The 288,358-nt window shown below is 35.9% G+C and overlaps 8 protein-coding genes, 1 long non-coding RNA gene and 6 pseudogenes across 13 annotated transcripts; 4 read left to right on the forward strand and 11 right to left on the reverse strand.

The window, feature by feature from the left end:
- Positions 1 to 23,466: 23,466 nt before the first annotated feature.
- LOC146168238 (5'-deoxynucleotidase HDDC2-like) lies at positions 23,467 to 36,032 on the forward strand. Of its 4 annotated transcripts, none has more exons than XM_083380630.1 (9): positions 24,754 to 26,586; positions 27,002 to 27,125; positions 27,199 to 27,269; positions 27,514 to 27,570; positions 29,510 to 29,612; positions 29,900 to 29,968; positions 31,982 to 32,120; positions 32,188 to 32,294; positions 35,526 to 36,032. In XM_083380630.1, exons 2-8 carry the CDS (start codon positions 27,078 to 27,080, stop codon positions 32,268 to 32,270), a joined length of 570 nt encoding a protein of 189 aa, XP_083236756.1. In that variant the 5' UTR covers positions 24,754 to 26,586; positions 27,002 to 27,077; the 3' UTR covers positions 32,271 to 32,294; positions 35,526 to 36,032. The 4 variants fall into 4 exon arrangements, with proteins under 4 accessions (XP_083236748.1, XP_083236756.1, XP_083236763.1 ...); XM_083380637.1 differs by lacking the exon at positions 35,526 to 36,032 and adding an exon at positions 34,398 to 35,502; XM_083380622.1 differs by lacking the exons at positions 24,754 to 26,586; positions 35,526 to 36,032 and adding an exon at positions 23,467 to 24,718 and having other exon boundaries at positions 32,188 to 34,367.
- Positions 36,033 to 40,344: 4,312 nt separating this feature from the next.
- Positions 40,345 to 42,121, reverse strand: LOC146168239 (uncharacterized; annotated as a pseudogene).
- An 18,708-nt stretch (positions 42,122 to 60,829) lies between these two features.
- Positions 60,830 to 93,447, reverse strand: LOC146168240 (uncharacterized). Its single transcript, XM_083386238.1, has 11 exons — positions 93,357 to 93,447; positions 90,776 to 90,965; positions 83,569 to 83,674; positions 80,205 to 80,209; positions 79,501 to 79,750; positions 67,246 to 67,391; positions 63,963 to 64,123; positions 62,659 to 62,929; positions 61,073 to 61,241; positions 61,009 to 61,037; positions 60,830 to 60,971 (listed from the first exon to the last, which is right to left on the reverse strand). The coding sequence occupies exons 1-11, from the start codon at positions 93,445 to 93,447 to the stop codon at positions 60,830 to 60,832; spliced, it is 1,560 nt and encodes a 519-aa protein (XP_083242364.1).
- Positions 93,448 to 96,957: 3,510 nt separating this feature from the next.
- Positions 96,958 to 186,280, forward strand: LOC146168241 (dipeptidyl peptidase 9-like). Of its 2 annotated transcripts, none has more exons than XM_083388825.1 (20): positions 96,958 to 100,168; positions 117,798 to 118,007; positions 118,365 to 118,533; positions 118,618 to 118,728; positions 136,915 to 137,025; positions 137,095 to 137,156; positions 138,805 to 138,905; positions 147,493 to 147,745; positions 155,334 to 155,493; positions 168,387 to 168,463; positions 173,988 to 174,058; positions 176,359 to 176,440; positions 179,381 to 179,492; positions 179,659 to 179,804; positions 182,535 to 182,681; positions 182,741 to 182,843; positions 182,964 to 183,013; positions 184,595 to 184,737; positions 185,009 to 185,120; positions 185,514 to 186,280. In XM_083388825.1, the coding sequence occupies exons 1-20, from the start codon at positions 99,743 to 99,745 to the stop codon at positions 185,604 to 185,606; spliced, it is 2,739 nt and encodes a 912-aa protein (XP_083244951.1). In that variant the 5' UTR covers positions 96,958 to 99,742; the 3' UTR covers positions 185,607 to 186,280. The 2 variants fall into 2 exon arrangements, with proteins under 2 accessions (XP_083244951.1, XP_083244961.1); XM_083388835.1 differs by having other exon boundaries at positions 96,961 to 100,168; positions 117,798 to 117,965.
- On the reverse strand, positions 159,194 to 160,107 carry LOC146168242 (protein FAM200A-like; annotated as a pseudogene).
- Positions 160,148 to 160,718, reverse strand: LOC146168243 (zinc finger BED domain-containing protein 5-like; annotated as a pseudogene).
- A 4,887-nt stretch (positions 186,281 to 191,167) lies between the features above and the next one.
- LOC146168244 (zinc finger MYM-type protein 1-like) lies at positions 191,168 to 193,124 on the reverse strand (annotated as a pseudogene).
- Positions 193,125 to 223,342: 30,218 nt separating this feature from the next.
- LOC146168245 (protoheme IX farnesyltransferase, mitochondrial-like) lies at positions 223,343 to 241,824 on the forward strand. The gene is made up of 6 exons (XM_083380929.1): positions 223,343 to 223,791; positions 229,687 to 229,811; positions 232,236 to 232,371; positions 232,480 to 232,647; positions 240,914 to 241,187; positions 241,329 to 241,824. The coding sequence occupies exons 1-6, from the start codon at positions 223,428 to 223,430 to the stop codon at positions 241,477 to 241,479; spliced, it is 1,218 nt and encodes a 405-aa protein (XP_083237055.1). The 5' UTR covers positions 223,343 to 223,427; the 3' UTR covers positions 241,480 to 241,824.
- LOC146168246 (SET domain-containing protein 9-like) lies at positions 241,297 to 242,605 on the reverse strand. Its single transcript, XM_083380941.1, has one exon. The coding sequence runs from the start codon at positions 242,496 to 242,498 to the stop codon at positions 241,737 to 241,739; it is 762 nt and encodes a 253-aa protein (XP_083237067.1). The 5' UTR covers positions 242,499 to 242,605; the 3' UTR covers positions 241,297 to 241,736.
- A 5,252-nt stretch (positions 242,606 to 247,857) lies between these two features.
- Positions 247,858 to 249,266, reverse strand: LOC146168247 (uncharacterized; annotated as a pseudogene).
- A 2,280-nt stretch (positions 249,267 to 251,546) lies between these two features.
- Positions 251,547 to 253,450, reverse strand: LOC146168248 (uncharacterized). The gene is made up of 3 exons (XR_014499114.1): positions 253,392 to 253,450; positions 252,792 to 252,878; positions 251,547 to 252,182 (listed from the first exon to the last, which is right to left on the reverse strand). It is a non-coding gene; the product is annotated as an uncharacterized LOC146168248 (long non-coding RNA).
- A 3,121-nt stretch (positions 253,451 to 256,571) lies between these two features.
- On the reverse strand, positions 256,572 to 260,980 carry LOC146168249 (uncharacterized; annotated as a pseudogene).
- Positions 260,981 to 267,712: 6,732 nt separating this feature from the next.
- Positions 267,713 to 274,056, forward strand: LOC146168250 (co-chaperone protein daf-41-like). Its single transcript, XM_083389600.1, has 6 exons — positions 267,713 to 267,841; positions 270,450 to 270,630; positions 270,838 to 270,930; positions 271,483 to 271,578; positions 273,552 to 273,639; positions 273,818 to 274,056. The coding sequence occupies exons 1-6, from the start codon at positions 267,804 to 267,806 to the stop codon at positions 273,871 to 273,873; spliced, it is 552 nt and encodes a 183-aa protein (XP_083245726.1). The 5' UTR covers positions 267,713 to 267,803; the 3' UTR covers positions 273,874 to 274,056.
- A 4,856-nt stretch (positions 274,057 to 278,912) lies between these two features.
- Positions 278,913 to 280,154, reverse strand: LOC146168251 (uncharacterized). The gene has a single exon (XM_083386239.1). The coding sequence runs from the start codon at positions 280,152 to 280,154 to the stop codon at positions 278,913 to 278,915; it is 1,242 nt and encodes a 413-aa protein (XP_083242365.1).
- A 502-nt stretch (positions 280,155 to 280,656) lies between these two features.
- LOC146168252 (uncharacterized) lies at positions 280,657 to 282,627 on the reverse strand. The gene is made up of 2 exons (XM_083386240.1): positions 281,466 to 282,627; positions 280,657 to 281,399 (listed from the first exon to the last, which is right to left on the reverse strand). The coding sequence occupies exons 1-2, from the start codon at positions 282,625 to 282,627 to the stop codon at positions 280,657 to 280,659; spliced, it is 1,905 nt and encodes a 634-aa protein (XP_083242366.1).
- Between the last annotated feature and the right edge of the window lie 5,731 nt (positions 282,628 to 288,358).

Raw genomic sequence — 288,358 nt, forward strand, 5'->3', positions numbered from 1 at the left:
ATAGTTGTGTGCCTGTTTTATATAGAATAGGTTGCAATGGAACGTTTGCCACTTGGTAGCCACCAAGTAGACAAGGTCTAGATATTTTATCTATGGAAATTTGAGGGTATCGGGGACCTGCAATATAACGGGTGACGTTAAAGGTCTATTTTTTGTTGGAGGGGATCTGGAAACGGTTATACATGTGCCAGTTGGATGAAATTTGGAAGGAGTAGGGTTTTGGTTAAAATCGATTTTATTTCGTATGGGAAGGGGTCTATTTCTCGAATTTTGATTTTTTTATAGGCTTCTTGCCAAGCTTTCCTGAGTGATTGGGGGTTGCCGATTTTTGTTCTGTGAAATAACTATTTACGTGTTTTCTGTGCAAGCTTGTCACTGTTCCCCCACAACCAATAAAAGCCAATATATCGAGAAATGTACATATATTTCAAACCCAGGCCCATGTGTCCCGCGACATTCTTTGCGGCCTGGTAAACATTTAATTATTATGGAAAATTACTGTTAGACATTTTAAAGCAGGCCTGCACAATTTAAAATATTCCAAGTTCCGCAACCTAATAAAGATGATATACGGGCTCTTGGGCGCGTTTAAAAAAATCGCTTATACGGACAACCTTTTTGTCGGAAAAATTAACTGTCTGATATAACCTAAATCGGACAAAATTACTATCCCATTTAAGCTAAATCGGAATGTAACGTTGTCTGATTGAGGTTACATCAGAAAATAATTTGTTCCTTTAAAATAATTCGGAAAGAATATTTGTCGCTCTAAATCAGTGGTTCTTAACCTTTTTTCAACCGCGCCCCCTTTGGTAATTGTCCAACGCCTTGCGCCCCTCTACGAAAAGCAATTCGTTTTTTTCTATTACATGATACAAAATAAAAAATAGCAAATTGAATTATTTGGTTGAATTGGCTAAAAGGCTTTTCGCATTGGGCACGCATCAAATTGCTCGTGCTCACAGCCTCACATTTTAATTTTTATCAATCTAATTCTAACAAACATGTTGTAAGACTGCACAGAAACCACATAAAAATGTCGCCAAAACGCAAAAATTAACAATTGCGTTAATCGTGTTTCAAAAGGTGTGACGAAACACTTACAACGCCAATATTGCAAAAACATCATTGATTCGCGTAAATAAGTTCTAATCCTCCAGTTGGTAGCCTATTGTCATATATAAAATAAGTATAATAAATAGTTGGAGGGAGATAACTTTTATCGTTTATCTATAACAGTGGTTCTTAAACTGGGGGGCGTGCGAGGTTCACAAGGGGGGCGCGAAAATTGACAAAATCTGTATTAATTATGACTAAACTTTATGGTGATCATTGAATGGACAACATCGAGTTATAACACTATAGTTTTTTCTGTCGTGTAGAATATTCCTGTTGATTTTAAGGTTAGTATTTTCGTTTTGTGAGGAGATGATTCCACAAAAACTTTATGCTAACGCGTTAATCACGTAATTAAGTTACCCGCTCTGATCGGCACTTCGAGAAAAACATGGTGTGTGCCGCACGCACGCATGCGATTAAAAACGATGGCCTATTTGTTAATACCAAAATTTGTTTAATTTTTCGTACTGTTTAATAAATAGCTCGAATATTCACAGAGAAAGTGCTAATACTGTTAATTGTTTGAAAATACTGTTTATTGTTACGTCACACACTACCAGGTTTATGGCTTTTTAGTCAATTTGTTTTCGCTTTTGTAGAGTTTTTGAGTGTTTCAGATTTACCTTTTTTTTGAAAAATTATGTTTTCGGCTTGATTTCCTATTATGTGTCACATAAAAAGCAGTTTCATAAGTTTACAAAACAATTAGACAAGATTTAGGGGCTCTGCAGACAATCCAAAATTACAACACTAAAATGTGGGACTTCCCCTCATACGATACTGTACGTTGAAAACCGTGGTAAATTTGTCAGAAATTCCGCGTTTCAAAATATGGCAACCTTAGGTTAGGATGGGTTAAAAACATCCTTTGCCTTAATGCAACTTACCTAGAAATAAGTTGCTGTTATGCTTTATGTTTTTTTTGATTTTGAAACCAGGTGGGGCGCGAGTTCGGTTAAATTGTAAACGGGGGCGTGTCTCAAAAAGTTTAAGAACCACTGATCTATAAGTTAGTCAAATTGTAATTTCAATAGCGCCGTTATACCTTTGATGATATGTGTCTTTCTAATAGACAGAAAACATGCAATGGTACTCACAGAGATTCTGTGTTAAATAATATCAACAAAACAAGAAAAGTAAAAAATGGAAGATTCACGTGTAGCGCGAAAAATTCTTGTATTTGTTTACAAAAACAGAGTTTGTACAGGTACAGGAGTGGTGCCCAACCCAATTGCACAACTTACATTACATATGTCCACAACTTACGCAAGTCTCTAACCTAACCCATGTGCACAGCCTATAACTACCATATTAATCAGACTAACATAGCCCAGAAACCGGTCGTAAAAAGTAGCAATTATAGTCCAAAAACCAAAAAACTATTAAAAGTTATTAGCGAAGCATGCAAATTGCAAATCCATGAACTATTTATTCAGTTAAATTTACTACACAAGCGTTTTTTTAATGTAAAGCATATAGGATATCATAAAGACTTAAATGTTCACACAGAAAAAGAAAAAATGAGTCTATAGAGTGCTGAACAAAGCAAAGGAGTGTTTGGCAATAATTCGGGATCATGAAACCGAAATGCATTTTGGGGGACGTAAATTTTTAAAACAACCGCAACTTTTACGTGATTTCTGTGCAGATACATACAGCTGTGGGGTCAATGGCCCAAACAAATTGGTAAAATCATCTTGATATGTGCCAATGAGCGAGTAGTTCATGAATCTTTATTGTGTGCTAAAGGCATTCTTGCGCACTTTAAAAAAGATTTGCTCTTTTTGCTTTGCAAAATATCGGGTTTATAGCAGAAAGGTTTAGCAATTTTTATTTCAAACGGGTTACGGGTATATCTTACGTTGGACGCTGCTTTTTATGGACCGTAAAAATTAAATAAAACTATGAAGAGTAAATCAGTAAATTTGCGGATTAGTTTCTTGATGGTGACTTTTAAAAGGCTTTTATAACGCGGCTTTAGAAAACTTACTCTGGTATTATACATTTTAAATTTCCTTTGTTAGTGGCAATCGAAATGGTACCCGAACCGTCAGAAATTAGTGCAGTTCTACTCAATACACCAATTCGCGACGTTACAATCCTACCCTGAACAAGAAATTATCTTATGCCCACACGAGTTTAGGCTTTTTCCCCAGCGTTCATATAATTATTACATTAACGCACTTTTTTTGGATAAGGGTTCGGGTTAAGATGGGTCAATTGTTATTAGTTCTATCTCACACTTTTTGTTATCTTTTGTGAACTTTCAAAAAAAGGTACAAATTAAAGGTACAATTAGTGCATTGCCACGACCTCAAGGTCTAAAAGTCGTCACTTTTTTGCCATTAGATGCCCTAATTGTCGTAGACGTAGACCTTTTGCTTAGGAATGCACTAATTTTCTGGATCGGGTAAAAATAGGGTTATTTATCAGTGTTTATCACTTTGTAGGTTTAAACTGTGTAGTGAATGTTCTCTTCACTTGAATTTTAAGCAAAACCAAATATAGGCCATAAATTTACTGCCTTTTTTTTTAATTTACAGATTAAAAAATAATTTGACAAGGAATTCGTTTTTTGTGGAAGCCCTAAATATTGTTTAATAAATTCATTATTACTTCACCCTCCTCCCCCCACTGAGTATAAAAAACACTCCTGCACATCCTCCTGACTGACCAACCAAAAATGACATGAAAAAACTTCACACACCACCCTATGCCATATCTTGCAATTAGTAGTTTGTACAACATGTATTCTATTTGACTCTTGCTGTACTGAAAAACAAATAGAGTTAGCTCAATGTAAACAACATTTCATATTTCTTAATTAGACAGTCTTTTTTATGAACAAGCTATTTTTATTAAATCTTTTTTCATTTTGTATCTGTCACACCAATATAATGTACCATATTGTCCAAATTTCTCGCTACAAGAACAGGGTCATCAAGAAATAGAGACTCTTTTGAAGTATATGGTAAAAACCCTGCATTTCTTCCAATTTTTATTGCATTTGAAACTTCTTGGAATTTCATGCTACACAAATCTAAAAAAAGACAATAACCAATTACTGTTTAACAGTGTACACCTAAAAACTTTAGCTTACTTGTTGATTTTTGTGGAAACTGTCTGCCAGTCATTGAGGACACAAACTGTGAAAGAAGTTGAACGTTTTTATAATCAACTGGAACTCCGCATAATATACACCGCTTGGTCTCCCCACTAAATGGGTTCTTGATTTTAATAGGCTTGTCTTCATTGGCAGTTGATAAGGAACATTTTTTTCGATAAAATACTGTGTTAATATTGTAGGTTGTTCGTCTTATACAATACATTTTATAGTTTTATAAAAAAGAATACCTATGAAAAACAGAAGGCATTCATGGGTCATAATAAATGAATCCAGATTTCTAAGTAAAAAAAGACAGAATCATTTACTTTTTTTACAATTAAAAAAATGCTAAAAACAAACAGTTTAGGCCATATAAAACAACTAGCATTATTTGCGTCACAGAAATTTCGGACTACTAATTTTGGATCACACCAAAATAACTTACGGCCTGGTATAATTATAATTTAGCTGAAAAAAGTATTTGTTATTTGTCTCTTTGTGTGAATCTATAATGTGTTCACTATAGCATTGGAAGCGCTATTCTACAAATCAAACAAAGGAGTTACCTATTTTATTGTGCTAGCTAGATAAAACACCTCCCACAGGCCGACCTACGAAGCTAATATATCTAGATTGTAATTACTTTTTTTTCTAATCTTTACTAAAATCTTTAATGGGATTCTGTGTAAACTGAAATCCTTCAGAAGACTTGGCCTAATTTAGTTTTTCTAGAACCGCGGTTCCTAAACAAGGCTTTTGTATTATTTATTAGTATACTAATATTGTTAGTTCATTAATATTGTCAGTTCTGAAAGAATCCTGGCTGGGACATATACTCTTAGGTGTAGGAATAAATATGCAACAGTAAGGTTGATGTTGCACTGAATATGTGAATAATAGAAATCACCTTGACCCTTGCAAGATAAATGTCGACCTTAATTCCTGATCAGTAACAGCAAAATAATCTAGCAAAGCTAGCAATTCAGGTCAGACACATTAACCAGATCTTAAAAAGATATATATATATTTCGCCAACTAAGGCATCGTCAGTATATCTGAATAAAAACAAACGCAACAGTATAAGAATGAGTCAGAAAACATTAAAGTTTAAATAAAACAAAGTAAAATAACTAAAATATAAAAGCTGTTGAATAGTAATGGCATCCAAGTTGTACAACCCCTGTACAGAAGCAATAAGAACGGGTAGAGAGAAACGCGGCAACGCAAAATAACGGCACAAAAACGGCAAGGCAAAAAGAAAAAATGGAGTAGAGGCGTAAGAAAACGATAAGAACTAGAAAACTACTTAATTTGGGGCAGTACCATTTTATATAGCTGTTATATTGTTCAGTTTGTTGCCCAGCCACCGTTCCACATGTTAGACATTTGTGAGGATAGATGGCTTAACAAAATTAAAGCCAGAATCAATATTCAAAAAATGGTACTGCCCCAATTGCACGTTACTCCATATATTGTCTTTTTAAAAGCTGATTTTGACAAAAATATTGCGAGGGCCATTGATTCAAAAGCTGCAAGGCTGCATAAACCATGTAAAGCGTGATTGTTTCCAGATATTTAAAAATCAATCTTTACAACAAAATGTTGTTATTTTTAGCTAATTTGCAATGCTTCTTTGTGTTGTATATGCGTATTCGTTGTTAAGTTGTTACAAATAACATTTTACAATACTATTTGCCATCCTTTGGTTACAATAGACTTACAGCCACTTTAGCAAGTTTTTATGATAGGGGAACTCTCATATTTTAAAGATATAACTTTTAACTTTGGGGCTGTTGCGTAGTACGAAAGTATGACCCTATTTCAATATTTTTTTATCCATCCTATTTTGAAGGTGCAAACCATGGGAGAAACTTTGATTAGCTAAGCTTTTTTTCAAAATCGGAACAACCCTACTTTACATGTGGAGGTAAATATCCAACACCATATCCATTAAGTACACCATATCCAAAAACCTTCTCCATCTAAATAGTACAAAGTTAACATTTGCTAATATTAAAATCGCCACATACGATAACATTTTTATATTTGTCACATTTCTCACTTAATGTTTATCATGTAATGGCTTTTGTGTTTTTTTAGACTTCTTTAGCACAAACCAACTGCAAGTTCAAACTTGCCAACTTGCATTTTGACCCAAATAATTTCATCCAGCTGAAGTTCAGCTGTAGGGGGTTGTCTTATTGTTTGTTGTTATTTAATAACGTAGCCCAAACGCAGGCCTGCCACCATAAACATTGCTCGTAAGTAACACGGAGATGTTATTTGCATTCCGTTAACACGACTCTGCTAAAGATGGCCAGCGATGTGTACAAAAAGCCAAACGAGGCTGGAAGTGAACTGGACAGCCCACCTAACTAAAATAATATAACGGACAGAAGTTATTATGCTGGACTGTTAGTAAGCCTACTGTGCATGGACCTTAAGCTATTCCTGTAAGTTGATTGCCGTTCTGATGTTATTCAATAAACTCAGATACGTTTAATACCTTGCTGTGGCTAAGCTGTTGGAACACGCAACCTTCAATCAACCTTCGATCAACCTTAACAAACGGAGCCGGACTCAAATCATAGCAGAAAACCGCATCAGCTTCTAAACTAAAATCAGTTTAGTCCTGCACAGCCTCCGTTAGACTTTTGGAAATAATAGAATCCCTAATGTACATAAAACACCAACCACCTACAGACCTGGGCGAAGTTGGCGCGCTGGATTGGTTTTGGGCAATATCTCCAAAAGTTGTGACGATACAAAGTTGAATCTTTCCAGCAATCACACTTTTAACGAAAAAATATTAATATTCATTTTTATGAATATTAATATTCAGCTATATTAACACCTAATTTTCAAACTTTCTCGCTAATTTTTTCACGAAATAAACTACAAGACATACTCTTCAAAATGAGCCATCGCTTGTAGTCAATATCAATCGGGCCTTGCTTTAATATGCGATCAAAAATTTCATAACTGCTCAAATTAGACATATGGCCTTTCGATTTCAAATGCCCCAAATACCATCTAATATTCACGTTAGAGATCTGAAATTTTCACACACGCCTTATAATAGCTTCAGCAATCCAGTAATCACACTTTTAGAAAAAAATATTAATAGTCATTTTTATGAACATTAATATTCAGCTATATTAACACCCAATTTTCAAACTTTCTCGCTAATTTTTTCACGAAATAAACTACAAGACATACTCTTCAAAATGAGCCATCGCTTGTAGTAAATATCAATCGGGCCTTACTTTAATATGCGATCAAAAATTTCATAACTGCTCAAATTCGACATATGGCCTTTCGATTTCAAATGCCCCAAATACCATCTCATATTCACGTTAGAGATCTGAAATTTTCACACACGCCTTATAATAGCTTCAGCAATCCAGTAATCACACTTTTAGAAAAAAATATTAAAAAAATATTAATAGTCATTTTTATGAACATTAATATTCAGCTATATTAACACCCAATTTTCAAACTTTCTCGCTAATTTTTTCACGAAATAAACTACAAGACATACTCTTCAAAATGAGCCATAGCTTGTAGTCAATATCAATCGGGCCATGCTTTAATAGGCGATCAAAAATTTCATAACTGCTAAGTTCGACATATGGCCTTTCGATTTCAAATGCCCCAATAGCATCTAATATTCACGTTAGAGATCTAAAATTTTCACACGCGCCTTATTTTAGCTTCAGCAATCACACTTTTAGAAAAACATATTAAAAAATTTTAATATTCATTTTTAGAGGCATGTCGGAAAGGTGAGATCGATGCTTTTGGTTTTATCCTGGGATGGAAATTATTTGTGCCAATTTTGGTCGGATGTTTTTGGGATCGCGATATCGGGACTTTTAATAAATAAATATGAAATTTATATATTTCAACAGGTGAGAAATGACCACCGTGCTATCTGAACTCCACTTAAACAAACTGCAGATGCATTTCAAAGAGCATATTGCCAGGTCGCCTATAAATTTATTGTACATTCAAGTAATTCAACATAGCTCGCTTTCAATGAAATAGCTTACAGCGCAGTAAAACGCGGTCCGCAAGTCAGGCATGCATTTGGTTCGCAGTAGAATTCGGATCCGACTAACGTACTTGCAGCAAAAGCGAATGCATTGGGGATTAACTTGCCAGTTAACGAGCATGATGATGCATGGAAAAGGAAATACGCCAGAACGTTTACATACTCTTAGCACAAGCACAACGAACACAGTAAATAACAAATTCAGACGCTGGCTCCTCTACAAATTTAAATTAAACGATATTTTTGGTCTTTCACCATTGCGATAAGTTAAATTATCGCGATATGTAATAAATATTAATATCGATTTTTGCCGGTTAAATCCTTATTCCCCAACAAATTTATATCAAGCGACGAAGCGAGGCATCGTTGGAAAGGTTTATTCCTGAGCTACCCAAAGAGTCTAGTTTCAACCTGGGATAAAATTTTTGATTTAATTTTTTTAGCGAATATTAATATTTAATATGGATATTTTTATTATAAATTAATTTGTTTTTCAAAATTAAAAAAATATAGAACGGTCTCAAGCAGGGAGTCGAACCGGAACCGAACCGGAACTTTATGAACCGGTTTTGGGTCAATTTTTTCCGAACCTTAAACGAACCTGAACCGGAATTTAGAAGATTTTAAGGAGAGGAACCGGAACTGAACCGAATAAATTGAAAGTAACTCAACCGAACCCGAACCTGTAAATAAAAGCGGTTCGCTCCTGTATGACGTCACAACTTCTATTTTACAGAGTCAAGTTACGCCATGTTCGAAATTTTATGAAAAAAATATGAATACTGAATGAAAAAATCGTTGATTTTTTTTGATTTTTTAGATATTTCAATAAAGAGTTACTGTTTTGTTAATAAGTCACGTAACTTGGACTAGATGACTTACAATGTAAAGATCATTCTCTACATTTATCGACACACATTTTGAGATTTGAAGCAGGCGGGTTTAATTGCAAGTCTCATTAAACTAATTTGCCTCGACCAATCAACCACACTATTGCTTCAATAAGTATTGTTGTAGTCTGATTACAAATCCACACAGTTTTTGTTTGCTATTATGGGCAAGCCGACAAATGCCGGCAAGCACAACCACTCACTGTATTGACTAGACAAGGCTGGTTATATTGATAAGCTTTCGCATATATAAGTTCAAAGTTTGCATAAAAGAGGAAAGGCAACACCAAAAAGCGGAAATGATTTATAACCCGGAGCCTTTTTGGCAGCCGGGAACTTTAACAATAACGCGTTCACACAGGTGAAATACTTTTATCTGTTACGGAAGTATGTGTCATGATATAACATTTATCATGTGTGAAACAGCCGAATGCTTTGTTCTCAGAATGACAGCGAGTGTTTGGTAAAAGGCGTGAAAAAGTGACAAATCATAAATCATAAAATATTTGATAAATACACAATACAATAAATTCCAAATTATCCACTAATTATTACTTATGACGCTACAGACACTCCAGCACAAAAGGAATTGCCGTCGTGAATGTAACACGGCAGCTGCTTTTCGCAATATACCCGAAAGGTTTCTATTTTTTTAACACAATTGACTTTTGTTAGAAAGTGCTCCATACGATTTGAGCGAAATGAACATGAACAAGGCAATGAGTCACGAGTTGTAGCTTTTAGCAACACGTTCAACAACAAGTTGTTTTCTTCTGTCGATAAGTCAACGAACGACAGGCGTTTTGTTGTTGTCTCCTTATCTCGCTCAGTCCTTTCGTCATAAATGATGAAAAAAAACGTGAAACTGTGAAAACAAAAGAAAGGAGGGGCAGTTATTTGTTCGGAATTAAATTCTATTGATTTTTAACATTGAGCAACATTTCCTTATAAATTTGCATTTTTTTTAGTTTGCACAATTCGTTCAATGTAAGTTTTAGACTAACGACGCATCACAAGAAAATACGCTTTGAAGTTGTTGCTTATTCACTATTAATTTCAACAAAAGGCAGGAAATGGGGTGTTCCTAAAGTTTTGATTTGAAAGCTAATGTTTCGCGTGTGGATAAATCATTATGCTTTTTGATACGAGGTATTTAAACTCGTGTGTAAACGCGGCTGCGTGATGAGAGAAAAACAGACAAAAACCCAAAACGTACCAAATGTTTAAAAGAATTCGGAAATTTAACACGAAATTATTTCGTGCACAACAAAATTAAGTCGTGATTCATAAGTTTAACGCGTTAATTTCAAACTATTGAGCTCCAAGCACAAAAATTAAGCTCTTTTAACATTTATCAAAAGATCGTGCGATCGACGTTTAAGCCTAGACTTCATAGATATAGACTATACATAATTTGCGAAATGCGATACATAATGGTTTAATAAAAAGTCGCATTGAAACAATTTACAGACCTTTCAGTCGATATTTTTACTTATTATATATATAATTTTGTTTTTATTTTAAAAGTATAATAGATTTTTCACCTGATAAACTAGGCAGAATCGCAGTTATAGTGAAATCCATGTGCAATTGCGTTTTCCATGATTCCAAACGGTGGTGATGTCTTTATCGGCAACGCTTGTTTGTATTTAGTATTTCGAATTCCAAGCAAATGCTTTGCTGACGATATGGGGCGTCTTTCGACGTATACTTCGACGAGATCAATTCTTCTAACAGCTAGCTTCTTGTAGGTTCCAAACATGGCAGTTTTTAGGCGGTCGTTTGTAGGTATAGTCCAGTGTTTCCCAACCTTTTTTACACTAGTGCCCCCTTGGGCTCAATGTTATTTCATATCGCTCCCCTCATCTTGCTTTACAGTAAAGCATCATATTAATCGTTGTCTAACATCATAATGTGTTAACTATCCTTTCGATAAGCTGCCTAATTCAAAGTGTAATAAAGCTACTTTGAGGAAACGCGATAACCTTAATAAATAGTGTAATTCAGTGTTTGTAAATGATTTAAAGTCTGGGCGCACCTGGCGAGCGAAGCGAGCGCGATTTTTTGGGGGTATACCAGCATGTCTTAAAATTTCCTGCTAATTTTTATTACATTGCCGAAAAAAAAAATAACAAAAATGTTAAAAAATATATGTATAACATTTTTAAATACGTTTTTCGTTTGTCCGCAACGCACTTGGCAGCCATCCACGGCGCAACGGTAAAGAAGCGCTAATCTAGTTCAAAATACAGCATCAAAACGTAAACAAACCGGACGTTGAAAGATCATTAGCGCGAAGCGCGAACATTTTTCGCCCGTACTAAGTAAAATAGTCAAAACGTATTTTAAATGGATTCGTGTCTAGTTGTCAAAGGGGCGGCCCTTTAAATATACAAACATTTTGCCGTATATAAAACGGTGAAACGCAACAGCAACCAACAATTACATAAGAAAGCCAATTATTACGTAACAATGGTCGGGAACCTGGTAAAAGTTCGCAGTACGGAAGTTGCCATTTATGATTAAAAATTATCTACAGTGCTGTTTGTTACAATTTTTATGTGAACTTTTTATAAAATTTTGCCGTAAGTACTTTCAGGTAACGCCCCCTTATGTGCGTTCAGCGCCCCCCAAATGAGAAAAAGACCCAAAACGCCCCCTTGTAACTCGCTAACGCCCACAAGGGGGCGGTACCGCCCACGTTGGGAACCTCTGGTATAGTCCGTACAGATTAAGGTACATCTTCTCTTTGAGCTTCGTTCGACGACTTTTCTTGGCCATAAGAAATAGAGTTCTTTTTTTCCTCACTCGCGTGGCAACAATTTGTAGAATGTTGTGTTGATTACAAGTCTCATTAAACTAATTTGCTTCGAGCAATCAACCTCGCTATTGCTTCAATAAGTATTGCTGTAGTCTAATTACAAATCCACACAGTTTTTGTTTGCTATTATGGGAAAGCCGGCAAATGCCGGCAAGCACAAGCACTCACTGTATTGACTAGACAAGACTGGATATATTGATATAAGCTTTCGCATATATAAGTTCAAAGTTTGCATAAAAGAGGAAAGGCAACACCAAAAAGCGGAAATGATTTATAACCCGGAGCCTTTTTGGCAGCCGGGAACTTTAACAATAACGCGTTCACACAGGTGAAATACTTTTATCTGTTACGGAAGTATGTGTCACGATATAACATTTATCATGTGTGAAACAGCCGAATGCTTTGTTCTCAGAATGACAGCGAGTGTTTGGTAAAAGGCGTGAAAAGGTGACAAATCATAAATCGTAACATATTTGATAAATACACAATACAATAAATTCCAAATTATCCACTAATTATTACTTATGACGCTACAGTAACGCAAATTATATTGTATCTGAACCGTAACTTTATGAACCGGTTTTGAAATAACGATGGTCGAACCGGAGCTAAACCGGAACTTTTTAATTCTTCCGAACCGAAACCGGAACTGAACCAGATAACGAAAAAATCCTTGAACCCGAACCGAACCTGAACCGGAAAAGTCAAACGGTTCGACTCCCTGGTCTCAAGACTGTGGTAAAAATTTGGTTTGAAAAAATTGTACGTCAATAAGTTTATTTGGCCGTTAAAATAATCTGCTATAAGTTGTTTGCTGACTTGTTGTTGGTACCAGAAAAGAATATTTTGCTTTTTTATTTTACTAAGGTAACGATTTCACCCGAGAATTGTGAAATAATAAACTAGGCCTACTAATGTAATGACAAATAAAAACAGCAAAAAATACCTTTAGTTATCAAATAAATTGGGAATACGAAATTGTAAACATTTTAATAGATTACCTAGATCAGTGGTTCCCAAACCGTGGGCCATGGCCCAGTAGTGTGGGTCTAAGGTGCAACAGGACTCAAAACCAAAACGTGCACATTTTGCGCACAATGTGCACTTGCGATACGTGCACGGTTCGGTGCAAATTCAAAGGTGCACATTGTGCACTTACGATATGTACGCGAACCGAAACGTGCACCTTCGAATGCGGTGCACATATCACAAGTGCACATTGTGCGCACAATGTGCACATTTTAGTTTTGAGCCCGTCTCTAAAATACTCCATTTGTTGCAAGGAATAATTGGCACACTTTTTTGAATCACTTATGCAATAGTCATTACCAGAGGTGAAAAAAAACGATGGGCCACAATCTGTTTTGTAAAAAAAATTGGGCCTCGGAATAAAAAAATTTGGGAACCATCCGAACATAGAATACCGAACGAACCACTGACCTAGATGAGCAAAACTTATATTCGAGTATAAGGGGGCTCCCCATTTTAGCAACAGGGTTAAGTTAAGATTCAGGAACAGAACACCAGAAAACTTGAATTTGGCAGGAAAGTTGTTTTTTCTGTCATCACAATTTTTTTAAATTATTTATATTATTCATGTTAAACTTTTAAGAGACAAAATAGCAAATCAAAAACTATTTGCTAACATATGTACATTGTTATCTCAAAATTAAACTACATATATTCAATATTCTAATCCAGGGGTCCACAAATACTTTTTGGTGCGACCCAAAATTGCTAGTACCAACTACCAAGGTCTCGCGACCCAAATACTTCGATTTTTTTTTGATAAAATAGCTTTGCTAAAAAAACTCAGTAATTTATTGTGTTTCCATTCATTAAGACAGATCTACATGTTATGCAAATTTAAAGAGAAAGGGTTCTGTAACACAACTGAAAAGAAGCCTTGAGTTTTCTACTTTTGATGTCTCATTCGGATGACAAATATGATTTAGCAACCAATATGGGTTGCAGGCTTGCAGCCCCACCAATTCCCCGCCATAACCCCTTCAACAACCGTCCGCTATTGCGCTTTCTTAGTGCAATAATTACTGGCAAGGTGTGTAATGTTTTTTTGGCGCGAATCACTAAAAAATGTCCGACGTCTCATCGCAATCGTTTTAGGAAACTCAATATTATAAGGCTCAGCTCACATCTAAGGATTTTTCAAAGGGCAATATAAATTTTAAGACAGAGGTCGACAACCTTCATCAGGGTTGGTAGCCGAGGTCGCGTATACGGGCGGAGATGTCGCATATACGGGCGTTCGCATAATGTCGCATATACGGGCGAATTTCTCTACCGAACATACTGTGTGGTGTAAGGCGTCGGAATGGCGTTCTATCAGATTTTAGTAGGCCATTATGAAGTGTTTGTGTTGCCTGACAGTTATGACGTCATATAATGTCTTCATCGTGACGTCACACTCATCAAGTGCTGTCGTAAATAGCTCATATTTGGCTAGGTCGCATATACGGGAGTTCGCATAATGTCGCATATACGGGCGAATTTCTCTACCGAACATACTGTGTGGTATAAGGCGTCGGAATGGCGTTCCAATAAATTTTAGTTGGCCATTATAAAATGTTTGTGTTGCCTGACAGTTATGACGTCATATTATGTTTTTATCGTGACGTCACACTAATCTAGTGGTGTAGTAAATTCCCATATATTTGGCTAGGTCGCATATACGGGCGTTCGCATAATGTCGCATATACGGGCGAATTTCTCTACCGAACATACTGTGTGGTTTAAGGCGTCAAAACGGCGTTCGAATAAATTTTAGTTGGTCATTATAAGGTGTTTGTGTTGCCTGACAGTTATAACGTCATATCATGTTTTCATTGTGACGTCACACTAATCTAGTGGTGTAGTAAATTCCCATATATTTGGCTAGGTCGCATATACGGACGTTCGCATGATGTCGCATATACGGGCGAATTTCTCTACCGAACATACTGTGTGGTTTAAGGCGTCAAAACGGCGTTCGAATGAATTTTAGTTGACCATTATAAAATGTTTGTGTTGCCTGACAGTTATAACGTCATATCATGTTTTCATTGTGACGTCACACTAATCTAGTGGTGTAGTAAATTCCCATATATTTGGCTAGGTCGCATATACGGACGTTCGCATGATGTCGCATATACGGGCGAATTTCTCTACCGAACATACTGTGTGGTATAAGGCGTCGGAATGGCGTTCCAATAAATTTTAGTTGGCCATTATAAAATGTTTGAATTGCCTGACAGTTATGACGTCATATTATGTTTTTATCGTGACGTCACACTAATCTAGTGGTGTAGTAAATTCCCATATATTTGGCTAGGTCGCATATACGGGCGTTCGCATAATGTCGCATATACGGGCGAATTTCTCTACCGAACATACTGTGTGGTTTAAGGCGTCAAAACGGCGTTCGAATAAATTTTAGTTGGTCATTATAAGGTGTTTGTGTTGCCTGACAGTTATGACGTCATATTATGTCTTCGTAATTACGCCACACTAATCTAGTGGTGTAGTAAATTACCATACTGTAATACTGACGGTCCTAACGATTCTTGCTAACAAAATACAGCAGCTGCCAATTAACACACTCAAAATACATTTGTATTGGATAAATAAAAAATATAAACAAAACTATAAAATAAGACTATAAATTAGCAAACGGTTTATATAAGGTTATTTTGTTACATCATACATTCGATTTTTGTTCTGGTAATGTATTTCACATTTTGCTTGATTTCTTGTCGGTTAGCTGACCGTCATAAAATATGGCTTTGTCTCCATGGTAAATTTCGATATACAGCGAGCCAATCCAAAATTTGGCAGCAAAATCGTATAATCTTTTATTTAAAGAAAACAATTACTAAACAAATACTGTAAAACGTAAAATAAAATACCGCGAAATCCAAAAAAGAACGCAACGATATTGCAATAATAATAGTATACTCACTTGCGGGAGGCTATTTGTATGTTTAAAACAACAGATAAGTAAATGAAAAATAAATAACAGGCGTAATATATATCAAACTAGATTTTTTCATTAAACACAGTGTTTCTATTGAGGACAGCGACTGAAGTGACAAGAAGAATTAGGAACATAAAAAATGAATTTATTTAATTTTAAGTCAAAAAAATTATTCGAACGCCGTTTTGACGCCTCACACCACACAGTATGTTCGGTAGAGAAATTCGCCCGTATGTGCGACATTATGCGAACGCCCGTATATGCGACCTAGCCAAATATATGGGTAATTTACTACACCACTAGATTCGTGTGACGTCACGATAAAGACATGATATGACGTCATAACTGTCAGGCAACACAAACATTTTATAATGGCCAACTAAAATTTATTCGAACGCCGTTTTGACGCCTTAAACCACACAGTATGTTCAGTAGCGAAATTCGCCCGTATATGCGACATTATGCGAACGCCCGTATATGCGACCTAGCCAAATATGAGCTATTTACGACAGCACTTGATGAGTGTGACGTTACGATGAAGACATGATATGACGTCATAACTGTCAGGCAACACAAACACTTCATAATGGCCTACTAAAATCTGATAGAACGCCATTCCGACGCCTTACACCACACAGTATGTTCGGTAGAGAAATTCGCCCGTATATGCGACATTATGCGAACGCCCGTATATGCGACCTAGCCAAATATGAGCTATTTACTACAGAACTTAATGAGAGTGACGTTACGATGAAGACATGATATGACGTCATAACTGTCAGGCAACACAAACACTTCATAATGGCCTACTAAAATCTGATAGAAAGCCATTCCGACGCCTTACACCACACAGTATGTTCGGTAGAGAAATTCGCCCGTATATGCGACATTATGCGAACGCCCGTATATGCGACATCTCCGCCCGTATATGCGACCAACAACCGCCCGTATATGCGACATCTCCGCCCGTATATGCGACCTCGGCTACCAACCCCTCTCACAACCTTTACCAAGTCGCGGACCAGACCAAACTCAAGTTCTGGGCGGGCCGTATTAAATTTCCGCTAACATTTTTCTATAAAAACGTGTGGCACTTTAATATAATAACTCTTAATCAGGGACAAACCCAAATGTTTGATGCAGTGAAAATGAGTCTAGTTATACTACAACAAGGAAACAACGGGCGTAGCGCGAAAAAAAATGTTTAAATTGGTAAACCTTTAAATTTACAAGGAGACGTGATGCATTTGGCACACACAAAATAAAATACATATTTCTTATGCTATTTTTGTGAATGTTTATCATTAAATATTACATCAGCGAATTAATTTGGAAAAAAATGATTTTAGAGGGTTTCATGCTGTTACGTGCTTAATTAGCACTACAAAATTATCACCGGTTGCTAATTACGCCGACTGTAAATTCTAACATTCATTATTAATTTTGCGCCTTTGTTATTAAATGTAGGGCTAGGAATTAGGTTTTCGCATTTCGAGACATGTATAATTGTATATTAACGTAATATTCTTGTGCGCTGTGGTGTTCGCCGTTAATTGGACTCTAGACATGTTTTTTCCTGTCTCCAAACATTTCTGCAAATCTCACAATCATTTATCGCTTGTTTTCCGGCGCGGTTCAACTTCTCACGAAAAGGTCCGCCCAATCTTATCTTTCCACGAAACGGCCGCCCTGTAAGGCAGGCCTGGGGTTTCCGGGAGCGCGTCGGTTCCCGTGAAAAGGAGTTTTGTTTTAGCGTATATTACGAGCGGCTCACCGCCTACAGCGGAGAGAGACGTCTGGGTGTAGCCTTGTGAAATTAGCGAGTAAAACCTTAAGTTTCATTATGCTTTGCTCTGTCTGTCGCCTTTGTAAGTAATTGTGTGTGTCTAAGCGTCATTATTGTTTGTGGTGTGGTAATATTCTACTCTTGCAACCAATACATCTGTACATTGGGTTTTCTTGTTGTAGTCTTTAATATAAGTTCTCTTTGGTAGGTTATTTATTGCCCGAAAATAAGAACTCACAGCGACTTTACAGGAGGCCTAGGTAATTTTCTAGAATTACTAGTAAAGTCGTAACACATGCTACGAAAAATGTCCTACTTATAGTTGTCATGCGCACGTTTTGGTCTAAGAAGACTGCATCAAAACGCCAATGTAATTCAAAGTCAAATTTGATACGCGCGGGGAAAAGTTTGTGCAATTTTGTATAGTTAAAACAGTTAAAAATATTGAGCATATGCTGGCCTTGTGTACAGTTTGTGAAAGAGTTTGCGGGCAGGATGATTTTCATTGGAGGGTCGGATCCGGCCTGCGGGCCGAAGGTTGCCGACCCCTGTTTTAAGACTCGATGTAACAAAGAGAACAGCGTGCTTACGACGCTTTGGTTACAGAAACGGGATAAAAAATGAAAGAGTTTCTTTAAAAACATATACCATGAAGTAAACCCAGATTGCGGTAAGCAGATCAGTTTGGTGTGGTAATGGCCAAAATAGTGGTGGATTGCAAGCGCTCTTTGCCATCACCTGGATCGAACGAACACTCACGACTTTTTACGGGGCTTAGTGTATATATTTTGCGTAACAATTTTAGTCGCGCTCCAAGTAAGACGGCTACCCTGTATACAATTCAGTGTACTAATGGAAACAATTAGAAAACTTAAAATATATACTTCTATTGACAAGCCCTCTATTAATAAGGCTTTAGCGACCCAAACTGAATGGTCCCGCGACCCCGTATTTGCAGACCCCTGTTCTAAGCAACTGCCATCTAAAGAAGTTTTTTAAAACTTCCTTGCATGGTCTGCTACAACTTTGCTTGACATTTAAGTGCATTTAACATTCTTAAATAGCATCGGGTTATTTATTTCAATTAGTACACATAAAACAATGGCCTTGCTGTATATTTTTTTGTTGTTTTTTAGTTGGGTTCCTGCTTACAAACAGTGAATAGTTTAATGTTATTTTTTCTATCAATGACTTAGCAGAAAGTTGACTTGCTCTAATAATGACTTAACTTTAGTTTGACTTAGACAACTGATGATTTTGACTGGGACTTGACTTATTATTTTTTTAAAAGACTTGACTTGGACTTAAGTTATTTTACAAATTTAAGTCATTTCAACATGACTTGTTTACATCATTGATAAAGATATACCGTTTACTTATTTAAAAAAGCTTGTGTTCGCATAATATCTAGAATTGTTCATGTATAATGTTTTTTGTGAACTTAATTGAAATGTAAATTTAACTTGGTGCAAACTTGAGTGCAGTGGTCGGCAAACTTTTTTTGTCGCGGCCCAATATTCTTTTTCAAAACCTGTTGGCGGCCCACTAAGTTAAACCACGACAACAAAACCAATTAATGAAAAAGCCAAAGATTAATCGCTTATACAACGCAATAGCTTGTTACAAATCTTATTGGTACCAGTACAATTCTCAGTTATCAGACTACCAAAAACGACAAATTGCGTTTTTAACAGGAATTTTGGGTCACAAGAAAACTAAACAACGATAGCAAAACAAAAAAGCAAAAACCGTAATGTCAGTTTCTTCCGTTTAAGTCAAAGCAAATCAATACATAAAATTTGACACTAAATGGACAAACTATCGATATTACTGGCAGACAACATTTTAATCGTCATGCTTAGCGGAGCTAGCTAAGAAAGTAGCAGTATTTTCTTATTTCATTAACCATTCAATGCGACAAGTGAAACTGTTTGCATTCGCTAGTAGCAAAATCTGGAAGGAAATTTGTTGTTGTCGCAACAATTAAGTTTTTCAGGCTTGTATCCTGCAAGCGGTTTCTGCGAGCTGATTTTATTTGTTTCATTGCTGAAAAAGACTGCTCGCACATATATACGTATAGTGCTGAACATTGATATAATTTGGTTCGCTTCTTTTTTCAAGAATGGAAATCGCTTGTGATGAAGCTTCTGCCAAAACTTCAAGACAGATGAACTATAATTACCATTGGTATCGCTTTTGGGGGCTTTGCTTTGGAGACTTTCATCACACTGAAGTTGCTCCAGTTGAAATTTAGCTATTACTTCATCTTCATTTGGCCTGAAGTCGCTAGCATCATTTATCAAAATTTCGCAGAGACACCTAGGTCGGTAAATTCAGAAAACCTTTTCTCCATTTCTTCATAAACGTGATTTATATTTTGTGCAAATGCCTTCATTTCTTCTTTACAAAATTGTTCATTTTCGTCAGTTACACGCAAGTTTGGAAAATGAGTAGGATCTCCGTTTTGCGACTGTCGTTGAAGAGAATTAACTTTGTTTTCATAAAATTAATATTCTGCATTATGTCACATCACAAAAGACCCTTACCTTGCGAATTAACATTTAATTCATTAAATTTCGACATGATATCTGTCAGGTAGCCCAGTCTGTATTTAAAGATGGGCAAGTTATTTAATGCAGGAGATTCTTTCTTTTTTTCGGACAGAAAGGTGATTATTTGAGGCAAACACTCACTAAATTTTTTCTATAAACACCCCCTGGATAACCATCGAACCTCGGTATAAAACAAAAGATCACCGTACTCATTGTTATATTCATCAAGTAAAACACGAAATTGACGACGGTGAAGTGGCTGTGCACGAATAAAGTTCACGATCTTGTGGCCATAACTTCTTCAACTGTAATGTGTTTGGCGCAAAGAGATTGTTGGTGTATTAAACAGTGGTGCTTTGAAATCAGACAACAGGTTTGTTTTTCGTATAGTAATGCAATTTCTCCTTGGTATTTTGCAACCGTCGAAGGTGCACCATCTGTAGCAATTGAGGATATTTTTTTTAATTGCACACTGTGTTTCTTTAACACTTCCATCAACGTGTCACTAATATCCTGGCCAGTTGTCGTATTCGGTAGCGATACCAAGTCAAGCAATTCTTCTTTCATTATCGAATTTTGAAAAACGTATCTAATAAAAATGCACAGCTGAGCATTTCCTGTAATATCAGTAGATTCATCCAAAGCCAAACTTATGAACTGCGATATTGCTATTTCCTTATCTAGCTGATTTTGAATGTTACCTGACAGGATGTCTACTCGCCGTGCAACTGTCCTTGCAGAAAGTTGAATATCATTGAAAGTTCTTTGTATGTCAGGCTTATCTGGGAACAACTCAGTGTTTTGATACTGTCTGATAACAAATAACACATTGAGGATCACTACTTTTTCTTTCAATGAAAAAGTATTTCTTTTCCCATTCTTTATTCCATTTTCGATTTACTTTTCTCTTTTTTGAAACAGACATGATTTGTCTTCAGAAGTAATATAATACCTGCTGCCTGCACTATACAGTGTTGTCTAAAACGTTAATTCTAAAGCAGATCCTACATCTAAATGTAACACACCCACCCTAGCCTGAACAAAATATGGAACATAATATTTAGTTTATACCAAAGCCTCCAAGATAACCGGTTAGCCAGTGTGTTTACTCCTAGAATAACGTTTTGCCAAACTCTCAATCTCTAAAGAGCCTTGCCTTGAAAACTAATGATTGAAGATAATTACGCCTGCCTCGCATACCAGTTTTGTTAGACTTAACAATGCAACTGTGATGTAACAATGATGCAAATTAACAACTTTTAGCCACACCAACATTTAAAATTCAGACGATCCCGCGGCCCATAATGACCTTATTAAACTAAACTTTAAAAAAATACTTTGCGGCCCACAATTACATGATTAAACTAAACTATTAATAAAACTAAAAAATGGCTCCGCGGCCCACAGTTTGCCGACCACTGCTTTAGTGGGATTTACTGTACAGCAGCGGTCGGTAAACTGTGGTCCGTGTCCCAAATGTTGGCCTTTCAGCCATTTTTAGTAGGTTGCAAACTATTTTTAATGCTGTAGTTTTACTTTTATCATGTAGTTGTGGGTAGGGGTGTTCAAAATAAGCATCCTAGAGGATTCTAGAACTTTAGGTTTAAAATCTACAATAACGAATCCAGAATATTGAATCCTATTTTTTTTTTTTTTTTTATTAAACCATTTATCCTCGATTTTGTTTTGGGGAGGGATCATAATATACCCTACATGACCCACCGTCACAGCAATAAATCGTAAAACAATTTGCTAACATGCATATATTGTAATAAAAAATATTTTCCCAAATGTTTAGCATTCTTAACAACTGTCATTTGAAGCAATTGTGTAGACTGTAATACATGTCCAGGTTGTTGCCAAAACCTATTACTTGCCCATATAGTGAGTACAATGTAAAACTGCACAATGAAATCTTCAGCAATTTATTCCTGTTTTTTTGAAACATTGTTCAGTGTCAGTTATACTTTTTTGTAGGGTTGGCAAGCCTGTCAATTGACCAGTCAAATACGGTCAATTGACCGCACTTTATTTAACTGGTCAAATACTCATATTGGATTTATATGTCGTAAATGTTTCAAGATTTGTTTTGTGATTTGAGTTTTTAATAATCTTGATAGTATCTTTTTTAAAGAATTCAAATATAAAATCGTAGGGTTTATCTGATGCAAACACACATTCTGTGGTAATAACAAAGTGTTTGTAATAGCAAAGTAGATTTATTTTGTTTAGAATAAATGCATGTATATGATGAATCGCGTTTGTCATAAAATAAAACACTAGTTGGGGTATACCACAATCTTAATTAGACTACAAAATTTAGAAGAACGAATCCCTTGTTCTCAGTGGACCCTGGTGATGATTTAGAAATTTTGATATTGACAAAAGTTGTGACGAAGAGTAAAAATATTTTTTACTGATGCATTTACTTGTTGTTAAATTTCGTTAATAAACTTGTTGACTTAACTTGGTGGTTGTAGTAATGGCAAAATTACTACAATACTGCTATAGTTTGCTTGCAATATGGGCATGTTTTGCAAAAATTATTATTGATATTCAAAAAATAATTGTTTTTGTTTTACAAACCATTGTACCTGACCCAAAACGCTATTTGTTTAAAGTTAAAATCAAGGTTGATTTTTAACTTCAATTGCATTTTGATATAGTATTTGACCAATATTTGACCTATTTGACTGGTCAATTGACCGGATTTTATTTGACTGATCAAATGCCCAACCCTACTTTTTTGACTAACGTTATCTGTTATGCTAAGAATACAACGTTCCTATTGACATAACCAATACTTGAAAATTACAGTGTGCATAACCTTTCTGAGTATGAGCCTAAATTTGTCCTTAAGTAACTCTGTAGTGCTTTTTGTCCAAGGCCAGCATGTTTTCGTAGGGAATGTTACTTTTGCTACTTAACACAGTTAAAAAAAAACGATAAACAAGGAAATTGTGAATGCAAAGTAATTGATTGCCTGAAAAAACCTTCACACTGCACTGCAAGGCTAAATGTAAAGCAAGCACTATAAATCTGTGGCCACAGCAACAGGCCTTTATCTAACTTTGGCTCTCAAATTTGTACAATTGACCGACTATGAAACATTAAACTATATTGGTTCCAGTTACATGAAATAAACCCCAGAATTTGATACAAATTCCATTCGGATTTAAATCCAAGGATTCACTATTCTACTTTGAACATCCCTTGTTATATGCCATCTGATAGCCATACATTCATTGTACTGTATTTTAAAAGTTGTTGTGACCAAAATATTTCATCTTTGGCTTATTGTTGCATCACCGGTCATCTGGTGGCACTCCTAAACTATACTTTTGGAAAAGTTTTGCTATGTAAATGCAACTTAATTTTTGCACTTTTGTTTGTAAAATCTACCTACAACTCAATTTATATTAAATTACACTATAAATGTTTCAAACATTATTAGAAATACCTTTATGTGACTCATGTCCATGTGTCAAGTTTGTAAAGTTAAACAAATAAATGCAATGTTTTTCAAACTGTATATGATTATACTGCATTTTAGCTGCATATTTGTGCATCTGTTTGCTAAAAACATTGGGGATTATAAGATCAATTGTTTTATGACTAACTTTGTGTCATTCGAAAGATTTTCATGCCCTAACCAAAACAAAAATTCTTCATTCACCCCTGTTTTTGTCTTGGTCCTTAAATAGCCCTTGAAATGTATTTTGTGCCACGACAAAACAGATTTTCTGAGCAATGCTATACAGTAACATCTCAGTTCTCTCCGAAAATAAAAAAATATATCAATAAGAAATGTGTACACATTGCTTAAAGCAGTTTTTCTTAAACTTTTCCGGTAGTGTACCACTCATTCGGTTTTTACTACACTGCATGCCACCGGGTTCTCAATGACTTATTTTACTCAAATGTGCCAGTATTATTACAGTTATTACTATACCATAACACAAATGAAGAGCAAAAAAAATACAATTTAATGTGATATATACAATTGTTTCATCTGCAAAAGCTTGTCTATCTGGCGTATAACTTTACTCAAAGCACATCATAATCATGTTCAGGCTCGGTAAGAACATTCCGACTCTTGGACTTAATGGCCACCAAGGCCGAGAACCCTCACCCTCCCATGTTATGGTGGAAACTAGTAGCTAAGGAATAGCATTTCAGGCCAATGTTGGGTAAGAGGAACCCATGGTTAGCCAGAAATCTATAGAAGAGCATTCATTTTGCTTTGCTTTTGTTGTTTCGGCAACTTGAATATCAATAATATCTTCTTATTCTCCTATTTCTATGGGTAGAAGAATTGGAGCGATGTAGAATGGATTGGCTGTGTGAGACTGTGAGTGCAAGTTACGAAATCTGGAAAATAACAATGTTCAACACAATTTCACTTTTATTAGACAAGAATGTGAGTATTTCAACTCAGATGTATTTTTTGCGCTGATTTTCAAATATACCTTTAGTTGTTCTTTAGCACATCACATTTTTAAGAAATCGTTAAATTTACATATTCAGAAAAATGCATTAAAACAATGCACAGCTATGCTACATGGCCCTTAACAACGCCTGACATTTAATTTTTTTTACAAATAACTCAGGTTTTCACCATAGAACTATTAGGTATTTTAAATAATTTCCCCTTTTAAAATCCTTGTTTATGGGATTTCATAGCTTAAAATATTGTTTTTGTTTGTCACTAACTGAACCAAGGTTTTCTGGAAAGAAGTTCAAGTAAGAAATCTAAAAAATGACATCAATACCCCATCTATATGTAACCAACGCAGATCATCATCGCCTACCCAAAAAGAATGCAATTTGCTTTTTGTAAAGAGTAATCACTAGGGATGTTCAAAGTAGAATCCCAAGGTATTCTAGAATAATAGGTTTCGAATCTAGAATAACGAATCCAGAATAGCGAATCCTAGTCTAGTTTTATTAAATTATTTAACCTAGATTTTGTTTGGGGAAGGGATTAATCTTAATCTACCCTACAGGGCCCACAATCACAGCAATAAATCGCCAGCATGTGTACATTATAATAAAAAAACTCTCTCATATGTTTGACATTCTTAACAACTGTCATCTGAAGCCGTTCTGTAAACTGTAATATGTTAACTGTCCAGGTTGTGTCCAAAACTTATATTTTTGCCAATAGTGAGAAACTGTAACACTGCACACAGAAGTCTTAAGCAATTCGGTCCTGATTTTGAAAGCATTGTTAAGTCTTATTGCTTCTTTTTTGACTAACATGATCTGTTATGCAGTCAAATGATGTACTGCAAAGAATACAAAGTTATTATTGACATAACGAAATCTTGACAATTACGTTTTTCATAATTGCATAACTTTCCTGAATATTGGCCTGAAGTTGACCTTAAGTAACCCCATAGCGCATTTTGTGGACGGCCTGCGCGTTTTGCAACGCTATGTTACTTTTGCAACTTAACCCATTTAGGGAAATTGCAAACTCCACACCAGACATTACACGTTAGCCGCTCACCCAATAACGCTTGATTGACACTTGATTATTAGACGAATGTTAACGCGAGACGCGGTAATTGGTCGCCCGAAAAAACGCTGACACTGCACTACGAGGTTGCATTTAAAGCAAGCACTATAAATTGGTCGCCGCGGCGACAGGCCAACTTACCACACGCGTTTGTGCAATTAGGCGCAACAATCGGCGGTAAAACATTAAATTATATCGGTTCCAATTACCCGAAATAAACGGCAGAATTGGATTCGATATTCTACTTTGAGCATCCCTAGTAATCAGTCACTAAACGCAAGCCAAGCGTGTAATTCCACCTTTTTACAATGAGCATTTTTAAAGGGGCTAACATTTGTGATATCAACCACTTACGGTTCTTTTATATATACGTACAGTTTCTTCTAAAGTAACGCAGGGTGTAGCACATCTGTTGTAGCAAAAAGGTTACTACTGTAGGTCTAACTTTTACTACTGTAGTACAACTTTTAATTTTGTAATGTCTTATTAAATTCCATCAATCTCAAGCAGATTGTTTTACTTGAATCCTAAACTTGTTATATATATTCTTTATAGTTTACGCTTAAATTTGTGTTTTAGTGACCTGTGAAATTGACCTGGTTGGTTCTCTACTGCAGTAGTTATTCACCGCTAGTCCGTCACATTTTTTTTTATTTTGCAGTTTGCTTGATTTAGCCAACTTAACTGTGTCCTGCTTTACACCAATGTATTTGCTATTTTAGTATGTTAAGTCCGCTTGAAAAGAATCTGTTCAGCTCAAAAGCATTGTGAGTGTTTCATGCTAACATACAATGACACAACTGGCAGTTTTATGTAATCCTATGCTACTTGGCTTTGGCTGCAAGTTTCAATAACTTGAATAAAAATAAGTTTTTTATCTAAAATGTTACTACTGGTCTACTGTACTAAATAAGCCCGAAATGAACAAACATGAACATATGTTGTCTTTAGCTTCGTGTAATCTCAAGGGAAAACCAAAAAACAGATAAATTTATATTTCTTATGAATAAAAGTAAGTAAGTTACAAGGATAGAAAAGAAACAGGAGGTGTTCATCGCCTATTTTGTGATAGGATGACTATTAAAAAGGGTGTGTATTAAGGAAAAAAAAATTACTGAAGAAACATGCATTCTTCTTTGTTCTTGCATAGTAAATGTTTAACTATAACACTTGTTTCCACAGCTGTTCATGAACTTTGGTATACAATTTATTGTTCATTGCTTGTGTTGTTGTTTTTTTGAGTTAATTCATATATATCATGACTGAAAATCTTTTGGAGTTTCTTGTTACAATTGGAAATTTAAAGGTAAGTTTTCAAGTTTTATTATAACTTTCACAATGTCTAATTATATATATTAAATTTTGTAATTCAATTTTAGAATACTCCAAGAGCTGGTTGGGTTTTGCGTGATGTAAAAGACCCAGAATCTGTGAGCGATCATATGTACAGGTATACCTTGGTTACCAGTCACAATACATAAAACAGTTCTCAGCTAGTTAGCTAACTAGCAAACACAAACAATACTTTTTTATGACTTTAGTTAATTTGTTACATGGAAACGTCAAAGATAATTGGGTGACTTTGTATCCTTTTCTATGTATGCGCTAACACTGCTTTTCTGCATTAAGACTGCTCTGCATCGGTAATGTTTTTTAAGGCTGTTTTTAGTCTAATTAAACCAAACTCTTTTTAGAATGTCAATAATGGCGATGACATGCTGTGATGAAGAACATCCATTAAGAATTGATCAGTAGGTTTTTTTTTGTTATGTTCAGTAAAATAATAGATTTTGTAATAGAAATATAAACTATATATTTTGGCGCAATTTTTTTAACTTGAACAAATAAAATAAAAAAAACGGAGTAATACACAGGATCAGACATTTGTTTAAGGAAAATATATTTTGCAGCATCCTGAGTTCCTATAACAGCAACACAAATGCAAGTCAAAGCCATACACTATTCAACAAATATTAAAAGTAACTAAAGTCAAGAAAAATAAATAAAAGGGTTACATCGTTAATTAAAATGTTTTTCTGAGCGTGCTGTCAAGAAAACTCGACCAAGTAAATGCAAACCAACATTGTGCCGAACCCTAAATAAAAAACAATTAGATAAGAAAAAAAAATCATATTTTGATATAAACCTTTTGTTTATGTATTATTGTGCTGTTTGTCAATCTTATCCAAATGATTTTTTTCATAACTATATAAAATCAAAAAAAGTGACAGAAAGCACAAGATTTCATATTAACTCATTTTACTGTATATAAAAGGGCCAAAGCCTAAAGTGAAATAATAGCTTTTTTAGTCAAAACTTGATTACTGTTTTTAGCTCTCTTTGGATTGTTTTATATAATTAAAATTTAAAGGTCTTCAACCAAACAATAACCAAACAATGTTTTTACTTCTTTAGTATACAAATTATGAAACTTTTTATTACCTTACAATGAAAGTATTTCTATTTGAAGTAAAAAAATTCCATAACATGTACAAGACTCTGGTCTTACAATTTTGGTGTTACAGTGTTTGACAAAAGCAAATCTACCATTTGCTATGTTTTAAATCACTAGAATAAAGTTTACAGAAAGCTTTTTATATGCACTTGCTGATAAAGTTTTGTAAATTTGTGAAGAATTTCCACTGCTCGCCAGGAATACTATTTTTTACTTCAATTATGACATTTTATTTGGCCTAAAATGTCTGAATTTAATACACACAGTTTGGTGTTTGCTTGAAACAACTTTGGTTGAATGTAACAAGTTCTGGTACTGCCAGAGTGTAGCTGTTTTTTTGCCAGCTTTCAATAGTCAAATGATAGCCATCATGTTTTTATGTAAATTCTGCTAGCTGTAAAAAAGTTGGTAAACTTTGAAAGTTTCATAGAGACGCATTCATTATATCAGTTAAATAAAATTTTAATAGTTTGTTAATATATCTCTTTTTGCAGCCCTCCAATACTGCTTATTTTGCCATGCATGTTATAAGGAAATAGTGGCATTATATCTTACTGTTTTGGTTTGTTTTGTTTGACTCAGGGATAACAAAACTACAGTCTGCAAAGTTAATTTTACCCGCCTGTGTCGTATTTCTTAATTAAGATAATGTACAGTTGAAATGTTGTTGGATGAAATCCCTAACTAATGTTTGATAAAATTTTAAACTGAACAACAATTTATAAGGCTCACTGCAGTTTTTGTTTGCATGATTATTTGTATTTCCTTTGTTAATAAAATTTGACACAAAATTTTATATCCGTGCACAATGGTCAGGCCTTACAGTTACAGTTTATCCATCCTTTTATAAAAAATATATGGTGAACCTTGGTTTAACGTGACAATCCTTTAGCTTATTGGTAGGAGTTGTGCCTGTCTATAAACCTTATCAACAACCATATGAAAAATATGTGTCAATGTCTGAAATTATCAATGTACTTAAAAGAAGTTCTGTTGTGGTCATTTAAAGTTTTTTCTATTTTTTTAATGCTTTATACTCTTTACCAAAAATGATTGAAGGCAACCCATAAAGGATGTTGGCTGAAACCAGAGATGCCAAGTTGGTTTAGAAAGCTGGAGTCCTAACATTAATTGTGGTGATATATGTTGATTCAGTTACAGGGGTGTAAGAACATAACTTATCCACTTACCCACAAAATGCAGGTGAAAAATTACAATAATCATCGTTTTTTTAGCTGCATAAAACTCTGTCTTGTTCATGATGTGGCAGAGTGTATAGTTGGTGATATAACTCCAGAAGATAACATTTCAAAGCAGGAGAAACAAGAAAAAGAAGAGGTTTTTTGTTTTGTTTTAGAATTGTTATTGTTTTTTAGTTTAGTAAAACCTTTTTAAGCCTACATAACAATGTTGTTGTTATGTTTTTTTAAATTAATCACTTGGCACTGTTTTTTAAATGTTTTTGAACTTTACTTGACCTCTGTTTCCTAGTAAAAATATCCCTCAGGATTGGCCAAGTTAAAAAAATGTTAATAATTTAACATTTTATTACTAATGACTTGGCTTGACTTTTAATGAATTTTAAAATACCTTAATAAAGCCTGTTTTACTTCATGATTATTTAGAATGCAATGACACACCTCTGCAGTTTGTTGGAAAGACAAAAAGCTCTTAATTTAAAACACCTATTTCAGGTATGTAGTCTCTTGATGACGAAAAATAAATACAACTTGGTTGGTTATAGATATTGTATAAATTAGGGAAGTGGAAATCCAGAAGGTAACTTAAATTAATTGGATTTTTTGCACTACAACATGTTGTCCTATATGAGTTATTCTAATGCTATGGGTTGCAACACAAAATTGGGTTGCCGTTTGATTAGGTTGGGCCACTGACTGCAGTAGTTTTATATGGTTAGACATAATGAGAAATATTTGATTGCCTATAAGGCATTTTGGACACAAAAAGACTGGCATGTGATGAAATCTGAATTTAATGTTGTTTAAAGGACTGCATTATTGTTTCGGTGTCTTCGTAGGGATGTTTAAAGTAGAATATCAGATCCTTAGATTCCAACCCAAACTGGGTTCGTATCCATTTTTTCCGTTTACGTTTCGTAATTGAAGCCGATATAATTTAATGTTTTACAGCGTAAGGTTACGCCTAATCGGATAATTGCCTGTCGCTGTGGCTACACATTTATAGTGCTTGCTTGCTTTTTTCGAGCGACTAATTACTTAGTGGTAACCTTGGCCTAGTCCTAGTAATTAAGTGAGAATCGAGTGTTATTGAGCGACCGACTCACTAACGTGTAATGCCAGGGATTTTGCAATGTCCTTAAATGCGCTAAGTTGCAGAAGTAACATTCCATCAAATGACGTGTTGACCTTTGACAAAATATGCTACGGGGTTACTGGTACTCGGGGGTCATGGGCGCCCCACGCGAAATATTATACATTATCTATTAATAAATTTATAAGAACGAAAATAGTGATAAATAAAATAAAACATACCACGTACTTTAAGTAATTAATACTTATTGTTACAGCAATAAACGTGATTTAATTTCTGTGTTCATGACGTAACAATGTAACTGTTTTCCCTTCAAGTTTCGCAAAATGTTGCTAGCGAAAACCACATGGTGCAAGTTTTGAACATACAGTGAATGTAATGTTGAATTCACTCCACTCTTGCCACGTAGCCTACTAAATTTTATAAGTTCGGCAGCCATGAGTGACAGTATAGTAATTTTGTATCCTGTGTAGCATACAACAAAACCTTGTTAAACGAACTGAATTTGTAAAGAGTTTGTTATGTTGTATTTTCACTTACTATATGGGCAAAAAATTAGTTGGGGCAACACCAAGGTTTATATATCACGTTTTTGTTTTGTTTGTCGTTTAGTTATGCATCACAATTTAAACAACTGCTAAATCATATGTAATTTAATTTTTCGATTACTACATTGATATGTTAGAAATAGTTTTATGATGAATTGCTGTTTTGTCACTAATTGCGTATTTTCGGGCCACATAAATACTGTTCAATACATTTGTCCAAATTAGTCACACACAACTCTATAAGGCAGACATGGGCAAACTACGACTGTGGAACTCCGGCCTGCGGCCCATTTACAATAAAAGACAAAAATAAAAAAAATATTTTTTACTTGATTTCAGAAAATTTTATTGCATATTTTACTCGGGTTGCGGTCTCCTAAATTTTTTTGGCAATCACCACAGCCAACCCTTGAAATTTCTTCGTATAAATCTCCGGAAGTAAAGAATTTTTTGCACATTACTTAAAGCAAACTAACTTAGCCGGCAATAAGACTTTCATATTTATAAATATTAATATTCAGTCATATTCGGCCTTAGAACTAAGCGTGCCAAAAGTGACATACATAGGATGATACCTACGAGTCCACTTTTCAAAAAAAACATGACTCGACCGATAGCTGATTGCTGGATAAGATACATCGCTTTAAGTAATGTGTGAAAATTTTGCCAGGAAATCTTCGTTTATACTCGGGTTCTGGAACTTTTGCTTTTTAGCCCAATTTAAAATTTTTAGACGAATATTAATATTCTATCAACGAATAACTGGCGGTCGAGTCATGGCTCTCTTTGAAGAAAAGACTCGTAGATAACACCCCTCCCTTTGCTGTAAAAAACCTCGCAGTGAATTTTATTTTTATTTTTTCAAAGGAATATGAATCGCAAGTTACTGCTGAGGCCAAGTTTGTTAAAGATCTTGACCGTTTTGACATGATTTTACAAGCCTATCAGTATGAAAAGGAAACGAACAACATTGGGTGGTTACAAGAATTTTTCGACTCTGTTGAAGGTTTCAGGCAATACAGCTTAGTTTTAAGCATAGATAACGGTTTTAAATTTATATTTGTGTTTTATAGGAAAACTACAACATCCGGCCATTAAAAAACTTGCTATTGAATTGCACAAAAAACGCAACCAGGAAAAGAACTCGACAAAGTAAAAAAGTAGATGCTGATTAGGAATGGTGTGTGTAACTTGTTTTTCGTAGTCTCACATCTAGTTCCAGCTTAATTAATAAAACAAGATAAATCTTTAAAAAAGTAATGTTAGCTGATAGTTCGGCCAGCTTTTTTTCACCTTTGCGAGCGGTGAATTAATACCTTTTATTAAATAAACTATTACTTTCATTGCAAAAAACAATTATAACTCCAAATTTAAAAGCTTCTTGTACTGTATGGGCCATTTATTACTGGTGAATGTCGAATGTGCAACCGTAAATAGGTAGAGAAAGATAAAGGTATTTTGTAATATTACTCTAAAAAGCAATACATAAATACGATCAATACAATTTGTGATGTGGTCCGACATATCCGGTAATATTGGGTTGGAGACGATTCGGTATTTCGACAAGGTGCGCTAGACAAAGACAGCGTGTGAAAATTTTGTTCGATTTTGATTTGAATTTACAATTTAGAGCCGTTTGAAATTGCCACAAACGGAATTTAAATTGAGCACTCTTGAGCCATTTCAAGATTGCTGCGATCGATTATAAATATTGATATAGATTTATCTTATGGCAAGTTTGATATTACTGGAAAAGTAATTTCTTGCACACCACTTTAATGATCTAATATACTGTATAGTTGATATAAAAATTTCAGCCACGATTTGCGATCCAATGCGGAGATTCTACTTTGAAAACTGCATTTAATATAATAAGTAGGTTAACAATTGAATCTAACTTAACGATAAAGCAAATTTCAGCGAAATAACCTGAAAAAAAATACCTTAATCTTTTTTGCTCGTTTGGGCATCGTAAAGACGTCTTATCGGATCACGATACTTCCGTTGAAATCTGTATTATTTCTTAATAACGTTTAAGGCTATTTTGATAAAATCTTTCTAATGTAGCTTTTTCATTGAAAGTGCAACACCTCTTCAAACTTAAACTTACGACCTGTGTGGTGTTGATAAGATGACGTCACGATTTGACGTAATTTTCTGTCGCCACGTCCGAAAAAAAATCCCTGATCAACAGTCACCAGACACTAGAAGAAAAGGCGTACACACAAATAGGCTACAACCCCTACAGAATATGGCTTATTTTATCAATTTAATTGATGACAATATGGTTTATTTTGTTCGCCTACACTGCGATACATTGTTTGATTCAAACCACTGTCTATAGTCCCTGACGGTTTGTTTCGAAATAAGGAAAATAAAAGGGGTTGCTAAAAGTGGACAGTGAAAGTATGCCAAACAAGTTACTTGCGTTGTCCATAATGAACTTACCGCTATAACAAGCGCGATAATTTGCGAAATCCACCTAAATTTTGCGTGATTGAACATAATGTAAAAAAGAATTCATCATGCTGTCGGCTCGTCATTACTATTGTTTATTGCGTAATAGTATTTCTGTGTGAATTTGCTAGCCTCTTGTTGAAACCAATAGTTACAAATAATAATTGTGAAAATTAACATGTAACCAAATAGAAATGCGTTTAGCGTAACATCTTCATTAAAGGGCCAAATAATTCGAAAATATTATTTTAAAATGACATTCACAATTTTACTTATGTTGCACTACGTGCCGCTACATATTTACTTAATATATATTTCATAAATACAATACGTTTTTGTGCTTTTTTCGATGATCGGAAACATGTAGCCAACATTGTAAAACATAGGCGCTGGTCGTCTTGTCCCTTGACTGTTTGTTTCTAATTATTCCTGAAATGGGTGAATTAACTGCTTACCCACAATAATAGTAACAACATGTGTGATACGGCCCGTGTGGAAGTGGTATTATTCAGGAAGTCGAACCCAACCGATCGCAGTTTTATGAACCGTTTGAATTCCAACCGGACCCTAATCAATTTTTTTAAATAAGTCAACGAGAACCGAACCTAAAATATGGAGTTCACTCGAACCATGACTTAATCAAAGAAGCGGTTTATTTCAGCTTAACGTCACAATATATAATTATGTCACGGCGCAATATTTAGTGCAATTTTTCTTTGTTTTTATATTTTTCAAAAGTTTTCTTGCCACCAGTATATCAATGTATAAAGAAGTCTACTGAATAACGTACAATTTACTTATTTTTTATGATGCTTTTTATATGAAGGGGTAAATATGAGGCGATAAGGATGCCCCCATGAGAGAAAACAACTAGCCTGCGGTGAGTTTAAAACTTACGACCTCTGCCTTACCTAGACCGTCGCTCAACTGAGCTACACAGGCTCAGAGGGGACAAGTAGAGAGACAACCAGAGCACCATTGTCTGCTGTATTCTGTTTCAACGGCAGAGAATTTCTCGGTGAATTTAAGTGAAAACTTTTTTTTGAAAATTTTTTATAGATAACGTTACAAAGTTACTTCATAACGTAATGCCTCAAAGTTACATCGCAACGTGACGTCACAAAGGTACATCTAAACGTGATTTTCAAAGAATAATCTTAACAAAACTACAAGTTCGTAGTATTTGGTTGGAGAGGTGTTACTTTCAATACAAAGGCTATATTACAAAGACATTGTCGATTCACACACAGCGAAAAAACTCCTTTATGTTGTTTAAGTCGCCAAAACTTTAGGTTTTGGCAATGTGATTGATGTACTTTTGTGCTAGCTGTTCATCCAAGGCCAAATCAACGTACATCTGTATGTAATAGCAATCCTATGTGACAAGCACCCATCTCATCACTGGTTTAGTGGTCTGCTTTAATGTAGTTTGAACACTTTGACAATTTTTTACAGACTAGTGCTTGTCTGTTCAAAAAGTAATTCGTCTATTTCGCATTTGATGCTTTGTTCTGAACTCTTTTTACTACTCCCGAATTATTAGTCCACGCTACCGCACCATCGTGACATATTTCCAGGATATATAATTATCGTTGAAGAACTTGTCAAGGCTTTCTAAATATATTTTCACCTCCAGTATGCAACTGCAGTGATTTACAAAACTGAAGCTCTTCTAATACTCCTCTTGTATTAATAAATCGAATAAATACGGAAAGTTGAGCTAGACCGGTAGTATCGGTGGATACATCTATAATTGAGTTGCATACGATGGAAAAGCATTTACTTGCAATGCAATTGGTACAAGAACGCTCAATCCTACGTTTCACTGTTGTAGCTGATAGCGAACTGATCAATTCTTTGCTCTGTTTTTCTCCTACCATGATTTTTACAGTTTTCTTCATAACTAGCATCACCAATTTTTGTCCAATTGTATAGGCTTTTATTTGCTTTGCAGTGTGACAAGAGGCGACATACGAAGAATAAACCAGGGACTTGAACCCTAACTTTATGAACCGGTTTGTGGCTGATTTTTCCCGAACCTAAACTGCTTTGTAATATTTAAAATAGCTAAACCGGAACTGAACCGAGTATTTTGAAAGCAACTGAACCTTCCGAACGCGAACCTGTCAAAAAAGCGGTTCACTTCAGCACGACGTCACAACTTATATTTTAAAGAGTCAAGTTATGCCATGTTGAAATTTCACGCTGTATGCAAAATGTTTCTGAAATATGTTTGTTAATAAATGGTAAAGCAGATGATCACTGATATTTGTTTACCAATGTTTTATCTCCACCCTCTGGTAACTGATAAAAAGTGATTGTAAGCCTAATGGTCCAGAGGGCCGCCAGTTTGACACCCCTGTTTTAGATCATTAGATTTCAGCTCATTTTTTGTAGCTACTGTTAATACTGCTTAAAGTTTAAACAACCTTAGGTATAGAATTTACAGCGTAATCACGGTACCAAAACGCTTATACTTAACTCTAACCTTTTTGTCTACCGACCTAAACTTGATTTCAGGTGACATTTCGCATTGGACATACAACAAATTTCTCGTGCTCGATATATTGACTTAGATTTAACAAACATGTTTTGATCTGCATAGAAACGATATAAAAATGTCGCCTGAATTGCAAAAATTAAACATTGTGTTTTTTAAAATGCTGTGAAATGGTCCGACACGCAATACCATATTGCATAAACATAACACATGGGGTGGAACCGAAATGAGAGCCCAATTGTATTTGTATTAATTTTGTAAATTTCTTTATTTTGTCTAGTGTAGGCTATATTACTGTCGCGTCATTTAATGTTGCTGGAATCCGTGATCCGTCAAAGCGGAAATCTATCTTCAAGTATATTAGAGATAAAAAATACCATAACCTTAATACAGGAAACACATTGTACCCTACCTGTATGGGGATGAGCAACTTTGGCAGATGGAATGGGGAGGAGAAATTGTTTTAGTCACATGGTACAAATCGTAGCAAGGGGGTAACTATTTTATTTTCAAAAGCTTAATGTATTCTATTAATCAATCAACAGCTAACCCGAGCGAGAGGTATTTGATATCAACCATCAAACCTGGGAATTAAGAAATTAGCACTAACTAGTATTAACGGGCCAAACAATGATAACCTGTTTTTTGACAGCTTTTTTGCAGATCTTAGCACAGCTCGTGACGGCGACTTGGTTGTACGAGGGGATTTTAATTTCATTTAAAATGCGAGTTTGGATAAAAGTCGTAGCCCCCGCATACAAACAAAAGATTACGGGCCACTGTGCTCACATGAATTCACTTTAATTGTACTTAAAGCCTTTTATCGATGCGGGAATACCCGATCAGACTTACTTGATTCTGAGGGAGAATACCTTAAGTACCAGTATGACCAATTGGCAATAAAATACAACTTTAACCCATATTCTAAACGACGGAAAACAAGACGCAACTAGACGGGGGTGCGGTTGTTGTATATTTTGTCAGGGGTTATATTTTCAAGGTTTAGTGTTATTTTTTTTTTTAATTTTTATTTTGTAATATTTTTTATTTTTTTTAACTTGTTTCTGCAAGCAAAAACAGATATGGCCGAAAATTTCTCCACTTAACTTTGGCTTTGATGCGAAAGGGTTTCAAATAATGGCGTAGTATTTGGGGAATGATCAAAACATATATTTAAAAAATATAATTTACGTAGATAATGCTTATTATCATTCTCTTAAAGGCTTTATGGCTGGATCTCCACCGGACCTCAGACACGACGCGACGAAACATGTCTGTCTGTTGACTTGTCGCGTCATGCCTGAAAGCAACAGTGTCCAATCCCCACCGACAAAGCGCGCGAAACTTGAACTGGTCAAAGCTAGGCTATATAATTCAGTTGTGATCATTGCGGAGGCAAATAACGTGTAAATTTTGGAAGAAATGTGTATTTGGAAACGTAACCAGCAGTTTATGCGACAACACAAGTAGTGGGTATACTTTGTTTGTTAAAAAAAGGTATAGAGTTTTCTTTCCATGTACTTTTTCACACTTTATTAAAACATAAAGATAAGTTTCAAAAGTATGCAAGGGTGTCTTCAAAATTGTTTTTTGAACTAGTCAAGCTGGTAAAATCATACATGGAAAAGAAAGATACGAATTAAAAGGCTTTTCGACCTTTCCAGGAATATAGTTTTATTGGAATTAAAAAAAATAACCGGCTTAACCTTTTAAAATAACATTCCTAATATAAAACCTACAAAAACCCGTAAAAAACTAATGGTTTCTATCAAAAAGCATCTTCAGACACGGTAAAAAAGTAGTGCACGCGCTATCTCGCTAAAAACGCGTTTAGTCGTGTCTGTCTGCTGTGCGTAAGATTTGCGTCAAGTCTGGTCGGTGGAGACGCGACAACAAAAGAAATAGCGTTCCATCTCATTAGTCGCGATCAGTCTGCTTTAAAGCGTTTTTGTCTAACCGGTGGGGATTCAGCCTAACGCCTATGGTTTGCTAAACTTTTGCCCACTTTTACTCGATAAATTTTTACCATGGCTTGGTCCGAGCAATCACTGTTAAAACAGACTTTAAATTTGTATTTTCGAGCAATATGCAAAACACTTTTATGTGCCTAATAAGCAACCTTTTATATTGAAACTTTTGCCAATTTAAATCAAATAAACACAGCGTTGTTAATATTTATTTTTGTATGACGCCATGTTATGACGTAGATTTGTAACGTCGTCGCTAAAAATGCATTAAACTTTAGCATTTTGTTGTTGCGGCCCTTGTATAATTATATTTGTTTAGGCCTAGTGTTGATATGTTTGGATGGAGCAACAATTACAACAGGTGCTAACAGAGAGGCATACACTGACTCCAGGATTGACAATTAAATTTGCGGCGGTAAAATATGTTGTGTTGTAAGAGCAATAACGTTTTTTGCTAAGAGAAGCCTCTTACTAAAAGCCAAGTCGCATGCGCCTAGTTTTACTACTACAAGCTACTTCGCACTATGAATAATCCATCAACTGTACGCATTACAATTATTCAACAGTGCTTCGCGGGTCACGAACAATAATGTTAAGGGACACATGTGGCCCGCGGGCCTTGGTTTGGACCTTTTCAGACTGTGAAAATTACGTTCCAACCAAAGCGTAATTCTTTGTCTTGAGTATTAGACTAAAAACGCCGTTGGACAAACTAGCATTTTTAGTAAATCCGAATTAGATTAGAACTAGAATTAGAGCGCACAAGTAATTCACAAATTAAATTATTATTAGCCGCTTTTTGCTTTAATTCATTAAATTAGAAAACTAGAATTATCTAGTTGTTCAAGTCTGGTGGTAAGCCAGCATCAATCTCAGCAAATGATTCGGAGTTAGCGGTGTCTCATCATGGACATTCAGCGTGACTGGCTTCAATGGACGAGAATTCAAAATCGACTCCACTTCCAGAAGCAACGTCGGAAGTTGATGATGTCAGAATCCGTTTATTCGTTAGGGAGGAGAGAATGCACCTGGCAGAACAAATCATTCTCTCCCATGCTCTTCCCATTTAGTTAGGACGCGACGCGACAGTGCCCTACACAATCCAAAAACGCTGCGCCCCCACTCGGTGAACCCCATCCTGATTGGTTCCAGTCCATTGGTGACCACCTTCATGGTATCCTTGTGAGTTTATCTTGTCCGGAAATTCCAATCATCCATTGGGCGAAATGACTCCGTTGCTCATACTTAACCAACTCCACTTCCGCATTTTTTAACTCATCGACCGTCAATGACGAACACGGCGCGTTGTAAGCAATTTTCCGGACCCTTGCCAATAGATACGACTTGTAAACTTACAGGGACGAAAATCTTTCGAACATCAGATTAAATACTCCAGTAAGCTTCTTTTCAAATACGGTTACGTCGACATTGTATGGCTGGCCTAAAACAATTTAAAAAGGCGTACTGACCCAGTAAAAAGGCTTACTGACCCAACGCAAGTAACACTCAGTACCGTATGCTTCCTTATATGAGTCGGCGAACACGTGAAGCTGGCTCCTCTCTATGTTATCGTAAGCGTGCAAGTGGAAAGAACGAGGAATAGAAACGTCATGTAAGTTTACCAGACCAACTAACCACTGTTCCCATTTTCGTAGATTTTCAGTGGGCATCTCTTCGTCCCATTCGATTTCATGCCGACACAGATTTCTGTAAATCAAGCATGTTTCCAACACAACTGGACTAACAAACTCTAGTGGTCGAACAGTGAATTCATGTTCGAGAGCAATTCCGCGGCGGGTGCGTGGTTTCATCGGTAGAGAGAACGTGAACTTAAACTCGCCAGTGTGTACGTTGCAATGTACTCCCAAAATCCTCTCTTGCATTCCATCAAGAGTGTGTGTTCTTAGAGGCTTGGACAGTTCATCCTCTGGCAGACTGTCCAATATTTCCTCGGTATTGGATAACCAAATGAAATTCGGCTTTAGTTTAGCAAGTACCGCAATCCTGCCACGAGAGACATTCCAGCGCTAATATCAGAAACGGATGTAAGGCAATCATCCACGTAAAAATTTATTTCTACAGTTGATGTAACGATTGGCTCGAATTCGCCACCGTCACTAGCAATTGCCTTAAACAAAACGAGAAGACAAATCCAACCATAAAAATATGTAGGCAGAACTTGCGATCGCGTGGGGCAACACCAACCTGGTAAAACATCACTTCAACATCAGCCACAAAGGCAATTGGTTCCTTACGAAAGCGGAGCAACACGCCGACTAGGCTATTCACTAGATCGGGGACCTGCATCAACGATTAGTTAGGCGACACACGCCGATAATAAGCGACACTATCCAAAACGGTAATTTTCCTGGCTTGTTTGGATTCAGAAGGCCATGGTGGGAAATGTACCAGACGCGACACTTTGCAGACGATTCTTCTTCTGGCACCTCTTCACCATAACCCTTGTCGATGGCAGACTGCATCTGCTCAGCGTATTTTGTTCTCATTGCATTATCTTTAGTCAGGCGGCGTTCGAAGCAGCCAAGTCGCTTCTTAGCGAATTTCAGATTTTTGGGCATAATTTGGTGATCATACCGCCAGCGCAGTGGCAACTGATAATGCACATCGACAAATTCGACAAAATATTTCATGAAACGATGCGTTCTTCTGTCTTCAGTAGAGAGTGCCGTTCCAAGATTCTTTACCTCCTCATCAGTAGGTAGCAGATCACTCTCGTTACTTAGAAACATAGCGTTCGCGGTTTCAACACCAGAAATATATAATTGGTACAGGCATGATAATCTGTGGACTCAAAGTTATTACCGAGTCACGATCAGCCGAGCGGTGTCTTCACGGCATCCGGATAGGATGCATTTCTGGGACGAATGTACTTCACTCTGTGAGCTGTATTAGTTCCTATCAGAAGGCTGACGGTTCCTCCGGAAATGCTGGGTAATTTTAAATGTCGTAGTGAACGATGTGCCTTTAACGTCTGCGAAGTAGGAACCGCGTTCGGCGTCACCGGGATCTTATTAACAACAACGACCCCATTAAGGTTGATTGGTTCTCCGCCCTTCAGCGGTTCCACCGAAACAGAAATAGCAATGGTGTCCAACTAACGTGGTGTCGTCAGGGTATTTACCAAGATCTGTTTGAGCTTGCCGGATGCACCTAGCGGAAAAAGAAACAGAAGTTACGGTGTTCTGAGTTATCACCTTGAATCGGCGATTAGTAGGCTTGCTATCTTCTTTGGACGGAAAAAGCGCCTTTCCAAATATTAAGTTTGCTGTTTGCTTTCTTGTCCAACAAATTCGGCCAAGGCCGCAAAGTTTACTCTTTTTCCTGTATTCTCTTCTATGTCGGTTGACATGATTATCCATTTCTCGCGAAGGGACACAGGGAGCTTTCTTGCCACGGTTAGCATTACATTTATTGAGTCCACGCAAGATGCATACTTTATATCGTGCAAAGAAGTGCAGCACTTGTCCAAGAGAACCGATAGTTTCATCAAATCATAAGGGTCCTCTGCCTCAATCGCCGGAGTGTCCTTTAATAGTCGTTTCATGTAAAGTTTGCTATAAGCCTGCATCCCTCTGCAGGATCTTTAACATTAAAGCGATCCAACCTCTCGCAAATATGCGGTTCGCAGGGCTAAAGCAGAAACAATATACGCATGTCATCGCTTTGTACCTTTTAAGCAATATGTAAATTTAACCGGCGAACAACAAACGACCAGTAGTTCATCGGATCACCGTCGAATTTCTTTACAACAGGTCTAGGGAGAAAGCGTTCACCTATTTTCAGGAAGTCGAATTCTGTTGGTAGTGGTAGCAAGTTTCTCTTTGTTTTGTCAACTGGTTTAGAAAGTGTTGGAGAAAGTTTGGGAGTCCATGAATCGTAACCACTTACATGTGGGGTCACTCTGGTGTTAGTGACAGTTGCTGGTAGACGTTCTATCAACGGTTTACTGACCTGTGGTTCCCGAAACCTAATCTGCGCGCGATGAGCATGAGAGGCATCCGGCGGCGGTGGGGTACAATATAAATACTCCTCGACCCAGGCGTCCACGTCGGCCTCGGCCATTTCGAGTTGTCGTTGATTTTCATTGGCGTTTCGATAAGCTTCCTCTTTTAGACATCACACCTCTTCTTCTGCTTCGCGCTGTAGTCTGGCAACTTCCTCTTCCGCATCACGTTGAGCTTTCGCGGCTGCTTCCTCTGCAGCATGTTGAGCTTTCGAGCCTGCTTTCGCATTATGTTAAGATTTCGCGGCTGCTTCTTTTGCCCCGCTTTAAGCTTTCGCTCTAAGATGGCTTGCTTTTTCAGCTGCATCACGTCGCAACCTCTCAACTGTCTTCTCAGCTTGGCTCAAGTGTGCTGCCTCCTGATCATTAGCCAGCCGTGCAAGCTTTCACTTTACTCGACTACGGTGTATCTCACATTTTAACGAGCTCGAGGTGGAAGAGATCTGGTCTTCAGGTACAGACAAGTTTTAAGCAGGTGACACAGAATGGGCCTTTTCAAGACTGGTAAACCTTTGCTTTATCCTCTGATCAAATTTCCAGTCAATCGTGACCGTATAGCCCACCAGGGCTGCCACTCTCAAAATTAAAAAACACTAGATTTGAAAATAAAAAAACACTAGATCCGAAAAAAAAAACTAGATTGTTATCGCGACAACAAATGGCCATTTTCATGTCGGTTTAACATCGCCAGACGTTTAATGAACTTAAAAAATAGATTATATTTAAGTCTGTGTGCCATAATTGCTTTATTAAAGCCACTATTTTCTAAATATAAACATTATGAAAAGTCAAAGAATAACAAGCACTTAAAAACATTATTACAAAACGATATAATTTGTTCTTTTTATGCCTAACGCTGTCTTTGTACAGTACCGTCACATTAAAAGGCCAATTTTGTTTGGTTGTTTTAATTTTATATCGCAAACTTGGCATATTGCTGTATATCTTTGCATATTTGCTGTAGGCTATATCCGGTTTCAAGCAGGCTTTAAAATTGTCATTATTCAACCAATTCGGGTTAAAAAGGTTGGCGATAAAAGCTTGTTTTTTCGTGGTGTCACCACTTATACAACATCCTCAAAGTTTGCTGTATCTGACTATGACATCAATTCAACTGTAAAGTACAATAAAATGGTACGGTCTATTATAACTGACCCTGGGGGTCCTAGCGAGGGATTGACAGAAATTCCTCCCTAGAAGCAAACTTTTTGAAAAGTGAGTTTTCATTTTGCCGGCTTATTCGCCCGCATTAACTATAGTCCAGTGTGGTCCAACTGCAGGCCCGCGGGCCAAAATTGGCCCGCGAGCTCCGCTTTTTTGGCCCGCGAACTGATGGTCAGCTTTGCTTCAATCTAGCAATATCACTTCAATTTTTGTTATTGTAATTAACAAAAAAACTTCGTAAATGATCCTTTGTGATTTCATAACTACCGTAGCTGAACAAAGGTGTACATTTCATAAAGTTAGTATATATGCCATAGGCCAGCGGTTCTTAACCTGGTGATCTTTTGAAACAAGATAACGTGCTGTTTAAATCAATGTGTCGAGCACGAGCAATTTGTTGTGTGGCCAATGCAAAAAGCCTCCTGAATTTACAGTTTAGCGCCAATTAAACCAATTAAACTAAAAAAATGTTCGCGCTTCGCGCGACCAACAACACGCTTTACTATTTTAAAATTGTCTAAGTGATATTTAATTCAAAATTCCGAATTGCTTTTTGTTGGGGGGCGAAAGGCATTGGAAAATTACCAAAGGAGGTGCGGCTGAAAAAAGGTTAAAAACCACTGCCATAGGCTATGTATAATTTGCCAGCAATAAGCCTAAGAATCGCTATTTAAAAACATTGGCCCGCAAGATAAAAAAAAAATTGTTTTTGGCCCGCAAGATAAAAAAAACTGTTTCTGGCCCGCGATGAAAAGAAGTTGGACCACGCTGAACTATACCCTAGCCCTGCCTGCTCTTTCCTCTTACTCCCTCTTCCCCCTTTAGCATCTTTGATTGGCAAGCGGAGATAAAGCCTGCTGCCTGACACTGACAGTAATCAGTAGAGCAACTTGTTATTAACAAGCATCTAGCCATCGACTATCACCAAACATGAGCAGGCTTTTCACATTTGGTTTAAAAAGAGAATTTTCCACATTCAGCTACCATTTTTAACAATGATAGGCGGGAAATAACATACAGTATATTACTCGATTTCAAGGCTATAAAAAACACTAGATTCTCCAAGAAAACCACTAGACCACTAGATTATTTCAAAAACCACTAGATCTAGCGGAAAAACACCAGGAGTAGCAGCCCTGTAGCCCACAGTGGCAGTGCATTGAGCTGTGAAAACATAATTCTCATTAGTACAACGCAAGACTATGATGTTACAATGCACAATTCAACTCGCCAAAAACGTGGAAGCAAAACAACGAAACAGTTCCAAGGGTTTGGTCAACAATAGTTTACACTGGAAATAAATAACGAATTCAGTTTACCTAAATCACTTATGTGGTAACCAAGAATTAGTAAAAATGCAACGTATCTTACCGAGTTATCGATAGTTTCAGGGATTAACAGTTCACTGCATTTACAGTCCCACTTTTACATACATCTTCAGCAGTGGTGGGATTCAGCCTGTTCGCACCGGTTATATAGAACCGTCTCACAAAATTTTATGAGATCAGTGAACCGGTTAGCATTACTGGTTACTGTCAATATCAAGCAATGTATATTTTTTATCTGTGCTCAATGCGTCATGCCCCCCTCTAATTCTAAATTAAACTTCAAATTTTGAAACCAATATAGTTGCAATTTTTTCGCGTTTCGCGCGACGCTTTGTGGCTTTCTTTAATTTCGACTTAAATTGCACATTTTCGCACAACTCCAAACGTAAAAACAAGTTCGTTACCTTATTTGTTTTATAGCGTCAGAGTATGACGTCATATAGCGTGTATTTGAGATCCTATTTTTGACCTGGCCCACCACAACATTTTAAGTTTCTCATGCGGCCTGCGGTTAAAAATAATTGCCGACCCCTGTTCTTGATTGTTATTGCAAACATTGCGCCAAAAAAATTGCAACCGAACCACACATGTAAAAAGGCCCATTAATAAAGCAAAGGTGTGTGATTACTCACTTTAAAACGTATGATTTTAAATCGTCACTTATAACTCTCTTCGTAGCCGCCAACAGCAAAATTCGCAACAAATAAATCAATATTTGCGCTCGAGTCGGCCAGTCACCGAATTTCCTGTCGAAAATTAACCCGAGAATTCCAAAACAATCAAACATCCCGAAAATCAGCATAAAACATATCATTAAACTCAAAAGTAACACTTCTACTTTCGTTTTCCTTGCCGGCAAAAAATGTCCTCTTTTAGCCCTACCTTATATATAAAACTAATTAGTTTATTAGCTGAAAAATATGACTTTTGTAACAGAAACTGCTGAAAAATATGACATTTGTAATAGAACCGGCTGACCAAAAATATTGAATCTCACCACTGATCTGCAGTATACAAATACAGTTACTTTAATAATATTATCTTGATGGTTTACTTTTACTTAAACACCTTGAAGTACATTCACTATAGTCAACAACTTTTACCCTTGTTTTCAAAGTTGACTCAAATATGCCCGCATTTAAATAAACTTTTAATCATGATCTCAGTTTCATATGATTCAGCTCACACCCAATAAAAAGTCAACAGTTTTGCTTGTTTTATTAAACTTCATAATATGCGTTTGTTTTTTGTATGTTACCAACAGTGTTCCCTTTAATTCTAAAAGTATACCGGCCAGGGGTGCGGAATCGGTTAAAAATAAACCGAGTCCGACTCCTGCCAAAAAATAAGCCACAGTTCCGAGTCTGACCCCGGCCAAATGCGATTTCGTCCAGTCTCCAGTATGGTGGCCCATGACTGCCATCCTGTTTTTTTTTTTCAATTTAACAAAAAAAAATAATTTGAAAAAAAAAAAAAATAAAAATAAATAAAATAAAATAACGAAAAAAAATAAAATAATTTAAAAAAAAATTTCGACGTGGCCCAGGACTGCCATTCCCATATAAAACGCATTACGGTCGGACCATCACTGCCATCATAGAATACTTGAGTATATGCAATTTTCTATTGTGTACTGTTTAAAAAAACAACATAAAACTAGACGGGGGTGCGGTTGTTGTAGATTTTGTCAGGGGGTATATTTTCAGGGCTTAGTGTTTATTTTCAATTTTTACTTTATTTTATTTTTTTTATTTTATTTTATTTATTTTTTTTAATATTTTGTATTGTGTACTTTATATTATATATTTTGTTTTTTATTTTCCTTAACTTGTTTCTGCAAGCAAAAACAGATATGGGCCGAAAACTTCCCCACTTAAAATATGCCTTTGATGCGAAAGGGGTTCAAATATGGCGTAGAATTTGGGGAATGATCGAAACATATATTTGATAAATAGAATTTACGTAGATAATGCGTGGTCATTTTATTAAATTTTGACCAGCTTACGTGTTTGAAAAGCAAATATTATTATTCTCTTAAAGACTAAAAATGGTTTAACGCCTATGGTTTGCTATACTTTTGCAAACTTTTACTCGGTGATTTTTTACCATGGCTTGGGCCGAGCAATCACTGTTAAAACAGGCTTTAAATCTGTAGTTTTAAACAATATGAAAAACACTATTATGTTCTCAATACGCAAACTATTAAATCGAAAGTTTTGCTAGATGTTTAGGCCTGATGTTGGTAGTATGCTGGTTGGAGCAAGATGCACGACAGGTGCTAACAGAAAGGCGTAGACTGCCTTAAGATTTCGCATTTAAACTTGCGGCGGTAAATACACCCTATTGACACTTAATTATTAGGCGAAGATTATCGCGAAGTAATTGGTCGCCCGAAAAAAAACTAACGCCGCATTAAAGGCAAGCATTATAAATGAGTCGCCGATATTCTGCTTTGAACATCTCTACTCGCAATGCTTCCCTCCGTTAATTGTACGGTGGGTGAAACTTTATTCACGGCCTTACCTCTTTGTGTATTACCGCGACAATACGATGAAATACGATTTGGAGAATATTGGAAAAATCGTATTTGGAGAATATTTGCTATTTGCACCTGTATAGTATGTTACTCCAATCCAACATATCAACACACAATTTTAAGTTGTGTAGGCCTGGTGTTGATATGTTGGATTAGAGTTGCCACCAGATTTCGCATTTAAATTTGCGGTGGTAAAATAAGTTGTTTCTTAACAGCATTAAGTAATTTTACTAAAGAGAAGCCTCGTTTTAAAATGCAAGTCACACGAGCCCAGTTTAGGACGAGCCACTTCGCACAATGAAAGTCTCACGCGCGGGACAATAAAGCGCAGCAGGCGATGAGTCGCTTCGTCACTTCACAAGCTGGACAAAGCAAGCGAATATGAACGAATTCTGTATGAAAGTTTTTCTGCTGCTAGATGGCAGTCGTTAGCTACAAAGTGCTAAAACGCAATATTTCAGGTTTTTACCCCCCAAGCAAAGGCCCCTGGGGGTGCAGCCTCATAAACTTTTACAAAGCACCTACATACCACTCTACGCCATGTCTAAAAATTTGAAGGTTCTACGATGTCTACTTTTTCTATAAAGCTTCGGACAAAAATCGGTCTGAAACATACCATAGGAAACCATAGGAAACCATAGGAAACCATAGGAAACCATAGGAAACCAAAAAAGAACTAGACGGAGGTGCGGTTGTTGTATATTTGTCATAGAGTATATTTTCAGGGCTTGGTAATTTTTTTTCCACACACATACACACATTTCACAAACTTTCTCTTTTATTATGTAGATATTTTATATTTTTCCTTAACTTGTTTCTGCAAGCAAAAACAGATATGGGCCGAAAACCTCTCCACTTAACTTCTGGCTTTGATGCGAAAGGGTTCAAATATGGCGTCGTAGTATTTGGGAAATGATCGAAACATATATTTGATAAATAGAATTTACGTAGATAATGCGTACAAGCATGTTATTACACTTTGTCCAGCTAACTTGTTTAAAAAACATTATCATTCTCTTAAAATGATTTAACGTCCTTGGTTTGCTATACTTTCGCCAACTTTTACTGGGTAAATTTTTACCATGGCTTGGTCCGAGCAAGCACAGTTATAACAGACTTTAAATCTATAGTTTCGAGCAATGTGCAAAACAAGTTTATGTGCCTAATAAACCACGTTTTAAATTGAAAGTTTTGCCAATTTAAATCCAATAAACGCAGTGTTCTTAATATTTATTTTGATTGGAGTAACATGCGCAGCAGGTGCATATAGAGAGGTGTACACTGCAACCAGATTTCGCATTTAAAATATGCTGTTTTGTAAGAGTAGTAGGTTATTTTACTAAGTGAAACCTTTTTCTTAAATGCAAGTCGCACGCGCCCAGTTTTACTAACGCAGCCATTTCGAACAATGAACGTTGCACGCGCGGGACAATGAAGCGCAGCATGATGTCAGCAGCCACTTAGTCCCTTCGCGAGATGAACCAACGATGCGATATAAACAAATTCTGTATCGAGTTTTTCTGGCGCTAGGTAGGAGGTAGATAGTTACAAAGAGCTAAAACGATGACGTCACAATATTTTAGGTTTTTGGCCCCCCAGTCAGAGGCCCCTAGGGGTACAGCCTCATAAACCTCGACATCGCACCTTCATACCACTTTACGCTATGTCTGAAAATTTGAAAGTTCTACCATGTCTACTTTTTCTGTAAAGCTTCGGACAAAAATCGGTCGGAAACATTTTCGGGCAAAAACAAGATATGACCCGAAAATAAATTTTCGGCCCATATAATAACGGCAAAAACAAGATATGTCCCGAAAATAAATTTTCGGCCCATATAAAAATATTAATATTCATAATAAATCCAAAAAAAAGGTCGAGTAGATCGACAGCATCTTGATTAAGACGTTTCGATACGAACTTGTATCATCTTCAGTTAGTGTCAGTTAAGCTACATTACAGATCCGTGCATAGTGTACCCAATTAATATTCATATTTATGATTATTAATATTCAGTAATATTCGGCCCTTCAATTAAAATGTGCCCTACTTTTAGTTTTTTTGTCATTGCTATATTCGCGGTGATGTCAGCTATAGGGCGGGCCGCGCAAAACCAACTTAATCCTGATAACCCCTTGTCAAGGTTTTGATAAATCCTGATTGAAGGATTGGCCAGGTTGCTTAAGTGATGCAGCCTATAAACTTTTGACAAAATTTGAAACTTTCGACGTTTATGATTTTTTAAAGAAATATTAATAACTTATCCCCGAATAATTGGAGGTCGAGTGATATCTGATTTAAAGAGTAGACTCGTAGCTATCACCCTATGTAAGTCACTTGGGGCACATTTTAATTTCAAGGCCGAATATGACTAAATATTAATATTCGTAACTATTAATATTGTATATTTCAACAGGTTAGACATGACCACCGTGCTATCTGAACTCCACTAAATCGAAACTAAACAAACTGTCATAGCATTTCAAAGTGCATACTGTCAGGTCGCTTATAGATTTATTGTACATTCACATAATTTAGCATAGCTCGCTTTCAATAAAAGAGCTTACAGCGCAGTAAAAACGGGTCTCGCAAGTAAGGCATGCATCAGTTGACTGTAGTGTTTTATCCAGCAGTAGCGTGACACTATATAGCACAAGAGCGACTGCGATGGAAATTAGCAGAGTCGAATGTCGGCTAGATTTGCCAGAACGGCCACGAAAGGAAATGAGTATCTAGGTGAAATATTTAACACTTTACCAGGCGAACACGCTATAATTACAAGCACAAACAGACATGCGTCGTTTCTCTACAATATTAATTTTCATAAATATATAATTGTTATTGTTTTTTCTAAGTTAAGTTGCTTCGAGTAATGTGTAAAAATTTCTAATTGATATCTTGTTTACTTCCGGAGATATTACGCAAAGAATTTCGAGCTGCCAACTTCGCTTTGGTGAATCCAACCAGAAGGCCTAAAAGACTAAGTGGCAAACCTCCATGCGCTGGCTTGGAACTTAAACAGCACACAATAGAAAATTGCATATACTCAAGTATTCTATGATGGCAGTGATGGTCCGACCGTAATGCGTTTGATATGGGAATGGCAGTCCTGGGCCACGTCGGATTATTTTTTTTTTTTTTTTTTTTTTTTAATAATTTTTTTTTTCAGTAAATTTCTTTTTTTTTTTTGTTAAATTGAAAAAAAAACAGGATGACAGTCATGGATTTCAATAAGAAGTATTTATTAGGCCAAGGCCAGGCGCGGATCTAGGATTTCAGTTTGGGGAGGGCCATGAATTTTTGTCAGATATGACGTCACAAAAGTATACCATTGCGTGACGTCATAATTCAGGTAAAAATAACATCGGCTGGCCAAATAAACTAACTTCTGCAATATAACGCAAAAAACAGACCTTTTGAAAGCACGAAAAAATAATAAGGTTAGCCTCTACAGTGGGCCGGTTTCCTAGTTTGACCCGGTATGAAGAATATCGCTGAAAGACGCCACCATGTCTATTGTCTACACATCTTGCTTTTTCCCGAAAAGGCGAGAGCAACCGCACATGCCACCGAAAAAGCGCCGAGGCCACGTCGCAATAAAACCATAGCGTTGTCTGCTGCGGTCAGCTGTGGTTCTTTCATGACACTTCTCTCAATTTTTAAGTTACTTTAGTTGGTTTTTGCCAAATAAGGTTGCTGAAATGAGCGAAACTGCATGCAGAGTTAATCCTAACATTAGATAGGTTATTCAAATCCTTACACAAGGGTCGGCAACCTTTGTGTAGTAGTCGCGGGCCAAAACCAAACTCAAAAAGTTCTCTGCGGGCCGCACAACATATGTTAAATGAGATTTTGTGTTATTACAACTTTATAACAATTGTGAATCAGGTGGGCCTCGGATTTTTTTGCACTTTGAAACGTGTTTATAATAATAACTTTTAAGGAGGCAGTAAAGTCTTGGCACAAATTCGCTAAAAAAGTGTATACTTGGTTTAAAATTCGAGTCCATACGTCGTCATTCCCCTACTACTATTAAAAAAGTGTAATAAAACTACTTTGAGAAAACACGATAGATCTTTAAAGTTAATCTATTTTAGTGTTTGTTAACCTTTTGGGGCACACCTGGCGAGCGAAGCGAGCGCGATTTTTTTGGTATACCGGTATTTCTTTCAAATTTCTTGTTTTTGCTACATTTAAAAAAAATGGTTAAAAAATATTTGTCGATTAGCCTATGTTTGAATACGTTTTCCGTTTGTTCGCGACGCACTTGGCAGCTTTCCACGGCGCAACAGTAAAGAAGCGCTGATCTAGTTCAAAAAGAGCATCAAAACGTAAACACACTGGAAGTATAAAGATCAATGGCGCGAAGCGCGAAAATTTTTCGCATTTACACACTTAAAATAGTCAAAAAGTATTTAAAATGGACTCGTGTCTAATTAGTCAAAGAGGCGGCGGGCCGGATGAAGTATATTGGCAGGCTGGTTCTGATACAGATTTGCTTCAACAACAAAAAAGCTTTTAATTGTACTTGGATTTAAGTTAGTTATTATATAGTCGACGTTAGCGTACGGTCACTGAGCCGTCTCTGCAAATCTGAAAAACGCCGCTTTGCGCGAGTGCGCGAAACGAATTTTACAATATTTTAAAATATTCATTATATGGCGCCATAAGCTCGTACACCACCAGAAAGCTCAAAAATATGTCTTATTTTGGCGAAAATAGGCCATACTACCTAGGGAACCGCGAAAATAAGCTGCTTATTAAGTAAAAAAAATGTACATCTTTTTTAGTTTGGGGGGGTGGGGGGGCATGGCCATATCGCCTCCCCCCCTAGATCCGCCCCTGGCCAAGGCGCATTCTAACGGTATAGCGTTGATTCACATATCAAAATTTTAAATCAAATAGCAACATTGCATTTCATTTAGCAACTTAGGATTCAAACACTTGGCGATTTACTTGTCTACTTTTTATTTTACACAGCTATTTGGTGATTGCAACGACTACTATGCAATCCATTTGTCCACTTTGTAATTCACATATCTTACTTGTGATTTGCATAACCACTTGTGGTTCAAGGCTGATCCTTCCCCAAATCCGGAACGTTATTTACTTTTCTATTTGTGTGTGTATTGTATTAAGCGTGGATGGGGACAAAAATAAACTTGAAACACTTGAAAAAGTGATTACCTAAACAAATTTTATTTACAACTTTCAGACATGTAATAGCAAAATAGCTTTTGAAACCACATAATAAGACAGCAACTTTAACTTTACAACGTACAACACCTGATTTTAACGTGACAATGACACAATTGTTTTAAATTTGCGGATACGGCGCGTACAAATCAAACGACATAACGCCGAATGACATCTCTGCGTTTTTCATAACATGTTAAATTGAAGAGCAACTTGGCAAATGGCATGAGAAAAAGGCTAATGACTTCACAACTTGACGCATTGCTTAGCATTTTTAGGATTTTAACACGTCAAATGAAACGGCTAATTGACGAATGGAATGGCTACTTTGCGAATCAAACAGCAACATTGCAAATGGCATAGCATGTTTACAATTTTAACAACATGTCGAATGAAACGTCTAGTTAACGATTGTAATGGCAATACTTATAATTAAATGGCTACTTTGCAATTCAAACAGCAACATGGCAAATGGCATAGCATGTTTAGGATTTTAGCAACATGTTAAATGAAACGTCTAGTTAACGATTGCAATGGTAATACTTGGAATGGAACGACTGATTTGCAAATTAAACAGCATTTTATAGACTTGATCAACATTTCGAATGTATGTCCAACTGACCATTTTAATTGCAATATTTGCAATGGAATGGATACTTTTCGAATCAAACAGATACATGGCAAATGGCATAGCATGTTTAGGATTTTAGCAACTATTATGTCGTTGGTCTTAATAGATATTTTGTCGGTTCCCCCTTATTCTTGCTATATTACTAGTTGCCGCATAACTTCGCATAAGCAGCAATGTTTTGCGATCTACTGCACTCGCGCTTGAATACGCGCCAGCAGAATACTGTGCGGCCGCATGGTCCAGGAGTGCACACACCAAACTACTGGACGTGCCAATAAATAACTGCTTGCGGACCATCACTGGCTGTCTATAACAGCGACCCCAGTAAACAACCTCCCAGTGCTAGCAGGGATTGTGCCAACTAACATAAGGCGAGAGGGAGCAACCTTTGCTCAATCGCGCAAGGCACTCTTGTGGCCTGACCACCTACTGCACAGTAAAATCTCAGGCTGTGCGCAGGCAACGCGACTGAAGTCACGACACTCCTTTGTAACCGCAGCACAGTCATTCAAGAAAGCAATCCTTGATGGCAAAACTACGTCAGAATGGAAGGAGGAAACCTGGGAAGAAGAATGGTCAACAAACAAGACAAAGCTACACGCATCCATCCCCGCGACTCGCTACCACGCCCCAGAGCTGTCGAGAACAGCGAATGTGAGACGCAACCGCTTATTAACAGGAGTCGGCCGTTTTGCCTCCTCTATGTTTCAATGGGGCCTTGCCTCTTCCCCACTATGTGAGTGCGGAGCCACACAAACGGCAAACCACATCGTGGAAGAATGTCCAAACTTTTCCTGTCCCGGTGGTTGGGCAGCAATGTTGGCGGCAAAACCCTCTACCACGCAGTGGCTCACAAACCACTGCCCAGATATCTAACCAACACGAAAGAAGGAGAAGAAGAAGACTAGTTGCCGCCTTAAAATAAAGCATTATTCGTTTTAATATCGCCACTCTAAATTGCTGTCTTTGTATTGGCCACGTTGCTGTTTCAATTTCCTAAAATACTAAAGTTGTTATGTCTTGTTGCCATTTTATTCGAAAAGTAGCAATTCAATTCAAAATACTGCCATTACAACTGTAAACTAGACCTTTCATATCACATTCTCCATTTATTTACGAGGTAAGATATTACATTTCAAATATTGCCATTACAATCGTTAACTAGGCGTTTGATTTGACATGTTGCTAAAATCCTAAACATGCTATGCCATTTACCATGTTGCTGTTTGATTCGCAAAGTAGGCATTTAATTATAAGAATTGCCATTACAATCGTTAACTAGACGTTTCATTCGACATGTTGTTAAAAGTCTAAACATGCTATGGTCATGTTGCTGTTTGATTCGCAAAGTAGCCATTCCATTCGTCAATTAGCCGTTTCATTTGACGTGTTAAAATCCTAAAAATGCTAAGCAATGCGTCAAGTTGTGAAGTCATTAGCCTTTTTCTCATGCCATTCGCCAAGTTGCTCTTCAATTTAACATGTTATGAAAAACGCAGAGATGTCATTCGACGTTATGTCGTTTGATTTTTACGCGCCGTATCCGCAAATTTAAAACAATTGTGTCATTGTCACGTTAAAATCAGGTGTTGTAAGTTGTAAAATTAAAGTTGCTGTCTTATTATGTGGTTTCAAAAGCTATTTTGCTATTACATGTCTGAAAGTTGTAAATAAAATTTGTTTAGGTAATCACAAATAAGATATGTGAATTACAAAGTGGACAAATGGATTGCATAGTAGTCGTTACAATCACCAAATAGCTGTGTAAAATAAAGAGTAGACAAGTAAATCGTCAAGTGTTTGAATCCTAAGTTGCTAAATGAAATGCAATGTTGCTATTTGATTTAAAGATTTGATATGTAAATCAACGTTACAGGCTACCGATAGGATGGCCGTTTACCTAATGAAAACTTATCATTAAAATCCATAAAGTGGTATTTTTGCGGCTTTGGGCACCTTTTGGTTCATTAAAATAAAAGTGATTTACCTAAAATTACCGCCAACACTCATTTTAACCGTAAGGCAAATTATAATTCCTCCATGAATAAAATCGCCTTTAACGATATTCTTTTGTAGTTCCATTGTTTTAAAACAACCATGGAATTATCGCTGCAGTAGCTGTTAACAGTTAATTACTATAGTTTGTTTATAATTTTGAGTCACACTTTATAGCAAAATTCCTTGGTTGACGGAAGCAAAAAACGAAAGTAATTCCAAAGTAATGTGGCCTGTTAATGAGATACAACTACAAAAATGGGTTTTGGACAAGGAGTCGAACCGGAACTGAACCGGAACTTTATGAACCGGTTTCGGGTCATTTTTTTCCGAACCGTAACCGAACCTGAACCTGTTTTTATAAGATTTTAAGGAGCCGAACCGGAACTGAACCGAATAATTTGAAAGTACCTGAACCTTAACCGAACTCGAACCTGTAAATTAAAGCGGTTCGCTCCAGCATGACGTCACAACTTCTATTTTACAAAGTCAAGTTACGCCATGTTCGAAATTTTATGAAAAGAATATGAAAATTGAATAAAAAATCGTTCATTTTTTATTTTTTAGATATTTCAGTATTGAGTTGCGGATTTTTTAATAAGTCACGTAACTTTGGTTAAATGACTTACAATTCAAAGATTATTCTCTAAATTTATCGACCCACGTTTTGAGATTTAACGCAAATTATAATGTATCTGAACCGGAACTTTATGAACCGGTTTTGAAATAACGATGGTTGAACCGGAGCTGAACCGGAACTTTTAAATTCCTCCGAACCGGAACCGGAACTGAACCGGATTCCGAAAAAATCCTTAAACCCGAACCGAACCTGAACCGGAAAAGTCTAACGGTTCGACTCCCTGGTTTTGGATGCTGTTGCGGAAAGTGTACGAGTTGTGTTAAAGTTGAATGTATGGATTACCCTGAGCGCTGCAAATTTTTTTGTTCTTGAGATTTTATTATTGTGGTCCATATAGCAATATGAAGCATAATAAAGAATGGCAGCTTGGTCGTTTTAACTCAGAGGTTCCCAACGTGGGCGGTACCGCCCCCTTGTGGGCGTTGGCAAGTTACAAGGGGGCGTTTTGGGTCTGTTTCTAATTTTGGGGGCGCTGAATGCACATAAGGGGGCGTTGCATAAAAGCACTTATAGGCTAAATTTTATAAAAAGTTCACATAAAAATAGTAACAAACAGGACTGTAGGTAACTTTTAACCTTAAATGGCAACTTTGTACTGCGAACTTGTAGTAGTTTTCCGACCATTGTTACGTAATAATTGACTTTCTTATGTAAAGTTGTTGGTTGTTGTTGCGTTTCACAGTTTTATACGCGGCAAAATGTTTGTATATTTAAAGCAGGGGTCGCCAACTTACGGCCCGCCACCTCTTTGACAACTTGACACGAGTCCATTTTAAATACTTTTTGACGATTTTAACTTAGTACGGGCAAAAAATTTTCGCGCTTCGCGCCAATGATCTTTCTACGTCCAGTTTGTTTACGTTTTAATGTTGTCTTTGGAATAGATTAGCGCTTTTTTACGGTTGCGGACAAAAGGAAAACGTATTCAAAAGTATTAGACATATATTTTTTAACATTTTTTGATTTTTTTCGGATTTTTTTTTTTAATGTAATAAATACTAGCACGAAATTTAAAAGAAATGTTGGTATACCCCAAAAATATTGCGCTCGCTTCGCTCGCCAGGTGCGCCAGGACTTAAAGAGCTTAACAAACACTGAATTACACTATCTATAAACACTAAGGTTATCACGTTTCCTCAAACTAGCTTTATTACACTTTTCATTAGTAGTATGGATGAAAAAAATCCGAGGTCCGCCTGATTCACAGTTGTTCTAACATTCCAATAACACAATTCTTAGTTAACATGTTGTGCGGCCCACAGAGACCTTTCTGAGTTTGATTGGTGCCCGTGACAAGAAAAGGTTGCCGACCCCTGATAGTATTGGTGCAGAAAGTTGAAAATTTCCTCGTAATGACATAACCTGGTGAATTAATGTATCCATAAATTCCTATAGTGAATGTATGTTAGACAACCTAAAATATTACGGACAGCTTATCGAAACAAAAGTGCAGACAATATGATGTTAGACAACGATTAATATGATACTTTACTGTAAAGCAAGATGAGGGGGGCGATATGAAATAATATTTAGCCCAAGGGGGCACTAGTGTCAAAAAGGTTGGGAAACACTGTTTAACTCATTTGAAATGTACTTGTTTTTCAATCAATTTCAATGTTCATGTGAGTTGTAAAAAAAGAAACAAATTCTAAATAAGTTTCCACAGCTGAGAAAATTTGTTACTTCAAAGATTGCATTGTTCGATTCAACGAACGTGTGTGAATAGTTTTTTTCTAAACTGGGGTTCATGAAATCCCCTCAACGCTCAGAACCGACTAAAGTACACCTGGAGAATAGACATCGGGTTGCCAGCACTTAAATTCAAGTGAACCTGAATAGGATGGTTTGTGGTTGGGAAAGCAAGCCATTCAAAGCTCTCATTAAAGTGATTTTAAAGCTTTTTCGTTGAATCTCAATAAACTTAAAACGAAACGGTTTTCTTTTCGTGGTAGTCACTAAAACGGGTAGTCGACGAGATATATGCAAGTGGCCCGTGGTCTAATCCGAATTTACATATTTGGCCCGGCTGTATAAAATGTTGCACACCCCTGCTCTACGACACACCTGGGCAAAATACAGCCTCATCCAGCCCGCCAAGCAATATAGTTCAGCCCGCGGCTCATTTTCAATATAACTTTTTAGGCAAAAATAAGCCTTACCATTTTTTTCTTAATTTTAGAATACTTTATTGAATACATTACCCTTGTAAGGTATCCTCACATATTCCTACTCTTACCAGCTTGTCAAAACAAGGATATTTAAAGTTTCTTTTAAATAGGTAACATATACGTTGTATTATTATGTGTATTCAAGATCCATTTTTTACCCGGCCCACCAAGACATTTCCTGTTTGTTTAGCGGCCCACTGTCAAAAATAATTGTCCACCCCTGCTCTAAGACCACGTTCTAAGTGTGCAATTGGCACAGCTTATTTCCCCTCAACCGCAGCTTGTAATTTAGCTGACTTGGCACACTGCTCGGCGCAGATGTTGCGCTAATCGAATAACACCCGGGGACTGGGAAAAACGTTTCTCGTTTAGTTTTGTAAGTCGCGAAAGGCGTGCTTGTAATTTAGCGCTAGTCCCGTTTATGGAGCTTAGTAACCTGCGCTACTGATAGTCGAATTATGTATGATTCTACCACAATTAATTACAAATATTTCACGGTCTTGGTTTATTTTTTCGCCTGAATTTAACGATTGTACACTGTGGTTTCGCAGCCGGCGCCTGACAGGATTGTCGACGACGCACGTGCTCGCTTTTGCTGGACGTTATTTGGCTGATTCTGATATTTTCTGCGGGTGCCTCTGTTTGGAAATATCTACACATCTACAATACGGCCATTTATTATTGTTACACAAGCAGCATCTCTTAAGTCCGACCAGACAAAAGATAAACGCACTGTTTTTGAGCTTTGCCACAATTTTTACTGGATTTCTGTGCAGCAATAAAATATGCAATGGTATTCACAGAGACCTTTTGCTAAAAAATGTCAACAAAACAGGATAAACTTATCTTGATTGACACGTCGAAAGATAATTAAGCATTAAATACAAAATAAAACTTTCATTTCTAAATGCCGTTAAATCCTCCATTTCTGTTGATCCGTCACAGTAAGATTTAACCGTGGCAAGACTCACAGGATTTGGAAAAGACCCCAAAACCTCATAATTAAAAAATAACGTAAATAAAAGCGTTAAAATTTGGGCGCCATTAAATGTTTATTCGATGTTTGCTGCCTTGGAGTTTTTAGCGGTTTCGTAAGTGTGCCCTAAAAAACTTGTTAGTTTGTCGTGAGTAAAAAAAAGGTTACGGAGAACTGATGCAAGGGGCTTAACTGACACTTTTCAGGAAGACTGTAAAGCCGCACAATTGTAACATAAGGAGTTTTTAAGCTGTTGCCCGTTTTACTGTAGGCTTGTTTTTAGGTGAGCAGGGTACATCGAAGTAATAAAAAAGCTGGAATACTTCGTGATTTTTCCTGTGGAGGAATTAGCAGTGTTTGGATTTGTAAGGAATATAAAAAAAATTGTAAACCACTGCTCTAGACATAACCAAATGTATTTATATATTATTATAGGAATGAATAAATGTTTCACGAAATCTTTGTTATAATTATAAGGCACTATTGTTTAATCCAGGGCTTCACAAACTGGGGTTTGTGAGAGTAGGCCTTTACCTTCGCTTTCAAAATTGCATGCAAAAAAGTAGAAAACTTAGAACCTGTTGCTTGTCTTTGTCGCAGACTGAAATTTTGAAAAGGCCAAGTTAAACCATACTGAAAAGCATTCTGCTACATTTGTTTGATTTCTAAAATGCTATGGTTTAGTTCACATTTTTGGTTCTTAAAATTCGTGCGAATTCTTATTTCGAAATTATCTAAAACTCTCGAGTTTCCAACAAAAGACAATGACACTTGTCAAGATGATGCAGCATGAAAGTTTCGCATGAAATTGACATACAATTCAACAACACAATTAAAAAACACTTGGCGACCCGTGTGCTATATGCAGGGCTGCAATATCGTGCTTATTTCTAAGATTTGTGCTTATTTTTGGGTGCAGTCTTAGAAAACACTAATGCACTTGTTTCTAAGAAACGTGCTTATTTTAGAGTTGTGTGCTTAGTTAGTCTTATTTTAGTTTTTCAAGTGTTTTTTATCAATTCTTTCATTTTGACCAAAGAGCTTTAAAAAACTCTTTGCTTTTTTCAAAAACTCTTTGCTGTGACGGAGGAGTGTGAGACTTCATTTATTTATATTTACTAAGTTCTTTGAACCTGATTATAACAAAAATGCATTATATTACATATAACATATGATTGTGATTGTTTTTTCTAAAATGGATATAAATCCGCGCTCCGTTGAAATGTTGACGTATGCGATGCAGAACTAAGATTTAATAACATTTCAAAATGCATGACAATTTATTGAGGTTAACTACAGTTTTTATTCCATAGTTTCTTATATTTTTCGTTTACTGAAATTTATTAATCAGGTAAGTTCGATAAAAATTGTAATAGTTAGCCCCCGATGGTTGGCACTTACAATTTTTTCGCCCTTTATAAAAAAAGTTTAGTGCCCCTGGCCTAAGGCGTCATGTCTCCTCTTAAATAAATGGTTTTGCCAATTTCAACAAAAACAAACGCATTTTTGCGCTTCGCGCGATAAAGCTACGTTTTGCGCATACAAAAATAGGTGTTTTAAGTTTTTGTTTCCTTTGATGACGTTATTCCTGAAGGCTTGGATTTCAACCTCGGAATCCTGGATCTGCCTCTGGTCTTTAGTAGCGTGCTTATTGTTTGGTCTGAGCTGATGGTAACCCTGACTACATATGGTATGTTGTGTCGTGTAAACTCATAAACTCCACAAATAACAAATTCTGATAAATCATTTTGTAAATACTAACTTGCCTATATCGAAAAATGTGCAATTATTCTTATGTGCCCAATGCGCCAATTAAGTCTCCATATAAGTATGTAATTTAAACAAAATAAACGTAATTGTTCATGCTTAGCGCGATAGCCTTATACGTAAGACGTAAGTTCTTATGGATTTCCCCCAAACCTGAAAAATATCTTTTTGTCAAAACTAAAACTAGTAAACTCCTAATAAACTACAGGCAATAACAAAAACAGTATTTTTATTGTTTATCACTTTTAGAATGCATGGTATCATAAAAACAACAAATGGCTTAGTAAACTTTTCCATGAATTAGAGATTTTAAAAATAAATCATAAAATCACATTCGAATAAGTTATTTCACGTTCGGTCGCGAATCTGTTATGTTTCAAGCTGCACAGTTTTGTTGTGGCGTTGAAAACAAATGGAATTCAAAAACTCTGGTTCTAGGTCCGATATGACACAACTACTTAATGCGCTTCTATTAACAGACATGTCAGGCAACGTCTTCCATTTTCCAACACTGATATCCCGAAGTTTTGTATTAGATAAAGATCTACATTTTGAAACATTTTCGAGAAGACTCACGCTAGTATGCAAATGCTTAAATTCGCTACTTGCTACTTTGCCTTTTTCCAAAAAGTTGTCCGTCAAGTTAAGTATGTCCTGAGTATCATTGCTAAACTTCGGGGAAGTATCGTCAAAAAATTCCACGTTTGGGCAAGTGGATTTACCGTTGTAACCGCCAATCACAGTCAGTCTGTCTTCCACTACGCAAGCTGTGAAATTAGATCTGAAAAACATAACTAATTTTAGATATTGGGGAGGACGACATAACGTGACGTCATAATACAAGTAGCCAGGGCTGCGGAGTCGGTTAAAAAAAACCCGAGTCCGACTCCCGAGTCCGACCTCGGATAAAAAAATAAACCCTGGTACGACTTCCGAGTCCCGAGTCCCGAGTCCGACTCCGGCCAAATGTAAGATTTTGTCGAGTCCCGAGTCTAGCTCTGACTCTACAGTAGGCCTACCATATGTCCTCTTTTAGGAGGATTTGACCTCTTTTCTTAAGAAAACTGAATGATCCTCCGAGGACGCTTAAAAATGTCCAAATCTCCGCTTTTTTTCGCATTTCGAGTTAGTTGCTCACACTTTTTTTGCGCTAGCTCTAAGTTAATATTTAAGTTTTGCAATGATTCCAATGGCTTCGCTGTGTTGTATATACCACTCCTACAGCGCTGTACAAACTCTGTTTTTGCCAACTTTAACATTAAAACGGCAAAACGAATCTTTTCTACTTAGATGTTAACTTTTTTTAGCCCAAAATCTCTTTGAGTGCCATTGCATGTTTTTATAACATTGAAGGTATAACGGCCCTATTTAAAATTTTGCTAACTTATAGATAAACGATAAAATTCATCCAACGTTCGAACTATTTTTTATCCATGGCATGGGAAAATTACCAAGGGGGACACGACTGAAAAAGATTAAAAACCACTTGTCTATGGCATCAGGTGGTTCTCAGCAGAAGCTTTCTTTAAATTTAGACAACAATTAAGCAAAATATAAGCTATACATTATAATGCTGAAAAATAAAACTCTGTTTACTGATGAGCTACGCCAGAGATATCCGTGTTTCAGAAAAGGACGTGTTAATTTCGAAGCTGAATGTAATACTTGGATATGGCTCGTTTTTCTCAAACGTAACAATTCTACTTTCGTTTTACTTGCAGGCAAGAAAATGTCCTCTTTTAAGGTGCTGAAAATATGGTAGCCCTACTCTACAGCCTGTATTTTACCCATTTACGTAACTAAATTAAGGTGGATTTTTTGCAATCCACTTATATTGATGTTATAATTAATCCACCCGCATTACATGGTTGAAAAATATTTCACCATTTGCTATGACACTTTTACAACTTACATTTGGCCGCCTAAACAGTTTTAAAATTTGATACTGCGCATGCGCACGTCGGACTCGGGACTCGGGTAGTTTTACGTGGTCTTACCCGAGTCCCGAGTCCTGAGTCCGACTCCGGCAAAACAAACCGACTCCGTCGAGTCCCGAGTCCGACTCCGCAGCCCTGCAAGTAGCCATAGGAAATTTCCTCCCTACAGTCTCTCTCATTGACCCCACACGGCTGTACAAAAACACGTCAAAAGTTCGAGCGAAAATATAATTAAACGGTGCAAATAAAATTCTTAAGTACCTTTCAGTGATCATTGGAGGCAAATTGAACCACACATTACAGTCCGGATCAAACACCTCAACAGTCCGCAATCTGTTACAACCATCAAATCCCCCCAGGACGATTAAGAGGTCACGATATGGCACAACACACACACCGGAGCGAGCGATTCGCATTGGGGGGATTTTTGTCCACTGAACACAATCCACATCGAAATATTCCACAGAAAATACGCATTCATTACCGGTGAAACCACCAGCCGCGTATATTCGTGATTTTAAACAACAAACACCTGAAAGAAAAAGGCTTTTCATTTTACTGGAAGAAATCTTAAGAATTAAATTATTTTTTTATATTTAGGGGAAGGCGGGGCAAAACGGACCCCTTAAGGAATAAATGCTATTTTCCTAGTTTTACAAAAAAAAATTGATTATCAGGGAAGTAACCGAAAGGGCTTATGGTAACTCCTATGACAAAAAAACACTGAAAGAAGCATACTTCTGAATAAATTATCCTTTTTTTCGATTTTTTCACGGGGCAAAACTGCCTTATATCTTATGTCATACCGACTCTTAAGTATTAAAACAATTATAAATCGGCCTTTTTACAACATATCTTGTTAAAATTTCTGATTGTTTGGCCTTCTTGAAAAACTGGTTTAAACATAAAATAATGATATATTAAATAATTTTATTTCTGTTACAAAATGCCTCCTGAAAGGCTAAAAAAAACAGGAAAGTTTTAGGTTGAGTTAATAATAGACGGACTACCTTGTGAGGGGTCCGTTTTGCCCCGTTCAGGGGTCCGTTTTGCTCAACACTATGCATCGCATGAAAACCTGATTTCTTTAAAATCTATAAACTTAAAAAGTCCAACGGCCTGGGATTGATATACAGGCCCTTATTTACAAATTATTTAGCAAATAATACCTTTTCCTTTACTTCAACTTCAGTAGAAAACACATAATTTACTCGTTATTTTAACATCAAAATCCCCCAAACACATTTTCTCCCCTCCCTGGTTTGTCCGAAATCGAATCAGCCTGATTTTTGTCCACAAACGTTTTTTCGACTATAGTCACTGTTCTGAAAACAAATATTGACGCTGGCAATTTTCGTTAACGAGAAAAGTGAGGGGCCCGTTTTGTCTCCGGGGTTCGTTTTGCCTTCCCCTAACGTTGGTTGGGTTCCATGTTATCAAAAAGCGCAAACTAGTTCTCGATTTCGTTTGAAAAAGCGAACTACAATAATATCCACCTCCCTCTTGATAAAATAAGGTAAATTTATTTTATAACACTTCTCAACAATTCATCAAACTGTATTAACCTGCATCGCTTCTTCTTTCAAACATGTCGGGTAGCTGCGTCCACTCGTTTGATTTGGGATCAAATCTTTCGGCTGATTTTAATCTCGACACACCAGTTCCGTCCGATCCACCGATAGCGTACACAAATCCTTTTAAGCAAGTAGCTCCCACATAACACCTCCTATAGGAAACAAAATAATGCAGATATTTTACATTTAACTGGATAACTTTGACCTACTTTCACACCGAAAAACAAACAATAAAAAAAATGTTTTTTATAGTTTAGTACAGCATTCGATTAACTTTGGGTCCCCATACAGGCTTAACTAAATAGTTGGCATATAGGCAAAAAACAGTGAATTATTTGAAAAAAACACTTGTTTTAAATCAAACCAAAAATATCACTATACTTCACGACAACGTTTGGTTATATATATATATATAATTATTTATTTACTTCATTTTTAAATTTGAACTAAATTTAGTGTATTACAACATAAAGTTTGCTAACCGATATATTTTAATTACGCTACGTTGCGTCCACTATGGTTCTTTAAAAGAATCTCATTATAGGGTAGATAGGTTTAGGAATCCATTGCGTGGTTTTATTTTCCTCCCTGAAATCCATGCTTTATTGAAATTTTCCCTACAGGGGTAACTGAAGCAGTGATGTATCCATGGGAAGGGGTTTGTCAGGGTTCAACTCACTGCTCGAAGCGATAATGCTTTTTAATGTAATTGGATCAAGCTTCTTAATTTTACTTAATCTGTTGTAAGTTTTTTTCCGTTTTTGCGCGCGCATAATGACGCGACGCATCGGATGCACAATCACTACCAAAATGAAACGCAAAACGCTATCTTTCGTTTCTTGTTTGCATCTGGACTGGGTCGACTTAAACAAAATAATTTTTTTTCGTAGTGCGCCTTATTTTTCTAATCCAGGGGTCGGCGCAACCTTTCGTATACAGTGTGCCAGTTTATGAATAATTTTTTAAATATCAACAACTCGCGTGCCAAACATTTTTCTATGTTTGGTTTTGCACTGGTAACCAGGGCTGCGGAGTCGGTTAAAAACAACCCGAGTCCGACTCCAGTCAAATGTGCAATTTCATCGAGTCCTGAGTCCGGCTCAGACTCTTACAACCTGCATTTCACCGATTTACGTAACTAAAATAAGATGGATATGCAGCAATCCACTCATAAGGGTCATAGAAAATATGCCACCACATGCTATTTCACCTTAAAAATTTACAGTTTGCTGCCTTACCAGTTTCGAAACTTGGTATTACGCGTGCACACACTTCGGATTCAGGTGGTTTTATCTAGTCTTATCTAAGTCCGACTCCACAGCGCTGCTGTGATCTTAAATTTAATTTACGCATCTTGGGAGACGCGTCATTAAACCTCATTTTAGAAGATAAATTCTGTAAAGAACTATCAGTTTCGCTTTTGGCTTGGTTTCTCAGTCGCAAAAAAACACACGTGCTTACTTTTAATGTAAAATGCCCTGCTTTAACGCAGCAAACACCACAGCAAGTTTAGGGCACCGTGACGTAATACCAACGGTTAGTCGTAAACAACAAGTTGAACGCCCACAAAAAAAGTTAATTAAAACAGTTAAGACACTTGACTAACTTGTGACAGGAACACTGCAGATCGAAGTAGAAATGTGTGCAACCATTTAGTTAGCTCTAGTGTTAGTGATGTAATAATGATGTTAATAATGTGATAGTGGTGTAATGGTTGCACTTTCTTAAGATGGTCTAACGTGCGCTTTAAATCATTTGGCGTGCCCTGAATAATCATCTCGTGCAAGGGGTTGCCGACCCCTGCTCTAATCGTTCGGCAGTCAACTTAAACCGCACAGCTGCCGGGCAAAACTCAAAAGGGGTACACGAAACTAAAAAGTTTAGAAACCAATGGTCTATCTAGGGATAATTTCCCTATTTTAGACGGCATTAACGTCAAACGAAAAATGGGAAATTCCCTAAGTTGAAAGAAACACACACCACGCAAGAATGTGAGACTTAAATGCACACTGACCATTAGAAAACTGACAATATATAGGCATTTACGTACCGACTTTCCATATATTAGGGGTAATTCTTAATAGTGTGCCGTAAATATTTTACTGTTCTGCAAGCTTAACAAGTTTGAGAACCACTTTTATTAAAATGAGCAAACAATCTGGGTAAAAAATGGCCTAAACCTCAAACTAATAGGAAACATTTTTTTTTATAATTTATCACAAAAATACCCCAGAGTTAACTTCCTAAAATATTCTAAGGACGTCATCGATAGGCCTATTTGTTATGGGCTACAAAATACAAAATGCTTTTTATGAATGTCGTTAAGTTTGCAATTTTGCCCAACTTTTGCAATTTAACTCAGCAGGTACGAGATCATGTCATTTCGGGGAGAAGGATAACATGTTTTTGGGTCAGACGTCACAAAGTTATATCATAACAAGACATCACAAGTAGGTAACTAAAATAGATCGTATGTACCTAAAGAGCATAAATTTTGTCTCAAGACATTCAGTTTAATAGCACCAACGGAGTAATGACTAGATTACAAAATGTTCATGTTAGAATAACCATTGACACAGAAAACCACGTGAAAGAATCGTTCAACACGGTTTAAAAAGTGATTGGAGTGCTTGAATTGCAAAAAGTACTGGTTATGATCAAATGTATGTTTGGTGACCGTCAAAAAATGTTGAGGGACCGCAACTGTTTCATCAAATCTCAATACTAACTGCTAAACTTCTGCCGTAGTTAGAAGTATAGGCTAGCCCTATACCGGATCCGGCGCACCAATGCAATTCGGCCCGCTGCCTCTTTGACAAACTAGACACGAGTACATTTTAACTACGTAAGTGCGAAAAATTTTCGAGCATAGCGCGAATAATCTTTCTACGTCCAGTTTGTTTACGGTTGGATTCTGTCTTTTGAACTAGAACAGCGCTTCTTTACCGTTGCGCCGTGGAAGGCTGCCAAGTGAGTCGCGGAATAACGGAAAACGTATTCAAATATATTGGACATAAATATTTAACATTTTTTTTAATTTTCGGCAGTGTAATAAAAACTTGCAAGAAATTTAAAAGAAATGTCGTTACACCAAAAAAATCGCGCTCACTTCGCTCGCCAGCTTTGCCCTGGCTGCTCGCGGAAATAAAGATTACACGCGCCCATTTTGTTGTGATATTCAGTCCTCTTGTTTTGGTAACTATCATACTCATCACACTTTAGAAAGTATTGTTTTTAGACTCCAAGTATATATTATTAAAGAAGAGAAGATTACCTCTTATGCATTCCACACATTTGCTTCCACTTTTTATTTACAATATCATAACGTTTACAGGCGTTGAATGTTGTCTGACCATTAAATCCTCCAATAATGTATATCACTGAATTAAGATACACTACGGCGTGGTAAGCTCTCGGTTTCTAAAAAAATATTGAATAAAATTGTATTACCACTAGCATAGCTACACTGCTTAGACAAAGAACAGCAACTCAACATGTCAGAGTAAAGCGAAATAAAATGTTTATAAAATACCCGGAATTTAAATTATAAAATAGGTTGCTCCGAGTAAGGAGAGGGCCAAAATACTGTAAGGCCGTATTTTATAACTTTGTTTAGTTTAGGACGCACTTGCAGACCTAAAAAAAATGGGGCGACTGCCTTCCACTAAAATGCCAAAAAACGTCTAGAATAGACTATTTTCTCGTTGGCAGACAAAATACACTCTTGATAGTATAGAACGCAACCATTGCAATTCGCAACCATTGTATCATCAGCCTCTTATTTAAACAGAATGAGACAGGAAAGTCTAAGAATATACTTTAACTTGGACTCATTGTCATCATATGCCTGTGAGGGCAAGGAGATTTCTTCTCTTTTTGCATAGTTTCCATACAACCGATATAATCTGTATAGTTTTCGGGCAGACAACATATTGACTTTCGATTTCACCGTGAAGCACGTAAGTAGGCCTACTTATGGAAATATTGATTTTCCGCAAAGTAAATTTCACTACATCTTGGTGATGGCGTCATAAGTGTAGTTATACTAAAATCAGGGTTGCAACTTTTTAGGAAATAATGCCCCTTTAATGAATTATTAGATGGATCGGTCGCATAATTGCATTTTCTTTTAGGTACTGTGTGTTCAGTAAAATAAGTTGTAAGAGAAAGAAAATAAAGAAAAATGAAGCCGTTAATATTGTGATGTTTAAAAAATAAGAAAAAAAAGCTTTGGTTGAAATAAACATTGAATTTGAACTCACCCAAAATATCACACGCTTGCATTACCTGAACTACCCGGCATACTAAATTATTTTTCGCCCTGTTGCAGCGCATATCACTATTTTTCAGTTACCCCAAGTCGGCTATATGGGTTATTATAGTTGTTTACTAAAAAGAACGGCTTTTTTACAGGTTCAGGTAAAATATATACAAAATCGGTCGATCTTATTATGCCAAAAGATTGTTAATTAGTTTAATAAAAAGAAAGTGTAGTGTCGCTAAGAGGTTTTCTGGTGTCGGAGAATGGAAACGGACTTCTTTGTATCGGTAATACAAACAAGACTATTTTACCTAATCCGTTCTGGGGTGATAATAAACATTGATAACAAGTGATTTAATGCTTAGTTTTACGTTTAGATTTTTTCCTGTCAATTTTTCGTTTTGCGCAAACGTACATAGCAAGCGCCCAACAAGCAAGTGCATCTTTCGACACAGGTTGGGGACGACTTAAAATTATGTTCGCACAACAAACCTATAAAGTAACAATATATAAGGTTGAATTATACATACCATAGTGTTAATACCAGCGACATAAAACCGCATACGCAGTATATATTTAAAATATTGGTCAAAATATATTAAATAGACAACTGTAGGCCTATGTAAGTAGAATGAAATTAATTATAATTTTAACAACAAAATCGCAAAGTAAACGCCATCAAAATCAGTCAAGCGAGGCGAAGTCGCCGTGCGTCATTTTAAGTGTGCCAGACAAGCGTGCTAGTTCACTTAATTAAATTATATGGGCCGAAAATTTATTTTCGGGACATATCTTGTTTTTGCTCGAATTATATGGGCCGAAAATTTATTTTCGGGACATATCTTATTTTTGCCGTTATTATATGAGCCGAAAATTTATTTTCGGGACATATCTTGTTTTTGCCGCTATTATTTTTTGGTTTCCTATGGTTTCCTATGGCATGTTCAGACCGATTTTTGTCCAGGCTTTATAGAAAAAGTATACATCGTAGAACCTTGAGACTTTCATTGTGCGAAGTGCTTCTCTTTTATAAAATTACTTAAAGCTCTTAAGAAACAACTTATTTTACCGCCGCAAATTTAAATGCGAAATCTGGTGGCAACTCTAATCCAACATATCAACATCAGGCCTACACAACTTAAAATTGTAGGTTGATATGTTGGATTGGAGTAACATACTATACAGGTGCAAATAGCAAATATTCTCCAAATACGATTTTTTCAAATATTCTTCAAATCGTATTTCATCGTATTGTCGCGGTAATACAAAAAGAGGTAAGGCCGTGAATAAAGTTTCACTCACCGTACAATTAACGGAGGGAAGCATTTCGAGTAGGGGATGTTTAAGACAGAATATCGGCGACACATTTATAATGCTTGCTTTAAATGCGGCGTCAGCATTTTTTGGGGCGACCAATTACTTCGCGATAAGCTTCGCCTAATAATCAAGTGTCAATAGGGTGTATTAACCTCCGCAAATTTAAATGCGAAATCTTGAGGCAGTCTACGCCTCTCTGTTAGCACCTGTTGTGCATCTTGCTCCAACCAACATACCAACATCAGGCCTAAACATCTAGCAAAACTTTCGATTTAATAGTTTGCATATTGAGCACATAATACTGTTTTTCATATTGTTTGAAACTACAGATTTAAAGCCTGTTTTAACAGTGATTGCTCGGACCAAGCCATGGTAAAAAATTACCGAGTAAAAGTTTGCAAAAGTATAGCAAACCATAGGCGTTAAACCATTTTTAGTCTTTAAGAGAATGATAATATTCGATTTTCAAACACGTAAGCTGGTCAAAATGTAATAAAATGGCCATACGCATTATCTACGTAAATTCTATTTATCAAATATATGTTTCGATCATTCCCCAAAATCTACGCCATATTTGAACCCTTTCGCATTAAAGGCATAAGTTAAGTGGGGAAGTTTTCGGCCCATATCTGTGTTTGCTTGCAGAAACAAGTTAAGGAAAATGAAAAACAAAATATATAATATAAAGTACACAATACAAAATATTAAAAAAATAAAATAAAAAAAAATAAAAAAAAATAAAAATAAAGTAAAAATTTAAAATAAACACTAAGCCCTGAAAATATACCCCCTGACAAAATATACAACAACCGCACCCCCGTCTAGTTCCTTTATGTTTGTTTTGGTTTGTTTCAGACCGTTTTTGTCCAGAGTTTTACAGGAAAACTATAGTTTGGAGAGACTTCAAATGTCCATGCAAGATGGAGGCGTATATGTAGATGAGCCTTTAAGGGTTTAGAAGTCTATTTACCTAGGGGCCTTCAGCTGGGGGTAGAAATTGGAAACAAAATATGACGTCATCGTAAAATTGGTTTTAGCTCTGTACTCCTACCTAGCGGTGACAATATTTCCTAAAAAAGGATCTGGTTTGAACGACACCGGTTATACCGACTGTCTCGCGTTAATACGCGACAAAGGGGCACTGTTAAAGCAGCGAACCAGATTCCGCCAAGGGAGTACATTCTGCTTTGGAACGCCAGACACAATTATGTCAATATTTACAGCCGAAACCTAAACATATTCCCTGCCATCGGCTTTTCTATGCAATATGAAAACTGTTCATTATGTTTTTATAAGCCTTTAGATTTGTTTATTTTTATTTTTATCATTAATGCATTAGGCAAACCAGAAATAATCAATTCTTTGAAACGTATAAAGTCACTCTAAAAAACACGTACTACGGTATGTTATGGATTCTACACTAAAAGCTAACATTTTATAACCTTGTAGCCCTAGAATGATTTAGCTCGTTTTAAGGGAATCGTTGCCCATTCTGTAAGATTTACAAAATTTAACATTGTATGTCATGCGTCCCTTTGTAACAAACTTGCCCATTCTGGTTAGAAAGTTTAATTAGGGCAATGAGTGGAAAATGATTTTTAAATGTAAAATCATTTTTTCAAATGTAATATATTTCGTTAGGCACCAACAGGTTTAACGACGAAACCTGGTGAATATCAGCCTCTGTAATAAACAAGTCCCAACGAAACAGAACCTATCTAACGGGTTAAGACTGTGATTTTATTTAAAAAAAAAACGAGTTTGCCGCAATCTTACAAGTAAATCCTGCACTAAATGTTTTATAAATATACTGAGCAAAATATTTTCACTTTTAACCAAAACACACACTTCAAAGAAACATTACAATCTTCATTACCAGGATTAACATTAAAACGGCTTTGCATAAGTTATGTCAAAAAATATTGGATAAGATCAATTATAAGTCTGCAGTATACAATTTTAATTGTGTACAGCTTTTTGGACTACAATTTTAATAGCCATAATAGGTTAAAAGGAAAATTTGTGGAAGCTGTCTCACGCTAATAAGTGACGAAGGCAGTATTGTAAACAAGTCATTTTGAAATGACTCAAGTCCAAGTCAATTCTTTTTGAATAAATAACAAGTCAAGTCCAAGTCCAAGTCATCAGTTGCGCAAGTCAAGTCCCAGTCAAGTCATAATTAGAGCAAGTCAACTTCAAGTCACGTCCTTGTCGTAAAAATAAAACGTTGAACTATTGGAATTTTTAATTTTGTACGATTATGAGCAATAACTGAACTAAAAATGAGAAAAACGCAACTTATAGCAAGTGATTTGTTTTATGTGCAAACATTTGGATAAATAGCTCAATTTTATTAAAAAAAGACTTACAGAAAGCACTTCAATTCAACCTAAGTAATTTGCCCAAAAGACTTAAGTCAAGTCAAGTCATTTGCCCGAAAGACTTAAGTCAAGTCAAGTCATTTCGCCCAAATGACTTAAGTCAAGTCAAGTCATTTGAAAACAGTGACTTAAGTGCACTTAAGTCATTACAACACTGGACAAAGGGGCACTTTGATTGCAGCGAAACAGGGTACCTCAAAGCGTTGTATTTTTTTCAAACGCCAGAAGCCAGTATGCCAAACAAATACAGACAAAACCGTAACGTCTCCCTGGCCATCGGATGTTATATATGCAGTTATGAAAACTGTTTAATATGTTTCAATAAGCCTTTAGATTTCGCAGTATAACCAGTCCATCGGAATGTATAATGTCACCTTAAAATTGTGTGCGCAATTTATTTTTTTATCTGAATAAACAAATACGAAATACGGTAAAAATTAGTCTAATTCCAGACTAAAATGTTTATAGGTTCAAACTTATAAGCGGGTTCTATTTTTCGCTATAAAAAAGTGTGACGTTAAGTTATTTGAAGCTTTGATTTTAAATGTAAAATCTTTTTTGTTTAAAGTGATATCAGCATAATACGTCAATTGCAGTTTGGGATTTTAGGAAAATAAATTTAAAAATAAAAATACAATTTATCAGCGTCGTTCATCCTTTATGTCAGTGGTCGGCAACCGCCGGTCCGCGAGGAGTTCGTTACCGGTCCGTAGCAGGATTGCAAGAATAAAATTTTGACACCCAACCGTACGACAAAAGACCGGAAAAATGCCAGAAAAAATTTATAACAATTAAATGTATTTTTGTATTCAACACATCAACTTTCGTTTAAATATGCTCCATGGTTGAGTGGTTTGATACAAAATCACAATTAGTATCTAACACTCGTGAAGTTCAAAACGAAACAAGTGTGCTCTGGCCATATGAGTTACATAGCACTTTCACGCCATAAAAAAATTGCATTTTTTATTGTAAAATCTATCTTCTCGTACGTACAGTGTACCGTCTAAATCTGTTCTAAATCCGGCGGAATAAGACCTAAAAAAACTCAGAATCAGGCCTAAACAACACTTTACTTCACCCCAAACACCATTCCTAACTTCCCTAACAATTTCAACCCTAACCCATCGTCTAACCCAGGGTTCGGCAACCTACGGCCCGTCGATGAAATTGATCCGGCCCGCCGCCTCTTTGATAAATTAGAAACGAGTCTATTTCACATACTTTTTGACTATTTTAACTACGTAAGAGCGAAAAATTCGCGCTTTGCACGAATGACCATTCTACGTCCGGTTTGTTTACGTTTTGATGCTGTCTTTTGAACTAGATTAGCTTTATTACCGTTGCGCCGTGGAAGGTTGCCAAGTGCGTCGCGGAAAAACGGAAAACATACTTATTCTAAAATATTGGACATATGTTTTTTAACATTTTATTTATTTTTCATTTTCGGCAATGTATGAAAACTTGCAAGAAATTTAAAAGAAATGCCCGTATACAACAAAAACAATCGCGCTCGCTTCGCTCGCCAGGTCTACTTTGACCCAAATGGTTAACAAACACTGAGCTATAGATGAAGTGTTATTGCGTTCCATCAAAGTAGTTTTATTACACTTTTCATTTGTTGCACGGATGACGACGTGTGAACTCTAATTTTAAACCAAACAAACGCTTTTTTCGCGCTTTGCGTCAACACTTTACTGCCTCCTTAAATGTAATTAAACACGTTTTTAAGTGCAAAAACGATCCGAGGCCTGCCTGATTCACATTTCTAACATGTTAATAACACAATTATTAGTTAACATTTTGTGCGGCCCGCAGAGACCTTTCTGAGTTTGGTTTTGGCCCGCGACTAGAAAAAGGTTGCCGACCCCTGGTCTAACCCCACCCATTAGCTACCCACCAATGACCCCAAACAGGACCACAAATCCGGTGGCAAAACAGCGGCACCCTTACGGCGCCGGTGAAACTAGGGGGGAACGTAGACTCCAACGTAGACACCGAAGCGGCCGATGCAAGACTCACTACCCCCAACATGCCAACTACCTACAGTTTCAGGTGTTATTTTAGCAATTTAGGCCTTTTTCGGAATAATTTTGGACGTATTCCGGCAGATTTAGGTCTTGTTCAGACGATTTCGATATTTTTCGGTCCCGTATATTACTGCGTAATTTGCTGTTCTAAGTCGTTGGTCTTAATACTATGGTTTTATACAATTTTCTACTTTAGGTATTGTTGCCTTTTAGGTCAATCTATCAATTGAATGTTCCCTAGAAAACTTTTATCTGTCGTACTTAAAGTCTACAAGCTTAAAATTCGCATTAAAAAAGTTGTGATAAATTTTCTTTACTAAAAATTGGTTGTTTTTTAAGGCCGGTCCGCGACAAAATTTTAGTTTTTAACCGGTCCGCAGTGCAAAAAGGTTGCCGACCCTGCTTTATGCAAGGCTGCCACTTGTAGGGATATTTCCCTACGGTAGGGTATTTTCGCCTAAAGTAGGGAGTAGGTAATACCTGCGGGGAAAATTGGGCGCTGGTCTACAATCCTACCACAAGGAATTTGGGTTAGGGTGCGGGTTAGAGTTTGGGTACTCCTATCAAAATGTCATAGCAAATATCTGTCATCCAGCGTTTTGTACTCTACGCAGTTAGACATCAATAACTCATTCATGTCTTTCGTTATATTCGGCGATTGATTTAAGACGTCTAATTGATTTGTACTGTTTTTGTCTATTTCCTATTTTGTTGGAACAGGCTATTTGCCCGGCTCGCCCGTTTACCAAACTTAGTACTACTGTAACCGGATCTGCAAAATTATCACACAATTTATTGCTAAAGCCGTTTTACAGTAGTGAAAATTTTAAAGTTCGTTTGCGAAGTACTGTAAACGGCTTTAGCAATAAATCATATTGTAATTTTGGTAATCCGGTTATCCGGTTAGAGTAGTGCGAATTTTAAAGTTCAATACGGATGGGAAAACTTCAGCGCTGGTCTAAATCCTACCACAATGAGAAAATATTCTGCAGAAGAAGGCACTAGCAGTTTACCGAACTTTCTAAAAATGGAAAATTAAAGAAAATAACTTCAAAATTGAAGTACGGCAACGGGTTGCCAGCAGTGGCGTATCCAGGGGGGTGGGGGTTCGGAACCCACCCTTTTTGAATTTCTGGATACGCCCTTGGTTGCCAGGCAAGTTGGCTCTTCCTATTTTGTTGTTTAGCCCATTTACGTCAATACAGTCGTTATAGGGCCCCTAGATCCCTATAATATAGGCCCCTAGAGGGGTCGGTAACCCCTGGCACGCGGGATGATTTTTCAGGGCACGCCAAATGATTTAACACGACCGTTATATCCACCTTAAGAAAAAGCAACCATTACACTACCACATCATTAAAAATATTATTATATCACTAGCGCTAACTAAATGGTTGCACATAATTTCAGTTCATGTCATGAATAAGTGTCTTAACTATTGTATTTAACATTATTTTTTGTGGACGTTACACTTGTTGTTTACGACTAACCGTTCGTACTACGTCACAATGCCCTAAAAGTGGCCGCGTTAAAGCAGGGCATTCTACATCAGTGGTTCTCAATCGCCGGTCCGCATCAACTTTAGTGCCGGTCCGCAATATATATTTCAATCTTATATCTCAATTGCGAAATGCGAGATGTTAAAAGCTTGTCCATCAAATTTAAAACTTCAGTTACGTAATTCGCCAGTTTCGGTAATTTGCAGCATTGTGAACGATCTACATTGGACTTTGTCATACGTCACATGTGCCCATCTGTTTAAAATTAGGCTACAACTCGTTTAAGTCAAGTCCGGACTTGAAAAACTTCAATAGAACCACGTATAACACGTATGATATCAAAAAGACAGCAGCAAATTGCTCATTACATTAAAGTTTCCGTTATTTGCTTTTAAGTTGCATACTTTTGACATTTTTTTTTAGGTTGATTTTAATTTTTGAAGGTCAACCAGTCCGCAAAATTTGATTTAAAGTTTTACCGGTCTGTATGCTAAAAAGGTTGAGAACCACTTCTATACATTAAAGTAAGCACGGGTGTTTTTGTGCGACTGAGAAACCAACCGAAAGCGAAAGTAATAGTTAACACTACTAGGTATCGGCTGAAAGCATCGAAGTATATTCCAAAATAAATTAGATGTCACACCACAGTAGGGCTACGGAGTCACACTCGGGGCGGACGTGTGCGCATGCGCAGTACCAAATTTCGAAACTGATAAGGCAGCAAACTGTAAATTGCTAAGGTGGAATAGCATATGCTGGTGGAATATTTTCCATGAGCCCTAAAAGTGGATTACGGAATATCCATCTTGTTTAAGTTACGTAAATTGGTGAAAGACAGGCTAACTGATAAGGCAGCAAACTGTAAATTGCTAAGGTGGAATAGCATATGCTGGTAGAATATTTTCCATGAGCCCTAAAAGTGGATTGCGGAATATCCATCTTGTTTAAGTCACGTAAATTAGTGAAAGACAGGCTGTAGAGTCGGAGCCGGACTCGGGACTCGATGAAATCGCATATTCGGCCGGAGTCGGACTCGGGTTGTTTTTAACCGATTGCGCAGCCCTGATTGCCAGTGCAAAACTAAACATAGAAAATTGTTTGACACGCGAGTTGTTGATATTTTGACATTGTTCATAAACTGGCATACTGAGTACGAAAGGTTGCCAACCCCTGCCCTAGATCACCCAGACACAGCATAGGGAAAACGTAGGGTAAAACTGGCATGTGTGGTAGGGAAAAATGAAAAATTAGAGTGGCAGCCCTGGCTTTATGTCACAGTTAGGCGCACAAGCGTATGAAGCGTATATCGCAGCTGCAGTCTGGAGAGTATTTTCTACTGCTTTGTTGCGGAATGAAATAATCTTTTGTTGGCTGTATTATATTGAAACTGTTGCCTGGCCTCCCGAAACAGACACCCCGTAACGCAATCAGATATATGTTTATTGTCGCGTACAAATTGCAGTGATGTGGTTCTAGTGACCTCCAATGTAGACAGGGTACGATAATACGTAATGAATAGTGAAACATGCTAAACGAAAGGAATTAGGCTACGCTTATTCGAAAGAAACCAGAACCTTTCACGAGCTTGCGATTACACAACAACGTACATAATCTGTTGCACATAATAAAAAGTTCATTTTGGTTCTTTGATTAAAAAAAAAAAATAAATAAATAAAAAAATTAAAAAAATAATTATTCGCAAGGATTAGAAAGAAGTAAAATTTTGTATTTTAACTGGAAAAATTTATTACACAAAAACTGTAAAACTTTTCGCTTGCATTGGTAGAATATAATGGGCAAATATAAAACGAATTTAGTCTTTGAATGTAATGTCACAAATTTTTTGTGGTCCTAGAAATTTCGTTAGGCACCAACAGGTTTAACGACAAAACCTGGTATAAATCAGCCCTTGTAATAAAAAATTCCTAACGAAACAGAGCCTATCTAACGGGTTAAGCCTGTTATTTTGTTTTAAAAAAACTAAACGAGTTTGCCGCAATCTTACAACAACTGCACTAAATATTTTATAAATATACAGAGAAAAATATTTTAACTTTAACCAAAACACACACTTCAAAGAAACATTACAATCTTCATTACCAGGATTAACATTTTAGACGCAAAGGCTTGGCATAAGTTATCTCAAAGTCGAATTTTGGACAAGATTAATAAGTGTCAGTGTGTAGTGCTGCAACTTTAACATTGTGTACAGCTTTTTGGACTACAATTTTTGATAGCCATAATAGGTTAAAAGTACAAAGATGTGGGGGCTGTCTCGCGCTAATAAGCGACAAAGGGGCACTTAGATTGCAGCGAAACAGATAACGTCCAAGCGTTGCATTTTGCTTTAAAACGCCAGAAGCCAGTATGCCAAACAAATATGCATACAAAACCTTAACGTCTCCCTGGCCATCGGATGTTAATATGCAATTATAAAAACGGTTTAATATGTTTCCATCAGTCTTTAAATTTCGCAGTATACCCAGTTCTTTGGAATTTAAAACGTCACCTTGAAATTGTGTGCGCAATCTAAATTTTTATCTGAATAAACAAATACGGAATACAATAAGAAACAGTCTAATAAATTCTAGACTAAAATCGTTTTAAGAAGGATATGTAAAGTTTGAAATTTGCAAAATATTTTGACTATATAATTTTGTAAAACGAATCAACTATTTATACAATGAAGATAATAAAATGATTTTTATATTCACATGTAAACTAAACAAAATCGGTCGTGGAATACTAATTACTAGGGTGGCCATATTTTTTACATAATCTCAAATAAACAATATAGTGGTTTAAAAAGACCGGAAACGTCATAACGTTTTCAATTTTTTAAGAAACTTGTTGTTGTCACGCGAAACAGTGCGCAAACAAGCAGTTAAATGATGTGTTTTCAATTGATTATACCGTGTTCATTGTTCGTTTTTAAAAAACGGATTTTGTTAATTGCGCCTCAAATAGTTTTTAGGGTCTATAATCTGGTACTCATAACGTTAAAGTTTAAAACTTGACATATTCGGCTTTCATCTTTAAAATTTATTTTTATTATGTTAATTGGGTTTATAGGTTCAAAATTATGAGCGGGTTCTGTTTTTTCGCTATAAAATATTGTGACGTTAAGTTATTTGAAGCTCTCTACGCCTACCTAGCGACAGTAATATCTAGCAATATGCCTTCCTTTTGTAGTTTTGCTAATATGCTATAATATGTGAATCAAATCGCTAGTAAACCATAAAAATGATACTTCGAATCCCTTGTTTGTTTTTCAGGGGTGGACAACCCAACAATCGGGTGGTTTTGTGGGAAATTAATACAAATAATTGATTTGAACTTAGATAAAAAAAAATGTTGTAGATTTTTGTGTTTTTTTTTGTGGTTTAAGGGTTGGGGTAGCATTTTTTTAAGGGCGTTTGAAAAAAAAAATTAAATATTGTTTTGGTAATGAAACATTTACTCCCGGGTGGAGAATGCTGCGATTTTGTTTATCGTTTATCTTTGGTTTCGGGGAAATCAAACACATTTTTTTAATGGACTGCATGTTTTTTAATAATAGGGGGGTAATAAGTTTTTTTTTGTTTTGGGGGGGGGGGGGTCAATAGGCAATTTTGTTTTGTAAAAATATTGGCATCTACGTCAGAAGTGAAGGCAGGAAATTTTTGGCCCATATTTGTTTTTGCTTGCAGAAACAAGACAAGGGAAAGTACAACTTAATGCAAAGCGTAAAACGAATAAACCAAAGTATAATAAATAATAATACAAAAACCAACCTGGTAGATAAATATATTTATAATGACCCAATTATTGAATCACCCATGAAAATAAGGCCCTGAAAAATACCCCATGACAAAATATACAACAACCGCAACCCCGTCTAGTTTGCTCATGTTAAGTCTAATAGGGTGGGTGAATCAACATCTTCTCAAGGAAGAGGTTTCTCCATAGAGTACTAGTGCGCATTGAAACATCTTCGTTAAGATAATTTCGATTTACTCGACCTATTTGGGGTGTTATTTATATTCAAGGAATGTTACTTACCCTTAACAACCCTGGAAATATGTGTGTTGTTAAGTTCCAAAGTTTACTTCGTGGTTCGTAGACCTCAGTTGAATTAGTTGGCATGTTGCCGCACCAACCACCAATCACAACAACGATACTTCGGGGATATCTGTGACTGTAAGTGATACTGCAAGTTGTCATATTTTGTCCCAACGGCGTGGCTGAAAACGTCGTTTTACCACTAGCTACATCTTTCTCTTTTGCCTCCAGTACTGTTTTCATAAAACCACTGCGAAGAAAAGGGTATACGACTGCCTTGAACCATATAACAAAGCCTAAACTATAGTACATACAGACTTATCGAGCAAGCAGACACCAACTTGCTTTGCAGAGCGACCTTCGAAATATAATGCATGTCCATTAGGCCCCAACGAACACAGGGAAGAATTTTACTGATTAATTCACGACGGTTGGCAAAATCATAAACAATCCATCTAAAAAAGACGAACAATAATACATGGTTGTTATATTCATTTCTCGCTCTACCACTTGTCCACAAAACGTTACGTTCGGGATCGTTTATGTTAAGTTTACAGCTAAACTATTACTAATTTAAAGTGTGCATTTTGCGTAATTTAAAATCTGTATTGTAATATTAAATGCGGTGGGCACATTTTGAAGTGTCTCTAAAGTGTCATGAACAGGGCCTGCAAAAGTCATTAAAGTCAAAATTGTTGAAGAACCTCATCTGTCCACGAATCAAAGAATAAAGTTGTTTTCAGCACCTAGGGTACTGTTTCTAAGAAGTTTATAGGTCAAAATAAAATCAAAATTCAAAATAAAGTCAAAACTTGTCAAATCATGGCTCTTGACAAAGTTTTTGTGTTTCTTGAGAGTAATTTTTGTACAAAATCGTCGTGGAAGCATTGTAAATCAGGAACTGCGACAGAATTAAACCCAGGGCCGGATTAAGGGTACTGTAGGCCTAGAGCTGTTTCCCAGAGAAGGGCCTAATTTTGCAAACGAAGTGTCTGGTGCAAAACGTTAGTGACGTCCAGTTTACACTTAAAGCGTTGCCGGCGTTAACGGCAAATTTCCTCAATCCCAAACCTAAAGCGTCACTTTTCGACAGAATGTTACGTTTGGGTCTGAAATCGTCAAAATATTATGTTTGGGTAACTGGTATCAATTCAAGCAAGAACTGTGGCCTCTACTTATAAGCAATTTCGTTAGGTCAGAATAAAGTCAAAATTTGATAAAAATAAAGTAAAAAAAAATTTAAGTCAAAATAAAAATAGCCCTAGTCATGAACCTTCGATTCATACTCGAATAGGGCTTGTTTATGTGAACCATCTTGAACTTAGTACACCGAAAAGCCATCGCAGACTACCCGAATCTGTCGATCTATAATGCAAGCAGGGCAGGCTAGAAAAACAACTAGCCTGCAGTGAGGTTCGAACTCACGACCTTCGGTCATAACGGGACCGTAGCTATACCAACTGAGCTACACAGGTTTAGAGAGAAGCGAGTCGAGAAAAAAACATCGCCAAATGCTTGCTACATTCTGTTAATAAAAGCAACTTCACATTGAAGGGGATCTACAGTACCGCATCATTCAATAAAAGACACACACATATATCTGTTTATTAACAACTGTTATCTAGCACCTCGGCTGCTTTTTGACCAACGATTACGGCTTCCGTATCATTATAGTACACCCAAAAGCGATCGCAGACTCCTGAATCTGTCGATCTATGATCTATGCTTAAACACATAATATGTGTGTGTCTCTTTCGTTGAATGATACGGTACTACGGTACAACACTTTCATAACACAGTTGTTTGAAATAATAATTGTGGTGTTGCGTAAGCATGTCGTAATTTATAGGTATACATGTTTTGGGGTTTTAATTTGGGAAATAATTATAGGCATTTAAAAAACCAAGAGATGCATAACATACCTCGTTAAAAGTATAAAGTAATAAGTAAAAAGCGGAAATTTAAAATGCGTTTGTTTAATTTAAAACCTACACTAAACGAATTGTGAAAACTAAACAGAAAAATTGCATATTAATAAAATGTTATGTTGATGTATGCTTTAAACTAAAAAATATTGAACGTTATCCCGAACAATTAACTGCCCCAAAACACTTGTAGTTGGTTTTGATATAAGACAGACGAATAGCATCATGCTGTTGAACCTGTTGCAAAAAAACATTAAATCGCCCTTTAACCAACCGAAATAAACAAATATATTACAAACTAACGAACTCTAGCCCCACACCATTCCCCTTTTTTTTGGTATTTTCACCACGTAAATGTAAAAAAAATCTGCGCACGAGTTCATTTTGTCTAATAACAAGAACAGCCATGTAAATCGAGAGTTTATCAGGCCTATTCAAATTACATAAAAAATAAATAAAATGGTAAGTATATTTTACTATACAACTTTACATTATATATAATGCTGGATATTGCCATATGGACTGAAATTTCAAACAAAACAAACTTTGACTTTACCCATTTTCAATTGCGAAACTGTTAACATAAGTTGCCTGAAAACTAAACAGTTCAACAACAAAATTGTTAAATAAAATGAATTACAGTCCGCTTTTTTAGTTTGGTTTTGGCCCACAACCAGTCAAAGGTTGTCGAGCCCTGATTCACAACCTAGCACTGCAGCTGTGTGGAATTAGACTCTCTACAGATCTGACAAATTACCTAGTTAAGGCCGTTTGTCTGTTTGCGCAAATTTATAACGTCTTTACAATATGGCCACTGTATCGTGTGTAACACCTATCCACTTTATTTTTAAGCCAGATAAAAATAAAAGACATATTTTTGCACTCGCGATTTTCTACATTTGTTCGCTGTAGCAATTTTGCAGTGAAGTCAATATTGCTGATCGTTTGGTTAGGTCTTCTTCTATAACGTCAAAGTTTTCGCCGCCTAAAACTTAATAAACGCAAAATTTGTTGCGCTTTGCGCGAATTAACTTCAACAACGTACACTTCTTACTATTACTTATTTATGACGTCGCGTAATGACGTTTTTTTGTAATGCCATAGCTGATTTTTTATAGGAAATTAATAGGCCTTTCACTAGCAGAAAGCCCCCCATATCCATAAAAATCCTGAACCCAGTTCTGAATATTGAGTGTTTTCGTTATGTTCATTTGAATTTTATCGCCTTTTGCTTTTGTGTCGACACAAAGGTAGCGCGGATGCGTTGTGATGTGCTAATCAGCTTGTGTTTCTTTTAATGAACATGCTTTTGTAATAAAGAACATACAATATCGTGAAATGTTAACCACAGTTGTTTAAAATAATAGCTAAAACAATAGTGCTTATAATACCGTTACTCTTGCCGAGATTACCTTACTCCAATTTCAAATGCAAATTTTTCATCGGAAATATTAAGTTCATTTGCATTCAGAAGACTTATAAAATCGTCGCAAGGCAAATTCCATATTGCTTGATTTTGCACCACATCATCGATGTTTTTTAAAGAATATTTTAGAGCAGCCATTGCCAGTTTTTGACAGCGATATGTTCTGCAAATACTCCGATTTTAGTTGATAGACAACTGTCGATTAATATATGTAAAGAGATAATAGTGTATCATATTTAAATAATTACATTAATTTATCATTAAATAACATTGTTAGGTTTTCGGGAACGATTTCCGGTCTCGTTAATAATGCAGTCATTTTTTTTAAAAGCAAACATTTCCATTGTTTGAAACAATGTTCTATGGTTAAACATTCCTCTCTTGCATACAAACCTTGCAAATATCCAAAACTTTAAACAATTGCGACCGTTTATGTTTTCCAATATACGCCTTATGCATTCATTAGCAAGGTCGTCAAAATCCAGGTGGCTGGAAATAATCAGTAATTCCTTTGTGTCTTGTACATTTTGCACCGATAACTGTCTTGTAAACACTTCAATTTTAGCGTTTTAAAAATGTTGCAATATATTTTTAGTGTTGTAAATCAAATAAAAACTTTCGGTTAGAAGTAGTTTAAATGATAGCGCGAATGCTTTAAATCGGGAGTGTAGCAAATATAAATGCCTGACACATTTAGTTCGATTGACTTGTATTTACCTCCCTCGTGTATATAAATGACAACAACATCTGCATCATTTTACTGTTTATCCCTGGTATTTCGATTTCCTTTTCCGCAGTTTTCCACCTTCCGCTAAATATCGTCCTAATATTGCAAAAAATGTTTAAAATTAAAAATTACACGAAACGCAACACAATTTAATAAAAAATATTGTTCATCTTTATATTTATTTTGTTTCAGGATGAACTTAAGAAGCTGATTCAAAAATGTAACTCTTTTTTATTATCAACAGTTAACTGACACTTAGTCAGTTGAGGTAAACAAGTTATGCGCTAGCCAATAAAAATGTATTTTTACTAAATAGAACAATGACATTCAATACTTTCTTATCATTTTTCGGTATACAGTCCGAGGGGCGATTATGGAACTGCAAAATGTTTTGTGATTGAACTAGTGGGTTTGCTTGATATAAAACACAAAACAGCTAGCCTATACGTACGGGATGATTGAGGCACACGATGGATGGACTCTCTGTTTCTGTTATACTTTAATTTTGTTCAGTACATTTGCCATTGTAAAGATGTTAATGGATTGTTAAAGGCCCTAATGCAGTTTTACTTTACAGTGGCAAACATACGTCAACTTATTTTACTTCTGCATTTCAACATAATAACACCATGGAAATGTCAAACAACTATACTGCTTATAACTAACTGTGCTAAATTGATTTAGGATGTTTATGGTGATTTGAATAATTTGTTTGTTTTGTTGATATGCAAGGGTGGCTACATCAAATGCTTTTTTAAGTTTTGCTTAGCAGAGCTGATGGAGAGCACTGCAAAAGATTTAACCCCCCCCCAGGAGAACTAACAGCAGGATTGTATAATTTTAAAGCCACTTTTATACCACTTTATTGCTACCTTTTTATACAAAATTTAGATTTGTTGAGCAATTTGTTAAAGGTTTTAATTTGCAAGATGATTTTTTTAAGAAAGCAAAGTAATATTTTCAAAATCGGGGGAATCCAAACTGAAGTTAGGAGAACCTTATTGCTGGTCCACTAAAAACTATAAAAATGAATGCTATATGAAAAAGGACACATGCAAGCATTTTGATTTGGACTTTTTCAAAAAAATGCAAGTATTTTTTTTGCAAAAGCAAATCACACAAAAAAGGTCTTAACAGTTTATTTTCTTTTAAGTATAAACTTTTCTGTGTTTTGTTGTGCTATCATTAACAAAACCCGGATTTAATAAGAATACCAAAGCCCATAGAGAAGTAGGTATCATTTTGAACGTTTCGAATAACTCTTTATTCATTTTCAACATAAAGTGTTATACATGAATAAAGAGTAATTCAAAACGTTCAAAATTATTCGTGCGTCAAAATAAAGTCAATAGAATAGAAGATCACTACAAGCTCAAATAAGCAGTGCGAGAATATATACACGTAACAAACCACAAGTTCAATGAGAATCAGCCAAAAGTGTGATTATTTTTAAAACCTTCGATAGTAGAAAAAACAACATAATTCTTGGAATCCGGGTCCGAAAAAATATCAAAGCTCATATAGTAATAATTGAGTAGTGTTACTTAGAAATAATTAATAGTGTTACTTAAAAAATGTGGCAACATTTCCAACAGTAATGCAACAGTGGATCAGGAAAAAACAAGTTTAAGCAATTGATTTTCTTGTTCTTCAACAAAATGAAGTTAGCGAAATATATGTTATTTGGGTCATGCCCCCCTAACCTTTCTCTAGATCCATAACGAGGGCAATATAACACAAAAAGTGTGTTGTTGGGGTAGTCAGGTTAAACCTTAAAACCTATCTTAAATAAATTCATTAATCTTAATAATCTTCGCTTATATATTGTCACTTCTGTAATATGTATAGGCTATTTATGCTTTAAAGGTTCCAATAAAAGGCGTACTGGTCACCCGATCCGTTAGAAATCAGTGCATTTCTAAGCAAAAAGGTCTACGACAATCAGGGCATCCAATGGCAGAAAAGTCTAGACTTTAAGACCTTGAGGTCCTGGCAATGCACTGATTTGGACCTTTAGGTAAACTCCCGGCAAAGATAAATTAAAAATATTCATTAAAAGTTCAGAAAAGATAACAAAAATTGTGAGATAGGATTAATAACACTTGACCCACCTAAACCCTAACGCTATCCCGAATCCTAACCCAAATAATGTGCGTTATTTTAATAATCCTTTAAATGCTGGGGAAAAAAGCCCAAACTCGGATGGTTTCTCGTCCATTGTATTTAAGATTATTACGTCACAAATTGAGGTATTGGGGCCTGAAGCGTTATAATTATTAAATTATCGCACATTATTTGGTTAGGGCGCTGGTTAGCGTTTGGGTTTGGTTGGGTCAAATATTGTTTAACTTAATCTTCTTATGCACATTTGTTAATGCAAATTAGTGCATTGTCCAAGACCTCAAAGTCTAAAAGTCGGACTTTTTGATCCTTTGAATGCACTGATTGTCGTAGACCTTTTCGCTTAGAACTGCACTGATTTCTGACGGATCGGGTGTACTGGTATTGTATTCCGCAATTTTTAATTTTGCAGTTTTACGCGCCTGAAAAACTAAATCCCGCATCTGTGGGGATATTTTAAAATTATGCCTTTTAACAAACGTAAAAAGAGTTTCATCCACAGTCGAAAAATATGCACATTTTTATTAGCGAACCGTAATGTGACCGCGCGGTTTCTGATTTTCCAAACATTTCCGTCGCACCATTGAGAAACTTAACCTTTAAATAAAACTACGTTGTGCACCAACTTGACACAGTTCTGTTGCTTGAGTTAAAAAACAAAATCATTTGCGTAATTTACCATATTGTAATGAGGATGAAAAAACAACACAGATTTAATAGGATAGTAGATCATAGGGTAATGCGAATCCAGACCCGAAGTCATTTATTGTTTGTGGCCCCATGCTACGTTTCGGTATGTTTTATTCCAGTGATCAACCTTTAAAAGAACCGTTCGAACTTTTTTATTTTGGAAAATTTTCATCAGCACGAAACAAGCACAGTAAGTTTGCAACAAAAGGAGACGATTTTGCAGCTTGAAATTGTGCGGCTGTAATAACATTTGCGCGGCTGAAATAACGTTATTTGTACAATTTGCACGGCTGAAAATGGAGTACTATACTGAAATCCGTTAGCGCGACGTAACTTTTGCTTGTTTAAGCGATTTTTCGCGGCTGACCGTAATTATATCGGCTGAAAATTTATTTTCGGGACATATCTTGTTTTTTCCTCGTATTATATCGGTAAAAAATTTATTTTCGGGACATATTTTGTTTTTGCCGTTATCTTTATATGGGCCGAAAATTTATTTTCGGGACATATCTTGTTTTTGCCGTTATTACATGAGCCGAAAATTTATTTTCGGGACATATCTTGTTTTTCCCGCTATTCTTTTTTGGTTTCCTATGGTTTCCTATGGTTTCCTATGGTTTCCTATGGTTTCCTATGGTTTCCTATGGTTTCCTATGGTTTCCTATGGCATGTTTCAGACCGATTTTTGTCCGAAGCTTTATAGAAAAAGTATACATCGTAGAACCTTCAAATTTTCAGACATGGCGTAGAGTGGTATGTAGGTGCTTTGTAGAAGTTTATGAGGCTGCACCCCCAGGGGCCTTTGCTTGAGGGCAAATACCTGAAATATTGCGTTTTAACTCGTTGTAGCTAACGACTGCCATCTAGCAGCAGAAAAACTTTCATACAGAATTTGTTCATATTCGCTTGCTTTGTCCAGCTTGTGAAGTGACGAAGCGATTGGACGCCTGCTGCGCTTTATTGTCCCGCGCGTGAGACTTTCATTGTGCGAAGTGGCACGTCCAAAACTAGGCTCGTTCGACTTGCATTTTAATTATATGGGCCGAAAATTTATTTTCGGGACATATCTTGTTTTTGCCGTTTTTTTTTTTTGGTTTCATATGGTTTACTATGGTTTGCTATGGTTTGCTATGGTTTGCTGTGGTTTGCTATGGTTTGCTATGGTTTGCTATGGTTTGCTATGGTTTGCTATGGTTTGCTATGGCATGTTTCAGACCGATTTTTGTCCAGAGCATTATAGAAAAAGTGAACATCGTAGAACTTTCAAATTTTCAGACATGGCGTAGAGTGGTATGAAGGTGATATGTAGAGGTTTATGAGGCTGCACCCCTAGGCACCTCCAATTGGGGGACAAAAAACAGAATCATTTCCTTTGATATACTGTGCAATAGATGTATGTTTTGAATATAGGCGCCTGGATATTGAAAATGACTATCTTTCCATTACTTCTATCTTGAAAAAATAGCCAAGATTTATTGATGTTAATTATGGAGAACTTGTAAGTGATAAAATGATATATTTCATAGTTATTTGCTTTACATTTGCTGTTTGTGTTCAACAGATCTTAATGGATTATTTCAAGTTTAAGCCTTGTGCAAAAAACATGAAAACTGTTTTTTCATGTCTTGCACAAAAATTTATTAACCATTCAATGAAAAAAGCATTGACCATGTCTCAATTGGAGAGATACTCAGACAGTAAGTATAATGTCCCCCAAACTATTTCTGTAGATTTAAAATTTAGCAGCAGTTATGGCTCTACAATCACTTCTGCCACCACTAAATATGAAGGGACTTAAAGGACACCATTCTGTGATTGTCTTTAATGGGGTATGTTCGTGTTTTGACAATGTATTTAAATTGCATATTGTGAAATATGCAATAAAACACTTGTTTTCAGGAAAACTGCAGTATTGAACAGTACATGAATGGAAAACAAAACTACTTGACACAACCATTTTTGGTTGCGTTGGGTCCAGTTTACAATCCAGATAATTACTTTTTAATATTAGACAATACTCCTGTACCAGTGGGCTCAGATTTTCTTGAAGCATTTCAAAAAACATTTGCAGCATTTTGGGTTTTTAACGTTAAGTATTATGCTAAACTTGCAGCATTTTACAACTTTTTTGAGGTACACTGCCTCAGCATGAAAGCTATGTGCTCTGTACATGCTCTGTCATCTGCCCTGTAACATGTAATTTTGTAACCTGTGCTGCTTGATTTCGTTAATAAAGTGAAAGCAACAATGAATACGACTGATTTAAAGATTTTTAAGGTTAAATGAAAAAGGTGTAAACTGAACATTATAATCATTTAAAAATAAGTGAACTGATTGATTCAAATATAGTTCAAATAAATATAATCGATTCTTTATAATCATTCAAAGAAATGAATAAATTAAAAGATTCAATCCAGTTCAATCTTTGAAAGAGCGGGAGCAAAATTGATTCAAATTTCATTCAACTTTTTTTAGAGTGTACAAGGAGACGTAACGCATTTTCCACACACGAAATAAAATACGAACATATTTCTTATGCTCTTTTTGTTAATGTTTATCATTAAATAATACATCAGCGAATTAATTTGGAAAAAATTGATTTTAGAGGGTTTCATGCTACGAAAAACTTCCTACTTATAGTTGTCATGCGCACGTCACCTTTGGTCTGAGAAGACTACATCAAAACGCCTGTAATTCAAATTTGATACGCACGGGGAAAAATTGTGTGCAGTTTCGTATAGTTAAAACAGTTAAAAATATTGAGCATATGCTGGCCTTGTGTACAGTTTGTGAAAGAGTTTGCGGGTGGGATGATTTTCATTGGAGGGCCGGATCCGGCCTGCGGGCCGAAGGTTGCCGACCCCTGTTTTAAAACACGATGTAACGAAGAGAACAACGTGCTTACGACGCTTTGGTTACAGAAACGGGATAAAAAATGAAAGAGAGTTTTTTTAAAAAATATATAAGAAGTAAACCCAGATTGCGGTAAGCAGATCAGTTTGGTGTGGTAATGGCCAAAATAGTGTTGGATTGCAAGCGCTCTTTGCCATCACCTGGATCGAACGAACACTCACGACTTTTTACGGGGCTTAGTGTATATATTTCGCGTGACAATTTTAGTCGCGCTCAAAGTAAGACGGCTATCTTGTATACAATTCAGTGTTCTAATGGAAACAATTAGAAAACTTAAAATATAGGCCTCTATTAACAAGCACAAAATATAGGCCTCTATTAATAAGGCTTTCGCGACCCAAACTGAATGGTCCCGCGACCCAAATTGGGATCGCGACCCCGTATTTGCGGACCCCTGATCTAGCCTATAGCTTCCTGACTCAATGGCCTTCACAACTTTTTGCAAAAAACACATTGATAAATATCCTTTGTATTGATCAATGTGAGAATTTTTTTTTGCTTTGAGAAAAATTTGCCCAGTCTCTTTTCCACTCGATTTTATTTGTACATTTGCGCAGTAGGTATCTTGGCCTTCTTGTTTTGCGACGTTAAAATGAGGCTATCGTTACAAACAATTTAAGTAGCCTAAAGAAACAATTATAATTAATTATTGTGAAAAAAGTATTTGTCATTCGAATTAGAATGTTGTAAGAACGTAAGTCCATAATTAAGTGGGTGTCAAACTTTTTTTAATTTTTAAATATCTACTCTATTAATGGAGTTTATACAGATCTCGCATTTTTGTCTACATGACTAGCCTATGCCTATTTGTAAGTCATTTTCCAAAATAAACAAAAGTTCCACACACACTTGAGTATAGGCTACAGGCACACAATTAGAAACTAACAAATAGAACACAATTTGAGAATTACTGCTAAAATCAGTAAAGACACTCTATAAAACACTTGCATTACTCCAAAAACTTAACCGAGGGGTCGGCAACCTTTTTTGGAAACAAAGATGCAAACCTTGTTTTCGCATATATAATGTAGTTAAAAGTGTCTAATAGATAAACACGACTTTAAAAGTTAAAAAAATAAAAGAAAATTAAAAAGAGAAATTGATTTAATTTAGCTCGGATGTAAACTGTTATTTCCACTTCCCAATAGACCAGTACTTGTATACCCATGTGCAGGTAAGGTGTAGCTGGTATAGCTAAAGGGGTGTCCCGTACGTAGCCTACATCACTCCGATGCCGATACCCGATATTTTGAACAAAAAGTACGGCCACGCGATCCGATACAAATGATGTCATACGATGAACTAGGCAAAATTATTAAAAATAAACTTTCAAGATATTTTTTGGATATTTATAACTATGATATATCAACTAATAAAATTGCTATTTTTTATTAAAAAACAGACTTTTTGCTGCTTAAATAAGCCCTAGGGCTATAGATTGCAGACCCCTCGTTCGTTGTATGTGTAACTCACGCAAAGTAGGGGCCGCAAGTACACAGAAGTAATCTGTGGGCTGGAAAAAGCCGCCCATCAGCCGCTCTGAGAACCACGTCACAAAACTGATTGCTCTTTCTAAATTCGTCAAAGATTTGCCACATTCGGTGGGTTGTTTGACAGTGGTTAAACATCTGATCGTCGACAAAACCGCATGTTGAGTATTTTACTAAAAACATGGTTTAGCTGTATTTCGAGCTAAATACCTACGTTGGATTTTTTGTTGGTAGATATTGGTATCAAAATATTAAAAGTATGTACAGTATATACCTTGTTCTGGTAGGTTGCGACATGGGCCATCTCCAGCAGCTTTAAACGACATAGCACAAGTAGGTTACTTCTTGATGCACTGGAAATATACAAACGTCTTTTATTGTATAAAAATACCGCAGTAAATAAATTATAAACCACATATACAAACTAGCTATTGCTAAATTGTTACTTAACAATGGGTAAACATTCCTGTATAAGGGAAAAATATTTTAACACGATTAAAATATAAGGCCTACCTTATTTTCATCGTCCAAAAGGAGAACAAAAAGTAAAATACAACTAGAGATCTCTTTTTACAAAATATCTATTCTTTTTGCATATTCATACACAGATACGGCGAAAGTAACAAAAATGAACAAGACCAACGTCAGAATAAAACACAATTCGAAATAAGGTGAAAATAGGACTAATACCTAATGGTATTCGGACCGTCTAAATTGGAATAAGTCCTAAATCCGTCGGAATAGGACCTAAAAGGTCAGAATCAGCCCTAAACAACACTTTAACTAACCCAAATACCACCCCTAAGTACATCACTAACTCCCCTAATAATTTCAACACTAACCCATTTTCTAACCCCACTCATTACCCACCAATAACCCCAAACAGAACCAAAAATCCGGTGCCAAAACAGCGGCGCCCTGACGGCACCGGTCAGGCTAGGGCGTCCAAACGTAGTCACCAAAACGGCCGATGCCAGGCCGATTGCTCCAGATCGCCCCATAACCAGGTTAGGGCGTTATTTTGGCCATTTAGGCTTTCTTCCGATGGATTTAGGCCTTATTTCGATGAATTTAGGCCTTATTCCGACAGATTTAGGTTTTATTCTGACCATTTTGATCATATGCAGTAAGGAATATTACTGCGTATTTGGCTGTATTATATCGTTGGTCTTAGGCCTATTGCTATGATTTTATAGATTTTTCTGCTTTAGGTATTGTTGCTTTTTAGGTCTTATTGTGTGTTCCCACTTATTTGTTTTACATCGCTTTTTTATTTTTTGTAGAACAAATTGCTACCTCAATAAAAATACCAAAGCCATTATATTCAATAAAGTCGAATCACTTAGAAGTTAGAATGGCGCACTGAATAAGAAGCAATGCTCTAAATTGAAAACAAGTGTAATGGTAACGTCATAACGACGACTGGTCTATTGCAGAGGCGTAGCGAAACTATAAATTTGGCGCCCCCTCTTTCATGTTTAATCACATTTTTTATTGAATTAACATAACATACCGTTCCTAATTATATGGAAAACAGTTCAAATTTTTGTAGAACAATGTATTTAAAGAAGAAGCGTTTTGGTTATGCAAACTACACGTATGACTCACCTAGTCACTGTCAAACATGAATGATTTACAACTATAGATTATTTTTCTTGATTTCACTGTCGCAAACTGGTTAATCACGTCATCGAAATCTGTTGTTTCCAGTGACGTGCGGTGAGGTTGCTAGATGGTGAGGCACAAAATTTTTCGAGTCACTTTTTTGTTTAACAACCACAAAAACGGTATCGTACTAATAAAAATCATAAAAAACTCAAAAAATATTCAGAGAGCAAGAACAAAATGATTAAAAAGTAGTAAAACTACATCAAACGTAGTAATGACTACATCTTTTATGACGTAACAGTGCATGACGTTTGATAGCGTGGCAAGCCTGTTATCGACTGTTGTGGTACTGCTCATAAAAGCTACAAAACAAATTATTATTAAGAATACAATATTTATAAATTTTTTGGTGGCCATGGCCCCCCTGGCTACGCCTATGACAGCCACACATCCACTCCTTTTTTACCAATGTCTTTGAAAGTTGCGTGTTATTTTTTTTGTCCAGTCGTCTGATGCAAAACTTTTAAAATTTGCAACAGGTCTGCCTTTAATTATGACTTCAACATTAGAGCTTTACACTACAAGAAGTCAATGTACACGTACTATGCGGGCATTCAAGCTGGACGAAGAAAGGTTTTATAGCTGGGACGTCACAATTGAGGCATGCCTCAAATCATAGCTAAATCGTTCATCATGTTTTCCGAGAGAATTTGCGAAAGAAAAAGGCACACATAATGCAGTGTATAGCACTTCTGTGATCTGAAGAGAGGCACGGCTTGGGGCTGCCTCACTTAGCGTATTTTAACGATTTTGACCGGGTGGACGCTTGATAAGAATAACGCAACAGAAATAGAAGAAAAAAATAAAGCACGATTTAGGTATAGAAGCGTAGATTTAACTTTTGCTTGATATATATTTTGCTTTGCCAGATGTGGACAGGTGAGGCAGTGCCTCACCTGCCTCCCCTGACTGCACGTCCCTGGTTGTTTCCAATGTTTCTCGTTCAACGCTAAGAATAGCAAGATTACTGAGACGATCCTGTCCCATTGATGCACGCAGATAAGACAAAATAAGTTTCAATCTGCTGAACGACCGCCTACCGCTTGCAATTGAAACTGCTATTGTTAACAGAATTTGTAGCGGAATTCGCAGATTCGGAAATACGTCATCTCCAAAAAACTCAATAAAACCAAGAAACTCCAAAGGAGTTTTTGGTAGCGCTTCAGTTCAGTTACTGAGCAGCATTCAGCAATCACCAATTTCAATGAAAAGATGAAAAGATCGTTGCCATTGATGTTCGTGTCGTAAAAATTTGCAACATCTGCACAATTTCGACGCATTGCATCCCCATTTGTGTCAGATAGAACAGTCTTTAACGTCCAGCAAATATCCAAATTTATTGTTCAGGTCTTTTAGTCGTGAAAAAACGTGTTGACATCTCATAATGAAGCCGATCAAAAACATTCTTCATAACGCGCACAATTTCTTATTCTGATAAAGACCACTGCATCTCTTGCCAGTTCTCCAGGCATTCTCTTGCGTCGCCTGATTCGTCGGTCCACCTCAATCCCCAGATCGAGTGTTTTGTTTTGGCCTGTTATACAGCAGCTTGGCTTAAATCATCACGAAATGAGTCTTGGCTTTTACAGTGATTTTAATGGTTTAGTTTTGTGTTCATTCTGATTTTTATGATGTCCTATACGGTACTTTACATTAAAATTACACGTGTAGGTGACTGAAGACATAGTTCATGGATTTGCGATTTGCGATCTTTGCTACTAATTTTTAATAGTGTTTCAGTTGTTGGACTATAATTGCTACTTTTACGACCGATTAGGGCTATGTTTAGTCGGAACAATTATACGGTATAGTTGTGCAATTGGGTTGGGCTCCACTATTACGTCTCTACAAACTCCGTTTTTTGCCCAAATTAACGATTGAAACTTCAAAAAAGTTCTCGTTTATTTTCTTGTTTTTTTTCCTGTTTTGTTGACAGTTGTATTTAGCACAAAATCTCTGCTGTGAGTACCATCGCATGTTTAACAGAACTTTTTCGCGCTACGTGCGACCAACGATACACATTTACTCTTTTTTATGTTGTCCAACTAATATGTAATTCCAAAATACCGAATTGCTTTTCGTAGGGGGCGCAAAGCGCAGGACAAATACCAAGGGGGGCGCGGTTTAATAGGCTAAAGGTTAAGAACCACTAAGTTAGACGAAACCAGCTGCACGCAGAATCAGTATCTTGGCTGCTGTGATGGCTGGTAACAGCATCTGTCTGGGTGTGGGTGGCGTATCAGATGACGTCTGCCATAGCCGCTGGTGTTATCTTGCTTGTGGTCGGTTTTTTACCCTTGTTGTGAAAAATTTGTAAGCCTCATTTTGGCGCCCCTCTACCTTGGCGCCCGGGGACATATGTACCCCCGGCACCCCCCTAGCTACGCCTCTGGTCTATTGCACTTAATGAAACATAATTTTTAAACATAATTTTTAGACTGGAATTTTCCTTTAGCCTTCAAGCTGCTAAACTTTCATAGTTTTTAGTTCATAGTTTTTTAAATTATCAAATACTACACGGCGACCCTCCAAACAAACCTTTGCGACCCCCAGGTTGGGAACGGGAACACACAATAAGACCTAAAATGAACAAAAGATTTAATGTATAAATCAGTGGTCGGCAAACTTGTTTGGTCGCGGCCCAAAGTCGTCTTTTCAGAGCTATTGAAGGCCCACTATACATAAAACCACTATACGACAAAGCAGGGGCAGATCTAGGATATTTGTTTTTAGTTGGAGTCATACAAAACAATCGTTTTTTAGAAACATCTGTTGTTCTCGAACGCAAATACGAAAGCTAAAGTTCAGTTTAAACGCGCGAATCGCAAAAACAATTGTTTTTTGTTTAAATTGGCAAAACTTCAATTAAAAGGATAGGTGACGCGTCGCATGTGGCATATAAAAGGATTCAAATATTGCCAACTAGACCCCCCCGTGCGGGCGCCCATGGTTGTGGACGCCAAGAAAAAGGAAAATATTACGTGGCGTCCTAATACTGAGAACACTGCCAAAGCCATAATGTAAATTGTAAAACATACTATAAAACAAAAAATAAACGCACTAAGCGCGGAAAATTTTGCGTTACCATAGTTCAAGTTGGTAAAAAAATATAGTTTGACAGACACGCGGGCCTGAACCACGCTGAAACAATATAATTCTAAAGGCCCGTTTACACTACAGCTGCACCGAGCTGAGCAAAGCGTAATTTCCATTTAAACTCTATTGTGGCGAGCGTTTCACGCTTTGCTAAACTCAAGCCACGTGCAGCAGCTGCAGCTAGCTTAAAGTCACGCTTTGGGGCGATTTTTACGCCCAGTTCGGCTCAGCGCAGCTGTAGTGAAAACAATTTCACGCCCAGCGCAGCTCAGTGCAGCTGTAATGTAAACGGGCCTTTAGTCACAACAACTTTTTTTTTTTTTCCAACTTGTGTTTTTTTTTTGGCAATTAATGTACGGCCCTCCGCGGCCCACAACTACCCAAGAACACCAAACTACTCACGAAATGCCTCTATCTAGTGGTAGAAACGTTTACTTTAAATGTGGTACATTCCTGTTTTGTGGCTGATAAAAACATTGGGCGCTCCATCACTTTTGAGCGTAGAAAGTTATGCAAAAAAAACAAAACAAAAAAATACCGCATACCACTGTGTGCTGCCACTCGTAGGGATAATACCCTACGGTAGGGTATATTCGCCTAAAGTAGGGGGTAGGGAATACCTACGGGGAAAAGTGTACTTTGTAGGGGGAAGTAGGGTATTTTCGCAAAAAATAAAATTATGGGGTTCAGACACGTGCAATGGAGTTATTTACCAAATACCATTAAATTATACAAAAGTTGTTAATTTTAATTTTTCTTGTTTTAAATTTAAGATTTTCCCATTTTTTTGGACAACTTATTTAAAATTGCATTCAAACCAGTTAATATTATGCATTTTTGCCCTTTTTAAATAGCAACGGCGGCGCTGGTCGAGAATCCTACATCAAGGAATAGTGTTTGGGTTTGGTTAGGTTAAGCAAAATTATTAAATAATAATACTTAACCCACCCAAACACTAATCCAAAAATTGTGCGTTGCTTCCTAATAATAATTGTTTCAACTCTGGTAATAATTGTTTCAACTCTGCGATAGAATTCTAGACCAGCGGCAAATTTAAGAATATAATCCGGCCTGGAACAAATTTTTAACCTGGGCGAACTTGGCGTGCCGAGATTGGTTTTGGGCAAAGAGATTATAATCTCTTTGGTTTTGGGGTTCGGCGCTCGTCTTAATCCTACCACAACGAGAAAATATTGTACAGAAGAAGGCACAAGCCGTTTACCAAACTTTAAATTTCAAAATTTGGGGACCGGCTCATCCTTCTAAAATGGAAAATTATACAAAATAAGTATCACTATACACGTGACCGTTGTCCACTGAAGCGTGACCTAACGCCGAATCGTGCGCTTTGATCGTTTCGCAAGCTATTCTATGATATACGTCTTACTAATAGCTGCTTGAATCACCGCTCCGTTTATCGTGTGTTTCTGAGATTTGTTAATATACTCGACGGGCAACATCATACTGAGTGAAGTGTCTTTGCCTAGAGAGTACAAGAATTTAAGGACAGGTATTCTAGCGGCTTGCTCCTTTGGAGTCGGATTAAGAACTTGTAAGAGACTAGGTAGCCGTCGGCTCTCGTCTTCAGAGCCAGCAGCCTTCTTACCCCTAACTAAACACCCCGATTCGCCACACTGGGGGGGTCACGTCGAGGTCACCAGTCACACCCGCGACATGGAATTGGTTCGAAGAAAACATCTGGATTAAGAACAAAAATCTGAACTGCACCCGAATATGTAAAACGCTTGTGCGGCATACGTTTATAGTGCAATATATGCAATACAATTGCACCGGAAATTTAAAAGTGCACCTCGGCCACCCGGATTTTTTCAGCCGTTCACCCGCAAGATCTGTTTAAAATCTTCCATACTTTCCAGACTGGCCCACCCACACTCAAACACTAGCCCAAATATTGTGCATTGGTTTAATAATTGTTTGAACGCTGTGGCAGGTTTCTAGACCAGCTCCAATAATACGACTTAACCCCAGATTGGAAACTTTGGATTTTGCAGCTTAAAATAAATTTTCACGGCTAAAAATGGAGTAATATACTGAAAACCGTTAGCGCGACTCAAGTTTTGCGCGTTTGAACGATTTTTCGTGGCTGGCCACATTATACGTTGATTTTACATAAATTGCGCGGCTATGACCGCGGCTGAGCGGAAAACTGCGCTGGGCATAAATCCCCTTACTTTCCAACCTGGACTTGACCTAGCCAAACCAGCTTTAACTGCAAATTTCCTCGCTTCTAACTGAAAGCGTCAAAGTTAAATTAGTTCAACTTTCCCCAACCAAAAGCATTTTTTAAAAAACGTTTTTTGTTAACGCCTGACGCATCTAGTGTGAACCAACCTTAACACTAACCCAAATAAAAAAGTGGATTGTGGTAGGTTTATAGACCAGTGCCTATTTTTGTTCAGGGTCTTTTATTTGTTAACAAATGGGTTTGGGTCTGTCAAATATTATACTTTTGCTCCCATGACTACTTAATCTATAAGCGAAAATCATGTTATGCCTAATTTTAAAAAAAATAAAAATTATAATCACCACTAGGAATGTTCAAAGTAGAGTCCCTTGGGATTCTAGAACTTTAGATTTCAAATCTTGAATAACGAATCCAGAATGTTGTATCCTAGTATATTTTTATTAAATGATTTAACCTTAATTTTGTTTGGAGGAGGGATAAATTTTAATATACCCTTCAACGCCCACAGTCACAGCAATAAATCACAAAACAATTCGCTGACATGTGTATAATATTATAAAAAAATATTTCTCCCAAAATGTTTAACATTCTTTACAACTGTTGTTTGAAGCAGTTGTGTAAACTGTGATACATGTCCAGTTTGTTGCCAAAACCTAATATTTTGCCAGTATAGTGAGTACAATGCAACACTACATAATGAACTCTTAAGCAAGTGGCCCTGTTTTTTTTAAAACAATGTTGTGTTTTAGTTATACTTTTTTGACTAACATGACCTGGTATGCAGTCAAATAATGTGCTGCAAGGAATACAACGTTAGTACTGCCATAACCAATGCCTGACAATTACATTGTTAACAACCTCGCTGAATATTGGCCTAAGTTTGACTTTAAGTAACCCTGTGGCACGTTTTGTCCTAGGCCAGCAAATTTTACAGGGAACGTTACTGAAATGTTGCGAACTCTGCACTTCGTTATACGTTAGTCGCTCGCCCAATTCTTGATTGAGACTTATTATAAGGCGAAGGTTTTTGCAAGATGCCAGTAATTGATCACCCGAAAAAACGCTGACACTGCACTACAAGGCTACATTTAAAGCAAGCACTAGTAATGTCTCGCCTTAGCGACAGGCTTTATCTAAACTTGTTGCTTCTGTATGTACACTTGGCGCAACAATCGGCGGCAAAACATTAAATGATATCGATTCCCATTACTCAAAATTAATGACAGAATTAGTTACTAATCTGATTTGGATTCGAATCCAAGGATTCAATATTCTCCTTTGAACATCCCTAGTCACTATGAGAACATTTATTTTTACAAATGGCTTAACCTGCCTTCTACCCATCTGAAATGTATGGCAGAGGTGCACGGCCAAAATAAATGAGTGTCTGGTTCCATTAAAAGTCAAAGGTGCACCCCGCTTGTTAACATATTGGAAAAGCGGGTGTATATTTGACCTTTTGGGTGCATGTTGGGTTTGTTAAAAAAAAATAAGAGTACACTTGCCATGCTTTAACCTGTGGTCTTTCTATAGTTGTTCTGTTATATATTAAGGTCTTAAAAGGCAAACTCTGTACATTTATGTACATGGTTTACTGGATTAATATAATCGCCTGTAATATAGTTTTTCAATACTAATTACTTAAATTCGAACCACATAGTGTATTGCAGACTAGCCCAGGAAGAATACAAATATGTTCGTTTAATGATTACATGTTAGGTTCATATGGCAGCCCTAATAAATATTAACTAATAATAGTTAAAAAAGATGATTTAAAATGTTCTCTGTATTCTAAAAGTTATTTATGCCAAACAACCATACCTTTTATTTACATTTATGTAATTTAATAAAACATGTTTCTTATAATTAAATTTAGTATAAAAAAAAATTTAAACTGATAAAGGATTTAAACTGCTAAAATGCCTTGTTAATAATAGTAGTATAAGCCAACATTCTGGCATCCAATTGTTGTTGAATGAAATGGCATCTTCTTATCAAGTAGTCACTGAAGGAAGTGAAGCCAGTGTTGCAACAACTGATTTAGGTACAACAATGTTATCTTTCGAAAAAGAACAAATGTCCGGTAAACATGCGGATACTCCAAAATCTTCTTGGCAAGACATTCGAAGATCTGTACGCGCATCTCGCAAAATGCATGTACAATTTGTTAATAAAATTCCTCAAAACTTTACATTTGTACCTTTGGAAAATATTTCTATCACTCATCCAAATGAAGCAGTTTCCTCAAATGCACCAACAAAAGATTTAAAAACAAGAGTTTTATTTTTGGGGGTACCACCAGGCCAAAGAGAAAGTTCATTACTTTATGTTGATGTCCCATTTAAACAAACCCCAGAACATCTTGATAAACCTGTGGATTGGAAATCTGCCCTTGGGATTTTTCAGGTAATATAACTTATTTTGTTGTCATCGTTTTTTTTTTGCCCTCCGCGGCCCACAACTACCCAAGAACACCAAACTACTCACGAAATGCCTCTATCTAGTGGTAGAAACGCTTCGTTTTTGCCTAAACTTTATAAACTTCCTCTAACTAAATCATCTGTTTCTGCTGGACTATTTACCAGGCTTCGCCTAGCGAATGTATAAACCAGAGGTGTTTAAGTCATTTCTTCCATGATCCACCATGGCAGCCAAACCTGACAACACGATGATCCACTAAATACTAATCGTAAACATATTGGACATGCTTTAATATTTATGGTGCTTTATTTATGTAAATGTATCCTACAACTAGGGATGTTATTATGCCACGATTAGCGCCCAGCTGTGTGCCAATAAGTTGTGTCCATGGCACACTTAGCACGTGGTCTTAGAGTATGCTTAAAGGGCATAATTTTGCGTTAACTATCATTACTTAAAATGTTCTAGAAATAAAGTTTCTAGAATAAAGTAATCTAGAATAAAAATCCAGAATATTGAATCCTAGTATATTGTTATTAAATCGTTTAACCTCATATTTTGTTTGGGGTTGGGGAATTAATACCAAGGGCCCACAGTCACAGCCATAGATTGTAAAATAATTTGCTAACATGTCTAGAAATATAGATTACAATATTGTAATAAAAAATCCAAATTTTAACATTCCAACAACTGCGATTTGAAGCAGTTTTGTAAACTGTAATACATGTTTAGGTTGTTGCCAAAACCTAATATTTTGCCAATATAGCGAGTACTATGCAACACTACCCAATGGACTCTTCAGCAATTCGGTTATGTTTTTTTAAAACTTTGTTGTGTTTCAGTTCCACTTCTTTTAGGGCTGGGCATTTGACCGGTAAAAATAAAATCTGGTCAATTGACCGGTCAAATACTCGTCAAATAGGTCAAATATTGGTCAAATACTATACACACTATCAAAATGCAATTGAAGTTCAAAATAAACCTTGATTTTAACTTTAAATAAATATGTGAACGTTTTGGCTCAAGTGCAATGGTTTGTAAAACAAAAACAATTATTTTATGACTATCAATGAAAAATTTTTACCATGCCCATCTTACAAAGCACAACCACCAAGTTAAGCCAACAAGTTCATTAACGAAATTTAAGAACAAGTAAATGCATCAGTAAAAAAATATTTTAACTCCTTATCACAACTTTGTCACTATCTGGATTTTCTAAATCATCACCAGGGTCCACTGGAGACAAGGGATTTGGTTCTTCTAAATTTCTAAGTAGCCCAAGATTGTGGTATACCCAGACTAGTGTTTCCTTTTATGACAAATGCGATTCATCATATACCTGGATTTATTCCAAACAAAATAAATCTACTTTGCTATTACAAACACTTTGTTACTACCACAGAACATGTGTTTGCATCAGATAAACCCTATGATTTTATATTTGAATTCTTTAAAATGTTACAATCAAGATTATTAAAAGCTCCAATCACAAAAACAAAAATTTACAACATTTGAATCCAATATGAATTTTTGACCAGTTAAATAAGGTGCGGTCAATTGACCGGTGTATTTGACCGGCCAATTGACCGGCTTGCCAACCCTAACTTCTTTTGACTAATGTGATCTGTTATGCAGTCAAATAATTTACTGCAAAGAATACAATGTTACTAAGTCTATCATTAATGCATAACCAATACTCGACAATTATTTGTGAACAACCTTGCTGAATATTGGCCTAAAGTTTACCTTAAGTAACCTTGTAGCGCATTTTGTCCAAGGCAAGAGCCGCGTTTTGCAGGAAGGTTACTTTTGTAATTTAACGCATTTAAGTGAATTGCAAACTCTGCAACGGGCATTACACATCGGTCGCTCGCCCAATAACACTTCAAGATTGAAATTTAATTATTAGGTGAAGGTTATCTTGAGACGCGAAGTAATTGGTCGCCTGAAAAACTGCTGACACCGCACTACATGGCTACATTTAAAGATAGCACTATGAATGTGTCGCCATAACGGCTGGGCCTAATCCAAACTAGCCACTCTTGTACAAACAATTAGGCGCAACCATTAGTGGTAAAATGAAAAATGTTAAATTGGTTTCAATTACCCGATATAAACAGCAAAATTGGATTCAAATCCAAGGATCCGATATTCTACTGTGAACCTTTGAACATCACTACCCAGGGGCGTATCCAGAAAATCTAAAGGGGCGGGGGTCATGAATTTTAAACTTAGGGAATTCCCCTATTTTTCGTCTGTAGTTAATGAATAATGATGTCATAAACTAATGATGTGTATGACGTCATAAAATAGTGATTTGTGATAATGTCATAAAAAATAATTAATCAGACACAACCAATTACACCAGGGGTTCCCAACCGAGAAAGTGTACGAGATTGGACATTAAGGGGTGCGAAGTTCCTTGGGCCACAGAGCAGCTTTTCAAACATATTTTACAGCAGAAGTTAAATTTTGAAATTGTGAATGATATTAGGCCATAACAGTATTTGCTTTAAAAAAACAAACAATCATTTTGAAATAATTTTTGTTATTTTAGTAAGAAACCTAATTGGCTCATAACAATGCGTTTTTTTAACTGCGCCGTCCGACTTTAAAAGATTGAGAACTGAATATGAATTTACTTGCTGCCAGCAATCAACAACCAAACACAAAGTTAGGAAGGAAATGTACAGATGAAGATTGAAGGGTGCATTCAATGTAGTGTTGCTAAAAATCTGCTACAAACTGTCTACTATCCACCTCTAGAACTAGAGTGTAAAAAACAGTATTTGAGGCACAGAAATTGGCCTGGAGTTATTGACCGAACAATTTACAAAACAAGTATAAACATGAAAAACCTCCCAAATGTGACATCTTAATTTTCCTTGAGTAAAATCGAACCATCGTTTGAGCGAATTTTATCAATGAAACAGCAACAAATATTTTACTGATCTGTGGCAAACAAAATAATTGACGTTTCAATAATTGACGTTTAAAGTTTAATTAAGACAGGGGTCGGCAAACTTTCTGTACTACTGGGCCAAATCTACACATTTCCGGTAACGTGCGGGCCGCATAAATTTCAACCTATAAACAATTGCCACATTATCCTTAAAATCATGGTGCACCCGCAACTCCTATTCCTGTGTCTATTGCACAATGAGACGTGTTTGTTGCCATTTCATATTTATTATCAAACATGTATTAAAACGCAATGCATTGCTTTTATTTACTTATCAATGTGAAGGATGATGTTGTTTCTGTGTCATGGCCAAGGTGTTTAAATCAACTAGCAACTTTGTTGATGATATTTGCAATACGTCATTCAAATGACGATCTGGCAGGCGAATACGAAGTTTATTCTTTGCGTAATTCATTTTTGAAAAAAGCTGCTCACAGCAATATGTGCTTCCAAACATGCACATTACACGTTTTGCATTGTCATACAGATGAGGATAGTTGGATTTCTGAACATACTCTTTTTAAAAGTTGGCAATTGGAACTGAATCGTATTTGGCCTTCAATATGTTGGATGATTGAAGTTCAATTATTACCATTTGCATCTCATGTGGCACAGTATTGACATCCACTGAAAACAGAATGGCAAATAAATCAAATCTGTTTTTTTGATTTTTTAAATCGCAAAATCGAGATTCAAAGTTAGTTTTAGTGGAAACGATAAGTGATGTGTACTTTTCAGGGTTGGAAGGTTTACAAAGGCCAAAATTGAGAAAATGAGCAAAGTTGGAATTGATTAGTTGAGTTTCCCAAATACGTACTTGTTTACGAAGGCAGTAATATGATCATACATCTGATTAATAAATAAAGCCGCATTTGGCCCGCGGGCCGCAGTTTGCCGACCCCTGAATTAAGATATAAAAGAAACATAATTTAGCAATATATATCTATGCTCAGACCTGGCTAAGGGGTACGCGCAGCAAAAAAGGTTGGGAACCCCTGAATTACACAAAGCCAACACATGCGTCAAAATCGTTTAGTGTGCAATCGTTAACTTCAGGCGAAAACCTAAACCAAGACGGTGAAGTATGTGTGATTGATTTTTGTAAAATCATGTTTAGACTATCAGCAGCGCATTTTCCTAAGTTCCATGTACAGGACCATGCTAAATTGCAAGCACATCTCTCACCACATGCAATACTAAACAAAGATTGATTTTCCTAGGTGTTATTATGCCACGATTAGCGCAACATCTGTGCTGAGCAGTGTGCCGAATCAGCTAAAATACATGCTGCGGTTGAGGGAAAATAAGTTGTGTCAATTACACACTAAACACATGGTCTTAATATATGCCCATAGAGCAGTGGTTTTCAACCAGGGTTCCGCTAGTACAGTCCAAGGATTCAGCAATTTTTAAATTGTTTAGGTAATTGAGGTGTGTTTATTACACTGGGGTTCCTCGAGCCAGTGGAATGTTTCCATAGGGTTCCACTCCAGCAAAAAGGTTGAAAAGCACTGCCATAGAGAATGCGGTTACAATCATTACCGAAAAAAGGCCACTTCGAAAGTCATAGTCGAGAATCTGCTTCCGTTAAAAAAATGCTGTTGTTACACCAACATCAGATATTAGCGCAAACAACGCGCGAACAACGAGGGACATTAGCAGCGCCTAACTCGACGTTTTCAACGATAAAAAAGTAAGGCTTTACTTTGCATTGTCAATTGTCGAATGCACCCTTGCTAATCAGCCAACCTGAACGAATAACGAAAGACGGAGAAAAAGTATCCTGCGTTTAAGATTGACCCGACAGGAGGCAAAAACAGCGTTTGCGTTTGGTTTCGCATTATCTTAAGACGCATGACCTAATTACATTGTCACTACCTACAATATGGGTCAGGAACCTATGGATCGGCTGCAAGATTGTTTCAGTAAGAAAAATAATAATTTGGTTTAAATTTCACAATAGCATCGAATCGGACTTTCTGTCACTTACTGATATCCTTGAAAGCTCATGAAGATGAGCTTTTGTGAGTCACGTTCTAAGCTTTTGTACAAAATTCATTGATAAAAACAACGACTCACAAAAGTATGTAGGAGGTCCAAGCAAGTAAGGACCCTTCTACTTCTAGCAAGCCTGGTTATAACCAGGGCTGGGGAGCCGGAGCTGGAGCCCGGAGCTAAGCATTTTCTCTGGAGCCAGAGCCGGAGCCATTGTTATTATTTTTGTGGAGCTGGAGCCATTTTTTGTGGAGCTGGAGCCTATTTTTGTGAACTTGTCATTGAATAAGTGACTGGTGGCACCGGAGCCGGAGTCATTGGGTGTGTGTTTGATGGCTCCGGAGCCAAAGGATTGAGTTTTACGACTCCAGATGAAGCCGGAACCATTTAATAATTGCCTGATGGCTCCGGAGGTGGAGCCTATTTTACGGTGGCTCCCCAGCCCTGGTTATAACTAAGTACTTTTCAAGGTTAAGTGATAACAAAACGCATTTGGATTTGCCATACAAATCTCATCTCCTTTTAAGATTACACAGTTCTACCTGCATTTCTGACACCAGCAATACATATTCAGTTGAAAGTTGGTTATTCCAAGTTCCATCAACATCAGCAGACAACTTGTGTGCAAACATGCAGCTGAAACCAGTTAAAATGCGCAGTAGAAACAAATAGCATTTATTTTTTTTTAATACTGAAATGGTCGCCAACGAGAAATTGTAAAGGTGGAATAGCATATGGTGGAATATTTTCCAACCATGTATTGGGAGTGAATGAATTATACAACACCCGAATTGAATTATACGTTATTTACAACCTCAAATGAATTATACGTTATTTTAGTTACATAAATTGGCAGAATACAGGCTATAGAGTCAGGGGCGGACTTGGGACTCAACAAAATTACACATTTGACCGAAGTCAGACTCATGTTTATTTTTTTGGCTGGATGCGGACTCAGGTTATTTTTAACCGACTCCGCAGCCCTCAGTAGAAAACAACACCTGCAAATAACTTTATGTCAGTATAAAGAGAGCATAGCCTACTTAAAATTAAAGCTTTTAGGGTGCTGTATTAGTACCAATATTTTAGTAATCAACTTTGCTAAATGGTATTTTAAGGAAAAAATATGTTGCTTTAAAGCAAACAGAGAACACTGTTGCATAATATAAAGGGACTGTACACTTCTGTCAAAGTGTTGTCCCATGTGCGAAAAGGACCTGCACGGTTTTTTAAATTTGTAAGTTGGCTCTGCTCATAACTTTCATCAATAATATGCATATGTATGGCCCTGAAAATCTTGCCTACTTAAATTAATAATTGTTTTAATTTTTAAGTGTTAAAAAAATTACTTAGGACGACCCAACTACACTTCCTATCTAGACGACCCCACAACGTTTTCCCATTAATTCATCCCTGTTATGAATTCAGTCCTCTTATAGGCATCGCCCAAGCCAGTGCCTCCCAACCTTTTTTAGTTCTCCCCACTTTTTGAAAGTTTTTTGTGCGACCCACAATGAGATATAACCAAACGAATGAAAAACAAATTGATGAGAAAAGAACAACGTATACACATTGTGCAGAACTTGTGACGCATTCGGCAATATCTTTGCACATTAAACAAATTGTGCTTTTGGCTCAAAGTTATTTCCTGCCTTAATAAAACCACATTTGATGTAATCTGATTCATATTTTCTCTGTACACCTTTCCTAGATTTCCTTTTTTTTTCATTTACTTTGTTACTTTTTCTTTTAAAAAACTATCTATTTTGTGACTATAAAAATAATTAATTAGACAAAATTGGAGAGTTCAAATAAATTACATTAACCCTAGTTTAGCAATAATTTCAAATACAACCAATTGGAAATAAGATTAACAGTTACATAAAACTTCATTTTTACTACTGGTGAACGTACTGAAATAGTTAATGCCATGGCCTGGTACCCCCTGGATCCGCCCATAGGAATTTCATACTTGTCTATTTAATTGATATTGTGACCAGGCTGGCTGAAGAATCTTGAGAAATATTGTGACCAGACTGGCAGAAATCTTCAAGAACTTTTGGCCTAAATTCTTCGTTTTTTTGGTCGCACCCATACACTTAAATGATATGTTTGCCTAAGGAATGTATCAACCTTGCCATGTTTAGGTGATAAACAAGGCTACTAATAAGTAAATCAGTTACCAAAAACGTGCGCAGAAGGCACAACCTTTTTGAAACAAATAGGTAAAGGGCATGCTAAAGTACAACCTGGGGCCTGGGGGTGCTCAAGTATGCTTTTCTTGCTATAACACTGTTACAGTGTTACACAGATAAGCTGTTTTCAGGCAAACCTATGTGGAAATATGCAGCTCAAAATCAGTGTACAAAGCGTGCAAAAATTTCTTTGGTTAAACTGGAGTAATTTGTAATATATATTGCTTTAAAAATAACGATATTTCTAATCAAATTTAATATCAATGGGTAGAGTTACACAATCAAGTGCAACATGCCTTAGTATGCATAATGGCTATGGGCTGAACAGCTATGCTTAAAATAGAGACACAATCATAGCAAAACAGGCCAAAGTTTGTGTGAAGTGCGCATTTACGTAATTAAAACAGCAAAAAATAGTTTAAGCTTTAGATTGAGAAGCATGGCCTTGTACATATATGCCAATACGAATGTCATACCTGTCCATATAACAGAAATGGCGACTATACTACATACATACAACAATTCTATGATCAAAATTGAGTACTTTTTAATGAAACAATTAAAATGCCCAACACTGGCTTTTCCTCACTGAATAAAGTACTGGGCACATCCATAACGTTTTCAGAATGGCACAACAAAATTCATTCCTGCTAATTTCAAAAAATGTGTGGCTGAATGTGTGTAGAAACCACAAGTTTTTTTTTGTAAATTAATCTTTCAAAAGAAAAAAATTTGAATTCAGAATATTTTTTGCATGAATTTCTTAGTTTTTTTGGCTCATTCTTTCGCCGACATAGTCGCCAGCATTCTACCATACTGAGTTATTGTAAAGATCGTAATTGTTTTAATAAGGTAAAATAGTAGTACTTAAGCACAACCAAACAAAGTATAACTGCACACAACAATTTCACGATTGCAATGGAGTATAATAAATACTTTTAAAAATAATAAACAATCTGTATGCCTGGCATTGCCTTTTCCCCCACTAAACAGCATGCTTCGCCGTCCCATAGCTTTTCTCAGAATGGCACATCAAGACCAGTTCCCGCCAATTGTAGTGCAGAGTGTTTCTACGTATTCATGATTTCCAAAATATAGGAGATTAAATATGTGTGGAAATAACCACAAGGATTTTTTTGTGAAATGGATCTTTTAAAAGAAAGGTCAAGTATTTCGGTCTCCACTTTTTTTATCCGCTGCACAAATAACTCCTTCAAGTTATTGCCAAACAGATTTTAATTAGGTATGTTGATCGGACGGATATTTTCGTTGTTAGGGACAGATGGAACAATATGCAATGAGAGCATGAGAGGCGCTGAAATATTCTTAATTAAAAAGCCGGTCATTTTCTCCCAGACATCAACATGAGTCTCTTTATTTGGACGGGATTTCGCTTGGTAGTTTCTGTGGCGGACTTAGCCAATTAAGTGTAGCGCGATTTAACCGCCTAAATAGTCAAAGCAATTATTGCAAGATTTGCAGCGGTTTTAGCAGTACTTAAGCAATTTTCACTTTTAAACGGGTTACGGAGCCTTGTTTGGTTATATTATAATTTTGCATTAAGTTTTATTTTTGAAACCCTTAAACTTTTTAGGCTTTAAAACGCAGCGAAAAAAACCCTTGGTTGCAAATATAATTAAACCTGATCTTGCAACTTTTTTGTCCGACATAGCTCGGATAAAAATAATTTGGCACTTTTTTGTCCGGACATAGCTCACACAAAATTAACTTGGGCACTTTTTTTGGTCGTACCTATGGCACAGACAAAACTAATTTGGGTACTTTTTTGGTCATACGTAGCTCTATACAGGGGTCGGCAAACTTTGTCGTGGACCAAAACCAAACTCAGAAAGGTCTTTGCGGGCCGCATCACAAAATGATAACTAAGAATGATGTTATTGAAATGTCAGAACAACTGTGAATCAGGCGGGGCTCGGATATTTTTTGCACTTATAAACGTGTTTAATTACATTTACAGAGGTAGTAAAGTGTTGACGCAAAGCGCGAAAAAAAACATTTGTTTGGTTTAAATTTTGAGTTCACACATGCGCCATCCATACTACTAATCAAGAGTGTAATAAACCTACTTCGAGGGAACGCGATAACATTTAAAGTTAATCTAGCTCAGTGTTTGTTAACCGTTTTAAGTCAGTGGCCATCCATACTACTAATGAAGAGTATAATGAAACAATTTTGAGGGAACGCGATAACATTTAAAGTTAATCTAGCCCAGTGTTTGTTAACCGTTTTAAGTCGAGGTGAACCTGGAGAGCGAAGCTAGGGTGATTTTTTTGGGGTATACCAGTATTTCTTTCAATTTCTTGCAAGTTTTTATTGCATTGCCGAAAATAAAAAAATAAAAAATGTTCAAAAATATAATATGTCCAATAGTTTTTAATATGTTTTCCATTTTTGCGCAACGCACTTGGCAGCCTTCCACAGGGCAAAGGTAGAGAATTGCTGATCTAGTTGAAAAGGCACCATCCAAACGTAAACAAACCGGACGCAGAATAAACATTACAGAAAATTTGTCTTAAGAGGCAGAGGGCCGGGATGAATTACATCGGCGGACGACCCTCGGGCCGTAGCTTGCCGACCCCTGCTCTAATAAAACTAGTTTGGGTACTTTTTGTCCATGCGTAGCTTGGAACTAATTTAAGCACTGTTTTGTCCGTACATAGCTGGGATAAATCTAACTTGGGCACATTTTGTTCTGTATGTTTAGGGTTGTAAAGGGGTGGAAAGTTTCCGGGAGTTTTGGAAACTTTCCGGGAATTTTGAAGGACCCGGGAATCATTGGAATATTGGGAATTTTTAAATTTGGCATTTATTATGTTTAAAACATTTGTTAAATATTTTATTAACCAGAAAAAAATATTAAAAACCTATCTTGAGCATTTTTAGACAAGCAGGAGGAGATGCTAACTGGCAGCAACTAGTACAGGGGTCGGCAACCTTTTTGTGGTCGCGGGCCAAAACCAAACTAGAAAGGTCACTGCGGGACGCACAATAAGTTAACTAAGAATTGTGCTATTAAAATGTTAGAACAACTGTATATCAGGCGGTTATCGTTTGTTTGCACTTAAAGATGTGTTTAATTACATTTAAGGAGGCAGTAAAGTGTTCGCGCAAAACGCTAAAAAAAGCGTTTGTTTGGTTAAAATTCGAGTCCACACGTCATCATCCATACTACTAATGAAAAGTGTAATGAAACGCGATAGCTATATTGGTTTTGGTTAGTCTAAATCAATATTTGCTAAGTTTTTAAAAGTCTGGGCCTGGCGAGCCGAGTGAGCAAGGTTTATGTGGTATACCGATATTCTTTTAAATTTCTTTCCAGTTTTTATAACGCTGCCGAAAATAATAAAATGTTTAAAAAAAGACAAAAAAATTTAAATACGTTTTCCGTTTGTCCGTGACGCACTTGTCAGCTTTCCACACCGCTATGGTAAAGAAGCACTAATCTTTTGAAAAGACATTACAAAACGTAAACCAACCGGATGTATGAAGATCATTCGCGCTTAGCGGGAAAATTTTTCGAACTTGCGTAGTTAAAATAGTCAAAAAGTATGTGAAATGAACTTTTTTGTTTATTTTGTCAAATAGGGGGCGGGCCGGGTGAATTACTTTGACGGGCCGTAGGTTGCCGACCCCTGAACTAGTAGCCTACAACGACTTTGTAACTCACAAAACAACAAATGTTAAAGATTTAGCTACCGTAACAAAACAACAAATGTTAAAGATTTAGCTACCGTATAAGCTGGGGATATTTTGGCCCAGACCGGTCAGTGTTGTTTTGACAGTATAAGGCCATTCTTTCCTGTTTCAATATCAAACTAAGATTGTTTTAAAAGTTTCCCAAAATTTCCCAAAATTCCCTAAAATTCCTGTTAATTCCCAAAATTTCCATGGAAAGTTTCGGCTCTGAAAATTCCCGGGAATTTTGCAACCCTATGTATGTTGCTCAGATAAAACTAGTTTGGCCCTTTTTTGTCCAGACCCATAGCTCAAATAAAACAAAGTTGGACACTTTTTGTTCCGTACGTAGCTCTGATAAAACTAATTTTATTTTGGCATTAGGGCAGTGGTTCTTAACCCATGGGTAATTACCCACATGTGGGTAATTTCAGGATAGCAGGTGGGTAATCAGCTAAACCAGAATTATGGTTGTAACAAACAACGTCCCAGCTGAAAGTGGTAGATTGCTTTATTACGTTCACTTTTTTTGATGTTTTGAGTCCTTTTAAATCAACCAAACAAGCACAAGGATATTTTATCATTTTTACGATTGTTTCGTCATAGTGATCATTTTTGTGGCCGGGTTTTCGTATTTTATTTTTATGTGACGTAATAGTAAGATTTTTCTTGTATCGCTAACGGCTAGCCTAGCTATTTTTTTATAATCAGTTTATTGTTAGTGTTTATTTTTAAAGGTATTCTTAGTGGAGTTGTTTGGTGTAGTATACAGTAGCTATAAGTGTGCGTTTAAAGTTAGTGTTCAGACGAGCGAGCTATAATTTGTTGAATAACGCTGTTTTATATTTTTACTATGGTAAAATAGCCAAGTGGATAAAATTAGATTTTGGGTAATGGGACTTTGATCTGGACAGAAATGGGTAATAAGGGAAAGGTTTAGAACCCCTGCATTAGGGGATTCTTATTGACTTGGCAAAACAGTCAAAATCGAGTGCACAAAAATTATACAAAATTTACGAAAATTGCAGTCAGCATTTTAAAATTGTTGTTCAGTTATATTTTATTAAAATTTAGTTTTCAATTATCCCGTAAAAATTTTTAACTATTCTATATCTTCATTAAAGCAATATTTGGTCTGTTTGTGAGCTTGTGTTAAAAAAGTACAAACTTGTGTCAAACAAAAATTCTCGTTTTTAGTTCAATAAATAATTATTCACCTTTTGATTAATTGAACCAAAACTTAAAAGATAATAAATGAATTAAAAATATACTAGGATTCAAAACTCTTTGTTCTAAATTACATTGCCAGATATTTTAAGTTCTTTTGAATTTATTTTTTTCTGTTATTAGTAGGGCGATTATTTTTTTACTGGTCAAAAAAAGTCATTTGTCAAAATTTACACCTTAGGTCAAAATTTTTCAAAATTATATCAAGTCAAAATCATTTAAAATGCACATAAATCGTTTATAAAATTTAAAAAAACTATAGTCATCGTTTTTGAAATTGTTGTTTAGGTAAAATTTTATCAAAAAAAGTACATTTTCCCTGTATTACATATTTTATCTTTATTAGAATACTAGACGAAATACCCGGCGTTGCCCAGGTTAAATAGAATATTTACCATCATAATGTACAAAGTCTACCTGAATTTTATCTGGTTAAACAAAATGAAACAATCCATCATACTGTGGCTCTTTATTACTTTTGCACATTACGTTGTAACATGTTAAACTAATAGCCTCATGTTATAGCCCATAATTATGGAAGCTAAGTTAGGAACGTAATTTTACGGATAGCATAAAATCTTCGTAAGTGGCATAAATAATGCAAACATTTTTTTGGAAATGTCATAACAAATTTGCTTATGCCTAAATGTTCCTACTGTGTGTCACTAAATAAAAATATCAAATCATGTCATATCGTTAACTGATGCTTCTCCACAATCAGAATAACACTCACAGCCTGTGTGAAAGTGGCATTAATGTGATAGCGGAATGGCGTGTTTAATTCTTTGACTTATCTGTGTGGCTCTAAAGATCTAATTCTTTATCTCTGTAATTTCCCAGTAATTTTTTCATTTGTTTAAAACAATCTAAAGATAAAAAAATAACGTATAACCTTAAAAGCAGTTTTGTGTCTGAAATAGGTCACTAAAGGAAAGTCGCGAACGCGCTGTGACCTTTTAATTACTAATTCACGTGCTCCCAGCATTGTATAAGCTTGCCGAAGCCGCATGGTATAGCCGATGATTTTAAAAAACATCATCAAACCAAATTGCAACGTTGTGTGCTTTTTAAAATGGAGCTACTAACCCCACAACCTTGGCCTAAGACGTCTCGCATAATTTAGGTAACAAAAACCCATGACATATGTCGATCAAAAATTACTAACAAACGTAAAGAAAGTCATAGCAGCAATTGTTAAAATTCCGCGTAATTCAAGCAAATAAGCCATCATGGTAAATACCATACTGCATCCAACGAAAAAAATCCTGTTTGAAAAGTAAATTTGCTAAGTGTTTAAACCGCTGCAATAAACGCTATATTTTGCTAACTCAGTCCAAATGTTGCGTAGTTTAAACTCGGTTAGGGTTGTTGTAAGGTTTCTGTGTAGGTGTCTTAATGCCTCATAAAAGAATGTTAAGGAAAACGCTGCAATTAACGCAATATTTTGCGAAGTTAGACTATCTTTTACGTGGTTAAACAAACTGCAAAAAGCTATCAAACATAAAAGTATAAACTTTGCCACATGAAACTTTATTTTTACCAAAGCAATGCACTTCACGCAGGTTATTGCCTTATAAATGTGTGAAAACGTTTTACCCTTTTCGTCAAAAGGTTTTGCGAAAAGTCGCATGCCCGCCCTTTCAAGTAAACATGCAACCACTGTTGTGTGATGTTTTTGAAATAATACGACTAAATGATTGACTATAGCACACAACACTGGCTAAGCATGTCATACATCTTTTAAGTAACGAAAACCCTTGACATTTGTCAGTTGACAATAACTCTCAAACGTAAGACTTCAGGTTGTAGCAGCAATTTGTTTAGACTTGCTTGATAGCGTGATATTTAAGCAAATACTTAATCCCGGTGCTAAACTGCGTCAAACGTAAGAAATCCTCATTGAAAAAACAAATGCTTTCTGTTAAACTGCTGCAATGAAGCAATATTTTGCGACCTCTGCCAAGTATTGCGTGGTTAAACCCATTGTAAGAAGGCATTAGACTTTGGCCTCAATCACCATCACAACATTGCTGGGAAGGCTGTTTTTTCAAAGTATGTTTAGTAGGCTATACAACCCGTGTGGTAGCAGTATTTGACGTCCAACGAAAGAAAACTTTGTTTGAAAAGTAAATCTGCTTAGTGTTCAAACTGCAACAACAAATGCGATGTTTTGCGAACTCTGTCTAAATTTTGCGTGGTTGAATATACTACTAAATGTGTGTAAACTTAAGTCTTTACTTGGAACGTTGCACACTTTCGATTATGATAAATTTCATAACATGTTATGTTTGTTTGCCTTGAGCCTATTGTTTACACCAAAGCGCTGGTCGTCCCTTGACTTACAAGGATTGAAATTAAATTACTCTTTCACACGTTTTTTTATACACAGCAACAAAATATGTAGCGGTCGTCCCTTGACTTATAAGGATTGAAATTAAATTACTCTTTTCACACGTTTTTTTAAACACAGCAACAAAATATGTAGCGACGTTTATCGATCCAGAATTGATAACAAACGCATTAAAAATAAAAGTCGCTCACCTGTGACCGGTTTTTATAGAGTTCTGCATAATCTTAACAAAATATTTAATTTGTGAACCACCAATCGCCAGTAAAACATTCAAAAAGTGTAGTGGAAGACACCAAGACACTAAAGCAGTACTTCAAACAACAAAGTCTTGTTTAATTTAATGTATATTTAATAGATCAAAATTTTGTCAAAAAAATATATTTTGAGGTCAAAGTTTGTTAAAATTTCAAATTTTTAAGTCAAAATTTCCTATTTTTTAGGTCATAAAATAATCGTCCTAGTTATTAGTATGCCTTCTAATATAGTATTTTTTTGTGTTTAATTAGAGTGCAAAAAATGAAGAATGGTTTCTGGATATAACAATATTTTTAATTTTAGTCAATGTTTACTATCTATTGCCTCTGACCGCTCAACGTTTTGGTGGTTGACGTATCACAAAATCCTTCTAAAAAACGTTAATTTTTTCAGCTGGAAAGGACATAATATATTGGTTGATTGTTTTTTCCCTACAAACATAATTGTTCTGCATTTTGAAGAATTATTTTAGATAACCCTTTTATTAAAATCAAAAATTACCAAAAAAGTATGCACCCTAAAATCGTTAGCCCAAAGGTTGAGAACCACTGCCCTGAAGTTAATGAAACTACAAACATTTATTGGATTTTAAATATTCGAAAAAGTCTAAATTGGTGCTTTTTAACCTTGTAGCAAAAAATGCCATGTTTTTCTCAACATGTTCCTCTCTAAGACTGTGTAGCTCAGTTGTTAGAGAGACGGTATGACTGTAGGTCGTCCCTGTATGACTGGAAGTTGTGAATGAATATCTGACATATAATGTTTTATACACATACCTCGAAATAGTACTTCTATGATGGACTTTGAACTATTTCCCTTTATAAAATCCTTGGTGATGGGGTTTTATAGTTTTTACCATTACTACAACCAACAAGTGTATTACCGAAATTTAACAGCAAGTAAATGCATCAATAAAAAAATATTTTTACTCCTCATCACAACTTTTGTAGTATCTGAATTTTCTAAAACATTACCAGGGTCCACTGGAGACAAGAGATTTTGTTCTTCTAAATTTTTTAGTAGTCTAAGATTGTGGTATACCCCAATTAGTGTTTCCTTTTATGACAAACGCGGTTTATCACATATGTGCATTTATTCTAAACTAAACAAAATAAATCTTCTTTGCTATTACAAACACTTGTTATTACCACAGAACATGTGTTTGCATCAGATAAACACTACGATTTTATATTTGAATTCTTTAAAAAAGTTACAATCAAGATTATTAAAAACTCAAATCACAAAACAACCCTTAAAAAATTTACAACATTTGAATCCAATATGAGTATTTGACCGGTTAAATAAGTGCGGTCAATTGACCGGCTTGCCAACCCTATTGTGAATAAACGATGACAATTGGCTGTAGAACAAATTTAGCTTTATGGACAATTTGGTGTATTTTCGGGGGGCTTGCATGCAAATTTTTATTAGGTCTCATGCCACATTTGGCATGCGTGCCCCATGTTGGACACTCCTGCCCCAGGGGATGCTGATGTTCCAAATGTGAAGGCTGTAGTTCTTAGTGCAGTGTCATACACGACAATGTGGAGTGGAGAAGACACACATATGTTGGTCCTGGTTCTTCATTATGCGCAACAAGCAAATAAGGATCAATATTTCCGTTCCGACAATGTAAATGCTGACAAAGTGTATCATATAAACAAACTGAAAATGGTGATGGATAAAGAATTATGTTCCCAGTTTTTTTTTCTACACATGCCAATTACTTCCAGCTACCATTGTGAACAAAGGTTGTCAAGCGATGGCTGTGATTTTGGGGGGCACGTAGACGGATTCCCTCTCGTCATTGCGCTACAGAGTACTAAGAAAAAACGAAGTCTCTTCCAAATCATTTGTGACACCAGAACGCCTACCGCCTACTGAGTCATCAACAAAATTTCACTGTAGGGTTTACTACGAAATAATGGTCTGGCTAGGACAGGAGAGTGATATGGAAACTTGCGGGTCTACCAGTGTTTTACAATTGTTTTTGTTTCATAAATAAATCTTTCCAATAAACCATGGGTTCCCAACCTTTTTTACACCATGGCCCCTTTTAAAAATTTTGAGAAATCAATTCCCCCCCGCCTATTTTTTCAACCTTCTGGACATACAGTAATCGACAGTTAGAATGAAAAAATGATATGAATACAACACACAATAAACATGATAGTAATGTAATTAGTTATTACATATTCAGTTAATGTGATGGTTGAGCTTGCTTTTGCTCTGACAATGTCTTAATTGCATGTCATATTGAATATCAAGACACTGCGCTGCTTTGTCTTTAAGGCTAACATTGTTGACAACCCACATTCACAACGATATGTTGATGGAAAAGGCAACAGCAATGGCATGACCATTTCATTAAGCTTAGGGTATGAATTGCCTAGTTTTGCGCAAAATGCCTTCAAACTATCGTTCTCAAAGCTCAATCGGGTTGCCGTCTCTTCTTGCAACTTCAAGAGTTCATTAAATTTTAATTTATTTTTTTGGGAGTAGATAATAAACTAAAAAAAATATTATTTTGAATTTTTTTCCTGGCCCGTTAAAAAAGACTCGTGGCCCCCTGAGGGGGGAAACCCCTACATTAAACAGATGAGTTAATTTTATTTTAAATTGTTTAAATGAACTCCTTTCCACCTAAAACCTAGGGCTAGACGCCAGAATTAGAGCTCTAGCATGAATGTTAAGTGAATTATTGTCATTATACTGTTTGGGCGGCCATCTTGAAAATGACAACTTTCCGGTGCTCTGATCCTCCTAGATTTTTAATATATTATTTTTGATGATAAATACTACAAAAGATCATTGGAAAACCTTTTCTAGGAATTTTTTGGGGGTCAAACCATTGACCTGACTAATTATTTTGTGTAGGAAACTTGTACTAAAGTGCTAATCTAGTTTTGTTAAATCAAACGTTTTATTTTTTAGTCAAACCTTCACACAGACAAGTATTCAAAAGAAGAAGAGCTGTTACGCGAGAGAAAACGGTTATCTATTCATGGAATCACATCCTATCAAATCAGTGATGACAACTCTCGTATTCTTTTTCCCGCTTCGGGAAGTCTGTTTATTATGAAGCTTTCTGATTTAGGAATGGTACACATGAAATATTCTATTCGATCTGGAATGTTTATTACGGTAGTTATTTTAGCTCAAACAAAATTGGGAGTTGCAAACATCAAATATCATGGTCATTATTATTCGTTGTATCACAAATAATATAAACATGTTTACTGTTAAGTAGTACTTCACCTAATGACACTGAAGATTGGATGTTGGTATTTTTTTGTTAACAGAAAGATTTCTATTACCAACAAGTTATCTAATTGATCATCGTTTATGGAATAGATTTTGATGTATTGCTAATAAGATCACAATTCACTGCATAAGAAAATTTTATCAAGGTCAAAATTATAATTTCCAACAACCTTTTAGCTGTCTTTATTGTAAAATGCAATATTACCTTGACCCAAAATTTATTATATTATTTTCTAGTCAAACTTTCCTGAACCTTCTGAAATTCTTTCAAATTGTCCACATGCTCGCATGGATCCCAAAATGTCTCCTACTGAACCAGATTTAGTTGCATTTATTCATGACAATGACTTATGGGTTACACACATAAAAAGTCAATCAGAAAAGCGTCTAACATATGTTCATAAAGGTAAGTCCGGGTACCCTAGGTCGGGTAGCTGATGTTTTTTTTTTGTAAAATCTAAATTATTTATGTTTCATTTGCATCCACTAGGTTGTCAAAATAGTGATGAAAACACTATTTCTGCTGGTGTAGCATGTTATATTGTTCAAGAAGAATTTGACAGATATACCGGTTATTGGTGGCAACCTCATAATACCAAAGGTAAGACATTTTTTCAAGAATTTGGACTCTAAACGTTGTTGATTCCTAATTTTTTACTGAAAAACAAAAAAGAGACGCTGTAGATCTTGTAGAGCTTATAGCCGAGCAACAGATTTTTTTCCTGACATATTTGCTGCTTTGTGTTTGAATTCTATGACACACAGAGAGACAGCTTTAATATCTCAGTAAGTTAAGTAACTGAAAAAAAATTCATATAGTTAACCTAAATAATGATTTTTGATTATATTGGATCAGAGATCTTATATCCAATATTAAATGGCAGTATCAGTTTTGGAGAACAGTGGTGTAGCCTGGGTCTGTAGAGCGCTTTTCTCTATTCGTTTAGGTTGGCTGATCGGCAAGTCAGGGTTGCCACGAAGAGTCTTTAAAAGCTTTGAATTGATTTGTGTATTGAAAAGTGTTTGAAAACACTTGTTTTTTTCAAAAGTCTTTGAATTTATTTTATATGAAACTTTGCTGCAATATTGCGGAAGTTGAAGAAATTATTTTTAATCCGTATTAACAGAAACAAGTCGTTTTTTAAATGAGATAACTCACTGTTTGTATCTATTTCATAGCATCAAAGAAAAACAGCTGGACTGCTTGCAGTGACTGTTGGTACAGGTCTAATGTTCTAATGTAGGCACAGTGTTTTTAAAGTCATTAAGTGTGTGTTGTGATTTTTATTTCACTATGTGATTTAAAATAGTTTTCTATGCAACTTAAAGTATAACCTAATACATTTGTCCGCAACCCCTGGCACCACAAGTGGTATGTGAGATGATTTTTTAGGGCACACCAAATGATTTAACTTGTACGTTATATCACCTGAAGAAAGTGCAACCATAACCTTACTACCACATCGTTAACATTATTTAGATTTCAGATCATTCGTAAATGAGATTACAGATCCCAGCAGGGCTGCGGAGTGTAACTTGGGGCTCGAGTAAGGACTAGGCAAAACTACCCGATGTGTGCGCATGCGCAGTACCAAATTTCTAAACTGACAAGGAAGCAAACTGTAAATTGTTAAGGTGAAATAGCATGACACATTTTTTATAATCCTAACGAAGGGATTGCTGAATAAGATTCATTTTATTTTAGTTACGAAATTGCACATTTGGCTGGAGTCTGACCTGGGTTGTTTTTAACCAACTCCGCCGCCCTGGTTGCCAGAAAACTAAACATAGAAAAATGTTTGACATGTGAGTTGATATCTCACGTGTCAAACATTTTTATATTTTGTACGTTATTCATAGACTAACACTGGCATACAAAAGGTTGCCGACCCTTGACCTAATACAATCACAACCTGGATTTATGTTGTGGCGAAACTTAAATTTCATACTGAGTTTTGTTGTTATTGGGATGTTTAGAATTTTTGATAAAACCATAGCCAGGTGTATATGAGTTTATGTTTGCATTTTGTGAAACATGAGGAGATAGCCAGTGTAAAATTTTGCACAACTTAATTTGTATACAGTTTATTATGTTAAATTTGGTGTAGTATTATAATTTCCAACTATTTATATGGGCCGAAAATTTATTTTCGGGACATATCTTGTTTTTGCCGTTATTATATGGGCCGAAAATTTATTTTCGGGACATATCTTGTTTTTGCCGTTATTGTTTTTTGGTTTCCTATGGTATGTTTCAGACCGAGTTTTGTCCGAAGCTTTATAGAAAAAGTAGACATCGTAGAACCTTCAAATTTTCAGACATGGCGTAGAGTGGTATGTAGGTGCTTCGTAAAAGTTTATGGGGCTGCACTCCCAGGGGCCTTTGCTTGGGGGGTAAAAACCTGAAATATTGCGTTTTAGCACTTTGTAGCTAACGACAGCCATCTAGCAGCAGAAAAACTTTCATACAGAATTCGTTCATATTCGCTTGCTTTGTCCAGCTCGCGACGAGGCGGCTGCTGGCATCCCTGCTGCGCCCTATTGTCCCGCGCGTGCAACATTTGTGTTGGAAGTGGCTTGCCTAGTAAAACTATGCACATGCGACTTGCCTTTCATAAAGAGGCCTCTCTAAGTAAAAAAACCTATTGCTCTTACAACACAAAATATTTTACCACCGCAAATTTAAATGCGAATCCTACAGGCATCTCTGTTAGCACATGTTGTAATTGTTGCACCATTCAAACATATCAACACCAGGTCTAAGCAAATATAATTATACAAGGGCCGCAACAACAAAAAGCTTAAGTTTAACGCATTCTTAACGACGACGTTACAAAGCTACGTCATAACATGGCGTCATAAATAAATAAATCTTGCGTTTATTGGATTTAAATTGGCAAAACTTTCAATATAAAACGTGGCTTATTAGGCACATAAACGTGTTTGCATATTGCTCAAATCTACAGATTTAAACTCTGTTTCAACAGTGATTGCTCAGACCAAGGCATGGTAAAAATTTACACAGTAAAAGTTGGAAAAAGTATAGCAAACCATAGACGTTAAATCATTTAGAGAGAATGAAAATATTAACTTTTTAAACATGCTAGCTGACCAAAATGTAATAACATGGCCGTAAGCATTATCTACGTAAATTTTTATTGATCAAATGTATGTTTCGATCATTTGCCAAAATCTACGCCATATTTGAACCCCCTTCGCTTCAAAGCCATAAGTTATTATATTATTATACACAACTTATAATTGTGTGTAGATATGTTGGATTGGAGTAACATACAGAACAGGTGCAAATAGCAAATATTCTCCAAATACGATGTTTCCAATATTCTCCAAATCGTATTTCATCGTATTGTCGCGGTAATACACAAAGAGGTAAGGCCGTGAATAAAGTTTCACCCACCGTACAATTAACGGAGGGAAGCATTTCGAGTAGGGATGTTCAAGGCAGAATATCGGCGACACATTTATAATGCTTGCTTTAAATGCGGCGTCAGCATTTTTTGGGGCGACCAATTACTTCGCGATAAGCTTCGCCTAATAATCAAGTGTCAATAGGGTGTATTTACCGCCGCAAGTTTAAATGCAAAATCTTAAGGCAGTCTACGCCTCTCTGTTAGCACCTGTTGTGCATCTTGCTCCAACCAGCATACCAACATCAGGCCTAAACTTATCTAGCAAAACTTTCGATTTAATAGTTTGCGTATTAGGCACGTAATAGTGTTTTTCATATTGTTTGAAACGACAGATTTAAAGCCTGTTTTAACAGTGATTGCTCGGACCAAGCTATGGTAAAAAATTACCTAGTGAAAGTTTGCAAAAGTATAGCAAACCATAGGCGTTAAACCATTTTTAGTCTTTAAGAGAATGATAATATTTGATTTTCAAACACGTAAGCTGGTCAAAATTTAATAAAATAGCCATATGCATTATGTAAGTAAATTCTATTTATGAAATATATGTTTCGATCATTCCCCAAATTCTACGCCATATTTGAACCACTTTCGCATCAAAGGCATATTTTAAGTGGGGAAGTTTTCGGCCCATATCTGTTTTTGCTTGCAGAAACAAGTTAAGGAAAATGAAAAACAAAATATATAATATAAAGTACACAATACAAAATATTAAAAAAAAAATTAAAATAAAGTAAAAATTGAAAATAAACACTAAGCCCTGAAAATATATCCCCTGACAAAATATACAACAACCGCACCCCCGTCTAGTTCTTTTTTGGTTTCCTATGGTATGTTTCAGACCGAGTTTTGTCCGAAGCTTTATAGAAAAAGTAGACATCGTAGAACCTTCAAATTTTCAGACATGGCGTAGAGTGGTATGTAGGTGCTTTGTAAAAGTTTATGAGGCTGCACTCCCAGGGGCCTTTGCTTGGGGGGTAAAAACCTGAAATATTGCGTTTTAGCACTTTGTAGCTAACGACAGCCATCTAGCAGCAGAAAAACTTTCATACAGAATTCGTTCATATTCGCTTGCTTTGTCCAGCTTGTGAAGTGATGAAGCGACTTACCGCCTGCTGGGCTTTATTGTCCCGCGCGTGAGACTTTCATTATGCGAAGTGGCACGTCCTAAACTGGGCTTGTGCGACTTGCATTTTAAAACGAGGCTTCTCTTTAGTAAAATTACTTAATGCTGTTAAGAAACAACTTATTTTACCGCCGCAAATTTAAATGCAAAATCTGGTGGCAACTCTAATCCAACATATCAACACCAGGCCTACACAACTTAAAATTGTGTGTTGATATGTTGGATTGGAGTAACATACTATACAGTAGAGATGTTCAAAGCAGAATATCGGCGAATCATTTATAATGCTTGCTTTCAATGCGGCGTTAGTTTTTCTTCGGGCGACCAATTACTTCGCGATAATCTTCGCCTAATAATTAAGTGTCAATAAGGTGTATTTACCGCCGCAAGTTTAAATGCGAAATCTTAAGGCAGTCTACGCCTCTCTGTTAGCACCTGTCGTGCATCTTGCTCCAACCGGCATACCACCAACATCAGGCCTAAGCATCTAGCAAAACTTTCGATTTAACAGTTTGCGTATTGAGAACATAATAGTGTTTTTCATATTGTTTAAAACTACAGATTTAAAGCCTGTTTTAACAGTGATTTCTCGGCCCAAGCCATGGTAAAAAATTACCGAGTAAAAGTTTGCAAAAGTATAGCAAACCATAGGCGTTAAACCATTTTTAGTCTTTAAGAGAATAATAATATTTGCTTTTCAAACACGTAAGCTGGTCAAAATTTAATAAAATGACCATACGCATTATCTACAAAAATTCTATTTATCAAATATATGTCATAAGTTAAGTGGGGAAGTTTTCGGCCCATACCTGTTTTTGCTTGCAGAAACAAGTTAAGGAACATAAAAAACAAAATATATAATATAAAGTACACAATACAAAATATTAAAAAAAAAAATAATAAATAAAATAAAATGAAAAAAATAAAATAAAGTAAAAATTGAAAACTAGACGGGGGTGCGGTTGTTGTATATTTTGTCAGGGGATATATTTTCAGGGCTTAGTGTTTATTTTCAATTTTTACTTTATTTTAATTTTTTTTTTTTTAATTTTTTTTTTAAGATTTTGTATTGTGTACTTTATATTATATATTTTGTTTTTCATTTTCCTTAACTTGTTTCTGCAAGCAAAAACAGATATGGGCCGAAAACTTCCCCACTTAAAATATGCCTTTGATGCGAAAGTGGTTCAAATATGGCGTAGAATTTGGGGAATGATCGAAACATATATTTGATAAATAGAATTTACTTAGATAATGCATATGGCTATTTTATTAAATTTTGACCAGCTTACGTGTTTGAAAATCAAATATTATCATTCTCTTAAAGACTAAAAATGGTTTAACGCCTATGGTTTGCTATACTTTTGCAAACTTTCACTAGGTAATTTTTTACCATAGCTTGGTCCGAGCAATCACTGTTAAAACAGGCTTTAAATCTGTCGTTTCAAACAATATGAAAAAAACTATTACGTGCCTAATACGCAAACTATTAAATCGAAAGTTTTGCTAGATAAGTTTAGGCCTGATGTTGGTATGCTGGTTGGAGCAAGATGCACAACAGGTGCTAACAGAGAGGCGTAGACTGCCTTAAGATTTCGCATTTAAACTTGCGGCGGTAAATACACCCTATTGACACTTAATTATTAGGCGAAGCTTATCGCGAAGTAATTGGTCGCCCCAAAAAATGCTGACGCCGCATTTAAAGCAAGCATTATAAATGTGTCGCCGATATTCTGCCTTGAACATCCCTACTCGAAATGCTTCCCTCCGTTAATTGTACGATGGGTGAAACTTTATTCACGGCCTTACCTCTTTGTGTATTACCGCGACAATACGATGAAATACGATTTGGAGAATATTGGAAACATCGTATTTGGAGAATATTTGCTATTTGCACCTGTTCTGTATGTTACTCCAATCCAACATATCTACACACAATTATAAGTTGTGTATAATAATATAATAACTTATGGCTTTGAAGCGAAGGGGGTTCAAATATGGCGTAGATTTTGGCAAATGATCGAAACATACATTTGATCAATAAAAATTTACGTAGATAATGCTTACGGCCATGTTATTACATTTTGGTCAGCTAGCATGTTTAAAAAGTCAATATTTTCATTCTCTCTAAATGATTTAACGTCTATGGTTTGCTATTCTTTTTCCAACTTTTACTGTGTAAATTTTTACCATGCCTTAGTCTGAGCAATCACTGTTGAAACAGAGTTTAAATCTGTAGATTTGAGCAATATGCAAACACGTTTATGTGCCTAATAAGCCACGTTTTATATTGAAAGTTTTGCCAATTTAAATCCAATAAACGCAAGATTTATTTATTTATGACGCCATGTTATGACGTAGCTTTGTAACGTCGTCGTTAAGAATGCGTTAAACTTAAGCTTTTTGTTGTTGCGGCCCTTGTATAATTATATTTGCTTAGACCTGGTGTTGATATGTTTGAATGGTGCAACAATTACAATATGTGCTAACAGAGATGTGTACACTGCCTGTAGGATTCGCATTTAAATTTGCGATGGTAAAATATTTTGTGTTGTAAGAGCAATAGGTTTTTTTCTTTTTTTTTTCAAGTATAGCAAACCATAGGCGTTAAACCATTTTTAGTCATTAAGAGAATGATAATATTTGATTTTCAAACACGTGAGCTGGCCAAAATGTAATAAATCTCAGTAAATTCTATTTATCAAATATATGTTTCGATCATTCCCCAAATTCTACGCCATATTTGAACCCCTTTCGCATCAAAGGCATATTTTAAGTGGGGAAGTTTTCGGCCCATATCTGTTTTTGCTTGCAGAAACAAGTTAAGGAAAATAAAAAACAAAATATATATTATAAAAATGCAAAATATTAAAAAAAAATAAATAAAATAAAATAAAAAAAATAAAATAAAGTAAAAATTGAAAATAAACACTAAGCCCTGAAAATATACCCCCTGACAAAATATACAACAACCGCACCCCCGTCTAGTTCTCTTTTGGTTTCCTATGGTATGTTTCAGACCGATTTTTGTCCGAAGCTTTATAGAAAAAGTAGACATCGTAGAACCTTCAAATTTTCAGACATGGCGTAGAGTGGTATGTAGGTGCTTTGTAAAAGTTTATGAGGCTGCACTCCCAGGGGCCTTTTGCTTGGGAGGTAAAAACCTGAAATATTGCGTTTTAGCACTTTGTAGCTAACGACAGCCATCTAGCAGCAGAAAAACTTTCATACAGAATTCGTTCATATTCGCTTGCTTTGTCCAGCTTGTGAAGTGACGAAGCGACTTACCGCCTGCTGGGCTTTATTGTCCCGCGCGTGAGACTTTCATTGTGCGAAGTGGCACGTCCTAAACTGGGCTCGTGCGACTTGCATTTTAAAACGAGGCTTCTCTTTAGTAAAATTACTTAATGTTGTTAAGAAACAACTTATTTTACCGCCGCAAATTTAAATGCAAAATCTGGTGGCAACTCTAATCCAACATATCAACACCAGGCCTACACAACTTAAAATTGTGTGTTGATATGTTGGATTGGAGTAACATACTATACAGTAGAGATGTTCAAAGCAGAATATTGGCGAATCATTTATAATGCTTGCTTTCAATGCGGCGTTAGTTTTTTTTCGGGCGACCAATTACTTCGCGATAATCTTCGCCTAATAATTAAGTGTCAATAGGGTGTATTTACCGCCGCAAGTTTAAATGCGAAATCTTAAGGCAGTCTACGCCTCTCTGTTAGCACCTGTCGTGCATCTTGCTCCAACCAGCATACTACCAACATCAGGCCTAAACATCTAGCAAAACTTTCGATTTAATGGGTTGCGTATTGAGAACATAATAGTGTATTTCATATTGTTTAAAACTACAGATTTAAAGCCTGTTTTAACAGTGATTGCTCGGCCCAAGCCATGGTAAAAAATTAAAGAGTAAAAGTTTGCAAAAGTATAGCAAACCATAGTCGTTAAACCATTTTTAGTCTTTAAGAGAATAATAATATTTGTTTTTCAAACACGTAAGCAGGTCAAAATTTAATAGAATGACCATACGCATTATCTACCAAAATTCTATTTATCAAATATATGTTTCGATCATTCCCCAAATTCTACGCCATATTTGAACCCCTTTCGCATCAAAGGCATAAGTTAAGTGGGGAAGTTTTCGGCCCATATCTGTTTTTGCTTGCAGAAACAAGTTAAGGAAAATGAAAAACAAAATATATAATATAAAGTACACAATACAAAATATGAAAAAAATAAAAATAAAAAAATAAAAAAAATAAAATAAAATAAAGTAAAAATTGAAAATAAACACTAAGCTCTGAAAATATACCCCCTGACAAAATATACAACAACCGCACCCCCGTCTAGTTCTTTTTTGGTTTCCTATGGTATGTTTCAGACCGATTTTTGTCCGAAGCTTTATAGAAAAAGTAGACATCGAAGAACCTTCAAATTTTCAGACATGGCGTAGAGTGGTATGTAGGTGCTTTGTAAAAGTTTATGAGGCTGCACCCCCAGGGGGCTTCGCTTGGGGGGTAAAAACCTGAAATATAGCGTTTTAGCACTTTGTAGCTAACGACTGCCATCTAGCAGCAGAAAAACTTTCATACAGAATTCGTTCATATTCGCTTGCTTTGTCCAGCTTGTGAAGTGACGAAGCGACTGACCGCCTCCTGCGCTTTATTATCCCGCGCGTGAGACTTTCATTGTGCGAAGTGGCACGTCCTAAACTGGGCTCGGGCGACTTGCATTTTAAAACAAGGCTTCTCTTTAGTAAAATTACCTGATGCTGTTAAGAAACAACTTATTTTACCGCCGCAAATTTAAATGCGAAATCTGGTGGCAACTCTAATCCAACATATCAACACCAGGCCTACAAAACTTAAAATTGTGTGTTGATATGTTGGATTGGAGTAACATACTATACAGGTGCAAATAGCAAATATTCTCCAAATACGATTTTTTCAATATTCTCCAAATCGTATTTCATCGTATTGTCGCGGTAATACACAAAGAGGTAAGGCCGTGAATAAAGTTTCACCCACCGTACAATTAACGGAGGGAAGCATTGCGAGTAGAGATGTTCAAAGCAGAATATCGGCGACACATTTATAATGCTTGCTTTCAATGCGGCGTTAGTTTTTTTTCGGGCGACCAATTACTTCGCGATAATCTTCGCCTAATAATTAAGTGTCAATAGGGTGTAATTACCGCCGCAAGTTTAAATGCGAAATCTTAAGGCAGTCTACGCCTCTCTGTTAGCACCTGTCGTGCATCTTGCTCCAATCCAACATATCAACACCAGGCCTACACAACTTAAAATTGTGTGTTGATATGTTGGATTGGAGAAACATACTATACAGGTGCAAATAGCAAATATTCCCAAATACGATTTTTGCAAATATTCTTCAAATCGTATTTCATCGTATTGTTGCGGTAATACAAAAAGAGGTAAGGCTGTGAATAAAGTTTCACCCACCGTACAATTAACGCAGGGAAGCATTTCGAGTAGGGATGTTCAAGGAAGAATATCGGCGACACATTTATAATGCTTGCTTTAAATGCGGCGTCAGCATTTTTTGGGGCGACCAATTACTTCACGATAATCTTCGCCTAATAATTAAGTGTCAATAGGGTGTATTTACCGCTGCAAGTTTAAATGCGAAATCTTAAGGCAGTCTACGCCTCTCTGTTAGCATCTGCCGTGCATCTTGCTCCAACCAGCATACTACCAACATCAAGCCTAAACATCTAGCAAAACTTTCGATTTAATAGTTTGCGTATTACGCACATAATAGTGTGTTTCATATTGTTTGAAACTACAGATTTAAAGTCTGTTTTAACAGTGATTGCTCGGACCAAGATATGGTAAAAATTTACCGAGTAACCATTTTAAATCTTTAGTAGAATGATAATATTTGCTTTTCAAAGACGTCAGCTGGCAAAAATGTAATAAAATGGCCATACACATTATCTACGTAAATTCTATTTATCAAATATATGTTTCGATCATTCCCCAAATACTACGCCATATTTGAACCCCTTTCGCATCAAAGTGGGGAAGTTTTCGGCCCATATCTGTTTTTGCTTGCAGAAACAAGTTAAGGAAAATGAAAAACAAAATATGAAATATATAATGTAAAATACACAATACAAAATATTAAAAAATAAAAAGTATACAATAAAAAATAAAAATTAAAAAATGAATATGAAAAAATAAAAATTGAAAAAAAAATAAATAAATAAAATCAATTTAAAAAAAAAATTCAAAAAAATAAAAATAAACACTAAGCCCTGAAAATATACCCCCATGACAAAATATACAACAACCGCACCCCCGTCTAGTTCTTTTTTTTTTTCCTATGGTTTCTTATGGTATGTTTCAGACCGATTTTTGTCCGAAGCTTTATAGAAAAAGTAGACATCGTAGAACCTTCAAATTTTCAGACATGGCGTAGAGTGGTATGTAGGTGCTTTGTAAAAGTTTATGAGGCTGCACCCCCAGGGGCCTTTGCTTGGGGCGTAAAAACCTGAAATATTGCGTTTTAGCACTTTGTAGCTAACTACTGCCATCTAGCAGCAGAAAAACTTTCATACAGAATTCGTTCATATTCGCTTGCTTTGTCCAGCTTGTGAAGTGACGAAGCGACTTACCGCCTGCTGGGCTTTATTGTCCCGCGCGTGAGACTTTCATTGTGCGAAGTGGCACGTCCTAAACTGGGCTAGTGCGACTTAAATTTTAAAACGAGGCTTCTCTTTAGTAAAATTACTTAATGCTCTTAAGAAACAACTTATTTTACCGCCGCAAATTGAAATGCGAAATCTGGTGGCAACTCTAATCCGACACATCAACACCAGGCCTACACAACTTAAAATTGTGTGTTGATATGTTGGATTGGAGTAACATACTATACAGGTGCAAATAGCAAATATTCTCTAAATACGATTTTTTTAAATATTCTCCAAATCGTATTTCATCGTATTGTCGCGGTAATACACAAAGAGGTAAGGCCGTGAATAAAGTTTCACCCACCGTACAATTAACGGAGGGAAGCATAGTGAGTAGAGATGTTCAAAACAGAATATTGGCGACTCATTTATAATGCTATTTACCGCCGCAAGTTTAAATGCGAAATCTTAGTCGTGCATCTTGCTCCAACCAGCATGCTACCAGCATCAGGCTTCAACATCTAGCAAAACTTTCGATTTAATAGTTTGCGTATTGAGAACATAATAGTGTTTTTCATATTGTTTGAAACTACAGATTTAAAGCCTTTTTAACAATGATTGCTCGGACCAAGCTAAGGTAAAAAATTACCGAGTAAAAGTTTACAAAAGTATAGCAAACCATAGACGTTAAATCATTTAGAAAGAATGAAAATATTTGCTTTTTAAACATGCTAGCTGACTAAAATGTAATAACATGGCCGTAAGCATTATCTACGTAAATTTTTATTGATCAAATATATGTTTCGATCATTTGCCAAAATGTACGCCATATTTGAACCCCTTTCGCTTCAAAGCCATAAGTTATTATATTAATATACACAACTTATATTTGTGTGTTGATATGTTGGATTGGAGTAACATACAGAACAGGTGCAAATAGCAAATATTCTCCAAATATGATTTTTTCAATATACTCCAAATCGTATTTCATCGTATTGTCGCGATAATACACAAAGAGGTAAGGCTGTGAATAAAGTTTCACCCACCGTACAATTAACGGAGGGAAGCATTGCGAGTAGAGATGTTCAAAGCAGAATATCGGCGACTCATTTATAATGCTTGCTTTCAATGCGGCGTTAGTTTTTTTTTCGGGCGACCAATTACTTCGCGATAATCTTCGCCTAATAATTAAGTGTCAATAGGGTGTATTTACCGCCGCAAGTTTAAATGCGAAATCTTAAGGCAGTCTACGCCTCTCTGTTAGCACCTGTTGTGCTTCTTGCTCCAACCAGCATACCAACATCATGCCTCAATATCTAGCAAAACTTTCGATTTAATAGTTTGCGTATTGAGCACATAATAGTGTTTTTCATACTGTTTGAAACTAAAGATTTAAAGCCTGTTTTAACAGTGATTGCTCGGACCAAGCCATGGTAAAAAATTACCAAGTGAAAGTTTGCAAAAGTATAGCAAACCATAGGCGTTAAACCATTTTTAGTCTTTAAGAGAATGATAATATTTGATTTTCAAACACGTGAGCTGGCCAAAATGTAATAAATCTAAGTAAATTCTATTTATCAAATATATGTTTCGATCATTCCCCAAATTCTACGCCATATTTGAACCCCTTTCGCATCAAAGGCATATTTTAAGTGGGGAAGTTTTCGGCCCATATCTGTTTTTGCTTGCAGAAACAAGTTAAGGAAAATGAAAAACAAAATATATAATATAAAGTACACAATACAAAATATTAAAAAAAAAATTAAAAAAAAAAAAAATTAAAATAAAGTAAAAATTGAAAATAAACACTAAGCCCTGAAAATATACCCCCTGACAAAATATACAACAACCGCACCCCCGTCTAGTTCTTTTTTGGTTTCCTATGGTATGTTTCAGACCGATTTTTGTCCGAAGCTTTATAGAAAAAGTAGACATCGTAGAACCTTCAAATTTTCAGACATGGCGTAGAGTGGTATGTAGGTGCTTTGTAAAAGTTTATGAGGCTGCACTCCCAGGGGCCTTTTGCTTGGGGGGTGAAAACCTGAAATATTGCGTTTTAGCACTTTGTAGCTAACGACAGCCATCTAGCAGCAGAAAAACTTTCATACAGAATTCGTTCATATTCGCTTGCTTTGTCCAGCTTGTGAAGTGACGAAGCGACTTACCGCCTGCTGGGCTTTATTGTCCCGCGCGTGAGACTTTCATTGTGCGAAGTGGCACGTCCTAAACTGGGCTCGTGCGACTTGCATTTTAAAACGAGGCTTCTCTTTAGTAAAATTACTTAATGCTCTTAAGAAACAACTTATTTTACCGCCGCAAATTGAAATGCGAAATCTGGTGGCAACTCTAATCCAACACATCAACACCAGGCCTTCACAACTTAAAATTGTGTGTTGATATGTTGGATTGGAGTAACATACTATACAGTAGAGATGTTCAAAGCAGAATATCGGCGAATCATTTATAATGCTTGCTTTCAATGCGGCGTTAGTTTTTTTTCGGGCGACCAATTACTTCGCGATAATCTTCGCCTAATAATTAAGTGTCAATAGGGTGTATTTACCGCCACAAGTTTAAATGCGAAATCTTAAGGCAGTCTACGCCTCTCTGTTAGCACCTGTCGTGCATCTTGCTCCAACCAGCATACTACCAACATCAGGCCTAAACATCTAGCAAAACTTTCGATTTAATGGGTTGCGTATTGAGAACATAATAGTGTATTTCATATTGTTTAAAACTACAGATTTAAAGCCTGTTTTAACAGTGATTGCTCGGCCCAAGCCATGGTAAAAAATTACCGAGTAAAAGTTTGCAAAAGTATAGCAAACCATAGGCGTTAAACCATTTTTAGTCTTTAAGAGAATAATAATATTTGTTTTTCAAACACGTAAGCAGGTCAAAATTTAATAGAATGACCATACGCATTATCTACCTAAATTCTATTTATCAAATATATGTTTCGATCATTCCCCAAATTCTACGCCATATTTGAACCCCTTTCGCATCAAAGGCATAAGTTAAGTGGGGAAGTTTTCGGCCCATATCTGTTTTTGCTTGCAGAAACAAGTTAAGGAAAATAAAAAACAAAATATATATTATAAAAATGCAAAATATTAAAAAAAAATAAATAAAATAAAATAAAAAAAATAAAATAAAGTAAAAATTGAAAATAAACACTAAGCCCTGAAAATATACCCCCTGACAAAATATACAACAACCGCACCCCCGTCTAGTTAACTATTGGTTTTATATTCAAGGTAATTAACAACTTCTACCAGTTAATAAGGGTTAGTTTAGATATATATGATGTTACTCATTTATACGGTTTTGATTTTAAAATGACCTCTGACTTATGCAGAGTGTTTTAATTTTCAGTCATTAAATATCTAAAAAATGTCTTTGAAAAGTCTTTAAATGTTTTTGAATTTAATTCTTAGAACTATGTGACAACCCTGAAGTGTATATTTGACCCATCAGCCAATAGATTAGATTATTAAGTATGCAGAATGAATTTTTCAATGAAACAAGAGTTCATGAACATAATAAAAAGGACTTCCCTTTTTTGACTTAGTCAGCATATTTTACGACTACTGTGAGTTCAAAGTCCAACCCGCGGTCAGTCCAAATATGTCACACACGGCCTTGTGAAAAGCGCACTTTAGAATAAAATTTATTTATATCGGACAAAAAAAAATTTGTAAACAGGAAATGGCATTTGAATCCCAAAGTGCAAGGATCCGATATTCTACTTTGAACACCCCTAGTTGCCCAATATACTCTTTCACGAGCTGTTAATCCACACTACATGAAACCGCTACTACAACATGGGTGGATCCAAGATTTTTGTATGTGTGAGTTAAAAAAAATGGATGTCATAACCAGGGATGTCCTACAATATTCGATCAGAGCTGTTACCCGTTGTCAAGTGATAGGACTTATCGGTACTCATCTGATGTTAAATAGGTATTGGTGCCGATCCGATACACACAAGCAGCTTCATCATCACCAGCAGCACTAAGCTTCAATCTATTGCACTCAGTGTGCGGTCCTTATAAAAATATGGCTCACATTTTTGTAACAAACTAAAATCCCACAACTTACAAGTTGTTATCTAAGTTGAGACTGCAAAAATTGTTAACAATCTTAGCATTAATTAAATTGGGTTTTCATGAAAGAAAATTTGTTGTTTCATAGAAGTTAGTTGTGTGTAAATGTTGTTTCCAAAAGGATTTTCATTTGTCTCAAAACAGGTGTGTGTGGTTTGAAAAATGGCCTCATCTCCTATTTTCATTATACAACACTGTTTTGACTAAATCTATGCTTGATTCGTTGGCGCTGTTTTCAATTAAGATCAATTTCTAATAAATTCAAAGACGCTTTTAAGGCAGCGCAAATTTAAACAATTATACAAATTTAAGTTAAGATTTTGAAAGTTGTCGTTCAGTTGTTTCATTCAGACCCCCCCTTTTCGTAAGTGACATTAACGTTTATTGTTCGTTTTTGACAGGGTTTTACTCACCGTCCAAAGCTGCGTGTTTTTATGAGTGTAATTGGGTCACGCGTCTTGCTAATGGGAAACCATGCACAACGCCTTTTTAGTTTCTTGTTTGGTCGACCGAAACGCAGGATATTTTTTCTCTTTCGCTTTTTTGTTATTCGTTCTGGTTGGCTGATCAGTGAATGTGTGTTCGACAATTAATAACAATCAATCAAGCGGTCTCTGTAATTCATCGGGCCCGCTGCCTCTTCGACAAACTATACACAACTTTTGGAGTATTTTAACTACGTAAGTGCGAAAAATTTTCGCGCCTCGCGCAAGTGATCTTTCTATGTCCGGGTTTTTACGTTTTGATGCTGTCTTTTGAACTAGATCAGCGCTTCTTTACCATTGGACCGTGGAAAGCTGCCAAGTGCGTCGCGGACAACCGGAAAACGTATTCAAAAATATTGGACATATATTTTTTAACATCTTTTTTTATTGTTGTTATCGGCAATGTAATGAAACCTTGCAAGAAATTTAAAATAAATGCCGTTATTCCCCCAAAAAAAATCGCGCTCTCTTCGCTTGCCAGGTGTGCACTCCGTTAAAAAAATTAACAACACTCAACTAGATTAACTGTTGAAGTGGCGTTTTTGCAAATGTTGCGCTAATGAAATAACACCGGGGAAAAACAATCTTCGGTTAGTATTGCATGTGGCGAAAGACGATCTTGTAATTTAGTTAGTCCCGTACATGGATCTACCAAAATCAATCACATATATTTCACGGTCTTGTTTTCGTTTTTCTCCTGAAGTTAACGATGGCACAATAAGCGGTTTCGCAGCTAGCGCCTGGCAGGAGTGTGGACGACACACGTGTTCGCTTTGCGTCTAAAAGTTCGCTTTTGATGGACGTTAATTGGCTGTTTCTGATATTACTTATGACGTCATTACAATCGCTATTTTATGACGTCATATCTGTTACTATTTTATGACGTCATTAACGTCAGACAAAAAACGGGGAATTATCTAAGTTGAAAATTCAATAGGGAGGTAGCAAAAGAAAAGAGAAATATATATCTAATGGACAGAAAATTTAAAAAATATTTCATAATATAATTTGTGTATTTGATAAAATTGTTGTCCATGCAAGGAAATAAATGTCAAACGTCAAGATTGTTCAAAACGTGAGTTAGTAAATAAAACATTACATGATGAAAGAAGAAAAACAAAAATAGAAAAATTTACAAAGTCATCGATGACATCAATCTAGTTTAAAAAATAAAATCTTAAAACTAATAGAATGTTGATATTATTTATACTTCATAGTTTTTTATATGCAGTGTAGAATCCGGGGTTACCAGGCCATGTCCTCCCTCTTGATCTATATTTTTTGGCAATGTTAAAAAAAAAAGCTGTTACTACTGCAACTAGAATTGCCTTCATTGTTCACCGGACTGTTTTTGCATTTGTTATATATACGTGCTTTGTTTTGGAGGATATTTTTAAAGTGAGCTTAACAACTTTGTTCATTTAATTTGTTGTTGTAGTTTCTTGGTGGCTAGGTTCAGCGTTTTAAGCAGTATTTGGGATTAAATTGAATTTGTTCAACATTAATTGTTCAAGTTCTACAAATTGATTCCGCCAGTGATATAAAACCTACAACTATTTTTCTGCTCAAGGCACTCAAAATATGGCAAATTCCACTCAAAATACCTGCTCACATAAGGCGAGATGCACTTGCATTGGCAAGCTGGCTCTAAACTCTTGGTTTAAGCCTATTTTTATTATTTAAATAAATATGACTCCACTAGTTACCTGATGAAATTACAGAAAGTTAACTATATAGTTTTACTTTTACATCGGAAACATTGCACCTGGCTTTGAAAACAAGTTAGTCGTCGATGCTTATCGCCGCCAACGCCTAATCCCGCTCGTTATCGTTGTTTCATTTAGCAGTCGCCTGTCACCGAATCAAGTAATCTCAAGCAGGCCTGTTAACGAATATGGATTTTATTGATAAAATGAACCGTGTTCTCAACCACGTAGAGAAAACAGGCGTGTAAGCTACAGCAAACGTCTTCACCGCAGGTCGCTCTATTGAATGTTTTTATTAGCCTAAATCTGTTTTTATTAGCCTAAATTTTGAAACTTCGATTAAAACGTCAATGAACTATTGCTCGATAAACTGATAACAAATCGCCGTCTTAACTTCGTTTTTGTCTTTTTTTGGTCGACCGTAAAACGCAGTATATTTTTTCTCTTTCGTTATTTGTTTAGGTTGGCTGATTATATTATCAAGTGTAAATTCGACAATTAACAACGCTGAGACAAACCGTCTTTCTTTTTTCTCGCTAAAACGTCAAAGTTAGGCGCAGCTAATGTTCCTCTCTGTTCGCTGTCTGCTCTAATATTCAATATTAGTTAACATTGGATTTTTTTTAAAACAGATTCTTAAAAGGTGGTATAATGATGACTGTCGTGCGCATTTTAAAGTCGCCCGTTTTTAAGTTACGTTAGTTAACGCAAAATTATTCTCTATAAGCATATTCTAAGTCTAAGACCACGTGTTTAATATGCAGTTGACACAACTTATTTCCCCTCAACCGCAGCTTGTATTTTAACTGACTTGGCACACTGCTTGGCGCAGATGTTGTGCTAATTGTGACATAATAACACCCCGGGGAAAAACGATCTTTGTTTTGTAATGCACGTGGCGAAAGGCTTGCCTGTAATTTAACGCTAGTCCCGTACATGGAACTTAGGAAACTTTGCTGGTGATAGTTTAGGATTCTTCCAAAATCAATCACACATATTTTACTGTCTTGGTTTAGTTTTTCGCCTGGAAGGAGTGTCGACGACGCACCTGTTTGCATTTGCTGGACGTTAGTAGTTTCTGATTAGAATGTTTTATGACGTCATTACCATCACTATTTTATGACGTTACACCCATCACTGTTTTATGACGTCATTGCTCATTAACTACAGACCGAAAATAGGCGAATTCCCTAGGTTGGAAATTCGGGACACCCCTCTTTGAAACGGTCACGCTACGCGCCTGGATGTAACATATTATATACCTACCTAGGTGTGCATCGTATTTTGTATGAGGTTGTTGATGAATCTAATGTTGAAGTATTACACATTTCAAACCCAACTGGTGGTACTGGCTTAGATTCATACCATTACCCAAAGGCTGGTAAGTAAAAATAGCTTTGTTGTTGCTGTTATTTATTGTGCACTAATTGCTTTAATTGTTAACTTTAAGGTACCCCAAATGCTGTTGTTTCCCTGCGATTGCTTGAATTTTCAACAACTGATGATGGAAAGGTAATTTTAGTTTTAGTGGCCACTGCCATTAGATAAAAAAAGGATAAATTTTTTAATCTGAAATTCTAAATAAGTATGCTTGTTCATTGATAGGGATGTTCAAAGTAGAATCCCAAGGTATTCTAGAATAGCATGTTTCAAATCTAGAATAACGAATCCAGAATATTAAATCCTTATGTAATATGTCAAGGAATTTTAACTATTTATGAATATTTGGCATCTGTATGACAACACAACAATTTAAAGGGTAACATTTATTTTAAAATAATTGAATATTATGGGAAAAAAACAGAAAAAAAAACAACATAACAGTTATCATTCTGGTAAAGGTGGCTCTACTGGGTAACTCAAAAGCAGGAGCCATCTCTTTTATCAAAAAAAAAAAAATGTATTTAAAAATGTTTCCCTGCTACAAGGTTTATTGGTCGTAAATCTCCAACAATCACATTTGTTATTAGTTTTGATTAGGGGTGACTTTGGGGTGAACCTATAAGGTTAATCTGGTTTGTCTGGTTGTTAAGCTGAAACACTTTAGAAAAGTAAAGATCTCCCGCGGACAATAAAATGTAAAAGAAAGATTCTTGTCAGACAAGTCTTAAGACTGTTTATTTATTAAAACAAATAAAACAAAATCATTTCTTAAAATCTTTCAGAAATATATATTACGCCTATAAGGCATCGTCAGTTTCTGTACAAAAGCAAACATGTAAAAATGTCAATATTGGTAGTTAAAAAGTAAAACTATACAATTAAATTCACGCTATCCTACAATTTTTGATTTTATATTTTTACTTTTTAACTACCAATATTGACATTTTTACATGTTTGTTTTTGTACAGAAACTGACGATGCCTTATAGACGTAATATATATTTCTGAAAGATTTTAAGAAATGATTTTATGTTTTATTTGTTTTAATAAATAAACAGTCTTAAGATCTTGTCTGTTTGTTGTTTGAATTGATTATTCTGACCAGTGAAATCAGAACAATGATTTTCTTACACTTTAACAAAATTACAAGCAGATGTTTTTTTCAAGTGATTCAATAAACTGCCAGTGCTATTGCAATAGGCAAGCTAACCATAACAATTTGTGTCATGATTTACAAAAAAAATGTATCATCATTTTGTTGGTCCGGCGCAGTAAAATGTTCCTAAAAAAACGCCTGAAGACCTTGCACGTGGCATTTATTTATACTTAGTCAAAACTCATTCTGTGCTTTTCAATCGGTTCCAATTTCCCGATATAAACAGCAAAATTGTATTTGAATCCAAATCCAAGGATCCGATATTCTACTTTGAACATCCCTATTCATTGATTAATTCACATATTGCAAGTGTAGTTGGGCAGTGGTGGAATGGTTTGCTGTTTAATCAAATTACCATGTCATAAATATAACTTTTAAACAAGAACAAAGCGTTGTACTAATATTTTTATCATGTACACCTCTTTGGTACTTTTTATAGAAAGCTAGATACATTCTTCTGTTATGTTTAAATAGCTTCTATCACCTAACCCTAATGCTATGCCGTTATGAATACATCTTTCTGTAAAAAAATGTCATTACCTTTTTGCAGCCTATGAAATGTAATTTGTATAATGTATATCCATGAAATTTGTATATACATTTTAACTAATGTTGAATGAAGGTGTTGGATCCAGTCATCAAAAAATTATCAGAACCTTTGAATGAAATGTTTCCATCAATGGAGTATATAATTCGAATTGGATGGCTACCAAGTGGAAAGGGGTCAGCTTTAATTTTTACCTTGAACAACATAACAATTGTTAATATCTAGATCAGTGGTTCTCAACCTCTTTGTTTTCGCGACCCCCTTTTCAGTTTTGGAAAACCTATGCGACGCCCCATTTTTTGTGTATTACCCATAAACCATATTATAATCCTATGCAGTTCAGAAAAATGTTCACATTTCTTAACAGATTGTTTTAAAATTAGGCAAGAATGTCCAGATTTGACAAAGTAGAAAATAAATTTTCCGCTTGGTACGTAATAATGGAAAATTTACATCCCAAACGGAAAATTTGTAAAGAAACTTGTATTATCTCACTTTTCCTTGAATTGGTCGAGTTAGAAAAAAGGTTGTTACAGGAAAATTCAATTTTGTATAAATGTCGTTAGTTGTTACATAAGAGTTTTGAAGTGTTATAAAAGGTGTTATATATCTGTTTATATTAGCCTAAACAATTGGGACTGGAGCTATGCTTTTGATTGAATTTAACTGCAATGGTGACCTCACAAACACGACTGGTTAAATGCCCCCCCCCCCCCCCCCAGACAACCCCTTGCGACCCATAGGTTGAGAACCACTGTTCTAGATGCAATATACTCTAATATCCAGATACAATAAACTATAATATCTAGATGAAATAAACTATTTGACTAACATCGACTTTGGGAAAGCTATTGAGTTTAAAGTTGTGTGGTAAATGTATAAATTTAGTTTAATTTTGAAAAAAAACTTCATGAAAAACTGTTTCTAACCCTTAGCATCTGCATCCTAAATTCATTGAGTAGGTAAAAATTAAAAATGTTAAACTCATGAAAAAGTAGAAAATCATAGAAACTAATTAATAAATATGATGTTGCTACCAGGCATAGTATATTTAAAACAGGTTCCTCTGGCAATATATATTATTTTCTACCAAAGTTTCGACTTACTATCCGGCAAGCCTTCGTCAGGGACTGACACACAAAGCCAACAAGACACAAAGTAAAATCACAATAAGAAAAAAGGAGATAAAAATGCGCGAGCCGCGTTCAAAATTCACAGCGATAAAACAACGTTCAAAATATAAAGCGATAAGACAACGCGCAATTTAGAGGTTATCTTTTAGCACCTGTCGGTACGGCGCTGGAAACAAAACGTCCGTTTTGATATTCATCGTATCCGGTGTTCGGTGTATCTGCCAGGATTCGCGAAACAGACGTTTTCGTTAGTCGCTCTCTCTAGCAAGAACAGTGCTCCCATCGAAATGAATATTGTGTTGACGACTGCAAGCGTGCTGCGCCAAGGCCGACTTCCCACAGCACGCTTGCTGTCGTCAAATTTGCGCGTTGTCTTATCGCTTTATATTTTGAAGGTTGTTTTATCGCTGTAAATTTTGAACGCGGCTCGCGCATTTTTATCTCCTTTTTTCTTATTGTGATTTTACTTTGTGTCTTGTTGGCTTTGTGTGTCAGTCCCTGACGAAGGCTTGCCGGATAGTAAGTCGAAACGTTGGTAGAAAATAATATATATTGCCAGAGGAACCTGTTTTAAATATAGAAACTAATTGTTCTTTGATTAATTATCACGTAAGGTTAATTTAAACTGTATGTATTTTTTTAAATTGGTATCTTTTAGTCTTTATATATCTTGCCAAACTACTTCTTTTACATCTCTAAAGTCATAAGAAAGGTGGGAAATTTTTTAGCCCATACCTTTTTTGCTTGCACAACCAAGGCAAGGAAATGTTGAACATATGAAGCCTAAACCAACAAACCAAAATGAAATACAGTATATATATAATATTTAAAAATTGACCCTGATAAATAATCCAACTTATAATGGCTTACTAATATAATACTCTCTCAAAAAATTCCCCTTGGCAAAATGTACAGCAACTGCAACCTCATAGTTATCACTTTAGGGGGGATTGGGGGGTTTATTGTTTTTGCCAAAATTTAACTCACCGGACCAGTCAAAGCCGCAATGTTTTTGATGTAATTGGGTCAGCTAATGCGAAAGCAAAATCAAACAAATGCAGTTTTTCATCTCTTGTTTGGTCGACTGTAAACGCAGGATATTTTTTCTCTTTCGTCTTATGTTATATGTTCAGATTGGTTAATTATTAAGGGTGTATTGGCCAATTGACAACGCTAAGTCAAGCCTTCTTCCTTTTTTCTGCTTAGGCGCAAGTAATGTTTTTGCTGTTTGCTGTCTTTGCTAATATTCAATGTTAATGTAACAATGGAATTTTTGTTATGTAATGATATTTACCATGAAATTATTTTTTATAAGCATACCCTAAAACCACATGTTTAATGTGTAATTGACACAACCTACTTTCTCGGAAGCTTGTATTTTAGCTGACTTGGCAAACAGCTTGCCACAGATGTTGTACTAATCATGGCATAATAATTCCTGTGAAAAAAATGATCTTTGTTTAGTATGGCAGGTGGCGAAAGACAGTCATATGTAATTTAGCGTAGTCCTGTACATGAAACTTAGGAAACTTCGCTGCCGATGGTCGAAACACGATTCTACCATAATCAATCACATATTTCACAGTCTTGGTTTAGTTTTTTCCCTGAAGTTAATGGCTCCACAGTATGTGGTTTCGATGCACGTGCTTGTTTTGCATCTTGAAGCTACACTTTTGCTATACAATTAGCTGTCTCTGATTACTTTTATGACGCAATACATGTCACTATTTTATGCTGTCATACCATTATTCATTAACTTCTGAGCTGTTCAAAAAAATTTGTAGATTTGGAACAAGTTTTATTGTCTGAAACCTTTGAGATCTGATCCATGAGTACGAAAATGTTTAATTTGTTCAGCAAGCAGGCCATCTAGTCCAGCATCCTTTCCTAGCTTCAAGGATTGTATCAGTCTATTGAGATAAGCTGGTCATCAGGTTATGGCCTTTTGACATTGCACTTTAGCTTTTTGATGACTGGAGCTACCTTTGCCAGTTAAAAGAGTTAGTGGTAAATCTGTCAGCCGTAACTAGGTAGTGGCGTTTTCCTGTGTGTGATTGTTGGAGAGACATTTAATTGTCCTCTAGGTAGGCTATGCGACTGCTGTTGGTCAGGTCAGTTGACTCAATCATAGGTCAATTTTTGATTCTCTCTACATATATGGTCACCATTAATATTTTGGCAGCTTTGAATGTTGTTGTTTCAAACAGAGCTTGTTGCAATTTTTCCTTGTATGTAGTGTACTGTTCCGTTGTGTCCTATGTTACACCACAACATAACTTGTGCAACAACTTCTCTGACAGGGGTATACTGCTTCTTTTCTCTAGATGAGCTGCGGGTTGCTTTAACAAAATCCAAGTACTGGGGTGGAGAGGATTCAATCAAGTTTTAAAAAATAAATCATGATCCTTAGAAAAACTTGCCAAGTGTGTATTGATGGATAACGCAGTGATATATAGCCCGTCAAAGGGTTTATTTTCAGTTGATATTGGTATCATTTTAACAGTTAAGTGTTTTGCAGAATAAGTAGGCATCAATGGCTAGGTGGAATCACTTTGCTTAATTATTAGTTTGCCGATTAGGGGTTGCGATGGAAATGCTTCTGCATAGACCCCCTTATTTTGTGTTACAATTAGAGATGTTCAAAGTAGATTATTGAATCCAATTCTGCCGTTTAATTTGGGTATTTGTAACCGATATATAGATTAATGTTGTACGGCCAAATGTTGCGCCTAAATGTACAAACACGAGTGGTAAGTTCCTGTTGCTGCGGAGACACATTTATAGTGCTTTCTTTAAATATAGCCTGGTAGTGCAGACTGCAGTGTCAGCGTTTTTTTGGGCGGGCGACTAACTAAGTGTAATGCCAGATGCGGAGTTCGCAATTTCCCTAAATGCGTTAACTTGCAAAAGTAACATCACATTCAGGCGCGTGACCGTTTCAAAGGGGCGTGTCTCGAATTTTCAACTAAAGGAATTCCCCTATTTTCTGTCTGACGTTAATGAATAATGACATTATATAACAGTGACGGGTATGACGTCTTAAAACATTCTAATCAGAAACAACTAACGTCCACCAAAAGCGAACACGTGCGTCATGGACACTCCTGCCAGGCGAAAACCTAAACCAAGACCATAAAATATGTGTGATAGATTTTGGAAGAATCAGAAACTATCAGCAGCGCAGTTTCCTAAGTTCCATGAGCGGGACTACGCTAAATTACAAGCACGCCTTTTGCCACCTGCAATAACAAACGAAAACCTTTTTTCCGAATGTTATTATGCCACAATTAGCGCAACATCTGTGTCGAGACATGTGCAACTTCAGCTAAAATACAAGCTGAGGTTGAGGAAAAATAAGGGCCAATTGCACACTAAACACGTGGTCTTAAAATATGCTTATGGAGAATAATTTTTCGTTAACTATCATAAACTAAAAATAGCGACTTTGAAACGCACAACAGACATCATTATACTACCTTTTAAAGTTTTAGGAATCTGCTTTAGTTAAAAAAAATCCGTTGTTAACCAATATCGAATATTAGAACAGACAGCAAATAGCGAGGAACATTCGCCGCGCCTAACTTCAATGTTTTTAGCGTGAAAAAGAAAGACTTGACTCCACGTTGTTAATTGTCGAATTCACACTTGATAATCAGCCAATCTCCACAAATACCGAAAAAATAAAAAGTATACTGCGTTTTACGGTCGACCACAAAAAGACGAAAAAACAGAGTTTTGTGTTAGATTTTGGTTGCGCATTAGCTTAATACGCAGGACCCAATTACATTAAAAACATTGGCGCTTCGGACAGTTTGCTAAACCCTGACCAAAACTAGCAAAAAACGATAATATCACTCACAAAAAGGGGGGTTTCAAACCCCACCCCCTGGATATGCCACTGTGTCACATGATCAGTAACGCAAACCACCTAGGGGGTCTAGGGTGTGGTGTGAACAACCAGGTACGGGCGCCGCCCAAAAAATTTTACATTTCGTGTATTATTCTAGACGCTGAAAACGGCGATTATTAGGAGCTTTACGGCTGTTTAAAGTCGTTTATTTGACGTTCGAAAAATTGCAACACATTGTCGACCTATTCAACAACTGATTGTCAAGTGATTTCAATTGCGCGTGAAACGCTATGGAAAGGCGGTGTTAGAACAGCCTCTGTGACGTATCAATCACAAACTGTTGCCCTTCGTTGTCAGCAAAATTAACGATGCTTATCAACAAATTTGGTGATATTTGTAGTTTAATTTCGCCTATGGTATGAAGTGTGGCTGAAAAAATGGCCCTTTTTGAATTCTGTATAATTAGTAAATTATTCAGCTGAAACTTTGCCAGAAAAACACAAACATGGCTTACTCCTGAAGTTACGGTAAGACGGCCATTTATTATCAGTTTAACGGGAAGCTATAGTTTGCCGACGTTTTAATCTATGTTTCAAGCGACGACGGTCTAGCGCTCCTTTTCGAAATTGAGGCTAATAAAAAAACATTCAATAGAGCGACCTGCGGTGAAGACTTTTGCTATAGCTTACACGCCTGTTTTCTACGTTGTTGGAAATTTTCGTTTTAACAATAAAATATATTTTCGTTATCAGGTCTGTTTAAGACTACTTGAGTTGGTGACAGGCGAACTGCTAAATGAAACAATAATAACGAGTGGTGATTAGGCGGTGGCGGCGATAAGCACCGACGTGTTCAACGCCCGGTGCAATGTTACCAATTACGGTTTTAGTTTTGTGATAATTGTTACTGAGATTTCAAAGGGGGGTGTCAAGACTCCTGGACACCCCCCCACGCTACGCCCCTGTTCACATTGTAAAACATGCTCGGCGTTGACAAAATGCGCTATAGGGTTACTTAGGCCAATATTCAGCGAGGTTAAGCAGTTATGCATAGCGTAATTGTCAAGTATTTGTTATGTAAAACTGTTGTGTTTCTAACCTCTGTTTATCTCGGAAGAATAGTAATGGAGTCCAAGTAAGCAAATGGTTTAATTCGAATGGGCATAATACAAGAAGGGCACAAGCATTTATAGGCGAGTAGTCGCATAATTTATATTGCGATACAATCAGAGCGCAACACATTCAATGATTACAAACACGTGACTAGAGCACGCGGCTCATTGGCCGCGGGCAACCTCTCGCAGTGGAACCCTGTGAACACTCCATGACAGTAACCTTGTATTCTTTGCAGTACATTATTAGACTGCATAGCAGATCATGTTCGTCATAAAGAAGCCCTAAGACCCAACAATGTTTTAAAAAACAGGCCGATTTGCTAAAGAGTTTATTGTGTATTTGCTAAAGAGTTCATTGTGTAGTGTTGCTTTGTTCTTTCTATATTGGCATAATATAAAGTTTTGGCTACAACCTGGACATGTATTACAGTTTACACAACTGCTTCAAATAACAGTTGTTAAAAATGTTAAACATTTGGTAGATTTTTTTTTTCATTATAATATGCACATGTTAGCAAATTGTTTGCATGATTTATTGCTGTTTATGTGGCCCCTGTAGGGTATATTAGGATTAATCCCTCCCCCAAACAAAATCAAGGTTAAATAATTTATTAAAAACATACTAGGATTCGCTATTCTGGATTTGTTAAATCTATATTCAAAACCTTTTATTCTAGAATACCTTGGGATTCTACTTTGAACATCCCTAGATCTATATACCTATGTTTGAAGTTTAAATTTGTCATTTTCCGCTATTTTACATTAAAGGGTATAATAACCTTAGACCATTTTATGTCTATGTGTTTATCACCGTGACTTAAACAAATCCTTATTCTAATTAAAAAGACAATAGATTACCCATTGCTAAAACACCAATGTATATAAAAAATCTCCTGCAGACAATAAAATTTAAAAGATTATTTCTTTAAATTAGTTGATATTTAAGACTGTTTGGTTAAAACAGGAATAAAGCATAAAACTGTTTGTTTAATAGAAATTTATATTTCCCAATATTAAAACATGAATCTGCAGTTATTGTTCAAAAAAACAAACCTATAGTGCAAAGCCAGAAATGTAGTTAAAATGTAAAACGCCTAGTTACAATTATAAATACCTGCAATGTCAATAGCAATTAACTACAACTATAGTAAATAACCACAAGCAAAAAATATGAAAGAGATAACAATCTAGAGATTAACAATGGTACCATACAAGGAAAAACAATTACCTGGCGAAAGTAAAAGTTCAAAAAAGTGTTTTTGTCCTTGATTTTTTAAGCTATTCATCTTTAAATATATCCAAACTATAACATTTGACCAAATACACACTAAAACAGTTAATTGCGGGTATGACAATATGGTGAGCCCCGTAGTGGTGCAAGAGCATCTGTCATTGTTTTCCATTAGTCAAATGTTTTTCAAGTTGCTCGATAAGCACTCCAATGTGCAGAAAACCTTGTTTATTGTTGCTGGCATATTGTTTGCCACACTTATAGTAGTTGGCAACGTAATTGTAACAAGTTGAAATTTTGCTGTACCTTTTGTACACTACCTTTTTAAAACAGTAGTGTGTGACACCATGGTTAGTGATAGACAAATAGTTTCAATTTTTCTCACAATTATTTTAAGTTGTGAGAGCCACCTATTTCCTGTGTGTCGGAGGTAAGCCTACAGTACCTTTTTTGTGTCCGAACAGTCTCGTCAGTTAGTCCATTTAATCATTAAATATGTATGTTTTTGTTTCTAATGTGTATTGGCAGTTTGGGCTTAAATTACTTCACACTAATGTACTACTTTCATGGAACTTAGTAAACTGTTGCAATCCCAATTTTTATGTTAGCGTCAAAACTATTTTAAAACTTTAGTGCGATGAGTGGTTCAACAGTATTTGTCTTTATCGCACAACATATAGGAAAACATGTCTGGCAGAGAATGGAAGTGTTAACGCCTTTTTTACCCCCGCTCAGCGCTTTACAATGTCTAAACATTTCGCGCGAGAATGAGCTTTATCTTAACGTATTTTTATTTTACAATGTAGCGTTAAAAGATGGTGGAAAATTCACTACAGTCATTATTTTTGCTTCTTTGTAAAACCAATTGGCATCATAAATCATACTTTCGCCACCATTGAAAACTGTTGTACACCCAAGATTTAAAGTAAACTAACTGTGGCTAGATTAGCTATGATACACACAGTGTTATCAGGTGGCATTAAGCAACTACATTCAAGTCCAACTTTTACCTAGTGGTATTTTGTTTTTTGTGAAGCACTATGATTACCAAGGGGGTAATCATAGCAATTAACCCTGGTATATACTTCTGTTAATTAGTTTTCGTAAAACAATTAGTTATAGTTTTTCATTTTAGCGAATAGATTAAAACAATAAACTATTTTTTGATTTTTTTTTCTCTATAGTTCGTGAAAGATAACATTCAATTAAGCCTTTTAAAACTGTATGAAAAATATCTAGTATTAATGCCCATTTATATTCTGCCTATATGTTTTCAAGTGACTTTGCCAGTTATTAAGGTCATTTCACTTTGCTTAAACCACGTGCTCAATATACGCTGTTTTTTCAATGTATAAATAATATAAATTCTAAATTACATAACACTATACCAAGAACATACTGAAATCTACATGTTTTTAATTTACCTTTTGTTTAGCATATGGACTCAGCTTCTTGATAGAAAACAACAGAAAACCATGATTGTGCATATTCCTGTAAGCAAGTTTGATCGAATTGAAAATGATGATGACTTACATATGATGAATCCCTTAACACAAATAGATGACATTCTTTCGGGGCAAAATACATCTGATGTTGAGATGAAAGACTGCACATCATCTTTGTCAATGGGATCACCGCATCATTTAGTCAAAATTCTCTATGAGGAATCTTCAGATGTTTGGATTAACGTATGTAAAAATATACCTGTAGTTAAAGATACATTAGGGTTGTTTTTGGATAATTTTGAAAGTTTAAGGTTTTCTTGGCTTTTCCCATTATATGGAAAAAATAAACAACTTTGTGAAAAAATGAATTGAAAAGAAATCCTTGTTGATTATGCACATGGTGCCTAAAATTAGTCGGGAGAAAAAAGCTCAAATCATGAATACCTCATTGTGAAATATATAATAGCATATGTTTTACTATTTACAAAAATAAAATTACTGATTTTTAAGACTCCAAATTTAAAAGCCCTGAACCAAATTTAAAAGCCCTCAATCAGGATATTTTTCACACCCAAAGTAAAAATTCTGACATTAACAGAAGAGTTTCGAGGGTGACATTTTTTTTTTGTTCCATTTAAATGGAATTTTGACATGTCAATTTCCCATTCTGTGTAGGTCCTCAAACTTTGCAAGATTTCGCAAAGATAGATTCTTATCGTAACACTCGTCAAATTTGTTAGAAAGCCGTCTGCAAATTTCCGTCCTAGTGCTGTCATATGTTGGGTTATCGTTAACCTGTCTGTCTTATGATTTTAGTTTTGTGATCATTGTTTACTGAGATTTCAAAGGGGGATGTCAAGACTCCTAGACACCCCCCATGCTATGCCGCTGGTTGTAATGTACACCCTTGAGTCAAAGACTTTTCTCATTTACACTTTTTCTGCACATATATGACATAGCGTTGGTGCACAACCTAAAAAGAACAGAAATCAGACAATCAAAAATGTGCCCAAATTAGTTTTATCTAAGCTAGGAACGAGCACAAAAAATCCCCAAATTAGATTAATTGAAGCTATCTGCGAACACAAAAGTACCCAAATTAGCGTTAAGCTATGTATGGACAAAAAACTCCTTAAATTAGTTTTATTCAGGCTATCTATGATTAAAAAGTGCCCAAATTACTTTTATTTGAGCTACATATGAACAAAAAAGTGCCCAATTAGTTTTAATTGAGCTACGTATGACCAAAAAAGCGGCCAATGTGTTTTTATTAGGCAACATGCAAATATAAAAGTGCTCAATTTAGTTCTATTGGAGTTACATTATGACCAAAACATTGTCCAAATTAGTTTTATTCAATCTACATACAACCAAAAATGTACCCACAACATTTTTTTGAAGCTGTGTGCGAATAGGTAAAACAAAAGTATAAATTATTCATGCTGTGGGCTCTTCATCAATATATTACGTTATAACATGTCCATATAAATCTGCCACCCTTGGGTATTATAAAAATGTTATAAAAAGGTAATATGGCAATTACCATGGATACTGCCCATGTGGTAGCTGTTATTGTTCAAATTGCATTATATTCAAACTAACGGTACCAAACTGCATCTAACGAAAGATAAAATATAAAAATGAAACTTGCCTAATGTTGAAACCGTTACAGTAAACGCGTTATTTTGCAAACTTTGCCTAAACTCATAAACCCGGTACCTGTAATGTGTTACTGCTTGCTGTTTAAACAGCTGCAATCAGCAGGGTAATTGCTTTGACGATTGCAGCAATTTCCAGTTGGCGGCGAAATCAGTATAAAATTTGGTATTACGCATGTCGGACTCGGACTCGGGTAGTTTTATGTGTTCTTACTCGAGTCCCGACTCTGACTCCAGCAAAACAAACCGACTTCTCAAGTCGATTCCTATTCCGCAGCCCTGCTTGCAAGTTGTAGATGAAAAGTTGTTGGTTTTATTAGCTCTTTTATGTAATCTGTAAATATTTTTGATTTGCTTTGTCCGTCGTACGGATGTTTTCATTGTAATGAAGAGACGGAGCAATATGCGCGGGAGAGCACGAGAGGCTTCGCAATAATTTTAATTAATTTATCCCAGACATAAAAATGAGTCCCTTTATTTTCAGTATTGTACTCACTTGAAACGCGATATCGCTTGGTCGTTTGGTCGTTTGTGTGCCGGACTTGGTCAAGCGTTGCGGGATTTAAACGCCCAGTGGTCAAGCAATTATCGCACGTATTGCAGCAGTTTTAGCAGTAAGCATTTTAAACGTGTTATGCATTTTTCTTGCGTTGACAACTTTGATCAAAATAAGATTTCGCCCTCACGTCTTTCCTGGTTATAATGACATAAGTTGAAGCTATTCTTTTAGTTGACACAACACGCAACATTGCTTTTTTGTGTATATTATAATTTTGCATTGTACACTGTTTTGTCAAAATAATGAACCTAAAATTTTTATCTTCGGAAAGTCCTAACACTTTTAAGCATTAAAAAACAGCATGAAAAGTTATTTTGCAAATAAAAGCATATATAGATAATTGCAATAATTTTGTAAGTTATTACTACACAAGGTTTTTCATATAAAGCAAGTACTTTCCTATAACACAAAAATACAGTGCTAAACACAGATTTTTGACCTAAAACATATCTTCAAATTAGTAGAAAAGAAACAAAGATTTGCGCGTATCGCAAAAAAATGTTATTGAGTTTTGAGAAACATGGCCCGGTGTCTAACCTCTATGCACAACTTAAATCCTTGTCAACTGAACTACCTTGTTTAGACAAACTAAGCCTAAATCCGCCATAAAAGATGCAAATATGAGTTAGGCCTAGAGAACTAATTAAAATTAGTAGCTCAAAAACTTGCCAATCACAAAATCACGAACCAAATTTAAAGGACGGAAAAGTCGGACTTTTAGACTTTGAAGTCTTGGACAATGCACTAATTTGATTTAATAAATCTGCTTATCAAAATTAAATTTAATAATACTTGCCAACCCGAACTCAAATGCTAACCAGCACCTCAACCCAAATAATGTGGGTTGATTTTTTACTTATATAAACACTTTCGCCCCTAATAAATCAATGTGTGACGTAATAATCCTATATAACCTGGAAGAAAAATTATCTTATGCCCACCCAAGTTTGGGCTAATTCCCAGTGTTCAAATAATTATTTTGGTAGGATCAAGTATTATTAATTCTTTCTCAAAATTTTTTTTGTGAGTTTTCATCCAGTATTATCTATTTATCTCTGCCGGGAGTTTACCTAAAGGTCAAATTAGTGCATTGCCGCAACCTCAAGGTCTAAAAGTCAGACTCTTCTGCCCTTCGATGCCCTAATTATCGTAGACCTTTTTGCATTGAAACTGCACTAATTTCTGACGGATCGGATAAAACTACACCTGCATGTAATTTCAAAGGAAAGCATAAGATGCCGAATATCGGCAGAAATCATACCAGGTGTAACATGAAACCATAAAAATTACTACACAAAATATAAAATATTTATTGCAGTACTTGCGACGCCCTGAGAATTTGCCGGCACTCTATTTAGGGGAAGTGCCTCCTCTGGTTAAGAACCACTTTTTCGGCACGTATATATCAAAGCAAACTAAATAGGACACGTTTTTGGTTGTATGTAGCTCGAATAAAACTAATTTTGGCACATTTTTGTTGGTACCTAGCTCGGATAAAACTAACTTAGGCATTTTTGTTCCATACGTAGCTCGAATAAAAGTAATTTGGGTACTTTTCTGATTGTACGTAGCTCAAATAAAATAAATTTGGGCACTTTTTGTTCCGTACGTAGCTAGGATAAAACTAATTTGGGCACTCTTTTGTCCGTATGTAGCTTGAATAAAACTTATTTGAAACTTTCGTGAAGTAAAACTGGCGTACCTAAAGTATTATATGTAATAATCTTTGCAAAATAGTGATAATGTGGGCTTCAGGATACGACTTTCTGCGTCCAGTTTGTTTACGTTTTGATGCTGTCTTCGGATTAGATTAGCGCTTCTTTACCGTTGCGCCGCGGAAGGCTGCCAAGTGCGCTGTGGACAAACCGAAAAATGTACTAAAAAATATTAAACATGTATTTTTTTAACATTTCATAAAAACTAGCAGGAAATTTAAATGGAAATGCCGGTATACCCCCGCCAGGTGTACCTGGACTTGAATTACACTATCTATTAAGGTTATGGCGTTTCCTCAAAGTAGCTTTTTGCTTTATTACACTTTCATTAGTAATATAGATCAGTGGTTGTAAACCTTTTTTAGCTTACGGACCGGTGAAATTTCAAAACAAATTTTGCGGACTGGTGTACCTTTAAAAATCAAAATCAACCCAAAATGTAATTATGACAAAATTATGCAACTTAAAAGCTGGAAACTTCAATTAAATTGGCAATTTTCTGCTGTCTTTCTTATATCATACGTGGTATACGAAAGTTTTTCACATACAACTATCTTAAAGTAGAAGACTACAACGACGTGTAGCCTACTTATAAACAGTTGGGCACAACACTGCGCATTGTAACCCACGGTAGGTCCAAAGTAGACAATTAACTTTATGTTACGTCACAATGCTGCAAATTACGGAACTGGCGAAGTTCTTAATTTGGTGAACAAGTTTTTAACATCTTGCATTTTGCAATTGAGAAAATACTAATATATTTGACGGACCGGCAGAAAAGTTGACGCGGACCGGCGGTTGAGAACCACTGATATAGATAAAAAAAATCTGAGGCCCGCCTGATTCGCAGTTGTTCTAACATTTTAACAGCACAATTCTTAGTTAACATTGTGTGTGCGGCCCGCAGAGACCTTTCTGAGTTTGCTTGGTGCCCGCAACTAGAAAAGGTTGCCGACCCCTGATTTAAAGTTTATTTTTTCCAGGTAATGACATAACCTGGTAAAATATTGTAGGTATCTATAAATTCCTATAGTGAATGTATGTTAGACAACCTAAAATATGACGGACAGCTTATCGAAACGAAAGTGAAGACAATATAATGTTAGACAACGATTAATATAACACTTTACTGTAAAGTAAGATGAGGGGGGCGATATGAAATATTATTGAGCCCAAGGGGGCACTAGTGTATAAAAGGTTGGGAAACACTGTTTTAGAATGTTTATGGTTTCAAGGCAACACACTGTCACAGAAAAATTCATCTTTATTACTTTGTCCAAGATGTTTGTAATGACTATATAAATCAACAAGTTGATTCCAAGTATTGATCAATAGTTCAAATTGTCGTTTTTTAGTCAACTTGTTTACTTGTGGACATAAGGATTTCCCAATCATTTTTTGCAAGTAGTATTTCATCCAGATGAGTTCTGATTTTAATTTATTGCCAACCCTGAATGCCGTGTTCAAAATAATATTGCTGTTAATCATGTTGCGACTTTATTATGGTTTTGATCTCCATATCATTTACCTAATGTGGGGCTTGCCTTTGTTGTTGTTCACATAAAGCAGTGATTCCCAAACTTTTTTTCTCGCGAACCATTTTGAGCTTTTGTACGGTGTTCATGTACCACCTAAGTTACACCTTACCAGAATATCTCAAACTTTAACTCAGTGGTTCTTAACCTTTTTTCAGCCGCGCCCCCCTTTGGTAATTTTCTCATGCCTTGCGCCCCCCTAATATTTCGACATTTTGCAATTAAATATCACTGAGAAAACAGAAAAATAGTGAAGGAAGGGGTTGTTGGTCGCATTTTGAAAAAAATTTTGAGTTTTAGTTGGTCGAATTGGCTAAACTGCAACCGAAGAGGCGTTTCGCATTGGGCACGCAACAAATTGCGCGAGCTCGACACATTGATTTTATCAAGCTGATTTTGACAAACGTGTTGCGAGGGCATTTACTCCACAGTTGTAAGAGTTATTATGTCGAGCGCAAAAAATGTCAAGCGCAAATATTAAACATTGCGTTATCGTGTTTCAAAAGATGTAACGACACACAATACAACGGCAATATTGCAAAACAATACAGTTTCGCGCAAAAAAAGTTCGACTCCCCCTGTTGCTATAGCCTGTTATCATATATAAAATATGGATGAAAAATAGTCCGAAAGGGCGATAGCTTTTATCGTTTATCTATAAGTTAATTTAATAGGACGGTGATACCATGGATTTTCTAAAAGGGAACTATAAGATTCGCGCACAGCGCGAAAATTTTTGCAGTTTTAATGTTAAAGTTGGCAAAAAACAGAGTTTGTATGTTGACCATTAAAATCACTGCAAAAAGTTAAAATATATAAAGTCGAGCTCGCGCCCCCCTTAGAATTCCTTGGCGCTCCCCGGTTAAGAACCGCTGCTTTAACTATTTTAGCATATTATACAAAATAAAATGAGCATGTAAGCAGAATTAAACTTTACCAAACGCCATACCAGGAAGACAAAGAAGCCAAAATTAAACAAAACCCAATTCAATGCGATAGTTGTTTTTTCTTCACCAGCTGGTCGATACATACGACAATACTACACCGCTCACTATTAGTTTATTACTACATATATATTAAACCAGCTAACATTTAGCGTTTTATTATCTTGAACAAGATAAGTGTTACGTCATAAACGTGCGAAACCTCAAGTTAAAAGTAACTAAAAAACAGCACGGCAAATTACCCAATCTGAAAGTTTAAAAAGTTTAACGTTTTCGAAATTTATACGTATGCTGAAGTTAGTGGCGTACCATTTGAAAGACTCTCGCGTACCACCGGTGGTACGCGTACCACAGTTTGGGAACCACTGACATAAAGTTATGATTGTGCTTGTGGCACCACAACAGCATTACTTAACTTCCCAACTCAATTGAAGCTTGGATCACACAGAAGCACAAGAAACATTTGTCATAAATCTGATGGTATCAATTACAAGATAAGTATGCCCCTGCAACCAATCACAACTCGAGAATGGACTATAGCCATAAGACCGAGATAAGAACAACACCAACGTCAGAAAAGAACACACTTCGTATTAAGGCCAAAATAGGACTAATACCTAATTAATGGTATTAGTTCAGTCAAAATCAGAATAAGTCCTAAATCCGTCACAACAGGACCTAAAAGATCAGAATCAGGCCTAAACAACAATTTAACTAACCCCAAATCCCACCCCTAAGTACATCCCTAACTCCCCTAATAATTGCAACAAAACAGTGGCGATCTAGGGCGTCCAAACGTTGTCACCAAAACGGCCGATGCCAGATGCCATACCCTATCGTCCCATACCCTCTACCCACAGGTTTGGGCATTAGTTTGGCCTTTTAGGACTTCTTTCAATGAATTTAGGCCTTATTCCAATGAATTAAGGCCTTATTCCGATAAATTTAGGCCTTATTCTGATGAATTTAGGCCTTATTCCGACAGATTTAGGTCTTATTCAGACAATTTTGATCTTATGCTGTATTGGATATTACTGCATATTTGGCTGTATTTTGTCGTTGGTCTTAATACTATGGTTTTAAAGATTTTTCTGCTTTTTAGGTCTTATTGTGTGTTCCCTACAGAATATTAGCCGTGTTGCCCAGGTTTATCTTCTTTTTGCAGTTTTTTATCATGTGCAGTACTTTGGTCAATTCCTTGTTGTGTAATTGCGCAAGCTAAATTGCATGCTATTTACTTATAACTCACCTTCAGTCGTTAAACTTAGCATAAATTTTTACAGGTTAACAAATTTAAAACAAACTTTTCCTTGTGGGCAGCACTCGCACATTGGCGAGCTGGCGAGTGCAAAATTTTAGCCATACCATGTACATAAACCAGAAATATATAACTACAGTAACAAGTAATTGCACTGTGCAGGTTCACGATTGTTTCTACTTTTTCAACAATGATTCCGCTGATGAAGTTAGTTTTATATGGGCAAGTGAACAAACTGGATATCGGCATCTTTATTACATACAATGTTCATTAAAAAAAATAAACAGCTCAAAACGGCACAGCACTGGCGATTTGGTGTCAAGTAAGTAATTTTATTAAATATAGTGATGTCTCATAAATGACGTTTTAAAATTGATACGTGATATTTGAGGCAAAGAGTACTGCAGATCCAACATTAGTTTTAAATCAGAAATTAACATATTGTTAAATTTAAGGAACAGTACACAATTTACCGCACTGAATCAAGCTTCATTTTTTTTTTTTCTAGCTAAACACATCAATCACTTTTTCTAGGGACAAATGCAAAACATAAGTGTCAATTAAAATACTCTTTAGACTTTTCTGTTCTAATCAAGTTAGTCACTTAAATATATTCTCAAAAAACTATATTTTGCCACACAAAGAGAGGCACCATAAGTCTATAGAAATAAACAAAACAATGCGAATATTACCTTGTAGCATAATAAACCTCATAACTATAAACTGGTAGCAAAGTAAAAGTAAAACCTACAGTAGAACTAAAAGCACCATTAGTGGCATAAGTAAGCAAAAATATAGTTTAAAAATTATTGATTAAAATTATATATAATTAAAATTGCACCATCCTACTGTCCAGATGTTGGAAGTAGCAATCAGCTATGTTGGTAAATTGCTAGAAAAGATAAGATAGGTGTCAAAAAAGTATGTAAGACTAATTGTAGCGGTCCGTTGTAATACTACAAAATAAAGTAAACGATGTAAAATAAAACACAAATATTTAAAGGCAAAATCATTTTTTTAAACATTAATACTGGCAGGCGCGTAGCGTGACCATTTCAAAGGGGGGTGTCCCGCAATTTCAACTTAGGGAATTCCCCTATTTTCCGTCTGACTGTAATGAATAATGACGTCATAAAAAATAAGCAGAAACACTTAACGTCCAGCAAAAGCGCACATGTGCGTCGTATGAACACCTTTGGCGGGTACGGGCGGAGCCTGAAAATTTTTACGTTTTGTGTATTCTAGACGCTAAAAACCGCGATTATTAGGAGCTTACGGCTCTTTAAATTTGTCTATTTGACGTTAGAAAAGTACAACACTCCGTTGACTCATTCACGTCCGATTGGCACGTGATTTCAATTGTGCGCGAAAACTATTAGATTGTGGTGTCAGACCAGGCTCTGTGACGTGTCAGTCACAAACTGTTGCACTTCGTTGTCAGCAAAATTAACGCTGCTTATCAACAAATCTGGTGATATTTGGAGTTTAGTTTCGCCGATTGTATGAAACGTGGCTTCAAAATCGCCCTTTTTAAACTCGGTATAATTAGTAAATTATTTAGCTGAAACTGTACGAAAAGGAGTTAAATCTTAGTCAAGCGATAGCAATATTGTTCTAGTGCACAGTGTTTTTGAAAGTTTGTCAGTGAAAGCACGAGTTTTATCCAAAAATATGACATCTCCAGAAAGAAAGAAGCAAAAAGTAAGAAAAATCACATCGTATTTTGACACAAGGAGTGTCAGTGGTCGATTAGAATTGCCAGAAACGAGCCATCAAAAAGATAAAACACAAATCGAATCAGCGAGTATAGTGTCACCTCAACAACAATCGTCTGGAACTGGATCTCCAAATGACATTGGAAATTTCGTTGGAGCTAATATTTCGAGGGAGACAAAGCGGAAACTTTTGTTCAATCCGCGGATGCCAGACGAAACTTACGTATTCCCAAGACTAGAAAGAATGAAAAACAACAAAATCTGTTATGTGTCCTTCCATGCATCATGGCGCATCCTTGGCTTGTTTACAGCGATGTAGTGCAAGGTGCATTTTGCAAACATTGCGTTTTGTTGCACCGGAAAAGGCAGGAGGGTCATCCCTAAAGCAGCTCGTCAAAACGAAGGTAATTTTCGCGCACTTTTAAGATTTCGAACTTCGGCAGGGGACACTTCAGTCACAGATTATTTGGCTCAATCCAATCGGGCTGCTATGTATTACAGTCCACAAATCCAGAATGAAAATAATTGCACGAGTCAAGAAGTTCGTTTATTTTAGTGTTTTAGCCGACGAAACTAGCGATGTTTCTGACATCGAGCAACTTTCGCTAGACAGCTTAAACAAGTGGGATTTAAATTCAGACATGACGCGTGGCCAAGGTTAAGACGGCGCCGCCAATATGTCCGGAAAATTTAATGGCGTACAGGCAATTATTGCACATAAATGTAGTTTACACGCCTGTTTTCTCTACGTCGTTGAGAAGTCTGTTCGTTTTACCAATAAAATACATATGTGTTAAAAGGCCTGTTTCAGATTACTTGAGTCGGTGACGGGCGAAATGCCAAATGAAACAACGATAACAAGCGGTGATTAACGGCGATAAGCACCAACCTGATTAGGCGGCCGAAGTGTTTTCAATGCCAGGTGCAATGTTTTCCGATGTAGCAGCAATTACGGTTTTATTTTTGTGATCATTGTTTACTGAGATTTCAAAGGGGGGTGTCAAGACTCCTAAATACCCCCCCACGCTACGCCCCTGAATACTGGCATGAACTTTACTATGCCATTTATCTTTAGCTATAATATCAAAGATTTATGAAGGTTGGGTGCAAATTGTACAAGAAACAAACCGGAAGCAACGATTTGTGAGACAAATAACTTTTATGAAACATAACATAATGATGTTTTAAATCAGCCTTGCTCTAGTTGCCATCGTACTAGTGATGGGCACAAAAAACTTGCTTTTTCATTGGCCCACATATTGTTCGTTACATGGGCGACATGTGGCAATATTACTACCATGATTGTGACATAAAAGTGACTCATAAAGTTTTAAGTGACTATGCTTGGTCTTAATCAAAATGGTATATTTAACCATACTATTATTTTTATCAAAATGACTGAAATGTTCTCAATGGCCACATTAATACGACCCATGTTAGATGCTGGAAGCATAATTATTGGTCCATGAACAAGGCGTTGGTAAAGTGTCCATAAGTTAGCCAGTTTAGTCTGTTGTTAATAAGCCACTGTCATGTTAGGTTTTTACATCTGTTCCTTTCCTGTGAAGTGTCATTAGTAGGGCGATTATTTTTTGACATAAAAAAAAGTCAAAATTTTGTCAAAATTTACACTTTAGGTCAAAATTTGTCAAACTGTTACAAAATACCCAGCGTCATGTTTTTCTTTGGCATTTTGATAGCTGTTTGTCATTTTGAAGTGACAAAAACATCAATTAAGCATTTTTATGAATTTTGCATAAACCTGAAAAAAATAACTGATTTGTGTTCGACAAACATCAAAATTCTGTGGTTGACGATGCCAAGACACTAATGCAGTACTTTATACAACAATATGATGTTTAAATCAATGTATTTCTAATATGTCCAAATTTTGTCAAAAAAATAAATTAAGGTCAAAATTTAAATTTTTTGGGTCAAAAAATAATCGCCCTAGTCATTAGATAGGATTCTGCATTGGAACAATTGGCGTGCACCAAGTTGCCAACGAACGAGAACAGTTAACTGTTATGGGCAATTTTTCGTGAACACAAAAATAACAGAATCTTGACAGCCTTCTGGTGACAAGCATTTTGGGCCTAAATCTTCATTTGTTTTGCACCCCTAAATTTAAATGATGCGTTCGCCTAAGGCAGGGGTTCCCAACCTTTTTACGTTCTCGTACCACTTGGGCGCTCTGTACTGCCACGCGTACCACTTGCAAAATAACTAATTTGTCGAATCATATTTTATTAAAAAGAATAATATTAGCCTACTAAAATAACACTAAAGCACCATAACTAAATGAATTTAATGAGATATTTGTTTTTGTTTACTGTCCACTAATTCGTCGATGCACGGTGTAAAGTTGCTAACAGCGCATCGAAAGTCGTTTCCTGGTGCACCTAGTCGGTTTTCAATTTTTTGACTTAATGCTCCCTGCTCGCATTCCCACGTTGAAGGGAAAATCAGTAGTTGTGGAACAGCATGGGAAGCTAGTGTTGAATATGAAGAGGCCATTCTAAGCCAGAAATCTATTTTAAACATTCCTTGTGTCTTGTCTTTGCTGTCTGTTCCTCTTGAATGTCAATCAACTCCTCTTGTTCCCCAGTCCCAACAGGTAAATCGGCTGGATTAACTGAGAAAGGACCAGTGATATAAGCACAACTTATTACATCTGGAAAATAATGTGACAATTCAGCATTAAATAATGATAGATGGTGAATAATTTCCTGGGAAAAATCATCACTGATTTCCATTTCAAGAGCTGACACAAACCTAAACATTCCATAGCGCTTGGTTTCGAATTCCTTGTCCTCTAAACTTTTTGAAAGTCGTGATCTTTCTCTTTGAATAATAAAAGTAGTTCATCCCTCATTTCAAAAAGACGCTTTGTTGTGTTTCCTCAGGAGAGCCAGGTACTTCTGTGTGATTGAGGAGAGAAGTGTGGTCTGAACCTAGGTCTTCACAGAGCACCTTCAACAGTCAAGTATTTAAAGCCGACGTTTTAACAAAATTTACAATTTTGACAACTTTGTTCAAGCACATTAACAACTTTGCAGGCAGAACCTTAGCGCCAAGGGCAAACCTATGTATAAAGCAATGAACACCTGTGACGTTTGGTGACACAGCTTTAACATGAGCTTGAAACCCAGACTTTCGGCCAAGCATAGATGGAGCCCTATCTGTTGTGCATCCAACAAGTTTTTCCCAATCCAATTCATTTTTCTTTAGGAAGTTATTCAGAATGTTAAAAATATATTTTCCTTTTGTTGTAGTGGCCACCTCATGGCTCAACAATAATTCAATTTTTACCATCTTGTTCTGTGTAAAGCGAATGTAGACAAGTAGTTGATAGCAGTTAGTAACATCTGTCGATTCATCAAGCTGTAGTGCAAATCCCAAACTTCGAAGCTTTTACTCCTGCAATCACTTGGTTCGAGATATCAGTTGACATTTCCTCGATGCGGCCTTTCACTGTGTTGTTGGACAGAGAAACATTGTCTAACTTTGCAAGAGACTCTGCAATTGTATGCGTTTTCATGTTTTTAGCCACCAAGAAAGCGACTTCATAAGATGCCTTCACAATGTCTCTTCTGCTGCATTTGGCATTATCCTTACGCTGCCGCTTCACGTTCTCTCCCAATCGCTGGAAGTAGCTCTGATCTCTGTTCATTTTATGAACGTGGTTTGTTTTGAGATGGCATTTGAGCAGGCTTGGTTTCATAGACGCATTGGACAATGTTTTCAGGCAGACCACACACTGTGGAAAAACTTCTCACTCTGAGATGAAACCATATTTTACGTGTGCAGTATCATACTTTCGCTTGGGCATACAAGGTTGAGTAAAAAAATTAACTAAACTAAATACAGAATAGACAAACCTTCAAATGTGATAATCTAAAGTTGGTAACAAATTGGTAGTTTTTTTTTGCATTTTCGCTGTTCACCTTCCTGCATTATCACCTTACCACCTGTATCGGTACTTTCATAGAACTAGCCTAGTCTGAAGCATGAACTATCTCTTCAAATGTTGTCAGTGAACATTTTATTCAGAACTATTTTTAGCTTAGGCTATTTGTAGCTTAAGCTATAAAACAATAGATGATATCTATCAAGAGCAATCATTTGAGATAATTAACGCCCACTGTCCCACAGCGTTGTACGGCTTTTCAAAGCAACTGTGCTCCTTGTTGACAATTCACATGACCTGTATTTTGACGATCATAATGATACGAAACAACAGGAATAGTTATGTAACAATAAGGATAGGCTTCAGGAAAATTTGTTTTTGTAAACAAATCCAGATAAACAAAATATCAAGTTGTGAATCCAGGTTTTTGTGAAAAAACGGAAGCTACTCGCGTACCACCTGAAAGACCTTCGCGTACCACAGGTTGGGAACCCCTGGCCTAAGTAATGTATCAACCTTGCTATGTTTAGGCGATCAAGAAGGCTATTAATAAGTTAATTAATTAACAAAAATGTTTGATGTATGTGCAAAATTTTTTGTGACATAAACAAATATATAAACGGCATGCTAAAGTACAACCTTGGGCCTGAGAGTGCACATGTCTGCTTTCCTTACTCTAAAGGTGTTATGGTACATAGATAAGCTGTTTTCAGGCGAACTTATGTGGAAACATGCAGCTCAAAATCAGTTTGGGAGAAATTTTTCATATACGTTTCATATATGTATCGAATTTCATAGAAATTGTTTGCCGAGGGTAGGGTCACACAGTCAAGTGCAACATGCCATAGTATGCATAGTGGTCAGCTGAACAGCTCTGCTTAAAACAGCGACAAATTATAGCAAAACAGGCCAAAGTTTGCGCAATGCGCGAAATTTTTTTTGTGTTTACTTAACTGAAACAGCAAAAAATTGTTTCCTTAGATTGAGAACTTGGCCTGGTACATCTATGCCCATACGAATGTCATGCCTGTCCATTTAGCAGGATTGGCGACTATACGGCAAACACGTATAACAATTCTATGATCGAAATTGGGTATTTTTTAAATAATAAACAATCTATATGCCTAACCTTGGATTTTCCTTACTAAACAATGTGCTTCGCATTTCCATAGCTTAGAATGACACAACAAAATTATTATAGTGCATAAGTTTCCTACATATTCTACAGTTCAAAAAAATAAATGTGGCTAAATGTTTGTAGAAACAACAAGTTTTTTTTTTGTATAATTAATTTAAAAAAAAAAAAAAAAATATGTATATTTTTAATAACATTTTTTGCACCAATTTCTTCGGTTTTCTGGCTCATTCTTCGGCCGACATAGTCGCCAAGTCGCCAGCATTATGCCATACTGTGTCTTGCAATTTTATATTTCAAACAGGGAAGCTCGCCCGCTAAATCCTAGGTCCTGCTTCTAATATGTTTGTGAATTGTTTAATAATTGTCAGAACTGACAGGTGTACACCGAAAGCCATTGCAGACTCACCGAATCTGTTGATCTATGATGCAAGCAGGGCAGGCTAGAAAAACAACTAGCCTGCAGTGAGGTTCGAACTCATGACCTCCGGTCAAGCCTGGACCGTCGCGCTACCAACTGAGCTATACAGGCTCATAGAGGAACGAGTCGAGAAACAACCATACGTTAATGCTTGCAACGGAACTGACAGGTGTTTAGAAATTGGCAGAATGCTGGAGACTTGGCGACTATGTCAGCTGAAGAATTGTTTAATATTTTAAAAAGTACTCAATCTGATGTTAAAATTGTTTTGTGTTTGCAGTTTTACTTTAAATGATTTGGCAAGTACTCCTACATTGAGTTAAAAATGCAATCACTATAGTCGCCATTCTTGTTACATAGACAAATATGACATTCGCATGGGCATGTTGAGGATGTACCAGGTCAATAAGGCCATGCTTCTTCACCTAAGGCTTAAAATATGTGTCTGGCTGTTTTAGTTACGTAAACGCAAAAAGTTTTCGCACTTCGCGCAAACTTTGGCCTGGTTTTGCTATGATTGTGTCTTTTTTTAAAGCAAATCTATTCAGCCCAAAGGAACTATGCATACTATGTCATGTTGCGCTTGACTGTGTAGCTCTAACCTCAGCAAACATCTGGTTTTGAGCTGCATGTTTGCACACAATTTCGCCTCAAAACAGCTTATCTATGTAACAGTTTTGGAGTAAAAAAAGCAGACATGTGCACCCCCAGGCCCCAGGTTGCACTTCAGCATGCCACAAAAAATTTGTAAAAAAAAACAAAAAAAAACAATCACAAACTTTTTGTTAGTTAATTTACTTGTGAATAGCCTTGTTTATCGCCTAAACATAGCAAGGTTTATACATTCCTTAGGCGAACACCTCATTCAGGTTTAGGGGAGCGACCAAAAAAACGAAGAATTTAGGCCTAAAATGCTCAATGAGCACCTTGGATTGCATGAGCACAATTACCACTATACCATATTGCAGCATTTTCAGCCTTTTATGGAATTCGGTGTGGCAAAAAACAGTTCATTCCCGTCCACCGGTTTTCCGACGTTATGACTGAAAAATGCAATAGCCTACCTTTTTTTCCATGCAATTACAGGTTGTGACAACGTGTCGGCTTTACTAGGGAATGGGAAAAACAAGCGTTGAGTTGCTGGCTTTCTTTTAACGAAATAGACAATGTTTTTTCTCATTATACTAACCAACCTTAAAAACAACAGAAGAACAAATGAGAGTGTTCGAAAAGTTTGTGGTTTGTGTTTTTTGAAAAAGTCGCAACTCAACTGGAATAAATAAATTAAGAAAATAAATGCTGGTAGCAAAGGGTTTGTCCATAGATAGACTACCACCAACAGCAGCGGCTTTACTAAACCATTTTAGAAGGGCAGCATATCAAGCTGGTTACGTTTGGGGGCAGTCCTTAACTCCTTAACTTTTTTAGTAACTAAAGTGTTGTTTTTTAGATATATCGTTTGTTTGGCGCAATTTCTTGTTATATTTAATTTTTGTTGTATCATTATTTTATTCACTGACTTTAACATATAATCTTGTTTCATATATCATTACAATTGTATTTTGGCCGACATGCTTCTTTGATTTATCACTAATTTATATCTTATTAACTTTCACAGTATTTTTTATCTTTTGATTATTAAATTACAAAATAGAGATCTTGATGTATCATGTATTGTTGATTTAGTTACAGCCTACATGCACCTACAAAGCAAAAACATGGGGCATTATAATAGTCTGCATTTATGAACATATATTTTTGTGTATGTTTTAATCACAAAACGAAAAAATTAACGTCTGATGTGAAGTAATTTTGAAAATATGTGTAATTTCGACAACCGATGACGTCACTAAGATATCATAATTTTACTATAGATGTAAAAAAAATTTCAGAAAACAAAATGCAAAAACAATTGATAAAAGTGATTAGAATGAGGTGATATATTAATTAATAGGAAATTCCCACTCTAACGATCACTTCATCAAAACAATAAATAGCAATAACTTCAAAATTATCTGTTGTATAATTAAAAAAACATGTTTTTAGAAATGATTTTTCTTTCTAGTTTGTTTGAGACCAATCACAGCTAATTTTGCTGAAGCTAAAATTTAGTGGTTTGAAGGGTCATACGGGGGAAGTACAACAAATTCAAGTTGGGTCTGGGCCAAAATCAAGATAAAACGCCAAAATGAACATCTGTGCCAAAAGTCTCATGTCTACGTATCCTATGAATGCCAAAAGGTTTTTTTGGATGCATAGCTTCCCCACTAATAGGCAGTTCAGACTTTTGTTGTAAAAGAGCACATATCTAGTAAGGCTGTTAACAGCCTGTCTGGAAAACAGAATTGGTTTTGAACCTTTTGTTTGGTTCTTAAAACTCCATCACCAAATGTTTCAACTTTATCAGGAAAAATTCAAGACTTCAATAAGGAGATAGTGAAACATGCATTGGGGCATTATACAGGTCTCCTTGTTAAATTAAATTTGGGATATACAATTTTACTCTCAACGGTTTTAGAAAGATATTCACATGAACAAAGCAAACATAGCAGTCCTTATCATTATAACATGGGAAACAGCAAATGCATGGATAGTGATCGTTTGTTTAGACAATTGTGTACCAGTTAAACAAGCTGTACAGTGTACATGTTTTCTTTTGGTTTCTTAATAGATAGCTAATATGATTGTCCAACTTGTTGATATCTGGTGATCTTTGTTGCTTGTCTTTGGTCTCACAATTATAGCAAATCAGATCATGGTTGCTCTTGCACTTTTTTGACATAGAGACAAAATAGCAGTCGATTAAAATATGGCAGAAATAAATCTATTGAAACAGATAAGTACTGGAATTATCTTTCCCTATACTGTCAGTATAATATCTCAGCAAAACCAGATAGAATGCTGCATGAATCACATCAATATTGGATAATGTCACCAGACACAATGTGCCTATATTAATAATACAGCAAAACATTAATGATGTTAAAATGCGAATATCTCAAAAACCTGGTGTGCTAGAAACGAAATGAGGGCAGTTTAATAATCAGCGCCAAAAAACTTTAAGAATCAATCTGTCCCATTTTTGTTTAAAATTTACTGTTGACTAGGGATGCTCAAAGTAGAATATCGAATCCTTGGATTCGAATCCAGATGGGATTCGAATCCAATTCTGCCGTTTATTTTGGGTAATTGGAACCGATATAATTTAATGTTTTACCACCGATTGTCGCGCCTAATTGTACAAACGCGTGTGGTAAGTTGGCCTGTCGCCGCGGTGACCAATTTATAGTGCTTGCTTTAAATGTAACCTCGTAGTGCAGTGTCAGCGTTTTTTCGGGCGACCAATTACCGCGTCTCGCGATAACGTTCGTCTAATAATTAAGTGTCAATCAAACGTTATTGGGCGAGCGGCTAACGTGTAATGTCTGGTGTGGAGTTCGCAAATTCCCTAAATGCGTTAAGTTGCAAAAGTAACATAGCATTGCAAAGCGTGCTGGGTGTCCACAAAATGCGTTATGGGGTTACTTAAGGTCAACTTTAGGCCAATATTCAGTAAGTTATGCAGTTATGCACAACGTAATTGTCAAGAATTCGTTATGTCAATAATAACTTTGTATTCTTTGCAGTACATCATTTGACTGCATAACAGATCATGTTAGTCAAAAGAAGCACTAAGACTCAACAATGCTTTCAAAAACAGGACCGAATTGCTTAAGACTTCTGTGTGCAGTGTTTAATTGTACTCACTATTGGCAAAAATATAAGTTTTGGACACAACCTGCACAGTTGAACATATTAAAGTTTACAGAACGGCTTCAGATGACAGAACTTTGTTAAGAATGCTAGACATATGGGAGATTTTTTTTATAATGTACACGTGTTAGCAAATTGTTTGGGCGATTTATTGCTGTGATTGTGGGCCCTGTAGGGTAGACTAAGATTAATCCCTTCCCCAAACAAAATCGAGGTTAAATAATTTAATAAAAATATACTAGGATTCGCTATTCTGGATTCGTTATTCTAGATTTGAAACCTATTATTCTAGAATACCTTGGGATTCTACTTTGAACATCCCTACTGTTGACCAGTGATTATTTTCTGTGACAGGAAATAAAGCACATACCTGCCTAATATATAAATAATACTTAAAGTAGTGTGGGTTATTTCTGAATGCTTACAGTTATATAATAATGACTTATTTATTTAAGCAAAATGGACCATTAAAGTGTATTCCTCAAAATTTGTTAGTCAAAAGATTTTTAACGTTTATCAAGAAATGAAAGTACTGAACACCAAAAGTAAATAAATATATTTTCTTTTCAGCAGGCGTTTAACACGTTTGCTGCGATCCGAAATTTTCGTTGTTTTCTTGCAATGCGATTTCCTTTAATTCTCTGTACCGTTAGCTGCCACCAGAGCTTTCCCGCCAAATTTCGTCAACATGTTTTTTTTTGCTTTAAGGAGTTCTTTCAGACAGTTTAATTGTTTGTACACTTGTGGGTCAAATCGCATTAAACACAAACTATATTGCAGCCACCGCGATTTGACCCAATGGTGGCTCGCATAATTTTAAGCAACTTATAGAGTAAAGCTTAACTATTTGCTTATGTGACAAATCATAGGTAATATATTGTGAGTAATTTCTGTTTCAGTTTTTGCAAAATGAATCCTGCATTGTTTTATGGGTTTGCGGTTGTCGTATATTTTGTAAGAGGTTATTTTTCAGGGCCTTGTTTCATGGGTGGTTCAATAATTGGGTCATTATAAATAGGGTTATTTACCAGGTTAATTTTTGTAATATTATATATTACACTTTGGTTTATTTGTTTTTCGGTTTGCAATATTTTAAATTTTTTTTTTTAAAGGCCCAAACCATCACAAAAATCTACAATCTTCTTGATCAATTTTTTTATCTAAATTCTAATTAATTACAACCAACAGTTTTCTTATAAATAAATCAACTTTTTGTATTAATTTGCCATAAAACCACCCGATTGTTGGGTTGTTCAACCCTGAAAAACAAACAAGGGGTTCGTAGTAGTATTTTTATGGTTTACTAGCAATTGAGTTTACATCAATAACATATTGACGAACATAACAAAAGGGAGATATATTGCTAGATATTACTGTCGCTAGGTAGGCGTAGAGAGCTTCAAATAACTTTTTGCCACACTATTTTATAGCAAAAAAATAGGACCCGTGTATAATATTTAACCAATAAACACAATTAACATAATAAACATAAATTTTAAAGAAGAAAGTTGAATATGTTAAGTTTAACTTTACCAGATTATAAACCCCAAAACTATTTGAGGCGCAATTAACATCGCATCGCCGTGAACGTGAAAAAAAAAACAGTAATTTTTTCATACGACCCACCGGTGGGTCACAACGCAGTTGCTAAATTTTATGCATGACCCACTGATGGGTCGCTTCGCAGTGAACGTGTTAATGAAAGCATATTTAGGCGCAAATTTTTGAGCACCCCTGTGAAAAACAAATGTAGGCATCGACGGTCTCAAGTTCAGGATAAGTAATCTTGCAAAACAAGCTACTCTCAAATGAACTGCTATTCAACTCAAGCTAAGCTAATTGCATGAAAAAATTTGAATCCATTTGGTTTTAGTTGCAATTGTATTACCTTAGAAGTATACTTGAAAGATAAGCACTATATTATCTCTACACCTGATGGCAACACCAAAATCATGTAAAATGTTTTAAACGACCTGAAAGAAGGCTTACATTGTGTTTATCTTATTTTTAAAAGTTTGATAGGTGTTATACTCACTATACAATGCAAAGCTGTATAAAAATTTACCAAATATTTTTTCGGAAATTGCATTTTGTAAAGAGTTTAAGTCCACAAAACCCTAGGCCCCTATGAAGATGAAAATATAACACATGGTGTCATTTTGTATTTGCTGACATAATGAGAGCCTAAGATAATTTTCAAAACTAGCTCTGATAGTTTTCCAAGCAGATGCACTGAATTATAAAAACTGTTTGTAGATTAAATTAATTTTTTTGTGTGTAGGTGAATGTCGAACTTGTTATTCAACTGTTACTGCTATCACACAAGGCAACTGGGAGGTTTTGGAACATTCAGATTCTGTAAGTGTTTATAAATGTAAAAATGTTCAATTGTGGAAAGAATATTTGATAATATTAAATCCTGGTTAATGTTGTTATTTTTGTTTATTTTGGTATTTTGTTTTTGGTAAAAGTATACGCTTTCTTGTTAACTTTTTGTCATAGTTATTTAACCTATACAACTAACTCTTTAAAAATTTTCATAATTATTTTAAATTTAAAAAATTTGTGTCAGGCTCGTAACTGGGAAACAACTTTGATGTGTTTAGTAGTTAAATAATTTATTGTGAAGAATGCAATGTAACCTGTCAGTACTGATATTGCTTGCCATGCCTGATATGTATATCACCCGGAATAGTAGCCCAAGTTTGATCTTTGGTAACCACAGAGCGTAAGCGTACTTATTTTAGACCAACTTGCTTTTTGTGGGTATGTTACAAAACAGAAACTCAGTTTGAATAGGCACAAAAAAATCATCAAGTGATTGACCAATTTCATTTTGTGAACATTTTAGGATAATGTGGGGCATTAATTTGCAATTTGCAAATTTTTTTCCTTCCCAAAAACTACTTTTAAATATCCTAAATATAATTAAGCTTGATAATGAATCGGAAAGCTAAAAAAAGTCAACTAGATTTACATTATTTTCAGTTAATGGAACTGAAAAGGAGTTCAAGCATCATGTATAAAAGGGGGGCGCAGTTGTTGGCATTTTGAGTGTCTATAGTTGGACCACTAATTATGATACAAGCTTGTTTTAAAATGTCTTAATCAAGATGATGTCGATCTATACTCGACCTTTTGGCTTTGCAATTTATTATTAAGCTACATTACAAATCCGTGCATAGTGTACCTAATTATAATTGTTATGCAATGTTTCGGTCACCTAGGTTAGTTTCCGAAATCAGGGTGAATGACATTGTAATACAATCCATGACAAAAATCAACCTTATTAAAAACACTTGCGATAAGTGGATGACAGACTGTAACCTCTAATTTTTGAGCACCTGTTATTACCATTCTGGTGAAAGTTCCAAGATTCCAAAAATAATTAGCTCTTGTGCTAGAACAGACGCTGGACTGAATTCCATAATGCTGTCCTTGGGATATGGTTGGCTTACAAAAGAAGACTTTTTAACGTCATTGTTGACAACATCCAGTTGGTGTTTCTTTCCACGGGTCTTATATGACCTTCCAATCTCCCCAATATACTATAATTGATAATCAACACTAGAGGATTAAATTAACAAACCTTTTGATGGTCAAAGGTCATCTGATTCCATCCGTACAAACCACGCCATATTCTAATTCAACAGTGTTGATCGTAGTACAGTGTCTGTTCTCGCACACAATGGCAGACAACATGAAGGTATTATGATTGGAATCAGGGAATATTCTCCAGAAGTGTAACACCATGAGCAGCAAAACATCATGATGTTCTCAGCATGCTACAGACATCTGCTTAAAATTCAGAGGCTACATTCTGTCAGCGAAAAGCGTTTTTTTATTGTGCTGTTGCACGTATTTGCTCTTTTTATATTTTTTGGCATCTAAGTGTGTGATGTATTCATATCGAAAAAGGTGATGAATATGTCACTGAAACTGTGTATCAAATAGCATTAATAAATTTATATTTGTTTTCAAAATTAATGTGAGATAAGCACTTAAATAAACTGGCTCTAAAACAGTTAGGCAACAACTGCCAGCATTCAACACTGGTACTCCCTACTCAAAGTGTAAAATCAATCGCAATATATAGACATCAAGACATAAGACAATGTAAAAACAACTTGCTATAGTCAAACAAAAAACAACACTTTCACGCAAACAGTCAAGCGAGTTTTTCAGTGACCCTTAATTACCTGACATTGTCTGGCACCAAGACGCCATTCATAATCCCATCCTGTATGTGGTACAAAACAATTACAGATAGTTGGATAATTCCACTTCAGAGATCATCTTTATTGGCGCCAAGTTGTAGATTAACAAGGACTGCATAAATACCACATAGCAATTACTTATTTGGGGGTAAAAACCGAAACCCAAATCATTTACATTATAAAATATTACATTTGTCATTTGAAGATTAAAATGTGCTTTCACGCAACCCTATTTATATATTCGAAAAAAAACCTCCCTTGTATAAACGGCTCGGTTTGGGCTCCACATTGGATTGTGTGCGCCTGTTTGGCATTAATGGTGGGTAATGGAAAATTTTTAGTTAGTGTTAAAATTCTTAGGGGACTGAGTCATACAGTTAGGGGTGTGGTTTGAGGTTAGGTGAAAGGTTATTTCGGGCTTATTCTAAACATTTATGTCTTATTCCTTTGGGTTTAGGTCTTAATCCTATTTAGACGGCAATACGACAATTACTTATTAATCATATTTTGGTCTTACTCCAAACTATATTTGAATCAGGTATTGATGTTGTTCTAATTTTGGCTTATGACTGGAATCCACTAAAAACTACACAATGCAATTCATTAGTATCTCTCTATGTTGCAAATTGTTTGACACCAAATGTTAGTAAGGTCAGATGTAGAAATTAGGAAATGAGAGTTTTAACAAATAATTTCCATATATTTATTTTATTATATAGTGATGGATATCTGATTGCACAATGAGTTTTGCAGGCATTCTTCACAAAATTTAGGTTACGTTGATCAAGAGTGTGTCACGAACACAAATATTGTGCGCATTATTTTGAGAAATACTTCAAACGTTTTTTCCAGTCTGAATACCCAGAAGTGTTACCCTGCAGTTAATTTCAACCGGTAAACATCACGCCACTTTTGGGGCATTATGACGTAACACGAAGGCAATTCGTAAACAACATAACAAAGTTTAACACATAAGGAAAAGTTACACGGTTAGATACTAATTTGTGACAGAGTGTAATGACTAAATCTTAAAATGTAGTAGCAATATAAAGATTCACGAGATTCCAATGATAAGAGAAAGCAATTGGTAAAAATAAACATAGTTAGACTAAAAAAGGCCAGCATTGTTTTAATCTTTAAAAGAGACCGTCTAAGATTGAAATTACCGAGGATAAACAAAAATGAAAAAAGAGAAAATGTGATATCATTAGTGGTTTTTGCCACCCCAATTGAAGAGCCCTAAGGAGGAAGACAACTAAACCCCTAAAACTGCATCTATATCAAAATTTTATTTTAAAAAAGTTGATGTCATAATTTACACATTTGAAAGAAATCTCAGGAAATATTTCAACAAAAACAAAAAAATATCCCGAAAATCAATTTTCGACCTATATCTAGACGGGTTTGTGGTTATTGTATGCTTTTGTCAAGGGTATATTTACAGGGCTTAGTTTTGTATGGGTATGGGAAACCAGTGTCAGTTTGCCATTATAAATTAATATTATTTGAATATTTTTTTTAAATAGCGGTATTTATCATATAATTTTAATAAATTATATATTGCCATCTTCCATTTTAACTTGTTTCTACAAGCAAAAACAGATATGGGCACAATATTTTGCGACTTCACCTCTAACTTTACAGATGTGTTTGGTGGAATACATTTTCTGTAATTTATTATAAAACTTTTGCAATCAAAAGTAAAACAAGTGAATTAGTCAGTTTGGAGGCATTTAATAATCTACAACAGGGTGTTCCCAACCCAGCCTTCGAGCCACACGTGACCTGCAACGCCACTTTTTTGTGGCCCGTAAAGCACTATTAAATTATGGGAATGCATACAATTTGAGTTTAATCAAATAAATATAAGTGACCAAAGCACAGCAAACATGTTCGAATTGATTGGTTAAGGTTACATTTCTTCGGTTACACCATTAAATAAACCAGTTTACTATCGCTCATCAAGTTTGGTTCCAGAGGGTGGTAAGAACGCCTAATTTTTGTTATGTGTAAGACCGGTTTGAAAGTCGCAGTACATCCTATATGGAACTTTCTAAAGTGGATGTTTGTAGGTTATACTTGCGTTTTGTTTTCCGCCTTTCTAATATGAACATAACATAAAAAGTACGACCCTCTATAAATTACTATTTTTGCCACTTTAAAGTAAATGAACAATGAAATATATAGCGCTTCTGAAAAGTATATTGTTTTACAGGTTTTCACTGTGACTATAGACCAGGGGTCGGCAACCTTTCGTATACAGTGTGCCAGTTTATGAATAATGTCAAAATATCAACAACTCGCATGCCAACATTTTTCTATGTTTGGTTTTGCGCTGGCAACCTCCAGAGTCTGTGTCCGGACAAATGTACAATTTCATCGAGTCCTAAGTACGGCTCAGGCTCTACAGTCTGTATTTCACCGATTTACCTAATTAAAATAAGAATGGCAATACACTCAATAGGGTTCATGGAAAACATGCCACCATATGGTATTGAACCTTAACAATTTAGAGTTATCACTTATCAGTTTCGAAAGTTTAGACTGCGCATGCGTAGTCTTACGCAAGTCCAACTTCGCAGTCCTGCTGCGACCTGACATCTAATTTGCGAATGATCTAACATTTAATTTACGTATCTTGGGAGATGTCATTAATTTCATGAGTTGTTAACTTCTGTAAAAACCCTGCTAAAAAACACAATACTTTGCCCACTATTTTGGAATATACTTCAACGCTTTTCGACCGATACCTATCACCTATCAGTTTAACTGTTAACTATCAGTTTCGCTTTAAGCTTGGTTTGTCAGTCGCACAAAAACCCACTTTTATTGTAGAATGCTCTGCTTTAACGCAGTAAACATTATGCCAATTTTAGGGCATTGTGACGTAATGAAAATAGAGTTAAACAGTCAAGACACTAATTTATGACACAAACACTGCACAATGCACATGGATCTAGAAAGGTGTGCAACCATTTAGTTAGCGCTAGTGTTAGTGGTGTAAATAAGAGTGTTATTGATGTTGTAGTGATGAAATGGTTGCACTTTGTTAAGGTGATATAACATGCGTGTTAAACCATTTGGCGTGCCCTGAAAAATCATCTTGGCACACATGCCAGGGGTTGCCGACCTCTTCAATAGACTAACGCCCTGACCCTTTCCATGATGCAATTTTAGCCAAATTGATCTAGTTAAAGAACATTCTACGCTTATAAATCCAGTCTTTAAAATTAAAAGTTTTGTCAAATCAGAATTTTTTTTCGCATTTCACGCAATAATTTTCTTATTTTCAAAGTTCAAAGATAACAGCAAGTTTGTGAAGCTTATACGTCTGTGACGATGCATTGTGACATCCTTTTAAAATATTTCATGCCCGACTTGAAAATTGTTGATTGGCTCCTGGCACACATGTAGCTTACTTTATGTGGCCCACAAAGAACATTTAAGAAATATCATGACCCGCGATGCTCTTAATCTTGGACCACCCTGACCTACAACTAAAAAAATGATAATCGATTAATTATTATTATTGGTGACAATACTTGCTCAAAGTATAACAAAACATAATATATTTTTTTGCGAATTGTTATGAGAATATATTATCTAAAACCGAGTGTTGTTGTTTTTTTTTTTTTCATGCAACTAAGTAATATTTTTTCATCTAGATGTGGGTGGATGAAAAGGAACAGAATGTGTACTTCATGGCTCTGAAAGACACGCCGTTGGAGTCACATCTGTAAGTGGCAAACTGGTGTATCTTTTTTAATTAATGAAAATTCTTCATCAAAATTAAAAGTTGACATTATTTGGTTCCTGGGACCATTGTGTGCAGTGTTTTTAAATTGGTCTCTGCTTGTTTTGAACCACATGTTGTGCAAACCATAACACGTTTTTTTAGTAAACAATTTTCCTGTCTTTGTTAAAAACTAAATACTTCTAGTTAAGTACTTCTAGTTTTCTAATTTAATGAATTACAGTAAAATGCTTGTAATTGTAGTTCTAATATAATTTGTTAATTGCTTGTTTGCTCCTAATATTAGTTCTAATATAATTTGGATTTGACCAAAAACGTTTTTGTCCAACGGCACTGTAAGTCGAAACAAAGAATTTAAATTAATACCCTTTAGTCGCATTTACTTTGAGGTGCTTTTTATAGTATGAAAAGCTTAGGCTGTGCTAAAGCATAGATAAACCAGCACAGGATACTTGCCCTGCGATTTAAACTAAATTAAGTTTGAACAATTAAATGTAGATGTGGTTTAAAATCTAGTTTATATTGTGTTTTTCAAGAATTTTTCACCAAATTGTAACGAAAAATTCTGTTCCGCTTAATGGCGTTGTTTTAATAAAGCATTTTATTATAAAAAAAATCTGATTCATAAAAAAAATATTTATATAGGGATAAAAAAAACCCTACAAAACAATATTAATCTTGCACATGCTGATTTAAGTCATATTTTAATTTTTTTGTATAATTATTGTTTAATAGTAAATTAGTTATTTTTCTAGTAGATTAGTCTAATTCGAACTTTTTATAACATGTCCACTTTTTTCATAACTTGTTTTTCATAGCATGTCCCATTTATAACATGTCTACTTTTTTCAGAAAAATTATATTTTGAAGGAAAGGTTATATTTATTTTGTTTTGCAAAAATGAATGCAGAAACACAAGTGTTTGAAACCCTTTAATGCATTGAAAAAAAATCCTTTTAAAAAAAATCAAAATAATTTAATTTTTATTCCTCCTGTTATTGCTTGGAATAGTCTGGCAAGCATTTGCTGCATCTCCTTCCATTTTGGTTGGGGCTTATCATCTTCCATATGCTTTGTTCTTTGTTTTTGACGTAGTATCTTTAGAAGATTTAGTTTTTGATATGTTGGTTTCTTAATAGTTTAGTACAACCACTTTATGTTTTTTTAAAAGTGTTGTATGACCCATATATGATAGGTTAACAAACTATTTTATTTGTTTTTTGCTGATTAATTCTAACTGTTTAAAAATATTACCAAATCCCCCTAAATGGAGTAGGATATGTATTGCGATTTTGCTAAAAGTGTAGTGTACTGATAGAGAAAGCAGAAGGTAAAAAAAGAGAAAATCGAAAAAGGAAAAAAAAGAATAGGATGGGAGGGTGCTTCCCTAAAGGTTTGAGAATTAAAGTTTGGCAACAACAAATCATTGGGTTGGTTTTCACTATAGGTATAGGGTTATATGGAAGCTAACTTTTCAAACATTTGGAGGTAAGATGTTTTTTGGAGGTAGTTTAATATTGCACCAATTGAATTGATTGATTGAAAGAATCTGTCTTCTTTTGGGGTAGGGGTTATGTGAGGGTCAGGATTTTTCCAAATGGTTTACCAAATAGTGTGGTAAGGAAAAATGTTTAATTGGGTATTGTCATTATTGGAAACAGGGTTTGGGGAAGGGCACACATAAAATCGATGTGGATGCTATGTTCAAAAAACATTTGTAGGAATAGAAGCAAAAGCAAAAAATGATGTTTTTTCACACGGGTAAGTAGGGATTGTATTTGAGGATATTTATAAAAGAGGTGAGGTTGAATTCGTACCTGGAGTGAATGGTAGCAGTTGGGTTCAAGCTAAAGGATTATGTGGAATTTTAACTGGTAAATCGTCATGCCTTGATGTTTGTGAAAAGTCGTCTTTTAACAAAAGTAAAACGGTTTGCGATTAAATAACAATTTTGGTTAAGAATCTGGTTGATGTGGCATTGTGGAATGGATTGACATGGAATAATCCTGCAAGCTATCTGGGCCAAGATATAACTTTTCTTGATAGCATTTTTTTGCTAGTAAACCATAGCTTGATCTGGTTGATTAGCTATATTTGACTTTTTGTTAGATGTACCTGTATAATGTTTAATTTTATTTATCTTTCATGCTTAATGTTAAAATTTGGGTTTAAATTGTTTTCTTACTGCAATTGAAAAGTGTTTTATTTGCCTATAGCACTTTTAAAATAAATTAATATGTTTTTTAAATAAAATGCATGTTAGCAGATTGTTTTGGTTTCAGGTATGTTGCATCTTTTGTACATCCAAAAAATCCAACTAGACTGACAAATCTTGGTTCATCTCATTCTATTTCGATGAGTAAGGTTGGTAAATTTGATAAAGTACATTTTAAAAGAATGTAGCTTGTATCTTAATCCAATAGACCAAAAACAGTGGTTTCCAACTTTTTTTGCTCCTTTTGGGATTTTAGAAACTCGACCTCCTAATTTAATTTTGATATATTAGACGTAAAAAATCAATTACAATTATATTCATTGGCAAAACTTGCCTCTTTGGTTAGGCAAGAAACTAAATATGCACAACAATAGTTTAAGCAGGGCTGATGAGTGGGTTAAAAACAACTGGAGTCTTGACTCCAACTGAAAAAAATAAGGTTGCTACTGAGTTCCAAGTCAGGAACTGCTCCTATGGTACATTGTTGCAGTGACAGTCAATATAAATTGCGACTTAATTAACATACCCACAATAATTTTTTGTAGTTATCATAATTGCTCACGTCCAACTTTTGACGACAGCTGTTCATTAAAAAAGCACTAACGTCTGCTTTCTGAGTGTGAAGTCATCAAATTTGTAGTTTAGTTGGTATACAGTCACAATGTTAATCCAGTTCATCAACAAACAGAACTCATTATCTGTTATAATTTCATAAACTTATACCACAGTAACTTTATTTAAATAAATATAAATTTTGTTTTATTACTATTTTTTTAAAAGCTTAATTTCACTCAAAAAAACTTGTTGTTTCAACACATACCTAATGAATAATTACATTTTTGAAATGCAGAATATGTAGAAACATTATGTACTACAGTTGGCAGGAACTAATTTTGTTGTGCCATACTCAAAAAAGTTACAGGAGTGCAAAGCATGTTTTTTAGTGGGGAAAAGCCAGTATTAGGCATATAGATGGTTTATTAATTTAAAAAGTACTCAATTTCGAGAATATAATTTTTGTGAGTTTGCAGTTTTACTGTGACTTTGCAAGTAATCCCGATATTCTTGTTAAATAGTCGCCATTCTTGTTAAATAAACAGGTATATGAGTATGACCTTCGCATTGGCATAACCGGAACGGTGGTCCAAACCCAGGCCTACGGGCCACATGTGACATCATTGTTTGTGGCCCGCAAAGCACTGTTAATTTATTATAATGTGTATAGTTGAGGGCTTGTTCAAAGAAATATAAGTGACCAATGATGAGCAAGCATACTGCAATTGTTTGGTTATGATTACATATTTCCGGCTATATATACACCATTAAATAAACCAGTTTACTATCGCTCATCAAATTCGGATACAGGGGGTGACAAGAACACTTAATTTTTGATATGTGTTAGACCGGTTGAAAGTCGCAGTACGTACTATCTATGTGGAATTTTCTCAAATGACTGTTTTGTGAACTTATGAAAGATATATTTGCGGTAAAAGTACGATCCTATATAAACTACCATTTTTGCCACTTTAAAGTAAATGCATGATAAAACATATCGCGCTCCTGGAAAGTATTATTTTACAGGATTTCACGGTGATTAAAGGATAACGCCCTAACACTTTCCATGATGCAATTTCAGCCAAATTGATCTAGTTAAAAAATATTCTACACCTATAAATGCATTCTTATATTTGTAAAAAAAAAAATTATTTCAACAATGTATTGTAAAAATTTTTTTTTTCCGTTTTTCTGATTTTGCGCTGCATGTTTTGCACCCCATTGAGCGCATCTTCTTGTAAACTAATTTACGTTAACCTTGTTTATCACCTAAACAGGGCATTGTTGATACATTCCTTAGGAAAATAAGTCATTTAACTTTAGGGGCATGACAAAAAAAAAGAAAGAATATAGGCCAAAAATGCTTGTCACCAGAAGGCTGGCAAGATTCTGCCAGCCTGGCTTGCATTAAAATAAATCCTTATTTACACTAAGGGATTTGTCTAAATAAATGCCATTACGCTTTTGAAGCTGCTAGATCAGTGGTTCTCAACCTTTTTTTCACTGCGTACCACCTCAAGCTTCTATGATCTTGTTGCGTACCAACAAAATGTCGAAAAACTTAACTTTACTAAAATGTATATAGGACTATTAACAGGGGTGGATTAGCTAATTATTTAGCCCGGAAATTTTAAATAAATGCGGCCCACTACTCTCAAAAAAGTTTCCCTTTTTTACCTTGCAAGATACTGGTAGTCAGTTTTGTGATTCTTTGTTGTTTTGCTATGATGTCATAAAATAAATTTGCATAGATGTTCCAGAAAGATAATAGTTCCTATCATTGGTGAAGCATAAAATATTTAACTATACAATCATTACGATGAGTGTATAGTTTATTACAATAAAAAAAATGCTTAACCTTTTGGTAAAACTGTAATTTTTCTTAAAAACATACTGCGTACAGAGTACCATCCAAAATGACTTTGTGTGCCAGTACAATTATTTTGAGAATTAATTTATTTAACTTTTGTTATTTTAGGACCGCCAGGTATGTTCCTCTGTGCTTGAAATGTCATTGTTAACAACAAAAGAATTATTGTATCATCTTTGACAAATATTTCTCAAACTTGCTCTTGAGGGAATTTTGTGTGATTCCCAAAATTGTGTGATTTTCAGAACGTTTCACTGGATCTAAAATAAAACTGTTACATTTTATAAAACATATAAATTTTGAGTTATCAAAACAAAAACATGTAATACATTTGACATCACTTATGTACAATAACAAATCTATTGATATTTAAGCAAGTCTTAAAATTAAATTTTATAAATAGCCACTTCGTAAATGTAGAACCATTTTGTGGATGATTTATCACTTAATGGATTAAAGAGTTACTTTGAACCTTCCAATTTTGCTTCATTATTGTTCAAAATGTAAATTTAGTGTCTAAAGAGTAATAAAGACAAATTGTGAATGAAAGGCATGAGATAGTTATTGCATTTTTAAAATGGACAGGCTTATGAGCATAACGATACAATGTTATTCAAACTAGTAACTGATACAACTAATGTTTTATTTCCCATCTACCATCTAGGACTGTCACTTGTTTATTACGGTATCAAGCAGCATAAAAGAACTATACTCTGCCAAAATTTATGCAATCTCACCTCGCCCTATTGCTGTTGTTAATCTTCTTGAAACACAAGGTGAGCAGATTACCATAATGTAAAAGTCTATTGTATCATATTCTGCACACAAGAAAATTCATTAATAAACATATTAACCACATGTTCTAAAATACTAATAATACCCTTTTTTCTAATTTTGGTTAAAATGATGTTCTACAATGAATTACGTTTGCTTTTTTTGTAGCTTTATTGCCAGAATATGTGCCTCCTGAATTATTTTCCTTTACAAATTCAAACGGAGATTTGTTGTATGGCTTATACCACAAACCACAGAATATTCAACCAGACAAAAAGTACCCTACTGTGCTTTATATATATGGAGGACCCCATGTAAATGTTCAAAGCTTTTATGTTTTATTATTTATTTTTTTAAATGATTATTTTACAAATAGTAGAATAGGATGTATTGTTCAGCAATGTTGTGTGTAAACCTTGCGTTTATATTGATGACTGGTAGCTTGTAAACCATAGACGAATTCCGGAATGAAAAAATTTTGCGGGTTACTTCCCATATGATGCCTGCTAAAAACCCACAACTACAAATAAAGAGCAGTATTTGTAAAATAAAATAATGGTCTCCATTTGTACTTCATATAATGCTTCTGTTATACAGCCAATGTCATTTGATAATTTCCTTATAAAGGTAAATGTAATTGGGGATTTCCTACAGTTTGACTGAACAACAAACTAATAAAACAACTTAGACACAGTTACATTTAGTAAAATCCCAACCAACCTAAATCTGCGCAACAAATATATTAGTTTATTTCTGGTCAAATGAAAATCAAATGTTATGTTAACCAGGTCATGCTAGTCTCATGCCGCTGTTGCCGTGTTAATAGATTCAATATTTAAAACAGCAATTAATAACAAAGCAGTTTGTTAGCATATACATATTGAAAAATACATAATAAAATTACAGATGGCTAAAATTCTAAACACTGGCCATTTCAAGCCATTTTGCAAGGAATTGTAAGGCATAACTACAATAAAAAACATCATACAAATACCAGGTTGTTACCAAAACTCTTTTGGCCCTTACAGTGAGTGCCATGCAATAAACTATTTACAAATTCTGTTCATTTTATATAATTTGTTGAGTTTTAATTGTCCTTTTTCACATGTATTTAATATATCGATAAAGTGAACTAAAAACTACTAAAATTCTGTACAAGATTTGCATGAAGGCCAAACCTTTCTTGGATATCTTAAATTAGCGCAAAGGTATTTTTTAGGGAGCATGTCCAGTTATTTGGTGTTGATAATGATTATGTATTGTTAAATAAATTTACCAAAACAAGGTAAAATAATGAGGCAAATTAAGACTAATACCATAGCAATTTATGTATATCAATTTTTAAACGTTTATATAATTTCAGCCTCTGTTGTTGTTATTGTTGTTGTTTTTTAATATACTGTTTGGCATTATTTACAAGTTTACAACCATTTCTTGATGCACTTAAATTATTACTTTGCCCCTTTTTAATTGAATTTCAACATAAAAATAGCTGCAACACCACTGATGGACACCCATACCCTGTAATCACAGACCAGAGAACATGCCAACCAATTTCACTAAAAACATTTATTATTACACATAAACCAATAATTAATTCAGTATATTAATATACACAGGTATTTGTTTTTTTACTTTACAGCTGGATTTGTTTTGGAACAATAATACCAACTTATATTTTTAACCACATATCTTTATTGTGACTTGAAAAACATCAAGAATAGGATCCCAATGTCCCCTAATAAATCGTTAACGCCCATAGAGGGGGTGGTTCTGTCAATGTTGGGAAACACTGGTCTATGTACTTTTGAGCCTATGCCTGTGGAACTGCGAGACTATTACCACGGAAAGTTGTCTCTAATTGTACATACACAAGTGGAAAGTTTAAACAAAGCCCTGTTGTTAGGCAAAATATTGAGTGCTTGTAGCAATGTAGTGCGCATCGACTTTTTTAGGCGACCAGTTACTTGCTAATAACATTCGCCTGATCATTAGTTAGTCTCAATTATCATGTTATTGGGCAAAGCGGCTAGTGTGTACTACCAGGTGCAGTTATTGAGGAACATTAGACCCAATCTATCAAGCTTATGCCACAGCGTAATTGTCATGGTAACCCATTCTTGACCTTACACTAACTTTGTGCTTTATAGCATATTAGTTGACCGGTTGGCAGACCATGTTTGTATTAAAGTAAAACTGAAACACAACAATGTTTTACAAAATGGACAGTGTTGCATTTCACTGAATATGTTGCCAAAAAAAACAACTTTAGGCAACAACCTTGTATTCAAATCATGTTTTTGGGTTCTTTTTTTATGTAGTTATGCGCAATTCCTTGTGAAATGACTTTAAATGGCCATTGATTAAAATCAGATTTCACCATTTCTTGTTATATTTTTTATTGCAACATTCACATAGAAAATTTTTTTTTACGATTAATTTCTGTTTTCGCAATGGTGCATTGTGATTTATGTGACAAATTTGCTTGATTCTGATTTGAAAAATTATTGCGATTGGTTATCAATATTAAAATAGGTTTTTGCCAGATTAAACCCCTCAATAAATATAGTCAATTTGGGGAAAAAAAATTTAATAAAGTTGGACAGATTTTGTAAAATTTTTTTTTTATTTCATAATAAAAATAAAAGTTAGGCAGACAAGTTAGCTAAAATCAGTTTTTTTTTACCCCGCTCGATTATATATACCAAATGAGGCATCGCTGTAAAGGTTTCTTCCTTCGCTACCCATAATAGCTAGTTTCAACCTGGAAAGAAGTTTTTATTTTGAATTTTGTAGCAAATTAATATATAATATTTTTTAATTTGGAAAATATAGACCGTCTCAATACAGTGTTTTTTGTGGAAAAAAATTATCCGTAACTATCTTTATTTTAGCATTAAAAATTATTAGCTGACCAGCTTTTGGCATTTATCCCCCGTCACTTGATGCGACGCACATTATGTCAACAAATACTGGAAAAAATTTAATCTAATAGGACTTTTATTCCCATTTCTTTAGTTTAAATATTGAACATGCTTTTGTAGGTGCAACTTGTCACTAATTCATTTAAAGGACTGCGCTATCAACGGTTATATACATTATCTTCTTTGGGCTACGCTGTTGTTGTTATTGATGGTCGTGGATCCCCACACAGGGGGATTTGCTTTGAGAGTCATCTCAAAAACAGAATGGTTGGTACCACGTAAATTGTTTCCCTATCAGTATTATTATATTTTGTTTTGGTTTTAAGGGTCAGGTAGAGATTTTGGACCAGGTGGAAGGATTGCAAAGTTTAGCCAAAAAAGTCGATTTTATTGATTTGTCAAGAATAGCCATTCATGGGTGGTCTTATGGTAAGGATCATGTGCCATCACCTAACTAAGAAAATTAATTAATGTATATAATTAATAACGATAAATTGATTACTTTTTTGTTTGTATAGTGTGAACTAATTAGTGATATGTGCATTGCAGGTGGTTACTTGTCCTTGATGGGTTTAGCACAGAGACCTGATATATTTAAGGTATGCTGTGTCTTGTTTTTTGGATTGCTGATTTATAAGGTTAAAGTATTAGGCAAACGTAATATTATAAGAGATATTAAAACCTTTTAACGCCAAACATTTTTATTTTTTATACTTACCACGTTCCTAAAGGACCTTTAGTAGACAAATCGGGTTAATGTTAGATCCAGATAGTTTAATCAGTTCCAGCGTCCTTATTACATACTATATTTACAAACCGCATTTTTTATGGACACAGCGCCTTTGCCAATATGTACGGCCTAATATTGTTGCTGCTTTCACAAGGGCCGCATCTTACTTTAATTCTGTAATAATATTTAATCGACCCATTTTATACACAATATGAAACATTAATTTCGGTTGCAAGTTAAATTACACATTCATTTACACGGAAGTGGTACACTATAATATGCGATGGTGATCAACAATCAACAGCTTGTTGTCTTCAAACAATTTGAACCACGCAAAATGGGACATGCACAAATACACATAATATATCGCGCTTATTGCCAAATGCTGGATATTATTGATAAAAGTAAATACCCTATTTACCCTGGGCAACGCCGGGTATTTTGTCTAGTAGCTCAATAAAACTACACAGGCCAGCTGAAAGAGCGTCTCAGCCTTGTTTGAAGCACTGATCGACAAGTTACGCGCAAAAAGTTGTATTGGTCACCTATACTAGTAACGCAAATATTCTATTTCAGGCCATATTTCAAACTGAGATAACAGTTCAGAATTAAAAAAAACATTTGGATTTAGATATTTTTGGTAAAGGTTTTAAAAATCATCATGTAAATAATTGAAATAATTTTCCCGTAACATACATTAATTTGTTGTTGCCGGCAGTAAAATAAGACTCCCATTAAAATAACTTATAACTGGCAGTTTAGTTATATCGAACAACATCGACGTGTAAGTTAAATAATACTACATACAGAGTACAACCTATTTTTTTCTTTAAAAAAAAAAATCTGATAAAATCTTGTTTGATTTCATAATTTTAGCAAAGTTTTGAGTACGAATCTCGAATAGACACAAAAAAATAGAGCTTTTACTTTTGTTATTATGTGGCAGCTTTATTGCAGTCATGGAAGTGAAAGTCTGTTTTATAACGCCTGGCGTTTTCACGCCAATCAAAAGGTTTTAACTTTTTCGCGATAAACTCTACCCATAATACTTCTAGCAATAATTCTAGAATAATAAACTGTATATCGGTTTCTAATTACCTAAACATTATATCGGTTCTAATTACCTGACTTATACGGCAGAAGTTTTGTAATACCATGACCTAGCTTGAGAGGTATGTCCGTGGCCCCCAAATCACCGCTCCCTGGCCCCCCAGGGGGTCGAGGGCCACGGTTGAGAAACCCTGGATTAGACAGCATTGTTGTGCTACTTTAATCTAACAAATTCGTTGTAAAATTGTACAATATATTTTATGCTTTTCTTGACATGTTTTGTGGAATAAGTGGTTTGTTTTCGCCGTGGTTTTCTAATTACATATCGTAGGTTACGACCGATAACTATTATCAGTTGTTTAAAGTGGTGTTTATTATAATAAGTAATACTTATTATAAGGTTGCAGTATCTGGCGCACCTGTTGTGACATGGGAACAATATGACACAGGATACACTGAACGGTACATGGGTACTCCAAAAAGCAATCCAGAAGGTTATCGAGAAGGTTCAGTCATTAACTCTCTCAATAAGTTTCCTGACGAGTAAGGACTATTTTTATAGTTTTTTTAACTCTTTTTTAGGTTTACTCTAAATAAAACATTAGCAAAATAACCTGTCCAATTGGCTTTATTTTAAAACATTTCAAGGATGGCGAATCACTTGACAAAATCTTAGAATGTTTTTTTAATTTTTTTAAAATATTCGATATTTGTTTTGTATTGCAATAAGTTAGTTGATTGTTGGATTTTTTTGTTTATTTGGGGTAATAAAAATGTTCCTAAAAAGCTTGCAGGTATGTTACAATTTTTTTAGACCGAACCGTCTGCTTATTGTACATGGATTAATCGACGAAAATGTCCACTTCCACCATACAAGCAGCTTGATTGATGCACTTGTTAAGCAATGCAAGCCTTATCAATTACAGGTAGTACTACTGCCGTAAAACATTTATTTGCTGCACAATTATGATTTCGCTGGCAGCTGAATTGCCTCATGGATGATGTGCGTTTTTTATGCCTTTTCTTGTACAGCACATATCTTATTATTGATAATTTGAATGTCGAAGCCGAAAATGTCGAGTAAATCGGCATCATTTTGATAAAAAATCAACATCATCTTGATACGATTCGCACTTGATATGTTGTATTATCATCAGTTAGATATCAATACGTGTTATATCCGTTTATTAGGTATAAAGCGTTTATGTGACTGAGAGAGTTAATACCCCTTTTTTACTGCTTAAATCTTTAAACACAGCTGACAAAAGCATATAAAACAATTTTATATAAATTATAGCCGATGAGATATTTTTATGTAGATATATCCTGGTGAAAGACACGGAATCAGGAAACCAGAAAGCAATGAGCACTTTGAAGTTCAAGTTATTTCATTTTTACAACAACATTTATAATGTGCATTAAAAGTACTTTTGAATGTCGCATGTAGCGCGATGTTAAAACGAACATTCTGGAGGGTGTTAAACAAATTACAATTGTTTCCTAAACAAAACACCGTTTTTTATATACCTGTATGGTTGATCATCTATCATCACGGCTAAACCATAATCACAGGGGCGGTTATTTTTTGACTTGGCTACAAAAGTTTTTACTCGTTTTGTCAAAACTTGTTAAAATAATTTCAATTAAATTCATTTACAAAATGCATTGATTTTTAAATTATTATTCTTGGTCAAAAACAATCTCCCTAATAATTAATAATAATTATTTACTCATGATTTTAATTTCTTTATGCTTGTTATAATAAATGTAAATTTTCTATGCTTTCTTAACACGCTGCAAGGAGCTAATATTGCGACAGCATACATATGAGTTATATTTTTACTTTTAATGCGAATGTGTATTCACTTCCTTCATTTCCAATTTAACTTGACATTATTTAGGACGCATGTTTTTTTTCCTAAAGAAAAGTATATTTTAGGTTATTTCAGTCAGTTTTGATTCATCTTATGCATGGCAATAGGTGGACAAACCGCGCAAATATTATCATGTAGCATGGCAAACAAAATAGTTTTATGTTGGTTAAGGTATAAACGTTTTTACCGACTGTAAAATATAATTTGAGTTTAAATAATATGTTTGGTGTCTAATTGCATAAATTGGGTTTAGAAAAACTCCAATTAAGTCATTGTGACAGAAATTTCTAAGCATTGAAAAAGTCTAATTTGTCTCCGACCTTGGCTCTGTATTATACATATCTACGTAACCAGAATAGGTTGGATATACAAGCACTCAACCACATAATGTAAAGATAAATTTCCTATTAGAAAATCAGCCGTGGCTGTGCTGGGCTAAAGCTGATTAGTTTGAAGCACTGATGCAGGTTTCCGTTAAGATTAATTCCGCTTCCATTGGTTAAGGTTGATTGAAGGTTGCGTGGTTTAACAGCTTAGCCACATCAAGGTATTAAACGGATCTGAGTTTATGGAATAACGGCAATCAACTTACAGATAAAGCTTAAGGTCCATGGTACAGTACTAACAATCAAGCATAATACTTTCTGTCCGTTACATTATTTAAGTTGAGCCATTAGTGCAGACGCGTTCAGTTGATTCGTTAGCCTTGATTGGCTTAAAGCCCACAGCTTTTGTACACATCGTCTGGCCATCGAAGCATTTAGCACAGGCGTGTTAACGGGTAACCTCTCCGTGTTACTTGTTTATAGACACGGTCAAATGTTTAATGGTGAGAGGTCCGCGGTTTGGCCACGTCAATAAGTTTGTTATAAAACATTAAGTTGGAAGAACACCAACAAATAACAATACGTACCCTACATATTATCTATCGCAGCCATAAAAGATTTGTGCTTAAAATTGTGAACAACATGAACATCGCAAAACAAAATCACGAGGTAAGTTGGCACATGTAACAGCAAGTTGAAAAATCTTCTGTTGGTGTTTTGAAGTTCAACAGGAACTGCTGTACATCTCGCTCCGTTGTTTGTCAAGTTTAGTCGTCCACAACCGTACAATGCAATGGAAACCTGAACAAAAGAAAGGCAGTTATTTGTTCAATTTTTGGGTGTTGTTCAATAGCACATTTCGTTTGAGTTACTTTCAAACAAACGCAGTACCGGTACATGAAAACACGTTCTAACTTGCTGCTTTTTCACTATTGCTTTCAACAAAGGCAGGTAATGGGCTTATCCCTAAATTCGTGTTTGGACTTGCACGAATTAAAGCATATGTGTCGCGCGTGGATAAATCATTATGCTTTTATACGAGGAATGTGACGTCTCGTGTTTTTGTAATCTACCTAACTAGACGCGTTGTGCGTGCTTTGATTCAGACTTCCCTAACTAAAACCCAAAAACGTACCAAATGTTTAAAAGAATTTGGAAGTTTAACACAAAATTGCTTCGTGCACAACAAAATAAATCAATATTAACAAGTTTTAGCGCTGTTATTAAAACTTTATATGCGCATTTTTTACATTTATATTTTTACGATTATTAATCGTGTTTCACAACATTAATGAACAGATCTTTCGGTCGGCGTTAAACTTACATTTTTATAGATATTTTGTAAGATAGATCGACTTTCACCTTGTTTTTTTTTTGTTTGTTTTTTTTTTTTAATAAAATAAATAGCGAAAAAAAACGGACAAGAAAAACAAATCAAAACAGTAAAGCTCTCAAGCAGCTAACGACTATTTAATTTTGTGTATCGTCATACTTCCTCTTTTTAAAGCCGAATATCGCTCGGAAGTTCGCACAGAAGATAGCAACAGTAAAAAGCGTAATATAGTCGGGACAGTGTCGGCATATTTACATTGATAAATAACATATCGCGCGCATAATAGGACACAATTCACAAATGTTTTGCACGGTTCGTTTTTGTGCACTCCAAAAAGTAATTGATCGCGGGAAAAAATACACGATATTCGTAGTTTAGTACTTAACCACGCACTCACGTTTTCCCAGTATAGACACGTAACAGGACACAAATGAAACAAGTGGTACAGGGTTTCCGTGGCCTTTTTGCAAAAAGTACATTGGTTAGATTCGGTTTTACCAAACGAATAAAGGGAGTCATTTGAAACAATTGCGCCCAAGTTAAACTTTATCTGAAAGCTTCTTAGTTTGTTTTCGATTGTTGAATTGTAGAGGTTGCGGTGAATTTTCTCCCATAGCAGACGTGCACTCCCGCAATTTAAGGTCCAGTGCCATTTTAATTGAGCTTTTGGAGGAAAGAGAATTGTTGTTTGTATTTTTTCGTAAACCGGTTTGGTGGAGTTATACTGCTGGATAAATAATTTTAATGTTTGGGTTCTATACGATCGGAACGTTGTTGCGCTACCCGAATCCCAGTCTTCTGGGAGACTCGATATTAATTTTATGAATTGGACAAAATCTGTGTTGTTAGGTGTAAAGTTAAATTTATTAAGTAATGTGTCATATTGTAGATACTCGCCGTTTCTATTCAATAAATCCTGGTGAAAAATTATATTGGAATCTATAAGTAATGGCATAAAAAAAACATTTGAGCGGAATTTTACTTTTTTGTTTAGCCAACGTAACGTTCGCATAGGAAGTATACGCCTTGTGATTGCATTGTTTGTTCCTATGTTCCCATTAAGAAGCGCTTCTAATCTGTTACCTTGGATAAAGGGGCCTTCGATTTGTTTCCAATCAGCTTCCGCGTTTTCGTCAAGTAGTTTAGAGATCCATTTCGTATGTAAGGCTAACAAGTAATTATCTATATTGATCATTCCTGCCCCCCCATTCTCCCATTTGGACCCCCATAAGAATGTAAAGAGGATTCGTTTAACTTTTGAGATAAAGCATTTGGGTATATTAACCGACAACACTCATTTTAAAGGTTAAGATTGGAATCATGAGGGTCTTGATAACTGTTATTTTTCCGAAAAGAGAGAGACCCCTCGCGGACAAAATATTTGATACTATTTTAATTTTTTTCAGAAGTGGTGTGAAGTTTTTTTCAATTAGATCGGCGTCGTTACTCGAGCTAGTGGGAATTTCAACGGCTAAGTATTTGATAGTACCTGATGGCCATAGAAGTCCACTTTGTTCCATGGGTTTGTGACAGTTTTCACGAAGGGACACTTTAAGTTCTTTGCCATTTATTGTGATGCCGTTTTGGAGGCCCTGTTTTAACGCAGCGGCAAGGCATTCAATGCACAGGACAAATAAAGTTGGAGAGAGAGGGTCTCCCTGGCGTACGCCACGTTCAACGTTAAACGATTTTGATAAAAACAATTACGCACGAAGGATTTTGGTAAAAACATTCGATCAATTTAATAATCTTGTCCCCGAACCCGAAAGCAGCTAAGGCTGTATATATGAAGTCCCAGTTTACCATGTCAAAGGCCTTGAACATGTCGAAAGACAGTCTCGCGCCAGGTATATCGTAATAGTCGGCGCAGTCAATGATATCGAACAAAAGACGAATATTAGTGCCTATGTATCGTTTTGGAATAAAACCATTTTGCGCAGGCGAGATAATGTCGTTTAGTACCCCTCGGATCCTGGTGTTAACTACTTTTGAAGCAATTTTGTAGTCTATATTCAAAAGCGTTATCGGTCTAAAATTTCCCGGTTGAAGGTGATCTTTATAAGCTTTTGGAAGTAGAGTTACCACTGCTTCTGACTGAGAAGCTGATAGCCTACCTGTATTTACTGTATGTCGCCAAGCTGCCATATAGACGCATTTGATATTGTCCCAAAAGGTAATATAAAACTCTGCTGGAAAACCGTCTAGCCCAGGGGATTTATTTTTACCCATGTTGCAGAGAGCAGTGAAGAATTCCGCTTCTGTTGTTTCCGCTTCTAATAGTTTTGATTGTTCTGCCTTAATTTTTGGGAGATTTAGTGTTTTTAATTTTGAAGCGATTAAGGTTTTGTTCAATAGATCTCCGTTTTGTTTGTAGAGTTGCTTGTAAAAGTCAACTAGACCGTCCAAAATGTTGTTTTGGTCAGTTATTATTTTATCATCTACAAAAAGTCTGTTAATACCCTTTTTTTCGCAATGTCTTTTTTCCAAATTTAAAAGGTATTTTGTATTTTTCTCGCCCTCCTCTGCCCAGCGAGCCCTACTTCGCGTTATGGCGCTTTTAGTTTGGCGCAGCATTAGTTGGTCGAGTTCCGATTTAAGTTTGTACAATTTTTCGTGCAAGGGGCCTAATTCTGTTTCAGAGTTCTTTAAAATAGCGTCTTGCCAATCAGTTTTTCCAAATCGATTTGCTTAATATTTAGCCTTCGTTTTAGTTTTCGACGAGAGATCCGTCAATTAAAAAGAAATCTAAACGCGATGATGCCGCTGGTACGATGTTTTTTACTTCCATTTTGATCTAGGACATTGTCCAGAACTAGATTAAAGTCCCCTCCCATGATTACTGGGGCATCGGAAAAGCTGTCAAGTACGGCGAATAAATTGATGAAACATTCTGGATCGTCCTTATTCGGCGCGTAAACATTAACAATTACTATTGGGGTTGCATTTATTGTAGTTTCAACCATTAAGTATCGACCTTCTTGGTCTACCCGTGTGCCTGAGACGGAATAGGATAAGTTTTTGTCGATTAGTATTGCCACCCCTCTACTGCTTGAGGTGCCGTGCGCCCAAAACGCTTCCCCTCCCCATTCCATACCCCATAACTTTTCGTGCTTAGCACTACCATGGGTTTCCTGCAAAAGGGCAACGTGACACTTTTTACGGCGTAAAAAATTAAAAATGGATTTTCTTCTCATAGACAGGAATGCTTTTTCCCGCAACTACAGTTGACTATCTTATACTTGCAATGGGTATTACTACACGCTTTACACATGGTAACCTTAGGTAGCGAGTTAACAGTAAAACAATTACAAAAAACAGAGTACCTTTCGCACTGTATGCACTCAAGCACATCTTCCTTCGTCTTGTAGTCTGGCTGGAGCTCATCGCAGCACGTCATACGTCTCAGCATGAATTCGCATGAAGGACATTGACATGTTTCTTTACCCTCTTGTGTTGGTAAGCTTCGGTGTGCTTGACTTGATGTTGGCGTTGTTTTCAGAGTTGAAGTCCGGGGAGTTCTTATCAGCATCGTTTAGAATGCTGCTTACGGCTGTTGTAGAGTGTGGATTGTTATCAGCGTTGTTGACGACAGCGCTAGATTGGGGGGCAACTGCGTTATCGTTTGTCTCTCCGTGTGCTTTGGCTTGCTTGTGCTCTTCTTGTCTTTTTACTAGCCGAGGAAAATCGTTTTGACGATTGGGACAGTTTGCTTGTTTGTGACCTTTCTCGTCACAATACTTGCAAGTGAACACTTGCCCATGATATGTTACGTAAAATTCACAGTCCGCCATCCTAATATAACTTGGTAAAGGGTTTTCTTCCACGTCCGTTGAATTCATTGTCAAGATTCTCATTCCGGTTAGCAACCCAATCTTGTCCTTTCTGTGTGTCACCTTTTCAACTTTTCCATATTTTGCCGATATTTCCTCTGCTATGAGTTCACTGGGGAAAGGGATAGGCACCCAGCCAACTGCGATGTTAATCTTGTCATTTTCGTATAGTTTAACAAATTTCACTGATTCTGCTGCGCATAGCTTTGTGTAAAGTTCCAAAACATTTTGTGTATTGGTGCAAGTTATGTCGACGTTTTGGCCTCGCATTTCTGCAATCCCAACTAATTTCTTCAGCGGATAGTCCATACTTTTTATAAGATTACTTGGAATGAGGATCGTTTTTAGGATGGGGACAATAATATGAAATATATTGCGCCACCTTGCGGCGACAAATGCGCCATCTGGCGGTCGACTGTGTACACCTCTCTGTTAGCACCTGTTGTGCCTATACTTATCTCGCAATATCAACTAAATGCTGGTTAGCCTAAGGCACTGTTAAGCCCTTACTGTTGCTGTAAGTAACAAACGTTATAGTCACGATTCGATCGAATACATGTAACACTAATGGTATGTGTTTTCAACGGAAACGACTAAAGAATGGAAGAATTAGAAAATATACACTTGCGTAATACGACACAGGGAATATACACTATCTAAGTCTATACGTCTACTTTTCTTAGAAAATTTCACAATTACGTCGTCGTAATTTCATTTAATGTCGCGGTGAACAAATAAAGAGGCAAGGCCATTTAATCGAGGTTCACCCATATAGTAGAACGCAGGTAATTTTTGATGTATTTTAATGTGCTGAATGAACGCTCACGTGATGCGGTTGTGACTGGAAAAATATTTGTAGCAATTTCGAAATGCAGGGAAATGTATACAGTTCACTTGCTGTTTTCAACACATCAATGATATTTGTTGGTTTGACTTCTTGGCGCTTCCAGTGTTTTTTCCATCGCAAAAACTCAACTTCTACTGCATGCGACCAAACTCTTCAACAGCAGCTTCGATCCGCCCAAACTGTTCGGTTACACAGAACTTCGCAAGAAGAGACTGCATGGACAGTGCCTTGGCAGAGTGTTCATTAAACCGTTCACGAAGCTGTGATGTGGCAGTATCAATGAAGGAGTGAAAAACATTTCGCTTCTAGTGCGACGCTGGAGAATCGGCCGGTGCGTTTCCTCTGTGAACTTGGCGTCCAATAATTCGGGGCAGGGTTATAGGACCGCCATGGCGTGCCTCGGCCTTCGAAAATAACATTGCAAATGTGTCATCTTCTTGCATCTACTTCAATGTGTGCAGTTATCTGTGCAGTTTATCTAGCGCAGTTATCTACAGATGCTGCAAACTTATGCAAATCCAAAGAGACAGTTTGGAGGAGGATTGCTAACGGTTTAGTAACTTCCAATACTCTTGCAGTAACCTCTAAGGCCACGGAACGCCAACCCCAGTCTTCCGATATGTTCCACTGCTCGTATAATTTTCTTCAGAGCCTCACTGATTTACTGTCGCTGCGTTTCAAAAGCCGAATTCACTTGTTGGGAAACGTTGCCAAACCCATTTTTTATGCGGAGGCGTAGTTCTGTCGCTTGTCGTATACATTCACTGCGAAAGCCATGCGCAAGATGAGACGTCAAATAACCATATTTTCCGGTTAAATGTGTATAGGCAAAGGAGTTTTGACTAATCGATTTAATTTGACTCCGCGAATCTCCTAAGGAGCAAATATAACGCAATACTTGCAGAAAAGTCCTCCTTTCTTTAATTGTGAAACGATTTGTTAAAAACACGGGTTTCGGCGGCAATTACAGGTAGAATATTTATGTCGTTTGTTGACCTGCGTATTATTTTGCGCGTATTTGCGTATTTTATTCAGCGTTTCAGTTAATGCACGAACTTTTTTAATTCTATCCATGTTTATTTTGTCAGTTGAATATAATTTAACATGTCAAGTATTGGATTGACAAGTGAGGTAATAGCCGAACTGCTTAACGTCCCCCAAGACACCCGATTCGTCGGCAAATTTGGCTTAGCCATGCCACAGCATACTGCATTTTTGCCGCAAAGATAAGCCAAAGGAATATGATTTCCTGATTCCAGGATCACGCCTGTTAGCATAGAAAGAGAAATGTCTGATTCCCGTTGGATGGGGACTCCCCTTTACCTTTTTGCGACTGAAAACGCGGGAAAACGCGAATCTAGGCTAAAAGGCGCTTTTTTTCAAGCAACATAGTTTTATAAATTTTATTGGCGCTGGTCTAGAATCCTACAACGATTTTGCAGCTTGAAAATTGCGCGGCTGTAATTCCTGTAATAACGTTATTTGTAAAATTAGCGCGACTGATAATACAAGAAAGAAAACCGTTATCGCGACGAAAGTTTTGCGCGTTTGAGCGATTTTTAGTGGCTGGCCGCATTATACGTTGATTTTACATGGAATGCGCGGCTATGACCGCGGCTGAGCGGGCTTTGGGCGTGCGTGTGGGTAGGTTAAGTGTTGTTATATTCATTATTTAATTATTATACTTGACCCACCCTAACCCAAATAATGTGCGTTTTGGTAGGATTCTAGACCAGCCCAGTAACTTCTTGTACTTGTAGTGTAGGTTAGTTATAATGAAATGTAATAAATTGTCACAGAAAGGGCATATGCAGGGTTTATGTAATTGACTGCCCTCTCAACAAACATCAGGGAAGCTCTTTTAACATTGTAGCTTTATGTGTTTTCTCATGGAAAGGTGCCATTAAGCGTACAAAATGGTAGCTTGCTATACAAACTTAGCAACGTTTAGGGGAAGTAGCAAATGTCTTGTTTACCCATTAGCCACCATGCAGTACATAAGCACCAGTCTGCTGTCTGAATTTCAGTGCACTTTACGCCGAGATCTCTGGCATACAGAAACAACTTTCAAGGTGTGCAATTATGTTTTTACACACCTTGTGTTGGAAATCCTACCACAAAAGCTTTTTTCAATATTTAAGTGTACAGTATACCAATTTAGAAGTTGGAAGCTCTGGTTGTTGCAGTGCTAAAATAAAGCTATGTCTAAAATTTGTTGTCGTTTTATAACTGACATGCACAGGCTCAGTGGGAGCTGTTTGAAACATGACAATTAACACAGATGCCTGCTGCAATTTGTTGTTACATACAACTTTATTTGAAGGGGATCAACAGCCCATATACAACAAATAAAACAATTTACAATTTGGGACCAAGCCCTTCTGGAGCTGTGCTGACTAGGGTTCCTCTTGTTCCCAGATCTTTTCACTCCTGGGAAACAGGATTGAAAAATGAAAATCCTGACGAAAATATTTGATTTCTTCACTCAAATAAAGTGATTCGTTAGAGGTTACACAGCCGAGCTAATACCAAAGAAGCAAGTGCGCCGTCTCATTGATACCATTAAAAACAACGTGTAATTTTGTGTTTATTTGTGTATATTTTTAAGGAACCGTGAGCAATTAAAAAAATTGCTGGGGGAACATTGCGAAATTTCTGTAAAAAAATTTAAGAACTACTGGGTTAAGTTATGGAATATTGCCGATTCCGACTCCCGACTGTTTGCCTTAAGGCCATTGTATTTTTAGTAACACTTTTTAAAGAAGTTAAACGCAAATATATGCCTAAATAATATTGATAAATCACATTAGATCGAGAAATGTGTAATTTATCATGCAATGTGTCGCGTCTTTTTTTCGTTTCATGTGTGTTAAGTGTGGCTCTTTGAGGTTAACCAAGTAACAAATGCGGCTCTTGGTATGTGATTGGTTGGCCACCCCTGTTATATACCTTGCATCATGCCTTCGGAAGGCTTACTGAAAATAGTTGGATCAGGATTTTAGTGCAAGCAAAGAAAGGCCATTTTCTAGCCTTGCTTGCATGCAAATCCTGATTAAGCTAACTGATTTTGGGGCACCACTTTTTTTCAATTTGGTAAAGAGTAAACGCAAAGTAAAAAAGAGTAACGCAAAGAAATATGGTTTGCAAACACTGCAACGCACATTGTTTGGGTTACCCTGCAGGTTGGGGTTTCAAGAGTTCACACATTTTTTTTATTTACTATTAATAATAATGATGTTTTTTTTACTATTAAAATAATCACATTTTTTTTTATTTACTATATAAAATAATGATTTATGGAACTACTGAATGTATAGTACTTTTAGCCATATCCAAAGCACAGGTATTTCAATAACTTGCATTAATTATTTTCTCTAATTTGTCAAAGATCTTATCATTGGGTTAAAAATACCGTGAAACAAACACCACATACACTAATTTAATGGATTTCAACCAGCCTTTATCGATTTTTATAATACCTCATAATTTTTGCATTTGATTGCAGTTTAGTCCGAGCCCATCCGCAGATGTTTCAGTTTGAATGTTGTCTGGTTAAATATTCCCTAATTTGATTTTTCATTATATTATATTCTAAGATTTAGTCTCACAGTTATTAATTTTTGTGATTACTTAGCCTTTCTTAATCCATAGAACAGTGAATCAACCAATACATTCACACAGGAGACCATTTTATATATTATGAGAGTTACCTATTAAAGTAATCTCTTAATGTATTTTTCCATATTTCCTTCTTTAAAGGGTTATGTTGATCAGCATTGTGACATGGTAATCCCAAAGCATTTGTTTTTTGCCCTTTTACGATTTGTGCTATTGTTGTAGAACGACACACCTGTTCAATCACACTACTTACAAGACATGTTTGTGCTATGCTGTGAGCTATATTCACTAAAATCCTAGCAGGGCCATCTCTTTAGTAACCTAATGTGAACTTTCTTAAGGGAATCTGGCGCTAAATAAACCAATTCAGTTTAGTCTTGAGAACGACCTCAGCTACACAGCCCCTAAACCTAGTGTGCTAAGTTATTTTAATGTTAAATAAATTCTGCAATATGTTAATGTGCACATAAAACTTTCAAGTTTATTCAGCTTCTAGGAATTTTGCATCATATTAAATTTCTAGTGAGTCTCAATAACTGCCTTCTTTTTGGATTTTTTTAGCTTGAAGTTTAGTATCAAAGCAAATTCCTAAACCCAGTTTAGATGGGGTATATATAATAGTTTTTTATCGCAATTTTTTTCAATTTGCTTTTTAGAATTTTAAAGCAATAGTATATCATAATATAGTGTGGTTTATGTAAAGTACTGACAGTCAATGATAAACATGGTTATGAAAAAAAAGATGAGATGGATTTGGAGGATAAATCTTTGAAAAAGCATTGATTAATACAACCAGGTATTTTAAAGTTAAAATGGCTTAACTTTTATTATTTATATATTTCACAATAAAATTTATAGTGCCTAAAATATAACAAATTGTTTTTAACTACATACTAAATTCATTTCTTTACCAAAACAGTTAATCAATATCTTACAGTCCTCTAGCTGTTACTTAATGATAAACCAATTTTTTTTCTGTGTTTGAAAGCACAACTCTAAAAGTTAAAGTGTAACCCTCATGGATATTAATATGTTTGCATAACATAATACATTACTTTTCATTGTAGTATATTAACAACTTTTATATATAGAGAACAACTTTACGGATCCCAATGTCAACTTCACAAAGACAACTGCTTTTAAGTTTACCACAAATCATGAGCTTACAGACTATGTTGAAAATGAAAAAAATGTAACAACAATATCCAGCGATTATGCCTAAAGCTCTAGATAGATTAATATGCTGTGTGGATTGTTTTAAATCAAAAATACACCAAAAAATTTGGAACTTTAATGGCATCAATATCTAATAGTTTATAATAACTTTATTGAAGCTTTCGAACTCGACAATTGTTGAATGCCCATATCCATAACATAACCTAAATCAGGGGTTCTTAACCTTTTTTGTATGGTTTACCCTTTTAAACGAAAGTAGCAAACTATATCAGTTGTGACGTAACAATGAAGTAACTAAGAAATAAGGATGTTGCAAATTAACTAACATAGCTATCAATTCGGCTGACCTAAATCGATGTGTTTTAAATGTTCTGGCCCATAAACCCTTTGTGGCAGTGGTTCTTAACCAGGGTTCAACCAAACACCTGGGGTTCGACGAGAACAGCCTCTGAAACATTACCACACTGTTTACTTAGCTCCGCGAGACCTTCAAACCTATTTTCTCTCTTATTTGTATATTTTAAGGAATCTATTAATGCTAATGTCATGTTTCTCCGCATGACTCATAAAAAATGTTTTATGGGCAAACATATGTCGAGTGAAAATTGGGTTTAACAATGCTTGCAGAGTAACACAGGCGTCGACAGGGTATCAAAGGTTAAGAACCTTTGCTTTAGGGTTCAACAAATGTCCTTAAAATGGAATTGTGCACAGGGAAACTGTAAACCTGCGTATGTGTTGTAATGCTATACACACTTAAATTATATTATATCCAACGGAAAATGTCCTTTGTCACTCACATTTCAGGGATAATTTTTATAAATCTTTTGTTTTCTGAATAGTACAATATGTTTCTTTATATGGGCTGTAGCATTTCTTAAACTTTTCCAAATCTGTTAACCCCTGTGTCAGAATTCTGCATTCCATTCACTCCTATTTAAAACATAATGCAAAGCCATATATTCTACTGAAGATTGTGAACAGATCTGTGTTTAGTGTTCCTACATATAGACTATTTTTTGCATTTTATGTAAAAATATATGGTATATTGAGGAAAGCCCTAAATATTTGCTGACTAGGGATGCTTTTTTGTTTTGCAGTGTAGTATTTGTTACAAATGTGTAGCCTGTTGTTCGTGTATATTGTATTTTTAGAATTTTGGCCGCCGTGACTTTACATTGGTTCACATTTTTTAAGAAATTCATCTTTTTCTTTTAAGAATTAAAACAAAACTATGCCCAGTGAAAATTATTTACAAATTTAAATATTGGGTTTAGTTTATATTGCTAAATATTTGTTATGTTTGTCTTGTTTTCAACCTCTTTTAGGCCTTTTAGATGGTTATCTATTATTTAAACCGTGTTTTGAATACGCTTATTTCCAAAAATAACGAAACAATACAACTGTATTTGCTAACTTAATCTATTTATACTGTCTTTACGAAACATTTTTTCTTGTTTAACTTGTGAATTTTCAAGTTTACAATTGATTAGTTTCTAATGAGTTTGTTTTTGCACTATAATATGTAATAAACAAATAAAGATTTTATTGAAACGTGGTGATAGTGTTTTTGCAATATTGTAAAAAGTTAACAAAATGTTTTACATTATAAAAATCATGTAAATAACGCAATGTTATCAATAAAAAAGTTGATAAAACACTAATGACTAAGCTAAGCCAAGTCATTTAAAGCAAAACGTTAATGCACCCATAAAGTCATTGAATTACGGTACTACAGCACGGATGCGTTTTACGTATATTGTGTCAAATAAAGGGGGAGGGGCTGTTTAGGAAAGAAATTGTTATATGGAATGTTGCGTTCCAGTTGTCTGGAACGCGTTGTTCTAGCCAAGTTAAAAAAAAAAAACAATTTTAAAAATGGCTAAACGTATTTTGTTAAATAGAATCGGGTTTATTCGCCATCCTTCCAACACTATAGTGTTAAATACGAAACAAGTTGTTGGCTGCTTATCTATTTGCATTCCTCTGAGCATCCGTAGCTCAACTTATAGAGCGAAGTTGTGTGGACGAGGTCAAAAGTTCGAAACTCGCCGCAGGCTACTTTTTTCTGATCTTGCCTTGCCTGCATAATTAATAGACTGATTTGGTTAGTCACTTGAAGGTTCCTGGTTTGCTATTAGGTTATCTCTGATCGAAAGACGGCTTCAGAAGGGATCGCAGTGGTTGTAATGTACACGTATGTCGTATGTGTGTGTTTATTGAAAATATGAAAACATTTTGACCGATGAGTGTCTTCATCACTGGACATTCTGACTACTAATTGTATATCTGCTCCTGTATTTGCCTTTTGTTTTCGATTGATACTGTCCTCACCAAACTTTCTACTTTTTACCTTAATTCATCAGCTATTAGCTTCTTTAGGATCCACAAGATCGCTTTGTCTTGCGTAATGTTAAAAGTTAAACAAAAAACAATTAATATTGGAAGACGGTGTTAGTTGTTGATACATATTTTGTATCAAACCACGGTTATGCCACGTTTAAAAATAATAACTAACCTTAGGTTTGGTAAAATGTGATGTGGTGGTCCAGTGACCAGAGTAAAGACATGTAACTTGCCCTAGAAATTTGTTAATAACGACTTTGCAATTTTGAAGAATACTAGCGCTACCTTGCGGGTATGCTTCAAAGTAAAGGTATACAAAATGCTTCAATCACAATGTTAAGTCTAAGCATTATAATTAATAAATAGAAATAATCAGAAAGGTGGTACAACTAACAAGCTATTAAGTTAGCAGTCGAGATCGACCTTGCGAGACGAGAATTTTGAGGTCAAAATATACACTTTAGTCTTACCTCATTCACATTACATTCGACATGTTGATTTGTAATATCAATAATTACAATTTAAATCAAAATACAAATTTTTAGTTTAATTTTAATTTATTTCCCAACCGAAACGAAACATATGATTACCTTGACACAGATTTCAGTTCGTACAGGGTGATCTAAAGTTGACAGCATCGCGGGCAACAATATTTCATGCATATTCATTGTGGACCACAAACATAAGGTCACAGGAGCGGATCAACGATTTTGTTTGATCGAGGCAAGAAATGTTAAAAAATGACGTCACAAAGCACCGTCAAAGACTTAAAAGTTCCAGAAGTATGCTGCATTAGTCCGACTTGTGCGCAAATGAAACGGAGTATTATTGATACTGGGAAAAATGTTGCGCGAAGCGCGAAAAATTTGCGTATTTGACAAAACTTTCAATTTAGAAGACTGCTTTTTATAAGCTTGGAATGTTCGCGGAAACCGTACGAATCTTAGTAAAGTTTAAAGAGCGATGCTGCATAGGCTACTAATCGCTAAATTACAAAGACGTTATCATTCCGCGCAAAAATGTATTAACCAGATAAATTTGGGTAAAATTGCATCTTAGAAAGGGACGCGTTAGCCTAAAGTCACATGAAAACCTTTAAAACAATACTTTTCAGCAGCGTGATATATTTTTTTATTTTTCATTAATAATAATTTATATAGGGTCATACTTTTTATTTAATCTTCATATAAAAAAAAACGACAAACAAAGCGCAAATATATCTTATAAGTGTGCAAAACATCCATTTTACAAAGTTACATATTATAGGACGCACTGCGGCTTTTCCTAAACCGGTCTAACACATACAAAATGTAAGCGTTCTTGCCACCCCTTGGGTCCGAATTTTGTGATCGATGGGAAACTGGTTTATTTAACGATATGACAGAAAAATGTAATCATACACAAACAATTGCAGTATGCTTACTGTTCGTTGCTCGACGCATAGCTTTCATGTTCGAAGTAAAGATTTCGAGATCGACTTATTACGTTCGCGATCGAGATGGATTTCGAGTTAGAATTATTTACTTCATAAACTGTACGAACAGTTTAGATCGACGCATAACTTTCATGTTCGAAGTAAAGATTTCGAGATCGACTTATTACGTTCGCGATCGAGATGGATTTCGAGTTAGAATTATTTACTTCACAAACTGTACGAACAGTTTAGATCGACGCATAACTTTCATGTTCGAAGTAAAGATTTCGAGATCGACTTATTACGTTCGCGATTGAGATATGGATTTCAAGTTCGAATTATTTACTTCATAAACTGTACGAACATTTTAGATTGACGCATAACTTTCATGTTCGAAGTAAAGATTTCGAGTTCGACGTATTACGTTCGCGATTGAGATATGGATTTCGAGTTCGAATTATTTACTTCACAAACTGTACGAACACTTTAGATCGACGCATAACTTTTATGTTCGAAGTAAAGATTTGAGATCGACTTATTACGTTCGCGATCGAGATATGGATTTCGAGTTCGAATTATTTACTTCACAAACTGTACGAACATTTTAGATCGACGCTTAGCTTTCATGCTAGAAGCAAAGATTTCGAGATCGACTGGTTACGTTCGCGATCGAGATATGGATTTCGAGTTCGAATTATTTACTTCACAAACTGTACGAACAGTTTAGATCGACGCATAACTTTTATGTTCGAAGTAAAGATTTGAGATCGACTTATTACGTTCGCGATCGAGATATGGATTTCGAGTTCGAATTATTTACTTCACAAACTGTACGAACATTTTAGGTCGACGCATAGCTTTCATGCTCGAAGTAAAGATTTCGAGATCGACTTATTACGTTCGCGATCGAGATATGGATTTCGAGTTCGAATTATTTACTTCACAAACTGTACGAACAGTTTAGATCGACGCATAACTTTCATGTTCGAAGTAAAGATTTCGAGATCGACTTATTACGTTCGCGATTGAGATATGGATTTCGAGTTCGAATTATTTACTTCACAAACTGTACGAACAGTTTAGATCGACGCAAAACTTTGATGTTCGAAGTAAAGATTTCGAGATCGACTTATTACGTTGGCGATTGAGATATGGATTTTGAGTTCGAATTATTTACTTCACATACAGACGAACATTTTAGATTGTTTTTTTAGATTGATGTGCGTAGGTCGCAGTAAATATTTAATGTCAAATTGTAAACTTTTTTCTGTTAAAACTGTTAAAAATGTAACAAAACACATCAAATATTACTTAAACACTTATTAACACATAACCTAGAGAAGAAGCTTTCGCTAAAACTTGCTTTTTAATATTTTCTTTTGTGTTAAAGGAAGTTTTTGGCATATTTAACACTAAACGTTATAACTCTTAGTTGAATACTAATCCTGGCATTAAGCGACAGTGGAGTGCGCTGTAAGCCTGTGCTGAATATATTTACGTGTTATAATCTTTAGTCACAAAAATATTTTAACTAAATTTAATTTACAGCAGAATTGTCATACCCGCTAGGTGGCGCTAGAACCTATCAATATAACAAAGTCGTTTTTAATAAATAAGAAAGGTAAATTAAACGTCTTCGCTCAGGTTATTGAACCACCATGGCAAATCAGCATGATTTGAAAACAAATATGTATTAATTACTAGTACCGTCTTCCATTATTAATTGTTGTTTCGCTTAACATTACGCAAGTTAGAAAGTCTTTCGCAACCTGATACCGATAGAAAACAAATTTCACTAGAAAATACTTATTTTTCGTATTGGCAGTATCCATCGAAAACGTTTGCGTAAACACAGCAGAATGTTTAGGACGTGTCGTATATGTTAAGTGATCAGTTGGAAATGACCTACCATCTACTATACGTTCAATAATATGTGAACAAATATGTGAATTGCTGCATTTAAAACAACGTTTTGTGAAAACGACCTGATTCATTAATAATTATTTACGATTTTTTTTTAATTAAGTATGTTAGTCAACGAAGTTATGAAACACGTTTTAAACTTGGCTCGCACCACTCAAGTGTCGTCCATTGTACAACTTACTCTTTACTATTTGTTAAACCTTAAAACTTTGGGTTGCCTCAAAATTGCACTTAAACTTTTGCCTAAAATGATTTCACATTAAATATTTTGAAAAAATGATTTGTCTTAAACTTAATGTTTTAGTTGAATACATTTTTAGCAAAGGAGCATTATTCTCTTGTTTTAAAGCAGTTTTCTTAACTTAAATTGGACTTGGGAGACTTTCTAAATGACTTGCTTGCCTTGACAACACTGTAAACACATCACCGCCTTTTAATAATAACTGATTTGTTTATTATCACTATGTCGCAAAAAATAACTCTTTTAAAACTCTTAATGTTATAAATAAAAAATACCAATCTTACAATTGATAAAGTTACCAAATATGGTTGTATTGTTTTTTAGAGAGGAACATACTCAAACCATTGTTAACAAGAAGGTCAACTAATTACGTTTGTGGTACTATTCTAAATAGAACGACAGGAAAAAGACAAACGCGAGAAATTTTCACAAATAGACGAAAAGTATTTTCCAAAGCAACACAAAATAAATCCAATATTTAAATTTGCAAATAATAACTAGGCATAGTTTTATTTCTAATTGTAGATGCAAAATATGCACTTATTTTATAAGTGAGAAACAATTTAGTCAAAATAACAAACGTCCAAAATTCTGTTATACCAATGATAGATACCTGCTAATTTTATAACGTTATACATACAAAGTGGAAACAACGTCACCAGTGTGACAAAGCAGTAAAAATACGTTTTCATAAAAAACATATTCAATGACGGAGTAGGCCGTGACCAGCAGAAATACCCAAGCTCAAAATAAAAACAAAGAAGAATTATAAGAGCCACTGAATATGACAATTGCGCGCGGAACTGTTTGTCATTTAGAACAGATCCAATGTTTTAGAAAAAACATGGGTTATGTCACTGGTTTTGAACCTTTTATGAGCTGTGGTTTCCTTCCATAAAATCACAACAACTTGTGACCTTTACGCTTACATTTCAGTGTTTCGGAAACAAATATTTTAAATATTAAATGACGAACACTTCCCAAAGACTGTTCTTACAGCCACTCTACACAACAAATAAGTCAATGCGTTTGGGCAGAAAAATGATGGAGGTTGTAGTTAGATTTATAAAGAAGTAGGTAGGAAATGATGAATCTTTAAAATAATCTTTACTAATTTTTAAACATTGAAAGGAGTTGTCTTCATGGCATTGACAATGAATCTGTAAAGTTGTTCTGTATATATAAAAGTTGTTAATATGTATATGAAGTGGCAAACATGCTGAAATAGAAACAAAAGTGCTATCACATTGTGAAAAAATCGATTATGTCTCTATTAGGGTTAAAGCTTAAGATAATGCAGTTCGAAAATACAATTAGTTATTTTTAGACACTCTAATTTTTATCCTGAAACTATGTTTTAAGGAAATAATAAAATTTAGACCATTGTTATTTCATAATACCTGTTTTTACTGATCAATCTTTTTTAAACGATTTATCCTCCATAGTCATCGACTCATCTCATTTGGTTTTTAAATTATCATGTTTATTTTTTACTTTCAGTATTTCATATAAACATTATAATATACTATTGCTATTTCTGAAAAACAAATTAGAGAAATAATCATGTGTAATTAAAAACATTGTTAAACCTTCTTAAACTGGGGTTTTAGAGGTGATTTGCAGGATTTGTTATGTAAACAATTTTGAAAAATTATATGTTTTTAGAGAGAAGGTGGTATTTACGTAACATTTAGAAATTTGGTACACTAGAGACTAGACCGGTACACCAAAATATGCATGGGGTGCACCAGTACGAAAAGGTATACACTGGTGCATCACAAAATTTTAATGAACCAGTAATACCACAATTTTTTTGATAAAACAGTCATTAAATAGCTTCTTTGCTATTTTTTCAAGTTTGTTGGAATGCTGTTTTATGACATTCAATAGTACTTGCAAGCAGCCTACAGGCAAGCTCTCACCAAGAGTGTATAGAACTTCGGCAGATTTGCTCTGTTTAATTGACATAATGTCAATTTATATTGATATGCATAATGATTTTCCATACTATTTTTTTACCTCAGTTTAACTTTTAAGTAAACAGGGTGCATGAGTTCGTCATAACAACCTGGTCAATTGTGCGATTTCGTTGAGCCCCGAGTCCGGCCCTAACTCTACATGGTTGGAAAATATGACACCTTTACAATTTCCAGTTAGGGCCATATCAGTTTCAATATTTGGTTCTGCGCATGCGCATGTCGGATTCGGGGCTCTGGTCGTTTTACTCCTCTTGAGTCCGACTCCAGCAAAACAAACAGAGTCCTCAAATCCAGAGTCCTAGTCTGACTCTGATTTAAACACTGGAAAAATGCTCGAGTGGACATAATTGTATAATCAAGAGAAAAATCAAATTAAGGAATATTTAGCCGGACAACATTCAAACTGAAACATCTGCAAATTAGCTCTGACTAAACTGCAATCAAAAGCAAATATTGTGAGGCATTATAAAAAACAATAAATGTTGGTTGAAGTCCATTTAATCAGTGGATGCGGTGTTTGTTTCACGGTATTTTTAATCCCATGATAAGATCTTGACAAATTATAGAAAAGAATGAATGCAAGTTATTGAAATAGAAAAATACCTGTGCTTTAGATATGGCAAAAAGTACTATACATTCAGTAGTTCCATAAACCAGGGGTCTACAAATAGTTAGATTGAAATTTAGGTCACAAGTAAGTTTGGGTTTATTTGCGGACCCCTGACGTAAACAATTGGGGTTGATTACATTGACAACATCTAAGTCACCGTTTCTCAACCGGTGCGCCGCGAGAAAATGGGGAAAAAATGTTACAAAAATTCTGTATTAGGCCTATTTGTAGAATTTGCGAATACTTTTAGAATAAACTCTAGTCACTATTTTCTGTGAATAAACACTGAGCAATATGACTGGATTAGTAGCCCTTATTGAAATCCCAATGGTTGATGTTGGCTCTTCGCTAACAAAGAAAGAGGAACTATTGCAATCTAGTGGGGGTTCCGCCTTAAGACCACAATTAAAACAACAGCAACTTCGGCATAAAAAACAGTTCGGAGTAAGACCGAAGTAGGACTAATACCTAATAGTCGTAATAGAGTTTAAATCAAAATAAGACCTAAATTTGTCCGAATAAGGCCTAAATGGCAAGACTAAGGCCTTTGCTACCTTTTACTTAACCCCAAACCCCACCCATAACTTCAACACAAACTCCCCTAATAATTTTTACCATAACCCAAATCCTAATTCTACCCATTACTCGCGCCTAACCCCAAACAGAGGCAAACAATCCTGTGCCAAAACACTATGGCACCCAACCGACGTCACCAAAAGGCCGATGCCAAGAATATGTCCTTTAATTCTCTTTAGGCATGTCTTATTGAGCACATCGTATTTTATAGCAGGTCTGTGGAGTCGGGAGTCATATTTGAGACTCTGCGTACCGTAATCGATTTATTTTGCTGAAATCGGACTGATGGAGTCCCGAGTCTGACGTGCGCAGTACCAATTTTAAAACTAACTAGACGGGGGTGCGGTTGTTGTATATTTTGTCAGGGGATATATTTTCAGGGCTTAGTGTTTATTTTCAATTTTTACTTTATTTTAATTTTTTTTTTTTTAATATTTTGTATTGTGTACTTTATATTATATATTTTGTTTTTCATTTTCCTTAACTTGTTTCTGCAAGCAAAAACAGATATGGGCCGAAAACTTCCCCACTTAAAATATGCCTTTGATGCGAAAGTGGTTCAAATATGGCGTAACATTTGGGGAATGATCGAAACATATATTTGATAAATAGAATTTACTTAGATAATGCATATGGCTATTTTATTAAATTTTGACCAGCTTACGTGTTTGAAAATCAAATATTATCATTCTCTTAAAGACTAAAAATGGTTTAACGCCTATGGTTTGCTATACTTTTGCAAACTTTCACTAGGTAATTTTTTACCATAGCTTGGTCCGAGCAATCACTGTTAAAACAGGCTTTAAATCTGTCGTTTCAAACAATATGAAAAACACTATTACGTGCCTAATACGCAAACTATTAAAGCGAAAGTTTTGCTAGATAAGTTTAGGCCTGATGTTGGTATGCTGGTTAGAGCAAGATGCACAACAGGTGCTAACAGAGAGGCGTAGACTGCCTTAAGATTTCGCATTTAAACTTGCGGCGGTAAATACACCCTATTGACACTTAATTATTAGGCGAAGCTTATCGCGAAGTAATTGGTCGCCCCAAAAAATGCTGACGCCGCATTTAAAGCAAGCATTATAAATGTGTCGCCGATATTCTGCCTTGAACATCCCTACTCGAAATGCTTCCCTCCGTTAATTGTACGGTGGGTGAAACTTTATTCACGGCCTTACCTCTTTGTGTATTACCGCGACAATACGATGAAATACGATTTGGAGAATATTGGAAACATCGTATTTGGAGAATATTTGCTATTTGCACCTGTTCTGTATGTTACTCCAATCCAACATATCTACACACAATTATAAGTTGTGTATAATAATATAAAAACTTATGGCTTTGAAGCGAAGGGGGTTCAAATATGGCGTAGATTTTGGCAAATGATCGAAACATACATTTGATCAATAAAAATTTACGTAGATAATGCTTACGGCCATGTTATTACATTTTGGTCAGCTAGCATGTTTAAAAAGTCAATATTTTCATTCTCTCTAAATGATTTAACGTCTATGGTTTGCTATACTTTTTCCAACTTTTACTGTGTAAATTTTTACCATGCCTTGGTCTGAGCAATCACTGTTGAAACAGAGTTTAAATCTGTAGTTTTGAGCAATATGCAAACACGTTTATGTGCCTAATAAGCCACGTTTTATATTGAAAGTTTTGCCAATTTAAATCCAATAAACGCAAGATTTATTTATTTATGACGCCATGTTATGACGTAGCTTTGTAACGTCGTCGTTAAGAATGCGTTAAACTTAAGCTTTTTGTTGTTGCGGCCCTTGTATAATTATATTTGCTTAGACCTGGTGTTGATATGTTTGAATGGTGCAACAATTACAACATGTGCTAACAGAGATGTGTACACTGCCTGTAGGATTCACATTTAAATTTGCGGTGGTAAAATATTTTGTGTTGTAAGAGCAATAGGTTTTTTACTTAGAGAGGCCTCTTTATGAAAGGCAAGTCGCATGTGCATAGTTTTACTAGGCAAGCCACTTCCAACACAAATGTTGCACGCGCGGGACAATAGGGCGCAGCAGGGATGCCAGCAGCCGCCTCGTCGCGACGCGAGCTGGACAAAGCAAGCGAATATGAACGAATTCTGTATGAAAGTTTTTCTGCTGCTAGATGGCTGTCGTTAGCTACAAAGTGCTAAAACGCAATATTTCAGGTTTTTACCCCCCAAGCAAAGGCCCCTGGGAGTGCAGCCTCATAAACTTTTACAAAGCACCTACATACCACTCTACGCCATGTCTGAAAATTTGAAGGTTCTACGATGTCTACTTTTTCTATAAAGCTTCGGACAAAACTCGGTCTGAAACATACCATAGGAAACCAAAAAAGACTAGACGGGGGTGCGGTTGTTGTTTATTTTGTCAGGGGGTATACTTTTAAGGTTTAGTGTTATTTTTTTTTAATTTTTAATTTTTTTTTTTTTCAATTTTTTTTTTAATATTTTTGATTGACTTAATTATTTATTTTTATTTTTAATGTTTTTATTTTTATTATTTATTTTTTTATTTAGTTTTTTTTTATTTTTGTTTTAATTTTTCATTTTTTATGTTTTATTTTTATTTTCATTTTTTTTTTATTTAATACTTTTTATTTTTTAATATTTTGTATTGTGTATTTTATATTATATATTTTGTTTTTCATTTTCCTTAACTTGTTTCTGCAAGCAAAAACAGATATGGGCCGAAAAATTCCCCACTTAAGCCTTTGATGCGAAAGGGATTCAAATATGGCGTAGATTTTGGGAAATGATCGAAACATATATTTGATAAATAGAATTTACGTAGATAGTGTGTATGGCCATTTTATTACATTTTGGCCAGCTTACGTGTTTGAAAAACAAATATTATCATTCTCCCAAAGACTTAAAATGGTTTAACGCCTATGGTTTGCTATACTTTTGCAAACTTTTACTCGGTAAATTTTTACCATGGCTTGGTCCGAGCAATCACTGTTAAAACAGACTTTAAATCTGTAGTTTTAAACAATATGAAACACACTATTATGTTCTCAATACGCAAACTATTAAATCGAAAGTTTTGCTAGTTGTTTAGGCCTGATGTTGGTAGGTTGGTTGGAGCAACATGCACAACAGGTGCTAACAGAGAGGCGTACACTGCCTTAAGATTTCGCATTTAAATTTGCAGCTGACACTTGATTATTAGGCGAAGCTTATCGCAAAGTAATTGGTCGCCCGAAAAAATGCTGACGCTGCATTTAAAGCAAGCATTATAAATGTGTCGCCGATATTCTGCTTTGAACATCTCTACTCGCAATGCTTCCCTCCGTTAATTGTACGCTGGGTGAAACTTTATTCACGGCCTTACCTCTTTGTGTATTACCGCGACAATACGATGAAATACGATTTGGAGAATATTGGAAACATCGTATTTGGAGAATATTTGCTATTTGCACCTGTTCTGTATGTTACTCCAATCCAACATATCTACACACAATTATAAGTTGTGTATAATAATATAATAAATTATGGCTTTGAAGCGAAGGGGGTTCAAATATGGCGTAGATTTTGGCAAATGATCGAAACATACATTTGATCAATAAAAATTTAAGTAGATAATGCTTATGGCCATGTTATTACATTTTGGTCAGCTAGCATGTTTAAAAAGTCAATATTTTCATTCTCTCTAAATGATTTAACGTCTATGGTTTGCTATACTTTTTCCAACTTTTACTGTGTAAATTTTTACCATGCCTTGGTCTGAGCAATCACTGTTGAAACAGAGTTTAAATCTGTAGTTTTGAGCAATATGCAAACACGTTTATGAGCCTAATAAGCCACGTTTTATATTGAAAGTTTTGCCAATTTAAATCCAATAAACGCAAGATTTATTTATTTATGACGCCATGTTATGACGTAGCTTTGTAACGTCGTCGTTAAGAATGCGTTAAACTTAAGCTTTTTGTTGTTGCGGCCCTTGTATAATTATATTTGCTTAGACCTGGTGTTGATATGTTTGAATGGTGCAACAATTACAACATGTGCTAACAGAGATGTGTACACTGCCTGTAGGATTCGCATTTAAATTTGCGGTGGTAAAATATTTTGTGTTGTAAGAGCAATAGGTTTTTTTACTTAGAGAGGCCTCTTTATGAAAGGCAAGTCGCATGTGCATAGTTTTACTAGGCAAGCCACTTCCAACACAAATGTTGCACGTGCGGGACAATAGGGCGCAGCAGGGATGCCAGCAGCCGCCTCGTCGCGACGTGAGCTGGACAAAGCAAGCGAATATGAACGAATTCTGTATGAAAGTTTTTCTGCTGCTAGATGGCTGTCGTTAGCTACAAAGTGCTAAAACGCAATATTTCAGGTTTTTACCCCCCAAGCAAAGGCCCCGGGGAGTGCAGCCTCATAAACTTTTACATAGCACCTACATACCACTCTACGCCATGTCTGAAAATTTGAAGGTTCTACGATGTCTACTTTTTCTATAAAGCTTCGGACAAAAGTCGGTCTGAAACAAACCATAGGAAACCAAAAAAGAACTAGACGGGGGTGCGGTTGTTGTATATTTTGTCAGGGGGTATATTGTCAGGGCTTAGTGTTTATTTTTATTTAGTTTTAATTTTTTTTTGAAATTGATTTTATTTATTTATTTATTTTTTTTCAATTTTATTTTTCATATTCATTTTTTAATTTTTATTTTTTATTTTTTTTGTGTGTTTTTTATTTTTATTTTTTTATTTTTTTTTTTATTTAATATTTTTTTTATTTTACACTTTTTATTTTTTAAAATTTTGTATTTTGTATTGTGTATTTTATATTATATATTTCATATTTTGTTTTTCATTTTCCTTAACTTGTTTCTGCAAGCAAAAACAGATATGGGCCGAAAACTTCCCCACTTTGATGCGAAAGGGGTTCAAATATGGCGTAGTATTTGGGGAATGATCGAAACATATATTTGATAAATAGAATTTGCGTAGATAATGTACATGGCCATTTTATTACATTTTGGCCAGAGCTTACGTGTTTGAAAACCAAATATTATCATTCTCCTCAAGACTTAAAATGGTTTAACGCCTATGGTTTGCAATACTTTTGCAAACTTTTACTCGGTAAATTTTTACCATGGCTTGGTCCGAGCAATCACTGTTAAAACAGACTTTAAATCTGTAGTTTTAAACAATATGAAACACACTATTATGTGCCTAATACGCAAACTATTAAATCGAAAGTTTTGCTAGTTGTTTAGGCCTGATATTGGTATGTTGGTTGGAGCAACATGCACAACAGGTGCTAACAGAGAGGCGTACACTGCCTTAAGATTTCGCATTCAAATTTGCGGCGGTAAATACACCCTATTGACACTTGATTATTAGGCGAAGCTTATCGCAAAGTAATTGGTCGCCCCAAAAAATGCTGACGCCGCATTTAAAGCAAGCATTATAAATGAGTCGCCGATATTCTGCTTTGAACATCTCTACTCGCAATGCTTCCCTCCGTTAATTTTACGGTGGGTGAAACTTTATTCACGGCCTTACCTCTTTGTGTATTACCGCAACAATACGATGAAATACGATTTGGAGAATATTGGAAAAATCGTATTTGGAGAATATTTGCTATTTGCACCTGTATAGTATGTTACTCCAATCCAACATATCAACACACAATTTTAAGTTGTGTAGGCCTGGTGTTGATATGTTGGATTAGAGTTGCCACCAGATTTCGCATTTAAATTTGCGGCGCCTTTGATGCGAAAGGGGTTCACATATGGCGTAGAATTTGGGGAATGATCGAAACATATATTTGATAAATAGAATTTACTTAGATAATGCATATGGCTATTTTATTAAATTTTGACCAGCTTACGTGTTTGAAAATCAAATATTATCATTCTCTTAAAGACTAAAAATGGTTTAACGCCTATGGTTTGCTATACTTTTGCAAACTTTCACTAGGTAATTTTTTACCATAGCTTGGTCCGAGCAATCACTGTTAAAACAGGCTTTAAATCTGTCGTTTCAAACAATATGAAAAACACTATTACGTGCCTAATACGCAAACTATTAAATCGAAAGTTTTGCTAGATAAGTTTAGGCCTGATGTTGGTATGCTGGTTGGAGCAAGATGCACAACAGGTGCTAACAGAGAGGCGTAGACTGCCTTAAGATTTCGCATTTAAACTTGCGGCGGTAAATACACCCTATTGACACTTAATTATTAGGCGAAGCTTATCGCGAAGTAATTGGTCGCCCCAAAAAATGCTGACGCCGCATTTAAAGCAAGCATTATAAATGTGTCGCCGATATTCTGCCTTGAACATCCCTACTCGAAATGCTTCCCTCCGTTAATTGTACGGTGGGTGAAACTTTATTCACGGCCTTACCTCTTTGTGTATTACCGCGACAATACGATGAAATACGATTTGGAGAATATTGGAAACATCGTATTTGGAGAATATTTGCTATTTGCACCTGTTCTGTATGTTACTCCAATCCAACATATCTACACAATTTACGTAGATAATGCTTACGGCCATGTTATTACATTTTGGTCAGCTAGCATGTTTAAAAAGTCAATATTTTCATTTTCTCTAAATGATTTAACGTCTATGGTTTGCTATACTTTTTCCAACTTTTACTGTGTAAATTTTTACCATGCCTTGGTCTGAGCAATCACTGTTGAAACAGAGTTTAAATCTGTAGTTTTGAGCAATATGCAAACACGTTTATGTGCCTAATAAGCCACGTTTTATATTGAAAGTTTTGCCAATTTAAATCCAATAAACGCAAGATTTATTTATTTATGACGCCATGTTATGACGTAGCTTTGTAACGTCGTCGTTAAGAATGCGTTAAACTTAAGCTTTTTGTTGTTGCGGCCCTTGTATAATTATATTTGCTTAGACCTGGTGTTGATATGTTTGAATGGTGCAACAATTACAACATGTGCTAACAGAGATGTGTACACTGCCTGTAGGATTCGCATTTAAATTTGTGGTGGTAAAATATTTTGTGTTGTAAGAGCAATAGGTTTTTTTACTTAGAGAGGCCTCTTTATGAAAGGCAAGTCGCATGTGCATAGTTTTACTAGGCAAGCCACTTCCAACACAATTGTTGCACGCGCGGGACAATAGGGCGCAGCAGGGATGCCAGCAGCCGCCTCGTCGCGACGCGAGCTGGACAAAGCAAGCGAATATGAACGAATTCTGTATGAAAGTTTTTCTGCTGCTAGATGGCTGTCGTTAGCTACAAGGTGCTAAAACGCAATATTTCAGGTTTTTACCCCCCAAGCAAAGGCCCCTGGGAGTGCAGCCTCATAAACTTTTACAAAGCACCTACATACCACTCTACGCCATGTCTGAAAATTTGAAGGTTCTACGATGTCTACTTTTTCTATAAAGCTTCGGACAAAACTCGGTCTGAAACAAACCATAGGAAACCATAGGAAACCAAAAAAGAACTAGACGGGGGTGCGGTTGTTGTTTATTTTGTCAGGGGGTATACTTTCAAGGTTTAGTGTTATTTTTTTTTAATTTTTAATTTTTTTTTTATCAATTTTTTTTTTAATATTTTTGATTGACTTAATTATTTATTTTTATTTTTCAATATTTTTATTTTTTAATGTTTTTATTTTTATTATTTTTTTTTTTTTATTTAGTTTTTTTTTTATTTTTGTTTTTATTTTTAATTTTTTGATTTTTGATTTTTCATTTTTTATGTTTTATTTTTATTTTTATTTTCATTTTTTTTTTTATTTAATACTTTTTATTTTTTAATATTTTGTATTGTGTATTTTATATTATATATTTTGTTTTTCATTTTCCTTAACTTGTTTCTGCAAGCAAAAACAGATATGGGCCGAAAAATTCCCCACTTAACTTATGCCTTTGATGCGAAAGGGATTCAAATATGGCGTAGATTTTGGGAAATGATCGAAACATATATTTGATAAATAGAATTTACGTAGATAGTGTGTATGGCCATTTTATTACATTTTGGCCAGCTTACGTGTTTGAAAAACAAATATTATCATTCTCCCAAAGACTTAAAATGGTTTAACGCCTATGGTTTACTATACTTTTGCAAACTTTTACTCGGTAAATTTTTACCATGGCTTGGTCCGAGCAATCACTGTTAAAACAGACTTTAAATCTGTAGTTTTAAACAATATGAAACACTCTATTATGTGCCTAATAAGCAAACTATTAAATGGAAAGTTTTGCTAGTTGTTTAGGCCTGATGTTGGTAGGTTGGTTGGAGCAACATGCACAACAGGTGCTAACAGAGAGGCGTACACTGCCTTAAGATTTCGCATTTAAATTTGCAGCGGACACTTGATTATTAGGCGAAGCTTATCGCAAAGTAATTGGTCGCCCGAAAAAATGCTGACGCTGCATTTAAAGCAAGCATTATAAATGTGTCGTCGATATTCTGCTTTGAACATCTCTACTCGCAATGCTTCCCTCCGTTAATTGTACGCTGGGTGAAACTTTATTCACGGCCTTACCTCTTTGTGTATTACCGCGACAATACGATGAAATACGATTTGGAGAATATTGGAAAAATCGTATTTGGAGAATATTTGCTATTTGCACCTGTATAGTATGTTACTCCAATCCAACATATCAACACACAATTTTAAGTTGTGTAGGCCTGGTGTTGATATGTTGGATTAGAGTTGCCACCAGATTTCGCATTTAAATTTGCAGCGGTAAAATAAGTTATTTCTTAAGAGCATTAAGTAATTTTACTAAAGAGAAGCATCTTTTTAAAATGCAAGTCGCACGAGCCTGATAAATGGAATTTGCGTAGATAATGTACATGGCCATTTTATTACATTTTGGCCAGAGCTTACGTGTTTGAAAACCAAATATTATCATTCTCCTCAAGACTTAAAATGGTTTAACGCCTATGGTTTGCAATACTTTTGCAAACTTTTACTCGGTAAATTTTTACCATGGCTTGGTCCGAGCAATCACTGTTAAAACAGGCTTTAAATCTGTCGTTTCAAACAATATGAAAAACACTATTACGTGCCTAATACGCAAACTATTAAATCGAAAGTTTTGCTAGATAAGTTTAGGCCTGATGTTGGTGCTGGTTGGAGCAAGATGCACAACAGGTGCTAACAGAGAGGCGTAGACTGCCTTAAGATTTCGCATTTAAACTTGCGGCGGTAAATACACCCTATTGACACTTAATTATTAGGCGAAGCTTATCGCGAAGTAATTGGTTGCCCCAAAAAATGCTGACGCCGCATTTAAAGCAAGCATTATAAATGTGTCGCCGATATTCTGCCTTGAACATCCCTACTCGAAATGCTTCCCTCCGTTAATTGTACGGTGGGTGAAACTTTATTCACGGCCTTACCTCTTTGTGTATTACCGCGACAATACGATGAAATACGATTTGGAGAATATTGGAAACATCGTATTTGGAGAATATTTGCTATTTGCACCTGTTCTGTATGTTACTCCAATCCAACATATCTACACACAATTATAAGTTGTGTATAATAATATAATAACTTATGGCTTTGAAGCGAAGGGGGTTCAAATATGGCGTAGATTTTGGCAAATGATCGAAACATACATTTGATCAATAAAAATTTATGTAGATAATGCTTACGGCCATGTTATCACATTTTGGTCAGCTAGCATGTTTAAAAAGTCAATATTTTCATTCTCTCTAAATGATTTAACGTCTATGGTTTGCTATACTTTTTCCAACTTTTACTGTGTAAATTTTTACCATGCCTTGGTCTGAGCAATCACTGTTGAAACAGAGTTTAAATCTGTAGTTTTGAGCAATATGCAAACACGTTTATGTGCCTAATAAGCCACGTTTTATTTTGAAAGTTTTGCCAATTTAAATCCAATAAACGCAAGATTTATTTATTTATGACGCCATGTTATGACGTAGCTTTGTAACGTCGTCGTTAAGAATGCGTTAAACTTAAGCTTTTTGTTGTTGCGGCCCTTGTATAATTATATTTGCTTAGACCTGGTGTTGATATGTTTGAATGGTGCAACAATTACAACATGTGCTAACAGAGATGTGTACACTGCCTGTAGGATTCGCATTTAAATTTGCGGTGGTAAAATATTTTGTGTTGTAAGAGCAATAGGTTTTTTTACTTAGAGAGGCCTCTTTATGAAAGGCAAGTCGCATGTGCATAGTTTTACTAGGCAAGCCACTTCCAACACAAATGTTGCACGCGCGGGACAATAGGGCGCAGCAGGGATGCCAGCAGCCGCCTCGTCGCGACGCGAGCTGGACAAAGCAAGCGAATATGAACGAATTCTGTATGAAAGTTTTTCTGCTGCTAGATGGCTGTCGTTAGCTACAAAGTGCTAAAACGCAATATTTCAGGTTTTTACCCCCCAAGCAAAGGCCCCTGGGAGTGCAGCCTCATAAACTTTTACATAGCACCTTCATACCACTCTACGCCATGTCTGAAAATTTGAAGGTTCTACGATGTCTACTTTTTCTATAAAGCTTCGGACAAAACTCGGTCTGAAACAAACCATAGGAAACCAAAAAAGAACTAGACGGGGGTGCGGTTGTTGTTTATTTTGTCAGGGGGTATACTTTCAAGGTTTAGTGTTATTTTTTTTAATTTTTAATTTTTTTTTTTTTCAATTTTTTTTTTAATTTTTTTGATTGACTTAATTATTTATTTTTATTTTTCAATATTTTTATTTTTTAATGTTTTTATTTTTATTATTTATTTTTTTTATTTAGTTTTTTTTGATTTTTGTTTTGATTTTTAATTTTTTGATTTTTAATTATTCATTTTTTATGTTTTATTTTATTTTCATTTATTTTTTTTATTTAATACTTTTTATTTTTTAATATTTTGTATTGTGTATTTTACATTATATATTTTGTTTTTCATTTTCCTTAACTTGTTTCTGCAAGCAAAAACAAATATGGGCCGAAAAATTCCCCACTTAAGCCTTTGATGCGAAAGGGATTCAAATATGGCGTAGATTTTGGGAAATGATCGAAACATATATTTGATAAATAGAATTTACGTAGATAGTGTGTATGGCCATTTTATTACATTTTGGCCAGCTTACGTGTTTGAAAAACAAATATTATCATTCTCCCAAAGACTTAAAATGGTTTAACGCCTATGGTTTGCTATACTTTTGCAAACTTTTACTCGGTAAATTTTTACCATGGCTTGGTCCGTGCAATCACTGTTAAAACAGACTTTAAATCTGTAGTTTTAAACAATATGAAACACTCTATTATGTGCCTAATACGCAAACTATTAAATCGAAAGTTTTTGCTGGTCTGAGCAATCACTGTTGAAACAGAGTTTAAATCTGTAGTTTTGAGCAATATGCAAACACGTTTATGTGCCTAATAAGCCACGTTTTATATTGAAAGTTTTGCCAATTTAAATCCAATAAACGCAAGATTTATTTATTTATGACGCCATGTTATGACGTAGCTTTGTAACGTCGTCGTTAAGAATGCGTTAAACTTAAGCTTTTTGTTGTTGCGGCCCTTGTATAATTATATTTGCTTAGACCTGGTGTTGATATGTTTGAATGGTGCAACAATTACAACATGTGCTAACAGAGATGTGTACACTGCCTGTAGGATTCGCATTTAAATTTGCGGTGGTAAAATATTTTGTGTTGTAAGAGCAATAGGTTTTTTTACTTAGAGAGGCCTCTTTATGAAAGGCAAGTCGCATGTGCATAGTTTTACTAGGCAAGCCACTTCCAACACAAATGTTGCACGCGCGGGACAATAGGGCGCAGCAGGGATGCCAGCAGCCGCCTCGAAGCGACGCGAGCTGGACAAAGCAAGCGAATATGAACGAATTCTGTATGAAAGTTTTTCTGCTGCTAGATGGCTGTCGTTAGCTACAAAGTGCTAAAACGCAATATTTCAGGTTTTTACCCCCCAAGCAAAGGCCCCTGGGAGTGCAGCCTCATAAACTTTTACAAAGCACCTACATACCACTCTACGCCATGTCTGAAAATTTGAAGGTTCTACGATGTCTACTTTTTCTATAAAGCTTCGGACAAAACTCGGTCTGAAACATACCATAGGAAACCATAGGAAACCAAAAAAGAATAACGGCAAAAACAAGATATGTCCCGAAAATAAATTTTCGGCCCATATAATAACGGCAAAAACAAGATATGTCCCGAAAATAAATTTTCGGCCCATATAATAACGGCAAAAACAAGATATGTCCCGAAAATAAATTTTCGGCCCATATAATAACGGCAAAAACAAGATATGTCCCGAAAATAAATTTTCGGCCCATATAATAATCCCGCCAAATGCAAATTAAAAAGGCGAAATAGCATATGGTGTATATTTTCCAGCAATGTATTGTGGTTGGATGAGATATATGACACCCCTATGAGGGGATTGTTGAAAATTCACCTTAATTTAGATACGTAAATGGGAAAATTAAACGCTGTAGGATTGCAGACGAGTCGGACTCGGGAGTTGGAGTCGGGTTATTTTTAGGGAGCCTGATGTAATAAAAATTGCCAGCAAAAAACAAAGTTAGCAGTCGACTCGCGCGTCAGGTGCGCCACCACGTTTTGAAAGGTTTACAAGTGCACCTTGGGGTGAAAAAGGTCGAGAAACACTGATCTAAGTAAACTCTCCGAAATACAAGGCAGGTTAAACCATTGCTTAAACAATGGCATAGAATGTAAACTTGCAGATGACAGACTGATATTTTTGGCATGTGGCATTTTGTCCAGGTGAGTACTGATTTGTTTGCACTTACCAGACTGACAGGGCTGCGGAGTTGGTCTGTATTTCACCAAATTGCGTAACTCTTATAACGTGGATATTCAGCAATCCACCTATAGGGGTATCAAATAATTCATTCACTCACAAAACATGGTTGGAAAATATTACACCATTACAATTTCCATTTGGCGGCCATATCAGTCTACTTGGGTAGATTTACAAGGTCTTACCCAAGTCCAGAGTCCGACTCCAACCAAAACAAATCGACTCCCCGAGTCCGACTCCGCAGCCCTGCTGGGAGTGAAAATTTAACTTCAAAATCAACCTTGGATCACTTTGTAATTTTGCAGATCTGTGGACAGTATTGCAAATTTCAAAATTTGATGCCAAGAAAACACAACTTTCAATAGTATTAAGAGCACTTATTTGTTGTATGTTATGCAATAAATTTAGGAATTTGAAAAAATGAATCTAACAGACCAAGAGCCATAACAAAATGATTGATTCTACAAATGTACACATGCCTTTAGAAAGGCTTCTAAAAATTGGGGGCTCTTTTAATTTGGTACATCAAAAAAGGCAAAAAAATACAAAAAGGTACGGTCTACAAATACCACATACTGCAACGCACATTATTTGAGTTAGCGTTTGGGTTAGTGTTAGCCAAGCATTATTATTAATAGTAAATAAAAAATGTGTGAACTCTTGAAACCCCAACCTGCAGGGTAACCCAAACAATGTGTATTATTGCAGTGTTTGCAGACCATTTTTCTTTGCGTTACTCTTTACTTACCAAATTGAAAAAAATTGGTGCCCCAAAATCAGTTAGCTTAATCAGGATTTGCATGCAAGCAAGGCTTGAAAATAGCCTTTCTTTGTTTGCACTAAAATCCTGATCCAACTAATTTCAGTAAGCCTTCCGAAGGCATGATGCATGGTATATAATGTGTGGAAATATCATTGGTCAGCACTAGGGTTGTTGGTCAGCACTAGGGAGAATTAATTTAATGCTTGGAGCTAAAATAAAATAGTTTTAAACATCATAATGATGAAATTAGGCACAAATATATTCGTCAGGATTTTCATTTTTCAATCCTGTTTCTCAGGAGTGAAAAAATCTGGGAAAAAAGGAACTCTAGTCAGCACAGTTCCAGAAGGGCTTGGTCACAAATTGTAAATTGTTTTATTTGTTGTATATGGGCTGTTGATCCTCTTCAAATAAAGTTGTATTTACCAACAAAATGCAGCAGGCGTCTGTGTTAATTGTCATGTTTCAAACAGCTCCCACTGAGCCTGTGCAGGTCAGTTGTAAAACGACCACAAATTTTAGACGTAGCTTTATTTTAGCACTGTAATAACCAGAGTTTCCAACTTCTAAATTGGTATACTGTACACTTAAATATTGGTAGGATTTCCAACACAAGGTGTGTAAAAACATAAGCACCTTTCCATGAGAAAACATATAAAGCTACAATGTTAAAAGAGCTTCCCTGTTGTTTGTTGAGAGGGCAGCCAATTACATAAACTACAGAAACCCTGCATATGCCCTTTCTGTGCCAATTTATTACATTTCATTATAACTATAACCTACACTACAAGTACAAGAAGTTACTGGCGCTGGTCTAGAATCCTACCAAAACGCACATTATTTGGGTTAGGGTGGGTCAAGTATAATAATTAAATAATGAATATAACAACACAAAACTCACCCATATGCACGCCCAAACGCTAACACGCACGCTCAGGTTCGAAGTAAGGCCAGTTTCCCGCTCATAGCCGCGCATTCCATGTAAAATCAACGTATAATGCGGCCAGCCATTAAAAATCGCTCAAACGCGCAAAACTTTCGTCGCGATAACGGTTTTCAGTCTTCTCCATTATCAGTCGCGCTAAATTTACAAATAACGTTATTACAGGAATTACAGCCGCGCAATTTCAAGCTGCAAAATCGTGGTAGGATTCTAGACCAGTGCCAAGTTACTTTTCCAGGCTATTTTGCTTTTGTCTGTTTTATTAGTTTATAAAATTATGTTGCTTGAAAAAAGCGCCTTTTAGCCTAGATTCGCGTTTTCCCGCGTTTCAGTCGCAAAAAGGTAAAGGGGAGTCCCCATGCAACGGGAATCATCGGTTGCAATAGACTTTGTTGACAACAAGCATAGCTGGCAAGGTCAACTCACAATATATAAACTTCAGCTTGATGTAGGATAAAATAACATTGCACTCAGACCTCAGTTGATAAATTGTTTCCTAGTGATAGGGTCTATTTGTTCCATTACTTGATGCTTGCTTTGGCCACACCCTTTGCAATTTAGGAGTGTCGTGCTGTGCAAATTCCACTCTGTTTACACTTTGAAGCAAGCTTATGCCAATAACTAAATAAGTCTTGTTAGACAGAAAAATATGCTGCAAAGGTTGACTAGGAACAGAAGACACTGTGCGATTAACCTTCAGAGATATGTCGTCCATAAATTCAGCTTTCAAAATAGTTATTTTCATTACACTTTACATTAGTTTCTCATATTTTTGTGTGCATGGTTAACCAAAGTATTGAGGACGACAAATCATGATCATGACACCTCACGCTAATATCGACTATATTTCGGCCATTTTTAGGAAAATTGTGTTTATTCTGATCTAAAATATTTAGTTTGACTAGTATTAATTATTGCCACTCATCCAAATATTTTTAATTGGGCAAAATCGTTAATAAATTGCGATTTTTTGCTTTTCCGCCATAAGCGTCTATTGTCATTTGGGAAACAAGATGGCGTCCATGTCGCTACAACGAAGAGCGAGTTAGCTGCGCAACTTGTGATTTCTATAGAGACTTTGGTGCGCACAATGTGCACCTTCGAATGCGGTGCACATATAGCAAGTGCACAATGTGCACATTTTGGTTTTGAGTCCGTCTCCCTGTGAGGGTGGGTCGAGCATTATTATTGAATAATCGATATAATATTACTATACCCACCCACACCTCTCTGTGGTCATTCAGAGAACAATGCAGAATAATTTTCGGCGCTCTTTCACTATTGTACGTAAAAATTAATAAAAAATTTTTTTCTTTAAATACCGCATACCACAACACATATTGTTTGGGTTAGCGTTTGGTTGAGGGTGGGTCAAGTTATTATTAATAATAAACATAACATTACGTCACCCACCCTCACCCAAACGCTAACCCGCACCCTAACCCAAACAATATGCGTTGTGGTATGCGGTATTATTTTTATTTTGCATAATTTTTCACGTACAATAGTGAAAGAGCGCCGAATTTTCTAATTAAACAGGCTGTATTGCTATAAGAATGGGAAAAATTGCGTCTTATTGATTTGTGTCGTATTTTATTGACTTGATTATTACTAACAAACATAAAATAAACATACCCAAATATTAATAATGTTCGTTGGAGTAGGATTGTAGACCAGCGCCCTTCATTGTTATTCTCATACAAAATCAACTATACACATTTTTTTACATATATAGCAGAGCAGGTAGTCAAACCGTTTGACTTTTCAGGTTCGGTTTGGGTTCAAGGATTTTTTCTGAATCCGGTTCAGATCAGGTTTCGGTTTCGAGCAATTTTAAAGTTCCGGTTCAACTGTCATTATTTCAAAACCGGTTGATAACGTTCCGGTTCGGATACAATATAAGTTGCGTTAAATCTAAAAATGAGGGTCAATAAATGTAGAGTATAATCTTTGAATTGTAACTTTGTAAGTAATTTTATCTAAGTTACGTGATTTATTAAAAAAACAGCATCTCATTTTTCAAATATATATCTGAAAAATAAAAAATCTATGTTTTATTTAATCACTATTCATATTTTTTTCATAAAATATCAGACGTGGCGTAACTTGACTCCGTGAAATGCAAATTGTGACGTCATGCTGAAATGAACCGCTTTTATTTTCAGGTTTGGTTAAGGTTCAGGTTCTTTCAAATTATTCTGTTCAGTTTGGTTCGGCTCCTTAAAATCTAACAAAAAAAAACGGTTCAGATTCGGTACAGTTCGGAAAAAATTGCTCCAAAAGTCAAAACCGGTTCATAAAGTTCCTTCATTTTTTTACCTTTTTTCTTGTATGGTGTGGCTTTGAATCAAATTTTAATCTGACAATGGTGTTTTATATGCAATATTATGTGGCTATGCGACATAGCCGCACTGTATGCGACCTACAGTCTCCTTACAAGTGGGTCTAAAATATAACATTTCTTTTGGTCAACTTAAAAATTAAAGATTCTATTGTTAAAAAAGGTTGAAAATATAGAATAGCGGGATAATTAAAGATAGGACTTTAAATCTATTTATATATATTCCTGTTTTTCAGAAAAGTTATATTTGGAATAAACTAAACTGATGTTGCAATGCATTTAGAAAAACCTTTAATTTTTGATGCATATGGAAGCCTAAATAAAAATGATTAAATTCTACAGTCGGATGTGTGTTGTTTCCGACAGAGTTGTTGATCTAGTATTGCAGAGACATATTAATCAATCACATATTCAGTTTGCATTAAATACCAAGAGACTTTTTTCCAATCCAAGAGAAATAAATAAAAATGTTACTAAATTCAATGGGGACCATTCTAATTGGAACCGTGCCTATTTTAAGTCAAGCGAAGTAGAATCGGAGGAAATCCAGTCTCACCGAGCAATTCAAACTAACAATGTACTGAAAGTGATTAAATCCAATAACAACTATACAGAATTATATGGAACTGAACGAAATATCTTTAAACTACCAGGAATATATGCATCACTATCTAAGTGGTATTTGTCATGTAAGTATATTTAGTAACTAAAGTGAGTAGTACTGACACTAAATTAATTTGACTATTTTTATCCTGTCTGGAAAGTATGGCAAAAATCAGAAAAAAATGGAATGATGGGGTGAAACATAGTTCAAATGTGCATCTGCTTGTAATGTGTAACTTATAGAACAGGGATGGCAAACCTTTTCTTTGCACAGGTCACAAACACGACCGTAATCCTTACAAAATACACAAATGGGTCATATATTTAATTATATGCTAACTTTATGCGAAACTTTCCTGCTGCATTGTTTTAATGCTATTGTCTGGGTTGGTAATTCAAGGTTTTTCGATGATTAATTCGGATTCCCACCAATAGTAAGAACCTAACTATTTAACAAATGCTGCAGCATTTTCTATGGGATTATAGAAGTTCATCAGAAACACAAGTGGGTCATAATTAATTATATGCTAACTTTATGCGAAACTTTCCTGCTGCATTGTTTTATGCTATTGTCTGGGTTGGTAATTCAAGGTTTTACGATGATTAATTCGGATTACCACCAATAGTAAGAACCTAACTAGTGAACAAATGCTGCAGCATTTTCTATGGGATTACAGAATTTCAGCAGAAAGCTTTTCAGCATGGTATAACCAGGGTTTGCAGAATTTTTAATCTGCAAGCTCTTAATTTCTCTTAAAGCATAGCCACCCTTTTCATTTTACAGCAATAAAAAATGGCTTTTTAGTTGGCTTTTCTGCACGCATTTGTTAAAGTGCATTTAATGTAGGCGTAATCGTCACCCCTAAAACAATTTTACAGGACCTACAGATTGGGAAGCCCTGATTTAATAGTTGATAACATTTCGGTATTTCGAGAGAGAGACAAATGAGTCCTTAAAAATTTGTGGTTTGCCATCGCTGTTATAGAAACATCATTCGACAAATTTTATTTTTTGGGGGAAGGTATGGTGAGTACAGGGTTTGGAGTTGGAATGCCTGACGGCAGACGGTTTTTGCCCAGCCAATCATAAAGGGCAGACAGAGCACCTTCATTGTCGCCTAACAAAAGGAGCGACGACATCACACCTACATAATAAAAGCTCACTAAATAATAATGGTTTAAAAAGGCTAATTAAAGTGGATAAAAAAACTACCCGAATCATGCAAAGACCACATTCTCTGTTAACATGGCTTGCATATTGTTTGCAAGATCGCTCAATTTTAACTGTTCATTTTCGTTTTCAGTATGATTAACCTACTACAGTCATGTAGTTGGTATAAAGTAAGAGAGAGTTTTTTAAAACACATACTAGGAAATAAACCGAGATTCCGGCTAAACAGATTAGTTGGTGTTTCAGTAATGGCCAAAATAGTGCTGGTTTGCAAGCGCTAGGGATGTTCAAAGTAGAATCCCAAAGTATTCTAGAATAGTAGGTTTCGAATCTAGAATAACAAATCCAGAATAGTGAATCCTTATGTAATATGTTGAGTATATAATTTTTACTATTTATGAATATTTGGCATCTGTATAACAACACAACTTCATGGACAACATTTTATTTAAAATAATTGAATCTTATTGAAAAAGAAAAAGAAAGAAAAGAATACCAACAAAAACATCGCATAATAAACATAACACTAAACTATAAACATAAATCAAAAATATATAATATGCATTGAAAATGAAAAAATAATGCAATCTACAATAAAAATTTGTTACAATTAGGGATGCTCAAAGTAGAATATCGAATCCTTGGATTCGAATCCAGATGGGATTTGAATCCAATTCTGCCGTTTATTTCGGGTAATTGGAACCGATATAATTTAATGTTTTACCACCGATTGTTTCGCCTAATTGCACAAACGCGTGTGGTAAGTTGACCTGTCGCTGCGGCGACCAACTTACAGTGCTTGCTTTAAATGTAACCTCATAGTGCAGTGTCAGCGTTTTTTCGGGCGACCAATTACCGCGTCTCGCGATAACGTTCGTCTAATAATTAAGTGTCAATCAAGCATTATTGGGCGAGCGACTAACGTGTAATGTCTGGTGTGGAGTTCGCAATTGCCCTAAATGCGTTAAGTTGCAAAAGTAACATAGCGTTGCAAAACGTGCTGGCAGTCCACAAAATGCGCTCTAGGGTTACTTAAGGTCAACTTTAGGCCAATATTCAGGGAAGTTATGCAGTTATGCACAACGTAATTGTCAAGAATTCGTTATGTCAATAATAACTTTGTATTCTTTGCAGTACATCATTTGACTGCATAACAGATCATGTTAGTCAATAAAGAAACAATAAGACTTAACAATGCGATCAAAATCAGGACCGAATTCTTTAATACATCTGTGTGCAGTGTTGCATTTTCTCACTATTGGCAAAAATATAAGTTTTGGACACAACCTGGACAGTTGACATATTACAGTTTACAGAACGGCTTCAGATTACAGTTGTTAAGAATGTTAAACATATGAGAGAGTTTTTTTATTTTAATGTACACATGTTAGAAAAGTGTTTGGGCGATTTATTGCTGTGATTGTGGGCCCTATAGGGTAGATTAAGATTAATCCCTTCCCCAAACAAAATCAAGGTTAAATAATTTAATAAAAATATACTAGGATTCGCTATTCTGGATTCGTTATTCTAGATTCGAAACCTATTATTCTAGAATACCTTGGGATTCTACTTTGAACATCCCTAGTTACAATGCAAAACATTTAGTTCTTTTAAATGCTTTCCGGTAAGCCTTGAACGTAGCTTACTGGAGGTTAGCCAGCACTTGAAAATAAACATGCCACCATTTTAAAATGTCTACCGGCTCTTCACAGGCTTTCGCTTTAGCATGTCATGCCACATCTTTTTTTTTTTTTCATTATCATAGTTTGACTCTGGTTCTCAACTGGGGGAACCCTGGGGTGCCATTTCTAATGTCCAAGGGTGCCTAGAGATATTTGAGAATCTGATTTTTGCTGATTTTTTAAACTTTTTGTGTAAAATTAGAGTGGAATAAATCCAATTAAATCTTCCTACGTTGTAGAGAGTTAATGTGTATTGTTCCAGTTTCGTTTATTATGACATTCTAGTGAATTATCTACAAAAAAATCTTGTTAGGGTGCCGCAAGCCATAAAAGGTTAAGAATCACTGGTTTGACTCGTCACTGCTGGAATTCCCAGCTTCAGCCCCAAGAGACACGAGGCCAGCAATCTGGTCCATTTGAGCTGGAGGTATTTCAGTGGATGTTGAAGGATGTGATGCTGTACCACTCACTGGGCCATCTCCAACACCTCTGACTCTATACAGGCTGTAACTGGTAGAATATCATACTCAAAATATCTTGCAACTGACATATACATTATCTTAAAGAATGAATTGTTTTTGAATCCTTATCTTTTGGGCTGAGTTTTACATGTAATCCTTTGACAATGGAAACCATACTTGCAATGGACACATATTTCTCTTTCATCTTCGTCAAAACTATGTCCGTGCTTCTCAACCGCAATGACAACAATGCAGATACAGAGTACCTTAGCACCTACACCGCAACGCTGTTAACATACAAAGTCGGCGGTTTTTAACACTACCATGAGTCCAAACTCCAACCGCTTGGTCAGACCAAACTATGTCACAAACAGCCTTCAGAAAAACTCACTTAGGAATGAAATTTATGTAGCACACAATGCGCAACGTTAACTTGCAAAGTCAGCGTATTTTAGGAATGAAATTTATGTAGCACCAATGCAAAGTGCATCGTTAACTTGCAAAGTCAGCGTATTTTACGAGCACCATGAGTGCCAAGTCCAACCGCCCGATCAGTCCAAATACGTCACACGTGTCCTTCTGAAAAGCGCACTTTGGAATAAATTTATATCGGTTCCAATTACTCAATATAAACAGCAAAATTGAATTTGAATCCAACGATCCGATATTTTACTTTGAACATCCCTAGCAAGTGCTTTTTCCCTTACCTGGATCGAACGAATGTCTCACAACATATTATTGGGCTTTGCCTAACCGTATATATTTTGCGTGACAATGCTAGGTGATTTGATCCGGCCCGCGGCTTATGTTCCTTAATAGGCTAATCGAAAACAAGGGCGAGTTTCTACATGTTTTGGTTGTATCGTAAACACTCTGTCCAGCGACAGATCTAGTCATTACCCCGCCAAATTCTATTTTTAGGTTGTTTTAAAAGACTCAAATGGAAATTTATTTCAATAAACGCCAAATATGTCGGGCAATGTACATTTATCTGTGCTCAATGCGTAGGTGACGTCAACCTTCAAATCTAAATTAAGGTTTGCTTTTTAAAACAAGTAGCCTATAGTCGCATATTTTTTCATCCTTAAATTCTTAAATTGCACATTAGCAAACACTTAAATTGCACATTAGCAAACAATTCCTAAAGTAATAACAAGTTTGTTAGTTATTTGTTTTATAGTATCAGAGTATGACGTCATATTGCGTGTATTTAAGACCGTATTTTTGACCCGGCCAGCCACAACATTTCAAGTTTTTCATGCGGTCCACGGTTGAAAATAATTGCACACCCCTGACCTAAATCAATAGTGAGCAAACTGCGACAAACAGTTTTCTTTGTGGTTCTACTAACTGACTAGAATCATCCTATTCGAAGTGATTGCTAAAGTGAATTTTAAAAAAATTGGCAAAAGTCACCAACAGAAAGTTGATGAAAACTGCAAGTTTGACTAATTGTGAATACTACAAAATAAAGGTGTTATAGTGATTTAGACGAGTGCTTTGCAACCCCTTTTTCTTGGAACACCCACAAAGGTTAAAAATATATATCTAAAAGTACATTACATTCTAGGCAGCCCACAGCAAAAAATGCCAATTAAGCCTTTGTGGCTTTGTTAACTATCTGGGTGGTTTAACAGTGGACATTAAGGCCATCTAGAGACTACATTTTCTTTCTGGACACCAAATAAGATAAATTTATATTAAATTAAACAAACATGGTTTAAATAAGTGGTACCCAAACTGTTTTTCTTGTGGCAAGTTTGGTGAAATTTTAATGCATCCAGCAATATGAATTATGCTAGTTTTCCCTTTGATTCTTAAACCAAATCCATATTATGTATACATTTGTTTCAGAAAATCATAATCAATTGCTGCAGATTTTTTAAATAATAAGTTTAGTGCAAATGTCAGGTGGTAAAAATATCTGTAAGCATCTTATTAATGCAATAGAGTTAAGATACAAAACATCCCTATGTGACGCACTTAAAAAATTAAAACAACACACCTCGGCCCTTCGGGTCTTGGGATGCAACTATTATGTTATGTCAAGTTCCTTAAATAAAATCAGCCCAATAACAAGAGTAAAAAGCAGCTTTGGCAATGCAACGCTGTACCTATTTTTTGTTAGTAAAACGGGTAAATACTTCAGCCAGTTTTCTGTCTGACATTTATATAATCCCATTTAGTCGGTGCAACGCCAGGTTTATCTGTCCAATATGTAGAAAGCTTTAATTACCTTGCCACCTAAATTATGGATTGGAAAAATTATTATTTTCACAACTACTAACAGTACTTTTTCTTACAAAGAGCTCTTGATTCCCAGCATTGCTATCAACTGGTGCTAACAAAAGCCCTAATTTAATTGTCCAGTCTTTGTAATGTCACAGAATTCTGGTAGCCAAAAAATTAGGATAGTATAAATCTGGTTTCAATCACTGCTTTGTAAACAAAGTTCTAATTTAAAGTTGCAGACAAGAGCATTCTTTATAAACAAGAACTATAATATTTTTTTAAAGATAGACCCTGGAAACAAGGATGGTATAGCAGCCCAAGTGTATATATTAGAGCAGAAATTCTAGCTGTCATGTTGCATGGTTTACTGCACATTCTAATACAAGAAACTTATTTTAATTTTCTATTACAGAAAACTTTTTATTTTGTTTGCAGTGTTTGTAGTGATGACTGCTGATGCTGGATATTGCCTTGCACCCACTCAATTTGACCACTTTACATTTTTTCTTGCTACTGTTGGAATAGCACTCTGTTCGTGTTCAGCTAACACTTTAAATCAGGTAAGGGGGCAGTGACAGTCAAGTGAGTCAATAAATTCTAGGAGATCTGGAGGGTTCACTTTACGCATCTTAAAGTTACCCTCATATCAAAATCTTTCTACAGACTTTACTAAACCTAACAACCAGGCTGGCAGAATCTTGTCAGCCTTCTGGTGACAAAAATGTTGGCCCTATTTTTTTGTGCCCCGAAAGTTAAATGCTGTGTTTGCAATTAACTAGGCAAATTAAAAAGAAAAATTGTTATCCTCATATTTATTTTTAATTTCCAAAGTCGCCGGCATTCTACCATATTGCAGATTTTACTTTCAATGCCAAAAACCAATATGATTTGAAAATGAAGCTGTAACAGTCTTGGTTAAGTTTGTAATGCAATGTATATATATATATAACGAAGGTAGTTCCCAACCTTTTTGGACTTACAGCACCCTTTATAAAATATAAATAGTTTGCAGAACTCTTACAAGCACTTTCGCCAAGTGGTGAACTGTAATGTTACAATAAAATAATTTAAAACAGTACAAACAAACTGTATAAGAGGTAGAAAAAGCATTAATGATTTGTTGCTAGGGATGTTCAAAGTAGAATCCCAGGGGATTCTAGAACTTTAGGTTTCAAATCTAGAATAACGAATCCAGAATATACAATCCTGGTATGTTTTTATTAAATTATTTAATGTCGATTTGGTTTGGGTGAGGGATTATTTTTATAAATACACTACAGGACCCACAGTCACTCAATAAACGCAAAACAATTTGCTAACATGTGTAAATTGTAATAAAATATAATCTCCAAAATGTTTAACATTCTTAACAACTGTGATTTGAAGCAGTTCTTCTGTAAACTGTAATGCATGTCCAGCCTGTTGCCAAAACTCAATATTTTGCCAATATAGTGAGTACAATGCAATACCACACAATAAACTAATTATTAGGCGAAGGTTGTCGCAAGACTCGAATTAATTGGTCGCCTGCCCCAAAAAATGCTTGACACTGCACTACCAGGCTACATTTAAAACAAGCACTATAAATGTGTAGCCGCAGCGACACGCCTTCATCTAAACTTGCCACTCGCGTATGTATAGTTAGGCACAACCATCGGCGGTACAACATTAAATTATATCGGTTTCAATTACCCGAAATGAACGGCAAATTGGATATGAATCCAATTTGGATTCAAACCCAAGGATTCGCTATTCTACTTTGAACTTCCCTATTTGTCGCACTTGAATCGTACATAAAAAGGGTAAAAAAACACAGGACAACTATGTTATTGTATTTGAAATATCTTCAAGCAAAGGTGCAGGGTTGTTTAGTATTACGGATGAATGTAAACATTAGATCAGGGCTGATACTCAATACTAAGTGGCAGTATCACTACTGAGATCCGATCCGGTACCAAATTAACTTGGCAATTTTAGCCATGATTCACAACCCATGCAGCAATGCAATCTTATGAAAAAATAGTAGCTTAACAACTTGCCACTAAACTTAAATTTTGACCTAATAACCTGGCTAAAACCCCTTTGAAATTCCAATTTTAACTTTGCTTGTTTGAGCATAGTTATAGTTTGTCTAAGATCAGGGTGGTCCAAGGTTAATAACATTGTTGGTCAGTAGGCTAACATGAGTAGCAGGGGCAGATCAACGATTTCATTTGATCGGGGCATTGAATTTTGATCAAGGGTGTGGCTCCCTAAATTAAAAAAACGAAAAAAAAAAGTTCAAGAGTCCAATGTTTGACTTAATCGGTTCAGGTTTGGTTCAGTTTGAGTTTTTTTCAATATTTGGTCTATTCCGGTTCAGCTCCGGTTCAACCAAAGGTATCTTAAAAAACAGTTTATAAAGTTCTGGGAAGCCAAATTTTAGATAAAAGACCTGAAAACCAAATTTGGACTAAATATTAAGCTCTACCAGAATTACATATTGTGATCTCATACTGAAGTAAACCGCTTTTTTGATCAATTCAGGTTTGTGTAACCACCAAAAATTTGATTCAGTTCCGGTTAGACTCCCTTATTTAAAAAAAAAACGCTTTAGGTTCTGTTTGACAACTTGATTTAAACTAACTAAATGCAATGCAATATATATGTGCTTGGCAGAATAAAAATTTGTTGTTTGATGACTTCATGTTATGCTCAATTTTGTAACCTCCGTTTTTTTTAAATTTCACCTTTTTTACCTAATTAATCTATTTTACGTAGTTTTTATATTATAAGGCAGAATTACGTAGAAATGACCATGAAAAGGCCAGAGTACCAAGGCAATTGCTGTGGTCAGGCCAACAATTAAGTTAAGGGGCACGACCAATAAAACAAAGAATTTTCGCCAAAAATGCTTGTCACCAGAAGGCTGGCAAGATTCTGCCAGCCTGGTTAAGGCAAAATTCAGTGATTTAATCAATTAAAATCTTTGCTCATTTAAAAAGCTTGGCGAGGTGCCCTACGATGCCCAAATGGATAGGACCAGAAACCGACCTTTGGTACGTGGTGGTATCAGTTCTTTACATGCTCTTGGATTTTCATTTGTGACTGGTTTTTCTGGAGTAGGTTGTTTATATTTTGGTAAGAAATGTTTTTTTTTGTGTATTTACTAAAAAAAATCTTTAGCTTTCAATACATATGTTTTAAAAATAAACATTTATTTTTTTTAACTAGTTATGTTTGTTTTAGGAGTCAACATGTTGACTGCCTCACTTGGATTAGCAAACATAGTTCTGTATGCGTCAGTCTACACTCCATTAAAACGTATACATTGGATAAACACTTGGGTTGGGGCTGTGGTTGGGGCTATTCCTCCAATTATGGGATGGACTGCAGCAACTGGAAACCTTGATTCTGGTATACTTTTATTTCTAACTAAATGAAATACCCCGTGTTGCCAAGGCTAAATAAAATATTTACCAGTTCAATTTTAACTGGTTAAGGACTACGGTCGTTGTTGTGATGATATCAATCAATTACTGCTGCAATACACCTGATAATTAATGTGGCAATTAACATGTAACCAAAAAGTAATCTTATTGTGGATTGTTGCAGCCTTAACATCATTGTCAGAGGGTTAAATAATGCGAAAATATTTTTTTAAATTACATTTTTTTTTCTGTCTAATCGTTGCACTCCAGTCAGGGGCTGGGAACCTTTTTTTTATTTTGTGCCGCAATTTTTATGGTTACATGTTACGCCTGGTCTGATTTCTGCCTATGTCTTCTGCTTTACTTAGAAAATGACATGCATTATATATGCTTTATATGAAAAACCTCGCGTTGTAATAGCTTTAAACTTTTTCAAACAAAATTATTGCAATTATCTGCGATATCCTTTTATTTGCAAAAAACATCTTTTCATGCTGTTTTTTAACGCTTAAAAGGTTAGGACCAGTGATCCCAATAAGCGCATTTTTTGGGGGCATATATATATGTGGAAAAAAGTTGTTCTTACTATGGGGAGGCGCTCCCCCCTAAATAGAGCGCCGTCAAATTCTTAGGGCGTCGCAAGTACTGCTATAAATATTTAAAGGTGCCCAAATTAGTTTTATCTGAGCTACGCACGGAACAAAAAGTGCCCAAATTAGTTTAATCTGAGCTACGTACAGAACAAAAAGTACCCAAATTAGTTTGATGCATCGCAAGTACTGCTATAAATATTTTCTATTATGTGCAGTCATTTTTATGGTTACATGTTACGTCTGGTGTGATTATTGCCTATATTCGGTGTCTTATGCTTTACTTTGAAATTACACACATGTGTAGTCTCACCCGATCCGTCAGGAATTATTGCAGTTTTAAGCTGTTTTTAACGCTTAAATACTGTTTTTAACCTACAGCCCGCCGCCTCTTTGACAAACTATTCACAAGTCCATTTCAAATACTTTTTGACTGTTTTAACTTTGTGAATGCAAATAATTTTCATGTTTCGACATCTGATTTGTTATGATGCTGTCTTTTAAACTCGATCAGCGCGTCGTTACCGTTGCGCCATGGAAGGCTGCCAAGTGAGTCGAGGACAAACGGAAAACGTATTAACAAATATTGGATATATATTTTTTAACATTTTTTTATTTTCGGCAAAGTAATAAAAACTTGAAATTTAAAAGAAATGCCAGTATACCAAAAAATAGCGCTCGCTTCGGTCGCCTTCTACTTCAAGGTCTACTTCCTTCTACTTCAAGGTTAATAAACACTCAACAACTAGATAAACTATTAAGGTTATCGCGTTTCTTTAAAGTAGTTTTATTACACTTTTCATTAGTAGTATGGATGACAACATGTGGACTCAATGAAAACCAAACAAGCGCTATTTTATGCGCTTTACGCCAACGCTTCACTGCCTCCTCGAATGTTATTAAACCATTTTTAAGTGCCAAAAAAAAGATCCAAGGCCCGTCTGATTCACAGTGTTGTTTCTAATAACACATTTTCTCATTTCGTGTGGCCCGCATAGACCTTGCTGGGTTTGGTTTTGGCCCGCCACTAGAAAAAAGTTGACGACCCCTAGCTTAAAAGGTTAGGACTTCCCGAAGATAAAACTTCTACGCTCATTGTTTTGGTAAAACAACAGTGTACAATGCAGATTATACTATACCCCAAAAAAGCAAAGTTGCGTGTTGTGTCAACTAAAGGAGTAGGTTAAATTTATGTCAATATAAACAGGAAAGACGCGAAGGCGAAATATTTTTAAAATTAAAGTTATCAACTTAAGAAAAATGCGTAACCCGTTTAAAACTCAAAAATGCTTACTGATAACACCGCTGCACTACGCGCAATAATTACCTTGACCATTAGACGGTTAGACCACGCTACGCTTGAATAAGTCCAAGCGAAATCTTGTCTCAAGCGAACGCAGTTCTCCAAATAAAGAGACATGTTTGGGAGAAATTAATTAAGATTATTGCGACGCCTCTTGTGCTCTCCCATGCATATTGGTCCTCTCGATTTCAACAAAAACATCCGTTCGATGGACAAAGCAAGCAAAAAATAATTATAAAAACGCAGTTAGGGTCAATTCGGTGAGCGCGGATATTCACAAACTAAAAATAGTGAAGACCCCCTGAAAAAAAGGTCTACCCCGTATCTAATTTGGACACTTTTTTTGTTGGAAATTTTGTGCACTTTGCGCACTTATTTTCGGCTAGTGCGCAAAATTTTGGGCACCTGCACACATGGTAAAGGATTAGAGAGAACATTGGTTAGGACCGTTTATAGATAAAACTTTTAGGCTAATTGTTCTGCTAAAACAGTGAACAATGCAAATTTATAATATTCCCCAAAAAAGCAATGTTGTGTCAACTAAAGACGTAGCTTGAACTTATGTCAGTATAAACAGGAAAGACGCAAGGGCAAAATCTTATTTTAATTAGTTATCAACTTAAGAAAAGTGCGTAACCGTTTAACAGTTAAAAAGTCCTTACTGCTAAAACCGCTTCACTACGCGCGATAATTACCTTGACCATTGGGTGGTTTCACCGCGCTACGCTTGACTAAGTCTGCCACACAAATTACCAAGCGAAATCGCGTCTTAAGCGAGCGCATTACTGCAAATAAAGAGACTAATTTTATGTATGGAAGAAATTAATTAAGATTATTGCGACGCTCTCGTGCTCTCCTGCGCATATTGCTCCACCTGTCCATTGCAACCAAAACATCCGAAGGACAATAATAATTTCAGATTATATATATTTAAGAGCTAATAAAAACAGAAGTTCCAAACTAATTATTAGTGAAAAAGCCAAAAGTGAAGACCCAAAAAAGATCCTTTCACTTATCCAATTTGGGCACTACTAAAAAGAAATGTTATGGACAGCGTAGCATCCTGGCTAGAGTGCTAAATAGAGTGTAATGTGGTAAAAAAATTAATTTTTCCTAAATAAAACATTTTAAATTCCCTAAGCGTTAATTAATGTACAGCCTGTATCCCTTGACTATATTTGTTGTTTGTGCCTGAAATGGGTTAACTAAATGCTTCTCCACAATTGGAGTCGCACCTTTACGTCTGTATGGAAGCGAAATTTAATCGGATGTTGTGTTCTAAATTATCGCATTTATCTGCATGATTGTGAAACATTTAATTGTTCGACTTTGTAAACTAAAACTGCGTCTAACATAAGTAAAATCTTATTTGAAACTGAAATTGGTAACTATTAAAACCGCCGCATTAAATGCAATATTTTGCAAACACTACCTAATTTTGCGCGGTAACATACTTCGAGAAGTTCTTAAACATAAAATTCTTGAGTTGGAAGCATTTAAGGCAATTTACCCAAGAAACCAATTTAATACTTCGTCTTGTGAGATTACATTACTAATTTTACACAGTTTTGTTATACAATGCAACAAAGGGACTCCAGCAATAAGACCGAGATAAGAACAACCCCAACGTCAGAATAAAACACAATTCGGAATGAGGTCAAAATAGGACTAATACTAATGATATTAGTACCGTCTAAATCGGAATAAGTCCTAAATCCATCAGAATAACATCTAAAAGGTCAGAATCAGGCCTAAACAACACTTTAACTAACCCAAACCCCACCCCTTAAGTGCATCACTAACTCCCCTAATAACTTCAACACTAACCCATTTTCTAACCCCACCAATAACCCCTAACAGGACCAAAAATCCGGTGCCAAACAGTGGCGCCCTGACGGCGCTGTTCAAACATGGGCGTACAAACGTAGTCACCAAAACGGCTGATGCCAGACCGATGGCCCCCGATCGCCCACACCCTCTACCCACAGGTTAGGGCCATTTAGGCCTTCTTCCGATGAATTTAGGACTAATTCCGATGAATTTAGGCCTTATTTGCCTGAATTTAGGCCTTATTCCTATGAATTTAGGACTGATTCCATTGAATTTAGACCTTATTCTGATGAATTTAGGCCTTATTCTGAATAATTTAGGCGTCTTATTGTGTGTTCCCACAACAAAGTTTGTAACCAAAAAGCAATTTTGGAACCACTCACAAACGTAAAACCTTAAAGCAAATACATAATCCCGGTACCATATTGCGTCCAACGGGAAAAAATTGCGAACTATATACCTAAATTTTGCGCGGTAACAGACATCAAGAAGTTTCATCAAGAAGTTCTTAAACATAAAAGTCTTAAGTTGGAAACAGTAAAATTGTTTTTATTAAGGCAATATACTTGATTTGATTTTATATCCACACAAATAATTGCGCTTGAAAAAAGTTTTGTACGGTTACATTAAGAGTTTACGATATGTCACACACGCACCCGTGGAGAAGTGAGCGCACTTTGACCTTTAGTTAGGCGGCGCTCCGTATGACGCTGCGTCTTTTCTTAGGCAACGATTACGTGGTCTGTCTGCCATACCAGCGACCGAAAAACTTTCGAACTTTTCGTAAAATAAAAAATTACATTTAATTACTGGTACTATTTGTATCACATAGCTAGTAATAGGTAATAACTTCAATCCTTCATGCACAAATCTTTAAACCTGTATATTAAAAGAACATAGATTATATAAGCTGCCTTGAGTCATGTTCATAGGTTTTATTCCAAATTTTATCAAGAAAAGTCAATTGTGTCAAAACTCATTGTTTTTTAACTGGTGAATTGTTTAACCTAGGGTTAATGATGGTAAACCAACAAATGGGAGAGGGTGAATGTTTTATTTTATCTTGTTGGTTGTACAGAAATCCAAAAAGGGTGGGCCCTGAATTTTCAACTAAGGGATTTTCTGTCTGACGATAATGATCTCATGCAAACCGCTTTTTGTGTAATAGTTAACTTTTCTTGAAAACCTAAATCAATCAGCAATGCAGTTTCCTAAGTTTAATATACAGCACTACGCTAAATTACACGCCATTCTCCACCTGCAATACAAAACGGAAGATTTTTTCCTGGGTGTTGCCAGTGTAGAAGTCATTTTGAAATTTATGTCCCAGTCAAGTCATTTATAAAATAACTTATAAAAAAAAAAAATTTTATAAAAATAAGTCCAAGTCAAGTCTCTGTCAATATTACCAAGTTAAGTTCCTGTCAAAAACTAAAATTGATAACCTTACTGGATTACGGGCAATAAATCAATTAAAAAAATAACAAAATAGCAAGCTAATTGTGTTATTTAGAAAAATTTATATATATATATATTATAACCAAATTTTATAAAAAAAAAAATCCCTAATAAAACACTTTATTTTAACCCGAGTCAGAGTAAAGTCAACTCATTTAAAAACAGTGACCTAAGTTCATTCAAGGAATGCAAGGCATTGACTTAAGTCAGGGGTGTGCAACCTTTTATACTGCCGGGCCAAATATATGTATTCGGATTAGACCACGGGCCACTTGCATATATCTTGTCGACTACCACGAAAATAAAGCCATTTCGTTTTTAGTTTATTGCGAATCAACAGAAAAGATTTTGAAATCACTTTAATTTAAGCTTTAAAGCTGACTTGCTTTCCCAACCACCTTATCCAGGTTTATTTGGATTGAAGTTTTGGCAACCCAAAGTCCATTCTCCAGGTGTACATTAGGCAGTTCTGAGCGATGAGGGTTTTCATGAACCCCAGTTCGGAACACAATTGTTCACACACCCCATCTTTGAAGCAACAAAATTTCTCAGCTGTGGAAACATTTAGATCGAAATTTTTGAGGTAAAAAAACCTACGTTTTAGCTGCGCAGAGAAAAGTTTGTTTCTTGTTTTTTTACAACTCACGTGAACATTGAAATAGATTAAAAACAATTAAATTTCAAATAAGTGAAAAAGATCTAATAACCATTTTTTATTATGCTTTTGTTACATGGACGGTAGCTAAAAACAACCAAAATTGCAGTGCTTAGTGCAATCCACACTGTCTTTGGAATAACTTTCGCTTTTTTCTTCTGTCAACCATTTGATGAACAACCTAGTAACCAGCTACTGCAGCGATTGTTCAATGGTTGTTTTAAATTAAAACAATAACACAACAAAAGGATATTGTTTAAGGCAATTTTATTCGTGGAGAAATTATAATTTGGTCTAAATGACCGTTGGCGGTAATTTAAGGTAAATCGCATTCTACCTCATACTGTGGTTATTCTAATAAACTAAAAAAAAATTTGCTATAAGGTGACCTAGACTTACGAACAGTAAGCAGGTTTCAACATTTTAACAGTGACCTGAATGTTTTGTGGTGCGGGCTAAAAAACAAATATTTTGGTTCCACGGGCCGTAGGTTGCACACCCCTGACTTAAGTCATTACAACACTGGGAGTTACTATGCCATGATTATTGCAACATCTGCACCGTAGCTGTAAGATATTCAAAATGCAATTTCTGCTAAGTGAGCTAAAATCCAAGCTGTGTTTGATGGGAAAACAATGCAACAAAATCAGGTTGTATTACAATATGCGTATAGAGAAAAAAATTGCCAGAACTATTATAACATAAAAATGGAAACAGTCACACTTAGTCATGTCCGATAAATATGGGGCCGGAGCCGATACCCTATGCCAAGGGGAAGGGTCGGTACTCGTCTGATACTTGGGTGGTTGGTAAGAGGCTATCCAGAAATCCAAAAAGGGGAATCCCAAATTTTTAACTTGGAGAATTCCCCATTTTTTCAGGCGGGTATAACATCATAAACACTTGCTGATCAGCCAACTCAAACGAATAGCGAAAGAGAAAAAATCCTCCGTTTACCGTCGACCAAATAAGAAACGAAAAACGGCGTTTTGATTTTGGTTTTGCATTAGCTTATGACGTTTCGCATACAAACAAAAAACGATAATGTCACTTACAAAAAGGGGGTTGTCCCAACAACAATACTTTTGGAATCATGATAATTTTGCTGTTTAATTTGTTAGTATTTAAGTAGTTAAAATTGGCCAAAAATTTCATTTTTTGAGGGGGGGTAAAGACAATTTGTTCCAAGTCATTAACACATTTATTTGACGGACGGTTTTTTGTACCTTTTGTCTACAAGAGGATACACTTTTACAATACAAACAAATGTATTGATTTAAATCTGTGGTTCTGGACATTTTTGTTGTTGCGGCCCCCTTTTTTCAGTTTTTGGAAACATACCATTCCCTCAATTTTAGTGTAATAGACCTAAACTAATTAGAATCAAATGTAAAAAAGTTCTTGTTTGCTGGCCATAGCGGTTAAGGCTGTGGTTTTTCCTTAAATAATACACAACATGACCCCCCCAGGCAACCTATAGTGACCTGATTGTGGGTCATGACTACCAGGGCTGGTAAGCCACAGTAAAAAAGCACTGGCTTTGGCTACAGCTTCCAGAGCTTCCTGGCGATTCCCAGGTTGGGAACCAACAATCTAAATCAGGGGTTCCCAACCTTTTCTGCTGCTTGTACCCCCAAAAAGTTTTAATGGATTTTTTCAGATATATATTGCTAAATTAAATTTCTTTTATATCTCTATTAAGGGCTAAACCGGTATTTCGCACAAAAATCGCAAAAATAAATTAAACGTCAATTACTTTGTTTGCCACATCTCATTGAGATATTTGGTGCTGCTTCATTGATAAAATTCGCTCAAACGATGGTTCGATTTTACTCAAGGAAAATTAAGATAGAACTTCTGAGGCACAACCGATTTCTGTGCCTCAAATACTGTTTTTTACACTCTAGTTCTAGAGGTGGATAGTAGACTGTTTGTAGCACATTTACAAGACTACATTGAATGCCCCCTTTATATGTACATTTTCTTCCAAGCTTTGTGCTTTGTTGTTTGTTGCTGACAGCAAGTAAATTCATATGTAGCAGTTCTCAATCTCTTAAAGTAGAACTATGCAGTTAAAAAAATGCATTGTTATGAGACAATGAGGTTTCTTACTAAACAACAACAATTATTTGCAGATAATTGTTTGTTTTTTCAAAGCAAAGGTAATGGCATAATATCATTTACAATTCCAAAATAAAACTGTGCTCTAAAATCTGTTTGAAAAGCTGCTCTGTGGCCCAAGGATCTTCGTACCCCTTGCAAAAATTTATTTTATGTTAGTTTACTTTCACCCTGCACGAGTGGTACATAATCGTACATTGATGCATTTGGATGGAACGCCATTGACATAATAATGTTTTAGGCTTGAACTTATATTAGTAATATTTTAGTTGTCAGGGTGTTACTTTGATTTCAGGTGCTTTTATTTTTGCTGGCATTTTGTATGCTTGGCAATTTCCTCATTTTTATGCACTGGCTTGGAGGAGAAGGGGTGATTATGCAAGAGGGTCATATCATATGCTTCCTCTTTCCAACCCAAGTGCAACAAGGTGTGTTGTCCTTGCACATTCTGTATACTTATGTGGACTTTGTCTTGCTGCGCCTCTGACTGGAATTACATCTATGTCATTTGTCTACATGTCTATACCTGCCAACATTTGGATGATGTATTCTACCTATATGTTTTACAAGTACGTAATATTATGCAAGTAAATTTGGGGTATATCATACCCATGGCAAAACTTTTATTATAGGAGCTTTTCTGATGTAACTTTAGGTTTATAAAGAATTTAGGCAGCTTTATGTAGATTTTACCATTCATTGTTTTTCAGACAAAGAAACAGCAGGACTTCACAAGTTCTATACAAGACAAGTTTATATTACCTGCTTCTTATTTCTATTGCATTAATCGTGGATAGAAAAGTACTTGTTGAAGATATAAAATCAAAAGATTATATAAAATTTGTTGTACCAAATGTGTAACTTTTAGTTATATTTTAATTTTGCTTTTTAAGTGTGTTGAATAAACTAAAATGCGTTTTTCACTGAAATTTGCATTATTAAATTTTGTTAAACCTTTTTTATAGGTTTGAATGCCTAAATTAAAATAATTTGGGGCTTAAATACAATTTAAAAGGTGAAAAAAACATTAGTTATTTTTATGCCAATTTATAAATGTAACGTCATGTGGTGGACAGTATTAAATTACATTGCATGCCAGGTAATAAGTTTTTTTGATATCATCCATGGTGAACAGTGAAATACTGGGACAGTAATTCTTCTCCAGTTGAAATGTCTTTTGTAGCAACTAATGCAACTGCTCTCAAAGAAGCTGTCTGTTGAATTCCTTTGAAGTGTATGTTGGGAATATAACAGCGAAGATTAATTGGAAAGTTGCAAGGAAAGTCAAATTCTTGATAGGCAACATTGTAAGGAAAATTTGTTGTGTGGTTGTTTACATACTGGCCAATATTTAAAATACATTTTGGAAATGTTGTAAGCCATGAGGTATCACACAAAGTATAGCTTCCAACAATGTCTCTCCTTGAACATGATTTAAATATATATTTTGAAATTCCTGTAGCTTTTCCATCAATATATACACTGTCTTTACATCTAAATATAAAAGAATTTGCGAAAGATTGAAAAAATATCGCATTTGAAGGTGAATATATGGTTCCAGGGTAGAGTGCTGCAATTTGCCCTTTAGAAATGTTTCCTTTGGTCACAAATACACCAATGCCAGCATTGGGAATGTCACTATTCTTGCAGGAGATTTCAAAACCGGTCACAGAGTAGAAAGATTGAGATGTTTTAGGTTGGTGGGTATCAGCATGTAATGTTTGAAAAATGTCAGTAAGCTGACCTAGTATGAAACTTTTTTCAATGTACTGTACTTTTCCAGCCTGAAGTTCACCATTAAAACTATTGTTTGTAAGAATCCAAGGGAGAAATCGTTTCTTGTAAGACCTCCAGGAGGTAAAAGGAGTTGACAGTTTCATGCCTCAAATACCACTACAGAAACAAAGATTACTCATCTTGAATAAGCAAATATATGTTTGGTTTAAAAACTGTTGCTACCAGGCATAGTAATACAAAAAAAGCTCCTCTGGTAATTGTATTTCTTTATCAACGTTTCGGCAACCTATGCAAGTAGCCTTCGTCAGGGTGAATGACACCGAACGCGCGTACAATAATGAAAAACACACATAGGAAAAAACGCGGGCAACGATATGTTTGTGATCACGTTTTAGCGTTTGGTTGAGGGTGGGTCAAGTTATTATTAATAATAAACATAATATTACTTGATCCACCCTCACCCAAACAATATGCGTTGTGGTATGCGGTATTTTTTTTTTGCATAACTTTTCACGTACAATAGTGAAAGACCGCCCATTATTGTACGAGTGTTCGGTGTCATTCACCCTGACGAAGGCTACTTGCATAGGTTGCCGAAACATTGGGAAAGAAATACAATTAACAGAGGCGCTGTTTTTTGATTTACACATGAAAACCGGGTGCATATTGATTTCTAGGAGTGCAGGTCTAGTCTGTTAAAAAAAAGTGGACGCTGGTCTAGAATCCTACAACTTTTTTGTTTTAGCAGCAGAAGGTACGGTAGCAAAATTTAGTTTTCAAAATTTAAATTCCACAGGTAACAGTAAAGCTGGTTAGGCTTGTCATATATTTCCCAACGGTGAAAGCAATTTAACTATAAATTTGTACAGGGGGATATTATCTTGCAAGTGGCCACATCTGGCTATTTTATTGCAGGTTCATGGTCGTTGATGTTTTCATTTTTGCCCGAATTTAGAATTGTGTAGTTGCCCTTGTGCTGGGTCTACCCTAACAATAAACACACCGTCAGAAAGAGCCAACCCTCTTCTGTACGGCGAGAGATAAAGAACCCCCTATATCCATGGTGCGACGCCTAGCGGAACTCTTAACGTAGCCTATATTATAAAATACTTGTCACTAGGTGGCAGCACAGAAACTCCGGTCGAGTCTTGGGGTAGCCTTCTTTTATTCCTAAAACGTAACTATGAGTGCCTAGAGTATTAGGCTTTCCCTACAGAGTCGATTCAGTGGGGGTAATTTTGCTGAAAAATCTACGGCCGCCTAGCATACGAAATTGCATTGACGTGCGCATGTCTAGAATCCTAACACAATATTTCGGATTTTTGTGTTTTCAAAAGTTGTACGCGGGTATTACCAGGTTCCAGTGGCAAAGAAAGATATTCCCAAGACCGCAATTATAATCCCATTTGGCTTATTTGAATTCATACGAATTCTTTTCGGACTCAAGATGCAGCGCAGGCATTTTATCGTCTTATGGATACGGTTTGCAAAGACCTGACATTTGTCTTTGTCTTTTTTTTTTTTTTTTTTTTTCGATCTTGACAAGTTTTATTATTATATAGCGACACAATAAAGCGAGTGCGAAAGAAAAAAAAGAGGCGAGATAAAACACATGTCAGAAAGCGACGAACTAGCAGGAAGGCATTAAAATACAGTTGGGGATTCGGAGTAACATGAAGTGAGCGTTAAAATAGCCCTTGCCACTTGCAAAGAAAGTCGTTAATTTTACAATTCCGAATGGCGATAAGATGTTCCGACTTCTGAACAGATTTAACCATATTTAGCAACATATTGAAATTCGGCACGGATTCGGCGTATACTTACAGCGGTAAATTACGAAACGCGCACACAACAACAAACAATTCAAAAGGGTTTCAGATTGATCCGCCACAACACCAAACAACATATGAACAGGGTCAGGGCGTAAATCAATAAGAAGTTTCGCCGAGATCCAGGCAGTTACTTCTTCCCAGAAAGTTACTACTTTGGTACAAAAATAAAACACGTGCGCTACAGTTTCTAATGCATCGCAGCAGAAAACACATTTATCTGAGTCTTTAATTCCAAATGAGCACAGGGCGTCATTGGTGACGATGGCCCTAAGGTTTAATTTTATCTGAAAACTTCTAAGTTTGTTTTCCACGGTACAGTCGTAGTTAATTTGGTAAAGTTTGTCCCAAGGGATTCGGTTTGGTAAAACTTGCAAGATCTGTTCCCACTTGATTTGCTGTTTGACTGGGGGGGACAAGCCAGCATCTTTAATATGTGAATAAATTTATTTAACTGTATCAAGTTTTAAGAGAAATTTGGTACAAGTCTGCAACTTGTTGTCAATCATGGATATGTTACTAGGTTCATTCAAGTCCCATTTTCCAGGGATAGCCGAAATTAGTTTTAGATGTTCTAAATAATCATTATTGTTGGTGGAAAAGCTGTAATATTGGGCGAGGTTATCGTAAGACATGTAATGATCTGTATTGTTGATAAGATGCGCGTAATCCAATATGCCAGCATTAATCATAGTCTTTATAAAAAAGGTTTGTTTACGGTATTGAACCTGGTCGTTAATCCACAACGGTCTACCGTCCCTTAGATTTGTAAACATTATGCTAATCAACTGTTTGCAGTCCGCAATTGTTTTTCTGATGGTTTGCAAAGGAATCAGTTTTCGGGCTTTTTGAGAGAGGGCAGACTGGCTTCCGCGAAGCCAACATTCTATTTCATTGTTGCTTATACTATACGTCTTTCCAGTTTTTTCCAAGGCGCCTTATAACTGTCATCGAATAGTTTTGTTACCCATTTCATACTCAGCGCGAGGATATAGGCATCCACATCGATCATGTTAGCGCCACCTTGAGCAACGCTAGCGCACAATTTTGTTCGTTTTATCCTCTCCCATTTAGAGCCCCAAATAAATTGAAAAAGTTTTGTTTTGAGTTTGCGCAGGAAGTTTTTTGGAAGGTTGATCGGGATTACGCTGACTTTATAAATTAGTGATGGGATAACCAGGCTTTTGAGAATACATATTCGCCCTAAAAGGGTGAGCCCTCGTGACCACCATACATTAAGTATTGTACCTATATTGCTTAAGAAGTTACCGAAATTTAGTTTAAAAAGATCATCTCGTGACATGATTGGAACTTCTATGCCTAAATACCTAAATGATTCTGCAGGCCAAGCTAACCCTTTATCTGAAAAAGGTCGCTCCGTCCTAATCTGTCGCCCGGGCCCGACGTAAAACGCAAGTGATTTATTCATGTTAATTTTACAACCTGACATTAGGCCGTATTCGTCGAGAACATTAAAAACTCTGTCGAAATCTACCTGATCACCCTTAAGGAAAACCAAGGTGTCATCTGCAAGTAGAGATACTTTAAACTCATTATTAAAAAGCTTAATACCAACAAATTCATCAGCGCGTAGTGCTGAGGCCAGGCACTCTATGCACAGTACAAAAAGGGTAGGGGAGAGTGGGTCGCCTTGCCTCACACCACGTTCGATTCCGAATACCCGGGATAGAAAGTTATTGTTTGTGATTTTACATGATGGGTTGTTGTAGCAGCACCGCAGCCAGTGTAAAATGTTGTTTCCAAAACCAAAGCTTTGCATAGCTTCATATATAAAATCCCACTCTACAGTGTCAAACGCCTTATATATTGTCTAGGGATAGCACGGCTCCCGGGATCTCGCAAGAGTCAGTTAGATCCATAATATCAAATAAAAGTCTGGGATTATCTCCTATAAACCTACCCGTGATAAAGCCGTTTTGGTCGTGACTTACAAGATGTTGTAAGTTTGCCTTAATGCGATTGTTAATTACCTTTGATACGATTTTATAGTCGGTATTCAGTAGCGTGATGGGTCTGTAGTTGTTTGTAAACAAATGGTCTTTTTTAGGTTTAGGAATCAACGTTACTACGCCCTGAGATTGCGTTGGGCTGAAACGACCCGTTTTTTCGGTATGCGACCAGGAGTCGAGGAATATATCTTTAATCTCAGGCCAAAATGCTTGATAAAACTCTGCCGGAAACCCATCCAGCCCCGGGGATTTGTTTTTTGGCATACAAAGGACCGCTGTATGTAGTTCATGTGCAGTTATAGGCAGTTCGCTTGCGGCAAACTGTTCCGTGTTTAGTTGCGGAAGATTTAATTTAGCTAACCGTGATTTAATTGCCGGCAATGAGTATTTATTGTTGTTGGTCTTGTAAAGCTGTTCAAAATAATTTGTTAGCTCTTCCATTATCTGCGTTTGATCTGTGCATATTGTGTCTCCCACATTTAAGCGATTTATTGCCTTTTTAGCGGTGTGTCTTTTTTCGAGATTGAGGAAATATTTTGTATTTTTTTCTCCCATCTCTGCCCACTGTGCTCTACTCCTTATAATAGCCCCCTTTGTTCTAGTTTCAACTAACATGTCAAGTTCGTTTTTACGTTTTGTTAGTTCATCATTTTTGTTGAATAGGGGTTGAGTGGATGTCGTTATTTCATGTTCGAGATCTCCGATGGCTTTTTCTAAGTTATATTGTTTGGCCTTAATTTGTTTTTTAAACTCAGAGCTATATTTAATTGATACCCCACGTACAACTGCTTTTAGAGCGTCCCATCTAACATGCGGGTTGACATGACCTTTTGGATTGGTTATGTTATAATCTTTAATTGTACTACGAATTACAGTGAGGTACTTTTTATCTCCTAATAAGTTATTGTTAAGCTTCCAATAACCAGTTCCGTGTAGGCTTGGAGCTAATTTAATAGAAATTGTCACTATTTTGTGGTCTGACATGATTCCCTGGACAATGTCGGTGGTCAAAACATCACACAAAAGTGTTTGGGAAACCAGAAAGAAATCTATACGCGTTGCTACCTTTGGATTAATTTGAATCCTGGAATATTTTGGGGTTGTTGGATGCAAGACACGAAACGCGTCATGCAAGCCTAGCGTGTTCATATGCGCTCTTATAGTAGAGCGTGAGTTGCGGTTTGCGTGCTGTGGGCCTGTACTCTTATCTAATTTTTCATTTAGTATAACGTTAAAGTCACCACCTATTATAAGGTCAGGGCTGATTGACGTCATTAGGTTTGAGAATATGCTATCAAAGAATGTCGGACTGTCAGAGTTTGGGCCATAAATATTAGTTAGTGTAATCTTTCTATCCCCAACTATCAACGAGGCAATCAAGAACCTTCCAAGTGGGTCAGCGATTAAATCTGTTACTGAATACGTTAGGCGCTTGGAAAACAAAATAGCCACACCTCTACTACGTTTAGTTCCATGTGCCCATATGACTTCTCCGCCCCATTCCATCCGCCATAATTTTTCGTCCGCGGGGCAACAATGTGTCTCCTGCAGCAACGTAATATGATATTTTTTGTCTCTGATAAAATTAAAGATCGATTTACGTTTGGTACCATCACGAATACCGGCAACATTAAAAGAAGCAATGTTAATAGGCATAAGTATAAAGATTAAACAAAAATAAAAAACACTTACATCTAAGAGAGTTACACCCGCTCTACTCCTAAGTCAATGTCCCATTCGTATTCAAAGCCACATGCACATCTACATGGGCACCTAGGTTCGATTTGCTGTGCTGACTTTTGTCCACAGCTACAGTTAACAAGTTTAAACTTACACAGGTGGTTAGTACATTCCTTGCTCGTAGTGAGCTTTGGAACCGCATTAAGCGTTTTGCATACACAAGCAATAGAGTACCTTTCACACTGGATGCATTCGAAAACGTCTCCGTCCACTTGAAATTCCGGCTGGATTTCCTGGCAACATGGCATCCACCGCATGCTGGAGTGGCATTTTGGGCAACAGAATTCCCTTTGCTTGGCTGGGACCAGGTACATAGCATCTTCGCAACAGACCTTTACTATATTGAAATCACTCTTGCACTTGTAACAGTGAAAGTGCTTGAAATCCGGAGCCATTGTGCTTTCCGTTTTACATTTTGAGCAAATCAAAGATATGGTGTCTTCGCAGAGGCTCTGCGATTTGCTATCTGGCAAAGCTGGAGGGCTCGTGCGGAGACGTTTCTTGAAGTTTGCTGTTGGAAACTTTGTCTTGTTCGATGCTGCTTCGTTTCTTGAATCTTGTTGGGAGTCGTCTTTTCCTTCGCCAGCCTTCAGGTGTACGTTCTTATCAGTTAACATTGGAGCGGCTTGTCCGTTATGCAAGTGCTTATCAGCACAAGTGTGATCTGCAGGTTGTTTTTGCGTCAAAGCAGTCGAACCAGGCGAGAGAGGCGTTCTAATTTGCTGTGCGCTGGCAGCTAACGGCGCTTTCCGTTGTCTGTCTGTATCCTGGTTTAGGAGTTCTGGAAAGTCGTTCAGCCTTTTCGGACATTTTACTTGTTTGTGTCCAGCTTCCCCACAGTATTTGCATGTAACTGCTGCCCATGGTAGGTTACATAAAATTCTAACCCATCCACGTAAATGTAGCTCGGAATGGGATTTTCTTGTACATCTGCTTTATTCATGGTTGCAATTCTCATGCCTGACAGTAATCCCTGTTTATCTTTTCTATGAGTCATCTTTTTCACCTCGCCAAAATGCGAGCTTAGATTTTCTTCGATACTTTCACTAGAGAAAGGAATTGGCACCCATCCGATACCCACATTAATAACATCACTCTCGAAAAGACGCACATTTCGTAGATATGACACTTCGGCAAGCTTGTTCTGGAGCTCTAGTACATTTTCTCGGCTTGTACACGTTACTTCAATTTGTGTTCCCTTCATTTCCGCAATTCCTAGAACTTTGTTCAATGGAAAGTTGATGTCCTTTAACAGCTTCCACAAATCTTCTCTTTTCAAGAGCGTATCAGCTCTAAACGATAGACAGTTTGGGCGCTTCATCGCGCTCCCTGCGCTTTTCACCGTCGCTTGCGCATAACTCGCCTTCTTCATTGTAGATGCGCACTCCTCGAGCGTCAAAAGCGAAATGACATTTGTCTTTGTCTACATCAGTGGTTCTCAACCTGTGGTACGCGTACCACTATAGTGGTACGTGAAGTAATTTTGGGTGGTACGCAGTATGTTTTTAAATAAAATTACAATTTTACGAAAAAGTTTAGCATTTTTTTCTATTGTAATAAACTATACATAGTTAAATATTTTATGCTTCATCAATGATAGGAATTATTATCTTTCCGGAACATCTATGCAAATTTATTTTATGACATCATAGAAAAACAACAAAGAATCACAAAACTTGACTATCGGTATGCAAGTTAAAAAACGGAAACTTTTTCAAGATTAGTGGGCCGCATTTGTTTTGAAATTTCCGGCCTAACTAATTAGCTAATCCGCCCCTGTTAATAATCCTATATACATTTTGAGTAAAGTTGAGTTTTACGATAATTTGTTGGTACGCAACAAGATCATAGAACCTCGAGGTGGTACGCGGTGAAAAAAAGGCTGAGAACCACTGGTCTACATAGATGATATACTTGTGGCCAGATCATCTGTCCAAGATCACAGACATTGTATTTTCGGAATTGCAGAAATTGACTTTTTAGGGCATCATATCAACAAGAATGAAGCAGCACCACTTCCTCAAAAGGTAAAAATCATCAGACAATGGCCAGTACCATCTACCATCAAAGGACTGCAAGAATTTGCTAGACTTTATATTCGAAACCGTTAGCATTTCAGCCGTCATTTATTTACGGCCACCAGAAACAAGGTACAATACGTTCGACAGGGAGCTACTTGTCCTTCTCCTGGCGGTCCGACATTTTCGGTAGTTTTTAGAGTTTACCACATTTACCGACCACAAACCTTTAACCTTCGCGTTTGCAAAAGCATCGGATCCATGGTCTGCGCGGCAACAACGACATCTTTCTGCAATTGCTGAGTTTACTACGGACGTACAGCATATCCAGGGCCGGATTAAGGCGGGGGCTAAGGGGGCTGCAGCCCCAGGCCCACCGAAAAAAAGGCCCATACGCAACCACTTAATAAGACCAACCGGCGTTATCTTTGTAAAAAACTGTGAAGTTATAATCTAGAGAAGCGTGGTTGAACTATATTTTGTCGCGGAAGCAATTCGTTTTATATGGTGGGCCAAAGATGTAATGGCGTATCCGAATTTTAGTTGGCGGGGACATATGACGTCACAATTAAGTAATGATTTATAAAATCTTTAGAAACATGCCGTTTTTGAAACAACTGATGTGCAATTGCGCAACCGAAGTAAATTCACCGCGCGTAGCACGAAAAAAATGTTGTTTTTTTTCAGTTTCCGTTCGCCAAACGTTTACCTCAGAAGTTTGCTTGGACACACATAGAAAGATTAGCACTATATCATCTCCACACCTGAATGGCTGAACTGTAAACACGTAAAAAATTATAGTATCACTCTGTTCAAAAAAATACTCATTTATTAAATTCATGCACAAGGCAGCATCAGTGAGATGGCTAGTGTTGCATCTTGGCGACAAGCTTGTCTATGCGTGCTCGCGCGGCTCTGTTGTTGCCAGAGTACACCTGAGATCTGGCTCTACTTGTGACATCATACCCAAATATTTTGCGTGATAAAAAGGGTATTGTGATGTAATAACTATATAGTTATTGTCACAACGCCGTTGCTGCGACAATGGATAGCAGTTTTTTTGCAGTACAGTAAACACTTGTTTAGCTTCTGATTTCTGTCTTTATTGAATTTTAGAATAAACATAGCGCAATATAAGTAATTGCAACTTGGATTACAGGTTAGAGTTTTCACTTATAGTTGTTGGACCAATTGCAAGGGCTGGTGTGTGTACTGTACAAGTTCTTCAGTAAACGTAAAAGTGTGCACTGTTCCAGAAAAGGTTGAAAAGCACTGCCGTAGGCTACCTATGATTGATACCAACTCAATAGTAAGGCTACACTGTTAAAATAATACACTGTCATTCGATTAAACACCTGAAATGGACGAAAATGTAACATGTTTAAAAATAAACGTGTTTAAATTTTAGGTGTTTAGACGTTTCGCCGTTTATTCGGCCAGGTGTTTAGGGCTAGTATTCAGTGTTTCCAAATCAATTCCACAAAATTTGATTGGGTAAACCATTTTATTGCGCGAAAAAGGTGAAAAACAACAGCTTAACACAGTGAAAGTTTCGAAAAATGCAAAACTCTGAAAAGAAAACTATACATTAAAAATTGAAGAGCTTATATTAGAAATGAAAAGAAGTAGGAAAACAGAAAACATATATAATAAATACACAAAATATGTTGGAATTGGATACAATGAAAGTGTTTACGCAAACAAAAATATATCTGCAACAAAATTCAAAAAGAGAAAAAGTAAATAAAAACAACAAAAAAAGATATATATGTTTTAATGGCAAATTTTTCAAGGTGGGGTCTTTAGTGGGTTGTTTAAAACCATATTTAGTAATAGTATAAATATCGCATATTAAATACAATGAAGGCGTTAATGCAAACAAAACTGTGTATGTGATAAACAGTAAAAAAAAACAGAAAAAGTTAAAAAAACACAGAAAAGGAGATATTTTACAAAGTTGAAACCCTTTTTATAATATTTATAATTGCTATGCTTGGCAAATTTTCAAGGTGGGGCCTTAAGTAGGTGGTTTAAAAACATATAAACACAGCGCAACAGGGTGAATAACTACAATTCTGTGTATACTAACAGGCTTGAATATCAATGAAAATATAACTAAACAATTTGTTCAACAAGTATTGTTCTTCCACAAATTTAATGTCCATTCCATCCACTAATATACAAATGCAGAAATGCTGCTGTGCCCTACAAAGGTTTGCCCAATAAAGGCCTTGAAGAGCTTTTCTATAAGACGAGTTGAGCATGGCTGCCTAAAAAATAAAATTTAGATCAATATAATATACTGCAATAATTAAATTATACACTGTCACTGAACAACTTTTTTTTTTACTTGCTAAACATAGAAAAATTTTCAAGTTACCAACTAGAACCACTACAAGTCATGTCATAAAAATATGTTTTAGTCTGTCATTAACCACCACAAAAACATATTATTATGACTTGTACTAAGTTTGTGGCAATGCATTCTTTAAGCATAGCATTGAGAAATGTATTATTTATGTTACACTTTAACTGAATGACAGTGCAATGATTGCGAAACAAGTTCATTTTTATTGTAATTGATATCTTCATAACCCACTAAAATTAAAAATAAACGTTCACCATACTTTGAAAACAAATTAAATCATTAAATAATTTCATACAAAAAGGTAATATGTGTTCCAGATTATTGTATAGGACATTATGTGCTATTGAAATTTGTGCTTAAACTAGTGATACACAATCTAACCCAAAAAGTTGCCCATTACTGGGATATGCAGACCAAACATTAGACACAACACATATAAATTAAATGTATTTACCACAAATTTAAAAATGGGATAAATGAACTTAAGATTAAGAAAATTTGAGTTTTTTACCTTTTGATCTATACTCTTTTGTTGATTTCCACTTGAACTTTGTCACAGACTTTTATTTTCCCATCTTACACTTTGCAGTTAAAATTCCTGTAAATAAATAAAAAAGTTATGTAAACTATACAATTTATTAAAGGTCCAGTAGCATTCCAAAGTACTACAGATTAAATTTTACATTTAAAGCTTCAAAGTAAGAGATAAACACAATGGAAATGTAAACCGAAAATCAGTTTGTTTGGATGTTATAAATTGATAAATATATTTCGCTATTAAAATCATCGTCAGTATGTGAAAACATAACACAACATAAGTCAAGAAGTACGCTAAGGAAATATCAAAGTTGAAAGATTTTTTTAGGCGTAACTTATATTCAAGTACCTCAGAAACTTTTTAGAGATTGAAAAAACATTAAAATTGGTGAAAATGTTGGAATAATATTTACCATATTTTTTTACATATTCTATGATGAAAGGTTCTAAGCAAAAACTTATATATTAGTCAATTTTGAAAAGCAATAGTTTTCCTCGCTGGCCGCTACATACAAAATAAAAGCCAAATGTGAATAAACTATATTAATGTAAAACGTAAGTAAAATTTACTTACATTTTTAACCTTAATGGTCCATGAAGCAAGTAATTTTTTAAGTCGAAAAGAGCAATTGGTTGGCTGTCATTGATTGCCCTGAAACAAAGCAGTGTAATCTTAGTATCTTTAATATTATTAAATTGTTAAAACCATACTTAATTGTTTAACAGAAAAATTAAATTTCTATTTAGGATAAAAAAACATATAAACCTTAAATGATTCATTTAATTTAATCCTTTCATAAAGTGTAAAGCAACAAATCATCATGAAATAGTCTTTACAACTTTCATTGCTTTTGGATTTATGAATGAAATACCTAAATTCTGAAACAAAAATCCAAATTCAGTCACTTCGTTTTCCAAGACAAGGCTTTTGTAACATACATTTTAGATTCTAAACCTGACAGTCTTGCACAGCTAATAAAACAAACAGTATTACTACACATTTATCAAAAAGCAAATTAAAGTATATATGTCACCACTATACACTTTATAGTATTTGTTTAACATAAATGTTAGTAACTCGAAAGCCAAATATACGCAAAACCGGCTTTAACTGTAATGTATAAAAAAAAAGTTCTAAGCTTTTTTTTCTGTTTGACGTTTCAATATCCCGCGTTCGTCACAGGCCAGTGTTCATTGTTTTGAAACAAAAAATAATTACTATAATTAGTTAAAATATATCGTAAATCGAACACTTAATAAAGAATACTTACTGTTCGTCATATGTCAAACAATTTATCCTTGAAAAATATACAAGCTTCATGGTGATACAGCTTTTCTCTAGAAAAAATCCGCGCCGTAGATTGTTTTCATCGCGCGTATTTTTATTGCTGGCCCAATTTAAGTAGGTCATGGCGGCACAAGACCGCACAGCCTCGAGTTTGTACTTTGGTACAAAGCTATAGGTAAGCTACATTAATGAAATCATATATTGGATTTAATGGCGCGTTAAGCACACTAACCCGTATATTTATAATTTTAACATAATGCCAAATAGGCCGAACAGATGTTAAGTTAGGAAACCATGATTTAAGTAATTTTGTTTATTGTGATCTGTTACGACCATATGCTAACTTGTTAAATATTTGACGAAATCGATAGACGCAATCGTACAAAAAACAACCGCTCAGTGCTTTAAAATAACAATACCTCTCTCAACAACGTCTCATCACATCAACATAAATGGCCTAAGCTATAACTTTGCAAGAATGTATCGAACTAAACATGTCTAACAATCAACATGTTAAAATATCAAGTGTTTAATCGTCAACATGTTTAAAATCGTTAATTGTGCTTAAAATCTCCCAATATTCTATGTATTTCTACACGTTAAACATTCACTAATATCTACAGATATTTTTGATGGCAATTAATTGACATTCTCGTAATAGTGATTGGTATTTAATCGTCGTCTTCGCGACCCCCAGAGAAAAGGCAAACGACTAACCCGGGGGTCGCGACCCCCAGGTTGAAAACCACCGTATTAAGCAAAATCTATAAAAAGGCAGAAGAAAAACCAAAAAAGTTGCAGAATCGAAAAAGGTGACCGAGATTTCCATGGAAAACAAGCGAAAACTAAAAAAAAAGATGATTTATTTTTCTGCAGTGCTGAAAGAACTACGATCAACTTCGAAAGTAGCAAATAAGCTCAATGTTTAGCTTTATTAACGAAAATGAATTCGTATGTGCATTTTCTAACGTATCTGTTGTGCTAAGAATGTATTTTTGGATAATGATTACTAATTATTCAAACGATCGCTCATTTTCAGTCCCGAGTAAAGAATCAAATGTTTTTCTGGCCAAAATAGGTTGCATGCGTTAGCTCTACTCTGCATAAAAAAAATAGATTTTTGAAAAAAAACAAAAAAAAACAGCCATGAAGTTATTAACAGCTTTGCTTTATCTAAAGCTAGAAAACATGTTAATTGAATCTGTTGGATAAGTGAACAAAAACAATGATATTTCATGTTATTTCTGGTTGGACAGAAAATGACCAATAGGCCCTGGCTACCATACAGCCCCTGGCTACCATACAGCCCCAGGTCCATGAAATCCTTAATCCGGCCCTGAGCATATCAGTGGTAAAAACAACTGTGCGGCTGATGCACTTTCCCACTTGTCGTCCATAAATCTTCGTCAAAATGATGTACTTTTCATCGATTGCGCATCTTTAGCAGCGGTACAACAATGTCCGAAGGTTGAAGCTTACACAACAGCAGCTATTTCTGTCCTAAATATCGAACAAATTCCGCTCGGCTATAGTCATGAGTTGTTTTATTATGTGACACGTCCACCGGATATCCTCGTCCCGTTATACCACGATCTTGGCAGCGCAAAATTTTCGACGTCATGCATGGCTTATCGCACTCGTCTATTCGGACCGCAAGGAAAATCAAATCCTTAAAATTTGTTTGGCACGACCTCCACAAACAAGCCGGTTTGTGCGCAAAGCAATGTTTTTTTGTCAGAGCGCAAAAGTTCAGATACATATGTACAGTACGAGCTCCGCTGGTGAGGTATGCATATCTAGGTAAGCGTTTCGATCATGTCAAGTGCGAAAAAAATTTAAGATCAGTGGTTCTTTACCGTTGCGACGTGGAAGGCTGCCAAGAGCGTCGCGAACAAACGGAAAACGTAGCCAAGTCAAAAATATTGGGCATATATTTTTTAACATTTTGTATTATTTGTTTTCGGCAATGTAAAAAAAACTTGAAAGAAATTTAAAAGCCAGTACACCAAAATAAAATCATGCTCGCTACGCTCGCCAGGTGCCCCCGGACATAAAACGGTTAATAAACACTGAACTAGATTAACTATGAAAGTTATTGTGTTTCTTCGAAGTAGTTTTATTACACTTTTTATTATTAGTATGGACGATGACGTGTGAACTCGAATCTCAAACCAAACAAACGCATTTTTTTCGCGTTTGCGCCAACACTTTACTGCCTCCTTTAATGTAATTAAACAAAGTTTTAAGTGCAAAAAAAATTCGAGGCCCAACTGATTAAAAGTTGTTCTAACATTTCAATAACACAATTCTTAGATAGCATTTTGTGCGGCCCGCATCGACCGTTCTGAGTTTGGTTTTGGCCCACGACTAGAAAAAGGTTGCCGACCCCTGGCATAGATTTTAGAAGATAGCATCGCGAAAAACGTAACATAGTCGGGGCACTTTCGGCATATTTACATTGATAGATTACATACCTGCACATAAAAGGACACAATTCACAAATGTTTTGCACGGTTCATCTTTATGCACTCCAAAGAGTAATTGCTCGGGGGAAAAATACACGAAATTCGTAGTTTCACACTTAACCACGCGCTGACGTTTTCCCAGTGTAAACACGTCACAGGACACAAATAAAACAGGTGGTATATGGTTTCCGTAGCCTTTTTGCAAAAAGTACATTGGTTATAGATTCGGTTTTACCGAAAGAATAAAGGGAGTCAATTGTAACAATTGCGTCCAAGTTAAACTTTATCGCTGAATTGCAAAGGTTGCGGTAAATTTTTCCCATGGCGTAATAAAATAGATAGCGAAAAAAACGAACAAGAAAAACAAATCAAAATAGTGAAGCTCTCAAGCAGCTAACGACCATTTACTTTTGTGTTTTGTCATACTTCCTCTTTCTAAAGCCGAATATCGGTCGGAAGTTCGCACAGAAGATAGCAACAGTAAAAAGCGTAACATAGTCGGGACAGTGTCGGCATATTTACATTGATAAATAACATATCGCGCGCATAAAAGTACACAATTCACAAATGTTTTGCACGGTTCGTTTTTGTGCACTCCAAAGAGTAATTGCTCGCGGGAAAAAACACACGATATACGTAGTTTAGTACTTAACCACGCACTCACGTTTTCCCAGTATAGACACGTAACAGGACACAAATAAAACAAGTGGTACAGGGTTTCCGTGGCCTTTTTGCAAAAAGTACATAGGTTAGATTCGGTTTTACCAAAGAATAAAGGGAGTCATTTGTAACAATTGCGCCCAAGTTAATCTTTATCTGAAAGCTTCTTAGTTTGTTTTCGATTGTTGAATTGTAGAGGTTGCGGTAAATTTTCTCCCATGGCAGACGTGCACTCCCGCAATTTAAGGTCCAGTGCCATTTTAATTGAGCTTTTGGAGGAAAGAGAATTGTTGTTTGTATTTTTTCGTAAACCGATTTGGTGGAGTTATACTGCTGGATAAATAATTTTAATGTTTGGGTTCTATACGATCGGAATGGTGTTGCGCTAACCGAATCCCATTCTTCTGGGAGACTCGATATTAATTTTATGAATTGGACAAAATCTGTGTTGTTAGGTGTAAAGTTAAATTTATTTACTAATGTGTCATATTGTAGATACTCGCCGTTTCTATTCAATAAATCCTGGTGAAAAATTATATTGGAATCTATAAGTGATGGCATAAAAAAAACATTTGAGCGGAATTTTACTTTTTTATTTAGCCAAAGCGGACGGCTGTTTGACTTTGGATATATAATTTCCAAGAGTTGTTTGCACGCCGTTATTGCGCAACGTAACGTTCGCATAGGAAGTATAGGGCTTGTGATTGCATTGTTTGTTCCTATGTTCCCATAAAGAAGCGCTTCTATTCTGTTACCTTGGATAAAGTGGCATTCGATTTGTTTCCAATCAGCTTCCGCGTTTTCGTCAAGTAGTTTAGAGATCCATTTCGTATGTAAGGCTAACAAGTAATTATCTATATTGATCATTCCTGCGGCAAGGCATTCAATGCACAGGACAAATAAAGTTGGAGAGAGAGGGTCTCCCTGGCGTACGCCACGTTCAACGTTAAACGATTTTGATAAAAAGTTGTTGTTAACAATTACGCTAATAGTTTTGATTGTTCTGCCTTAATTTTGGGGAGATTTAGTGTTTTTAATTTTGAGGCGATTAAGGTTTTGTTCAATAGATCTCCGTTTTGTTTGTAGAGTTGCTTGTAAAAGTCAACTAGACCGTCCAAAATGTTGTTTTGGTCAGTTCTTATTTTATCATCTACAAAAAGTCTGCTAATACCCTTTTTTCTCAATGTCTTTTTTCCAAATTTAAAAAGTATTTTGTATTTTTCTCGCCCTCCTCTGCCCGGCGAGCCCTACTTCGCGTTATGGCGCTTTTAGTCTGGCGCAGCATTAGTTGGTCGAGTTCCGATTTAAGTTTGTACAATTTTTCGTGCAAGGGGCCTAATTCTGTTTCAGAGTTCTTTAAAATAGCGTCTTGCGTCCCGCCAATCAGTTTTTCCAAATCGATTTGCTTAATATTTCGCCTTCGTTTTAGTTCGGCCGCATATCTAATAGTTTCTCCCCGAACAACTGCTTTCAAGGCGTCCCATGTGGGTCGGTTTCGCCTATATGGTTTTCTGCTTTATAATAAGTGATTACCTTTCTTATTTTATCCTTGTAACGCTGGTCATTTAATAGTGATGTATTAAATTTCCAGTAGCCTCTACCGCGTGGTGCTGGGTTAATGTCAGCCCCTAGTGTTGCCATATTATGGTCGGACATTATACCGGGGACTATGTCTACATTTTTAACGTTTTCGACGAGAAATCCGTCAATTAAAAAGAAATCTAAACGCGATGATGCCGCTGGTAGTTTCTGAAGCCTTGAAAACTTTTTAACGGTTGGAAATTTGTGGCGAAAAAAATCTGTTAGTTTGTAATGTGTCATATATTGCAAAAGACTTTCTTTTGCTTTTCGGTTACGATGTTTTTTACTTCCATTTTGATCTAGGACATTGTCCAGAACTAGATTAAAGTCCCCTCCCATGATTATTGGGGCATCGGAAAATCTGTCAAGTACGTCGAATAAATAGATGAAAAATTCTTGATCGTCCTTATTCGGCGCGTAAACATTTACAATTACTATTGGGGTTGCATTTATTGTAATTTCAACCATTAGGTATCGACCTTCTTGGTCTACCCGTGTGCCTGAGACGGAATAGGATAAGTTTTTGTCGATTAGTATTGCCACCCCTCTACTGCTTGAGGTGCCGTGCGCCCAAAACGCTTCCCCTTCTCATTCCATACCCCATAACTTTTCGTGCTTAGCACTACCATGGGTTTCCTGCAAAAGGGCAACGTGACACTTTTTACGACGTAAAAAATTAAAAATCGATTTTCTTTTCATAGCAATGTTTAAACCTCGAACGTTGTGTGAAATAATATTTAAAGACATAAAAATAGTATTTAAACGCGTTCGACACCAATATCAATGTCTCACTCGTGCTCCATGCCACAATCACATCTAAACGCTTTATTGGGACCCATAAGACAGGAATGCTTTTTCCCGCAACTACAGTTGACTATCTTACACTTGCAATGGGAATTACTACCCGCAACTACAGTTGACTATCTTATACTTGCAATTACTATTACTACACGCTTTACACATGGTAACCTTAGGTAGCGAGTTAACAGTAAAAAATTACAGACAACAGAGTACCTTTCGCACTGTATGCACTCAAGCACATCTTCCTTCGTCTTGTAGTCTGGCTGGAGCTCATCGCAGCACGGCATACGTCTCAATGTCCCTTCGCATGAAGGACATTGACATGTTTCTTTACCCTCTTCGACCAGAAATAACTCGTCCGTGCAGCACTTCATTGCTACGGAATACTTGTTGGAACAACTCCAGCAAACGAAAGTTTTCGACTGAGCCGAAACCACAGCTTCAGCTTGGCAGCCAGGGCATGTCAGCGAAATTCTGGTCGCACATAGGCTAATAGATTTGCTGTTAGGAAGCTCGTCTGGGCTTCGTTGCAGCCTTTTCCATGACCAGTTGTTGGTAAGCTTCGGTGTGCTTGACTTGATGTTGGCGTTGTTTTCAGAGTTGAAGTTCGGGGAGTTCTTATCAGCATCGTTTAGAATGCTGCTTACGGCTGTTGTAGAGTGTGGATTGTTATCAGCGTTGTTGACGCCAGCGCTAGATTGGGGGGCAACTGCGCTATCGTTTGTCTCTCCGTGTACTTTGGCTTGCTTGTGCTCTTCTTGTCTTTTTACTAGCCGAGGAAAATCTTTTTGACGTTTGGGACAGTTTGCTTGTTTGTGACCTTTCTCGTCACAATACTTGCAAGTAAACACTTGCCCATGATATGTTACGTAAAATTCACAATTCGCCATCCTAATATAACTTTGTGAAGGGTTTTCTTCCACGTCCGTTGAATTCATTGTCAAGATTCTCATTCCGGTTAGCAACCCAATCTTGTCCTTCCTATGTGTCACCTTTTCAACTTTTCCATATTTTGCCGATATTTCCTCTGCTATGAGTTCACTGGGGAAAGGGATAGGCACCCAGCCAACTGCGATGTTAATCTTGTCATTTTCGTATAGTTTAACAAATTTCACTGATTCTGCTGCGCATAGCTTTGTGTAAAGTTCCAAAACATTTTGTCTATTGGTGCAAGTTATGTCGAACGTTTTGGCCTCGCATTTCTGCAATCCCAACTAATTTCTTCTGCGGATAGTCCATACTTTTTATAAGATTCAGAATTTCGTCTCTTTTCAATAAATTAACTGTCCTCATACTTAAGCAATTCGGCCTCTTAAAGCTGGCCGCATTTTTATTCACTGCCTGAGCGTAACTTGCTCTGCTTGCCATTTTTCGCTCCGCACTCCACGAGCGCCAGACTTGGAAATGATAACAAACTTATTTTCTGGGTACCCGCAGCATTTTTGCACGGTGCGACACCTGGCGGAAGGTTGAAATATCTCTCTTGTAAAATATGTTTGCCGCTAGGTTACATTCGTGAGGGGTGGTGTAGGGGTGATCTTATTATTCGTTCTCACAAACAACTTTATGACGTGACGCAAACACAGATAAATATTTTACCGTGTCTATAAACAAGTAACACGGAGACGTTACCCGTTAACACGCCTCTGCTAAATGCCTTTATGGCCATAGGCGATGTGTACTAAAGCCTAACGAGACGGGATCTTAACTTAATCAGTAAATCGTAACTGGAACTGATTTGGACAATTTAACCAACTGAAATAATATAACGGACAGACTTTATTATGCTGGACTGTGTTAGTAGTGTACCATGGACTTTAAGCTATTCCTGTAAGTTGATTGCCGTTCTGATGTTCTCAATAAACTCAGATCCGTTTAATACCTTGCTGTGGCTAAACTGTTAGAACACGCAACCTTTCAAGCAACCCCTTCGATAACCTTAACAAACGCCCGGAGCCGGATTCAATCATAGCAGAAACCAGCATCAGCTTCAAACTATTCAGTTCAGTCCTGTAGTGGCCTTGGCCAATCGAGAGGTGTGACCCTCTCTGTTAAGTAAAATAAAAGTTGAGTTGCTATTGTAAGAGGCCTTTCCCCCAGCGCACTCTCTTTGGCTGCAGCTTGACTCGTAAAAAGCCACATTCCGTATAACGGGATTTGCGTTTAAATGTTTCTACATATTTGGTGAAAGTTTTCAACGGACAAAGTTACGGCCCTGAATATGATGTAACTTTATTTAATGACATATAAAGCAGCGACATATTGTTTCTATGTATTACACAACATTGTGACGTTAACGCTGATCAAACAAAACATTCAATTCCGTCATTGCCGAGAACCAATCTTTTATAGCCTATTTAATGATTTTACAAAACATGCAATGATTGTACAAAAAATGCAAGGGTTATGCTTCATGTTTTTAGTAATTTTTAAAATAATGTAAAAAAGTTGGATTGTGTTTTTGGTTATTTTGATGTAGAGAATCCCGCCCGCCATTTAAAAAGCTTATTACTTTAAACCGATTGTTGTCATACTGTTATATTTTAACTTTTAAGATCTAAAATCTGAATTGATGGGTTACGTAAATTCTAAATAAAATGCTTTAAAAATAAGTTGGGGTAGCGAATTCCCTATTTGAAAGATTATATTTTGGTAAATCTCCCTCGCCCCCCCCCCTCGATTTAACGGACATAAAATGGCCGTCGATGTCAAATTTCCCAAAAAAAAACGCTTCAGTGGCTATGTGTTTAAGGAGACATGTGGAGTTTGGACATATGAATGCATCGCCGCACGGCCATAGTTGCCGTTATAGATTAATTTAATCTAGATTTAGATGTTTTGGTTTGATTCTAGATGTAAGATAATGCAATTTAGATGTTAAATGTTTTTTTAAATTATTATAGAAAAAGTTTTGTTTAATCTGGGTATCACTAATTTACGGAATGGTCGGAATTGTCGGAATGGAATGAATAGGGCCGAAACTAATTTGATGAATGGTCGGAACGGAATGAACTGTCGGAATCTGCATTTTAAGGACATTACTAAACCAGTTTAAAATTTTAGGGCGCTGGTCTAGAATCCTACCACAGTTATAAAATCAACGCACAAAATTTGAGTTAGGGTGCGAGTTAGCGTTGGGGTGTGGGTGGGTCAAGGGCGCTGGTCTAGAATCCTACCACATTATTAAAACAACGCACAATATTTGAGTTAGGGTGTCGGTTAGTGTTTGGGTGAGGGTGGGTCAAGTATTAGTATATTCATTCTTTAATAGTAATACTTGACCCACCCTAACCCAAACGCTAACCCCGCACCCTAACCCAAATAATTTACCAAGAGCTAGCCAACCTACAAAATCTCGCCCTATCTCATCCTACAATTTCAAAGGCAAAATAAACGTATTTATTCATCACCTAGAAAAAAAATATTTTACAACCACACTAATACAGGTCTATATTTTAGGAATATCAAAAAAAAAAATTTAAAATTTAAAAAAATATTAATGTTGAATATTAATATTCGCCGAATATTAAAATATAAAAACATTTGCCAACCGTTTAACCAACAAATTGGGGTAGACCTTGATCACACCTTTCCATCGATGCTACACACGATGCCACTGATATGGGGGATAAGGGTTTAAATCGACGATAACCGATATTCGTATTCATAACCGATCGCGATAATCGTAAAACGCCTGTAGCTCACACAGTTCTAAATGACTTCTCACATATAGTATCAAAGAAAAAATGGCTTTGTTCTAACCACGTTCTCACATTCATTGTCTTTCTTTAAGCATTTAGAAGTCTCTGTGTAGCGTCGTTGGAAAGGTGTGATCAAGGTCTACCCCAATTTGTTGGTTAAACGGTTGGCAAGTGAAAATTTCACTTCATTTTAAGGGAATGCTACTGGGAGCAAAAATGGCGATTATATCGCATGGTTATTTATGAATATAAATATCGGTTATCGTCGATTTAAACCCTTATCCCCCATATCAGTGGCATCGTGTGTAGCATCGTTGGAAAGGTGTGATCAAGGTCTACCCCAATTTGTTGGTTAAACGGTTGGCAAGTGAAAATTTCTCTTTATTTTGAGGGGATGCTACTGGGAGCAAAAATGGCGATTATATCGCATGGTTATTTATGAATATAAATATCGGTTATCGTCGATTTAAACCCTTATCCCCCATATCAGTGGCATCGTGTGTAGCATCGATGGAAAGGTGTGATCAAGGTCTACCCCAATTTGTTGGTTAAACGGTTGGCAAGTGAAAATTTCACTTCATTTTGAGGGGATGCTACTGGGAGCAAAAATGGCGATTATATCGCATGGTTATTTATGAATATAAATATCGGTTATCGTCGATTTAAACCCTTATCCCCCATATCAGTGGCATCATGTGTAGTATCGTTGGAAAGGTGTGTTAAAGGTCTATCCCAATTTGTTGGTTAAACGGTTGGCAAATGTTTTTATATTTTAATATTCGGCGAATATTAATATTCAATATTAATATTTTTTTTAATTTTTAATTTTTTTTTTGATATTCCTAAAATATAGACCTGTATTAGTGTGGTTGTAAAATATTTTTTTTCTAGGTGCTGAATAAATATGTTTATTTTGCCTTTGAAATTGTAGGATGAGATAGGGCGAGATTTTGTAGGTTGGCTAGCTCTTGGTAAATAATTTGCATTGTGGTAGGATTCTAGACCAGCGCCGGGTCAAGTATTATTGTATTCTTTATTTAATAATAATACTTGACCCACCCTAAACCAAATTTTGTGCGTTGATTTTATAACTGTGGTAGGATTCTAGACCAGCGCCCTAAAATTTTATACTGGTTTAGTAATGTTAGTTCATTCGTTCATTTCATTTTGTTCATACAGCTTCGTTAATCTCATTCCAACAGTTCATTCTGTTCATACAGCTTCGTTCATTTCATTCCGACAGTTCATTACTGCTTCTACAGCGTCATTCATTCCATTCCGACAGTTCATTCTATTCCGACAGTTAATTCCGTTCCAACCATTCATCAAATTAGTTTTGGCCCTATTCATTCCATTCCGACCATTCCGTAAATTAGTGAGCGTTCCGACCATTTCGACCATTCATCATTCCGTAAATTAGTGTTACCCGTTTAATCTAAATAACTGACAGATTCGCTATCGAGCATAAATATTTCAGTAATTTGAAAAGTTTAGAATTTTTGCGAATTTAAAAATAAATAATGATTAATGAGGTATATCAAATCAAAATTTCAGTTACTGGTCATGTTCAGTAAAATACTTTATAAAACAGAGAATCTTAGGTCTAAAGCATCAAGCAAGATCTTTTATGCAACTCATACGGCATTAAACCTCAAATGTTGATTTTTTGTCCAAACGTATTGAATATTTTCAAAAATCTTTTTTAGATTGTTTTTTAGATTTCTCTATAAAAAAATCTAGATGTTTCTAGATTTTATTTATTGTAATTCTAGATGTTTAATGTAAAAAAAAATGGCAACTGTGCACGGCATGTACACCCCATCCGCCAGAAATTAGTGCAGTTCTAAGCAAAAAGGTCTATGACAATTAGTGCATCCAAAGGATAAAAAATTCTGACTTTTAGACTTTGAGGTCTTGGACAATGCACTAAATTGACAAATGTGCATAACAAAATAAAGTTTAATGATACTTAACCCACCAAAACGCTAACCAGCACCCTAACCCAAATTATGTGCGCTGATTTAATAATTACATAAACGCTTTAGGTCCGAATACACAATTTTGCACAGGCGAAAAATCAAGTTGCCTTGCAGTGGAAACACACAATAAGACCTACAAACAACAATACCTAAAGGAGATAAATCGGCGCTGGTCTAGAATCCTACCACAGTTCCGGTTGAAAAGTTGGTAATTTTCACGCTCGGCAGCTGTCATAGCCGTGCATTTTATGTAAAATAAAAATCGCTCACTATGAAACTTTCGTCGCGCTAATGTTTTTATTTTAAGCTGTATAAATTTTAAAATAACATTAATACAGCCCCGCAAATTGGCGTGGAAATGTTATTACAGCTGCGCAATTTCAAGCTGCAAAATCGTCTTCCCCGCACAAAAACCTCCAATCTGGCGCACAATATTTGGGTTAGGGTGTGTGTAAGCGTTTGGGTGAGGGTGGGTCAAGTATTATTATATTCATTATTTTTTGGTAGGATTTCAGACCAACACTGAAAAATCTATAATACCTAGGTATATTAGTATTATGTAGAAAAAAACGAAAGCTTGTCTCTGCTATGCACACAGTCACTTTATTAGTGTGAGGACTAGGGATGTTCAAAGTAGAATATTGAATCCTTGGATTTGTATCCAGATGGGATTCGAATCCAATTCTGCCGTTTATTTCGGGTAATTTGAACCGATATAATTTAATGTTTTACCGCCGCTTGTTGCGCCTAATTGTACAAACGCGTGTGGTAAGTTGGCCTGTCGCTGCGGCGACCAATTTATAGTGCTTGCTTTAAATGTACCTGGTACTGCCGTGTCAGCATTTTTTCATGCAATCATTTACCGCGTCTTGCCATAACATTTGTCTAATAATTAAGTGTCAATCAAGCGTTATTGGACGAGTGACTAACGTGTAATGTCTGGTGTGGAGTTCGCAATTTCCCTAAATGCATTAAGTTGTAAAAGTAACATTAAGTTGTAAAACGTGCTGGCTATCCACAAAATGCGCTATAAGGTTACTTAAGGTCAACTTTAGGCCAATATTCAGCGAGGTTAACAGCGTAATGGTCAAGAATTCGTTATGTCAATAGTAACTTTGTATTTTTTGCAGTACATTATTTGACTGCATAACAGACCATGTTAGTCAAAAAAGAAGCACTAAGACCCAACAATGCTTTAAAAAACAGGACCGAATTGCTTAAGACTTCTGTGTGCAGTGTTGCATTGTACTCATTATTCGCAAAAATATAAGTTTTGGCAACAACCTGGACAGTTGACATATTACAGTTTACAGAACTGCTTCAAATGACAGTTGTTAAGAATGTTAAACATATGGGAGATTTTTTTTATTATAATGTACACATGTTAGCAAATTGTTTGTGCGATTTATTTCTGTAATTGTGGGCCCTGTAGGTTAGATTAAGATTAATCCCTTCCCCAAACAAAATCGAGGTTAAATAATTTAATAAAAATATACTAGGATTCGCTATTCTGGATTCGTTAGTCTAGATGCGAAACCTATTATTCTAGAATACCTTGGGATTCTACTTTGAACATCCCTAGTGACGACATTGTAAAGAAAATTAAATACATAAATCTTACTAAAACAGAAGAAATATAAGTTATGGCAACCCCACAAAAATTTTAGGCGACCCCACTTGGGGTCGCGGCCCATAGGTTTGAGACTACTGGCCTAATGCATCAAGGTTTTAAGCTGAATATTTTTTTTTATTTGAGAAAAACTTAACCGTTTTACATGCATCAAGGTTTTAAGCTGCATATTTTTTTTTTTTAGAAAAACTTAACCGTTTTACACTGAGTTAAGCATACATGTGCACCTGTATGTTGTAATTTCACATCCCGCTCATTAGGGATGTTCGATAATATCAGATTGCAGCCGATACCTGATGCTAAGTGGTTGCTTTCTTTTCTTTAAGTGTGTGCAGATTTAGTCTTGAACCATTAGTTTGAAAAAAATAGACATTGGGTTGTATTCAATGTGACAAAAGTAAAAAGTATTTTTGTAATTTGTCTATGAAATCAACGAAAAAAAATTAATATTAGTGTTATGTCCTACATGGTGTCCAGTCTGACTGCATTCCATAATTTGTGGCTGCCAAAGATTCACGCCAAAATTTTTTTGGGCTTAAATCCTACACCAAAATAGGACAATATATATACCAAAAACAACAATCATTTTTGGTAAATTTACTAGGCTTGCGATATTCCACGCCAAATGATGTCACTGGTGCGATTTTGGCCATGCATTCCAAACCGAAGAGATGGCACTAGAATCCTATTAGGGTGTCAAGTAAACACATAGTTATTTCTTAAGATAGTACTATTCGCAAATGAGGAACCTAAATGATTTATTGTATCTGAATAATTTATTTTATTTTTGATCAGCTGAAATTTTGCTATATATATAGTTTTAAAAACTGCATTCCATACTACAATATCATCATTACATTTATCCTTCATTTAATGGAAACATGACTCAAGATGCAAAGAGCTGTGGTGATATAAAACAGTAAGTGCTATGCTTTATTACAATGATCTCCAAACTTGTTTTATAAAGGGCCAGATAACTGTAAGACTTGCCATTCTTGTAAGATTGGAATCGTTTAATCTTTACTTATGAAAGTGTTTTGTGATAAAAATTGTTCAATTTAGTTCAACATTCTGCAATATTAAAAAAAAAAAAAAAAAGACTCCCAAGAGTGATGCAGAATTTTCTATTTTGATTTTTCAAATCTGATGACTAAATAATAAATATGTTATATGTGACATCATAAGGTAGTGATATCAACTTGTGGGCAGTTTTGGTTTGTCAGCAATGGTGAAAATTTTTCTGTACTTAGCTATTATGGTGTGTAACTTGATAAGATACAGTATTGAGATTTTGCACTTTGCCTTAGGCGAGTTTCCTGAACAATGATTGGATGTTCTTATCAGACCTACTAGACTCCAATTGTTAAACTGTGACACCATTAAAGACAAATTAATGCATAAATCGCTACCGATACAAGCTTGCATAATCGCAACAACAAATTAAACAACCCCATAAAATTAGTAAAATGTGCTTTTACTCACATTCAATAGTGCGATAAACCTTCTAGAAAAGCCGAAAGACTGTTTAAATCATTAGTAAAAACAATTGGCAGGATGGTATTCGCAAACAGTGTTCCCACATTTTAGATATTATCAGGCTGGCAGATCTTGCCAGCCTTCGGGTGACAAGCATTTTTGGCGAAAATTCTTCGACTTTTGGTTGCGTCCCTAAACTTTAATGATGTGTTCGCCTGAGGAATCTATGAACCTTGCCATAAAATTTTTGTGACATTAAGTCATTAACAAGTACACAAGGGACATGTGAAGCTACAACCTGGGGCCTGGGGGTGTACGTACATGTCTGCTTTTCTTGCTTTAAAAGTGTTATATATAGCTGTTTTCAGGCAAACCTGTGTGAAAACGTGCTGCTCAAAACCAGATTGAAAAGCACGAAAAAATATTCTTTGGATAAATTTCCAATTTATATTGCTCGAAATAATGATATTTATAATAAAATTTAATAGAAATGGTGACAGTCACAGTGCAACATGCCCCATAGTATACATATTACCTTTGAGATAGATTTGCTGAAAAAAAAAAGAAACCTAGCAAAATCAGGCTGCGCGAACATTTTTTGCATTAGTGTAATTAAACAACCAAAAATATACTTTAGGCCTTGGGTGGAGAAGCATAGCCTGCTAGATCCTTAATATTCTGATGCAAATGTTATACCTGTGCTGTACATTTAACAGGAGTGGGGAATTCAACTCAACATACAGGAAATCAACTCAATATAGAAGTACTTGCCAATTCAAAGTAAAACTGCCAACACGTAACAATAGTTTGATCAAAAGTGTGTACTTTTTAAAATAATAAACAGTCCATATGCCTTACACTGGCATTTTCTCACTAAACAACGTGCTTCACACTACCGTAACTTTTTTCAAAATGACACAACAAAATTAATTTCTGCCAATTGTAGTGTGTAATGTTATTACTTATTACATATTTCCGCGTTTCAAAAATATATGTGACTAAATATAAGTGGAAACAACCAAGGTATTTTGTAAATTGGATGTTGGAAAAAAACTTAAAAAAAAAATTTTTCAAAAAAAAAAAGAAAAAATTTTATTTGTTTTTTCAAATTTTTTTTTTTACTTAAATTTTTTTGCACCATTTTCTTTGGTTTTTTGGCTGATTCTTCGGCCGACATAGTCGCCAAGTCGCCAGCATTCTGCCATACTGCAGCTGTGGAGATAATATATCTTTTATGCATTTGGTACATGTCTAAGGTAAACAATTAGGCATCTTAAACGAAATAGACTTCATTTTTTTTAAATTGGCAAAACTTTAATTAATACCTGTAGCTCAAAACATATATCCTGAATCTGCCAAGCTGTTTTCATAGTGGTTTACGTAGTGGGCCTTCAACCTTGAACCACAACAAAAAAGTGACTACTGCCTTTAGGCAAACACATTATTTAAGTTTAGGGGAGCGACCAAACAACAAAGAACATCAGACCAAAAATGCTCCCCAGAAGGCTGCCAAGATTCTGCCAGCTTGTAATAGTTGTTCTTTGTATGTTCGTATTACAGAGCTTCAGAAAAACTGATTAATTAACTTGTTTCTTAAGTGTCCACTTTTAATGGCTTAAAGATGGTTATATTATCATTTTAGTTGTTTTTTCTGTTGCATTACATTCTTTGCTGTGAAAGACTGTTGTGCGAGTTTCAACTAGGTTTTGGTGTTAAATTCTTTCTTTTTTATACTTTTGTACTATTGTTAGCAGGTATTTCTTAAATATCGTTATGTTACTTGCTATAAATGCTATAACAAAAGGTATTCTTTAGTTGTAAGATGGTCACCTTATTGTATTTAAATTAATTTAAAAACAAAAAAATAAAAAACAGTAATTTAACAATGAAGGGTAAAACAGCTTTTTAATGATAAAAGTTGTGTCTTAAAAGCCCGGTTAACATGGCCTTTTTGTTCTATTTAAAAAAACAATTTGAATATAACTTTTTGTCAAATCAACAAACAACTCAAACCGCTGTCTGACTAAATATTTGTTGTTGTTTTTTTCTAGAAAACAGGTCCCCACAATTTGGGCTCAAAGAAATGATAAGCTTATTGTGACTTTTCAAATTGAAGGTTGCAAAAATCCCACTGTTTCTGTTGAATCCAACAAAATTCATTTTTATGGCACGGACATTAAAGGAATTGTGTTTGTGGCTGATTTGGAGCTTTTCAGTGAAGTTCAACCTAAGGTAGCTAAATTTCATGGGAAAGTAGAATCTAACTTAAAAATGATTTGATGAACAAACTTTTAAATAACAAAATACTTTTGTTTAATTTAAAACCAAAAATATTTTTTTTTTTTTAATCAAATTTCTGCATTTGGCAAAACTAACTATAAATATTAAGTTTTGATTATTTGTATATAAATTAACCAGATTTTTTCTTTATTTTCTTAGGAGTACACAGTTAAAAAAGGATATGCAGTAGAGTGTAACATTACGAAGAAAACAACTGGATTTTGGCCTAGATTACTTAAAGACAAATCCAAGGTTTGATAAGGACAAACCTAGTTGTGAATAAAATGTATTTTTAATCGACTTGTAAAGAACTCATAAAAGAAGTGAAAAAGATTAGGAAACACTGCATAGTTAAATGCATCTGTGGCGATTCAATATTATATATCCGAGGTCTGCAACCTACTGCCACGGATGTTAATCATCCTGCTCACAACTTTTTTACAAACTGGGCAATGCCACATATTTTATGGTTATTTTAAATACAAGTAAATGCGAAAAAGCATAATTTCAAATTTATTATAATAAAATGCTAAAAAGTCACACATTGGTTGACCGTGGAAATTTATTACAGCCCACCAAAAACTTTGTGAGACCCTTGAAAAGAAAGGTTGCCAACCCCTGTTATATATTGTACTAGATGAGGAGCTGGTATTTCTCCAAAACATTTTCCAGTTAATCTTTTTTATGTATAATTTAATCACCAAAAAATATCTAAAATACTCCCTGGATGATATTGTAGGGTAGCTACTAGCTAGTGATTGTATTTTAAACATACCTAATTGTGTATATGTATATATATTTCAGGTGCATTGGTTAAAAGTTGATTTTAATAAATGGAAGGATGAAGATGACACTTCTGATGAGGAAGAAATTGCTGGTAATGAGCCAGATTTATCGCAGGTAATTGGTAATAACATTCATTTTCAAACTTAATTACCTGGCAGAGGACAAATTTTGCTTATTTTTAAATTGGGCAAAGGATTTCTTTTAAAAGAAACGCTTTACAATATTACTCTTAACATTTTAGTTAGTACAAGCCACTTACTGTACAGAAGCTTTAAAAGGTAATAATGGCACTACAACTCAAAGAGAAGGATGTGCTAAGAAATGACCAGTCTTTGTGTTTAACCAATGTTGTCAAACCCCTTTACGCTTTCTTCCCAACCCTCAAGCATCATCAGAAATTATTTAAAAACATTCTTGGTCAGTTGTATTGTACATAAAAAAAATTACCACCTTCATTAATAAGAATGTATAAAGTAGAATTCCAAGGTATTTTAGAATAATAGGTTTTGGATCCCGCAATGAATAGGCAATAAATATTGTGGCCCGTGATGATGTCAACCTTGGATCACCCTGGCCTAGAGGCATACTTTTTCATTATGATGCACTTCAGCAACTTAACTGCAGCTAAGTAGAGAGATTGGGGTCTCTACAAAGTAAGTTTTTAGTCATTGTGGTGACTGTTCAACTGAAAATCTCTAATCTACAAAGTAGGATGGTTGATGACAGAGCATTGCGGTAAGAGCCACATCGAATTAGATGGACTATATATGCTTACAATTGTAGCGGTACCAATTTGTATTCCAGATACATGGACATTTTAATAAAAATAATGAAGCTGTAATATTCAATAAAATTGATATTTCTTTGTTTACAAATGTTTCAGCACTACCTCATGCCATTATCAGTGTAAAAATTCAAGTGAAAATAAAAGCGATAATCACAAAAAGTACCCGGGGGTTTAAAGGCGGCCTATAAATGTACTTTGATATCCACACTGCCTAACAAAATTTTTTATTTGGAAAACTGTGTTTGTATGATTTTATATGAGCTGACGATGTTGGTGAACAGACCTTTGGCCAAATTCCATTTGTAGTTAAAGGGGATAAAACTTTACATCTAAATAGGACAGTTTGTTGATTGTTTGCAACTCCGTGATGAACGCTCTATGGGGATGGATATATTTTATGATAGTAAAAATCCCTTGTGAAGAAAATTCAAGTAAAAGGTTGTCGACACATCTACATAGAACTTTCGTTTGATCTTTTGTGAAGCCTTTTCTTAGAGATTGCCCTACCACAAAGTTCATACATACATATAATTTGCTTATAGTACAATCCGTTAAATTGAAAAGTGCTACAAATGGTTGTTCATTCGAATAGCTTTTTAACCGTCGTTTGATCAGTCCCGGAATCTCAGTCCAGCCATCTGTGAAGGTTTGTCCAAGAATTAGTCCAATAACCATTAACCAAGTCGACTGGAATATTAGTAAATAGATTTTTGACATTAAAGGTTGTCATAATCTTACTTTGAAATCCCTTCTTTCCTTTTTCGGTCATGTTTCTTCCCTGTAATTTAGGTTATTATTACATATCCTGGGATGGTATTTCCTAATGTGCAGATTGTTCTGTGGTTTGTGGTTTATATGTTAATGCTTTGTCCTGGAGAAGTATACAAATTGCGTCAGACATTTTGAATTTTTGGCACTGTAGGAACCTACACTCCTACAGTGCCAAAAATTCAAAATGTCTGACGCAATACTTTGACAACAGAAACAACTTGTTGGCCCAGGTTGTGGGCGTTGCGTATAACAGTAACACTAAAAACAAAAATTAAAAAAGAACAGTACTTTTATAATAAAATTTCCGTTGGCAGTAAGTACACCTTTATGGTTAAAACAATGCATTTTTAATTAGAGTTCCAAGTGCGACATCACCACATAATATGGGGTATCGGAACCCATCCATTAATGTCAGACATACCTACTTGTGGTTAAACATGTCATTCTTGCATCACAGCATATTACTTTTTTAATTTGTTTAGTAATTCAGTAATTAAGTAGTAGATGGCAATGTGTTTATTTAAATTAGATGATGGCACAAATGGGCGGAGGAATGCCAGACATGGGAGATTTAAATGAGGACATTGATGATGTGGAAATTGACAGTGATGATGAAGGTTAATATTTAAAATAATATTGTAATTTGTTATACAGTATCTACCTTCCAAAAAATAAACAGTTAAATTAGTATATTTGACATCCACTTTGATTTTATAAATTTAAACAAGTGAAAAATATTTTTTATTTGAACTAGCAAGACTTTTTTTTTTAATTTTAGTTTGCAATATTGTCCAGATATTCCTGATTTGGAAGAAAATGAGGCTGCCAAAGAGAATGGTGAAACGGCATGACACAGCGAAGCAAATCTTTAAGCTTTTAAGCTGCTGCTGAATGAACTGTTATGCAAGTACTTGGCTTGTATATTTGTGTCCGAAGACTTAACTCTAAACGTTAGTCAGCGAGATTGCTATGGTTTAATGTTTTATGATTTACCGTGAATATCAATACGTTGTAATAAACCGTATTCTATGAAGTTCTTTGTTGCCTTATATGTTTTTTTACACATTTTTTCTCAAGGGATATAACATCAGAATGCGCCGTGCGCAGTAATATAGTCTCTGGAGCAGTGGTTCGCAACCTTTTATAAATAATGGCCCACTTGTATAACTTTTTGGAAAAATGCGTCAAAAAACGTTACCATCGACGTTTCTAAAGTGAAATAAAAACCACAATTTTAATAATTAAAATAATATCTATAATTGTACCGTAGGTGTGTCAAAATAAATTTGTTTTAAGTTACAAACATATAATTCCATGTCCGCTGTTGAGGAGTTGGTAAAATCATTATTTTTGTTGTATTAAATATATTGAGTAATGTTGAGGGTATGATGTCGAATTCGAACTAAGGAGACATCATTATCTGTGGCTTGCGGAGCGTTTGGTCCACGAGATTATTCAAGAATTGTAACCCAGTTCCGCAGCTCATCGTGCCCCAGCTCACGTCAATTAGTCCAAAATATTGATTCCCCTCAACTTTCTGGATTCGCATACCGTTAAAAAGATTATATCAAAGCTATAATTACGGTAAATAATAAAAAATGAATGTGTTTACATTACCGCTGAAAACTTTTCTTAAAATAAACTGTTAGCGTAGCAGTCGTATTGCTTGCTCACAGGGGTTGATGTGTTTTCCATTATTTTTAAAGGATTTATCCCAAAGGCGTCGTGAGCAGCACAGCATTCTCTAATAACTTAACAAAGGGGTCACATTCGAGACTGGTGCTCCTAGAGCACGGAGCAAAATGAGCGAAAAAGTTAGTTATGCACAAGCGGCAGGCGAAAGTGCAGCGAGAAGGCCGAACTGTTTAAGTTTAAGAGAAGTTAATCAGCTTAAAAGAGAAGACCTAAAAAATAATAGGAATTGCGGATAAGAAAGGGACTCTTGTAGACGTGACGTGTACGTCCAGGGAAAATGTGCTTGACCTGCATAGAAGACTACTGAATGTGTCATACATTAGGAATGTCCGTCTTTACGAGTCCGAAGTGAGTAATGTGGGAATTGGTTGGGTAGGCCTACCAATTCCACTCCCAAATGAAGCTATTTAAAGCCGAATTTAAGAACAATTTGGAGAAGTCAAAAATATGACACATAGAAACGACAGAAGGTTTGTTAACGGGAATGAGGATTGCAACAATGAACAAAGCGGATTTAGAAAAAAACCAATACCAAGTTATATACGAATGAACGGTTGTGAGTTTTATGTTACCTACCACAGACAAAAGATTACCTGCAAGTATTGTGGCGAAACTGGAGATTGCGCCAAGCGGCAAGCAAATTACCCACAGCTTCACAGTAAGGCAAACCAATCAGCAGCTCAACTGCCGATAATTGCGCCAGCCAAGATTACCAGTTCATCAACGCCTCTGCGCTCAAAAGCGGGTGACAAAACTGCAGCACAAACGCTTGAGAATAAAAACGACTCTCTGCCCGGGGTTGATGCAATCCCCGTTGATAACCAAAACAACGTAGAGCTTACAATTAAAAACATCACGAAATCGTCTCCGCAACAGTTCACCTTTTCTCCCTGACAGTAAATCGAGAAGCATGAGCGAAGTTACCGTCTCACTGGATTGCCCAAATTGTCACACGGACAGTCTTCTGGATCCCCAATGCCGACATTTTTACTGCTGCAAATGCAAACAAGAATACAGGGTTACCAACGCATGCTGCGATGACACCGTCTTATTTTTGGTGCCTTTGGAGGAAACAATGGCTCACTGTCCCAATTAAGTACCAGGCCAAAATGAGACTTATGCCCTGCTGTGAGTGTAGCGACTTTTTAGTTATGTTTCGTCACCTATGGTAATATCTTATATTCGTTTAATAAGTACAAAACTTAAAGTCGCTGGTGAGTTCTATTCGGGTAATTATAATTTATATTCTGTCCTTTGGGTTATGTATAAAAGATGAGCGCTATAATAACTACGACAAAACAAGAGTTAGCATTACTATTGGCATTACACAAATCTACTTACAATATTATTATCAAACCATAATATGTAACTGCAATAACCACGAATCAAAAACTGGGATACAGAACAGACATGCACTCAAATATATAGGACGAATTCAACTTGTTTTTGCCATGCCCAAACAACCGAAATCCTGTTTTAGCAGGACGCAAAACTTGCTTCGACTGGACGCAAAACATGTTTTGGTAGGACGCAAAACATGTTTTGACAGGACGCAGATCAGGCTTTGACCGCAAAACAAGCTTTGACCGGACGCCATACCTGTTTTTGATTGTGTTTTTTTTTTGAAGATATCCATACAAGGACGGAACAAGCGTCCGGGTTCAGCGCATTAGTGACCAGGGCCGGATTAAGGGTAATGTGGGCCTAAGGCTATTTACCAGGGAAGGGCCTAATTTTGCAAACGAGGCTACAAAAAGTAGTAAAAATACATACATGAAAAATTGAAACTATTTAGGCTACTGCAAAATAACACAAACATAATATAAAACATGTAATAAATGTAATTAAGTGTCATAGACTTATTGTAGGGGAGCTGTGGGACCAGTAGGTCACTTTTGACGTTTTTGCATCTGCAGTTTTTTTTATTTACCTCGTAAAATAGGATGTTTAAGTCGTAACGTGAAGTTTAATCTACCCTTCAACATACCACAGCATTAAACTCAAAATGTAAGAAGAGAATAGTTGAATAGGCCTAAGTGCACCTACTTTCTAATTATTTAACAAATCAGTAGTTTTAAATTAAACTAACTTAGTTAGTCATTGCCAGGCTTTTTTTGGACTCCGACATGTTTTTTTTGTATTCGACTAATGTTTTGTCACTACTTTCGCCGAGATGATTCCTAGATTTTTATTTTAATAATGTGTTACTATTGTTTGTCAAATACGCTGTGCATAAGCTAGCTCAGGGATATATGGCTGTGTATAGATGTTTTAAATGGTATTTTTTTCTTGTTTAAAATATCTAATTTTGGGGTATTTTCCGCCAAATTTCTATGTGTTCAAAGTTAGGTGGGGGGTATTCTAACTTTCAACACTACATATTACAAGCACTTTAGGGCTTAATTGACAAGCTCTGTTCAAAGTTAACACTTCACATAGCATTATTAGTAAAAAAACTTGGCAGGTTTAGTGAAATAATTGCCATAAAAGGGTACTTTTAAGTAAGAAGGGCCGCACTTTCTAAAATATCAAATCTCCCCCCCCCCCCCACACACACACAAAAAGACACCGCGTGGATAGAAAAATAAATCTTTTTATTTTACAAAAGTTCAATAACAATACATCTAAAAGAACAACGAACAGCTAAAACAATTGCCTATGCAAACACAATATTTAGGGCCCCACTCATTTTTAGGATCATGAAGCCCGAAAAATCCGCGTTTGTTAATGCTGGTATCTACTATGTTGTGCTTCTTTATCCCACTCATAGTCAACCTCGTCGACACAGTATGGCCATCGCCAACCTTTACCATACTTTGCTAAGGTAGAAACCTTGGCACCTTCTATCACCTTTCAAGGGAAATTTGACCCTCTATAATTCTCATGTCCAAAACCCTATTTTCCAACGATTTGGATGTGTTTAGCGAAAGCATCTTCTTCCACTTCGCTAAAAACTGTTAGATGGCCGGTAGTACCAGTGTGTTTGTTGCTCAACGTTCCCGAAGGAATGTTGTGCATTTTACTTGCTTTCTCTACGACATATACTTTTTCTGAACCGGCCCCATCGCTGTTGACGATGTTTGACTCGAATAGGCTGTATAGTTTCGTGATCCAAGTGATCGTTTGTATGCACAAACTATGTTTTACAGTGCTTATCAATAATCTAGTTCATAAAATATGATGAATAAATGGATGTATATTTATGCTAAAAAAAAAATTAAACTTCAGTATGCATATCATTTGCATGGTCAACGAAAGTACCTGTAGCGTCTACTTCTGCGTCCAGGCCTACGCAGACGCCCAAACGGGTACTTCAGGTTTGACGATTCAAAAACGCGCCCTCCTACACAGTTTTCTCCCCCAAAGACTCCACAAAAGCATCTAACCAAACCTTTATTATTGACACGCTTTAAAGGCTTGAAATGGCAGGACGAGCAATTATGTAGGCGAGTGAGCGGTTTTCTAAAATCAACGAGTAGGCAAATTATATATACATATTTCAACACAAAACAACAAATAGCACAAATCTCACCGAAACGTTTGTGCCTGGGTCTTCAATTAAATATGTGTCGGTACGAAGCCAAACTGTAATAATAACATGATATTTAGGTTAGTTATTGTTGGCACAATGAAAACAATTGCCGTAACAGTGAACAATAATGTCAAATCTTACAATTACTTCACACTGAGTTATGTTTACTTGTACACTTACAACAGTCAACACAACACTTACCAAAATATCAGCTTGCGTTCAAATACACAGAAAATGTAACTTCACACAGTTAGGTCAAATTTAGGTTTCAAATTACTTCTGCAAAGGCATTAACAATAAAACATTAGCAGCTTAAAAACTCAGCAAACAAAACGGCTACGTTTCCAACAAAAAACGAGGCGACATCGTGACCGCATGAGGCGGTGTTTTTAACCATTTAAATTACACGGAAAGGGGAACAGTTTACAAAAATGTAGATTTGCGATGTAACATTCTCCCCCCTAAATGTACGACACAGTACATTTCAATTGACATCGAAAAAACGGCGCAAATCAACGTAAGGTCGAAAGACCGAAGCCTCTCTGTATGTACATTCGCAATCGCGATATTCACGCCTGTATTTGAGCAAGCGTGAACCAGCAGAGCGTTCGTTTCCATATCATCCTTCTTTTGTGCACCACACTCCGATCTAGTAATCGACGACTAGTTGTCGAAGCGTGTCGGATGCACGCCGGTGCGCGCCTCTACGATGAGGCATAATTTTGCAATCGATCGCTTTACGACATTCGATTGCGTTTTTAGATCCACATGTCGGACAACTCCATGTTTGTCCGGATAGGTTTTGATCACACGACCCATGTCCCAGCCACGGCGGGGCATGGATTCGTTTACGATGAGAACGATATCTCCTTCTTCGAGGTTTCTTCTTTTGTCAGGCCACTTCTGTCGGAGAGCGATGGTGGGCAGGTACTCTTTCGTCCACCTCCTCCAAAATTCGTCTGCTAGAAACTGAACTTGTCGCCAGCGACGTCGATTGTAGTTATCCTTTTCATCAAACTGCCCAGGTGACATTACAGGACTGGGCCTTTGCAGTAGAATGTGATTTGGTGTCAGCGGTTCTACGTTGCTGGGGGTAAACGTGACAGGTGTCAGTGGTCGCGAGTTGAGGATATTCTCAACTTCTATCATCAGCGTGTGAAGAGTGTCCTCGCTGATGCTAGGTGCTTTATGCAACATTCCGCTCAAAATCTTTTTAATTGAACGGATCATCCTTTCCCATATTCCGCCCATATGGCTGGCTGCAGGCGGATTAAACGACCACTTGATTCCTTGTTGCTGAAGGTGCGTTTCCAGCCCCTTTTCATCTATTCGTTCCAGTAGTTCGCGCAAAACACGTTCAGCGCCAACGAAATTGGTTCCATTGTCGCTGTATATCTCAATTGGCTTTCCTCGTCTTGCAATGAATCTTCGTAAGGCATTAATAAATGCGTCAGTTGATAAATCCTCAGCGATTTCAATGTGCACTGCGCGCATAGTCATACAAGTGAAAATGCAGCCGTATCTTTTCACATCGCTGCGGCCACGTTTTACAATAAACGGGCCAAAATAATCAATTCCAGTGTGCGCAAACGGTGGTTCGCTGTTCTTCAAACGAGCCACGGGTAGATCTGCCATCAGTTGCTGGCCGCGTGGCGCATTGCTCTTGCGACATAGTATGCAATGGGCCAGAGTGCTCCGAACTGCGGCACCGCCTTTAATAATCCAATACTTTTGGCGAATTAACGTCCAGGTGTGCGCAGTTCCGGAATGACCTGCTTCTTTGTGATAATAGGTTATTATCAGCTTCGTAAGGTGATGGTAGCTGGGCAGAATAATCGGATGCTTGGACTCAAATGGTATAGGTGCATTGTCCAATCTTCCTCCAAGTCTTATGACACCATTCATTAGTAGGGGATTCAGTTTATTTAAACACTTCGTTTGGTCGCACTTCTTAAGACAACGACGAGTCTGCCTATCAGCGTTTGAATTTGACTCTGATAGTGCCTTGAATGCAGCTGGAAAAGCTGAGCGTTGAACAAACTTCACAATTTCCAACTCTGCTTCATTAATCTCTTGAACTGTAAGTCTTCCTTGTGAAACTCCTCCTATCTTGAAACGTAGGAAACGTTTGTAGCGAATACAGCCACGCTACTGCCCTTTTTAGGCGATTCAGAGATGAATATCTTTGAACAAAGGTTTCCAATGGCGTTACAGAACCGCAGCAGGTTGCCTTGACGTTTTTGCTTCTATGGGCTTGAATTCATCCGGTATCTTTTCTTCTGAGCTAGAAGTGCATGGCCAAAACTCTTTGCTTTTCCATAAATATGTTGGACCTTTTAGCCATGTACTGGATCCTAGCAACCTCTTCACGGTGACCCCACGCGATGCTTCATCAGCAGGGTTTAGCTTAGTCCTCACGTGCCTCCACTGAAATGGAGTAGTTTGCTGGTGAATTTTTGACAATCGATTTGCCACAAAAGTTGAATCGCTTTCGCTCATTGCGAATGCTGAATAAAACAGCGTTTGAGTCTCTCCAGAAAACAGATTCACACTCAGAGAAGACATCCAAATTGTTTCTTAACCACTTGTCAGCCTTGATTGCAAGAACAGCTGCAACAAGTTCCAACCTTGGAATGCTTTCACTCTTTGGTGGCGTGACCTTGGCTTTTCCACACAGAAATGAACAATAAACATCATGAGCATCATTTTCTTGACGAAGATAAGCAACAAAACCATAGCCGTTAACAGATGCGTCGCAGAAGTAATGTATTTGACGGTTTATCACTTTACCGAAATTGGGTGGAGTAAAGCACCTTGGCAATGCCAGGTGTTTTAGCTCTGGAAGTTGACAACACCATTCCTTCCACTTCACTAAGAGAGGCGTTGGGATTGCATCATCCCAGCCTAGTTTCATCTGAATGACCTCTTGCTGGATTTTCTTGGCGACAAGAATAACAGGTGCTGCAAAACCAAGTGGGTCATACAGCGAATTGATGACTGATAGCATTTTCCTTCTGGTAAGCGTAGTTTCCTCTTTAGTTTCCTTTGTACGAAATCCAAATGTGTCTCGAAAAACATCCCAGAACACACCAAGCACACGCTCTTGAATTCCCTCCTGTGGAAATATTTCCTTCATTGACTTTGCCCTTTCTGTTTCAGGTATGGCATCCAAAACTGCTTAACTGTTTGAAATCCACTTTGTTAGATGGAACCCACCTTTTTGTAACAACTGACTCAGTTGGGATATAGTGCTTATGGCTTCCTTTTCTGTGGAAGCAGATGCTAAACAATCATCTACGTAGAAATTGTTTTTCACTATGTCTGACACATGCTTGTCGAACTCGTGTCCGAACATGTCGGCTGTGTGCTTCATGCAAAATGTGGCACAGCATGGAGACGATGTGGCTCCGAAAATATGAACTAACATTTGGTGAACAGTGGGTCTTCTTTCCATGTTGCCTTCTGGCCACCATAAAAACCTAAGCGAATTGGCATCGCTCTCTTTGACTCGAACTTGGTGGAACATCGCTTCCACATCACCGACAATCGCAATCGGATTTTGGCGGAATCGGGTCAAAACACTGATCAAACTATTAACGAGATCAGGGCCTTGCATGAGGGCATCGTTTGAAGACAGGCCCTTGTACTTCGCCGCGCAGTCAAATACAATTCTGACTTTGCCCGGCTTCTGTGGATGGTAAACTGGGTGGTGAGGAAGATACCACTCCTGTCCTGTGACAGGCTCGTGGGACGGCACTTCGCGGGCATAGCCCTTTTCAATGTACTCTTGGATTTTATCCACATAGTTATTGCGAAGCGCTTCGTCTCTTTGCAGGCGCTTCTTTAAATACTGCAGTCTTCTTTCTGCCATAATAAAATTGCTCTCTAGTTCCTTCATGCCTGGCCTCCATGGTAGAGGAAGGTAGTAGTGTCCATTGACATGCTGGACTTCTTTCTTCATCAACTTTAAAACTTCTCTGTCCTCCTTGGAAGTTGGGATTTCTAGTTCTCCAGGTTCCTTTTGAAAATCTTGATACCACGATCTTTGTATTTGGTGATCAAGCTCCACTGTCTGAATTCGGTTTGCTTTAATGTATCCCTTGTCTGGAGAAGGACCGATCAGAGACCAACCTAGAGGTGTTCGAGCTGCAAATGGCTCCTTCTTTCTTCCAGTTCTAATTTCTAAGGTTCGGTGAGCATATGGCGTATCGGTGCCAATTAACAACATTATTTCCTGGCTATCAACTCTTGGCATATCCAGTCCCTTTAAATGAGGTAAATGCTGCAATTGCTCTTCAGTAGGATAGGTGTATGGACAAACTGGAATATGGTCCACTGACATTGCGTCTTCTATATCAATGACTTCCTTTCCATCCATGGACACAACTTGTAAATCAACTCCAATTCCTTTTAGTATCTTTGGTCTTCTGCCAAGTGTATCCATTTGTACTCGTTTTTTTGTTTTCCAGATAAGCCAAGCGTCTCTATCAGTTTGGTATGGCAAAACGTTGAATCTGAACCAATATCAAGGAAAGCATAGGACTCCACTTCCTTGCCATTGGCGAGAAACCTGACAGGGACAACACTCATATAGGCGCTGTGTCCGTCCTTTACTCTGTTACAACTCACTTTGGATGTCGAAGGCACATCATTTTCAGGTGGGTGCCTTTCTCTTGCTTCAGGACTTCTTGAGACAGGAATGCTTTTCGGAGGCAAATGCAGCAGTGCATGATGCCTTCTTCCACAGCTTTGAACAGTACATGTAACAGTTTGTCTACAGAGTCTTGCAATGTGCCCACTCTGTAAACAATTAAAGCACAGATTCTTTTCACGTAGCCAGCCGGCTCTTTCCGCAACTGTATTTGCCTTTAAACATGGACAATTCACAAATAAATGTCCTTGACTGCAAAACAAGCATCTTGGTACTGGCCTAACAAAAACGGGCTGGGTTGGCGCTCTGTTCACCTTTGTCACAACGGTGTGAACAGAGCTCTTTTTCGTTTGTCTTTCTGTCTGCTTCTTTTCTTCTCTTTTGCGAGGAACCAACAGCTTTTCAAAAACAGTATTGGCAACCTCGGATTCTTCTTCAACAAATTCCACCAGATGCTGGAAATTTGCTTCTTTACCAGACTCCCTGAGAATGGTAGCCACACGTCGCTTCCACAGATTCTGTGAACTGTAGGGTAGTTTGAGTACTAACTCTACTAGGCGATCAGTAGTATTTAGGTCACTGAAATTTCCTAAACCTTTTAAAATTAAAAGGAATTTTCGCAATGAAGTAGCAAAATGCTGCAAGCCATCTGAATCATCAGGTTTAAGGTTAGGTCCGCTGGTAAGTTGGCGAACAAACGACCTCGAAACAATATAAGGTTTACCAAAATTATCATATAATATGGATCGAGCCTCATTGTATACATCACTTGGGGGTAAAACTGTACAATGCTCTATAAGAGAATATGCTTTTCCTTTACAATGGCCCAACAGATAATTTAATTTCACCTGGTCAGATGGTGCCTTCTTCTTTATCATTGTTTCAAAACTTCTGATGAATGGCCAATATTCCATTGGTTCTCCATTAAACTTTACAGCATCCGTTTTGGGGGTGTACATTGCTTCTCCAACTGCAGTCATAATTCCACGAACTACAGCATTACTTTCCCTTTGTGTCACTTCCTCCTTAGCTGGGGGATCATAATCATGTTTGTGCTCCTGTGTAACGGTAGACTGAGGCAGAACCAGTTTAAATGGAGAACGGACATCATCTTCAGAAACGATTTCATTAGGTGATTTTGGAACGAGAGGATCACAGGTATTAACATGTGCTTCATCATGATCTTCTACAGACAGCCTTGACGCTGTCTCCCACACTTTAACTTCGGCTTCTGCTTCTTCAAGTTCCCTTCGTGCTGCAAGTTTTCGACTTTCAGCTTCAAGTTTCTGGCTTTGGGCTTTAAGTTCTGCTTCAAGTTTCAGCTTTTCAGTTTCAAGTTTCTGTTCCTTTTCAACATGAGATGTTCTTACCCGTGCCTTCTCAAGTCTAACTTTAGCTTCAAGTCTCTTTGTACTGGATGAGGTACTTGACACAGTCTTTGCAACACTTCCAGAATGATGTGTAGACTTCAAAGAGTGTGAGCTTTCACTAGCAACAGGTAAATTATGCTTTACAGCTGAAATTGTTCGTTGAGCAACAGGAGATGTTAGAAATGTCAAGGAACTCGAAGTAAGGTCATGTCCAATGTTATCTATCAGCTTTTGTTCAAACTGCTTAATTCTATTTTCCATTTCCATTTTGCCATGAATGACTCAACATAATTGCTGCTGGAAATCATCATGCTTTTCACCAGGTGGTAACCAGTCCAAAAACTTTGAATAATTATTTATTAGACGCACTGAGACTTCTTCTATTCGTTTAGTAACTGATTTTACCAATGATGCATCTTTATACATCATTGCATTTTCGGCAGTTCTGTACCAGTCATTCAGCAGATCTTTATCATGCTTAAGTTCCTGCATTGAGGGTGCAGCATGTTTATGTAGCTGAACTGTTCTCCTGTTCACAGGAGAAGATCTATAGGAATGTCCACTCTCACTTCCGGGCATTGTGGGCAATATGGCCTGTTCTTCAGTTCAAAACGTTTACAAAAAACGTTTCAAAATCTTCGGTGCAAAACGTTTACAAAAAACGTTTCGAAAACTTCGAATGTAGCGTCTACTTCTGCGTCAAAATTTCTATGTACAAAATTTGCTTATGCCTAAACGTTAGAACTGAGTGTCACTAAATAGAAATTTCAAATCATGTGATGTAAAGTCGGTAAACTATAGCGCACAACACTTGGCTAAGCATGCAATACATCTTTTAAGTAACGAAAACCTGTGACGTTTGTCAACTAAGAATAACTCTCAAACGTAAAACTTTAGGTTGCAGCAGCAATTGCTTAGACTTGCTTGATAGCGTCATGTTTAAGCAAATACGTAACCCCGGTGTTAAACTGCGTCAAACGGGAAAAAAATCCCCATTGAAAAAAAAATGCTTACTGTTAACTACTGCAATAAGCGAAAGTATTGCGTGGGTAAACACATTGTAAGAAGTCATTAGGCTTTGGCCTCAATCACTATCGCTAACAAACGGTTTAAAAATAAAATTCTTCGTAAATTTGCGAACTCTACCTAAATTTTACGCGTAAACAGGCATCAATAAGTTCCTAAACATAATAGTTTTAGTTGGAAACATTAAAATTTTACTTTGCTATCCACGCAAACCTTTTTTTCAAGCGCAATTACCTGCCGGGAAATAAAAAAATAAAAGTAAGTATATTTCCTTAGTAAAGTAAAATGTTTAAATTTGACCAGCTGCAAGCCATTTTGCATACATGCATATAAAAACACCACAGCTGCTGTGATCAGATTGGAAACATCTTCTGTAGGACTTGACTTCATAAATGTGGGGTTAAACTTGGAAAACAGCAATTTATCAAGAAAGACTCTTGCCCTATTTACGTTGGGGCAAGTATCAACATTAATATCTTGCATAGGATCCAAGTATATAAGGAATTTTTTTTTAACATCAACGACCAGAAGTACCCTGTGAATGTTGGAAGGATTCCAGGGAATGAAGATGAATGTTTTATCTATTGAAGAAGTGTTGCACCACAATCGACCCAAAGAGCCCTGTGACTCCATTAGTTGTGCAACTGATGACGAGGCATAAATTACATCAGAATGTTGCTGCTCAAGCAACCACATAAAACTATTGATAACCTCATCATAAATCCACCCTACTGTGAACATTGGATCACTTGAAAGCAAAATACAGCGCTCAGAGCTACTAAGATTCGCTTCAAGTGATTTTAGCTGCGTCAAAGACACACAATGAGGCCGATTCCTAAGTAGAGTTTCGTCAAGTGTCAAATTAAACTTTGTTAGAGATGATACTGTTGGGGAGAATGACTGTTGTTCGCATAACGTATTAACATCAGCATGATTGGACTGCCTCTGTTGTACTTGTAACGGACTTTGTTTGATGTTTGGCTGCAGAGATGTTACATTGTAAAGGGGCTTCATGGAATTGGCATAGCTACCATGCCGATGAGTATATGGATTCAAGTTGGGCTGTTTTTGTGGAAGATTATCAAATGAAGTGGCATCAGGATATTTCCGTTTTTTTGCACTACCTTGCTTGGTTACCCTGAGTCCATAATCATATTTACATGAAGCCGATAAATTAGATAGAACCTGCTGAAGATCTATCTCTGCCTGTATTAGGGCTTCATTGGAAGTAACATCGAAAGACACATTGCGAATATCTGTTAGAATATTTGCAATATTTTTCAAATTCAACTTCTCCGGAACTGGTGTGCTTGATTCATAAACACCTGCACTAGTTGCAGACAGACATGGTTTGATGTTAGGATCTATGACATCACCGGAGTCCGGTAATTCAGCTTTTCTATCTAATGGTTCTCTGGGTGGAACTAGCTTGGAAACAACATCATAATCCAGGGTAAAGAGAGCTGAATCCCTGTACCACTTGGGTAAATTGTTCCAAGATATGTCTTTGCAGCTATTAAAAACAGCAAACATATGTTTGCATGGCAAAAAATTCCTTCTATAATCCGGACAGCTACAAGAAAGAAAGGCGTCTGATGTACCAAGAAAAACTTTATACACTGCCTTTCCTTTTGCACTTTTTACATGAAAGAAATATTCATCCCGGGTTATGGCAAGCTTGTCAATGGACCATGAAGATTGTAATCGGTCCATGCAATGCAGCACAAATTTACGTGGCCGATTGTGTAAAAACGCTGTAACGTCTTCACTGTACCGGCGGTAGTTATCAGAAGCCAACAAGTTTTCTTGTGTATACCTTTGAAATTAACAAGGTTTGTATAAAAAAAAATTCATTTTTCCTAATGTGTTAAAAATGCATTTCATGTCAATTATATAAATTCCACAATACCATATCAAAATATATCACCTTTCCAAAGTTTCTGGTAAAAATTCCTTATGCAAAACAGTCACTAAACTAGACGGGGGTGCGGTTGTTGTATATTTTGTCAGGGGGTATATTTTCAGGGCTTAGTGTTTATTTTCAATTTTTACTTTATTTTATTTTATTTTTTTTTTTTTTTTTTTTTTTAATATTTTGTATTGTGTACTTTATATTATATATTTTGTTTTTTATTTTCCTTAACTTGTTTCTGCAAGCAAAAACAGATATGGGCCGAAAACTTCCCCACTTAACTTATGCCTTTGATGCGAAAGGGGTTCAAATATGGCGTAGAATTTGGGGAATGATCGAAACATATATTTGATAAATAGAATTTACGTAGATAATGTGTATGGCCATTTTATTGCATTTTGGCCAGCTTACGTGTTTGAAAAGCAAATATTATTATTCTCTTAAAGACTAAAAATGGTTTAACGCCTATGGTTTGCTATACTTTTGCAAACTTTTACTCGGTAATTTTTTACCATGCCTTGGGCTGAGCAATCACTGTTAAAACAGGCTTTAAATCTGTAGTTACAAACAATATGAAAAACACTATTATGTTCTCAATACGCAAACTATTAAATCGAAAGTTTTGCTAGATGTTGAGGCCTGATGTTGGTATGCTGGTTGGAGCAAGATGCACAACAGGTGCTAACAGAGAGGCTTAGACTGCCTTAAGATTTCGCATTTAAACTTGCTGGCGGTAAATACACCCTATTGACACTTAATTATTAGGCGAAGATTATCGCGAAGTAATTGGTCGCCCGAAAAAAACTAACGCCGCATTGAAAGCAAGCATTACAAATGATTCCCCGATATTCTGCTTTGAACATCTCTACTCGCAAAACTTCCCTCCGTTAATTGTACGGTGGGTGAAACTTAATTCACGGCCTTACCTCTTTGTGTATTACCGCGACAATACGATGAAATACGATTTGGAGAATATTAAAAAAATCGTATTTGGAGAATATTTGCTATTTGCACCTGTATAGTATGTTACTCCAATCCAACATATCAACACACAATTTTAAGTTGTGTAGGCCTGGTGTTGATATGTTGGATTAGAGTTGCCACCAGATTTCGCATTTAAATTTGCGGCGGTAAAATAAGTTGTTTCTTA

This window comes from Ascidiella aspersa, chromosome 1, assembly GCF_963924565.1.
Source record: "Ascidiella aspersa chromosome 1, kaAscAspe10.2, whole genome shotgun sequence".
Classification (NCBI taxonomy): domain Eukaryota; kingdom Metazoa; phylum Chordata; class Ascidiacea; order Phlebobranchia; family Ascidiidae; genus Ascidiella; species Ascidiella aspersa.

Bases quoted from the DNA above. Each gene is read 5' to 3' on its own strand.
- LOC146168238 (XM_083380622.1), top strand. From the start codon at position 27,078: ATGACTGAAAATCTTTTGGAGTTTCTTGTTACAATTGGAAATTTAAAG. The intron at 27,571-29,509 runs GTAGGTTTTTTT...TCGTTTTTTTAG, and splicing joins CATCCATTAAGAATTGATCA to CTGCATAAAACTCTGTCTTG. The intron at 29,613-29,899 runs GTTTTTTGTTTT...ATGATTATTTAG, and splicing joins AGAAACAAGAAAAAGAAGAG to AATGCAATGACACACCTCTG.
- LOC146168240 (XM_083386238.1), bottom strand. From the start codon at position 93,447: ATGGGACAGGATCGTCTCAGTAATCTTGCTATTCTTAGCGTTGAACGA. The intron at 83,675-90,775 runs GTGAGTTACACA...TTGCAATATTAG, and splicing joins ACTTGCGGCCCCTACTTTGC to GACGATATTTAGCGGAAGGT. The intron at 60,972-61,008 runs GTAGATCTTTAT...TCGGGATATCAG, and splicing joins TCTCGAAAATGTTTCAAAAT to TGTTGGAAAATGGAAGACGT.
- LOC146168241 (XM_083388825.1), top strand. From the start codon at position 99,743: ATGGCATCTTCTTATCAAGTAGTCACTGAAGGAAGTGAAGCCAGTGTT. The intron at 147,746-155,333 runs GTATGTAAAAAT...TGCACTGTGCAG, and splicing joins CTTCAGATGTTTGGATTAAC to GTTCACGATTGTTTCTACTT. The intron at 183,014-184,594 runs GTATGCTGTGTC...ACTTATTATAAG, and splicing joins AGAGACCTGATATATTTAAG to GTTGCAGTATCTGGCGCACC.
- LOC146168245 (XM_083380929.1), top strand. From the start codon at position 223,428: ATGATTAAATTCTACAGTCGGATGTGTGTTGTTTCCGACAGAGTTGTT. The intron at 229,812-232,235 runs GTAAGGGGGCAG...TCATTTAAAAAG, and splicing joins CAGCTAACACTTTAAATCAG to CTTGGCGAGGTGCCCTACGA. The intron at 232,648-240,913 runs GTATACTTTTAT...CTTTGATTTCAG, and splicing joins AACTGGAAACCTTGATTCTG to GTGCTTTTATTTTTGCTGGC.
- LOC146168246 (XM_083380941.1), bottom strand. From the start codon at position 242,498: ATGAAACTGTCAACTCCTTTTACCTCCTGGAGGTCTTACAAGAAACGA.
- LOC146168250 (XM_083389600.1), top strand. From the start codon at position 267,804: ATGACTCAAGATGCAAAGAGCTGTGGTGATATAAAACA. The intron at 267,842-270,449 runs GTAAGTGCTATG...GTTTTTTTCTAG, and splicing joins AGCTGTGGTGATATAAAACA to AAAACAGGTCCCCACAATTT. The intron at 270,931-271,482 runs GTTTGATAAGGA...TATATATTTCAG, and splicing joins TACTTAAAGACAAATCCAAG to GTGCATTGGTTAAAAGTTGA.
- LOC146168251 (XM_083386239.1), bottom strand. From the start codon at position 280,154: ATGAATGGTGTCATAAGACTTGGAGGAAGATTGGACAATGCACCTATA.
- LOC146168252 (XM_083386240.1), bottom strand. From the start codon at position 282,627: ATGGATGGAAAGGAAGTCATTGATATAGAAGACGCAATGTCAGTGGAC. The intron at 281,400-281,465 runs GTGGGTTCCATC...TACCTGAAACAG, and splicing joins GAGTCAGTTGTTACAAAAAG to AAAGGGCAAAGTCAATGAAG.